The sequence below is a fragment of the Canis lupus genome, chromosome X (genome assembly GCF_003254725.2).
Source record: "Canis lupus dingo isolate Sandy chromosome X, ASM325472v2, whole genome shotgun sequence".
Classification (NCBI taxonomy): Eukaryota; Metazoa; Chordata; class Mammalia; order Carnivora; family Canidae; genus Canis; species Canis lupus.
Genome location: NC_064281.1, coordinates 6,640,384 through 6,886,919, shown reverse-complemented (window position 1 = coordinate 6,886,919; position 246,536 = coordinate 6,640,384). Strand labels below are relative to the sequence as shown.

The 246,536-nt window shown below is 49.1% G+C and overlaps 2 protein-coding genes and 1 long non-coding RNA gene across 6 annotated transcripts; 1 reads left to right on the top strand and 2 right to left on the bottom strand.

Annotated features, from left to right (window-relative positions):
* Positions 1–38,008: 38,008 nt before the first annotated feature.
* Positions 38,009–107,325, bottom strand: CLCN4 (chloride voltage-gated channel 4). 3 transcript variants are annotated; one of them, XM_025436310.3, is made up of 13 exons: positions 107,177–107,325; positions 105,732–106,003; positions 78,727–78,881; positions 76,247–76,346; positions 71,397–71,584; positions 68,729–68,851; positions 62,308–62,514; positions 62,109–62,189; positions 60,607–61,152; positions 58,641–58,827; positions 56,609–57,007; positions 48,722–48,938; positions 38,009–42,075 (listed from the first exon to the last, which is right to left on the bottom strand). In XM_025436310.3, the coding sequence occupies exons 3-13, from the start codon at positions 78,868–78,870 to the stop codon at positions 41,985–41,987; spliced, it is 2,283 nt and encodes a 760-aa protein (XP_025292095.1). In that variant the 5' UTR covers positions 78,871–78,881; positions 105,732–106,003; positions 107,177–107,325; the 3' UTR covers positions 38,009–41,984. The 3 variants fall into 3 exon arrangements, with proteins under 3 accessions (XP_025292095.1, XP_025292102.1, XP_025292108.1); XM_025436317.3 differs by lacking the exon at positions 105,732–106,003 and having other exon boundaries at positions 107,177–107,318; XM_025436323.3 differs by lacking the exons at positions 105,732–106,003; positions 107,177–107,325 and adding an exon at positions 84,190–84,406.
* Positions 107,326–107,451: 126 nt separating this feature from the next.
* LOC112655538 (uncharacterized) lies at positions 107,452–115,294 on the top strand. The gene is made up of 3 exons (XR_003133750.3): positions 107,452–108,108; positions 113,674–113,777; positions 114,859–115,294. It is a non-coding gene; the product is annotated as an uncharacterized LOC112655538 (long non-coding RNA).
* An 8,870-nt stretch (positions 115,295–124,164) lies between these two features.
* WWC3 (WWC family member 3) lies at positions 124,165–244,567 on the bottom strand. Of its 2 annotated transcripts, XM_025436289.3 has the most exons (23): positions 243,942–244,567; positions 204,427–204,536; positions 198,866–199,069; positions 187,063–187,139; positions 185,839–185,918; positions 174,038–174,167; positions 170,700–170,843; positions 166,349–166,422; positions 152,944–153,186; positions 150,240–150,329; positions 148,672–149,237; positions 143,081–143,201; positions 142,235–142,309; positions 141,348–141,434; positions 140,110–140,302; positions 138,872–139,036; positions 138,364–138,515; positions 137,696–137,861; positions 133,978–134,142; positions 131,052–131,144; positions 129,106–129,333; positions 128,365–128,492; positions 124,165–126,968 (listed from the first exon to the last, which is right to left on the bottom strand). In XM_025436289.3, the coding sequence occupies exons 1-23, from the start codon at positions 244,223–244,225 to the stop codon at positions 126,902–126,904; spliced, it is 3,642 nt and encodes a 1,213-aa protein (XP_025292074.2). In that variant the 5' UTR covers positions 244,226–244,567; the 3' UTR covers positions 124,165–126,901. The 2 variants fall into 2 exon arrangements, with proteins under 2 accessions (XP_025292074.2, XP_025292081.1); XM_025436296.3 differs by lacking the exons at positions 198,866–199,069; positions 204,427–204,536; positions 243,942–244,567 and adding an exon at positions 191,723–192,069.
* Between the last annotated feature and the right edge of the window lie 1,969 nt (positions 244,568–246,536).

Genomic DNA, 246,536 nt, shown 5'->3' with positions numbered 1-246,536 from the left:
GGACACACTGAGGAATGGGAAGCATAGTGGCATATCAGATTGGGTTTGAGGAAGGTGGCTCTGGTGTCAGTGCGGGGTATCAAGTAATGTGGAGTCAGGATGGACGTCACCAGGAGACCACGTAGAGGCAGTTTGGACAAGACGTGATGAGAGTTTGAAGCGACAGCAGACATGGACAGGAGGCCACGTATTGGGGGGGTATTTAGAAGACAGAATCAGTGGGTCTTGGTGGCTAATAGGTAGAGGAGCGGTCAGTGCGGATTCCTGAGTCTCTAGCTGCAGAAGGATATACACCAACCAGACAGAATGAAGACCAGGCTTGGGGGAGAAGGCAATGAGTCCGATATGAGCATGCATGGTTTGAGGGCCCCGTGAGCGGAGATGTCCAGGAGAAACAACTCCGGAATTGAGAGTCTAGACCTCGGGAGAAAGATCCGGGAGGAAAGCAGAGTTTCCGAGAAGTTTGCAGATGTAGGGAAGTGAGAAGAAAAGCAAAGGCGGAGCCATGGGGAACGCCAATGTTTACAGGATGAGTGGAAGGGAGGGCTGGCAAGGGCACGCAGAGCATTTCTCAGGGAAATAGGAGCAAAAGGCAAGCAGTAGAGAAACACATTTCAAGATGGAGACAATAATGCCCAACCAAGAATGGTTTTGAGCTTTCCATGGACTGAAGAAAAGGTGTCATGTGGAAAACAGGAAGATGAAGAAGAAAAATATCCAGTCTACAAAAGCAGTGAGGACTCCATACAGAATTAATGTGTCGTAGCATCGCGCTCTGTAAGTGGTTGAGAGTTTTCGGGCGCTTCCTCTGTGGGTATGTAATTTGGGTGGAGACCTTCTTCTGAGGATGAGAAGGACTTTAGAAGCGGGGTCAGTAAACTTTTGCTACAAAGGGCCAGACAATAAATATTCTCAGCTTTGCAGGCCGCTCTCTGTCACGACTACGCAACTGCACCACTGTAAACAACACGTACGCGGCGAGCTCTGCTGTGTTCAAATAAAACTTTATTTACAAAACCAGGCAGTGAGCTAGACTTGGCCCGAGGACCCTCATTTGATGGCCCCTCATCTAGAATTCCACCTCTCCAGGCCCTCCCTCTCTTCACGGTCGGCAGTGAGCAAACCACGTTGAGAAGAGCACGGCTTTCCGCAGGAAGGATGGGCTGATGTTGAGAACGTGTCGTCGCCACTTTAACCACCACAGGCTCCAGAGAACATTCTTGGGAATTGAGAGGATGTTGCTTCTGGCAGAGAGAGTTCCACCTGTTAGCATCACCGGTGCTGCACCTGCAAATCGACACACGTAGAGTTCTCCCTGCGAGCACCAACTATATACAAGGGCCGTCGTTTTGCTTCTTCCCGCTAGTCATGGTTTTTAAGTCCCTTTTAATAGTCTGGGTGAGACAGAAAGAATTCTAATGAGGTACAGACATGTGCATCTTAGTTCTTTTCGCCAATACGGTGATTTATATACACACATAATGTTGACAAAGAGGAAAGGCATTTGGAGTCTTAGGAGGGAAACTCCTGAGCAAAGCCTTCGGTGTATTGAAAACGATGCAAGATTGCAACTCAATTAAAATATTAGAAATGTTGTCATCCCTTTGGGGAGACAAAAGTCAGCATTGTACGTGTGTGTACGTCTGCTTAGGGCCCCGGCTCATCCGGGTTTTGAGCACTCATCCCATGGGTACGGTGGATCTCGGGAGGGCTGGGCCTAAGGGTCCCCAGCAATAGCGGAACTGTGCATCGTGCCTCCTTCAAGGCACAGCCATCTGATCCGCCCTGGTTAATAAAATGTGAGCAGATGTGATGTGTGTCACTTGCAGGCAGAAGCTTTAAGAGCCATGGACGGCCCTCTTTTCCTTGGCCGCGATGACCAGCAAATTCCAGATGATAAATGTACTTTCAGCCCGGGTCCCCATTTCTAGTATCAACTTCTCATCTGGCAGGCGCTCAGTTTTTCCGACTAGACCCTGACCAATAAAGATGCTGACCTCATTTAATACCCTTGTCTGAACAACAGTTCCTCTGAAGAGGGGATAGACAGTTTTTTCTGTATTTTCCGCTTTGCGGGCCATACGGTCTCTGTAACAACCATCCACCCCTACCCAGCACTGCAGCGGGAAGCAGCCTCGGGGACAGTCAGGGAACCCGAGGGGCTGGGTTCCGGGAAGGCTGTCTACCAAAGCAGGTAGCAGCCGGGGTTGACCTGCAGGCTGCAGTTTGCCAACGACTCTAGACTCGCACGGACCTCAGTCCTCCCTTCCTCCTGGCCAGGGAAGGGCTCATAGATGCTCCACGGATGGAGGTGATAATCCTAGCTGAGCGGAGACACCCATTCATCGTGTGTGTGGCTCAACTGCTGCGGGGAAAGCTTGCCAGAAATCAAAGTTTGACTCAAAATGTAGCAGCAGCGGAAGGGCAGAAATTGCTATGGAAATAAATGTTTTGGTATCAGGAATTTTTTATACAATGATGTGCGCTTTTGTATTAATTCAAAATCCCCCATAATAAAAAGCAGGGGGTGGGCGGGCAGGCAGGGAGGAGAGGGAGGGAGGGGGAAAAAGTCTCTAATATTTCATGTAAGCTTTTTGGAAGATGATTTCTGGGAATTAATATAATTCATGACTTTGTATTTGGCAAAATTCACATAAAAAGAACATTATGGCTGGAATCGTGGCCAGTATTTTATCTTGGAAATAGCATATGCATTTTTTAATGATTTCTCTAGTCCCTGAGAAACTATAAGGGCTCAGCTGGCCCCTTAATCTATATGACATTTTTATGACAATTAAAATATCACCCTAAGGAGGGTCTTTTGTTCCATTGTCAGATTTTATTGGGCTAGCATAAGCTAACAAAGCAGAATAAAATTATGCAGCTAATATTATATTTAAAACATCAATTTATTACATTTAAGGCCGTACCAAGAAAATACACTGGCCTTCGGTGTCAACCAAACAAAATTCGTCACACGAATGTTTAGTATCTGATTATAATTTTTCCCTGTTTGGATCACAGTAAATAAGATTTATCCCCCCCAACATAATGAAAATTTTAACAGCTACTAAAAATCGTCTTATGTTCTTTTGTCAGTTCCTTGCCATAGTTGTATGTAAATCCATCTAACTCCTCGCAAAGAAAAACTGCATGTCTTTGGGGGCTGGCGGCACAGCTCCCTCTCTCTCTCTCCCTCCCTCTCTGTCTCCCCTCCCCTTACCCTTGGGTTTTGAACTGGGGAGTTACACAGACATGCGGTGGAACCATCACTCCCAGTACTTGTGACTGAGGCCGAGAGCCCTTAGCTTTTTGAGTGTTGGTTTCCTCATTTGCCAAAAACAAATACACAAGTAAATAAATGTCCAGGTTTGATCTCTGTAAAGCTCTCAGCACAGTGGCTGACCCCCAATAAGTATTCAAGAATGGCTAGCTGTGTCCCTTTCTCTAGAACCACTAATTTTTTTCCAAACCTCCACGGCCCCTCTTGATCTAGTTTGATTACCAATCAATCAGATTTGGCCAAAGGTCCTGGACTTAGTCTTAGGGGATCCTGAGTCCCTATGTGGTCTAGTATGTGTTGAATCTAGAAAAGCTATAGAACCAACAGGGGAACTCTCAAAATACAATTTCCCAGCCCCAATCCCAGTCGCACTGAGTTGTTCACAGTCAATGAACATGGATCACAGTCATGATCCATTTCCTCACTCACAATCCCTGAGCGCTTCTCATACCCCTGTACAACAGCCAAGCTGCACCTTTTCGGAAGACCAACCCAAGAAACACAGGAAAAATACAAAAAAAAAAAAAATGCACCAGAAACTGTTTTGGTCATGAACTGCTTTCAGCATTATAATCTTCAGGCTAATGTCACATTTTATTGCCCTTGCTATTTTCAGATGGAGGACAGGCTTTAAGTCAATATCAACTGCAAGATAAAAGCTCAAACAGCGTAGCCTCCCAAAGGTCACAGAAGTGGATGACAGCGGCCACTGGCATTACAGGGTTCAGGGGTCTATTCCCATTCGATTCTTTCTCTTCAACATCACTCTTTTTCGAGTCATTCCTGCAGAATAAATGCCACCTCTGAGCGGTGATTTCTCAGGCAGTGCGGATTTTCATTTTGTTTTTTCATAAGGTCCTATTGTCCCAAGCACTCAGACTGGCAATAGCAATCATATTGCCAGCGTAGCTCGGACAGGGTGCTAAAAGCCCGCAGAGGCTGAGTGGCCGTCTGCCTGGGACCCCTGGAGCCCTCTTCGTGCCAGGCCACTCTCAGGGGCACACAGGATGACAAAGTAAAGCCACAGTCCCCCTTTTACTTCACTTACTCCCCGATAGAGTCATTTGTGCTCTTTCCTGGGTCTTCTTCCCGTTTAAGCGGTGGTCCTCATCAGAGCTCCCCTTAGTCAAACAACAACAGCAGCACCTTTTAGGAAGAATTTTCCATTTTTCTCTGAATTATCTTTCACAACAACCCTAAAAAATAATCCGATTGCCCTCTTCCAAGCAGTGGGGTTACTAAAGGTCTAAGTGGCTTGTCCAGGGGCAAAGAGCTAGGCATGGCGGGGCCAGTACTCACCCAGGATGACAAGCTCTTAGTGCAGCCCATCTCCTTCCATGTGGCCATGTCGCAAAAGGGCCAAGTTGGCAACACTGATTTTTGCCTTACTTTTCATTGACTCAGCTTCAAGAATTAACAGTTCCAGGGGCACCTGGATGGCTCAGTTGGTTCAGCATCTGACTCTTGATTTCAGCCCAGGTCATGATCTCAGGGTCATGAGATCGAGCCCCAAAATGGGCTCTGCGCTCATCGAAGTCTTGCTTTGGATTTTCTCTCTCCCTCTGCTCTGACCCCCACCCCTCGCCACCCCACTCATGCGTTCTATACATAAAATCTTATAAAAAAAAAAAAGAAAAGAACTAACAGTTCTAAGATGAAAAGTACCGCGTAAGGAATACAGTCAATGATATTGTAATACTGGTATATGGGAACAGACAGTAACTACACCTGTCACGGCCAGCATTTCATAATATACAGAATTGTGGAATCAAAATGCCATACACCTGAAACTAATATAACATTGTATGCTAATTCTACTTGAATAAAAATTCTTTTCACCAAAAAATACAAAGGATTAAAAATCAGAGTTAACCATTCTAAATATTTGTTCCAAATTGGGTGGGGTGATTGTTGGAGGTGAAAGACTTTTAAGGGTATGCATTCAATGTTAATGAGCAAAAAAGAAGGGAGTAAGGGAGAGAGGGAGGAGGAGAGAAGGGAAAGGAGGAGAAAGGAAAAGGAGAAAGAAAAGGGAAGGGAAGGAAGGAATGTGTGTGGGTGGTGACACCAACCAGAGAACCCCCAACAGCAGAGCTGCCCGCATGTCCATCTGAGCACTCCTGGTCTTAACGGGCCATCTCCAGGGGGAAGGAAGGCCAAACGGATGTGCTGAGTACAGAGCCCAGTCTCACCTCAGCCCTCTAACAGTCACCAGGGTTTCTTCTCATTAAAATAGTGTTTCATGGGGCGTCTGGGTGGCGCAGTGGGTTGAGCGTCCGATGCTTGGGTTTGGCTCAGGTCGTGATCTCAGGGTTGTGAGATCGAGCCCCAGGCCAGGCTCTGCACTCAGCTCAGAGTCAGCTTGAGATTCTCCCTCTCCCTCTGCCACTCCCCTCTGCGCAATCTTTCTCGCTAATACATAAATCTTAAAAATTTTAAAAATAAGTAAAATGGTATTTCGTAAAGGAAAAATGTATCTATGTATATATGTAAAAAATCATATATATAAAAAACCTGAATACACATACAGTTGGGTCCCTTAAGCAAATAAATTATACTCATTTTACTCATAAACCACTAATATATGACTGGGACACCTAGGGGGCTCAGTGGTAGAGCGTCTGCCTTCAGCTCAGGGTAAAGAGCAGGGTCCTGGGATCGAGTCCCACATCAGGCTCCCCACAGGGAGTCTGCTTCTCCCTCTGCCTGTGTGTCTGCCTCTCTCTGTGTTTCTCTCACGAACAAATACATAAAATCTTTTTAAAAAATTAATATGACTGATTCACACTATCATGATTTTCCTCTTTGCATGTTGCTAAATCTGGATAATTTTTATATCGTCAGTCGATGCCCTGTTTTCACTGACGGCTAGCACAGTTGAATCCTTTTCTCACCTGAGACAGGCATGCAGCACAGGATGGTCCCTGGACTGGAAGGAAGCTGATTCCATCCTGGTTCCAACTTCATCACAAACCTTTGGTGACTCCCTCATACTCCCAGGCCTCCACTGTCTCCTCTGTAAAATGGGTTGAGAGATCCTCACTCCTTAAAGTCAGGTCCTTGGACCAGCAGCATTAGCATCATCTGGAAGCTTGCTAGAAATGCAAGATCTCAGGCCCCTGCCCAGACCTGCTGAATCAGTGCCTGGATTTTAACAAGACCCCCAAGAGTCGAAGGCACAGGTATAGATGGCTGGTGTAGATGGCTTCTATGAGTACGAGGGTACCTCACCGAGGGCTCTCTGCACCACGTGGCTCAAATTCCTCACTCGGTGGTTCTCGGCTCTCACTGAACATTGGCATCACCTAGGGAACTTTGAAAACTCTGATGCCCAGACCAGTTAGCTTTTATCTCTGGCAGTGCAGGTCTAGCAAGGGTAGTGCTTAAATCTTCCCAGGGAAGCCAACAAGTAAATAAACGAGCAAATCTTCCCAGGCGACTCCCATATGCAACCCCAGTTGAGTACCTTGTGTACAATGATTCCACATCCTTGCTCCTTTCTATACACACACCCCTTCTTGAGGAGGAGGTCAGCAGAGTTGGGAGGATAGAGAGAGAGAGAGACAAGTCCAAACCAGATCAAAATGGAGGCCATCCTGGCAGCTGCCCAGTAAGGATTGCTGATGACTAGGACCCAGACGTGGACAACAGGACCTCATGGAGTCATTTTTATAGTTGCATTTGGAGATGGTCCATACTTCCTTCTTTCACATTTCACATTTCTGGGCTAATGAACTCTATCATGGATTGTTCTGTGCAGGCCACAGTGGGTAGGCAGAGTAATGGCCCCCAAAGCTGTCCACATCCTAAGCCTTGTCATCTGAAAGCTGAGGAAGTGTTACCTTAGATGGCAAATGGGACTTTGCGGATGTGATACAGTTAAAGGTCTTGAGATGGGGAGATTATCCGGGATTATCCAAATGGCCCCAAAGTCATCACAAGGGTCCTTACGACAGGAAAGGAGGAGAGTCGGAGTCAGAGAAGGGGCATGAAGATGGGAGCAGATTTTGGAGTGACGCCATTGCTGGCTGGCAGGGAGCCAATGAGCCAGCAAAACAGAAAAGGCAAGAAAGGGATTCTCCTCTAGAGCTTCCAGAAGCTTCCAGCCCTGCCAAGACCTTGATCTTGACCCATCTTCAGACTTGTGGCCTCCAGAACTGTAAGTTAATGACTGTGTTGCTTCATGCCACTAAGTTTGTGGCGATTTGTTACAGCAGCCGTAGGAAACTCAGCCACAGGAAACCGGGAATAAGAGTGGCCTTACCGTCACAGTCAAGACTCCTCAGCCAACGGGGGGGAAAACCAGGTTCCCGGCCACCGCACCAGTCTCATGTTAGAAACGTGTCACTCATCGGGATGTGGTGCACGGGGTCTGGGGAGGCTCTTCCAGAAAGAGCACCTCACCAAAAGGAAGGACACTTTCTCCTGCCCATCCCCACCCCACCGTGTCCCCTATTTCTTGAACAACTGCCACAAAGGAGGTTAGGTTCCTAATTTGCCTAACCATTTAAAATATTTTAAGAAAAATACTGTATCATTTTGCCAGGAAGTCCTCTGTGATAGAGATGCATAATCCACACCTCCAGGAAGCCAGCAATTTCGATCAGGCGTTGTAACAGTTAGCGGCTCCGAAAGATCGGGAGAATTAATGTTGCCATCTGTGTGAGTGCAGTTACATTCGATGACATCACAGTGATGCTCCATCAATATCCTATCACTGCCTAAGTGTTCCTTCAGGCTTGACAAACTTTGTTAAAGGTTGGCTATACCTTTGGATATGTAACCAGGAGGAGACTTTCACCAGAAGCATGAGCTCTGTCATTTTGGATGTCCCAGTGATCCCGTCAACTACCCTGGTGTTTCTCCAGCAACGCCCAATTCTCCATTCTCCACATCAACTGGGTGCCCTGCAACTGAATTCACTCCGGACACTACCTACCCAGAGGCCAGGGGGCTGCTCAGTATCCTACAGCGCACCGGATGGCCAAGAATTATCTGGCCCTACGTGTCAACGGTGCTGCGGTAGAGAAACCCTGCGATGAAGTGAGGGTTCAGGGAGCGAGGATTTCAGGCGAGGCCAAAAGAGGGTGAGTGCAGACCCCAGGGCCTGGAAGGAAGCTGCCTCAGACAGGGAAGACGGTGGTCATACAGGAGCTAGCCGGTGTGCCTACGCTGGGTGGTTATCACACAGCTGTTTTTGCATCCACTTCATTTTAGCTCTCTTGGGATTTAGCCAAGTCTCTTCTGAGTTACAGTTCTGGATTTTCCCCCCTTACTGTGTTTCCTTTTTACTCTTGAATATATTCAGAATAAGGCCTTTCTCACATCTGTCAGGGGGAACGGAGATGGGGGGCTGATGTTCCCAGGGTGCCGGCATATCTTCCAAGGACAGGAGGACAGTGGCGAGTGTGGAAATCGGGGGAGAGAACCCCAGGGGGAGGGAAGAAGCAACTCAGGCTGAAGATCCAGGGGTGCCTGGTCCACCAGCCACTGCCTCTACAGATCTGCTTTCTGGGGCGCAGACCACGGGAGGCTGGGGCCTGGTTACAGAAGAGAGGCTGGGTCCTTTCCACGTGTGAATGCCATTCCCACCAAAAGTTGTGCACGGGAAGGAAATTTTTGGAGGCGGCATCCAGGACAGTCGACAGTGTAAGTGCAGAACAAATCTGGTTTCAATCATAAGCCCTGGAGAAGCCGGCCTGGGCCTCTGCTCACTTCAGATAACATTTTGCGATGAGCAGCCACAGGTGGGGGCTTCATAAACGTCCCTGAAAGACAACGGGGCAGTCACCGTCTTCTTTTAAAGGTTCACTTGGAGAAAAAAAACAATGAAGCTTCACTTGGGATGTGGGTTTTCTGGCAACAGAAATTGGTGTCCAGGACTCTGAGTAGCTGGAGCTCAGCCCAGCAGCAGTGGTTGGCGGCTTAGGCTCGGGCCACAGCAACGCCACAGGGCACTCGCACCACTCCTTACAGGGGAAGGCACTGGGTCTGGGCGTCAGATGAAGGCCCATCGTGGGTGTGGATGGGGCCCCTGCGGAAACCCGACCCGGCGTCACACTGCGGGTTAGAGGGCAAGGCTCGGGCTCTACTCTGGGGAGCTCTCAGCTGTTGGGGGGACACCTGCTCCGGGACAAGGGAAATGCTCATCAGAGACATCGGGACACAGCATCACGGGAAGCAGGGGGTGCCTGGGACTTTCCTCCTTTGGTGGCAGGATTTGAACCTCTGTAGGACCGTGAGCTGACAGTAATTTCTAGAGAACCAGAACATTTCTGTTGCCCATTACTCAGGGCTGAGCTTAACGGGGAGCAGAAGTTAAACAGACTGCGCTGAGCCGACCTCGCGGTGAGCCAAGTGGGACCCCAAGGTAGCTCTGTGTTTAGTGCTCGCAAATCTGGGGCGCACACTCAGCAGTGAGTGGGACACGAACTTTGCTCCCAGTCTGTGGGAGGCAGAGAAGCAGAAGGCACCAGAGTCCTCCCTCCATAGCTAGAGAGGTGCTAGCCCCGGATAGTGTGTCCTGGTCATTGTAGGCGTTTCTGCTACGATCAGGACCTACCTGTGTGTCCCTTGAGTGAAACAATACAATGTTTCCACGTATAAAATTTAAGTGTTAGTGAGTCACCTCAAAGAAAAATACCTCGTAAATAAAAACGTAGGTAGGACAGGGATGTGGCACAAATTGGAAGTTTGTAGGGAAAAAACTGGTAGTTGGCAAACACGTTATAATCTCTCACGTCTTCCACATTGAAGAGCAGTGCTGTCCCAGGGCAGGAACCCCGAGTTCCTGCTGCAAAGTTCCAGACAAGTAGGCCCTCCACTCTGGGTGACCCCAGGTAGGTGCAGGTCTAGAAGCCAGAATCGTAGAACTGACGGGCCCTTAGAAGACACGGCCAAACTTTTCCCTTTGGGGGGGAAAGGGAGGGGCCAGATTGTTTTAAGTGACTTATCCAAAGTCATAAAGTTACCAATGACTGGAGTTGGAACTTGGGGCTCCTGCCGGTTCACCCCCCGCCCCGGTCCATCCCCCTCTCAATTGGACCCTTCGAGCAACTGCTTAGCTTTCTAGACAAAGCCTCCATCGGCCCCCATTTGTCTAAGACACACAGCTAGCACACCCAGCCCCACACCAGGCTGCTAACGGGATTTCCAGCCTGGGGATGAGCAGGAGCCCGCATGTGTGATATCTGGATGGGGCTGTAACCTACAGGAAGTGGGCAGCGGGAAAAATGCCCATGGCTCCTAAGCTGAAAACATTCATCAACCACAAAACAGTGACTAGTTTTGAAAGAATAAGCTTGTAGGTTACAAAAAAAAGAAAACTACTTTTAAGAAATATTAGCTAAGAATCTGTGTACAGAGATTTCTTTTTTCTTTCTTTTTAAAAAGCATATGAATTTGGGGCACCTGGGTGGCTCAGTCGGTTAAGCGTCTGCCTTCAGCTCAGGTCATGATCTCGGGGTCCTGGGATCGAGGCCCGCGTCGGGCTCCCTGTTCAGCAGGCCGGCTCCTTGTCACTCTCCCTCTGCCCCTCTCCCTGCTCATACTCTCACTCTCCCTGTCTCAAATAAAGAAATAAAAATCTTTAAAAAATAAAACAATTTTTTAAAAGTGTACAAATTTTATGATATCGGGTTTCTCTATGTCTGATGATTTGATGATTCATTTCTTAGGGCCAATACAGACCAGAAAAATTAAAAGAGGCAATCAGTTCATAGGACAGACTTTCATGTAATCTCAGGGTCAAAATAAACTCCGTGGATGAGAGACCAGGGGCCTCAACTTCATTAAATATTCCATCTCTGAAACTGCGGCCTCAAACAGTGACCCGGGGCACAGTCCACTTACTGGAGAGAGAACAGAGAGAAGGATCTTTCCAGTGGCGAATGGCTGTGCCCAGCTCAGCTGTACGCGAGCCGGGCTGTGATGCCCTTTTGTATTTTGAGAAGGTCAGGCCGTCTGTATCAGGCTGACCCTGGCTGACTGTGAATTAATTGTGCCCAACAGCTCATGTGTTCCAAGCTCGTGCCTGCCTTGAAGAAGACACCGGCCTCCCCGGCTGTCGGTAGAAGGTGCCAGGATGTCTCCCACTTTAGACGCGGTGTCGAAATAAGCAGAAGGTTTTCATTAGACGTGGTCGGAGCCCAGCAGATGCCAGCACGGGCAATCGGGTGGCTAGCTGTACCGGGAACTAGAAGGTACTATTTCCCATCAGCAAGTTAAAGCGTCATTAGTTCCTTAGCAAGTGACAACTTACCGCTCAGAATTTGCGAATTGACAATCCTATGTATCACAGCAATGTGATGGCTCCTTACTCTCCCGCCCAGCAAGAAAGCAAGTATTTTCTATCCCGTGGTTTCCACTGACCATGCTTTTGAGCCTGCAATGGGCAGATCCAGAAAAATGATGAACACATGACATTTCTGAATACGGAGGCCTCCTTCAAAGCCCCAATGAGAACAAGCGACTTGAATGAAACTCACGGCGCATGATTGTCCACCTTATCGCGGAGTCCTTGTCCTTCACGCTGGTCGTCCTGATGTTCCAGAGAGAGCTCCCATTTCTTGCAGGCTGCCTCCAGCTCTTTTGTGAGGCAGAAGAATGAACAACCGAATAAGTGCATTCACTCATTAAGCTTTGATCCTGCACCATAATGAAGACTCCCACACGAGAACATATGACAAGTCACAACCTATTTTTTAGCTTTTTGCAAGCTTTTCAAATGTTATTTTCTATGGTAAACACTGCTCTCTGGGCAAGTAAAAGGGCAAAGGTTGGTAAAAAACCTTCCAATTAACTGTGCATTAAAATTCCCTGTGTGTGTTGCCCGTGGACTGGGACTGGCTCCGGAGGGCTTTGGGGCCTGGGGGCAAGTCACATGGGATGCAGTCCCCTTGTACTGAGATATATTTCCTCGGGGGAAATCAGGTTAAAATGAACTTCAAAGATCCCTCAGATCTAGAGAAACCAGCGCTGAAATGTCAAGATCAAGAGATAAAGTGGTGATTAAAAGAAGTCATCACAAGATAGGAAAAGTCACAAAGGGCAGTATTCAATTATTTGTTTGCATCCGATTATCATGCCTCCCCTGCCCGTGCCAGGGGACGAGGAAACAGACACTGCCACACATCTCAAGAAACTCATCAATAGCAATGAAAATGCACTTGCAGGAGATGCCAACAAGTCCCCAAGAGCAAAAAAGGCTGGGGGGTCATGGACGGCTTCGCAGGGGTGAGCATCCAAACCTTCCTTTAGGGACACCTGGGTGGCTCCGTGGTTGAGCGTCTGCCTTTGGCTCAGGGCGTGATCCCGGGGTCCAGAGTTCGAGTCCCACATCGGGCCCCCTGCAAGGAGCCTGCGTCCCCATCTGCCTGTGTCTCTGCCTCTGTGTGTGTGTCTCTCGTGGATAAATAAAATCTTTAAAAAAATATTCCTTCAAATGAATGAGAACAAAAATATTCCTATTATTTAAAAAAATAAACAAAATAGAACCATCCATGTGCATGTGGAAATGGATACACACACTTCGGAAGCTGCTAATTCAATCACAGAATCATTGGCCGAACTTGACTTCAGACTCGTTATTCTGCAGCCAACCTGGTTCTCCTCACATTCCCCGGATCCCACATGAGCAGCTCCTCTTAAAAATACAGCGTAGCCCCTTGCCACTGTGTGTGCCAGCGCTTCGGGCTCTAAGTGCCGGGAGGAGGGAAACAAGCTAAAGGGGATGATGAAGTTCACGGACACGTCATTATAACGTGGTAATTCAGTACAGTTTCCTCTTCTAAAGCCACCTACCTTCCGAGGGGCGCCCGGATGGCTCAGCGGGTTAAGCGTCTGACTCCTGATTTCGGCTCAGGTCCTGATCTCAGGGCGGTGAGATCGCGGAGCCTGCTTGAGATCCTCTCTCTCCCTCTGCCCCACCTCCCCTCAAAATCAGAATCAAAATAAAGAAAGTTACCCTCCTTTTTAAATGGGACTGGAGATAGGACGCGAGGCGGGTGGCTTCTTCCAGCTGCATAAGGAGGCAATTTCTTTTTTCCTGAAGCAGAATCCTGTAGGTAAGAAAACAGGCCATTGGTGGATTTCAAAAATAGTGAGTTTATGATCTTCCCAATCAGAAATTCAACTGTAAATTCCCCCAAATGATTTAGATTTCAACGACTAAGTTCTAATAACCACATCTGGGTCACAGACACCAAGATAACAGAAGCTGTTTCATCTTGCTTGAAACTGTGCCCCCAGCACCCTGTACAGTGCCTGAGCCACTGCAGGAGCTCCACAGATGGGGAGGATGAGAACAGATGGGGATTGGATGGGAGGGTGGGTATACGGATGGGGGCCGGGTGGGAGGGTGGGCGTACAGATGGGGGGGGCGGATGGGAGGGTGGGTGTATGGATGGGGGTGGATGGGAGGGTGGGCATACGGATGGGGGGGCGGATGGGAGGGTGGGTGTACTGATGGGGGGCAGATGGGAGGGTGGGCATACGGATGGGGGGTGGATGGGCGGGTGGGCGCACGGATGGGGGGGGTGAATGGTTGAGTGGGATGTGGGTGAATAGATGGAGGGGTGGGCCGGTGGAAGAAAGGAGCAAGAGAGGGCAGGAGGGAGGGAGGAAGAGTGTACCAACCTGGATCCTTTGGTCAAACTACCTGGAAGTTCTGATCAGCTCCCTAAAAGCAGTACCTGAAAGTTATAGCACAGCCCTACAGTGTATTCTTTGGAGTGTGTAGCACATATTTATTTAACAATATGGAAAATGGATATGGTTCTTTTTCCATAGCACGGCTCATCTCTTCTCAGCCAACCCTTTTATTGCCTTCACAAAGTCCCAGGTTAAGGAACCCCTCTGGCTATGTTATAAATTGATATATGAACTGAACAAGCTCCACTTGGTTAGTGAAATAAAGATAAGTGTACCCAGAGTAGAGGGCAAAACAGGTAAGCAGCAGCCCTTGCCTATTTCGTCTCCACCAGGTTTATTTCTGTCCAGATGTGCTCCATCTCACATCTGCTTTTCCTAGTTCAGGGCCAGCGCCTCTGTGATTTGTGCCCAGAGGTCATCACACTGTCTGCCACGAGCGCTAAATCATTACTCAAGAAAAGGACATTAGGAGCAATAAGAGTGTTTGAAATGCAACTTGATTGATCTTTATCCTCGGATAGTGCTTTCTGGCCTAATGATAAGGAACTTCTTTCTCTTTCTATTGAGTGGCAAGTGAATTCCCTTTCACAACACACAGCGGTATATTTATTGATTTACCGCATCTGTCAACATGCACCAAATCTTTCTTCATTTAGCCACTTCTTTTGACCTCTGGGTGAGACACTGGGGTAAGGCAAGGGCTCCTCCTCCTCGCTTCTTCATTGTCTCCAAGGACGAGGTCTCCCCACCCCCACCCCAACACCCGGCAGTAACTCGGCCAATAAACCTTCAAAGCCTGCAACTTTACCAAGGCCCTGCTCCATGCCCAGGACCTATGATGACCCCTTGTAGGAGCTTATGGCCGCACACAGGGGACGGAGAAGTAAGTGAATCATTACTTCCACTTGAGAAAAAAAAACCTGTGTTGGAGAAATATTTGCCAAGGCTCACGTACAAGCGTGGGGAAGTGGCCACTGCGTGCCCCTGAGCAGAAATAACCTGTCTCAGACCTCTGTGGGCGCCGCCTTTCCTCCTTCGGGACCTACAACACAACAGGAGCAGGCCCATGGGAGCTACAGTTCTCTCCCTCCCCAGTCAAGGCCACATGGAAACCCCTTCCCGTGTCAGCTACCTGTTGCTGGGCTCCAGGCTCTAAAACTTAGTGGCTTAAACCAGCAACCATGTATTTTTTTTTTCTCATGATTCTAGAAAGTTGACTGGGCTCGGCTGGTAGTTCTCCTGAGCCATTTGGCTCTGTGCAGAGCTGGCCCCCAAGCGGGCGGGAAGGGCCGAGAAGGCTTCACTCCCCTCCGTGCTGAAGTGGGCTCTCCACATGGTCACCTTGCGCTTTCTCACAGCACCGTGGTCTCGGGACAGTCAGGTGCCTCAAATGGCGGCTGGCTTCCATGAGGGAAGACCATGAGGAGCCATTCTTCTCAAGGCCCAGGTTCAGAAGTCCCAGAAGGTCGTAGCCTTGACAATCTACTGGGCAAAGCAAGGCACAGGCCACAGGGCAAGTGCGAAGAGAGGGGGAAATAGAGTCCACCCCCTGACGGGTGGAGCAGCGCCTGCGCCTGCGCCTGCGCAGAGAGGAGAGGCCGCGATGGTGGCCATCTTGGCAGATTACCTCCATCTTGGCAGATTACCTCCCGCGCTTCCTAATACGGGGTCAGCTCCCCGCTTTGCCTAAGATGGTGGGATGACACCACTAACAATACATTTCAGTACGCTGCGACAGATTACATAAAAGAAGTCAACGTTTGTTGCCATGTTGTCAGAAAAGGACAACGAACTAACGCTAATTTTGGAAGAGTGCGTCTGAAAATTCTTCACAAAAGTACAAACCCTTTGTGGCCATCCTCAAACCCTTGAAGTTTAGCAGAGCTGTCTAGGGACCCTAAATGGCTTCATAAATGCACACTTCTTAGGGAAAAATAAATGGTGAGTGGCTAAGTGGTTTGTATTAGGCAGGGGGCGTTCCTCGCTGCAGTCAACAGCTCTCAGACTGCAGTGGCCTCACACTTGACAGGTTTTTTCCTCAGAGGTACCGCACTTCAGCCAGCCCGTCAGGTAGGCCCTGCTCTATATAGATATTCAAGGACACAGGTCCTTTCTACGTATCGGCTCAACATCCACGGGGGGCTTCAAGTCCTTCACTATTTATCCATATTCCCCAAATGAATGGGTGTTATTTTGTATGTTGGCAAATTGAACACCAATAAAAAATAAATTTATTATTAAAAATTTTTTTAAAAAGTCCTTCACTAGATGCTCTGCGTTAGGTCATCCCTCAGGGAAAGGACAGCATGGAAAGTGCTGATAGGCCAGGCCCGATGACGGCGTACAACACACAGCCCTTCTGACTATAAGGAATGCTGGGAAATGTGAACAAGCCACCTGCCCTAGAAAAGAAATGGAAAACTTGGTGACCAACTAACCAGGCTTTGCCACAAACTCTAAGTAACCCAGCCCTAACTTTCCAAAACATAAATACCCTCTGTTCTTGAAAAAAAAAAACCTAAAGTTTAATTTGTATTAAATGCCTGTTAGCAGCCATCTGAGAAGAATTTGATACGAGATGTGATTGTGAAGAAATACCTGGACAGTGTCCCGTGGTATTTCCCGTAGAGGCCCGAAGCTTGGAAAGGTGGGACAGAAACTCCATCCACTTCCGACCCCCTTTCCAAATGTCGACCTAAACAAAACCAATACCGAGCTGAAGAAACTGATGTAGGGAAGTCCAACAAGTTTCTGATTTTTCATTTGATTATTAGGTATTTTTTCAAGATATCTAATCTCCTCCCCCACTGCCCCAAAAAATGGGATGTGAGTGTGTGAGTGTGGGTGTGTTACTAGTCCCAAGCCCCATCACATAATCAAATCTAGCCCAGTACCCAAAGAACAAATGCCAGAAGATAAGGGACAGGAATTTTTAAAAACTCTGGCAAATGCACAACTTTCCCTAGTGCCCTCCAGCCTTGCCCGCCGCCCCACAACACATTCAATATTACTTTCAGCTGAACTCTGACCCATCTTGTAGATAACTTAATACCCCTGACAAGACAAAACTCGGCCATTCTGCTTTGATAGACTTCCTGACTTCTGGGGTCCTGGGCAGTTTAAAAGAGAAGACCATGTGAACAGAAAACTTGGGTTTGTATTTGCTTGTTTATTTTTGTTCACTTGTTTAGCTTGAGTCCTAGAGGAATCTAAGCAGGAGGTTTCTCCATCTAGCTTATTCTGATGCTTTCGATATTGGAGGCTGCGTTCTCCATACTTTTAATATATTTGTAATCAGCTCATAGAGAAGACCGTGTGTCTTTTTGCAAGAACGTGGAAATAAGGTTTAGTCGGCACAGAGTGGCTACGCTACAGTAATAAAACTCTCAAAAGCTTGGCATGACACAGGCTCACTTCTCACTTATGCAAAGACCGATGCAAGTTGGCCAGAGCTCACCTCCATCTGGTGACTCAGGGGTCCAGGCTTCCTCCATCTGGCGATGCTGCCATCATAATATGTGAATCCCCAGGTTGCCATGCTTGGGAAAGAGAGGGTGGAAAGGCATACCAGCTTTTTCACTACCCCGGCCCATAAGTGATACATGCCGTTTCCACGCACCGTGCATTCACTAGAATTTGTCAGATGGCTGCCGTTTTACTCCAAAGGAAGCTGGGGACTATAGGGGAGCACATGTAAATTTGATGACTGACTATCTTTGCCATATAAGGGAAATCAGATCCCTATCAGCAAGTGAAACAAGGCAATATCCACATAGCGAGGATGCGCTTAGGAAGTCAGGAGCATGTGGGTAAATGGGCGACTGAGGAGTCTGGGAGGCATCCAGAAGTCCGGGAACAGCTTGCTGCTCTGGAAAATCTCCGGTTAATCTAGAGATGAACAGGCACAGATGCTTTGGGTCCCTGGCACTGCGTCAATTCTTCCTTTGCCTGGGAAAGAAGGGATTCCCAAACTGACACTTTTCTCAATGAGGAAAGGTGCTGCAAGACTCTTGTTTCAACCCCAAATATAATTTAGACATGAGGTTGAGAAGGAAGAGGATAACAGATACAAGCCTAAAATTCCTGAGATACAGCTTCTTCTCCCAAAATGGTGCCTTGCTATCTTACTGATGCTATGAGAGAAAAAGGGGGGAAAGCCTGCCCTTTGGTGCTTCCAATGAGAAGAGTAAATCATAAGCAGAAAACACCAATTCTCATCATTTCTGCCCCAGAGAAAACAAAATCACTGGGTCATGCTGGCCAAGTTTGACTGTTGGCCTGCCCCCATCTGTCCAGCCCTCCATCTTGAAATGGGCACCCCTCAGTTCCAACAGTTGAAGGATAAAGAAAATCTCACCAACAGAGAGCTAAAAATTCCAAAGAGGTTAACATGTACAGTTGACCCTTGAACGACTCAAGGGTTAGGATCACTGACATCCCGCACAGTTGAATTTTCCCATATAACTTTTGACTCCCCCACAAAAAACTTGACTACTGATGGCCTGCTGTGGACCACAAGCTTTATCCATTAACATAAAAAGTCAATTCACACATGTTGTGTGTGGTATCTGGGTTATATACTGTATCCTTACACTAAAGTAGGTTAGGGAGAAGAAAATGTTCTTAAGAAAATCTTAAGGGAAAAAAAAAAGGAAATCTTAAGGAAGAAAATGCATTTATAGTACCGTATTGCAAAACCTCCACATATAAGTGGACGCACACGGTTCAAACCTGAGTTGTTCAAGAGTCAACTGTAATTATTACTTGATACTGTCTCAGAAAAAAAGAAGCCTCTTGTGTATGCCTGCCTCTTGGTGTTTTCAAGTGTCCATCTAAAATCTTTCAAGAACCAGGACGCCTGGGTGGCTCAACAGTTGAGCATCTGCCTTCGGCTGAGGCAGTGATCCCAGGTCCCGGGATCAAGTCCCGCATCGGGCTCTCTGCAGGGAGCCTGCTTCTCCCTCTCTCTGTGTCTCTGCATCTCTCTCTGTGTCTCTCATGAATAAATAAATAAAATCTTTTTTAAAAATAAAAACTTTCAAGAACCAATGAGATCATTAGGACTATCAAAGAGAATAAATTGTCCTTGATCTTGGTTGGTAAGTTCCAGAATTACACCAGCATCAACTTAGAGAGGCAGATCAGAAAGTGATTGTAAGTGATTCTACCGTGTTCTAGTCTTTTGAAAGAAAAGCTCCTTCTTAAGGGGGGGGGGGGGCGGGGCGGATGGTACCAGTCTACCTGTAGACTAGAAAAATGTGTATAATAAAAGCGAAATACGGCGGTGTCTACCCAGGAGAGAGCACGCACTGAATCCGACAAATACAAATACTCTCATTCCTTAGAAATAAATATTATTGAGACAACTGGCTGGTTCTTCAGAGTCACCAGGACCTGGAGGGAGGAACCCTTGGGATCACCCACCAGCCTCAATTGTTTTTAAAGATCTTATCTGTTTATTTGAGAGAGAGATTTGTATGAGTGGGGTGAGGGGTAGAGGGAGAGGGACAAGCAGACTCTTTGCTGACCAGGGAGCCCGATGTGGGGCTCCATCCTCGGACCCTGAGATCATGACCTGAGCTGAAGACAGACTAACCGACTGAGCCCCCCAGGTGCCCCCACCAGCCTCAATTTTGATTTCTTGTTATATACTGAGTCTTCTCGTTTCTAAGCCAGCTCCCCAGATGCCTGGACACCAAGACAGAAGGCTCCCATCCAAAGTTAGTGCTTACATTTGTATTCTGTGCTAACCCTCAGTCTCTTAGGGGATTGGTTATCTTGAGTCAATTCCCAAGGACCCAATATCTCTGGTGACGTTGATAAAATAGTCTTTCTATTCTCGAAAACCCGGACCATAGTGACCCCCGCAGTGCCTACACCGTCAGCCTACCACCTCAGCTCACCTCACTCACCTCTAACTGCACTAGCAAATACTTCTGCCCCAGACGCACCCACATTCTCTCATGGCCACAGGGCCTCGGTACAACTTTTATTTATTTATTTTTAAGATTTTATTTATTTATTCATGAGAGATACAGAGAGAGAGAGGCAGAGACACAGGCAGAGGGAGAAGCAGGCTCCATGCAGGGAGCCCGACATGGGGCTCCATTCCGGATCTCCAGGATCACGCCCTGGGCCAAAGGCAGGCGCCAAACCGCTGAGCCACCCAGGGATCCCCCTCGGTACAACTTTTAAATAAAGTCATTCTCCTTTGTTGTAGTTTATGATTTAACAGGAATGGACACAAAAAGAGCCCAGGTCTTTAACGTACAAAGTAGCAATCAGATCATCCTTTGCTTGTGAGGTTTATCCAGCTACAGGCATGACTATAACATTGTTTGCCTTACATTTGCTCCTAAGGACCATGGGAGAAGTCTTGTGACGCCGTATATGGATTTCCAGAATGAAGCCCCACAGAATACCATTATTATTTGTATTCACGTCATATCTCCGCAGTTAGAAGCGAGGTTGGTGAATCAGACCTTCTATTTCGTTCCCTTGAATGCAGGGCATGAGAAGTCACTATGGGAATGCATTCTGCTTCTCGTTCACTCAGAAAAATAAGGATTTTGTTCATTTTTGTTTGCCTGCCAGCGAAAATAACAGCAATTTCAGCTCACTTTCTTCATACCATATGACTTGGAATGTACGCCTTTTACTTGGCTGGCTTCCGATGGCCATTTATAGACTCATAATTTTACGTGCCACCTTCCCATAAAATTCACTCCCAGTTTGTAAAGCCAAAGCCAATGATGCACAAACCAGGTGTTTGGAGACACATTAGACGGAGTAGCTCAGAGCAATGATAACACCCGAGTCCAGGTTAATGACATGTTTTCTCAGACCTTGGGTTTCCAGGAGAGGAAGGCCCAAGCCAACCCCCCAGACAGGGCGGCTCCAAACCTCCCCTAACGTGCCTGCTGGCAGCAGGCAACTCACAGGGAAGGTGGTCTTCGGGGTTCCTGTGGCCCTACGTCGGGTGCTGCCCCGGGTCAACGGCTTGGTGTGGCCCCTGACTACGCCAGTGTCGAGCCCCTGACCCATGACGGTGCGGTCCAGGCCCTGCCGTTGACAAGACATCAAACCTAAAAGCACAGATTCGAAATCCAGGCCTGCTTTTGATTTCTGGGGCTGGTTTCGGTGTGGCGCGTGGGCCAACTCCGGAGTGGTTCTGAGCAGCACGGGGGAGGCGGTGATTGGAAGCCCTCTGCTGTGCCCACTCAAAGCTTGGCATTCTCTCCTTCTTCCTCCCTCCCTTCATCTTTAAGGTCTCTCATGTGCTGAGCGAACAGCAGTCACTTTTCCATGTGCCCGTATGCCAGGTGAGTTCCCCAGGAAGCAGGCACCGAGACAGGAATGCAAAAGGTGCGTTGGGAAAAGGGGGAGGAAAGAGGATTGGGCAGAGGGAGCTGCCAGACTTGGATGCCGACCTGACGATTTCTCTCTGAGCCCAACGGGCAGCTCCAGAGCAAAAACTGCCCCTACAGGAGTCCCGCATTGGAAAGAAATGGCCAGAATCCTGGGAACGCTGCCTTGCGCAGTCCTTGGCCAGGGACTGCCCTACGAAGAGCATGACCTGGGCTCTCAAGCTGAGGCAGTTGGCCAAACACACTCCTCGCAGGTCAGCAGCAAGCCTTTTCTGGAAGCTTGCAGGAGGATCTGGGCACCACGTCACCATAACCAGCCGCTTTTCCATGGGGAACTAACCCCACTCCCAACTCCAGGTAACTCTAGCAGGGCAGGGAGTTGGGAGCCTCTGCTTTCTGGGTCACAGGGATGAGCACAAGCCCCAAGGAGGGACAATGGGAATCAGTTTTGAACACTGGTCATAAGGTGGTGAGGGTCTCTTTCTCCATGGTCATGAACTCTACGGACCACGAGAGCTTGTTGCCTCTTGCGGGCGTCTTGTCATCACGTGGGTAAGCCTGTCTGAGGACCAGAAAGATGCAAGCATGGTCAAGAGATAGAACAAGAGACAGGGAAATGGAGACATGCTGACGGTGGGTGAGACACATTTTTGAGCCACTTCAAATCCTCTTGGCCTCTGCCCTTACTCCATCCAGTGCTACCTGACACGGATTCCATGGGGCTTTGACCAGCCTCACACAGGGGTAACCTTGCCACCCCAGGAATTCTCGGAGGCTGCAACAAGTTCATTTCTACCCGGGGGCTTCTGTCCTGTGGCACACCTATGCAACCTGCTCGGGGCTCACAGGTGCATCCCATAAATGTGGGAGGAGTCAACACCCATGGGCCACACTTGATGAGTGGGGCACAGAGCCACTGAAGCAATGCTTCTCCTTTTGTCTTTTGAAGATCCCATGGCACCAGGCTCCACTTTCCCATCAGCCAGGCAACCCATTCATACATCTTTCGCTAAGTTCCCCTGCAGTCCCTTTCCAATGCCTCTCCCAGATGAGCTACTGGCATGCTGAGCCTTTGTCTCAGGTTCTCTGATGGAAGAACCCAGACTATGACAGATAACACTCTTTGAGCACCTGGATCCAGCTGTCCCTGAAACTATTCCCTTCGACTTCCTGATTCCTTGAAGCAATATAGTTTCTTTTTTTTTCTTTTTCTTTCTTTGGGGTGTGTGTGTGTGTGTGTGTGTGTGTGTGTGTGTGTGTGTGTTTAAGCTAGTTTGGGTTCAGTCTTTGTGATTTGCAACCCTCACCACCCTATTTTCCTCTTCTAAGTCACTCATCACCCCCGTCAATCACCCTGCCTCCATGCTCCCCATACCTCCCCACCCTTCCGGTCAGCTCCAAGAAGACTGAAGTGTCACCATAACTCCTCCCCATCCATCTCCCTCACATACAGCCCAATGCCAAATCCTGCAACTTTCCGATGTTCGAATTTACAGTGCATCTCTTATAGACAACATGATGAGTTGGAACTGCCTGGGGGATCTCTAGCTGCATCCAAACAGGAAGTTAGAGAACCAGTCTGGAGTTCCAGAGATAGGCCAGGGAGATGGAGGAGAGCTGATCCAAACCTAGAACCTGGATGAGGTCGCAGAAGCAGGTTGTACAGGTGAGAAGGCCAAGGCCAGAGCCCCGAAAGCCCCATGGTTATGCATTGGAGGAAACGTTGCTCGATGTGAGTCTCCCCAACATTGCAGGCACGTTCCACAGGCCCAGAGGAAATCACAGCAGCAAAATGTCAGGTGTTGTGGAAGGTAGGTGGGGGGGGGGTGCCTGGGAGGTAGCCGAACCCTCTTTGGGGGCCCCTTTTCCCCCATTCAGACTCCAGCCACTTGGGCATCAGCAAGAATCTGGATGAGGGGGGACACCTGGGTGGCTCAGTGGTTGAGCGTCTGCCTTTGGCTCAGGGCATGATCTCAGGTCCTGGGATCGAGTCCCACATCGGGCTCCCTGCATGGAGCCTGCTTCTCCCTCTGCCTGTATCTCTGCCTCCCTCTGTGTCTCTCATGTATAAATAAGTAAAATCTAAAAAAATAATAATAATAACCTGGATGAGGGGGTGAAAGGAAGCCATTCTAGCATCATCGGCCACCCCTCTGAGCATCAAGCCTCCCTCCGAGATAGTTCCTTTGTCGGCCCAATCAGATAACTAAAGACTCCTGGCCGGGGCAGGCTTGGGGGTGCTGGGAACCAAGTTGTGCCCTCTGCACTAGCCTCTCCTCTCTAATCTGTTACCTCGATTTCCCGTGTTCCCATTAACCACCTCCCCGCTTCTGGTAGTTGTCGATCACTTCCACGGTGGAGGGGCGGGCCTGAAACGTACTTCATTTCCAATCTGTGCACAGTTAAGGACTCGGGAAAGGTCCCCAGGCTTCGAGATCACGCTCCAAGTGCCTCCGGGGGGATTGGAGAGGGGACAGGGGAGCGCTGACCCTGCACAACCCCTGATCGCAAGCGGCTCAGACAGGACGGGGAAGCGCGCTCCGAAGGAGGATGCAGTATGAGGTTAGCTGAATAAAATGGGAGGTGACAGCTGATTTTTGAGAAGGCATTTTAATGAAGTTTCTAAGCGAGGAAAGAATACTCGCTGACAGACAGCGGTCGCTACTGTGATAGCAGACAATTTGCTGGGGCTTTGACTAGGAAGGCATTTTGTCTCAACCAACGCGTCCACACTGTAAATGCCAGACGGTTGGCATGCGCAGCACACAGTTCCTAATGACATTTGAAACTTCGAACGTTGGCCTTCTCTGCTCTTTTACTCCTTCCAACCCCACCGCTTCTAATATTTGCCTTTGAGGAGCATCTAGTAAAGACAAGCTAAATCCACCGGTCACTGTTCCCAAAGGGTGAATTTGCCAAAACCCAGCTCTCTGTGGTGGGAATCAACAGAATCCGGTTCCTGGTGCCTGCATTTCTGCAGGATCGTGGACTGAGCTGCGGTGAGGTGGAGGGGGGCGTAGAGGGGTGAAGAAGCTGAGCTTCAAAATGCAAAAGGGAAAACTGTTCTGCTCACCTCCCTGAGTCCGCATTTCTCCTTGGCCCGCACACTCATTGGCAAAGAGAGGCTTTACGGCACCCAGTTTCCTAAGGCTCCGAGTATGAGCTATAAAAACCCTGGACTAGCTGAGCACCGGGGTGTCCGACGGTTCTTACTGCTTTCGACACCATGATCTGGTAAATGAGGTGTGCAGTCTGTCCGGCGGAAAAGGCCTGAGTATCTGCCAGGAGGTCAAACCAGGGACTGGCAGACTGTGGCCCACGGGCCAAATCCGGCCCCCGCTGTGTGGCCGCAGACGTGGCTGGGGCAGGCTGGCTGGGGAGCCAGGAGACCTGTCGCCCAGGCCCAGTACCTGTCACCGCCTATGCACTGGGACCTCTGCTATCGGCATCTGCGGGGCAGCGAGCAGCCCGGGACCCTCCAGCTGCCCAGCTGAGATGGCTGTCCCCCCTGGGAGGAGAGGGGAGCGTGTCGGGACCTGGGGGTCACTAAAGCAGGGAGCGGAACTGACCAAGGCAGCGTGCCTCCCCCGCCGCCCGCTGCAGCCCCGCTCCACCCAGCGCCAGGCCCCCACGGTAGGGCGCGAAGGCCTCTCCGGCCCATGACAACTGGGCGCAGGCTTGCCCACCACGCAAGCCCAGCCCCTCAGGGCAAATGGGGCCCGGCGCGGCATGGACGTCTCCCTTGTCATCCCCGAACCCACATAATAGCCTCAATGCGGCCTCCTGGCTTGCAAAGCCTGAAATATTTACAGATTAAGTGTGAGATCCTCGTGTCAGTTCTCATAAACCCTTTGTCCAGGAGCTGACTCACAAAGGTGAAGACGGGGCTGCAGAAGGGGGAGGCCTCAAGAGCCTATGACGGGAAGTCAGAGGTTCTTTCCGTGTCTTTGAAAGAGAGACTCAGGCTGTATCTTCGTGTACAAACACACACACACTTCTGAGCGTAGCACTGATTTCTGACCTTTTGTGTCATTTGCGCTCCGGCCTGGGTCATAGTGGGTATTTGAATGCCACCTGCTGGGCACGAGCGGCCTCCGCTCCTTGGAAAAGATCATCCCCACTCCAGAACTGGGCAGTGACACTGCGCTGGGCCCCACCGCAGGACAGGTGGCCGGAGGACTTGAGGTATGCCGAAGGGTAGCCTCTGCCACAATCCATTTTCTCACTCACAGCAGAGCAGGGATTCTCGACGTCTTAGGGCTGGGGCCTGTCCTGTGCATCGGAGGATGTTTCCTGGCATCCCTGGCCCCTGCTCGGGCAGTGGGTTAAATGGTGTCCAACCTCCCCCCCCAAAAAAAAGTACGTCCAAGTCCTAACTTCCAGGATATGTCAACGGGAACTTATTTGAACATAGCATCTTTGCAGATGGAATTAAGTGAAGCATCTCGAGATGAGATCATCCTGGACCTAGGGTGGGCCTTAAACCCAATGACAGGTGTCCTTATAAGAGAAGGAGAGGGAGCCTGAGGCACAGGGACACGGAGGGGGAAGGCCATGCGAAGGTGGAGGCCGAGGCTGGAGCGATGTAGCCACAAGCCGGGGAGCGCCGAAGGCTGCTGGCAGCCACCAGAAGCTCAAGGACAGGCTGGACGGATTTTCCCTCACGACCTCCCTCCCCGCCAGCACCTTTCAGACTTCTGGCCCCAGAACTGCGAGAGAATGGATTTCCGTTGTCATAAGCCGTTCGGTCCGTGGGAGCTTGACGCAGCAGCCTCGGGAAGCGAGCACAGGCCCCCAGATGCCCGCGGCCCCCTCCCCCGGCAGGGACAAGCCGAAGTGTCTCCAGGGATTGCAGACTGTCCCGAGGAGCAAGCCGGCCCTGCTCGGGAAGCGCTGTGTTAGCATCCCACCTCCTGGACTCCAAAGGGAAGGAGTCTTGGGATCTAGGATAGAGAGGCCGTCACCTCACAGCCACCGCACAGCCCCAGCAGCGGGGGCCAGGGACCCAGGGACGGCAGTGAACAGTGGGAGCTGCCCTGCAGAGCTCAGCAGCACCTCTCTTTTTTGTTGGTGAGACTTTCTCCCCGAACGGCCACGGGACACGAGCGGGGCCCTCCCAGTGCATTTTGCCCCCTGAAACACCAGGAGGACCAGCACCTGCCGCTCTTCGCCAGGTGGGAGCTGAAGCCAGCGCGGGGCCTGGGCGGCTCAGGGGGGAGCATCTGCCTTCGGCTCAGAGCGTGATCCCGGGGTCCCGGGGTCAAGTCCGCGGGGAGCCCGCTTCTCCCTCTCCCTCTCTCTCCCGGCGTCTCTCATGAATAAATAAAATCTTTTTTTAAAAAGTGCTCGGCCTGGAGTCTGCCTGGCAGAGTAAAGTGTTCAGGAAGTACTCGTCGTGATTATCCAGAATGAGGCAGGTTCTCAAGGAAGCCAACCAATTTGCCGGGAACATAAAAGTTACTGGTGCGTTCGAGGCAGTACCAGAGGCGCAGAGCTGCAAAAGCTTCAGGTGCTGCGTGGGCCAACACAGAGAGTGCTGAGGCAGAGAATTTTCAATTATCTGGATGAGGGATTATCCCCAGATCGGGTGGGTAATCAAAAGCGGCAGTTAATCCAGAAATAACTGGGTCTCGGTCAGCAGCCGCCGGCAGGAGCGGACCCAGCTCCCGGCAGCGCCTCGCTGCCCACCTGCCCACCTGCCCACCTGCCCGCCTGCCCGCCTGCGTGTGAGGTCGGGCTCTCTGCTCCGAGGGGCCGCCGGCCCCAGACTCCATTTGGTCACAGTGAATCCACAAAGCTGATTCCCCAAACTAAGTCAAAATAAACTGCCAGACATCACAACTATGTTGGATCCCCACAAAATAATTCAAAAATACGTCAAAGAATTTTACACTATGCGAGTGTATGAGTTTCCTCTTACGCGGTAACAAATCGCCACAAACTTGAAGGCTTAAAAGAGCGCAAACGTATGGTCTTACTGTTCTAGAGGACAAAGGTGTAAGCAGGTTTTATGGGCTTAGGTCAAGGTATCAGCAGAGCTGCATTCCTTCTGGGGGCTCTAGGGGAGCATCTGCTCCTTATCTCCACCCCCCACCCCTGCCTTCCTTGGCTCGTGGCCTGCAGTAACCGCAATCTGCTTCCATTGTCCCATCCCCTTCTCCGACTGACACCTCTCTGCCCCTCTTGCCAGAGCCTTTATGATGACATCACTCCCACCCCGTTAATCTCCACCTCTGAAGATCCTTAACTCAATCACAACTCATCTGCAACATTCCTTTTTTTCCACAGAAGGTAACAGATTCGTGGCTGCCGGGGATTCGGATGTGGACATCTTTGGGAGGCAACTTTTGTGTCCACCACAGTGCGGAACTTCTGATGAGGCACAGATCTGATCCTAGATGATCATAATCATGTTAGATCCTAAGAGAAGAACTCTCTGGGTCTGTCATTTTTAAGACTGTGATTGAAATCATTCTTCATACACGTGAATGCATTCAAGGGATCTGATGCACACAGAGGTCAAGGTGGACACACGCTTGGAGTCGCAGTCAAGAGCAGCCACGAGAACACATGTGAGGTCTGGACTGAGAGAGGTCAGAAGAGAGGAGTCAGCTCATCTCCAATAAGTCATGGAAGTCCTCGTGGAGTAAAGAGAGTGCCAGGGGCCAGGTAGTGAGAGAGCAGAGACCGTCTGGCTGTCTGGACTGGCAAGGGACATCCTAGACATAGAGGCCACACCAACCAATGCCTGAAGGGAACTACTGGACGCCCCAGCACCCCCGTGCCCTATGGGGGTAGTAGCTCTGAGGGGCATGCTCTACACTGTCCCCCACGTCCCCAGCTGTCCACAGCAGCAACTTGCCGGATAACCCCCTTGTTGGCTGCCTTCCTTCTCTGGCCATCTTCCTCCCTGGCCCCCTAGCTGTTTGCTGGCATCGCCTTGCAAGTCAATGACTCGCACTTGAATCTTTGTCTCAGGGTGTGCTGTCGGGGGAGTCCAGACCGAAGCAGTCCTGCCTGCACCAGCCCCAGGAGCTCCAAGAGAATAAGACACTTTCCCTGCTGCCTGTCATCATGGAGCACTTGGGAGAGCAGAATCCACGTGCTTCGGAAGACACCCACTCTCCAGGTGGACAAGTGACAACCGGACAAGGCAAGGGGTAATAAAGTTGAAGACCTGTAACTTCTAACCCAGCCCAGGACACAAAAATGTACCCCTAGATCCGATGTCCCTACTTGAGAAGGGCACAGATGAGAGTTCTTTGCCCTTCACTATGCTCTATCTAACCCTAGGTGTTAGCTTTCATCCTTTTGGAATGTGTCCTCTTTTAATTTACTTGAGCCTGACCTGGATTCATAACCACAAACACTTTCTGAGCCATACAAATATACAATGCGCTAGGTTATAAGACCTCGGGATAAGACCAAGAGGAAAAAGATACATTCCCAGTCAGTGGTGTGCTGGTAAGTGTTGTCCAATGGGGGTGACGGGGTTGTGGGGGGAGCCCTAGTTTATAGTATCTGCCGATTTCTGTGGTGTAGAAATTCCCACCATGACCAATTTCAAGCTAGGGATGTCACAGCATCCGGCTCCCAAGACTCCTGCCACTTTCACCATCCGTCTCGTGAGCTGGTCCAAGATCATCACTCTACTGCCTAGGACTTCATGATGGTGATAAATGCATCGTCGAGGTAGACTATCTACCTTATAAAGTTGCCCCCAACATAATTGATGACTCAATACCACAGAGCTTTGTTTCTTGCTCCCATGACAGTAGTGGGACAGGAAGTCGTCCTCCAAAGTCATTCACAGGCTTCCAGGGTCATCCTGGTCATCTACCGCCCACCCCCGGAGAGCAGAAGGCTGCAGCGGGTTGTGCATGGGAAGTTTTCGATGGATGGGCCTCACTTCTGCTCACATCCCCTTGGCTAGAACCAGTACAGTACGTGGCCACAGCTCACTGCAAGGGATGCTGGGAAGTGTAGTCTAGCTGTATGCCCGGGAGGAAGGGGAGAGCACAGACTTGTTGAGCATGGCCTGTCTCTCTGCACAGTCCCATTTTTTGAGCATTCACGTTGTGTCAGGTACTGCGCTCTCCAGGTTTGCAGGGTAGATGAGCGCAGGTCTTCTATAGACGAGAACCGACACTTAGAGAGCTTAGTGATTTGTCTAAGGTTGCCTGGGGGGTAGCAGAGCCTGGACTCAGAATCGGGCCCACCCCACGCCACAGTGGAAGCTCTTTGCTTGCTCAGCTCCACCCGGCCTCAGCTCTGCGAACATGGTGGCTGGAGGTAACATGATCCTAAGTCAGAACCCAGCCACGTCAGTTCTCCTTTGGAAAGACCTCGTTCTCAGTCGGGGCCCCTTCAGACACTGCCTTTTGTCTTACCCTGAGCTTAGGTAAGAATGGATTCTTCCGGGTGCATCATGGGGGGCCCCATGAGCCTCTCTGGCCACTCCAGGGTGCAGGAGGAGACATCCCCACCAACGCGGCTCTGCATCAGCAGCTGCCAGGTGGGGGGGTTTGCTAATACCAAGCACCCAGCTATGCAGAGTATCTCTCCCTTTTATAAAATACACATTGGCATGCTTAGTCCTCCAATAGCATTCCCCAGCGTGTTGCCTCGGCCCCCCTGAATCCCCGAGACAGGCGTCGAGTTGCAAACAGTGCCCTGGGATCTGCCCACAGACCAGGGTCCCCCCGTGGGGGTGTTCGTGCTGGTGAACTTCGTCCGCCTTGGATGTCACGGCCGCAAGCAGCTTTTAGAACCACTTCTCTGAAGACTACGATGCTCTTTCTATGCAGTTACGTTTTCTGTTCCCCTTCAGACGCGGTGATTAGATGCACCTTTTGCATATTTTTCTGCTAAGTAAACAGAATCCACTTAAAGTTCTTCTATCTAAAAGAGAGAGAATCTATTAACCAAATCCAGAAATACTGAAATTTAATCTCATTTCTATTCTCTCTCAACACTGAACAGCAAAAGAACTTTCCAGTCAGTGGGGCATTTCTCCCTTTGATGTGACATGTTCAGTAAAGTCATGGGCATGGATTTGCCGAGCCGTTAGTCTCCGCGGCATTTAGAGCCTGCCACACTTCTTTCTGGTTCAGTTTGATCAAAGATACACCAGGACACGTCGAGTCTGCAGACTCCGCTTTCATATTCAGCCTTTGGAAGTTCAGGATCTCTCAACCGAGCAGCCCTTCCCAGGCCATGCAACACCAAGCCGATTACCATTTCCTTTTGACACCGAGTGTTTTATGTGACATTTTACACAATGGTAGATGGGTCTCTTTGGGGGAAACGCTCTATGTCTCCAGAAAACTCTGCCAGGGTTATTTTCTTGATTTAAGAAGGTTCCAACTAAAGAGCAGGTTTTTCGGCCCTTTGCTATTCTCCAAACACAGGTGACTATCATCAAAAATATACACGATATGGGGATCCCTGGGTGGCTCAGCGGTTTGGGGCCAGCCTTCGGCCCAGGGTGTGATCCTGGAGTCCCGGGATCGGGTCCCGAGTCAGGCTTCCTGCATGGAGCCTGCTTGTGTCTCTGTCTCTGTCTCTCTCTTTCTGTGTCTCTCATGAATCAATAAATAAAATCTTTAAAAATATATACACACGATGCTAGGACTGACGCTGAAGAACAGTACTGGAGGCACGGCTCCTGGAGCTGGCGAAGCTCGCAGTGTGACCAAGAAACCGCTCCCAGTTTTTCACCCACGTTACAAAGCAACACGCTCTGGTAGCTCTGGGCCGAAGAAATGAAAGCGAGCCGCAAGGGACCCCATCAGCTTCCAGGCACGGTGCTCCGGGACGGACGCTTAAGCTACCCTGACGGCGAGGCCTGCTCTGGAGTCCGAGCTGGAGGTCAAAGCGCAGGCGTGAGGCCATCGGGAGCTCACACGGGCCCGCCCGTCTTGGAACAGCAACGTGCCTGGCAGTCCCAGCGTCTAGGTAATTGCAAAAGCAAAACCCAAATCAGATGATGTGAGTTCAGCCCCCAACGGCCCCGCTTGGGGCCCGTAAGCGTTGTTTATACTTTCCCATGTCAGTCCGCCGGGCTCCCCCTCTCTGCTTTTCCTCTCCCGTTGGCAGCTGGTGCTGTGAACCATCCGCTGAAGCAAACGTTCCTTCCCAGGGCGTGCATGCCTGTCCCCTCGCTCAGGGTGGCCCTGCGCGGCCTGGATTATGCATCTCAGGGGCGGTTTTCACCCTGGGGACGGCAAGGGCTTCGCAGGGGGAGGCTCTCAGGGGGCACTGAAGACGAGGCTGGATTCTTCTCTCGGCCCCCATCCCCCTCGCCCCATGCCATGCGGAGGTGTCCCTTCCCCTTGACTCCACCGAGATGCCTTTCCGGGGACACTTGGAGCTCAGGTTACACTGACTTCTGGGGCCTTTGAAGTCCCAGCTGCAGGGGCCACGCCGCGTGGGTCAGGGGCCAGCCCTCCCCATGAAGGGGGTGGCTGCACGCTTGAATACGCCGCGCAATGCAAGAGGAGCACCTGGCTGGCGACGAGCAAAAGAATGCGACTTTGGCTCCAAAGCGGAAGGGGACTCATTTAATCAGACAAGAATGTTCACCTCTACAAAGTGCCTAATTCAGAAAAATCCGAACCTCCAAAAAAAAAAAAAAAAAAACGAAGCCGAAAACCCCTCTGGACTGGCCTGGCACAGCAAGGGATCCCTGCTAAGGGGGTGCCCGCAGGGGCGGGGGGGTCAGGATGGTTTGCTTTCTGCGCCCGGAGCCCGGGTCCCTGCCCAGGCGCCCATGCACTCCTGCTGCCCCTGGGCTCGCTCTGGCTCCACGCCCAGGCCTCACTTCCAGCGGCGGCCCCGGTCCCGGAGCGCGGCGGGTGCGGCCGTGGGTGCCGGTTGGCAGCTTCTCTCGAACCTTCTCTCCCTCAGCGCTCGCCCGCTACTTAGACGGGCGCCTCCCGGGCCTGGGCGGCACCGAAGCAGCCGGAGGGCCCGTGAAGGTGCGGGCGGCGGGGCTGCCCCCCAGCTTTGTGGATTCCCAGGTCGGGGCGGGGGAGGGCCTCTCTGCGTCTCTACCACACCGCGGCCACCTCGGAGGTCGCCGGTCAGGGGACCGCACTGGGTTAGGCCAACCAGCTCCACGCACACACGCACCTGAGCCAAGGCGGCTGCTCGTGCTGCCGGGAAAGGCTGCCGGTTGCAAGAAGAGGCAAGTCTGCGCTCCCGCCGGGCCGCCCACCAGCTGTTCGAGGCCGGGCAAGGCCCTGGGGCCCGGGCTCCTCAACCCCCACCACGCTCGAGGGGCCCCCGCAACCCTTCCCAAACGGGATGCCAGACGCTGCCCCGGTCGCGCCGAACCCCAACCTCGGGGCATCCGCGCTGTACAAGCTCTGCGGGCGACCGTCCTGTGCTCTACGCTCCCTGAGCCTCAGTGTCGCCCTCTGAACAATGGGTATAAAATCGTTTTTTACCTTACAGGACCGTTGAGAAGAAAAAACAGAAATAGATATTAAGAATCCCTTCGTGAATGACAAAGTGCCAAAGTACTTTCCCTGGGAGACGGAAATTTTAACAGAGGTCACCAAGACCTCTTAGTGTCGCATCGGGACAGATGGCTTCTGGCACAAGTTACCCTGTTGGAGAAACCTGGAGGATAGAAAAGCGTTTAACATGTCCATCTCAGGGGCGCCTGGGTGGCTCAGGCGCTTGAGCGTCTGCCTTTGGCTTGGGTCACAATCCCGGGGCTCTGGGCTTGAAGCCCCCATCAGGCCCCCTGCTCAGCAGGGGGTCTGCTTCTCCCTCCCCCTCTGCTCCCCCACTCGTGCTCCTCTCTCTGTCAAATAAATAAAATCTTTAAAATCTATTTTTTAAAGATTTTATTTATTAATGAGAGACAGAGAGAGAGAGAGAGAGGCAGAGACACAGGCAGAAGGAGAAGCAGGCCCCATGCAGGGAGCCCGATGCAGGACTCCATCCTGGGACTCCAGGATCACGCCCTGGGCTGAAGGTGGTGCTAAACCGCTGAGCCACCCGGGCTGCCCAAATCTTTAAAATGTTCGTCTTATGCCACTAACACACACGTCTCTCCTTGCTTTTGTTTTGAAAGTGTCCCTTCATAGTTGCCACCCAGCGAAAGACAGTTGAGTCGCTCGGTAGCCTCGCCACCCAGTGGTCTGCTGCCTCTAACCGCCCCCAGCCGGGACTTGGCACGCGGTTCCCGAAAAGGCCGAGCAGCAATACGGCCGGGGCGGGCCCTGCAGCCTCGGGGTGACGGCCCCGCCGCTGCACCTTGCGCACACCCCCAGACGGGGGCTGTAAACGGATGCGCGGGGCTGTGTGCAATACAACCTTATTTACAGGGCAGCCCGGTGGCCCAGCGGTTTAGCGCCGCCTTCCACTCAGGTCGTGATCCTGGGGTCCCGGGATCGAGTCCCACATCGGGCTCCGTGCACGGAGCCTGCTTCTCCCTCTGCCTGTGTCTCTGCCTCTTTCTCTGTCTCTCGTGAATAAATAAATAAAATAAAATCTTTAAAAACAAAAACTTTATTTACAGAAACAGGTGGCAGGCCGGATTTGGCCCGCTGCGCTGCGGCGGGCCAACCATCGCTCTCAACTTTCAAGGAAGATACAAAACATGTTGGAAGGCGACTCAAGAGAGCGACGGGGAATCTTCTGAATGCAACGTAGCAGGCAGAGAGGCATTGCCTACTCGTGCTCGCGTGTGTGCAGGCGGACCACGGGCTAACCGAGGGCCTGGGTGGGGGCACACTGCACCACGGGGGAAGCGCAGGCTTGTGCTTCAAAATCACCAGTTGGCACCAAGTGTATGCCCAAATAAGATGACCGCAGTCTTCCCGGGCACACACGTAGGTTCCCAGAAAGAGGCAAATGTTTCTCCCTCCCCCACGTTGTTGCTTTCGGCTTTGGGGGCCTGGGGGGGGGCACTCTTTCCCAGCCACCCAGAGACACCAAACTGTGTCCACCCCGTCTTTGCCTGACAGCAGAGGTTTGCACCCGGCTTGATGAAAAGCTCACGCAAACTACCCCAAAGCAAGGTCCCTTTGTCCATGCTTGGTAAAGCCCAGGGCTCCCTTCTGCACCATTGGGGGGGGGGGCGCCTCTCCCTCCCCCGGGCCCCACACACGCATGCACTTGGCAGTGACTGCAGCCAGAGCACCACGTGGCAGCCAGGTGGTGGGTAGGAGGGCTCAGGGGTCAGAAGTCGGCCTCCGAGGCCTCAGGCCAAGTCCTCTCCACCTCGTTTCTCCAGACAGGCTCCTTCGGGGACCCACTCACCGCAGCCACTGCTCCCTCTTCCCCTGGCAGTTCCCCTTGGAGACTCTGGAGCATAGTGCCCGAAGTCAACTCAGGAGCTCTCAGTCAGGCCTGGCTCCCAAGGCAGTGCTCACACTGTACTCTGCACACACAACCCCAGGGAAATGCAGATTCCGGCCCCGTGTCCTCAAGCGGGCTGGGAACGGTGCCTTTCAACCGCTCTGGGGACGCAGAGGGGCTAGGCCCTGAGTATCACTCCGGCTGTCAAGCAGAAGGAAAGGCCCCTGCTCCACGGGTGGTGCGCTGGAAGGCCATTAGAGGCGACACTTCTCCCAGGTCGCTCAGCTCTGCAAAGAAACTAAAGAGGAGACTTCCTGGACCCCCACACTCCCGCCCCCTTAGCAGTGCTCCCCAAGGACCTGTCTTTGCAAGCCTGGGCCCGGGAGATAGAACTTTCCAATCAGTTCACCGCAGAAGCCACTCTTCCTCGGGCACCTAGCAGCACCCTGTGGGAGCACGGCAAGCTGGGAGCGCTGTGGGATGCGCATCCCCAGTGCCTGCAGACCAGTCCTCCCCAGTTCTCCCAACACTAGTTGAGACTCCCGCCCCCACGGAGCAACCCGACGCTTGACAACTGCCTGGAGAATGCAGATCACCCACAGCCATTCCTGGAAACGCTCATCTTTCGAGGCCCAGGCTGCAGCTGGAGAAATGTCAGACAAGGAAACCAGTCCATCAGAGGCAAGCTCGCTCCAATTTCCGCCTGGGGTGGTATGGGCGGGAGACAGGTGGAAGCCCCAAGTGTGTGTGAAAGGAACACGGAGCCCCGCAGAAGGAAGGAATGTTCTACCGGCAAGCATCCTCTGGACTCAACCTGTCACAGGCAGCCTGCGGGACGAGAATTTATGTATGTGTTTCCAATTTCTCCGACAGAATCTGTTTGGATTGAGGGCGGCTGTTTAATCTTTGGAATATGTGTTCCATAACAAACGCTGGAATCACGTAGAAATTGCTCCCTTCGCTCTGTGAGCCAAACCCTGACTAAAGGGGTTTGGAAATCCCCACAAGGTGCTCTTTCCTTATTGCTCATTCGAAAGCAAAGACCATTTCTTTAATGAAATGCAATGTTGAGGAACTGCCAAAAATAGATGCTCCCTATCTGCCTTCACATATGGTAGCTTCTTTCTAGCCAATTAACTACCAGTGAACTGGGGACGAGCTGTGACAACAGGCGTGCAGGGCTCTCCTGCGCACGGCCAGAGCATGTCGTCCCAGGAGGATGCGGAAGTTTCTGGTCCTGTCTCAATGCATGAAAGCCCAGGACGAAGCCTGCCTGACCCACACGTTTATTTGCAAGGCCACTCTGGTTAGCTCTAGCTAAGCTCCCAGAATTAAAACTGATGGGTTGTCACCTTTCGGACAAATCCTGTTTGTTCATTCTCCCCCTCTGGTTTTTAACTACATTGTGTCGAGGGGAAATAGCCAAGGCCCACAGAAAGCTGGTCTTTCATGAGTTTTACTAATGAGACTTATTTCTACATTAACACCACGCTGGAGAGATTTTTCTGTCTGGAGGTGCAGTGGTATTGGGTTTTACATTGTCTGAAAATGAGCACGTTACACACGGTCTTGGGTTTCGTGAACTCTGGCTCCAAATTTTAAGCTGACCCATAGTTCAGCGTCCACGCATATTTATGCTTTTCTGCTCCCCGAGCCACTACAAAGCTACAGGGAAATGGAATTTCTTACCAAGTTATTTTTTTTCTAATAATTTTCTATTAATTTGGAGTCAGTGAGTTTTTTTTTTTTTTTTACATTCCTTAAGAGATCGGAGTTGTTTGTTTCGTTCCCTTTTGTATTTTTTAGCAATGACTGCAGATGGAGCTGGCAAGAGGGCAGTTCGTTAGCCTGATCTGTGTTACTAAATTCAGGGGTCCTATAATTCAACTAAAAGCAACATAAAATTAATTTCCAACTACAGCTACCAGAAGGGCTTCGTAAGGTGAGACGATGAGACCATGTACCATTTGCACGCTCTGTTCTATGCCACCGCCCTACGTACAGTGTCTCTTGTTGAAGTCTCATGGCCATGCTGCTGGTCAAGAGCGGTAGCTCACTCTACAGAGATGGGCCAGTCTAGGCTCAGACAGGTTCAATCTCTTTGACTACGTCACACAGCCAAAAGGCCGTGGAGCTGGACTTCAACTGTGCATCCCAGCCATCCGTGTCTACGTCAGGGTGGCTCCCTGAAGACTCAATATTGACATTCTGACGGAATGTTGGTCATTTGTTGTTAGGGTATCATTAAGACGTGGAAGTTTCCAGGCATGGCTTTAATCCCACTGATATGCCAATGGCTTGACTTACGCCTCCAACCTCAACAATTCCCCTGGACTCTGGACTTCGGTGTCCAACAGGTATCTCCAATGTAGCACTTCCCCCCAGAGCTCTTCACCTAGTCCAGCCCATGTCGGTAAACAGCAACTTAGTTGTACCATTTATAACCACGCCACCAGCAAATCTGCTGGCTCTACCTCAGAAATATATCCAAATTTCAAGAACTTCTCTGGGACAAGCCTCCATCATAACTCATGTATTTGAAATAGCCTCTGAGCCAGATTCCTGGCTTCCAGTCCTGCTGTACAACAGCCAGAATGGTTCGTGTATGATGCAAGTCAAAACACATCATTCCTCTAAATTCCTGTCTGTACCTGGCCCTGTAAGACTCTGAAGCATCTGCCTGTGTTACCCTCCCACCAAAGGAAAAACAAAACCCACTTCAAATACCTTCCTCTGCCTCTGCAAGTACCACCCATCCGGTAGCCACTCGTTCATGTGGGACCCCAGGAAGTTAGGCCTATTTCCACCTCAGGACATTTGCATTTGCTGGTCTCTATGTTGAGGATGATCCTCTGTAGGCTGTCCCCCGGCTGGTTCCCTCCCCCTAATTAGGAGGGATCCCTCTCACTGCCTCTTCTAGGTGGTCAAAGGGATGTGGGCATTCTCTGCATTTTTTCCTTCCGATTTTTGTAAAGCTGAAAAAAAAAAAACCAGCACACTGGTGGGGAAGGGTATAATTTAATCTCTTGTGATTCCCAAAGTAATAGATATAAAGTTTGAAGGGATGAAAGAATTCACGTTAGACCATGGCCCGACCTGTCCTGCCCAGCCCGTGTGCAGGGCAGACACACGGATGGCCTGGGGACAGTGGTCCTGCCCCATCCTTGGAAATTTTATAGCTCCCGTCTGAACTGTTATTTGGCCATCACCCACCAGGCTCAGACCAAGGCATGTTAAAGCTGACCAAACCGACGTCACAATCTTGCATGAAAATCTTAAGAATCACTCTTTAACTTCCCCAGACGTTCCGGCAGTCACCGGAATCAGGTTTCCAGAGGTTCCGCTGGGTGGGAACATGCTGTGAAATCAGTTATCTCTTCCATTTACAACATGCTTCTTGAGGACTGTGCTTGTTTTATTTTTAAAAGTAAAGTTCAAACATTTAATTTTTAATAAGGTGCCAACGTTTACACAGAGGGTTACAATTAAAAAAAAAAAACAACCACATTGCTATGTGGTTGTTCCAACACCAAATGCGAATAGATCTCATAAAAGTCACACGCAGGCTCATTCCCAGCACACCTAGGACGGCAAATAAATAGTTATTACTGCGTCGGTGAAAACGGAGTCTGGTTAATGTTCCCAGGTTAGATATACATGCTCCCCCCCTTCATGTAAATCATTTCAAAGGCTCCAAGTGGAGTGTGATAAAACACTGCCCACATGAAATTAAAATGAAGGCATACTATTACAATTATGTAACTCGACAGCGCTGCTCCTCGCGTTTCTCATCTTTTCCAGCTCTCCATCTGATAAGGAGTACCGAGCAGATTTGCGCATGTTGATAATTTAAAGTAACCAGTTCTCGCCTAAGTGAAACCAATTTTTCAGTTTCTGTGACTTCCTAGGGCCAAAAATACATCTACTGAGAGGTCTTCCCCTCGGTCAGGTCTTTGGGAAGCACTAAACAGAGCAATCAGAGACTGCCTGGTTGTGAAACAGCAAACACTGAATATTGATTTGCTTCTAACACATTTAACCTTTCTCTTAATGCCATGCGCACATCTGCATTCCCAGGGAATGCACTGAAAACGCAAGAAATTCGCATGTCCCTTTCGGGTTACTCTTTATTTGGTGTCTGTCCTTCTACGACAGATTTCCTTCGAAGCAGAGCGGGAGAACAAGAAATAGGGTGATGTGCCCTGTTAGAGAACTCCTTTTCCATTCTGCGTTTATGTTTATTTACACAAAACACCGATTCAGAAAGAATCCAGAAAGCTCTACAAAAAGTCTAAGGGCTTTGGTTCTGGAAAAAGATACACACACATTATTCTGAGAAATGTTTCTTTTACTTCCACATCCCAGTTCTAGTCCTCTAGCTCATCAGATCACCTGGTAAAGTGGATGAACTACATCGGGATGCAGCAAAGAGCTGCAGAATGCCTACCCACGTGCTTTTACCAGGAAGAGGGACAAAGCGTGCGGGGAGCCCGCTCCCCATCCAGCTTGTCTGAGACCCCAGGCCGGTGGGCAAGTGGACCGCAGAGGGGAGCCAGTCCAGAGGAGGAAGGCAAGCAACCCCAGGAGCCCCGCTTGCAAACCTCCCCATCCCCGACCTTTACCCACCTGTCTGACCCTGGCCTTCTGTTGCCAAGAGCCTGAACCCCACAACAAATTAGAGGCCCAGCTTATGAAAGAAAACAGGGTTGTCTGAGTCAAGGAACAACTCCCAATGGTTTCCCATGAATTTGTGGAGGGCTCCTCCACAAATAGCCCTCTATGCTAAGCACTGGGGAAAAGGACACAACACGACACCCCTCGGTGACCTTGGTCTGGAGTAAGCTATCCCTTCACATCCCTCCATGGCCTCGGCTGGAGGCCGAGGTCTGTGGTTTCACTGACCTTTGGCTATCTGTTCACTGTTTCGTGTTCCCTCCTGAAGCTCCTGATTTCAGCTGAAAGCGTGTCCTGGATTATATAAATCCAGGCTATGACGAATACTTTTGTGGGAGGCCACGTGGGAGTAAGAGGGAACCACATGAAGTGATCTTTAAGACCTTTTAGGATTTAAAGTCCAGAAGAATCCAGCTTCACTTGCGGATGTGCCATAGAAACCTCAGTCACAACACTAATAATAGGATCTGTTACTCGATACTTCTGTGCCGCGAAGGAGGCAGGGAGATCGAATTCTCTACCACTGACTGGTATTTCCACGCTGAAGAGGCTCTTTGATATGATTTTGGAGGCCAACTGATCACAGAAAGAAATCTTCCATAGTTTATCAGCATGCTCCGACTTAACTTTTTTAACCCAAAGAACGTATCGGTACATTTTCTGATACCGACTAGAAGTTTCTAGGTTTTTATCCAAAACGAACGTTTTCATTAGGGCTAAGAAAGGATGGCTTCTGACTGGCAGTTCTATGTCGAATCTGACAGAAGGGGTGGGAAACTATAAGGTGAGAAGAGAGGATCTAGTGGGTCCGGCAAGAAAGAAGGTAAGGAGAACAGGAAGGGCAACGACAGGGACACGACGATGGCATCCAATCGGGCAGACAGTATTCCCTCCCAAGGACCAAGCCCCCTTCCTTATTAAGAGAATCTCAATTTCATTCAGAGAGCAATATGCCTAGCTAAAGACTTCCCTTCGCACACTCACATGCGGCTGGGGGAGTCATGCAACAGAATTCTAGCCAACGGACGTGAGCTGAGCATCTCTGGGCAAGTCTTGCTTTCCTCACACAGACACTGCACCTTGTTTCGTGGCCTCTTCCTCCCCCTCCGTGTCTGGAAAGCAGATATCCTGCCTGGCAGCGCAGCAGCCACCTGTGGCTACAAGGCAGGAAGCCGGAGGCCTAAGGATGGTAGAAAACAGTGCCAAAGGGCACGAATGCTCGATGATAACACAGGGGCAGTCGAGAGTGTCCGACCCCAGGTTTCTCATTCAGCTCTCCACCGTTTGTTGGATTTTTCTATTACTTGCAGCCAAATGCACACCTGGTAGGTCAATATCCAATAACGAGGTTACAAAGGGTGAGGGCCACTTGGTGAGCTGGGAAGAGCAAAGGCTGACGTGAGAGGCAAGTGGGAGCAATCGTACTCACACGGATCACACAGCGGACTAACCTACAGCTCCATGCCTTCTCACAGAAGAGACCGAAGTCCTGACTCAAAAGATAAATGCACCATCAGTACAAAGATGCCCGGTGCTCAAACTGGTGTCTACAATTTAACTCTGTGCTTTGCCTACGAGTATGCGAGTGCCCGCTTAGACATTAAAGCCGGACGTTTTGCATCCTATGGAGAAGATAATGGAACAGATTTAGAATCAATTTAGTATTTCTCTTGCAATCCATTCGGAGGAGTTCCCACTGAGACTTCGTATGCCTCCCCCTCTCTGCAGCCATAGCTAATAAGATCTAAGAGGAAAAATAAGTAGTAACACTGGGTAGCCTGTTTTGACTCTCACGTACGCTATTTGGAAATTAAAGCACACTTATGGCAAGCTGGCAACATAGAGGATGTGGCCCATGGAAAGTGCTGGACTGATCAATAATTCAGAATGCACAGGCAACAGCAATAAACAGGTGGAGCACATGCAACACATTTGCAAAACAACGAGCAGGTGCGTATACCCTCAAAATCAGGATGAATCCCTTTGTACGAGAGGAAATACGTGCAGCACTAAACACCCCAGTAGTTCGTTATGCAGTCCCAGGATGCTGGGCTTGCAGAGAGAAAGAATTCTTCATACTCATCACTGCAGGAAACCTCGATGCTGATCTGGAAACTGATGGATAAGCAAAACACTAGGCTTGGAACAGGAGCAAGAAAGGGGATGGTCATGAGTGAACCCACTGGCACCCTTTCAGCTTTCACTATGTTCCAATTTAATTTCTTTTTCTTTTCCAACAAAGTAAGTGCAAATATCTTTAGTCTGATTCGGTAAAATAGCAGCAAAACATCAGAAACCAATAAATAAAGGATGCTGACAGGTCAGTGCTCCTTTGCCTTTTGGACTCAAAACTTCACAAACATCAGCCTTAAACAGAAGGGGCAAACCTTCTGGACTCAGCATCTGTGTTCCATGTCCTTGGACAAACCACATCGTTTGCACCCACCCACATGCCCCCATGGCAGTTAATAAACTCATTAAGAAACACAGCTGGAAACTCTGAAGGGGTTAAAGCTATAAAATGCCTACTCGTTGATGTCTTTTTTTAAAAAAGGCTTCATCCTTCCTTTCAAACAAAGCTTTTGTTTCCACTGCCCCCAGTGCATAATCGTTCATTAGGATAATAACATATCACTTGTTTATTTCTTTTAAAATGACACAGTTGTGTTTTCCTCAAAATAAATGCCACCTTGTTTCTAATTAAACATGATGGATTCAGGGTCCTGGTTTGCCATCTGGGCCATATGTCTCAAAACATCCTTTTTCGTGATGATGCCAAGAAGTCTCCTGGAAAAGAAACAAAATAGAGAAAGAAGGTCAGCTTTGCAATATTGACTCATGCCTGCCCTAAAGCCCAGGGCCTTTTCCACCTGGACACATGGGGAGATATTTCCCAGCTTTCTTTGCACTCGGGTGGGGACAACTGAGTGAGCTCTGGCCAACGGCATTAGGTAGAGAGGAGAGATGCCCTTCCCAGGTCACCTGCACATTTCCTGATACTCTCTCTCCTCAACTGGCAGCCAGAGGCAGAGGAGCCAGTGAAGGACTCTGAGGTCACAGGGGACTGACTCAGGAGCCACCAAATTCAAAGACCATTCAAAGTCCTTGAATGACTGTATGGTACAGAGCTCACACCTGCTGAAGCCCACACTGGATGTGATGTGGGGGGGAATGAATCACTACCGTGTTAGGCCACTGGGATGGCAAGCTTGCTAATTACAGCCATAAACCTACAATGACTAATACACTCTCCTAAATTTCAAGACCATAATCAATCAAAAAAGGCCTTGTGAAAGCCATTGTGGAAACGTAACCACATTACAGAAATTCCAAGTATAAGGTATTTTAAGTATAAGATAACCGATTCTATTTTAAGTCTACCGCACTGGATGGGTAAAGTTTGATCATATATGTAAATGATCTCCTCTTCCAAAATCCTACTGCTTTCAAACTTATAAAAAACAAGGCCTCTTCCCAGGGTGCCTTGCGTAAGGCTGCCTGGACTACACGTTGCACAACCCCAAGGAGCACTGTCCACAAACACGACAATGTAGAGAGTACACTGGACAGCGCAGGACACGCTTCCACAACCATTCCTAGCAGCCCTTGCCTCAATCTTGATTTTATTAAATACTTAAATGACCACCTGCTGGCACGAATCATGCCCCCTCAGTCAAGTAAAAGATTTGAAAGAAAGGGATGTGCACAGCGTCCCTGGAGAAAGAAAGCTCCACTGCCAAGTGAGTTTGCAGGATGCTGCTCACCTGATCGCCAGCACACCAAAAGAAGAAAAAAAAGAGAGAGAAGTAGACAGTCTCAAGATTTCTATGTGTAAAATAATGATATACCCCCAACTCAGAAAACACAATTAAAATACACTGTGATTTGTTTTTAAATTAAAGCCAAATATAGTCAAACTCCTCTCCTATGTAACAGAAGGGAGTATGAAGAGGGAAGAGTTAAGTATTAGAGCAGCGTTCGACTCAGTTCCCTCTGGTGAAATGGATGCCGGTTAGTGAAAAGGGTCAGGCCGGCATTCTGACTCCTTTGTCCCTGAGCACCCTGGCCCTTAACCAACCCTGACCAAGTGATTGTTTTCCTGCATTGGTTTGACCACCTATGCCCCTGGGGGAGACAGCAGGTACGACTGTTCCCCTCTATCTCATAGCAACATCTTCAGGAGAGAAGAAAATAGCAAAAGGGGACTTTAAAAGCATGCTAAATCCGGGGCAGCCCGGGTGGCCCAATGGTTTAGCGCCGCCTTCAGCCCCGGGCATGATCCTGGAGACACGGGATCGAGTCGATCGAGTCCCACTTCCCACATCGGGCTCCCTGCAGGGAGCCTGCTTCTCCCTCTGCCTGTGTCTGTGCCTCTCTCTCTCTCTCTCTCTCTCATGAATAAATAAATAAAATCTTTTTTTAAAAAAAAGCATGCTAAATCCAAAGAATAGTGACAACACGGATGTCAAAACAAACCGTCATGACTCTATTGTGATGATCCAAAAAACGGGGAAATGTAAAAGCGGGACTGACTTATTAGGAAATCAACATTTTGCAGTCCCCGATGTAAGTTTGTTTAGTCAAATTATCAGTGGATTTCAAAGCCACTGGGTAAACGGCTGCTGGAAAACAAAAAATTCATCTGGTCTCAAAGGACCCCTCCACAGATTAGAGAGAGAGAGACATGTCCCTTTACAATGGAGGACTCGAGCCACCACCATCTCATCTAAGTGGCAGAGCTTATCACCAACAAAGCTGGAAGAGCTGACATCATGACCTCATCTACATTGGCATGTTGTCAGAAACTACTTAAACCAAATCAAACTATGGGGAAGCAATCAAACTCCATAGTGAGTGTGAGACTATGGATCTACAAGTGAGACTACTGATCTGGATCCTTCGGGGGTGGGGGGGGGACCTGTATCATAAATAACAACCAAAAAAAGGCAGGCAACTTTTCTAGACTGAAAGACTAAAGAGGCAAAATAAGCAAATGCAATGTGTGAACCTTGAAAGAATTCTGGGTTGAAATTTATTATGAATTGGATATTGAATATGTTGAATTACTGTTAATTTTGCATAATTACGGTTCAGTGGTGATAGAAAAGAATTTCCTTAGCTCTTAGAAGATGGATACTTAAAAAAAAAAAAAGAAGAAGAAGAAGATGGATACTTGAGTCACAGTTGCCACACCTTGGCAGCAACCAAGATGCCCTTTAGTAGGTGAATGGACCTACCATGGTCCATACACCATGGTCCCTCCAGACAATGGAATATTATTCAGCGCTAAAAACAAATGAGCCGTCAAGCCATGAAAAGCCATGGGGGAACTTTAAATACCTCTTACTAAGTAAAAGAAGCCAGTGTGAAAAGGGTACATGCTGCATGATTCCAACTCTATGACATTCTGGAAAAGGCAAAACTATGGAGAAAGTAAAGAGATCAGTGGTCACCGGAGTTGAGGGAGGGATGGAGGGATGAAGAGGCGGGGGCAGAGGATTTCTAGGGCAGAGAAACCACCCAGGGTGATACTACAATGGTGGATACAGGTTGTTCTCCATTTATCAAAACCCACAGAATGTACCACACCAGGAGTGAGCCCTCGTGTAAACTGGGGACCTGAGTTAATAAGGTATCGATATCAGTCCATCAGAGGCCGCAAATATAACAAAGGCAAGATGTTAATAAGGGAAGCTGGGGGGACAGGGGAGGGTGTACGGGAACTTGGTATTCTATGCACAACTTTTCTGTGAACTCAAAACTGCTCTAAAAAATAGTCTACTAATTAAAGAAAGAAACTCTTGTGGGAGAAAAGTGGTCGCCCAAAGGGAGAAGGGTGCCCGTGAAGGACAGAGCCAGAAACTGCTTTCTGTCTCAGCTGTTTACAGCTACTTGGCTTCAACTCTGTTTATATATTACTGCAAATACATTTCCCAAATTTATCAGAATGCAGTAAAGTTGGGACGCCTGGGTGGCTCAGCGGTTGAGCATCTGCTTCAGCTCAGCTCGTGATCCAGGGGTCCTGGGATCGAGTCCCGCATCGGGCGCCCCACAGGGAGCCTGTTCCTCCCTCTGCCTGTGTCTCTGCCTCTCTCGGTGTCTCTCATGAATAAATAAAATCTTTAAAAAAATAAAAAAACAAACAAATAGCCCAGTAAGCTGGTGATGAAGTGAATGTTACTTTGAAAAAGTAGGACTTGTTAGTGTTTGCAAAGTGATGAGGACTCTGTGATCTCTCTCTGAGATCTCTCTCTCTCACACACACACACACACACGCACACACACACCCTTCCCATATCTATAAAGCCTGGTCTTGCTGCCTTTCTTCACCCTGGAGCGGTCCGGACGACCTCCCTCCCCTTCAAGCTCTCACAGCCCTTCTGGGGAAGTCTGAATTCAGAACAATCTTGGGCTCGGGCGCCAGCTGTGCCTTGGCCCACAACGACAGGCGGAAGGGGACAGCTCAGCATCCCCCCGGAATCCGGCGCAGATCGTTAGTGGCATGACCAGTCCTATGTGATGTAAATCAAGTGTTCCAGCCCCTTTGGGTAAGAGTTCAAGTGAATCGAGGGGATTGATAAACGGTCCATCTATGACCAGGAATGCACCCAATTAGAGGAGCCAGGCGGGCTACTCTGGGCAGGCCACCCGTGCGGGGTCTGGGGGCCCACCTAGCAGGCTCGGGGAAAGCTGACACCACCTCCCCTGCCCGCCCGGCCTGTCGAGATCCCCTGCGCGGAAGACGCCACCCAAATGCAGTCTCAGCCACTGGAGGCTCCGCAGCCTCGGGCCTTCTGGGGACAGAGACTTCTGCGGCTCCTGGGCAGGGTTCACGGTCGGCTTGGACCCCGGGGCCCCGAGCCATCCTGCAGGCGAGGCGGGTCCACGGGACGAGCACAGGGAAGGCACATGGTGACGGAGTACATCAAAAACGCAAGCTGGCTCAAGACATGCCTGCCCTGGCTGCAAGCCCGAGGAGATGAAAGGCCCGCAAACAAGGATCCCTTGCCAGCAGGAACGTATCAGCATCTGTGTTTGTTTAAAATATGTAGAGCGAGAGAGAGTGCGATTTTGTTTTCTCGCAGAACATTCGGAGCCAATTTCGGCACCCAGATCTTCACAGGAAAACCTCATGGGGCTGCGTGAGGTGTGAGCGGGCGTTAAGGGCAGAATTTCCTGCCAGAACTGGAAATTCCAATGATAACTGACATTGGATTATTATTTTAAAGGAAAAGAGAAACTGCTATGCACTTGAGACGCCACGGGTGATCACAGTGGTATTTCTGCCGAGCGCTGGAAATTCAAGTATGTAAATGGGCTTCAGTGTTTTTGCAAAGTGGAGTCCGGCTGGCAGCAGCGTGCCCGGGAGCTGGCCAGACATATATATTCGAGAACCCTCCCAGACCCGAGGGCTCAGTCACTGCAGTGGCGCCAGCATTTGGGGTTTCACCTAGAGCTTTATACTCGGGGGGATTCTGTGGCCCACTGGGTACCTTTAAAAAATCACCAGCAAGTGTCCCCTCTAGCCCCGAACATTTATTTGTTGCTCACTGATTGTCCCTCCCATGTGCAACACCAACCCCCCCCCCCAGCTGCGGTCGGAGCTGAGGGCACGTGTCACGCAGCCTAGTTGTTCCCTGGGCCAGGGTGCACATTCGGCCCCTCACGCAGCCAGGACGGCAGGAAGGGAGCAAGGGAATAAGGCGGCAGTCGTGGCTGCTCACGGGCACCTGGTCCGCGGTCACTCACTCCCAGAGCTGGTGACATCCCGGGCCAGTGACCCTTCATTGCAACGGAGGCCGTCCCATGCGCCGCAGGCCGTTTGACAACATTCTTGGCTTCTACCCACTAAGTGCCAGGAGCCTCCCCTTTCTCTAGCTGTGACACCCAAAATCTTGGGGGGCAAAACCACCCTGGTTGAGAATTGCTCCGCTACACTGGAGTGTGGGCTCTGCAACGTAAACTACGTTAGAGAGGTGAGGCCTCAATACAGTTAGGGTGCCAACGTCTCCACAGCCCAAGCTCACCTCCTCCCCTCAGCCTACAGAGGAGTAGGTTGGGCGCACAATACTAGGTTCCAGGCTACCCTCACTGAGCCAATCTCTTCTTCCACCCAAGCTTCTAAAGCCATGGGATTTGGGGTACACCTCTGAACCCAAAGAATGGCCCTTGGGGCACGGTACCTCTCACACCATCACGAACCTTTTGATCTTTGCCACACTAGTTTCCTGGCTTACGATAACACAAGACAAAAGTACTATTGCCGCGGCACAGACAATGCCGTGGGGCCACCAAATCTCTCACCTCTTCAGTAACAGATGTTTGGGAAACGTGAGGTTGTTCTGAACAGATTGCTATATTAGGGAAGAATCTGAGCATAATGTGAACTTCACATTTGCTTATGGGTCATCTCATCAGTGAGAAATTCCAGGTGAATGCAGAAATCTGCACCCGGCCGACCCCAGGGCCACAGGCACACAGCCGATCCTTGAACAACACGGGTTTGAACTGCATGGGTCTACTTATATGCAGATTTTCTTCAAAAGATACAGGACAGCACTATAGATGTATTGTCTCTTCCTTATGATTTTCTTAATCACATTTCCTCTGGCTTCCTTACTCCAAGAATACAGTATGTAATACACGTTCAGACAAAATATGCGTTAATCGACCCTGGGTGTTATCGGTTAGGCTTTGGTCGACGACAGGCTACCAGTAGGTAAGTTTCTGGGGAGTCCAAAGTTCTGTGTGATGTTTGACTACAGAGGAAGCTGGCGCCCCCAGCCCAGGGTCGCTCCACCTTCACCTGTACACGGCTCACCAGCAGCAACCCTTATGACACCCGCTTCTACAAAAAAAACCGCAGGGCTTTTTCAAGGAAAAGTGATCTGTGTGTCAGAGCATTTACATGTTTCTTAACCACTTAAGGTGCAAAGCTGTGCTACATTTTTCATTAGGTCCGCCTGGTGCGTGTGTGCACACGCCGCCAGAACTGCTGCGGGTTGTACACCCAGCCTTTTTCCCACAAGCCTGTGCCTTTCACTGCTTACTTCTGTGCAGCGCCAGGTCTTTGACGAATGCACAGTCTTGTTATAGCAGAACGGGCTGTACCTTCTCCCCGAGCCAAGAGCTGCTGCGGGGGCGGCAAAGCAGCCACTACCTCCTTTGGCTCCTCCCCTTTTGGACTCAACCTTCAGCCTCAGGCGGGACAGCAGCCCTTCGGAAAGCTGCTCCCACCTTCCCAGGGGGGCCCCAGTGGCCCCGGTGCGGAGTTCCCCAGGCTCCCACTTCATTCCCATCGCACCGCTCGCCCTCGCTTCCCCACGCGTGCTCCCCACCCCTGCCCCATACTGGTCCACCCTGGTCATCCGCGAGGCCCCAGGGGGCTGAGACCGTGACTCATTCATCCATCCACACCCGTCGGGCCACTCACCCACTCCGCGTCACCAGGCACTGCCGGAGCCCCAGCTTCCGGAAGATGTCCACCACCGTCTCCATGGGGGTGTGGTCCGTGACCGTGAACGGGCTGAGGTTGAGGACACGCCGCAGCTTCAGGGGGTGCGGGCTGTTGGCCGGCAGCTCAGGGGGCTCCTCCGTGAAGTACATGATCGAATTGCTCACGATGCCCTCCTGCCTCTGTCTGGCATTCTCTAGAATGGGCAAGCAGGATCAATAAGCCACACAGAGGCCCTTGTTTGGCAACTCCCCCTGCCCCATACCCACAGAAACACACTTCTCCCCTCTGTCTGCAGCCTAGAATCCCACAGAGAAGCGGTGCAGAGGGCAAATGCCGCCTTCTTAACGAGGGGCTTCAGCCAAACATCTGTGAAATTGGCATCTCTCGGAAGCCAATGCCGTGCAAGGGTGCCCTGCTGTGACCCGATCATTCACGGCCAGAGTCTTGACACGTGGGCCCGAGCAGGGCAACTTCTTTGGGAGCATGTACTGCCTCCTCCTGGGCTCCAGGGCACCCAGAAGGCCCAGGGTCCTCTACCTTTCTTTCCTAACACTCCCTCACCTCATCATGGGCTCAAGTTGGACATGATAAGAAATCTCGCTGAGCTGCCCAATGACCTCAATATGCTGTTTTTCTTTTTTTACAAACTAACTTTTAACTGGCCCAAATGGCATTATGAATCCTGAAAGCAACAGAAACCAGTAGGACCATCCCAGGCTCAGAGCCCAGAAATGCAGCTCAATCCCAAACATGACTCCCGGGACCAAAGAAATAACTCCAGAAAAGCCACGTTCCCCCCACCTCTTGGATCTCCTCTCTTAAAAACGGACCATTTTGTGGATTCCTCAAAGAAAGATAGTAAAACTGTTATGGTAACAATTAGCCTCTTTCTATCTGTAGGCAAGGACATGCAAAAGCAAGCTGAAGAAAAGTAGGGTAACAGGAACTCATTAGAAATACAGCTTTATGCAGTACTAGAAACCCAGGCTATTTTAAGTCACACATGAAATAAATCCATCGGTCTCAAGATATTTCTCCAAGGCGATTTTCCTTCTGTTGGAATTTTAATCTTTCTTTTGGTTCATGGGAAAAGGTTAGGAAAAATGTACAGTGAGCCTTGCCTTAAAATGGATCCTGGTTTCTATAATACATTTCTTGCCTTCTCAAAGACTACTATTCACCTATATTGTTCTTTGAAAAATAAAATTCTAACTGCCTGCTCTAAGGCCATTTATTGCAATAGAGTACTCTAATGGAAAACTGGCCACATTTGGGGTCAGGCTGAGTTTGAAAAGGGGTCTCTGTTTAAAAGAGAAACAGTGGGCCCGCTGGGCAAATGCCGGCACATTATGTGGGTCAGGTTAAATCTAGTTACATCAAATGGGATAGGATTCAACCACAAATACCAGATGACGCTGACGCACAACGTTTTTAAATGTGGATGCTACACGATACGCACTGCACATTTCTCTCCTAAATCAAGAATGGTTCCAGCGCGGAGCACTAAGGTGAGGAGGCAACAATCGACACATACTTAATGTGCTGCTCGTTTGGCACAGACTGACCAATTCTCCAAACGGCCCACATAACAGGAATCCCATCTAGTTCAACAATCGGATCAACTGGATTAAGGATCAATCCACATCAGGACTGGCTCGAGCCACGAACCTCAATCAAGAACTGGACACATGATTTGCTGAACCCCTTGTAAAACCAAATACAACTTAGTGAACTGTCAATCCACTTGTTGAAGTAAATAACAACCTTCTATTTCCACTGAATCTCCTGATTGGGTTAGAAGCCCTGGTTCTAACAGCAGCTGGTTCAGTGATTTCCTGCTCACCAGTACATTCCCAGTGCCTGGACAATGCCTGGTATACAGAAGGCACAAAACAGATGATCGTCAAAACCATGCATGAATCAATCAATAAGTGAAAGAATGAGTGAGCAGTTCTACTAAATGGCAGTGTGCTTGGTTCTGCCTCCCATGTAGAACAGAGCCCATTTCACATAAGACGCACTGGCGGGGGGTGGGGGGGGGTGGGGATCCCTGGATGGCTCAGTGGTTTAGTGCCTGCCTTCGGCCCAGGGCGTGGTCCTGGAGACCTGGGATCGAGACCCATGTTGGGCTCCCTGCATGGAGCCTGCTTCTCCCTCTGCCTGTGTCTCTGTCCCTCTCTCTCTCTCTCTCTGTCTCTCTCGTGAATAAATAAATAAAATCTTTAAAAAAAAGAAAAAGACGCATTGGGAAGGAAAGCCCATGAGCTATTCACTGCCGAACAAGAATTGAAGGCATGAGCTGGGCCCAGAGCCAGATATGTGAGCCATGTTCCTTGCTACTCCAAGAGTGCCAACTGCTGCTCTCTCTCTGGAAGGGCCCTGCTAGGCCACTTTGGAACTCTACTATCTAGACTTCTCTTAGCACTTCAAACGTTGGGGCGGGGGGGGGGGGGGCATGGTGCTACACACAGGCCAAAACCTGATGAATGGAAGAACCAACAAGAAAGCTTTTTGCCTCTGCTAGGGTGAACCATCTACTCCCGGTTTGGACAAGAAATCTTCATCAGTCACCCAAATGTCTGCAACAAACTACAGCATGTATGCTCACAGAGGGCAGAGACTGGCTCGGGCCACCCCTGTTCGCCCAGCAACTAGGACAGGACCAGCACGTGGCGGGTACACAAGAAATAGTGACTCCTCACCCTGGGGATGATCCAGGGCTACAAGAGTGTAGACTCCCAGGCCCTAGGGACTCGTGAAAGCCGATGTTAGAAAAGAAACCCCCTAAAAAGCCCAATGTTTACATATGTAGAAGACCCAAAAGATGGGACGCCTGGGTGGGTCAGTGATGAGTGTCTGCCTTTGGCTCCGGGTGTGATCCCAGAGTCCTGGGATCAAGTCCCACATCGGGCTCCCTGCATGGAGCCTGCTTCTCCCTCTGCCTGTGTCTCCGCAGCCCCCCCGTCTCTCATGAATAAATTAATTAATAAAAAAAGACCCAAAAGATAAGGAAATGCACTAAATATTAACCACGGCCTTCTATGCTGCTGAGAAAGTATGTGCCTTTTTTAATTTTCCTTTTTGCTTCTGATTTCCCCAATATTCTAGGAATATGTATTACTTTCATTTAATTTTATTTATTTATTTTTTAAGATTTATTCATTTGAGACAGAGAGATACAGAGAAAGAGAAGATGAGCAGAGGGAGAAGTAAGCTTCCTGCTGAGCAGGGAGCCCGTGACATGGGACTCAATCCCAGGACCCTGAGATCATGACCCAAGCTGAAGGCAGACACCCAACCTTCTGAGCCACCCAGGCGCCCCTATGTATTGCTTTAAAAAACACAATAAAGGGACGCCTGGATGGCTCAGTGGTTGGGCACCTGCCTTTGGCTCAGGGCGTGATCCTGGAGTCCCGGGATCGAGTCCCACATTGGGTTCCCTGCATGGAGCCTGCTTCTCCCTCTGCCTGTGTCTCTGCCTCTCTCTCCATGTCTCTCAGGAATAAATAAATAAAATCTTTAAAGAAAAATTAAAAATAAAAATAAATCAAAATAAAAAAAATTAATAAAAATGTAATAAATTGTATTTTTAATTGTTTTAAAGATCAATTAAGGGGATCCCTGGGTGGTGCAGCGGTTTAGCGCCTGCCTTTGGCCCAGGGCGCAATCCTGCAGACCCGGGATCGAATCCCACGTCGGGCTTCCGGTGCATGGAGCCTGCTTCTCCCTCTATGTCTCTGCCTCTCTCTCTCTCTCTCTCTGTGTGACTATCATAAATAAATAAATTTAAAAAAAAAAAAGATCAATTAAGCTATTCTTAACACAGGAGGTTTGTTATCTCTTCTACCAGAACCAGTATCAGTGGCCACAGCTCCTAAAAAATGAGGTACGTTTTGTGAGTACCTGTTAAGGTACATTCCACTGTCTAGCGGACAATACGATGATAACACCAAGCACAGGGAGGGTAATTTGTGCTTACAAATTTCACAAACTATGAGTGCTGGTAAAGTAAATTTCACAAACTATGACAGACCAGGAAATGTTAAGACTAGAAATAATCACACATTCAGTAAGCTATTCCCATGCTTTTAGAGCACTGGTTCTCAGCTGATCCTTAGTGGACACTTGGAAATTATCTGGAGACATTTTTGGTTGTCAAAACTGGGAGATGGTGATGCTACTAGCACCTGGTGGTCAGAGACCAGGGATGCTGCTAAACACCCTATGGTGCCCAGGACAGCCTTCACAGCAAAGAATGATCCAGCTCCAAATGTCAATAGTGATAAAGCTGAGAAGCTCTACTTCGGAGTAATCAGTCACGTCTTTAGAGAGATAATAACCTATCATCCTGTTCATCAAAAATGCTTCCATGTAACAGACGTCATTAACCAAAAAGGTTAAAATGGAAAACCGAAAGCAACTAAGTGGTGGTCGGTACAAAGATGATGTGATTTTTTTAAAAAATTAAAAAGTGAAAACTATTTAGAAGAAAAACCAGAGGATTTTATGATACGTTAGTTTGCTGCTGCGTGGAGAAGCCCCTCTGTACATGTGTTTTAAGCCCCAGCAGAAAGCAACAGATGACACCGCCGCTCTCCGTGGCCTACTGCAATCATGAACAGCCCTCCCAGGAAGAAACCACTTTATCCCTAAATAGCCCTTCCAACAGATCTGACACTTTGTTCAGTTCTGGACACAGATCTCTTTCTGCAAGTAAGCATCTTCCACATGCTGGAGAATCATCATTAAATCATCCACCAGATGAAAAAAAAATGAGGGTTCCCTTAACTCTTGCCTGTGACTCTAACTTTCCATCCCTTTAATCATCTTTGCGGCTTCCCGCTGAGTCCTCTCTGAACCCGTCCTCACCTAATTGCAGAATTCAAGACTAGAAGAGTCTGAGCCCCGCTGAGCACAGAAAGAGCCTCATATTTGCAAATAGCACCGAGAGGTAAAGTCCCTTTTACTGGGAATTTGCACATGGGTCTCACGCGGCCCCATGTGTCAGTATGTGACGGGGAAGTGGGCCACGTGTCCTCGGTGGGGCCAACAGCTAACAAGGACACTGGCTACAGCTCAGCGTCCCATGGTTTGAAAATAACAAAGCATTTTCAGCTTCATGTGAGCAGTTGCTATGATTGTTTTTTTAGATTCCATTTATTTATTTGAGAGAGCTGGAGACAGAGAGAGAGAGAGAGAGAGAGAGAGAGAGAGAGCACAAGCGGGGGGAGAGGCAGAGGGACAAGCAGACTCACCACTGGGCAGGGAGCCCGACTCGGGACTCGATCCAGGACCCTGAGATCATGACTTGAGCCGAAGGCAGGCATTCAACGGACTGAGCCACCCAGGTGCCCCAGGTGCTACAGTTTCAACATGATGTGTAAGAAAAACCCTTATTTACCTCCTCTACTGTTCTTATTCAAACGATCTTTGACCTACCTATAATCTTTGCTCCTAATTCCTCTGAAAATGAAACTGGCAGGAGATAGTCACTAGCTAAGTGCTAAAGTCATATTTCTCTATTCACGAGAGGCCCCATAATTCCGCAAATACAGGTCACACATTTCTCCACCAGAGTACAGGGACTCTTCTGTTTCCATAGATCAGGAAAACAGCTTCTCTGATTGCTCAGAGTGAAACACTCCTTGCCTTTCCACAAACCACGTGAACAACAGCTTCTATACTATTATCGGTCTGATTGAAAGCGTATAGGTATTATTTACACGGCGTGTTGCCTCTTCAGACATTCCAAACATAGCTTCTAAGAGAGCGCTCCGTCGGCAAGCTTAAATTTCTTCACTAACCGGTTGATGACAATTACTGCTTCCCACTTGATTACAGTAATGGGTTTCAGCCAAATTAGTAAGCTGTCTCCTAGCAGGTGTGCCAGGAGCTGCACAATAGGAAATGGATCCAGTGATGTTACTTTAGTTTTTAAATTTCAGCTTTTGCTTAAAAGATTTTAGAGACTGAATAAATTTTTCAAGGCTGCTGATTACATTATTTTAAAACAAACCCAACCCTGCTCATACAGCTTAAAACAAGTCTCGTTACTTTTAAGGTAATATTTATGCCCACAGGCACCTACCTGTTAAGCGACAGTACCTATAATAGAGGAGCATCACTGAGCATGTAAGCACAAATGAGCTATCGTGCCCAAAATATAAACCCAGCGTGGCTTTGAGGGAGGTAAATACCTTTGAGCCGCAAACTAAAATTAGAGACGCAGCTTATCCAAACCTACTTTTATAAAGCCTTTGCTGAAGATACTCTAAAGATATTTATAAGAGATATTTAAAGATATTCAACATCACAAAGAGATTTTTAAACGTTGAAAGAGCCTTAGAAATAATGAACCAGGGATCCCTGGGTGGCGCAGCGGTTTAGCGCCTGCCTTTGGCCCAGGGTTCGATCCTGGAGACCCGGGATCGAATCCCATATCGGGCTCCTGGTGCATGGAGCCTGCTTCTCTCTCTGCCTATGTCTCCGCCTCTCTCTCTCTCTGTGCGTGACTATCATAAATAAATAAAAAAAAAAATAATGAACCAAGGGCCGGGGATAAGCAAAGGGTCCTCTGGTGAAGGTGTGTTCCCAGGAGGGCACTGGGCAGTCACGGCCCGGCCAGTCCCACTGGCAAACTTCTTCAATCCTCTGGAAGCAGGATCCGTGTGCTAAAGCCATCAAGTGTACAGGTGAGCTGCGCCATGGGCCCAGCCCACCATCAGGTGCTGGGATGCAGTCACCGGGGCAGGCGTGCTGAGCTGGATGGCATTTGCGCCATGGGTGCGTGTCACTGGCCCCTGCCCCGCGGCATCGGGAGCCCTGGCAGGACTCCACCCCAAGGGGGGCTCCGAGGCTCACTGTCCTTCTCCCTAGGTCTCCATGTGACTCACACCGGGCCTTTATCTCGGGAATCCAACCTCCCACCTCCATTTCAGCGCGGGCCTCCCGGCTGCTGGGCCCACAGGCGTGCTTCTCCGAGCCGCCTGTCTCTGGCACACCCCACCTAGGCATCACCTAACTCAGCTGCCGGCCCCTCGGCCCAGCCCATTGCAGCTAGCACCCCGCAGGAAAAGCAGCACATGGCCCTGACCCACGCGGGCCTCTAAGTACCGGAATGGGACAACAGTGCCACCAAGTGAAGTGAAGGGCTCGTGCGGAGCCCAGGGAGGCGTCTGAGGCAAAGAACTGCCTGAAAACCTCTCTGAGAGCAGCTCACCGGGATCGGCGCAGCCCCTCCCACCTCTATCCTTCCCAGCTTCACCTGACAACTCCCTAAAAAGGCAGCAGCCGAGGGGCGCCTGGGCTGCTCAGTGGGTGAAGTGTCTGCCTGCAGCTCAGGTCATAATCCTGGGGTCCTGGACCGAGCCCTGCATCAGTGGGGCTTCCCGTTCAGTGGGAAGTCTGCTTCTCCCTCTCCCTGCCGCCCACCCCCCTTGTGCTCTCTCTCTCTCAAATAAATAAAATCTTAAAAAAAAAAAAAAAGGTGGCGGCAGCAGCTGGCCACCTAGCAGGGGTGAGCCCCAGAGGCTGCGTGCAAATGCAGTGGTCACCTTGCAGCCAAGTGTGTCTCTCCCTAGACATCGCTCCTCGGTGTGACCTGGGGACCGGCAGCACCAGCATGAATGGGGAGCTTGGGAGAAAGGCAGACTCTCGGCGCCCTCGCCAAACCTACTGCACCAGAATCTGCCTTTTCACCAGGTCCCCAGGGGACATGAATATGCCCGAAAGTATGAGAGCCCGGGCTTAAAGCCCTCTGACCCCTGGAGTCTAACCTCTCTGAGAATTGGTGGGGGGGGCGTTGGGTGGGCAAGGCTGCCGTCCGCCTCTTAGCACAGCATGGGCTTCCCCCTCTCTACTCACTTATGGCAAGAATCAGTTCCCTCCTCTGGGCAAATCCAATGAGGCGCTCGGAGTCCCTGGAGACCACCACCGGGAAGCCGTTGTAGTCGGTCTCCTTGATGAGCGTCTCCACGTCCTCCACGGTCATGCTGTCCTGGGTGAGCACGGACAGCGGGGGCTCTCCCCGCCGTGGCCGCATGACGTCAGTGGCCAGCGTGCGGTGGGTGAACTCGTCCTTCACGTCCAGAAATGGGTACCCGTTTAAGTGGATATGAGCCTCGTAGATGCCTTCTTTCCCGAAGGCATCGGCCACCCACTTGCTGGTCACGGCTGCCGCCATCAAGGGCACAATGTACTCAAGACCTCCCGTCAACTCAAACATGATGACCACCAATGACACAGTCATCCGGGTAACTCCACCTGCAACCGAAAAGGGAAACGGAATTCTGAAACTCAAGTCCAGACCCTCAAGAAGGCACGACTTGTGGAAATGGACAAGCTGGCTATAAATTCTCCAGTCGCCTGTTCCGAAGAGACGCTCCTACATGTTGCCCACGGCAGACCTCTGGAACGCTGGCCAGGCTCTGGTAAATGCAGCCTCACCTCAGAGGGCTGTAAGCCACACCTGACTGGGGGGCTCTTCTTCAGTAAGAAGACAACTGGGTTGTCCATTCACCCAAGACCACGTGTCTGGCTTTCTGGTGAGTGGATCCTATGTGGGCTATGCTGGTCCCTGACACAGCAAATGTGGCTCTTTTCCAGAACCCCATAAGCTGGAAAATCGTAGAGATTCTTAGTGGCTAATGGACAGGAGAGGAGCCCAACTTTGGGTCCCTTGGTATTTAAACGAAGAATCCATAGCAACTCCTACTAATCTGCCAGGGAGCTTAAGCTGGAGTTTCTCGACCTCAGCACTAGGAACAATTGGGGTTGGATCATTCTTTGCAGTGGGGACTGCTCTGTGTACCAGGGGATGTTTAGCAGCATCCCTGGACACCGCCCACTAGATGCTACTGCCACCTCCCCCCATAGGTGTGACAACCACAAATGTCTCCTCCATCACCCATGGTTCCAGAGAGACACAACTGCCCCCAGTTAAAAAGCACTATTCTAGACAGTGCAGCTGCAGGATGGTGGAGGCTCCATCACCCCGGGCCTCGAATGACCCACATACACATGCAGGCTTGATTCTCATCATTCGTGGGAGTCACGATCTACAGAGTTGCCACAAACACCGAATGAGCAAATACTGAATCACTGCCCTAGGGGAAACATAAGGTTAGGTTTCTGCGAGCTTCTGCTAACAACGTTGCTGTCAACCAATCAATAGGGAACTTTATTTCATGTGTACTTCTGTTTAGACACCTTACTTAATACATGTAGGTGATTCATTAACATCCAGCTCACAGCCAACTGCACTGTAACTCCTGCCTGAGAAGACTTCCCTGACACACCTATTTTCTCCATAGGACACATCCCAGCCTTCCTGTGCTTAGGATCCCAGACTTCAGCACTACGGCTGGGGGCAATTTAAAACAACAAAATCATTAATGAAATGCAAAACAAAACGGGGCTCTAAATAGACGACGAGAAGGATACCTGTGTACGGTACAGGAACTAAAACAAGGGGGGCCTTTACCTTGTTCACCCTGAGGTGGGAACGTACGTGCAAGACAACTTGAACTTTCCCCTTCTCTGTGCATGCCCAAGGGTGACCACAAACGCACCACAAGTATTGATTTAGGGGTCACAAATACATGTCGGCAAGTAGGCAAATTCCCTAATATGATTTCCACAAATAATGAGAATTGACTGCCTATCATGAGCAAGACAGAAGCCTCGGTGTGTTGCGCCGCTGAGACCTGGGGCCTTGCCTGTGATAGCAACACAACCTGGCCTACCCTGAGAATGCCACCACCCGAGTACATGTCGCCGTCCTCACTGCTGCCCTAAGGCGCAGCAGCCTGTGTGCTTGGCCGAGCGGGCCTTTGCTTCGGCCCCTCCCCACCGTGCCCTGTCCCCCTCCCTCCTCCGCCCCCCGCCGTGGCTATACCTAGGCAGGCCGCGGCTCCCACCATTGCATAAAGTCCAGGGGTGACACAGTCCGCTCCGGGCCTGCACCAGTTCCTGAAGACGATCCAGTCGTGGTGATGGTAAGCCAGCTGCTCCACGCCGATTCCCACCATCCGGCCTGCCATCGCTCCCACGGCCATGCTGGGGATGAAGAGGCCCGAGGGGATCTCCGGGGGGCACACAAGGAAAAGAAGTATGAGGGAAGGAGTCCGCATGCCCACGTCCCCACTCCCAGTGAACAGTTCCCTGCCCCCCTCAACAGGCTTGCACTTTGCTGGTCTCCGGAGGAGGCGCGACGCTTCCCAAGGGGGAGTCAGCTGCGACAAAGAGGGACAAGGGACTTCGCCCATTCAGTCAGTCCTATCTACTGTGACTGGGCCAGAATGCAATTCTACACTTTCATTTCCCCTCCTTCAAAAGCGGGCCGGTTCTCCTGCTGGGGATTAAAGAATGATAAGCCCCGCTGCAAATAACATTCAAAGTGAGCATCTGTCACTTGAGACGCTCACCGCTTTCTCTCTCCCCTTGCGAGAGTCATTCAGATTAGCTTTTAAAATTAAATGTCAAGCCGCAGCATGAGAATGAAAAAGAAAGGCGTGCGACCGTCCCGGGTCAAACAAAGCCGCTCGGTGCAGCTGCCCGGCACCTCCCGAAGCTTTTCACCGGCCCACCCGTGAGGACACAGCGGCCGAACACCTGCCAGAGGGACAGGGGCCCTTCCCGCTTCCTTTACAAAGTACACTTTCCAAAAACTATTCTGAGTATTTCCAAGCCAGGTGGGAGGCAGCAAAGAACTAGACAATGGAAACTAGAAGATCTTGGTGGTAGCGTGTGTGCAAATGCGTTTTAGTTTATCTGGTCATCGGACGTGTGCTACAGAACATGCCTGAGTCCCCGTGTTCACGGGGATTGCACGTGACCGCCAACCCTGACTGGGAGTTGCCTTTATGCTCCCTCCCAAGACTGTCATCCATGGGAGGATGGGAGTGGATTCCTAACCAAATTTCAGGTAAGTCTGGATCCTCAAGTGTGAGTTCTAGACTTTGGGATGTTCCTGAAGAAGAAACGTCCTCTCTGAGTGGCCCCTGATCCCCAGGCATTTAACTCCCTGCAACTGTGAAGTAGGCTTCTCTCAACAGGCACCAGAAGAGGCTGCTAGCATCTTCCTCAGACACAGGAATAATTCCTTTGCTAGGAGATGATAAACCGGAGACAATTGGCTGTTTAATAAAGTCCACCCAACCTTGTTCTTCAGGCAAAAACTCAGGTTTGTGATTGACCATTACACACTCAAGTACACAGTTTCTTAGACTTTAAAAGAAACAAATCATAAAAGTAGCACACAGGGGCGCCTGGGTGGCTCAATCAGTTTAGCATCTGCCTTGGGCTCGGGTCATGATCCCAAGGTCCTGGGATCGAGTCCCGCGTTGGGCTCCCTGCTCGGCGGGGAGCCTGCTTCTCCCTCTCCTTCTGACCTTCCTCCCTGCTTCTGCTCTTTCTCTGTCTCAAATAAATAAGTAAAATCTTTTTTTAAAAAAAGTAGCACAAAAAAAAAAAAAAAAAAAAAAAAAAGTAGCACAGAGAAAGCAACAGTAATGGAACAGTAAGGGGGTTCTGCAGGGTTTGAAATATTCTGCTTCTGGTCCTGGGTGCTCCCCATACAAGCGCGTGCTTTATGAAAATTCCTCAAGCTATACGCGTCTCTGCATGGATGACACACTCTGAGCCTTAGCTTCTTCACTTGTAAAATGATTAAAATCTATTTCACAAGCATGTTGACTATCCGAAGTGGTGCTTCTTGGTGATTAAAAAGAATGGCAAGTGCCCAGCACGAGAGAACGGTCAGTAAAGGTCAGTCCCAGTTTCCGTCCCCATCGAGTAGGGTGCTATCCCCAGAAGGAGAGGAGTTGCCCCCCACCCCGCATCTTCCTTTGCCCTTCACTTACCTTCATGCCAAAGGTAAAGATGGTGATGACGATTTTGAAGATCAGCGCCAGGGCCAGCTGCCACATGGCTGTGTAAACCCCGACGCCGGCCGGCCGGTCGGGGATGTCGTCCACTGGCCGTGTCATGTTGGGGTCATTGATGTAGTCACACAGCTGCGAGGACTCGAGGGCCCCGCAGTCATTGAACAGCTCGGAAATGAGCTCGCTCGTGCTCCGGCGTGTGTAGGGATTGGGGTAGGCGATGATGGCAGTGATGGCGGTCACCACGATGACCTCCAGCACCGGGTACTTCCCCAGCTTGGTGGTTTTGCGCCTCCTGCACCAGGCGATGTTGCAGCGGATGAAGAGGGTTCCCCACAAGCCTCCAAAGACCCCAAGCAGGATGAAGGGGAAGAGCTCGGCCATATACCAGGGCGTGTGATATTCCACGTAAAAGAGAACAAGACGGCTGTTCCCAAAGGGATTGATGGATCGAAGCGTGAAGGCTGCCACCAGGGCCGCGAAAAAGGACCTCCACAAGGTCTTCAAGGGAAAGTAGTAACTGACCTGGGACCAACAAGTGGACAATCAGACTGGCTGAAGAAAGAGCTGCCCGGAGCCCCAGCCCCTCATTGGCAGCCACCCACTGGCGCTTGAGTGTGACAGTCACCCTGGGACCAAAGATGGGCAGTACTGACTTCCTCAAGCTAGGGTTCGTTATAACCAACACACACCAACGAAGACATTTAAAGGATTCTGTGTCTGAAAGTGCAGTAGATACAAGTCAAGATGTGTTTGAGCTGTTTTTCTTAAGAGAAATGAAAACATTTCATAACTCTGTTTATGTCACAAAGATCCTCCCAAAAGCAAATAAACCTCTGCATATGATTCTATGGACAACAGAGTAGGTCAAGGGTTGGAAAACCCTGGCCCGGCAAATGTATCTGTATGGCACATGAGCGAAGAATGGTTTTTCCGTGTTTAAATGCTCGGGGTAAAAGGGAAGTATTTTTGTGATATTTGAAATATTCGAAAGAGCAGCAGTATTTTGGGACCTGTGAAAATGACACGAAATGCACACTCCGGCATCCATAAGGGAGCCTTAGTGGCATGTGGCCATGCGAGCGCTGTGTGTGGCCGCTTCCCCGCTACGACGACAGGGCTGAGTCGTTCCAACTGAGGCTGGAAGAGCCACGGAGCCCAGGATATTTACTCTCTGGCCCTTTGCAGGGAACATTTGCTGACCCCTGGAAGAGATCCACTCGGGTTGCCAAAACCAAAAATGCCTCATTAAGTTGGTTATGAGAAAGAGAGACTTCAACCTTCCAAAAAAATTATATTGGCAATTTTTAAAGCAATGCTTGAAACTGTATTTAACAGTGAAAATTGTGGCTTCTTAATGAGCTGCAGGAATCTCAGCAGTCCCTAGAGGCTTGGAGATGAGGCCTCCTGCTGGGCTGGCCTTCGTGTGTTCTTCAGCACCCCCCAAGCAGGACCCCCCCCCACCCGCTGCCCCTTCTCACCTCCTCAAGACTGAAGAGCACACCCCCGATCGGAGCCCCAAAGGCAACAGAGACTCCAGCAGCGGCCGCGGCGGAGAGCACCTGCAGGGCAGAGTGTTGTGTGTGAGCCCCCAGCCCTGCCAAGCAAACCTGCGTGCGGCTGGGCCGGAAGGGGCTTCTAGAAGAGACCATCCCACACTCGGGAGCGCAGCCTGCTCACCTCACGCCTCTTGCCCTCGTTCTTGCTGTACTTGGAGAAAAGGCTGCTGAAGAAGTTGCCACAGCAGCAAGCCACGTGCACCAGCGGCCCTTCCTTCCCAAGGCTCAGGCCTGAGGACACCACCAGCACCAGGGTGACGGTCTTGATCAGCAGGGTCCACTTCCCCAAGTAGCCCCTGATGATGAAGCCGCTCAAAATGGTCTTTATCTGAAACAGGGGATGGAGAACGAGGGGGAGTGAGCCGCTTCGATGCGCAGCGAGGAAGGTAACTCCCTGCACTAGACTCACTCGATCCCGCAGAGGAGAGGCTACCTTAGTTTCAGGTTTGGCTATAATGTTATACTAAGAGAATTTATAATAACATATAATTTTATATTCATGGTAACTCAAAACCATTCGATGCATAGGAAATCTTAAGAATTTCTAGAGTAGGGGCGCCTGGATGGTGCAGTCCGTTAAGCGTCTGACTCTTGATTTGAGCTCAGGCCCAGATCTCAGGGTCATGGGATCGAGCCTCGAGTCCGGCTCTGCGCTCAGCGTGGAGTCTGCTTAAGATTCTCTGTCTCTCCCTCTGCCCTTCCACCCCCACTCCCACATTCCCTCCCTCTCTCTAAAATCAATCTACCTACCTTTTTAAAAACCTTCTAAAGTAATAAGAGATCATAAGGACCAAAAAAGCAATTATCAAGGTCTCATTTTCTTCATGGCATTCTATCATGTTCACAGTACCCTCTGTTGTGTTGAAGAGAGACATCAAATCTATTGATTTTAACTTAATTTTTGATTATTGAGGGACGTCCAAGATAAAGAGACGGAAAGCTGGCTAGCTATATGACAGAGCAAATAGAACAAAATATCACCTGAATGGTAGGTCGGGGTCAGCAAACTATGGCCCGTGGGCCAAATCCAGCCCACTGCCTATTTTTATATGACCTGCAAACTAAGAGTGCTTTTAGCATTTTTAAATATATGTAAACAAGACTACTAATCTTTTACTGGGAATAGTTGCTAGATTTTGGCTCTCTGTCCACAAAGCCTAAAATAGTGACTCCCTGTCCTTTACTGGAAAAGTCTGCTGACCCCTGCTGCAGGCCAGGTGCATGGGAGCTTACCGTCCACTTATTTCAACTTTTCTCTATGTTTGAAAATATTCTTAACACGATGTTGGAAAAAGAAGATGCTCAACACTCTAATCGTGCATCTCCAGGGGATGTAAAGATGACTGACTCCAGGACGACTCCTTCCCTTCCGTCGAATCCTGCCCTCCTGTATTGAGAAGGACTTTGGCTACAGGTAGAGTCGTCTTGCTCCATTTTCAGATGGGCCACATTTTTGTAAAGGCCAAACAAAGGCCAAATAATAGTGTTCTTCCTAAAGGTGTAGTTTGCCTTATGCTGTTAGAATTCAACTGGGTGCCAATCTCAGCGGTTGATTTCACATATTGGAGTCCTCTTGACCCCAAACCCCTGTTCTTTGGATACAGAAGCATCACTGATGGATAAAAATCTCTTTACCTGCAGCCTCTCCCGTAACTGGCTGCCCTGGAGTGAAGGTTTATGGTGTGAGCTGGCGATTTACAAGCCTACAGTGAATCAGCCAGTGAGATCTGGTCAGGTTCTGTTTTCCCCTTGCCCAACACAGATCGGGACAGTGCTGTCCCTTGTCAGTGTCACGATATTTGCAGATCTTCAAAGCACCTACTGGACACTGCTCCGCCAAGGAATCCATTTCTCAAAAAGCTATTTCAGTCCTTCTCGAGCCTTTCTCCGGGCCTTGGCACTCACTGGAATCACCTGGGAGATTATCCACCCGTGAGGACTGGCTCTCCCCTGGAGATCTGATGCCATCGGTCGGAGGTGTATCCTGGGCATGGGGATTGTTACAGCCTCCCGAGCTGATTCAAAAATACAGCCCACATGGAGAACCACCGCTCCATTCCTGAAGGGATTCCTAATTTTTCCAAATTTACGGGACGGTCCCCAAAACGCTCTCTAGCATCATGTCACCTTTGGCAATTTGGGGAGGGTTGTGAAGTGATCTAATCCTCAAAATTTTAAAGACATATATAAATGGAACACATTTACCTCCAGCATTTTTGATAGAGATCTGCTGCATAAATCACGGAGGAAGACCAAGCAGGAGAGCGTGCAGACACGCATTTCCGAAGAAGTTGGGGGGCTCCTTCCTATAAAGCCCAAGTGAAGTCTTCTAGCTTATAGTCACACAGTGTTTCTTGAACTAGCCTTCCACTAACGGCAGACAAACTAGCAGTGGTTAAAGTGGTCTTTAACTAGTGGTAGTTGGCCTATTTGAGCCCGTGCTCGGGGGAATCTCAGATCCCTTTATTTAAGGGATGTTTTATTATGCCTGACACAATCCTGCCCTTTTGTGTTGCCTCGAATAAAATTATCTATAATTTTTTGTCAGTTAGTTAATGTGGATTTGGACCCTAGGGTACAGTTTAAGAGCGTAATACCATTTAGAAGATTACAAGCATCTAAATTACCTGAGCCTCTGCCAGCCGTGACATGTGGTGAATTGAACAATGTAATAGGTATTTTGTAATTCTCTATAATGATTTTATAAAATTGTCATGATCAAATTAGGGACTAAAGAAAGCAAATTCATTCCAAGTAAATGCCAAATCCTAATCACTTGCTTAATATGAATTAATAGAGACTGAATCATACAGGGCTTTCACGGGATGTATGGGGGGGATTGCAACTTGCTGGTGTTAACTGTACAATCTTTCTGGTAAATAAATATTTGCGAGAGTGTTCACGTTTTGTCATGAACTGCGACATCAATTCAAAGTAAGTGTTAAGTGGACATGATTTCTGGGGCACCTGGCTGGCTCAGTGGTTGAGTGTCTGCCTTTGGCTCAGAGAGTGATCATAGGGTCCTGGGATCAAATCCCACATCGGGTTCCCTGTGGGGAGCCTGCTTTTCCCTCTGCCTGTCCTCTGCCTCTCTCTGTGGGTTTCTCATGAATAAATAAAATATTTATTAAAAAAAACAGAGGACATGATTTCTTATAGAATCAACAGTGGTTCTACCAACAAAGCAAACAGCACGAGAGACGGGACGCCCTTGCCTGCTTCTCTCTAACTCCCACGTCCAAGAACTAGTGTGTGCTTTTCAAATAGAGCCGACACAGAGCATTTATTACACAAAATAAATGTTCTCTAAGTTTGCGTTTAAAAAAATGTCCATCCTAAGCAATCAAAATGTATCAGAAGCAAATGCTAGGGAGGACGAGCAACCTGCACGGCGTGCCACAGTGTGCCACCACCTAAGTCCGCGGACACCGCACCATGCGGCAGCTCGGAGCACATCACCTCGGACGAAGAGAAGCTTACTTCCTAAATAGTTCAGCCAGTAGCTTTGCTAAAATGAGGGAGAACCACTGGGTGGCTCAGCGGGTTAGCGCCTACCTTTGGCCCAGGGCGTGATTCTGGGGTCCCGGGATGGAGTCCCAAGTCGGGCTCCCTGCAGGGAGCCTGCTTCTCCCTCTGCCTGTGTCTCTGCCTCTCCCTCTCAGTGTCTCTCATGAATAAATAAAATATTTTTTTTTTAATGAGGGAGAATGGCCCTATATCTCATTTTGAGTGAAGTTTACATGGTGAGCTGGGTTTTGACCAGAAGGTTCTTTTTACACATGAACCAGAGTCCTTTTCACTCCTGCCCCTTCCTCCAAGGGCTGGGGTGGGTACTGCACCCTTAAGGTTAGGAATTTCAAGCTCCACTATAATAATAGTGAAACTTTTGCTACTACTGAGTCATAGTAACCAAAACTTTATAAAACCTCCATTGGGTTCCTGGCATTTTAAAAGATTACTGTGGGGCGCCTGGGTGGCTTAGTCAGTTAAGCATCTGCCTTCGGCTCAGGTCACAATCTCGGGGTCCTGGGATCAAGCCCCGTGTTGGGTTCCCTGCTCATCTGGGACTCTACTTCTCTCTCCCCCTCTTCCTCGGGCCCTCTCCCCTCCCTTTGATCATTCTCTCTCTCCCTCTCTTTCTCTCTCTCTCTCTCTCTCAAATAAATAAGATCTTTTTTAAAAAAGATTATGAACTCTTTCACAAATTGAGAAATATATATATATATAGTTAAAAGCATAAAAACATATTAATAAAACAAGCACTCCTGAACCCACCACATTTCAGAGAGGAGAGTAACTATGAAAGCCCTGTGTTTGCTTCCTCACTGGAACCTTCCTCCTCCCTGAGCCCAATCATTTCCTTGCCTTTCTTCATACTTTTAGCATACGTGTATGTGTGTGTGTGTGTGTGTGTGTGTGTGTGTGTGTATCACTAAACAGTATGTGGATTCATTGTGGCTGTTTGTGGACTTTATATAAACAGAATCATACTTTATACATTCTTTCACCACTTTTTTCACTTGCTACTGCTTTCCTGAGTTTCATCCCCACCAGTGTGTGCCTTGCACATTTGCCACAGGAAACGTGATGCTCGACTTGGGATTTAACTCCTTCCGAGTTCAGCTGTCACAAATAGATGCCTGCTTTGGACGAAGACCAAGTCCAGGCAGCCCCTCACAGACAGAGCCCACGCCCAGGCCGCCTGTCCGTCCACAAGACCACAAGCTGAGCCAGGCGTCTCTGGTTCTTGGAAGGGGAAGATGGGATTGCCCATCACCCCTTTTATCGATGCTTTAAACTTTCCAATTTCCCACTGGCCACCTGTTCACTTTGGAAAGGCAGCCTGGGTCCCAAAAAAGCCTACTGTCGGACAGTGTGATCATAAAACCGAGAGGCCAACATGAGTCTGCTCTTTTTAGCACCCGGGATGCCTTGGGTCTTCGGTACCAAATATGACGCAGGCAGTTGTGCCATGATGCTTGTTTTGAAAACATATATTTGTCCCCATGTGAGTCTCGCATCAGGGAAGAACCTGGACGTGATGCACATTTCACGTCTGTTTTTGCACAATCTCATCTGGGAGAAAGGCAGAGCGAAGGCCGAAAATGGCACTGGCTGCAGGGCCGCGTGCAGGACACACAGCACGCACACAGCACGGGCCCCGAGCGTCTACCAGTCCACACGTGCACTGGGCAGTATAGGTTTCTTCACCGTTGAACAGGTATAAACAGGATGGTCCGTGGCCTGCCTGTCGGGTTCCTGCAGGAATATGTTAATACAAACCAACAAAAAGCCAGCATGATGTATTCTTCTCTTTCTCCTGGATCAGGACAACGTTGGGCTTTTCTTTTGACAATCTTTCAGTTACTCCAGCTGTTTCCAAGAACTGCCCGGAACAGCAGCAGTGTTGGCAAGAGCCACCAAAGAGCGTGAGTGCAGGGGAGCAGGAACCCGTGCAGGTCTGTCGCCACAACTGGTCACGTCTTTCAACTCGCCATCTCCACCTCTGGGGCACTTCTGAAGCACCAGCTTGAAGGATAACTGAACTGCATTGATTATAGTGATAGAACTTGTTTAAAGAAATATTTATTTATTTGTTAGAGAGAGAGAGAGAGAGAACACAGGGAGAAAGGGGAGAGGGAAAGAGAGTCCCAAACAGACTCCATGCTAGTGTGGGGCTCCATGTCATTACCCTGAGATCATGACCTGAGCTAAAACCAAGAGTCAGTCACTTAACAGTGTGGGCCAACAGGCGCCCCAATATAAGAACTTTTAGACTTATTTCTGGCTAAAAATGTTCACTGCCTGGGCTTTTGAGGGAATTAGCTCAATTACCATTATTCTACCAGTAGATCCTCTTAGGTCTGAAGTTTAATCTCAAGCATTCCTCTTGATCAATGAGGTCACTTCCCTCACACTCGGCTTACATCAAAGTGCTAAAAAAAACCTAAGAACTCTAACCTCACAGGGGTGTATTCACAGCACAAGCCTTGAATGTGGAATTAAGTTTTTTAAACATTGCTATTACCCTGTCACCAGCAAAGCTAAACGTGGCAAGGGAGTTTACTCATAAGAGAGTTGACTCATCAGTAAACTTTCTGAGCAACAAACCTCCGTTACGGTCTTTGCCTCTCATTACATCACAGGAGCACTGACAGGCCTCTAAGGTGCCCCATGTAGGCACAGGGTTAATGAACTCTGATTCCTCAGGCTCTCAGGGTTATGCCCGGTTTGCAAAGCATTTAAGCATCTGAGAAGCAACAGGGCACAGCTTCTGGATATAGAGCATAAGTTCTGAAGCCAGATGGCTGCGTTCAACTTGCAGCTAGCCAGCTGTGTGACGTCGGGCGCGATACGTACCCTCTCTGCGCTTCGCTTTCCTCAGCCATCAAGTGAAAAGTAGAAGCTACCTCATAGGCTCGCTGTAAGGGCCAAATGGGCTGACAGGTAGCAGGTGCTCGGGCCTGGGCTTGGGCCCTAGGCGCCACAGAAGCATTTGCTGCTCTTTGTGCGGGCGCAAGAGCAAGGGGGGCAGCACTCACCTCCGGGATACCCGAGCCGCAGGCGTAGGGCGCGAACACGCGCACCAGGGAGACGGCCAGGAACGCAAACAGCAAGGCCCACAGGATGTACATCAGGTAGTTCAGGATGTACGCGCTGGCCCCCTAAACACGCGAGGCAAGGATGGACCGTGAGGCGCCCCGGGGGGCTTGGCCGCTGCTCCTGCGATGGGGGGCCCTCCCGGAGCTGCTGACACCGCCTCCCACCGGGGCGCCCGCCTGCGGGGACGTCATCGCTCCCGCCGGGCCACGGAGGGTGCAGTGGAGGCCTCTGCCGAAGGCCCTGGAAGGTTCGGCCAGCTCGGCGGGGGACCGGCCTCCCTCGGCAGGGAGCACAGGCTGCACCCCCCGGGGTGAGGGCAGCAAAATGCACGTCAGCAAGCCCACCTGGCACTTTTGCAGGGGAAGGGCCACCGCCTCCTGCGGGAGAACGCCCCGAACCCTTTAGTCCGAGCCAGCCGACGGCCCAACAGTACTTTCTGCACCGAGGACCGGCCTGGGGGCCTCCCGCCACCCCCGCAGCACCCCAGTGGGGGCCGAAAGGAAGGACAGGCTGCGGCCCCGGGCACCTGGTAACTGCAAACGCGCGCTCCGGGCCGCCGCTCTGGCCTTTGCGGCCCCATATATTCACAGCCTATGCGAGAGAAGTCGAGCCAAGCAATGCCATTTCACCCACTTAGAACCCTACTTTTTTGAGGCTAAAAATGACTTCTCACTCTTCCTAACAGGCATTCTTTGAATCAAAGTATAAATCTTAGAAACGGTTGAAAACATGGACAGCCCTATTTCCCCCCAAAGAAAACCTATTGCAAATAGGAGACAAGAAATAAAATAAGGTGTCCAGCCAATTTTGCCTGCCCACTCCCATCAACCCCAGTTGAGAATTTATTTTGGGAAGTAATGGAGAGCACCGAGAACGTGTGAGATTTCAAGAGCCCCGTCTACTTCTGAGATTGGAAGGAATCAGTTTTCAATTCCACGGAGGAAGAGGTTTAGCAAAATGGCAAAGTACATTCCACATATCTTCAGCTATGCTAAGTCTATCGGGCAAAATTAATTAATTAATTAATTAATTAATTAATTAATTTTAAACGTGTGTGGTGGGGGGAGAAAAGGGATAAATTACATCCATCTTCCAAAAATACGTCTTTACACTACCCTTAATGTGAATCTTGCCAACTTAGTTCCCCTCTACCTGGGTTTCTGATCTGTCGATGACCTATAGTCACTGCAGTCACCAATGAATTCAGTTACAAGCTAACCCTTTTCCCTAATGAAGATCTTTTTGTACAGATCTGAAGCTCTAAGTGCCACAAAGGCAAGCACCCAGTCTGCAGCTCCCCACAACACCCGCTACGCCTGGGCCCCTCCCTTGACAGAAGGCCCAGGAACATACTCTGCAATGCACTCATAAAAATGCATCGGAGGGCGAGAACACAAACCACACTGAGATGGCACTTCACACCTGCCAGGAGGGCTAGAACCAAATCCAGACACTCACAAGTGTTGGCAAGCAGGTGGACAAACAGAAACCCTCACATGCGGCTGTTTTGGATAGAGAATGATGAAATCACTCCGGGAAACATTCAGGCAGTTCCTCAAAGGGTTTAAAGGGTTACCACATGACCTAGAAATTCCCCAACTAAGCAGAGACCCCAGAGAGATGAAAATATGCCCACACAAAAACTTGCACACAAATGTCCAAAACAAAATCATTCCTAACAGTGAAAGGGTGGAAGCAGCCTGTGTTCCTCAACTGAGTGGATAAATGTGGTCTAGCCACAGAGTGAGATAGGATTCAGCCACAAAAAAGAAATGGAATACCAATTTACACTGTGACATGAATGAACTGGAAAAGCATGATGCTGAGTGAAAGAAGTCGGACACCGAAGTAGGATTCCCCTCAGAGACAGGAAAATCAGGGGTTGCTTAGGGCTGCTGAGTTGGGAGGAATGGGGAGTGGCTGTTAATGGGTACAAGGTTTCATTTGGGATGACGAAGATGTTCTAAAATTATATTGTGGTGACAGTAGCATGACTCTGAACATTCTAAAAGCCGGTGCACTGTACACTTTAAATGGCATACCAAGGGATCCCTGGGTGGCGCAGCGGTTTGGCGCCTGCCTTTGGCCCAGGGCGCGATCCTGGAGATCCGGGATTGAATCCCACATCGGGCTCCCGGTGCATGGAGCCTGCTTCTCCCTCTGCCTGTGTCTCTACCTCTCTCTCTGTGTGACTATCATAAATAAATAAAAAATTTTTAAAAATGGCATACCAAGGGAACTCTAGCTCAATAAAGCTGGCATTGTTTTTTTGTTTAAAAAAAAGATAATTTCTTTTCTTACTAGAAGGTATAAAATGCAACCCTACCTCTTTATCACCGTCAGCAAACCACTCAGTAAGAAAATTAACAAGACTTGTACAAATATATATATATTTCGTGAATGTGAATCAAGAGGAAAGGCTTTTCCGACTTAAGTTTGCACATGAGAGCTAGAAAAAGCCAAGTGGCACTGGTATTGCACCAAGGACGGTGATCAGAACAGACCCTTGAACGTGAAAGCACAGACATTCACAGAAGGCCCAGTGGTGTTCCAAAGTGCCTGTGGAATAGCGGGTGGTCCCGGCCAGGCCCTTGCCCAGACACCCACCTCCGACTGATTCACCAGCAGCTCCGACCATTTCTGCCACAGGGGACACTTGTCCCTGTCCTCAAAAGTGGTCTCGTTGGAAGTCCAGCAGCACTGCTCGTGGCTGTACCAGAAGGCAGACAAGCAGACCCCCTCCTTCAAATCGGTCATCCAGTCGACGGCGAGATCAATGACCCCAGCCAAGGTGCCTGGAAGAAGCAGCAAGAGTCACTTGGAGGAACCGCCTGTGATGATGCAGGAGAACACGCGGCTTGGGGGCCTACACAGGAGCCCAGCGGCCAGGCAAGCCATGCCGGAGGAGGAGGTGACCAAGGATACCTGACGTGTGGGTGGCTTAAATCCAACAGGAGTGACAGACACACAGGGCTCAAGTCATCACAAGCTACTGGTGCCAAGCAATTTCGGAATGCACCCATTCCAAATTCTAGAAACAGGGTACATAAGCCCTATAGAGGAGGTAACCCCCTCAGTGGCTTCTGGGACACGATGCTGGGATCACACACACTGATATTTCTCAGGCAAATTTGACACTTCAGACAAAATGGAGGCATAATGACTATAATAGCCTCATTGTTAAGTAAGGTTTTGCCACCAAATTTGGAAAATCCCCGTTAGAACTTTCTGGATTTTTTAAATTATGGATAAAGGATTGTGGATCTATGTAAGTAGGTGACTGTTTTTTTAAAGATCTTACTTATTTAAGAGAGAAAGCAGAGAAGAGGGGCAGAGGCAGAAGGAGAGGGAGAAGCAGACTCCCCACTGAGCAGGGAGCCCAATGTGGGGCTCAATCCTAGGACCCCAGGGTCATGACCTGAGTCCAAGGCAGTTGCTTCACCAACTGAGCCATCCCGGTGCCTCTAGGTAACTACTTCAAAGGCCGACAGAAGTGAGATAAAATAGAGCGTGCAGCGGGCCACAGAAGGCTACATTGGAGCTCTTTCTAGAATAATCCATTCCAGAGTCTTTTATAGAGGCAGGGAATACTTCCGGGCTACTAACTTTTTCTAACTTTGACTAGATCCTTATTACAATATCACTTCCCCACCTGCATCCACACACCTGCATCAGGGCTTACCCTTCCCTGCTCTTCTGTTACATCGAAACCTGCTCACTGTTCTTGAGAGGAAGCCTGAATCCTTAGCAGGTCTCGGACTCAAACAGCCGGCCTCTCATTCCTTTCCTGCCTCCTCTCTTTCCATCACTAACCCCCCATCCTGCCCACACCATGTTCCTGGAGCTCTCCTCTTTACACCACCTCAGGCAGCACCGTCCTTCCCAGACCTGGCAACCTCCTATTTATCTTCCAGATTCAGTATTTTTATCACCTCCTTTGGGAAGCCTTTCCCAATTTCCTGAGTCTGGGCTAGGTGTACCTCCCAGGCATTCCCCCATCACCATATCACCATACCTATCATATCCTAATATGAGTGTGTGTGTGTGTGTGTGTGTGCAAGCACGCACATGTGTGTACAGTGTCTAGTCTGTAAGTGTGTGCCAGGGTAGGGGGAATTTTGTTGTGTGGTTTGCATGCCAAAGGCAGGGGTCAGGCCAGATGTCCAGGCTCTGTGTCCACTCTAAGCGGGCAAGAGCCACCTGCCTTGTCCACTGTTGTACCTGTGTCAGGTAGGTGGCAGGAATTTATATCCATAGTGCAATAAATAATGAATGAAAATCAGAAAACCCAGGTGCATCCATCCATCCATCCACTCAAGGGGTATCTACTAAGTACCGAGCTACTATGTGCCAGTCCCTACTCCGCGCCCTGGGGAGATGGCAGTGAACAAAGCAGACTCGGCTCCCTGCCTTTGTGGAATCCCACGTCACGGCGGGAAAGACACCAGACAAGTAAACCGGGGCCTCTGTTGGAAGGTGGTAAGTGCTAGGGAGGCAAGTACGGCACGTTACCGGGGCGCCTGCCAGTTCCTCAAACGGTTAATCGTAGAGCTGCCATCTGACCCAGCAATCCCATTCCTGGGTGTACACGCAGGAGACATGAACACACACGTCTATGCGAACGAACACTTGCACACAAAGGCTCACAGCAGCACGGTCCACAAGAGCCAAAATGTGGAAACAACCCATAGGCCCGTACTGCTGAATAGAGATAAAAAATGCGGTCCAGGCACACGATGGAACAGCATTTGGCCACAAAAAGGAACGAAGCACGGATGCGTGCTCCAGGACGAACCCTGGAGACATGATGCCAGAGGAGCAGCTCATCCTGAGAGCACGTGCTGTACGACTGCACTAGACAAAATGTCCAGAACAGGCAAATATGTAGAGACACAAAGTAGATTCTTGGCTTCCTGGGGCTGGGAGGAAGGGGGGGGGGGTTGTGGGGCTTGATAGCTAAGGGGTACGGAGGTCCTTTGGGGGCTGATGAGAACGTTCTAAAATTGAGCACAGCGATGGTTTTACAACTCTGAATATGCTAGAAATGGCAGCATTGTACAATTTAATGAGGTGAACTGTATGGAATGTGAATTATATCTTAATAAAGCTTTTTTACACACACACACACACACACACACACACTGGGGCGAGGTGCACAAGGCTGAGGGGGGAGAGGACTTTTAAAAAAGGTGGTCAGGGAACGCCTCAAGCCAAAGAAGCCATTTGAACCAAGCCCTAAAGGAGGTGAGGGAGGGGTCCCCCGCTGGTAATCACGCCAGCCCTCGCCCCAGCCTCCAGGCCCACTCGGCGACAGCGCCGCGGGCTTCGTTCGTGGAGCAACAGCGACACCCAGTGGCGGCTCCCGATAACTGCGGCCGCGGCCTCTGCATCCCGGACACAGAATAGGATGTCCTAATGTCCGGGTGCCCCGAGGGGAGACAGGCTGGGGGCGGGGGGGCTGAGTCCCAACCCCCATTGTAAGAACAACCGGGGGACAGAAAAGTGAAGGGGACACAGTTCGCTGGCTTTCCCTTCAAGGCACACTGTAGCCACCTTCACCGCCAGCATCACCCCCTTCTCGCCTTCCTCCTGTGTTCGTCTGCTGGGGTGTCCACAGAGTGCCCTGCAGTGGGTGCTCAGCCCTGGCTGCACATTAGGATCACAAGTGCAGGGGCGCCTGGGGGGCTCAGTCGGTTAAGCATCTGCCTTCGGCTCAGGTCATGACCTCCGGGTCTTGGGATGGAGCCCCACATCAGGCTCCCTGCCTGCTTCTCCCTCTCCCTCTGCTGCTCCCCCTGCTTGTGCTCTCTCTCTCTCTGTCAAATAAACAAATAAAGTCTTAAAAAAAAAAAAAGAATCACAGGTATGGGGAGCTGAGTGATAGAAGGGGGGCTTTACCCCAAAGCTAGGGTACCAACTCCAGAGGTACTATTTATCTGAAGCTCAGGGAGCAAAATTTTTGTTTTCATTCCCCAGGTGATTCTTCCTGAAAGAACTGGTGGAAATTGGGTTGACAGTGAAACGAACTGGTCAATACCAGATTTGTTAAAGAGAGCCCAATCGGGCTCTTGCGTGAGGCAATAAATCCGTACTGGGCTGTCTACTCTGGCCAGACGCTACAACATCTATTCCGGATTTCTTCATTTCCTCTATTTATTTCTCCTGCTTGGAAGCCAAGAATAATGACACGGTATACAGTTTCATAAATCTATTCTAAATAAAGACATCAAAATTCACAGCAAATGCCTACCCTGCCCGCTTTCCAAGGTGTTCATGGCAGCAGTCAAACAAATTGGTGGTGAAACACCGAGGAGCCATGAAAGCGAATTCCCTGCCAACACCGCTGCCATTCTACACCGGGGCTGCCCCTGGGAAAGGAAGGCTAAAATTGGGGAAATGCGGGAAGAGCCGCCGTGACTAGAGTAAAAGGATCCCCCATGAGCACTGCTCTTGGCTCTTTAGCTTGGGCCGCGGCTGATGGGGGCCCTCCCTGGCGACCAAGCCCCTCCTGAAACCGGGTACGGAATTAATGCCCAGAAATCAAAATCCTCTGTAATCACAAAATTTGTATCTATGGCTCATTAGTATTCCGTCCTTCTTGGACCATTTGCCAGATTTGGCCTTTATTACAGTCATTCGCTGATCAATCCTATAACCACAACTATTATGTTATTACAGGTAGGTGATTTTTATTAAGCGAATCGCTTTTAGTGCACTCAGATTTCTTATTCTTAGACATTAACCTTCACAGCCTTCTAAAGGAAATAACGTCTCCGGAAACAATTGCTATGGAGAGCTGGAACATTTGATATTAAAAGGGCAGGTCTCCCCCCCCAGATACTCCTCCGTTCACCTCTGGCAACATCTACTGCTTGCAAGCATGGTGCTGGGATTATAAAACTGAAGGACGCAGAGTCCCTGTGGGTCAGAACAACGCATGGGCTGGAGGTATTTCCCCTGGGCCTACCTCAGACCCTGCGGGGGTCTCGAATTATTTTGAGTATCTTAGGATGCGTATAATCCATTCCAAGGCCCGGCAGTGCTGCTAAAGACCACTCTCATATGGTGTGTTATTATTAGAGATCAAAGTTTTCCTGTACTCGCTTGCCTTCTGCATAACCGAGTACTACAGGATGTAAAATATGTGCTTTCGATAAAATCCAGCTTGGCAATAAACCTTGGTGCTGTGCAGACACGGCCGGCCGGCTCTCTAATTCCGGCTTGTTTCCAATAACGCGCTTGGGCCCATGCCTTGGGGTCCTGCCTTACTGGTGATACCTTTCATGTTAAATGTACGGCTGTGTGTTTTGCTCTTCGCTATTTCAAGTCATGAACCCCTTGCACGGGGTAAAAGAGAGACACTCCGTCTTCAGAACACCATCCCCAACAGGAGCGGCCGGCGCTCGGGTCGGGCACCTCCAGCTGTGGCCCGGGGGTACCGCGCGCCCTCCACGTACCCGCCAGCAGGCCGATGAGCAGCATCACCACCCATCCTGACCACGCATCCAGCAAACTCTTGATGAACTCCCATATGGACTCCTTGCTTTTGCTGGTTATCTGGAAACAAAAAGACACAGTGGCTGATGCTGGATACGTTTTCCAACTCACGCTTCCTTCCCTGAAACCGTGTCCTTGGGGGAGATGGGGGGGAGTGAGAAAATGAACGTAATTAAGCGACTAAAGTGCCACTTCCATTACTCTTCCCGCCACTTGGTGCAATGACAAAATGGGCCTTCTGGTTCACAGAGCTGTAGATGTCATAATGGTCGCCAAGGACTTAGAAGCCCCCGCCCCCAAATTCACTCAATTAAAAGAAAACTTGCTAAAAAAAAAAAAAAAAAAAAAGAAAAGAAAACTTGCTAAGCGTGACTTGATTTGTGATGATTCAGAAGCCATACTGAAGGGGGACAGCAATTCATTGTCACCATTTTATATCAGAACGACTACTTTAACCCTCCTTGCGGTCTGCTCACAGAAGCAGCTCTTCGACCCGGAATTCATTTCCTTCTTTTGTCTGCAAGGTCAAATGTTGACGGCGACAACTGCACGTTGGCCAGCCTGGACCGCCTCCACCGGGGGGCTGAGTGCCTCCGGGCGCCCTGTCACGGCACCCCCCTGCCTCCCGACCTGCCTCTCGGAGTCCCTTAGAACGTTTTCTGGAAAGATCTTTGTGCAGGTGGCCTGGCCTCTGTCACAGCCCCTCGACCCGGCTATGGCTACGGCAGCACCAAAGGAGCCACAAGGCCTGTGTGTGAGCGAGTGGGGCTCCGAGAACACTCTCCTTGGGAGGAGCAGGTGTCCGAGCAGGTGCCCCAGCAGGTGCCCCAGCAGGTGCCCCAGCAGGTGGCAGCAGGACCGGCCCAAGGACTCGGCTCCAGGGCGCCAGGCCCGAGGCCGCCCCTGCGCTTCCTCCACCTGGCACCCGGGAGGCTGGTCCTCCTCTTGATTCCGCCCCACTCTCTGCTGGGCCGTGCGAGAAATGGGACGACGTGGGCGCTCTTGACGTCAGCTCTCCCCCAGCTCGGAGGGGGCTGCCCCGAGGCCACCGGCGGTCCCCACACGGTGGGTCTGTCTCCTCCCCTCCCTCTCCACAGGTGACCTGGCCGGCAGCCCCGTCCCCGCCGCCGCCTCCTTTTACCCTTTTACTCGGGACCCCTCTGCTGGTCCCCGCCTGGTCCGCAGTGCCTGTGGCAGGCGCCCCTCCGGCCCCCCAGGGCACCTACTCAACCCCGGCAGTGCCCAGAGTTCTACCTCCCGACCTCTCCCTCTGTACCCCCGCAGCCCCACCTCCCCCCACCCCGGCACCGTGGGGTTCCAGCCACCTGCCCAGCGCCCCCAGCGCCAGGCCGGGTCACAGCTCACTCCCAGGGGCTGAGACGCGACTCACGGCCGCCCCCACACAGCTGCTGCTCCCCTGTTCTTCCTTCTTGCCAACAGGGACATCACCCCCTGCCCGCCGCAGCCAGGCCTCGTCCGGGACCCCACGCCCTGCCTCTCCCCGACAGCCACCCCCCGACCCTGTCAGGGGCTCCTCTGAGTAACTGGCCCTGAGCCCCTCTCCATCCGCACTTCACTGCCTTGTCACACCTGCCTCCTCTTTCTCCTGAACTAGTTTCCAAGCTCCCTGCTTCTCCGTCTGCGATGCCCCTTTCTTGCACTCTGGGACCAGGAGGACGGAACCCGAACGCCCCTTCACGGCCTGCTGGGTCACCCCCAGAGGGGCTCCGCTCCGCAGCCCGGGCTGCCAGACTCACCTCTATCCTCCCCTTCTGTGAACCCTCCACCAGGCCTCACAGCTTCCCGACCTATCGGGCCATGTTCTCTCCTGCCTCTGTGACTTAAGGAAGGGCTGCTTCTGATTTTAGAATCCTTTCCCTTTTCTCTGCCTGGCAAACTCCTAGAGAACCTTCAAGAACCAACTGGAATGTCACCCTCTAAATCATCCTTCCCTAACCCCCCCTCCTGAGTGATCCCACAGCATCTGATACCCAACCTTGGGGTGGCCACTAAAATATATAGCGATCGCCAACTAGATGCCAGGCATTGGAATATGTGCTTTCATACACACGCAACTCATTCAATATTTGGATATAATGACCTCCATCCTTGTAGATGAGAAGCCAGGTCTAGAAATGTCACCCCAAAGATCACCCAGCCTAAAGGTGTCAAGGGCAGGATGTAATTGATTTGTCTGGTTCCGGGGTCCCCTCATCGCCCTCCACACCGGACCTCTGTATGACACAGCCTCCCACCCGGAGCAGGTAACACTGTAATTGCTTGTCCACACCTCTGCCTCTCCAGCTAGTCCTTCTCCTTCAGAATCTAGCCCCGTATGTGACATGCGACCCTAACCCTGGCTCGGTAACTATCCCACGAAAGCATGGCCTAGCTGTTTGGAGGGATCCTCTTCAACATGTCTTTTATGAGTGCCACCTACCTTCCTGTGTCTGTCGGTGTCCCGTGACTTTTCCCGTAGCCAGTCGATGGTGTGGAAGTCTTCATATGTCCCCACATCAGGGAATGGCTCATCGAGGAAATCCATCAGGTTTCCAGAGCCACTCATCGCTCCTGCATTGACCATACTAGTTACACCTGGGAGAGAAAGCCTGTGATTGAAACCATCATACGGGACATCTGCACAGACACAACAGAAGGAGCCACGCATGGTGTTTTCTTATGCCAGAAAGAATTCTCTCCGCATGGGCCCCTGTGCTGTAATGAAATATCTATCCAGTCTGTCTTAGTCGCTTCGGGCTGCTCTAACAGTACCATAGACTGGGCGGCTTAGAAACAACAGAAATTTATTTCTCACAGTCCTGGAGACTAAAGTCCAAGACCAAGGCGCTGCAGGTTTGGTGTCCGGTGAAGACCCTCAACCTGGTTCAAAGACAGTCACCTTTCCACTGTCTCTTCACATGCTGGGAACATCAGAGGAGCTCTCCACAGTCTCTTTTATAAGGACACTAATCCCACTGATGAGGGCTCAGCTCTCACGGCCTGATCACAGCCCAAGGGCTGCACCCCTAACGACTCACGTTGAGGGTTAGGTTCCAACACATAACTTTGGGGAGACACCAACAGTCGGTGTGTAGCATAGTCAATTTTTGTTATTTGCAGTCGTTATGTCCTATAAAGTCACCATGAACACCAAATTAGAGAATTCTGAGGCAATGTCCGTGGGTGATCTGTAGGGCTAGGGTCCTGCAGGCCTCTGGTCACAACTTAGTAAACCGGTCAATATACAACCTTGCATTTTGTGTTTCTGTTTAAAGACAACTTATTGGGATCCCTGGGTGGCGCAGCCGTTTGGCGCCTGCCTTTGGCCCAGGGCGCGATCCTGGAGACCCGGGATCGAATCCCACATCAGGCTCCTGGTGCATGGAGCCTGCTTCTCCCTCTGCCTATGTCTCTGCCTCTCTCTCTCTCTCTCTCTCTCTCTCTGTGACTATCATAAATAAATTTTTAAAAATTTAAAAAAAAAAGACAACTTATTGAATATCTACTGCTGACTCATTAACACTGAAGTCACGGCCACAGCACTACAACTCACACCTGAGTGAAGCTTATCTGACAAACGGCTTTTCTCCATGAGGCACGCGCAGTAGCAGGCGCACGCCAGCATGGCACTCCGGGGCCGTGCCAGACAGCAGCATTACCAACAGAAAGGTACAAAGATGTGAAAAACATGGCACTAGACAGTCTGTACAAAGGACATTTGTTTATAGTCTGAGAGCCGAAATACGATGGCGGAGCTAGGAACGTGCCTTTCTGGGGAGTCAAACTTTTTGCCACTCTGCACACGCACGTGTCTGTGAATAAGCATGTGCTCACTGGGGGTTACGAGGGAATTTTAGTGAGCAGTCAGATTCACAAATACAGAACCACAAATACTGAAGATCGATCGCATGCATTTCTGAAAAATCTCAAGTTCTGCCAAAGCAAAGGGAACGCAGGCAGCACCCTCTGTGACCTCGGCCACAGCAACTTCTTACCAGACACGTCACCAAGGGCCAGGGAAGCAAAGGCAAAAACGAACCATTGGGACTTCATCAAGATAAAAAGCTTCTGCACAGCAAAGGAAACAGGCGACAAAGCCAAAACACAACCAAACCGGCAGAACGGGAGAAGATCTTTTGCAAACTTTGACACATCAGATAAAGGGCTCGTATCCAAGATCTGTAAAGAAATCAAACTCAACACCCAAAAAGCAAACAATCCAGTCAAGAAATGGGCAGAAGACACGAACAGACATTTCTCCAAAGAAGACCTACACACGGCCAACGAGCACATGAGAAGACGCTCCGCATCGCTCATCAGGGAAGTACAAATCGAAACCACAAGGAGATCCCACCTCACAGCAGTCACAATGGCTAAAATTAACAAGTCAGGAAACAACAGATGTTGCTGAGGATGTGGAGAAAGGGGAACCCTCGTACACTGTTGGTGGGAGTGCAAGCTGGTGCAGCCACTCTGGAAAACAGGGTGGAGGTTCCTCAAAAAGTTGAAAATACAGCTGCCCTACGACCCAACAACTGCACTACTGGGTGTTTATACCAAAGATACAAAGGTAGTGATCCAAAGGGGCATCTGCACCCCAATGTTCATAGCAGCCATGTCCACAATAGTCAAACTGTGGAAGAGCCCAGATGTCCGTCGACAGATGCATGGATACAGAAGATGTGGCATATATCTACAATGAAATACTACTCAGCCATCAAAAAAATGAAATCCTGCCATTTGCAATGGTGTGGATGAAACTAGAGGATGTTACGCTAAGTGAAAGAAATCAAAGAAAGACAATTATATGATCTTACTCATATGTGGAATTTAAGAAACAAAACAGAGGATCACAAGGGGAAGAGAGGAAAAAATAAGATGAAATCAGAGGGAGACAAACCATGAGACTTTTTTTAAATTTTTTTTTAAGATTTTATTTATTCATGAGTAACACAGAGAGACAGAGAGAGAGAGAGAGAGGCAGAGACGCAGGTAGAGGGAGAAGCAGGCTCCACGCAGGGAGCCCAACGTGGGACTCGATCCCGGGTCCCCAGGATCACACCCTGGGCTGCGGGCGGCGCTAAACCGCTGCGCCACCGGGGCTGCCCGAGACTCTTAATCATAGGAAACAAACTGAGGGTCGCTGGAGGGGAGGTGGGGGGAGACAGGGTAACTGGGTGACGGGCACTAAGGAGAGCACGTGATGTGATGAGCACTGGGTGTGATATGCAACAGATGAATCACTGACCTCTACCTCTGAAACCAATAATACATCATATGTTAATTCACTGAATTTAAATAAAATAAAATAATAAAATAAAATGCTCTCCCCCCACCCAAAAAAAAAAGCAGAGCATCAAAACAAGAGGGCTAGAGAGGCAAACAGGGTTGAGGCACACCACTCCAAATCCGATCACTGCAACCAGACCAACCACTGGTGCTCTTGTCAGATAAAGTACAGCACTCGGGCAGACAGCCTGTGTGTCATCACTGCAGACATTCGACATGTACAGCAAGAGCAGGGTGGCATGCTGGCGAGACATTAACTCACTGGTAGAAGCCAAGGCAATCCACAGAGACAGGGGGTGGGGTGTAGGGGGGACCCTGGAGATAGACGAGGAAATAGGACAACCTGCCACATGACCCGTGCTATGGTCGGAACATCTGTGCCCCCTCAAAATTCGTACGTTGAAATCCCATCCCCCAATGTAATGGTATCAGGAGGTGGGGGGCTGTTGGGAGGTGACTAGATCAGGAGGGCAAAACCCTTGTGAATGGGATTAGCACCCTCCTTATAAGAGAGACCCCAGAGAGCTCCCTCACCTCTTCTACCGTGTGAGGACACAACAAGAAGTCTCTGAGAAGAGGGCCCTCATCCAACAGTGCTGGCACCCCAATGTCAGACTCCCAGCCTCCAGACCTGAGAAATAAATGTCTATTGTTTCTAAGCTGCCCAGTCCGTGGGATTTGATTACAGCGGCCCAAACAGACTAAGACAAGCCAAGAGCTATGCCAGGCTGGCAGCACACTGCCCTGGGCAAGGAAGCCCTGGATACAGACGCTCACTTTTAATTTTTCTTAAAATACACTCAAAAGGGCTCCTGCTGCCAGGACAGTAGCCAAGCTGACAGTTTCTCTTTTGCCTGCCTAAGATAACAATTCCACTCCCACTATCCTGGCTCCCTGTGTCTGGAAAGGAACCGCAAATAAACCAAGACACCTTCCATGTTATACCACCCTCAGAGCCTGATTTACAGATCACATAGGAGCTAATTCGAGATGTAGAAAATGCTTTGCAGCAGGACCAGCGCTCCCCACCAGTCAGCAGGAAAAAATAATGCACTTTCACAAAGACAAGAGGTTGGAATAAGCACTAAATAAAAATTACTTTGGCAAAGAGCATGGAAATTTGAACTACAGGATGAGGACCACAAAAGTGCCGGAGTAGATGGTTAAAGAGGTGAAGGGTAGTTATAAAAATATTTGAACACAGGCTTCTCTCTTTGCTTTATGTATTTTTATATCTGGAGGACTCAACCATGACCTGATGAAACTGCATTTTAATCAGATTGAAAAGTCGCTATGGGTAAAGCGGGGTAACCACCTTACAAGCAATAAAGTGGTGATAGTGAGTGATTTATTGACCGTCTGTGCAACTCGGCTGCTTTAAAACTTTAAAAGTTTGAGGTCTGAGCTATGCCAAGCTGAAAACTATACCCGTTGATGAGTACCCAGGGAAGAATCATGTTGCATAAGTCAGTAGCAACCAATAATAAAAGGGAAGGAATAAAATTAGAAAGCCAAGATTTCATTCTCATTTCTACAAAAACAAGGTGGTAAGAGCTTTGTATTATATGTGGCACCGAAAACCTCTGATGGGAAAAATAAGGGAGCTGTTGACCCACAATCGGGAGCCCTCGTGAGAAAAACCAAACCAAAAGATAGAAGAACAGCAGAGACTTGGACATTCTATTAAAAGGGAGTTCACGTTACCTGAAATTTAACCAAATCTCTAGTCAAGCAACAACTCCAGGCAATACAGGTTGAATCAAAAAGTCACTCTTGAAAACAACTAACATCTTTAAATTTTGACGGAGCGTGTCATGGTCGTGACAATTAGACACGATTGGTAAAGGAAAACAAGCAAGATGTAATTCATAGATCTAGTCCAGGCCTCCCTGGGAGCCCAGAAGGAGGTCGTGAGGTCACTTCTGACGCTGGGATTAAGAAAGACAGGAGGGTCCGAGAGAAGTATAAGAAGAGGGCATCCAGGTTAGAAAAACGGAAAGAATTCTATCTGGAATCCATTTGGGGGATGTGGATGGATAAGGAATGAGAATCTGGCCAAATAAGGGAGCAATAAGGAGTGAAGTCCAAGGACTTGCTAACTGAGAAATCAACTCAACCTATATAAGCTCATTAGGGCACAAGGAACAACCCCGAATGGATACAAATAGTCATCTGTGCCTTAGTCGGGAGCCCTTCCTCCTTTATCCGTTTTCATTTCTTCTCTCCAATAAGAGCGCTTCTGCTGGCAGACGACTCCCAAGCTTATAGCCTCGAGGCCTTGGTTTTAGGATGGACAACATCCTGGGACCTGGATCTGAGACTCCTACTCCGTCCAGATCATCCAGCTCAGGGCTCAGCCAACTGCAGCTTGTGGCCTGCGGCCTGGTTTCGTAAAGAAAGTTTGAGCGGAACGCAAGACACGCCGGGCATTTATATATTGTCTCTGGCTGCGCTCAGATTACACGAGCAAGTAGTTACAACAAAGACTACGTGGCCCACAAAGCCTGAAACGTTTACTACTTGGCCATTTACAGAAAACATTTGCTGATCCCTGCATGCAGTGGACTGATTACAAAAATGCCCATATCCTCTACCCCTCTACCCCTCCCTGTACCTGCCACACTTTCAGTGGGAGTTCCGGGTCCTCTTCATTAAGAGGTGGTGTCTACTCCTCCACCCACTGAATCTGGACTGGCCTGTGGCACGCAGCAGAAGTGATGAGCATGCATGTGTGTCCCAAGAGGTGGTTGCTTTTCTGGGAGGGGACCTCTGCCTCTGCCATGAGAAGAAGCCTAGACTAGAATGCTGGAAGATGAGCGACCACATGGAATCAAGCCAGGTGGGTCATCTCAGCTGAGGCCATTCTAGATCACCTAGGCCCAACCAAGCACAGATTCCTGAGTGAGCCCAGGCAAGATCAGCTGAGTTTGGCCCAATCAAATCACCCAGCCACCCACGGACCCTGAGAATAACTGGCTATTGTTTCAAGCTACTGGGTTTTTTGAAGGAGTCGTCCTGTAGTAACAGTGTTTAATGTTGTTACTTGGGCTCCAAAGGAGAGGATAATGAAGACAGAGAACTTGGCTGTGGCATCACAGACTGACTCTGAGGGGAGGACAGGAACAATGAATGATTGATGATAAAACTGCCAATGGAGATGGGATGGAATCCCATCTGGAGGTAGGTGGCCTGACAAAATAACACCTCTCCTACACAACCATATTTACCTATAAAGGGACTTTGGAAGATACATGGGGCATCTAGATCTTTTATCCAGTCCTTTCCGGCAAGAAAGTTATCTAGGAGTTTGTTCTTCCAGGAGGACGACTCCGAGTGGCAGGGGGCAAAATGTTCACCAACAGATGATAACAACAGACCCCGTCCAGTAAAACTCACTTCACCCAGGGACCAATGAACACAGCATGTGTTAGCTGTGATGGTAGCACTGATGTGATTTATGACTTTGATGTTAAAAACAACTCTGGACGGCTTGGCTCACTCTCAATACAAGGATCTGTATCATTTAAAGGAAACCTGGATTTTGCCTGGTTGGACATTGGCAACAACAAAATGGTTTCTAGACGATGAAAGAAAGCAGGAAACCTCCCAGATCAAGGTAAAGAAGGACAGGTTCTAAGTATAATAGAGGCCAAATTGAATACAGAGCACCCCATGCCAGGCTAATAAGGATTATCAGCATGGCAGGCAGAAAGTGGTACTGTTTCCCCCACCTAGAACAGCTTTCCTACCCTCTGCCTGGAAAGCTTTTCTATTCACCGTCCAGGATTCTGCTGTTTCCTCTCTCTCTGTGTCACGTGCATTCATTTCCCCAGAGAGTTGGGGGCTTCCTCCTTGGCAATCAAAAGTCTTCTCTTTTTTTTTTTTTGAACAGCAGTTAACAAAATAACACAAGATCCACCCTCTTAACAAATTTTAAGGGTACGGCACCATGCGCGCAATGTCCTACAGAGGATCTCTAGAAATTTTCCGTCTTCCGCAAGGGACACTTCCTACACAGTGAACCCCGACTCCCCATTTCTCCCTCCAGCCCCTGGCAACCACTACCTTCTGCTTCTAGAAGTTCGACTCCTTGAGATGCCTCCTATGGAGGAAACGGCGCACTGTGTCCTCCTGCGACCGCCTGCTGCAGGACTTCTTTCCAAAGGCCACTGTACGTGCACGTCACATTTTCTTTGTCCAGCTGATGGGCATTTAGGTCGCCCACTCCCCCCATCCTTCCCAGCGGACCACGATGCCCTCTTTGCCCACCTGTCGCCAGGGAGGGGCACAGCCGCGGGCCGAATCCAGCAGCGCCGGGCGCTGGAAGTGGGGCGGGGGGGCTGGAAGGGCCACGGAGCGGGGAGACTGCGCATCCGGCCGGCCGCCCCGCACGTCAGCGAGGACAGCAGGGGACGGCACTGCCGCGGGCCTCCTGCCACCCGGGGTTCTGATCCTCTCTTCCACCTGCCCAGCTCGTCCGGGAATTGGCCAACAGGGGTTGGCGGCGAGGAGCGCGGCCTGCGCGCGAGAGGCCACAGCTGGAGGGCTTCGGCGGTGTCTCATCGCGGCGCCCAGGGGAGAAGCCCCCAGATGCCCGCCCTCGGCGGGGCGGGAGGACATCGGGGTCTAGACCCCACGGGCACACTACAGGGCGGGAGCCGGCAGAGTGCGTGGTCCTACGGGTCAGATCCAGCTCCCGCCTACTTTTTTTTTTTTTTTTTAATTCCCTTAGCCAACCTATAGAGCACCATTAGTTTCGGATGCAGTGGTCGTGATTCATCGGTTGCACGTAACACCCAGTGCTCGTCACATCACGTGCCCTCCTTCATGCCTGGCACCCAGTGATCCCCTCCCCCCACCACCTCCCCTCCAGCGACCCTCAGTTTGTTTCCTATGATTAAGAGCCTCTTATGGTTTGTCTCCCTCTCTGAGTTTTTCTTTAACATTTTATTTGAGAGAGAGAGAGAGAGAATGAGCAGGAGAGAGGGAGAAGCAGACTCCCCACTGAGCAGAGAGTTCAACATGACCTTGATCCCAGGACCCTGGGATTGTGACCTGGGCCAAAGGCAGACACTTAACCAACTGAGCCACCCAGGTACCCCACCGATTTCTTTCTATTCAGTTTTCCTTCCCTTCCTCTGTGATCCTCTGTGCTATTTCTTATATTCCAATATATGAGGGAAGCCATATGATCATTGTCTTTCTCTGATGGGCCTATTTCACCCAGCATAATACCCTCCAGTTCCATCCATGTCAATGTAAATGGTGGGTATTCATCCCTTCTGATGGCTGAGGAATATTCCATTGTATATATATATACACCACATCTTCTTTATCCATTCATCTGTTGATGGCCATCTGGGCTATTTCCATAGTTTGGCTATTGTGGACATTGGGATGCAGGTGCACCTTTGAATCACTACATTTGCATCTTTGGGGTAAATACCTAGTAGTGGAATTGCTAGGTCATAGGGTAGCTTTATTTTTAACTTGAGGAAGCTCCATATTGTTTTCCAGCGTGGCTGCACCAGCTTGCATTAAAGAATGAACGGGTCAACCAGGAAATTAAAGAATTTAAAAAGTTCATGGAAACAAATAAAAATGAAAACACAACTGTTCAAAACCTTTGGGATGAAAAAAAAAAAAAAAAACCAGAACCTTTGGGATGCAGCAAAGGCAGTCCTAAGAGGGAAGTATATAGCAATACACGCCTTTCTCAAGAAACCAGAAAAGTCTCAAATTCACAGGCTAACCTCACACCTAAAGGAGCCAGAGAAAGATCACCACCTGCTTTTGTATGGCTCACGAGCTAAGAATGGTTTTTACATTGTTCTTAATAATTGAAAAGAGGAATGATATTTTGTGACACACGAAGATCATGCGAAATTCAGTGTCAAAATGAAGCATTATGGAAACACAGTCCCAGTCGCTAATTTGTATATTGTCTCCTGCTGCTTTCTACATGGCAAGGGCCAAGTTAAATAGTTCCAACAGGCCACCCAGCCCACAGAACTTCAAACAGTTATGGTCTGGCCCTGAAGAGAAAAAGTCGGCTGCTATAGAGCAAAGAGAATGAACAAAGGATAATGACATCCAACAATGTGGATACATTTTACAACATAATGTAAAACAAAAGCTGGAAATAAAAGCTGCCATTTATATAAAGCTCACAAGCAGGCAACATTAATCTGTGGTGTGAAGGTAGGGATAGTGAGTTACCTTTCAGGGGTGGGATAGGGCCTGGAAGGGGCCAGAAAGGACTTCTGGGGGCCAGTTGCGTGCTGTCCCTTGATCTGGGTGCTGGTTATGTAGGTGAGTTCCCTTTGCAAAAAAACTTATGGAGGTGCACACTTAGGATTTTTGCATTTTTATAGATAAAAGGCTCAGTTAAGAGATGTGATTTCAGTCTGGCAGCACCTCAAAAGGTTAGAGTTTCCACATGACCCAGTGGTTCCACTCCCAGGCTCATACCCAAGGGAACTGAGAACATGTCCACACAAACACTTATACACAAATGATCAGAGCAGCCATATTCCTATACTAACCAAAAAGTGAAAACAACCCAAAAATGCCATCAACTGATGAACAGACTAGACCCCAAAAATGAAACTAAGGGACCTTACTAGCAACATTTCAACCTGGAAGCTTTGGGAAAATTGAAAAGGTCATTTATAACACTAACACACACACACACACACACACACACACACTTTGAGGTTTATAGGATATCCTACAATCAGAAGTTTCTCCAACTAATTAGCTATCCTAATGCTTCAAGATTCCAGATGCCTTTGGCTCATGAATGAAGATAAGATCATACCACAGCTCTAACAAAGTGCTAGAGCTAGAGGTCACCCGTATTCACAAGACACCGCAAAAAAAGCATAGGACCCAAGGAAGAAAGGATCTAAGAATATGGAGTTCAGAGCCAGATCTTGATTAGATGGCACCAAAAAAAAAAAAAAAAAAAGCAAACAAAAAACACCAAACGCCAAAAACTCAGAAAAACTTCATTTCTTGCAGCTTTTCTAGAAGCTCCAAAAGTTATCACAAGCAGCCACTACTAAGTCTGTCTTCTTGCAGCCCCTTGTGCCGGCCACTACTCCAAAGACCACCAGGCTGGGCACCCCCGGTCTCAGCAGGGGTGTCATCACACCACATGGCCACCAGCAAATGCTGTGCTAGCAGCCTTTCGGCCTGGGTACCCTCAAGTCCCCGAGGAAGGTCCTGTGGGCCCAGGAACACATGCGGGGACTGCCTCCTCCTTCCCCATGTCTCTTTGACATGTGAGTCCCACCTCTGCTCAAAGAGAAGGCAGGACACCCTCCCCACCCTGCCCTGCCTCGCCCGCTGTCCTTCCTTGGCCTCCTGTAGCTGGAAATCCCACCTCAGGTCCTGAAAACCTCCCACCTCCAGAGCCCGCGGCTCTGGCTCTCTGCCCTGAGCCACTGGAGGGCAATCACCCACGGCCACACCTGTCACCTTTGGTGGCTTCTCTTCTCCCACCCATGCTCTGAATCAAGTGCTTCCCAAACTGTGCTTGCAATGGGTAAGTCACCTCAGTGCGAGGCCTGCATTACCATGACGGTCGGCGTGACCAGCTAACTTGACCCCTTCGCCATCCAGCCTCTCCTCCGAGGGCGGCCAGGCCAGCTCCTGACCCATACTCAGTCCTCGGACAGGGGAGGGAAGCAGGAGCTTAAACTGAATGAAGAAACCGCCCCCCCCCCGCTGCCTTTATTCTGATCCAGGATCTCTGTCACACACCACCGGGACACTCCTAAGAGGTGTGATCCAATACAAACTCATCGCTAGCTTCAAATTACACAACAGAGCGTGGTTCTCTCAACTCGCTCATGTGGACAGAGCAAGGAAAGGGTTACTGCCATGAAATCCGAGGCTGTCACAAACATCTGTTTATCTGCCATTTCTGCTGCCCTGAATTCAAAGATTAAAAGAGGAAGTTTAAAATATAACAAGTAGGGATCCCTGGGTGGCGCAGCGGTTTGGCGCCTGCCTTTGGCCCAGGGCGCGATCCTGGAGACCCGGGATCGAATCCCACATCGGGCTCCCGGTGCATGGAGCCTGCTTCTCCCTCTGCCTGTGTCTCTGCGCCTCTCTCTCTCTCTCTCTGTGACTATCATAAATAAATAAAAAAAATTAAAAAAAAAATAAAATAAAATAAAATAAAATAAAATAAAATAAAATAAAATAAAATAAAATAAAATATAACAAGTGGCGGCGCCTGGGTGGCTCAGTCGGTTAAGCGTCTGACTCGTGATGTAGGCTCAGGGCACGATCTCATGGGTCTTGATCTCCTGGGTCGTGGGATGGAGCCCTGGCAAAGGGGCTCCAGCATTGGTGCTGGGCTCTGTCGCGGCAGGGGGTCTGCTTGAAATTCTCTCCCTCTGCCTCTTCCACCACTTGTGCGTGGATGCACATGCGCTCTCTCTCCCTCTCTCTAAAAGAAATATTTTTAAAAAATAATTTAAAAATAAAAATAAAACATAACAAATACACCAGGATTTTCTGTCCCCACAAAGTACACACACACACACAGACTCTCTCTCTCTCTCTCTCTCTCTCTCTCTCTCCCCCTCCTCCAACCAGCCCATGATAAGATACAGAAAGGCAGTATCCATCTGTGGCTCTCCCTGTGCCTCCAGGCCCAGCAATGGCCTGTACAGAGTTCCTGCCACACACAAAGGAAGTTATAGGGAAGCCTTGACCTTGGTCTCTTCACCCACAGTTGTAAAACCACCGCATGGCCACATGCACATGAACTGCCCTATACATGTGGCTTTGTTGTCATCACCCAATTTCTAGAATAACTACTGTATCTGAGGCTGCCAGTGCCCCACCCATATCCCTCAAAACCTTCTAGTAAGCTCCAGCTTATTTCCAACTGAGATCATTGTTTCAGGACCCACAGAAAGGGGCTCTGCTGACATGGCCTGCCTGAAGTGCGTTATTAGGAGCAGGTATTAATTGATACCTCTCAGGAACTGGTATATAAATACCCCCACTCTCTCACCCTTGGAATGGAGTCATTTCAAGGTATGTGTTTCTTTTTTTTTTTTTTTTAAAGATTTTATATACCCATTCATGAGAGACACACACACACAGAGACAGAGAGAGGCAGAAACACAGGCAGAGGGAGAAGCAGGCTCCACGCAAGGAGCCCATGCAGCACTTGATCCCGGGACTCTAGGATCACACATGGGCCAAAGGCAGGTGCTAAACCACTGAGCCACCCAGGGATCCCAAGGCATGTGTTTCATAGCCAGGCAGGAAAGATTTACCACTGCAGGCTTGAGACTGCTCCCCTTGGGAAGGCCTGCTGCTGGCAAGGCTGGCCCTTGGCTGGCATGTGGAAACCTGGATTTCAAGAAGCTCCCACCATTCCCAGAACTGGTAAGAATGGCTCACTGTGACTACACTGGTTGTCCAAATAATGTAATTTATGCTGAACTCCTGCTTTCCTTCTAAGAGTCTGGAATTTTGATAATGAGCTAGACGGAGAGTACCTGAAGGAACAACCTCCAATAAATCTCATGGGTACTGGGGCGCCTGGGTGGCTCAGTGGTTGAGTGTCTGCCTTTGGCTCAGGGTGTGATCCCGGGGTCGGGGGATGAAGTCCTGCATCAGGCTCCCCACAGGGAGCCTGCTTCTCCCTCTGCCTGTGTCTCTGCCTCTGTGTGTCTCTCATGAATAAATAAATAAAATCTTAAACAAAAACCTCATGGGTACTAAGACTCTAACAAGCTTGCCTTTTCCCTTTGCTGACTCTCCCCTACATTCCTTATGATAATAAGCCAAACCCCGAAAACAACCACATGCTGTCTTTTGAGTATTCCTAGTTGAATCCAGAGATGATCCTGAGGACCTGGGACACAGCAAGCTGTTTCCTAGAGTTTCCAAAGCGTAGCATTAGCCAACAGTTGCCCATTGGGTGAGCTGCATCAACAGCCCAGCATCTAATGGCCACCTTCTTTTCCTGGTCACACTTGCCCTGCCCCTCCCAGGAGCCCCTGCATCTCCCAGAGAGCTCCCTGCACTGGGATCCTTGTCTCAGGATCCACTTGTGAGAGAATCCAAATGAAGGCAGTATGGCATTTTCTACTTCATCAACCAGTACGGCCTTTGCCTACGTGAAACCCATGAGTGATGTTTTCATGGCTCTGTAAAAACAGGCAAAACCTTCATGACCTGGGGCTAGTTATCAGAGTTATCAGAGAGGACACCAAAAGTGTGATCCATAAAAGAAAAAAATGGGGGGCACCTGGGTGGTTCAGTCTGCCTTTGGCTCAGGTCATGATTCCAGGGTCCTGGGATCGAAGCCTGCATGGGGTTCTCTGCTCAGTGGGGACTCTGCTTCTGCTTCTCCCTCTCCCTCTCCCTCTGCCGCTCCCCCTGCTTTCTCTCTCTGTGTGTCAAATAAATAAATAATATTTAAAAAGAAAAAATGGATGAATTATACCAACGGGCAAAGTCAAACTTCCCATCCCTGTAAGAATTCGGAAAACCCTGGGATATATTCAACTGATTCCTACGGAAGAACAGTCCACCAACAAAAAGGTCCAGGCTGTGCTGACGCCTCTAGCAATTGTGGGACAACCTGAGCTTCAAAGTGGCCTGCCGTACGCTCCGTGACAGAACACTGGTGGCTGATCACCACCTGGAGATACAAAGATTCCAGTGTGCATCAGCATGACCAGCAGAGCTGGCTCCAGGGCCCACCCCGGTAGCTCTTCTACCAAGCTCCCAGGGAGGTTGATGCTGCTGGCACATGGGCTGTACTTGGAGTGAACCACTGGCCCCTTAGCTAGCCCTTTGTCCCCTCCTAATCCCCACTCTCCTGCGTGCCCTGCATCCTTCCCATTGTGTTTTAAACACTAATGCTTTTAGTATTGATCTTATTTATAAATTACATTTTGCTGGAATAATTACTTACAAGCTCGCTTCCTCCCATATCTGATTGTGAGGTCCTTGAGGTCAGCGGCCTATTATACTCTTATTTATTACCTGGACATTTGAGGAAGTGTTTGCTGAGCTCTGCTCTTCGGGAATATCATCCACCAAACCCAAAAAGCTTAGCCAACCACATGTACTATCTCTAGTCAACAAGACGCATTGCTGATACTATAACCCATCTATAGATATAAAACTCTATGGAACAGTCAGCTAAACGCTTTCGACATCACTGCACAGACATGCTCAACAACACACACAAGAAAGACATTTCCTCTGTGCATACACGTAGGACAAAAAGAATATATAAACTAAGTTGAAGTCACTATACACATAAAATGTGGGTGGCTTTAAAACATTTCTTAGACTATATATCACTTTTCACACGCACTATCCCACAGTTTTATAGTTTGTAACAATGCAAGTCTGAAGAGCACAACGTGCTTTCCCTACTAGGTTTGCAGGTTTTTCTTTCAACTGCTCGATTCATCTTGATTTTCCTTTATTACTTTTCACCCGTGAAAAAAGTTGAGCTGACAAATATACAGACAGATATCCTGCCGAGTACAGCAGCCCAGGGTCCTGGCTGATATCCAGCCGCAGGCACTTGACACGGAATCACTGGGGCCCCAGGAGTGGACTTTGAACCCAGGGTAGTGGCTAAAAGCACCACAAGCTGAACAGTTCCTTTAGGCAAACCCTTCTTCACCATTCTTTTTTTATGTTTTTTTTTTACATTTTTTTAATTTAAATACAATTTACCAACATATAGTATAACACCTAGTGCTCATCCCATCAAGTGACCTCCTCATCCAAGTGAGGGAGGCGATAGGGACATTGGTTGAAAACTCCCTTAAGCTCTCTCAAGAAGTTTCTCTGAAATAAATTTGGATTAGATGATCAGAACATTTACTATAGGAATTCCAGTTCTACACAAAGATTTAAACTATTAGTCTACAATCCCAGATAAAGAAGCTCAACAAACTCCAAGCACCAGGAGTAAATAAATAAACAAAACAAACCACACCAAGGCATATCATCATCAAACTGTTAAAACCAGTGAAAAGGAGGATATCTTAAAAGCAGCAAAAGAGGGACACTTGGGTGGCTCAGTAGTTGAGCCTCTGCCTTTGGCTTAGGGTGTGATCCTGGGGTCCTGGGATCCAGTTCCACATCAGGCTCCCCGCAGGGAGCCTGCTTCTCCCTTTCTCCCTCTGCCTGTGTCTCTGCATGCCTGCCTCTCTCTCTCTCATGAATAAATAAAATCTTTTAAAATAAATAAATAAAAGCACCAAAAGACACAAGACACATATGCACAGAGAACTCTCCAGCTACATCCAACCGTGAGGACAAACAATATCCCGCCACAGGCACTGACACTGACAAGGGTGAAGCTCGCAGCCCTGACGTTGAGCGAAAGCCAGACACAAGGGAATACGCAAGTCCGTTAATATAAAGTCGCAAACAAGCGAAACCAATCTGTAATAGCAGATACCCTTGGGCTGGGAAGTGACGGGAAGGGGACCTGCAGGTGGCTTCTGGGGACTGGCCGCGTTCCAGTTAATCCGGGCACTGGTTACGCAGGTGTGTTCACTGAGCGACAACTCAGCAAGCCGTGCACTCGTGCTCTCCACGCTTTTCTGCACCTGCCTTTCGGTGAAGCTCCACTGAAGGGCAACGCAAGAGCCATCAACTAGAAATCTCACCCGCCTGGCTTTACAAAAGCCAGACTTAGCTGGCACGCTGCTGCAACACTTCCCTGAGCAGCCTGTGATATACTTTCCTTTCTTTTGAAATACCCACCACATCATGTCTAACCAGAATGATCTCCCGCTGAAATAACTCAGGTGCAAAGCCTGAGCCCTCTGACAAAACCAAGGCACTGGGGCTGGCAGACGCGGCGGGCGGCGGGCACGGGCTCCGTGCCGCACTACAGGTCAGGGGGCAGCTTCCCCCGTGCACGAGGGAAAGGAGATGCCCACGTAGCACTGGCAAATGCTGGGTGCTCGAAGTGACGGCCAGACATCCAACGGGCCCCGGCAGCTGGGGGTCACCGTACGGAGTCCCAGGCTGCGCAGGCAGATACAGGGACAGATGTACAAGCAGCTCTCCCCTTCCTGAAAATCAACCCACTCGAACTCATCGTCCATGCACCCTAACTTCTGATGCACGCACCTAACCCTGGCATGCAGCTCCCCTACCCCCCAGCCGGGGGAAGGGTGGGAGGGCGAGCGGTAGGGAGGAGAGGGGAGAGAGAGAGACCACAGCTTGAACAAATGCGGAGCAATCAGAGAAAAGTGGAGCTTCAGAAGGGGCAGGAGGGAGGCGGCCACAGCCTGGGGACCGGGGGCGGCCAGCACCAGGCCCCCCCCCACCGGCCCTGCTAGTTCGGGTTCTTAGCATTGTACTCGCCGGGCAATGCTGTGCAACACCTCAGCCCTGAACCCGGCAGCTTAAACCAATAAACACGGACGATCTTCCAGTTCTTGCGGGTCAGGAATTGGGCGGCGGCTTGGTCGGTCCCCAGCTCGGGGTCTCTCCCGAAGTCGCGGTGGGCTCCGGGCGCTGTCCGCCGGGGCCGCGGGCCTGAAGGCTGGCTGGGGGCAGGAGGCCGCCTCCCCGTGGGCGCCTGCTGCTGCGGGGGGCCTCAGGTCTGCCCACCCGCGTCTCGGCAGGATGGCTCGAGCGTCCCTGGGACACGGTGGCTGGCTTCCTCCAACGCAGGTGATCCGAGGGGACGAGGTGGAAGCAGCAGCGTCCTGCGGCCCGGCCCTGGCAGTCCTCCAGCGTCACTCGCGCGGCACCCACTGGCGGCACAGGTCGCCCAGCGGGGAGCAGGCTGCGCGCCAGGAGGCGGGTCGCGGGGGCCCACCCTGCAGAGGGGCTCCCTGGGCCGCACGCTTGTCGTCTCACCCCGCGCCTTGCCCGGAACCACACCAATTTCAAGATCATTTGAGATGACGGACTCTCCAAGACGCAGCCGCCTCTCGATGGCGAGGGGCCACGATCCATCCCCTCCTTCCAGCCAGTCCTCCAGACCCGGAGCTGGGCTCCCAGGGCGCAGCCAGTGAGAGGAGGCCCCTGGCGGCCCTGCGGCGAGGGGCCAAGGGCCAGGGGACAGTCCCACAGGCAGGGAAGTTGGGAGCTGAAGGACTGACGGAAAGACACCGAGAATGACACCCTGCCTGGAGCCAACAAGCCGGGGCAGGGCCTCCTCCTCGGCCTCCTCCTCCTCCTCCACCCTCTCTCCTTCCTCCTTGTCCCCCCCCCAGCAGGACTGGGGAGCCGCTGGGGGCCGCTGACCCTCCCTCCCTCCGTGGCATGTGTCCTCCGGCCCCGGGCCACACAGCCACTTGTCACGGTTGGGAACACAGCCTGCCTGCGTGTTGGACAGGGGATGTGGCCTCCAGTGACACAATGGACCAGTGTTCGCAGTCCCCACCGCAGGGCCAGGGAGAGGAGGCGTGAGGCTCTGCGTTCCCGGTGCCAAGGGCCAAGGAGTCCGAACCTCCCCAGAGACTCCTTCTCGCAATAACACCCCTTCCTGGGGCTCCGCGCCTGGGCCACTGCGGGCGCCTCGCGAATACTCAGCAGCGGGGGCTCCTGACAGTCCCCGCGCCGACCACGGGCACCCTCGGGCCGCACCACGGATGAGCTAACTGAGGCCGCGGGCCCAAGCCGCCCGGGGGGGGGGCGGCAGGGGGCCAGCCCGCAGGCCTGGGGGTGCGCCGGTGTTACCTCCCTAAAGACCCCATTCCCAAAGAAGGCTGCACTCTGGGTCGCGGGGTACCTCGACGTGTGAAATGAGGGCCGGGGCCACCAGACGGTGACCGGGGGCTCCATCCCCAACGGGACAGCCGCAAGGACAGCCTTTCTAGCACCGTACGTGGAACGCGGGCACCGTGTCGTCTGCTGTCCCTGTTTCCGCTGCCCATCGGGGTAACGCTGCCCCGACCCGGGCACGAGAGGCCATCGCACAGGCGTGACTTCAGCCGGGGCTCCCGGGGCGGCCCAGGCCTGCCCCCTGCCGAGCACGTGCGGGTCAGGTCACCCGGCCACCACGCCAGCCCCCTCGCCCTCTTGCCCACCTCTGACTTCTCACAGCAGCCAGAGTCACCGTTCCGAATGCAAGTCCCCACATGTCACTCCCACACCCGAAAGCAGCCAGCAGCTTCCCAGCACAGAGAATAATCCAGGCTTGGCGCCACCCCTGCCAGGTTCCCGCCTGCTCCGTCCCCGGCCGCCCCTCAGAGCACCTTTCCCACCACGGGCTCCCTGGGCTGCTCCCCTCGGGTCACACCGACCTCCTTGCTGTCTTCAAACGCGCCCGGCCGGGCCTGGCCTCGGGCCCTTTGCTCCGCTGTTCCCTCACCCCTGAACACTCCGGGCCCTGGACGCTCACCTGGCTCTCCCTCACTTTATTCAGGCCCCTGCCTTGCCTATTTGGTACCACAGTATATCCCATTACCCAGACTGGTCGACCCCAACCAGGAGCAATTCTGCACACCAGGGGACATTTGGCAATGTCTGGAGTTTGGCTGTCACAGCCAGGGGGCAGGGCAGTGCTTGCTACTGGCACCTAGCGGGTAAAGGCCAGGGACGCTGCTCAACGTCCTACAATGCACAGGAGAGTCCCCACCACAGAGAATCATCCAGTCCAAATGTCCATAGTGTCAAGGTCGAAAAATCCGGGCCTGCACGCATAGCAAGGACCCAACAGATATTCGTTGAGCAAGGAGTGAACGCATGAATGAATATCGAGGCTCACGTCTTACGGAAACATCTCTGCAGCCAGACATGAAAGTGTACAGATTATAGGATTCCAGGTGTCTGAAGTTCAAGAACAGGCAAAAGTAAACTGTGCTGACACAAACCAGAAGAGCCATTGCCTCTGCCACAGGGTTTGGCTAAAGGAGGGCAAGAAGGGGCCCTCCGGGGAGTATCTGCTGGAAATGTTCCCCGTCAAAACCAACTGAATTAAAAATCCACGCATTTTATGGGATCCCTGGGTGGCGCAGCGGTTTGGCGCCTGCCTTTGGCCCATGGCGCGATCCTGGAGACCCGGGATCGAATCCCACGTCGGGCTCCCGGTGCATGGAGCCTGCTTCTCCCTCTGCCTGTGTCTCTGCCTCTCTCTCTCTGTGTGACTATCATAAATAAATAAAAATTAAAAAAAAAAAATCCACGCATTTTGTTCCATGCAAATTACATCCCAATAAAAGCAAGCAAACAAACAAAGCACTATATACATCCCACAGATGACTGTATTTGCACAGACATTTTCAAAAACCATATATACCCAAGTTAGCAGTGGGGGCCGTTGGGAGGGGGCTCAGGGGACTGGGCATGCAAAGGAGACTTCGTGTTCTTTCCATAACCTTGATCCTGCTGGAAATTCTCACCACGTGCATGGAACATGGAAAACAAGTCATTAAAAAATACTTATCCCGGGGCACCTGGGCAGCTCAGTGGTTGAGCATCTGCCATTGGCTCAGGTCGTGATCCCGGGGTCCTGGGATCGAGTCCCACATCGGGCTCCCTGCATGGATCCTGCTTCTCCCTCTGCCTGTGTCTCTGGCTCCCTCTCTGTGTTTCTCATGAATAAATAAAATCTTTTAAAAAATAAAAAAATAAAACACTTATCATGATCTGTGAAGGAAACCCACTCCCGCCCTTAAAAAGGAAAGTTTATCTCTGCTGTCCACTGAAAGAGTGGTTAAGCAACGGTTTGATAACAAGGTCCTCCCCGCAGCCGGCACAGCAGTGGCTCAACAGACTTGTTGAGGGAGAGTGTGCGTGGGGAACACACTGGCCCCAACACCTGCCCCCACGGGTGCTGGGAAAACAGATAAGCCCCACCCCTAACTAACACCCCTCAATCTGGCTCAGGAGGGTGGAGGGCTGGAGGACAGGTGGGTGTGCTGGTAACCTTGGCGCCAGCAGGCCTCACGTGGGGCCTCAGATCCACCAGGGGCACCTGGAACTCCGATCAAAAATGCTCCTGCTGGGCCTCACCTCCAGACCTACTCAGTCAGAATCCCCACATGGCCAAAGGTCTACATTTCTTTTCTTTTAAGATTTTATTTATTTTAATTAATTGATTAATTAAATTCATTTATTAATTAAATTTATTTTTGAGAGACAGTGTGCAAGCAGGGGGAGGGGAAGAAGGAGAGAAAGGATCTCAAGGAGACTCCCCGCTGAGCACAGAGCCCGACGTGGGGCTCCATCTCACCACTCTGAGATCATGACCTGAATCAAAACCAAGAGTCAGAAGCTTAACTGACCTAGCCACCCAGGCACCCCCTTTTCTATCGTGTTAAAAAAAAGTTTTCATTGGGGCGCCTGGGTGGCTCAGCAGCTGAGCATCTGCCTTCGGCCCAGGGCATGATCCTGGGGTCCTGGGATCGAGTCCCACATTGGGCTCCCCACAGGAACCTGCTTCTCCCTCTGCCTGTCTCTCTCTCTCTCTCTCTCTCTCTCTCTCTTTGTGTGTGTGTCTTTCATGAATGAATAAAATCTTTTTAAAAAAAAAACAAAAAAACTTTTTATCATGAACATTTTCAAATACACAGAACATTATCCAGAAGAACCCAACAAATAACAGCAGTCAAATTCAGTAAGCGTTCCCATTTGGCCTTTTTTGCTGTCCCCATTTTAACTGAACCACTTACAAGTAAATTACTTCTCTAGAGGGGCAGCCCAGGTGGCTCAGAGGTTTAGCACCGCCTTTGGCCCAGGGCCTGATCCTGGAGACCCAGGATCGAGTCCCACATCGGGCTCCCTGCATGGAGCCTGCTTCTCCCTCTGCCTGTGTCTCTGCCTCTCTCTCTCTGTGTCTCTCATGAATAAATAAATAAAATCTTTAAAAAAAATTATTTCTCTAGAGCACTGGTTCTCAAAGTGTGATCTGGGGACACCTAGGATCCCCAAGACTCTTTAGGGGATCCATGCAGTCAAAAACATTTTTATCATAATCTTAAATTGTTATTTGCCTTTTTCCCATTCTCATTCTCTTGTGAGAGTACCGGAGAATTTTCCAGAGGCTACATGACACGTGATATTGCAACAGATTGAATGTAGAAGCAGGTATGAGAATTCGTCTTGCATTCAGCCATATGTTAAGGAGATCTCCAAAAATGCTTTAAAAAAATTTTTTTAGGGAACTTGTTGCTATCATGACACTTCATCCCTAAACACTTCAGCATGCATCACCAAAAAATAAGACTCTTGCACATACTCCCGTGTTAGTACCTACTGCTGTGTAATAAATTAGCCCCAAAACACGGCAGCAGGAAACACACACGAGTTATCTCACTGTTTCTGTGTCAAGAATCCCCGAGCTGGGCAGCCCCGGTGGCGCAGCTGTTTAGCGCCGCCTACAGCCCGGGGCGTGATCCTGGGGGCCCGGGATCGAGTCCCGCATCGGGCTCCCTGCATGGAGCCTGCTTCTCCCTCTGCCTAGGTCTCTGCCTCTCTCTCTCTCTCTCTCTCTTTCTCTCTCTCTCTGTGTCTCTATGAATAAATAAATAAAAATCTTAAAAAAAAAAAAAAAAAGAATCCCCGAGCGGCTTAGCTGGGTGCCTACGACCCCGCAGGATTATCACATCTAATGAAACTTAGAGTAGTTTCCTCACATCATCTAACAGACAGTCACATAAAAATGACCCAAGTGTCCCCAAGTCCGTATTTTAGAGGTTTGTTCAGGCCGGGGCCCAATCAAGGGCTACAACTTCTATTTGGTTACCGTCACGGGCCGCATGTGTCCTCCCAAAATTCATAGGTTGAAACCTCCCTGCAGCGTGATGGCATCTGGGGGCGGGGCCTCTGGGAGGTGATCAGGTCCTGGAGGTGGCGCCCCCTTGATGGGACTAGGACCCGGCAAGGAGATCCGGAGAGCTAGCTGCTGGGGCAAGGTGGCCAGTTGCAACCCAGCAGGGGGCCTCCCCGGAGCCCACCGGGGTGGCCGCCTCCCGAGCTGAGAGAGGAGGCTGTTGTTGACGAGCCACCTGGTCTCTGGTACTCTGTCCCGGCAGAGGGGAGGCCCGGGGGGGAGCAGGGGAGCGGGGGCCGGCTCTGGGCCAGGCTGAGCTGCGACCAGAAACAGAATTCCTGGCCTGGGCACAGCAGCTCGCTCACTGCAGGCCAAACCAATTTTGATGAGGCCTGGAAGAGTCAGAGAGAAGGCTGATGGCACGGGGACGATGGGACAGGCACAGTGCGGTCCCAGGCCCGCGACAGGAGTCTCCTGGCCAATCTGAGCCCCCCGCCCCGCCCGTCGCTGCTTCCTGTCTCTTGCAGACCCTGGACATCCCTCTGACCCCCCCCCCAAAGCCAAGGAGGCAGCAGGACCAGCAAATCCCGGGGGACCCCATGTCACGGACCCAGCAACTGCGCCAAGAGGAGAAGTGACGCAGATAAAGCGGCTCAGGTGTCAGAGTCAGATCCCGGGCCACGCGTCCTGTCCTGAGACTGGAGGCCCTGCCCTAGGTTGGGCGGGGGAGGGGTTCCGCTAGGTTGTGCAGGCAGTTGGCATCGGCCTCCCACCAGCTACCCGAGAGGCCGCCACCGTCTTGTCCCCGCGGTCACTGCCAGCACCACCTCCGTGACGCGCCGCCGGCCCACGCGTGCCGATGAGGAAGGGATGCGGCCGTGAGGTCTGTGCCGGGGTCTCAGGTGACGAGGACAGGGGTGTCGGGGCACCCCTGGGCTCCAGCACACGCTGCTCTGGTGCCCCATGCTCTCTCTCCTCCCTGCCCAGCTTCCCAGCTCTCAGTGGCACACACAGGCCTCCCCTTTTGGACAGAAGCTATTTCTGGAACCCCACAGTGTCAAAAAGCCTTCTCGTTGTATTTTCCAATATTTATGACATGATGAAAGGGAATCGGATCTCTGATCAAGGGCTTAGGTCAAACCAACCATAGGAAAGTGAATTCTAGACTACTGAAGCCAGAAGAACATTTAGAGACCATCCACATCAGTGGTTTGCAACCAGAGGCAATGCTCCCACCCCGGGGGATCAGGTGGCAGCGGCCAGAGACGTTCTGCTTGTCACAACCCGGGGAGGGGCGCTCCTGGCGGGGTGAGCAGAGGCCAGGGATGCCACTAAGCCTCCTACAGTGCACAGGATGGCCCCACCACAACACATTTATTCAGCCCTAAAGGTCACCAGAGCTGAGGCAGAGAAACCCTGATCTAAATTTCTTGGTTACTTTGATGAGAAAACTGAGGCCCAAAGACACAAAGTAACATGCCCAAGGTTACACAGTCCAGAAGCCAGAAGTAGAATCCAGTCTCTATGACATCTGTCTCTATCACCTGTTCTGCTCTATCTAGGGCTGAGTGGGGGAGAAGGAAGGAAGGGACCCAAGGATCTTACTCCCTGTAGCCAACCTGAACCAAATGAAGGAAATTGCAACAAACCAATTGCTGAATTACTGCAACAACACATCAGGACGTCCAAGCTCTGTAAGAAATGCCATATACAAAATTACACCTATACAAAAATTAACTCGAGATAAAGACTTTTGAACCTAAGACCTGACACCATAAAACTCCTAGAAGAAAACATAGGCGGTAAGCTCCTTGACACAGGTCTTGGAGATGATTTTTGGAATCTGACACCAAAAGCAAAAGCAAAAATAAATAAGTCATATTAAAAAGCTCCACAGAGGGCAGCCTGGGTGGCTCAGCAGTTTAGGGTCGCCTTCAGCCCAGGGCCTGATCCTGGAGACCTGGGATCGAGTCCCGCATCAGGCTCCCTGCCTGGAGCCTGCTTCTCCCTCTGCCTGTGTCTCTGTGCCCCTCTCTCTCTCTCTCTCTCTCTCATTAACAAATAAAATCTTTAAAAAATAAAATAATAAAAAAATAAAAAGCTCCACAGTAAAAGAATTCATCTACAAAATGAAAAGGCAGCCTGCTGAATGGGAGAAAACATCTGCAAATCATCTATCTGATAAGAAGCGAATACCCAAAATATAAAGAACTAACACAACTCAGCAGAAAATAAAATCTGATCAAAAAATGGACAGATCTAAATAGACATTTCTCCAGAGAAGATGGACAGATGAACAACGGGCACATGAAAAGACGCTCAACATCACGAATCATCAGGGAAATGCAAATCAAAACCACAACTAAATAACACCACACACCTGTTAGAAGGGCTATTAACAGAAGGACCAGAAATAACAAGCCTTGGCCAGGCTGTGGAGAAAAGGGAACCCTCGTGCACTGCTGGTGGGAATGCAAACTGGTGCCCCCACCGTGGAAAACAGAATGGAGGCTCTTCAGAAAACCTAAAAATAGAACTACCACATGATCCAGCAATTCCACTTCTGGGTATTTATCCAAAGAAAACAAAAACACTTAGCTCAAAAAGATATCTGCCCTGCTGTGTTCACTGCAGCATTATTTACAACAGCCAAGGCAAGGAAACAATCCGTCTGCGGACGGATGATGGATGAACGGATAAAGAAGATGCGGTACATATTTACAATGGAATATTATTCGGCCCTAAGAAGGAATGAAAGCTTGCCATTTGCAACAACCTGGATGGACCTCGAGGGCATTATGCTAAGGGGAAGTCAGTCAGACAGAGAGAGTCAAATACCGCGGGGAATCAAGCTCGTAGAGAGCAGATTGGTGGTTGCCAAGGCAGGGGGTAGGCAGTGGGAGAAATAATTTTTTTTTATTTTTAATTGAAGCTTCAAGCATGGTTGGATCCAGGGACTTGAAAATAATTAATGAAAAATGAAGATCAGTTACCAGCTAGGTAATGAAAATTGCTAGCGAGCTCCTTGAGAATGAGTTCAGCCTGAAACCGTGCTGGCAAATCCGGTTCATCCCTGACTCCTCCACCAGCGGGAACTGCAGAGGCCCCCGCGATGGTTTAACCCCCTCTGGTGTGAGCAGGGTAGCTCCCCCAGGCCTTCAGGACCTGCTCAATTACTAAACATCGACTGATTTATTAAACAGTAACTAAATATTCCCGGTACCACGCCCAGAGCTGGAGATAGAGGAACGCACAATAAGCACACAAACCCGAGGCTTCGTGGACTTCCTATTCTATTTCTAGCAGGGAGAAACAGACTCGAAGCACCATAAATAAGTAAATTATTTAAAAATTTATAAAGAAGAAAGAAACCACAATGAGATGCCATAACTACCTACCAGAATGTTTATTTTTTTTTTTTAACAAAACTGACAATACTGAAGTGCTGGCAGGGAATCATTTATATACAATAAGACTCAGTCACCTAAAAAAAAAAAAAACACAAAGGGATAACCCCTATGTACCTACTAGCGGGGCTAACATTAAAGAAACAAACCAAACCAAGGTGCTGGCAAGGATCCTCAGCAACTGAAATTCTCATACATTGCTGGCAGAAATGCAAAATGGTACACCCACCTTGGAAAATAGCCTGGTATTTTCTTATATAAGCAGAATTCATAAAAACAAGACTATGCTAGCAAAGACACAGCTGTAGAGATACAGACACGAATGTATGGACATATATAGGCGAGGATATGGACAGAGGTACGATTTTGACATTTGGCTCTCTAGATCCAAGTATATGCAAGACTACGTCCCAATATCTTACCAGCTCGTTTTCTGACATAGCATTAATTTCTCAGAAACATTATTTTGATTTTAGCAAATGGTAAGTCTCTGACTTCACCCCATCCCCATCCCATTTTTCTTTGCTGACTTCACCCCCACCCCATCTCTAGCCCCATTTTTCTCTAAACAGGGTTCACATCCTCTCTTCTCCTTGATGTCTTCTGGATGGCAATCTTACAAAGTTCTAAGTTGGAAGAGAATTCTCCATCGTTTTTATAAGCCTTGCCTTACTCCGAAATTAATTGGAAATCAGTTAGAAAATAAAGCAGATGAACTCCAATAAAAAAATAATAATAAAAGGAAAAAAATAAAAATAAATTTAAAATAAAATAAATTAAATTAATTTTTAAAAAAGAAAAGAAAGCAGAGAGAGAAGTATATAAATCCCCTCCTTAGAACCAAAGCTATCTGGGCTGCCTGACAGTAAGCCCCCTGCAGGGGGTAAAGAATAAAAACCCTTCCTTATATTATCAACTAAAATAGCATTGCTTTTTAATACTGTCCTCCAACAGTTACTGGGGAATCAAATTATTCATGGTGTGTGTTCCAGCACAGTTTACTGATGCCCTAACTTCCAGGGGGGTCACGTTTTACAGAAAAGGACGTCACATTCTCCTCCCAAGGGTGCCCACCCGTGTCCTGGCCTCAGGTCCTATTTGAACCAGAGAAAGGAATGTGAACAGATTAGAATGCTTAACAGAGTCCATTACAATCCCACCCCCTGTCCGGCCAGAACTGAAAAGTCACCTGACCCCCTCCATCTGCCGCTGAGTCATCAAGCCCCTTCTTCAGCAAGCTAACTATTCAGCACGGGAATTAAAAAGAACACTGGGAATTCTTCCGTTTGGGTGTTCGCCTCCACCCCACCCCCTTCTAAAAACCATTTTGTCCTTAAGAGATGTAGCTGATCCGCTGTCTCTTACACTCGCAGTTAATCTTCGGGGCTTGCATTTTATTTTATGGATTTGATTGGATTGGATGCTGTCATTTTCTCATCTACTTAAGACACCTGGAGGGGGAGAAAATGCATTTCTGACACATCCCCTCTAAAGGTTGGAACCTTGCAAAACAACGCCAAACGACTTACACTGCACATCTAGCTCTTTAAATTGCTAACCAGTAAGTTCCCGTTCCATTCAGAGCAAAGCAGCTCTTGCTTTAGAAGAAATCGGGCTAAAGACTGAGGACAAACGTCCTGAAGGGGGAATCGGTAAAGGTGGCATTATTTAGGAAGCACAATGACAGCTGGAAAGCAGTTGACAGTTATCTTGGACCAGCCCGTTTCTCGCTTTATAATGCATGTGTGGGGATCATTCCGGTTTTTTTTTCTCGCCGGGGCAAGAGGCCCCGGTCTTCCCGTCTGGCCCCTGCCCACTTTCCCGGATGGGCACGCCAAGCCCGAAGTCACGCGTGGGCCTGCAACACCCCCGCCCCGCACCCCCGCCTGGTGCCTGCAGCAGCCGCAGCCGCCGAAGACCCCACTTTCGCTTTCTGGGGAGCCGACGGGCTGCGGGCCTGCAGGCCGGGGTGCGCCTGCAGCGTGGGCGCCGCGCGTCCCTTACCTGCAGTGCCGCATGGCGCATCCCCGCCGCCCACCTGCACGGCATCCTAGAGCATCCTTTCTTCGGCGCGACGGCTGCGAGCGCGGTGACGTCACCGGGGGCGGGCCCCACGCCGCCACGTGACGCCCTCGGGGCGAGGCGGGGAGGGGGTGGGGGGCGAGGAAGACCCTGGACGTCCGGGGAGGTGAGGAGCGAGCGGCCGGGGAGCCCCGCTCCCGCGCCCCTTCCGGGCAGCTCGCTTGAGGAGCGCGGCGTGCCTAGGCTTTCAGCAACTACGGGGAAACAAACGGCACAGAGGGCGAAATCCGAGTGATTACAGGCTCCGAGCACGTAATGGGATTTCAAAAGAGTTAGGGATTAGTAATGAAAGGGAACAATTTGGTGTTTTAGTTTTCAAAGTCTTTATGAGATGCAACGGAGAAACATATTTTGTGCAGATCCAAGTGACAGGTAAAATATAAAGTGTCTGGAAATACTCTGCATAGAGGTTCAGGGTTTCAAATCATGTAGCAAAGATACCAAATACTGTAATTTGAAGCATATTCCTTATGGACCATTAGGCTATTCGCACTGATGAATAATGCTTTTATTTACTCTCAACAGCTACTTTCTACTATTAAACTTGTATTTGCCAAAGGTAAAAAAAAGGGATGCCACATAGTCCTACTGCTTGTATTTATTTAAAATAAAGCACTAATGCATGAGCATGGTTGTACTCGTGTCAGTGGTTTTTTTTTTTAACGCTGTGGCCAGGAATTTGATGTCTCAGAGACATGAAAGAGTTAATTCATAATAACTCTGTAACATTGTTTCACGCTTTTTAATTTTTATCACATTCTGCAGAAGTGAGTCATCTTACTATTACAGAAAACACGCACGATGTCAACATTTCCCATTCACAACTCAAAGCCTTCCCTAGAAAGCCTTAGAAAATTCCAACAGTGGTCATGTCCATTTGAAATGGCATATTTCAAACGTAAGCAGTGAACCCAATGCAACTTTCTTCTGCCAAGCCATAGACACGGCTTTGAAATGTGAAAGGACAAGAGCAGAAACTGGTCGCGCTTGTATTCCAGTTTCATACACTGGTTCACTTTCGAGAGAGTTTCAATCACGATTTTTTACATGGCCTGGCCTCCTGGCCGCCGAAAGAGATGTGAAATAGGTTGTTTCGCAAGCAGCCAGGAGTTACCTACTTGCTATTTATTACGGCGGCTTTCGCGTCCTTCTATATTTAACCAGGGCCCTTTTCCCACCATTCCCTCCGGATTAAGCACATGTCCGCTCGGGAGGTCTCTAATTCGGGGCACGGATACGGGCCCTCTGCCCCTCGCAGCGATCTACCATCATTTTCTGCACCGGACTTCAAAAGCCAACAATGTGGCCGTGTGCTTTTTCTAGGTCACTCGTCCCAGGCTGATTTTTCTAGGTGGTGAGCGACTTACCCTCGCCTTTCCGGTTCCCGAGCTCTAAAGTTTCAAGCGCGACCGAAACCCCCGGCTCCCGGGGCTCAGGGTCTCGCGGAGGCGGAGCCCGAGCTGCGCGCTCTCCGGCCCCGGGCAGACGTCGGCCTGGCCCCGGCGCCCCGGGCGGCCCCGCCCCCGCCCCGCCCCGCCCCCGCCCCCGCCCCCGCCCCGCGGAGCCCGGCCGCGCCGTCACGTGCCGGGCCCCGCCGCTCGGCCCCGCCCCGCGCGGCCGCCGCTCGCCTCCCGGGGGGACCTGCCGCCGCGACCGGGGCGATCCGGGCGGCGGCGGCGACGGCGGGGGGAGGCGCCGTCCTCCCTGCGGGGCGCTGCTGCTTGCGGGTGGCTTAGCTTGGCCTCCTCTTGCAGGGCACGCTCAAGTGTGAAAAACCAGGAGTGCAGGCGGGCGGTTCAGGGAAGGCCTAAGACGGACGTGTCATTCCGCACGGCGTGTGGGGACTGCTGTCAGAGGTTCCAAATAGCCAGACTCAAACCCGTGAGTCAGCAGCGAGAGAGAGAGAGAGAGAGAGAGAGAGAGAGAGAGACGCAGACACAGAGACAGAGAGAAGGAAAGGAAAGGAACAAGAAAAGAAAAACAGGGAATAAAAAGAAAAATTACTGTGCACACACCAGAAGTTGGCAGACCCCGACACTCAGCCCGAAATGAGGCTCAAGGGTGCCCCTGTTAGTGACAAAGCTGCGACTGTTCATTCTTCGCACTGATTACTTACAATAATTACAATTTTCAGTGGTTACCAAGTCCTTTATCAACTTTGGGAAGCGTTCAAGGTTTGCTTCTCATTTCCAGACACGTGAGCAAGGAGTGACCAGGTCCTCTAAGCCTGGCAGCCGAAGCCGAATCAAGCCTCGCCTGCGTGACCAAACCGGGTCTTTCTGCTCAGGGACCCCGCAAGGTGGGACTCGCTTTGTTTCTCATTTTAACAGCCCCTCCCCACGTCTGGGCCCTTCTCTCAGCAGGCTCAGGGCATGACCAGCCTTCGTAGCATCCTCCTCCTCCTCGACGTGCTGGGTGCAGTCAGGCGGCAGGATCACACACTTGCTGTTTCCATTAGTTCAGTCATATGTAATGCACTACAAAGGTCAATATGATTATAGGGAAAACAACAGGCAAGGATTGAAAACTTCCCCAGAGCAGAGCTACCCGGGAGCCAAGGTTTCACCAACCAAATAAATCCCAATGGCTTATAATCAGATTCAGGTTTCACCTAAGTCGATCTACAAAAGAACTTTTAAGGTTATTTACACAGGCACAACATGATGTATCAGCAAACACGTAACCTCGTGATGGCCAAGGATGAACTTGAGGTTGTGTTTCAGGAGGCGGGCTTCCACCTGAATCAGGCTTCCATACAATGTGAGCAATCGGGTAATTTTATTTTTTTTAAAGATTTTATTCATTTATTCATGAGACACAAAGAGAGGGAGAGGCAGAGACACAGGCAGAGGGAGAAGCAGGCTCCATGCAGGGAGCCCAACGTGGGACTCGATCCCAGGTCTCCAGGATCATGCCCTGGGCCAAGGGCAGACGCTAAACCGCTGAGCCACCGAGGCCGCCCTAACCGGGTAATTTTAATGAGAGGCATTTCTATGGAAACAAAAGAAAAACATGAATAGTTCAAGCAAATTAGAAATTCCATTTTCTGAGTTTGCAGAGCGGTCAGTTGAGAAAATTTCTAAAAGTCGGATTCTAAGTATCTTTAGGCAGAGCACAAACAGTGCGGTCAGGCAATCAGATCGTCCTGTTCGCAGTGTCAGTGTCCCCCCGGTGATCTCTCTGAGTGGCTGCACAGCTGCAGGCACAAAGAGCCGCACATGGGCTGCTGTGATTTCTTTGAAGTTTTTATCAAGTTGTCCAGTTGCAGCCTGCATGGTTTCGGGGAAAAGGCAGGCTTAGCCTCAGAGTGATTCCAAGTGAAAATAGTGGGAGAAAATTGGAAATGCTAGGCTGCAGGGTTTTAGCCAAATATTGGAGGAAGTTAGAATTCAGGATCCACTCCAGTTTGCGGGTAGAAAATAAACCTCAGATGATCAACGGCACTAGAATCTAAAATCCACAAGGGTGTGTTACTGAAACATAATTTTCTCTCCATAATCATTTCCATCAAAGACAACCATGGCAAGACTAATTTGTTTTGCAAATTAAGTTGACTTTTAATAAACTTGGCCTGATTATTTCTGAGTGCAGCAAAAATAGTGATGGATCATGCTCTTTCAGATCCTTTTAAATCTGCAAACAAGACATTAACGAACCAGCAATATTTTAAGTGAAGTTATAAAAAATTCTAATTATCTTCATTACTTCCTTTGGTCTCCTGTAATTAATTCTTGTTGATCTCGATCTTTTGTTCTTTGATGAATTCATCACTTTTCCACGAAAGCTTTAGAAATTCTTACCCAGTTCAGTGTCAAGATCTTAAGGTCAGCAGAGACCTGTATCCATAGGGTGCTTGTCAGGGTCTTTTTCATGAATCTCCTCAAAGATAAAGCACTTTTGCAGGAACATTTTGGCAAAAGCATCAGAATAAAACAATGACTACCTGTGAATGACAAAAGACTTAAAAACTGGCAATGGCTAAAGATCAGATGAGAATTCATTATAATGCAATTGACAAGAAAATTTGGTTATTTCTTCAACATGCAGCATTTTAAGACAATGACCGGAATTATGGCTGATAACACTATGTCAGTACATCAGATTCTCATGAATTTCATATAATTTCTGGAATGTTTACATTAATAACTTCCATATAAATATCTCCTAAAGAAAGCTTAGCATCACTTCTTATTTTACAATGCATCCCGTGAAATTTAACATAACACTAAAAACTTATTTGAGTGGGATTCCCTGGGTGGCTCAGCGGTTAAGTGCCTGCCTTTGGCCCAGGGTGTGATCCTGGGGACTGGGGATTGAGTCCCATGTAGGGCTCCCTGCAAGGAGCCTGCTTCTCCCTCTGCCTGTGTCTCTGCCTCTCTCTGTGTCTCTCATGAATAAATAAATAAAATCTTTTAAAAATGTAAAAATAAAATTTTAAAAACCTATTTGAAAAAACTTAGCTTTTTACATAAGTTTGCTTAAGTAAACCTGATAAAGACAAAACACAGAATCTTTGTTTTCTAGGCAGGTTACATTGAAGGTAAAGAAAAACCTTTGTTTGCAATTTCTTATTAAGTGCAGACCGAAAAACAAAAAACAAAAAAGAGCAGACCAATAACTAAGAAAACTTTGTCCTTTGAACAGAGAGAAAACCAAATTCTAATTTTGCACCACTGTACTTTTGATATTAAATTTCTCCCCTTTTTTTTCTTTTTAATTTAAATAAATCCAGGGTACCTGGGTGGCTCAGTGGTTGAGCAATTGCCTTCGGCTCAGGGCGTGATCCCGGGTCCTGGGATCCAGTCCCACATGGGGCTCCCCTCAAGGGTCCTGCTTTTCTCCCTCTGCCTATGTCTCTGCCTCTCTCTGTGTGTTTCTCATGAATAAATAAATAAAATCTTTTTTTAAAATTTAAATAAATCTATTTTAATCTCTGCTTTGCCACACATAAGATTCCTCTCTCAAGATCCCTTTTCTGCAAACCTTCTACAACTTTCTATATCCATTTGGGTTTTGTCCTTTTTTCTTTCTTATTCTGAAATAACGATTTTCCTTTAGGATGAAATTACTTTCTTTTTTCCCTTTACCAAAAATGCATCTCCATTCCTCATACCTGCTTTTACCCAAAACACACCTCCTACTTTTCATATACAGCCATTTTCTTTCATCCTTATTGTTTCTAGTGATTCTGTAAAAAACCAAAAAACAAAAACTAAGCAAACGAAACCCCCTTTTTCCTGACAACCTCAGCTTTATTAGTTCAGATGTTACCTCCTCGATTTCAAAGACTTACAAAGCTTATCTAGGAAAGGAATGGCCCAAAGCTGGCACTAGGTAATAATTATAGATGTATATAGATGTACTCAGAGAGGGTGGCACAGTCGCCTCTGCACTACGTTAAGTGAATAATACATCCTTTCTGTGTAACGCAGTTACATAAGCTTTTTGAAAATTAGAGCATGAGATTTACTCGCGTCCCCTGACATGGCTCTGTGAGCCTGGGGACCCTATGACAGGCAGGGGCGGCAAGATGCCCACATTACTGAGGAAGGCGCTTGCTCTAAGCTGAGCAGAGTAACAATCTGGAAGATGGGACAGCTAGGTCTAAGCTGATGGCAGGGTTGTAAATTATTGGGAACCACAATTCAGAATTCCCAGCCTTGCAAGTAGTTACAGGAAATAGGGGAAGGATTTTTTAAATGATTTCCCCCCCCCCCATTTTGTTCTTCTTTTACGTTTCTTTCTTTTTTTTTTTTTTCAAGGGTGGTTGTTCTTGTACTGGCCTTTTCAGCTGGCCACGCAGACTCTTCCATGGCTCAAGAGTGGTGGCTTTCAAACACGTTGGATCATTCCACAGCAAGAAAGAGAGTGTATATTCCGGCCCAGACCATACTTACACATATAAAACCACCTAAAATAAAAGCTTAATGAACTGGGGCACCTGGGTGGCTCTGTCGGTTGGGCATCTGCCTTCCTCTCGGGTCATGACCTCAGGCCCGGGGTCCCAGGGTCCTGGGATCGAGCCCCATATCGGGCTCCCTGCTCATTAGGGGAGCCTGCTTCTCCCTCTGCCTCTGCCTCTGCTTGTGCTGTCTCACTCACTCTCAAGTAAATAAATAAAATATTTTAAAAAAACGCTTAATGAACCAACACGTATTTCCCATTTTGAGTATGATATGCATTCACTCTTTTGCACTTTATGAAATTACCTTTTTCTTTACATACGGATAATCAATCCATCCATAAGCCCAACTATACATTAGAGACAAAATTGAAGATATATAGGATCCACTTATCTAGATAGCTGTAGATCATACGTGTATTTTCTATTATGCTAATGCTCGCCCACCAAGGGTCTGTGAGCACAGTTTCAGAAACCGGAAATTATGGTAAATCCTCACGCTGCAGGAAGGAGCTGGCCGGAGAGCCCCACTGCTTCTCACCCTGCACTGGGGCGCCTGCTGCTGTGCCTGCGCTGCCGACCTTGCAGGGCTTGCGTGCAGTTAGCTCACTTGTTCCAAGGGTTCTGACCTACTCGCTTTAATTCATTTTGCTGTCGCAGCCCTTCTTCCGATTTTTGAAACTATTTGTAATCTTTGCTTTCCGGGGAAAACCAGGGCGCGGGCAACCTTGAGCTGTCTATCCTGTGTTAGCATCCTGTGGCAGATTAGCAAACTGATAGATACATTTAAAAATTATTGAAAGTGTATCCTTTCTCATAATAATGTTTTTCAGTGTGGCATAAAATTTGTTAATAGACCCACACATTTGTTTCTCTCTGTAAAAATTTAAAGACCCAAAGTAGATAAACTTAGTTTTCCCATTTAATGTTAATCTTATTTGGAAATGACTTAGATGTTCACTGAATAGCCATTATTAGGTTTAACTTAGCATAAGCTTTGACCTAATTTATATCTATTTAAATTACTTTTTTTAAAAGATTTTATTTTTTTAAGTGATCTCTGCACCCAATGTGGGGCTTAACCTCACGACCCCAGATAGAGTAGCACCCTCTACTGCTTGAGCCATCCAGCCCCCTCCTGTAAGTTACTTCTTTTGAACAATGAAGCTTGGATCAGATATCAAATAAATAGTTAACTACTGAAGAAATACTTCTATTAAACCAACAAATTTATTTTGTATTTATTGAAGATCATCGCAGGTCATGTGAACTTGAAAAAAACATTTAGGTTCCTTTCTACATTTCTGAGAGTATACTTGATTTATAGAAACACTTAATTTTCTTGAAGCCAATTAAATAGAGCTCTTTGCAAATTAGTTTCGGCAATACCATCCAGAGGTAGAAAAATATCACACATCTAGAGCACACCCACACAGACATAGAGACATACAGACATACAAATAGACCCAGAGCTCTTTATAGTTTTTGTTTTAAGAATGTTTGCTGTGTCTTGGGTACAAAACTCAGGAAAAAAGTAGTTAGGGGGCGCCTGGGTGGCTCAGTGGTTTAGCATCTGCCACTGGCTTAGGTTGTGACCCTGGCGTCCCGGGATCCAGTCCCACATCGGCCCCCCGCGGAGAGCCTGCTTTTCCCTCTGCCTGTGTCTCTGCCTATCTCTCTCTCTCTCTCTCTCTCTCTCTGTGTCTCTCATGAATACATAAATAAAATCTTTAACAAAGAAAGAAAGAATTGAGATATAGTCTCTCTGCTCTCCATTGGGGAAGGAAAGACTGATGTGCTACCCCAAGCCTCGGCTTCGGTCACTTGTTCCCCGATTTATGCTTTCTTTGTCTAAAAGCTTGCTGTGCTCACTTCTTGGGGTCTCATAGTTCTGTGGGCTCCCATACGGACACAATTAAATTTTTCTCCTGTTAATCTGTCTTCTGTCAATTTCATTATTAGACTCGCCAGAGAACCCAGAAGGGAAGAAGGGTAAAGTTTGCTGCCCCGACGATGTACTAGATTTCATTTATGAGAATATCTTTACATGTGAACATAGAAAACAGGTAAGAAATCCACTGAAGTCTCAACCACCCGTGGGATTTCACTGCCTAGCAGGATTCGGGTGTGTTTTACATTTTTCTTCTTTTTAGCTTGGTTACATTTTCTAATTTTTCTACCATTAAGGTGTATTACTTTTGTAACAGGGAACAGTCTTTGCTTGTTTTCTTAAAAACACTCAAGTAGGGATCCCTGGGTGGCGCAGCGGTTTGGCGCCTGCCTTTGGCCCAGGGCGCGATCCTGGAGACCCGGGATCGAATCCCACGTCGGGCTCCCAGTGCATGGAGCCTGCTTCTCCCTCTGCCTGTGTCTCTGCCTCTCTCTCTCTCTGTGTGACTATCATAAATTAAAAAAAAAAAAAACACTCAAGTAGACACAATAATCATGGAAGAAATATTTTTGGCTGTTTTTTTTAAAGATATTATTTATGTATTCATGAGAGACACAGAGAGAGGCAGAGACACAGGCAGAGGGAGGAGCAGGTTCCCTGCGAGGAACCGGATGCAGGACTGGATCCCAGATCCCAGGGTCACAACCTGGGCCCAAGGCAGGCACCCAGTCGCTGAGCCACCCAGGCGTCCCTTCTGGCTGCTTTTTTTTTTTTTTTTTTTTTTTTTTTTTTATTTATGATAGTCACACAGAGAGACAGAGAGGCAGAGACACAGGCAGAGGGAGAAGCAGGCTCCATGCACCCACCGGGAGCCTGATGTGGGATTCGATCCCGGGTCTCCAGGATCACGCCCTGGGCCAAAGGCAGGCGCCAAACCGCTGCGCCACCCAGGGATCCCCTCTGGCTGCTTTTTAATGCAGATTTCATTACTTGAAGATTCTCAAATCTTAATTGCAAAACCCCAAGAGAACAATTCCCAGTCCTCCTAGATTATTCTGCTCCTAAAAATCTTTAGGAAAGAAGAAGCCAGCCCAAAACTGGTGTTAATGTTTCGTCGGCCGCTGGTCGGTCTCCATCTCTCTTCCGTATAAATTCCCTAGCCGTTGCCACCCGTCACGAAAGCATTCTGCAAATACCTGTGCTGCAACCTTTGAGCTTTAATCTCTCCTTAGTGGCGCCTTCTATTTTCTCCACAGCTTCCCGCACTGTATCCCTTGGAGCGGCGGCTGGGACCTCGGCGGCGGCGGCCGCTCTGGGAGCAGAGCGCTACTGCCATCTGGTGGCCACAGGCTGGAGCTGCCGCTCCTCATCCCACCGCGCGCGGGGCCCAACACGGGGAGCGCGGGGGTGGACCAGGCTTGGCCTCAAATTACTTTGAGTATAATTCGATGCCAAAAATGTTCCATTTCCCGGGACGCCTGGGGGGCTCAGCGGTTGAGCCTCTGCCTTCGGCTCAGGGCGTGACTCCAGGGTCGGGGATCGAGTCCCACGTCGGGCTCCTCGCATGGAGCCTGCTTCTCCCTCTGCCTGTGTCTCTGCCTCTCTGTGTGTGTCTCATGAATAAATAAATAACATCCTTTTTAAAAATGTTCCATTTCCCAGCCATTTTTAAGAGTTCACCATAGACCCTAAGTCTGCTTCATTTGGAACCCCTTAAGTGTAGTCGTTCAGGCAGGTGGAAGTATTGTAGACATTCGCACATTATTCTGGAACGGGTGCGGAGGAAACTGAGGGGTCCTTCTGTCCGAGGAGGCGAACCTGGTGGCCGGGCACCGAGGTAGAAGGGGAGTCTGCATAGACATGGAAACGCATTAATTACATGGTGGGGGTTTTAAGCCATTTTCAAGCCGCCTTGTGTTAACGCCAGGTACTCCGCGAACGGGCCCACTGGTCCGCTGCAGGTCACCTGACCCTCGCAGCAGCCTGCTGACAGGGGGAGGCGGCTGGGCTGTGCCCATTTCCCCGACAGCCCTGACAACAGTCACCCCCCCACGCTGGCACGCCCGGGGGGGGGGGGGCGGCAGGCCGGGTCCTCCTGGCTCCTCGCCCCGCCCTGCGCTAGCTCCCTGAGCCCCTCCGGAGCGCGATCCAGTTGTGCCCAGCGTAGCTCACATCACGTCGAGGCCCGCAGGCAGAGAGGCGGGCTGGATCTACCTCCCCGACGCCCGCGTAGCGCTAAGCCAGAAGCAAAACCGTCCCCGAATGTCCTCAGCCGAAAGCAGCGCCGCAGCCCGAGGTCATCCGTGGGCGCATCACACTCGCAGGCCTGTGCCCCGTGCCTCTGCCGGCCTTGCTTTTCCCCCCTGTGAAGTGGGCGGCGGCGGGCAGGACTCCTAGCGCCCGGCGCCGGCGCCTCGCGAGACTTGCGGGAGGGATCTGCACGGGGAAGGCCGCGGCCCCGACATATGCTTATGAAAACATCCTCCGATATTTTGGGGCAGGGGGCAAAGTCATAGTGTGCGCTCACACGCACGCGTAGCTCTCCGTGGAGCGGCGCGGCCAGCCTGTTCGCACCCGCCTTAGGCCGCACGGGCGCAGCCGCAGGGACGAGCGGGCGCACGCGCCCTGGCTGCCTGGGGATGCGTGTCCCCGGCCCGGCAGCGCGGGGTCGGCAAACAGCAGCCCGCGTGTGGTTTTCAGACGTGAGCGTTTGCTCGCTGTGACCTTTTGCACCAATTTCGATTTTTACGAGCTTCTCCCTGTGCGTCTGTGCTCTCGCTCAGATACACGGATAACATCTTGAAGGAAAGAGGAGCGGCCGAGTGACGGTGCGGACCCCAAGGGCATGCAGTCCCGCCCGCCGCAGCCATTCGGAGCTGCCGTCGTGGCCCCGGCACCGCCACCTCTCGGGGGAGGGCTAACCCGGGCCGCGGCCTGGAGGGGCCTCCGCGCAGGCGCAGTACAGCTGTGTGCAGGCGGGGGGGGGGGGGGGGGGGCCCAGCCCGCAGAGCCCGCAGCGCTGGCGCCTCCGAGAGCCTCGCCCCCCCCCCCCCGCCCCGTGGCCCCGGGGCTCCCCCTCCGGCGGTGGAGGCCACGTAGCTGCGGCGCGGCCTTTTCGCTCCGGGCGCCTCGGTTCCGGCCTCGCAGGCTGCCAGAGGCCTACGTTGTCCCCCGCGGCCGCCGGCCACCGCGCCCAGGGCGCCCGGACGGCGCGGGGGAGCGGCCGGGGCCTCGCCGCGGCCCTTCCCGGACCCAGGCCCGCGGGCGGCACGTCGAGGGCTCCGAGCCACCCCGCGGAGCGGCGAGCTCTTCCCGGGTCGGTGCCCGCGCGCAGCGACGCCGTCACACGGGCCGATTAGCCGGTGCTGTGAAGCGCTTCCCTTAAACTAATTCCACTGCGATGAAACCATTTATGCTCATTTCCCAGGGGAATCTGCCTACAATTGCAGGGCAGGAACAGCAATCTGGCCGGGGCGTCTGCGTGTGGGAAGGAGGAAGAGCAGATTCCAGAAGGCCCTGGGCCTCCAGCCGCAGGCCCCGGCGCGCGCTTCCAAACGCCCCGAGACGCGCAGCCTCTGCCTTCGGACTTCGCTGCGGGCAAACCTCGTTCCAAAGTGAGAGGACAGAGGAAACGAACTAGGGGTGGTGGAAGGGGAGGAGGGCGGGGGTGGGGGTGACTGGCTGGCGGGCACTGAGGGGGGCACTGGACGGGATGAGCACTGGGTGTCATTCTGTATGTTGGCAAATTGAACACCAATAAAACATTCATTAAAAAAAAAGTGAGAGGACAGTGATCACTTGTCTGAAAGCAAACATTGTGATGCATGACAAAGGCCCACACATTAGAACAAAGGAACAGGCCCTTCTAACATGAGAGCTTCCGTGGCCAGCTGCGTGGTGACCCCGCAAAGACGTCCACAGGTCACCTCACATGGCAAAAGGGACTTGGCAGCTGTGCTTAGCGCACGGCTCCTGACGTGGCAGATGACCCTGGCATATGCGGAGGGTCCAGTGTCCTCACAAGGGTCCTCATGAACATGGTAGAGAGAGGATAACAATTTTAAAAGTTAAGAATAGCAAAGGAACACACACAGACTTCTCAAGAAATCAGATAAATGGTGCTACAGAGGAAATAATATTTGATGATGAGGGCAAAGCATGAATGTCAAGAAAAATAAAGCCAACCAAATGGCATTGACCACAATATTGGTGTGTTTACGAAGTGTTTAGACCGGAAAATATACTAACGAACAGAAAACTAAAGATCAATAAAATAAGTACACTTTGCCCTCATTATTATTTTGCTTTCGGATACCTGCGGCTAATCTCTCTCACATGGACTTTCTAGAGTTGTGCTGTCCAGTATCATATCCACCAGCCAAATGTGGCTATTTAAATTTAAATTAATTAAAAATAAATTTTAGAAAACTCAGTTCTTCAGTCACTAGTCACGTTCTGAATGCTCAATAGCCACCTGTGCCTCGTTGACTTCCATATTGGAGTCTTTAAATAAAAAAGAGGACGAAGAAAAAAAAAGGAGTCCTCATGAGAGGGAGGCAGAAGGGTCCTGGGGTCGAGTCCCGCATCGGGCACCCCGCAGGGAGCCTGCTTCTCCCTCTGCCTCTGTCTCTGCCCCTCTCTGTGTATCTCTCATGAGTAAATTTTTAAAATCCTTAAAAAAATACAAGGAAACCGCTCGAATAAAACGTAAACCTTCCTAAATTCTGCACACATACATGTATTTGTACACACACAAACATGCCCAGACACACACATGCATACGAAGAAAAGAGAATGGCTACACAATGATAGCCATATCATGATGATAACTATCATGAAATGATAGAGCCATAATTTTGAATAAACATAAAAATGACAGAAATGAGATCACATAGCAAATGTAAATAGCCCATAACGATCGATGTAAAAACGTGAAAACATTTTTAGAATATCTAACAAAGCAGAATATAACAATCTGTGCAGGAACAGATGCAGCTAAAACAAAAAGACTGAAATAAATGATGTACAAAGAAAGATACACAAGGAAAATGCAAATAACATGAAAGGATCGCATCCATCACATCTAACAAGAATTCCTAGCAAACAGCATTAGAGACGGAGGCCACGTTACGGCGCGCGAGGCCACAGCACACAACGATGATTTTGAAGAGTCACCGATGTTTATGCTAACAAGACAGCAGGAGCTTTCACTAGTGGACCTACCGGTGCTGTAAAGAGAACCGGAAATGCTAACAGCCCCCCTCAATGCATCCAGGGCGGCTCAAGGAGATGACACAGGAGTAAAGACACATTTGGAAATGGTGTCTTCGCAGATGTCATTATTTAAGGATCTTCAAGATGAAACTTGCAGTGGGCCATAAATCCAATGATCGGTGTCTTTTGAAGAGAAAGGAGAGGGAGTTTGGAGACAGAGACAGGAATGAAGACCACGCGAAGATGAAGCAGAGCTTGGTGGGACGCACAAGCCAAGGGCCGCCGAGAGCCACCAGAAGCCAGAAGAGGCAGGAAGGCTCCTCCCTTAGAGCCCCCAGAGGGAGGGCGGCCCTGCCGGCACTTGGATTTTGGACGTCCAGCCCCCAGAACTGTGAGACAACAACATTTCTGCTGTTCTAAACCACCTGGTTTGTGCTAATGCATCATGGCAGCCCTGGAAAATTCACCTCGCATGTATGTATGTATACAGCAATCAGCTTCTAACCCCGAAGTATGCAGAATGCGCTGCTTTTCATGGAACATTCATAAAATGTAGGGGTGCCTGGGGGGCTCAGTCACTGAGGCATCCGACTCTCGATTTCAGCTCAGGTTGTGATCTCAGGGTCGTGAGACGAAGCCCTGTGTTGGGCTCTGCGCTAAGTGGGGAGTCTACTGGAGATCCTCCCTCTCCCTCTCCCCCCTGCTCGTGCTCACACACTCTTTCCCTCTGATTATTGTAGGCCATAAAGAAAATCTCAATAAATTCCAAAGAATAAAAATAACACAAACAGGATTTTTTTTAAAGATTTTACTTATTTATTCATGAGAGACAAAGAGAGAGAGAGAGGCAGAGACACAGGCAGAGGGAGAAGCAGGCTCTCCGCAGGGGGCCCAACGTGGGACTTGATCCCGGGTCTCCAGGATCACACCCTGGGCCAAAGGCAGGCGCTAAACTGCTGAGCCACCCAGGGCTGCCCAACAGGATTTTCTATTTTGCCATGAAAGTAGAAATGAATAAAAATCTGTCAAGACCCTTGTATCTAGAAAAAAAAATTAAGATTTTATTTATTTATTCATGAGAGACACAGAGAGGGAGACAGAGACAGGCAGAGGGAGAAGCAGGCTCCATGCAGGGAGCCCGATGCAGGACTCAATCCCAGGACCTCAGGATCACAACCTGAGCCAAAGACAGACGCTCAACCACTGAGCCACCCAGGTGCCCCTATATGGAAAAAAACTTTTAAAAAACATGCTAATAACACCTTTTGGGTCAAAGTGGAAATACAGAGTGAAATCACAGAATTTCTTAGGAATAATGATAATGAAAACTCAACAGATGAGTTGACAGAGAAAATGTATAGCACTACATTGGTTTAGCATTACAAAGCTTCAAATAAACACACCCAACTCAAACAACTGCCCAAATAAGGCAACTATGTAAGACCCAAGAAAACAATTCATAAAAATGAAAGCAATATTTCATGAGTTATACAACAGAAAAGCAATAGAACAAATGAAATCAAAAGCTGGTTCTATTTATTTATTTATATATTTTTTAATTTTTAAGTCAGCTCTTCATCTAACGTGGGGCTCGAACACACAGCCCCCAAGATCAAGAGTTGCACACTCCACCAACTGAGCCAGCCAGGTGTCCCAAGCTGGTTCTCTTGAAAAAAGAAAAGAGAAAAGAAACCCAAAAATACTCCAATCACTAACCTAATCAGGGAAAAACAAGGGGGAAAACACATATAGAAAGTTGGAAATGGGGATCCCTGGGTGGCGCAGCGGTTTGGCGCCTGCCTTTGGCCCAGGGCGCGATCCTGGAGACCCGGGATCGAATCCCACGTCAGGCTCCCGGTGCATGGAGCCTGCTTCTCCCTCTGTCTGTGTGTCTCTGCCTCTCTCTCTCTCTCTCTCTATCATAAATAAATAAAAATTAAAAAAAAAAACTTTAAAAAAAAAAAAAAAGAAAGTTGGAAATGCCAGGGGGAAAGAACCCTCTAGAAAGGAAGGCAGCAATCCCCTCCCAAAACATTCCTGTGTGCTCTTGACAAACGGGAAAACAGATGAAATGGGTCATTTTTAAGAAAAACACAACTCAACCGAAATTGACCTCAAGGGACAGGTCTAAAATGCTCAATTTCCATGGAGGAAATAGAGCAAGTAATTTCAAGAGTGTGCCTGTGATAAAAAGCACAGAGCACACCCAAAAGGCTCCTCAGCAGAATTCTTCCAAACTTTCTCTCTTGGAGCCAAGAAAAAGAAGAAAAACTTCCACATTTGCTTTATAGAGTATGGCATTGACCCTTGACCTGCAAAGAGCGCACTAAAATTAAATTAGTGTAGCGATGCAAAAATCATAAACACAATACTAGCAGACCAATCCGAAGCACGTGAATGTGTGTACATCATGACCACATGGAGTTTAATTCACAAAAGGTCTCTACTAGGAAAGCCATTAATATAATCTATCATATTTTTAGAGCTAAGGAAAATCATGATTTCAGTAGATGGAGAAAAGGGATTTGAAAAACCCAATACCCATCCATGTTGAAAACACTCAAGAAAATAGAAATCGATGGGCTCGTCCCTAACATCATAAATATGTGTGTGAAATTCACCTCCTGAGGCCAACATTTTATTTAAAGGGGAAACACTAGCTTTTTAACTTAAGTCTGGGAAAAAAGGTATCTAGCCTAGTATGCATAGTATTTGTATCTTATCTTTCTTTTCTGTCTTTATCCCTATAAAGACAGAAAATAGCCAAAATCTATCAAGAAATGTCTTCGATATAAATGAGGAAAACTGTAAAGCATTCCTGAAAGACACAAAATTGTTCTTGAACAAATGGAAATATATTAATACATTCTTGGATGAGAGGATTCAACACTATAAAGATGTCAGTGCTCCCTAAATTGTAAATTCAATGCATTCTGGTAACGATTTCATCATTTCCCCCCACTCCTGGGGCTAGACAAGTTGATTATGAAGTCCATTTGGAAGAACAAGCAATAGCCGAGAAAATGCTGGAAAAAAAAAAAAGGGAAGAGGGCCAGCCCCAACAGATAACAGAACATCTCAAAAACTTCTATAATGAAAGCAGCCCCGCACACATTTAGACTCTGCTGAGGTATCATTTCTCGTCCCTCGAAGTGGCAAACGACGTTTCATTGGTGCCATTGTGGGGAAACTGTGCATACAGCGCTGGTGACAGCACAAAATGGCACAGCCCCGAGAGACATGGGGTGCTATCCAGCAAAATCCCATGTGCATTTACCCCCCTCCCTTTTTTTTTAATTTATTCATGAGAGACCCAGGCAGAGGGAGAAGCAGGCTCCATGCAGGGAGCCCGACGCGGAACTCGATCCCAGGACCCACTATCACGCCCTGAGCTGAAGGCAGATGCTCAACCACTGAGCCACCCAGGCGTCCCAATGAACTGGAATCTGATCAAGCTTCTAGATTCAATGACAGATTTTCCCCCCAGTATTTACTAACAGAGAATAGAGTTCACAGGAACATGTCAACCTATAGCCTAGGGATAAAATCAGCCAAGCCCAGAACATGGGATCCTGGTGTGTTACTGGGGCGGGGAGCTAGACATTGTAGATTGAAGACAGACACAACTACAGTAAGATACCACTTCACGTCTACTAGGACGGCCATGATCAAAATGATGTAAGTGTTGGCCAGGATGTGGAGAAATTAGAACCCTTGACACTGCTGGTGGGGATGCAAAATGGTGCAGCTGCTTGGGAAAACAGTCTGGCAGTTCTTCAAAAGGTTAACCACAGACTTACTGTCTGACCCAACAATTCCACCTTTAGCTTTAGGCCCAAAAGAAATGGAAATATAGGGGATCCCTGGGTGGCTCAGTGGTTTGGCACCTGCCTTTGGTCCAGGGCGTGATCCTGGAGTCCCGGGATCGAGTCCCACATCAGGCTCCCTGTGTGGAGCCTGTTCTCCCTCTGCCTGTGTCTCTGACTCTCTCTCTCATGAATAAATAAAATCTTTAAAAAAAAAAAGAAATGGAAATATATGTTCACACAAAACCTTGAACATGAATGATGGTAGCAGCATCATTCACACTAGCCAAAGAGTGGAAGCAACCCAACCGCCCATCGACTGGTGAACGAATAAACAAAATGGCCTATCCACACACTGGAATATTCTTCAACAATAAGGAGGAGTGAAGCCCTGACACCTGCAACCACATGGATGAACCTGGAAAAGCTAATGCTGAGTGAAGGAAGCCAGACATGAAGGCCACACACTGTGATTCTGTTTATATGAAATGTCCAGAATAAATCAATCCATAGAGCCAGAAAACAGGTTAGTGGTTGCCAGGGGTTGGGAGAATTGGGGATCACTGGTAATGGGGTCCAGGGTTTTTTCTTGGGGTGATGAAAAAGTTACCATTGCTTGTAGCGACACCTGCATAATTATGAATATCCTAAAAACCAATGAACTACACACTTTAAACAGGTGAACTATATGGTATGTGAATTCTATCTCAAGAGAACTGTTACCAAAAAAACCCCCAAAACCTTGAGCATAAAAAAAAAAACCAATAAATGCATATTTGGATTCTGTTCAGTTAAAAAAAAATGACATAGGAGACACCTGGAAGAGTGAACCCTGCATATTTAATGACATTAGAAGTTATTGTTAAAATGTGATAAGGATACTGTGCATGCTTTTCTCTTTTAGCAACACATACTGAAAATATTTACAGCTGAACTGAGGTGTGCAGGATTTACTTTGAAACACAGGACGTGAGACAGGTAAAGGTGTAGACAAAACAAGCTGGCCATGACTGAACCAAAATTCAGAGAGGGGAGGGCTGCATATGTGTTCATTTTACTATTCTACATTTATATCTGTTTTTATGTTGAAAAAATGAGTTTTTTTTAAATTTTTATTTATTTATGATAGTCACACAGAGAGAGAGAGAGAGAGAGAGAGAGAGAGAGAGAGAGAGAGAGAGAGGCGGAGACACAGGCAGAGGGAGAAGCAGGCTCCATGCACCAGGAGCCCGATATGGGATTCGATCCCGGGTCTCCAGGATCGCGCCCTGGGCCAAAGGCAGGCGCCAAACCACTGCGCCACCCAGGGATCCCGAGTATTTTTTTAACAAAAGATTTTATTTAGAGAGATTGTGTGCACGGGGGTCAGGGTGTGGGGTGGGGTGACACAGAGGGAGAGAGAATCCTGAGCTGAAACCAAGAGTTGGATGCCTAACCGACTCTGAGCCAATTAGGGGCTCCCCCCACCTAAATTAGTATACTCCTATATGTAAGTCCACGTAATTACATTTTTCTTTAAAAAAAAAAAAACACACATTTCCATTCTGTTCTTAAGGCAGGTTAGTTTAATTTCATAGAAGGAATATTTTCAAACAATACAAATGACACAATTTGGGAACAGTGACAAAAACAGAGATGAATACTGATTATAACTTAATCCCTCGACAGAAGGTGATTTATTTCAGCAGTGACAATTTAGTGATCAGAAGACGTGAAGACCAAATTCCCTTTCACTGGCTGCACTGTTTCTAGAGAATCCGAGTGGGCAGACTTCAATTTGGACGGTCTCTGGACCAGAGCTGCTGATAAAGCGCGGCAGCTTTCCTATCCCAAAGCGTGGTTACGGACAAATTTACCCAGAAGATGAAAACGCCCCTGCAAACAATGGGACTTCACTTTTCTGACATGTGGGGTGTTCTCGGGGAGGGGGGGCTGTCTTCACCAAAAAGAAGCTGCAAAACCAGGTCAGGAGAGAGAGGCCAGCCGGGTGCCTCCTGTCCTCCCGCCTGCTCGGCGAGCCTGTCCCTGTCCGCGGGCCCCGTCGGCCCGGCCGGCAAGCGGCACAGAACCCATCACCATCCACCTCCTCCACTTGCTGGCTTCTCTCCTGCTCACTCTGGTCCCACTAGGGTGCAAAGGCAGATCCTTGCAGGGAGGCGGGAGATGTCAATTAGAGAGGTGGCAAATCCAAGTGCTCCTTGGATGACACCGCAAGAGGGACTGCATTGGTTTCTGGTGGGGCAGAGTTAAAAAAAATAAAAACAAAACAAAACAAAACAACTGACAACAATGAAAAACCCCAGCAACAGAAACACAGAACACTAAAAGCTGCGGGGCGGGGGGGGTGGGGGCGCTCCAAACAGAAGCTTGCGTGCACCGGGGCCGGGGCCCCCGCATGGGCACAGGGGGCCTTCCCCACGCCGCTGCCTGAGAGAGGCTGGCGGGGAGCGGCCTCAAGGCCCCGAGCCCAGGAAAGAGGTCTTTGTGCTCCCACGGCCGTCTCCGCAGCCGGCGAGCTCTGCGCCTGACACGCACACGCTCTGCCCCTTGCACACTCGGTCTGGCTGCAGATAGCTTCTTCGCTGGAGTTCAAAGTTTCGGCAGCTGGGGGCACAGAGGGCCTGCCGTTGTCATCGCCTGCTTGGCAATGCCGTCTGCCGTGGGGCGGCTCTGGCAGGGGCTCACAGTGGGCGCGTCTCTACCTCCATTGTGGGTTATGTACACAGAGAAATCAGCGGGACGCCGAGGATGACAATGACGACAGAAGCGCGACCAGAGGCAGCAGTAGAGCGCCAGGGCTGCGCCGTGAAAGCCTGACGTCCTCAGCCCGCAGCACCTGCCCACTCCACCGGCCGTGGTAGGTCTCATGTCGATGAAATGCTTTTACAAAATTCATTTTTAACAAATGTAAAGAGGTCGGCAGGTTATACAGGGGGGCGATTACAGATTAAAGTGTGTGTGGGGGGGAGACACTGATTCAAGGGGGCCACTTCCCAGGGAGGGGCAGAAAGATCTGGAAGAGAGTTCTGGCTTCTTCTACGGTTCACACGACCCATCTCATTTACTTGTCTGAGGCCTCGGAAAGGAGAGTACATTTCAGATACAATAAATATGCATTCGGCAAAATATTTAGATCATTTGACATTTTCAAAGGACATTGGTATAGTTTTATTGCATTAAAAAAATTTTCCCCCCTCATGAACTACTTCTAAGATTTTTAAAGAAATACTGGGTAGACTCCAATATGGGGGAGGGGGGGACAGATTTTGATTTAAATCAAATACTCTCCTGTAAGTGACTCACTGGGTAACTGTCGTTACCCACGCATGCTTGCTTCCTTCCACGAAAAATCGCCTTCAAAGGCCATCACGTCCACATCATAAGCGCTACATCTGTCCATGGGTCCACGGACTCTGAAGATGCGCGCTCCTGGTTCTCGTCCCTTCCCTTCATGACAGACGGAGTCGTAGCGCAAGAGGTCCACGCTGCCTTGTTGGTCACGATCAGATGGAGCAGACTCAAAGGTGGAGCTGCTCTGGCGAAGGCAGGCGGTGTGGACAGCCACCACGGGCAGGCAGGCTAAAGGCCGGGATGCCAGGGGCCAGCAGCCCGCACACGAGTGCGCACAAGACGACAACAGGATGAGAGGCCGTCAGTGCGCAGTCGGGCACCGCACGCACGGCATGTGAACTAGCCCTGAGCCACCGCAGTCCGTATCTTAACACGAGTGCGGAGGGTACGATATACGTGCTAAATACACATATAAGTAACTGATACAAGTGACGAATTTAGTGGTGTTTTTGCATTTTGGGTGTCAGAAATAAAACCGGCCCCAAAGTTCCATTCTACTGCATGACAAATACTGAAGCACAAAATTTTAGTCTTAAAATACATCTTAAAGTCAGTATTTTCCTTCAAGGAAAAAAAAAAAGTACTATAAATAAATTACAATACAGTGAATTTGCCTGAACTCACTTTGTTTCTGTCTTCCAGCCTTTAAGTCAAATAAAACAGCGTAAAAACTGTACACTCTTAACAAGATAGTTGATCTTTTATAAAATAACCTGTCTTCAGAGATGTCAATTTCACAACAAGGAAAAACCAAGCCCTGTTGCCGTCACTATTATAAAATATATATGTATAGATATATGTGTGTTTTTTTACAAAGTGTGTATATTAATAGCTTTGCACAAATATTTTAAGGACAAATTTAGCTAGTCTAAGAACTTCATGAAAATAAAACAGGCAGATAAATACTTCAAGTGTACGAAGTACTGTATCAGACATCGTCGGCAGGCAGAGGAGGTACGTTGATCCTTGGTCTTGTAAAAAAGGCTATCTTCTCCCTGGGATTGGAAAGAATTACAGGTTAGAAGTGGACATGAATGCAATGTAAGCTGGTGGGAGGCTCTCTTATCAGTGACAGCTCTTCTTACAGAAACAGTTGAACTTAAATTCCTAACAACATTGGTTTGTATATGGATTCTCTAAATTTTAATGGAAGTTATGAAACCCCACGAGGACGAGGGTTTATCTCCAGTGCCTAGAACAGTGCCTGGTCTATAGTAGGTGCTCTGCAAATATTTGCTTTTTAGTAAATGAATGAATAAATGAAAAGCTATACAAATGAAGGAGTCCTAAATCACGGTTGAAGGAAGATAGTTACCGTGTTTTAGGTTCCTTTCTGGTGGGAGTGGGAAAATCCAGGGTATAAAAAAATTAAGGCTAATTGTTGAGCCATAAAAAGGAATGAGGTTCTAACGCACGCTACAACACAGATGCACTTCGAACTCATTATCCTAAGAGCAGCCAAGCACAAAAGATCACAGAGTGCATGAGTCCACTTACACGGAACTCCAGAAGTGGCAAAGCCAGAGAGAGCGAAAGCAGCCTGGGGGGTGCAGGGGGCCGTGGGAGGGGGAAGCGGGGAGGGGCCGCTTTACCGGGACAGGGCTGCCTTCTGGGGTGAAGGGAAGGTTTTGGAACTGGACGGAGGGGGTGGCTGCACGACACCACAACTGCGCTAAGTTCCACAGAACTGCTCACTTAAAATGGTAACTTTCATGCTATGTGAATTTTGCCTATTTTTTAAAAATCCAGACACAAAATAATATGGATGTAACTGTAACTCTCCTCATATGAAAAAGAAAAACAGGGAAAACTAACGTGTACTATTCAAATTCAAGACGGTCGTTATTCTGGTGTGAGAAATTAGGGACGGGGTGCCCAGAGGGCTTGAGTCTGGCCACACAGAGTTGTGACGACTCACCGAACTACTTCATACCGACAGAATGCACGCCTCCCTGCATGTGTATTATGCCTCAATAAAAAGTAAAAAGGCAAAGGTGCCACATGTGTACATATACATAAGCCACTGTGTGTGTTCCCAACAGCAAATATTTGGAAAGAGGTTTATAAAATGGGCAAATTATATCTTAGATGAAACATTACAGCCAAAAGAGAGCAGATTATGTGGCAACACAGGATATATTCATTAAAAAAAAAAAAAAGCTAAATGCAAACTCGAACCCACATCATGATGACAAGCAACATAAAAAAACCCAGCGCCTAACCAAAAAGGATCAGGAAAAGAAAACATCAAAATACTAATAACAGCAGTGGGGATTCTGGTTTTATCCTTAACTGCCCGTGGGTTGTTTTTTAATGCTCTCTATTTTTTATGATGACGAAGGTACGACAGTATAAAGCCAGCAAGGAGGCAGGACCCACGGCCTTCTCTACCTGAAGGTCTGCACTTGGATGGGCTCTTTGTGGCTCCGTCCACGCAGCTCGCACACCCCTCTGGAGGCCTTCTTCAGCATCTTCTCAGCTGCCTGTTCCTGATGGAAGTCAAGTTTGGTCTGTCTTGTCTGGAACGGCAACATTGGAGGAACAGGGCCCTTTTACTTCTAGTTTTTTTGTTTCTGTTTTAAAGATTTATTCATTTGAGAGACACAGAAAGAGGCAGAGACACAGGCAGAGGGAGAAGCAGGCTCCCTGCAGGGAGCCTGACATGGGCGGGACTCAATCCCAGGATCATGACCCGAGCCAAAGGCAGACGTTCAACCACTGAGCCACACAGGTGCCCCTTTTACTTCTGGTTTTAAGGAAGAATGAGGAAAGCCACTCCCAGCTCTGGGGTCCTGGAGGGGAGAAAGGCCTGCCTCGTCCTCACACAGCCCCACCACAGGGAATCCTCCCAGGAGCTACTGGGATCCTTGGGATCATGCCTTGCAGACGGCAGGCCCAGAATATTCCACCACGAAGAGGAGAGTGGTGATGCCCGCCGGCAGCACCCTCCTCCCCACCCCATTGCCACCTGAGGCAGCCGCAGAAGGCAGGTGTCCGTGCGCCCAGGAGCACCAGCCGCGGGGCCCACGGAGGGAGACAGCCAGCTCCTGCAGCCCGGCCCGTGCGGCGCCGACGTGCAGCGTCCTCGTCAGGGCCAGGCGGGCCCCTGGGCGCAGGGCCACGGCCTCTCACCTGCCTCTCTGCCTCCTTCAGCAGGCTCCGGAACCGCTCGTCCCGCAGCACCCAGTGCGGGAGGTCGGTCTGGCCTCGGAGCTGCGCGTCTTCCAACCGCTGCCTCAGCTCCCGCAGGGCGCAGATCTCCTCGTTCAGCTGCCTCTGCCGCGTCCTCGAGGCCTGGAGGTCCAGCTCCAGGTCCAGGGAGGTGCGGGCCATGAGCTCGGCCAGGGACGACCTGCAGGGCTGCGGGACACGGCGGCTGTGAGCGCGTGCTAAGCTGTTACTGGGCACCACGCGGCCAGCGGCCCAGACCCCCAGCCCTGCTCGTCCACCGAGAAAGGGGACCGGGGATCAGAGCTCCCCGAGGGGTGGTTCTCTGTGCACGGCCGACAGGAACACTGACTGGGGCCAGATTAATTTGAATCTCCAGCTCAACACCAAGTTGTCTGCTTTAATGGTGACCTACGCATCTGCAAAAGCATGGAGAAACAGACCCTCTCATATGGAGCTGGTGGGGTCAAAAATGGGCATCACCTTCCTGAAGGCCTACTTGACAGTACATGTCAAGGCACAAAACGTGCACTTCTTTGGTTCTGAAATTTCACTTTGACCTGCTTTTGAAAGGCACAACTCATGACATGCAAAAGTGATCCAGTTAAAGTTTATGACACAGAAAACCTAAACATATAACAAGACAAAATGGATTAAGTCAGTTACAAGGCCAGCATAAAACACAGCCACTGTAAAAAGCAGAAAAAAATATATTGGAAAATCTTAAATGATCCATCGTATAAAGGGGGAAAAGCATGTCATAAACCATAGGAATGCTTTTTGTTTAAAAGATTATACACCCACACACGCAAGCTGTCAAAACCTTTCCTCCCCATATAAGCCTCAAATAAGCAAACCTGCCACGTTCGAGAGAAGTCCTAAGATGAGAGGAGAATTTTTGTGTGTGGCGCTGAGAACAGTACTTCCCATTGGATGGGAAACGCCCGTAGGAACGGCAATTACTGTAACACCCAGCAGCGCCGTTTGGTGGGCTGAATAACTGCAGGCTTCTTACACGCACATAACACTATTCTGCACACATATGGAATGTGAATGCAAATATAGGACAAGATTTCATAAACACAAGTTCATTTAAAATTACTCAATTCATGGTAGAGCTCAGTGGTTCTCAACCAGGGATGACTTGGCCCTCCAGGGGCCACTGGACAGTGTCTGGAGACATTTCAGGTTGTCACAAGTTGGGGTGGGGGTGGGAGGCCGCCTACTGGCAACTAGGGATGCAGCTCTGTGCCCTCCAGCACCCAGGCCAGTCCCCAGGACCGGGCCCCAGTGCGAAATGTCAACAGCGTGGCTGCTGAGAAACACTTTTATAGCTGAATTGGGTCTTTTCTTCTTGTTCCCAGTTGGCAGCTGCTCTATGTACAGCCACCGCAAGGAAATCTGGGTTTTATTATTATTTCTTTAATACAGTCTTATCCTGAAAAAGACAAGGAACTACCCGCTTAGAACAGAAAGCAACAAACTCTGTAAACTGATGTGATATGGAGAAAAAAACATGGTGGGTAAAGTAAATTAAAGCAGAACAGGCCTATGTAGAATGCTTGATGCCAAAAAAGGCAGATTTTCTCAACTATACACACTCTCTTGTCAAAAAAGAAAAAAGAATCTTTCGTACAGATTGGTTGATTCTATATTACCATATTTAAAAACGTGAAGATCATGAATTATTTTAGATCATGATGTTATCCCAGGAAATTAAGAAATATTGGTAATATTCTGATATCATATAGGCTCCTAAAACTTATACTTAAGTTAAAAAGGAAATACATTACCTTTTTATAAAAAAAAATGTTACTTTTAATTACTGTTACCTAAAATATTGCCTTTTAAGTTCTGTAAAAATGACTCCCGGGGTGAGTAGACTCCACATTAGTTGACATGGCACGTACCTGCTTATAGCGAAGGGTCCGTCTTTCCAAGGTGTTTCGGACAAAGGGGGATTTCCGGGGCAGCGTTGAACTGTCGCTGTCACTACGATAAAGCTGTGCCAAAAAAAAAATAATAATAATAATAATAATGTTCAGAAACACTTTCTCAAAAATTCAATATTCATTCTCTCCATGTATCTGAACTGCATTATTTCATTTTCCTTCACGGGTACCCGAACCCACTGATGATGGCTGGTACTTTTACCAAGCCTTCTGGTCTCTGTGAAGACAAAACTGACGCAAGTGTCAAGTAAAATTAAAGACCAATAAGAACAAATCAAATAAGCAAACCAACCCCCCACCCTCCTCCATGTTACACACCACCCAAACCGTGTGAAGTTTCCAGGGGGACAGAGTCAACAAATTCCCGCCCTACTAACACCGACTGGGAATCGTCGCGTGCAGCTCTCACAAAGCCAGCACTGACCTCAGCGCCTCTTGCCTGCTCTCGCTCATTGTCATTTGCTCTATTTCTGGCTTTGCCAAGACCTGAGAAAAAAATGGCTTTCCAAAAAGAGACTCGTTCCTGGTAGTAGGACGAGACAACACCACTTACATCCCCTCTGCCAGTCAAGAGAAAGGGTCTGCTTTTAAAATGAAAAATACGCCAGGCTCCCTGCATGGAGCCTGCTTCTCCCTCTGCCTGGTCTCTGCCTCTCTCTCTCTCTCTCTCTGTATCTCTCATGAATAAATAAATAAAATCTTAAAAAAAAAAAAAGTAGCAGCACCTTCTTTATGGGAGCAGAGACATTTCGTGGCGGGTTCTTGCTTCAGGATCAAAGTTGATCTGTGTGAAAGCCGAAGTCCTTCCTTGCCTTCGTGGCCTCCTTTTCCATGCCAGTTAACCCCAAATGCCCAGGAAATGCCGTGGCACGGCAGTGTGTATGTCCCCCACTCGATCGTTACAGACAGATAAGAACAAAGAAGCCTCTAAAAGCATCATCTGTAAACGCGTGCTCTTATGCAGGGCACAGAACACGGCACAGGAGCTGGAAACCTTTCTTTGGGGAAGGAAAGGATTTCCTCCTTCACCACACCCTTCTCACCGAGCAGACCTGAGCCCACTCTGCGGTGGTTTGGCCACAGCCTAAGGAAGGGCCGTGAGGGACGCCTTCGATCTAGTACCTCTAAGCGTCTGGTTAAGCATAAGCCCCCATGGGGCTGCAGCCTGATGGGGCAGAGTGGCCGAGCCTGACCCCGTGTGACCCAGGGTAGCTACAACTGGACATCTTGCTTCTGTGGGAAGAAGCGCAGCAGGTGTTGCAAGTGGCACAGGGGCAGCTTGGGCCACCGGGCCCCAGCATCCTGCTGTTCACTGCCCCCACCCCCCCTGCCCTCTGTAGGGTGAAGGGTTAGCTCTGCTCCAAAGAAGGTTTGGTCCTTGCCCAGCTGCTAGGAAGTGCCCTGTAAACCCCTGGAATGTCCTGCCTAAGTGTCTCTGTTTACCTGGGGACCTTGCGCCAGGCGGCACATTCTCTGCTAACAATGTGATTCCTAGTGGGGGCCTTAGGCCGTCAGCTTGACTTCTGGAGGGGCTGGAGACTAAGGTCAGCCACGCAGGCAATCAGCTCTGCCACTGCGACCAACCTCCCAAAGAACACCCGGTTGGCAACCCTCCGTGCACGCAGCCTCTCCCAGCAGTGACAAGTGACAAGAGAAGAGCCATCTGCACAACTCCACAGGGAGAGAACTTGTGCCAGGTCTCTCCTGAATGCTGCCCTGCATGCCTCTTCCCTCTGCTGACCCTGGTCTGTGTCCTTTCACTGTAATAAACCACAACTGTGAATATAGTGGCTTTGCTGAGTTCCATGAGTCCTAGCAAGTCACTGAACCTGAGCATGGGCTCGGGGACCCCTGAACCATTCTCCCAATGTCTCCTGCACAAGTCTCACGCTGTTTCTCTCTCTCCAATGACTGAACTTCAGCTTTGCCCAAGCAGAGCCAGCTCTTTGGTCATCCCCTTCAGCAGAAGGTGCTTTACTTCAATAAGCCCAGTTCAGAGGTGGGAAGGGTCAAAGGTCTCCTCCATCCAAACAGCCCCATCAGGCCACTGTGCCGTGACCATTCATCCTCCAAATTCCCTTCTCCTTCCTAATCTGTGTTGTCCCTGTCACACCACCACAGCCAGCCAACCTCCGACATGCTGTCCTACCCTCAAGGACCCAGAGGATTGGGTCTCCCTCTCTACCTCTCTCGGGGTTCTCAACATCAGAATCATCTGGATGCTTCCATATGCTCTGATGTCCAGGCTCCACCATGACCAATGACGAATCTCGGGGGTGGAACCCGGGCACCAGCCATTTTGTGAAGCCCTCAGCCCTCCACCCCACACCGTGCTGACTTGACTCCATTGTGCAGTGCGGCCAAGGCTGAGAACCACCGGTGTCTCCTGCCTTCACCCTCGGGGTGATAATTTATGTGGGGGGGGGGGGCAGTCAGAACCCTGCCTCAGTGCCCCGAGCCTTCAAGGCTGCCATCGCCCTGGGACCCTGCTACAGCTACACTGAGACTTCCAACCACTCAGTGGGCTGACTTCCCAATCTCAACTCAACTGAGGATAGATACTCCCTGTTCCAATTTGTTAGCCCTCAGACTGATGTGGAAACGACCCGCCCTGCTTGCCGACCATGAGTTGGGGCACATACACACTGAAAAATCTAGGGAGAGATGTATTAGAATCTTGAAGACATCCAGAGTTAGATATGCGTGGGTGCGGAGGAGTCGGAGCCACAAACCTGACTGCATATCCACACGTGTGGTGCTCATTATCACTACTTGTGAGAACACAAAGGTCTTCTAGCGTGAACAGTAAAAATAAAACAGGACAAAGGGGGGGAGGAAAAAAAAGAAAATGCTCCAGACAAGTGGCAAAGGAATTTCAACTTACTCTGCAAACATACTGGCTTCGTGCTCCAGGAGAGAAGGTCTGTGAACGGACAATCGTGCTACTCCGGACGAAAGGTGACCCGCGGGCCCTGCGGCTGGGCCTCTCCTTCGGAAGACTCGCTACTTCTTCTGGAAAGACATCTTCAGTGTTGGTTTCTTTATCAACCTAGAGAGTAGTTCATTATTACCATTGTTTGTTCTAGAATATGAGCAATAAGCTTCACATGAGCCATCCTAACCTTCTTCTCCCTTGGAGTTCTAGCTGGGATTCACCCTTATGTCCAAAACAAGTTTTGATACTCCTCCTCCCAACACACATGCATCTCCTCCTATAAGAATCTCTTACTTCCCAGTTGTTCATGCTAAAAAAAAAAAAAAAAAACCTTCACGTCACCCTGGATTCTACTCTCTTTCATAGATACCATATCCAGTTCGAGATCAAATCCTACTGGTTCCGGGTTTATGAAGAAGCATGTTTTGACTACTTGTCACCAACCTTCCATTTGGGTGACCATCATCTCATGCCCAATTGGTACAGTAGGCTTCTGACCGGTCTCCCCGATTCCACACCTCCTTCCCCCCTTTAATCTCTCAACTCAGCAACCAGGAAGATCCTGGTAAAGCTGAAGTTAGACCGAGCAATCCCATTCCTAGACATTCACTCCAGAACAATGAAAACAGGTATTCAAACAAATACTTCCATGCAAACATTCACAACATATTATTCACGTAGCCCAAATGGTAAAAGCAGCCCAAATGTCCATGCATGGACGGACAGACGGATGGATGGATGGATACAAAGGGCAGCAGGCCAATCAAGGGAATACTACTCAGCCGTGAAACAGAGTGAAGTTTCCAGAATGGGCAACCCCCTAGGCAGAAAGCAGATGGCTGGTTGCCAGGGGCTGGGGGAGCGGGGTTGGGGAGTGACAGTCTCAATAGGTACAAGGCTTTATTTGGGAGGCGATGGAGATGTTTTGGAACTAGATAGAGTGGTGGTTGCCCACATTGTGAATATGCTAAATGCCTCTGAACTGTTCACTCTGCATATTTCATGTCAAAAAATTTTTTGAGAAAAAGAAAAATCATGGGGCACCTGGGTGACTCAGTCGATTAAGAGTCCAACCCTTGACTTCAGCTCAGGTCATGATCTCAGGGTTGTGAGATCAAGCCCTATGTCAGACTCTGCACTCAGTACGGAATCTGCTTGGGATTCTCTCCCCCCGCCCCGCCCCACCAACACTTGCATGCTAAGGGAGGGAGGGAGGAATCAATGAAAACTTTAAGTCAGATCATGTCAACCAGACCTCAAGACCACCCACCACTTTCTCAATCCTCTCAGAGAAAAGGGAGAGTCTGGAGTGAGCCCTATATGATCTGGTCCTTTCTCTTCCCTCTGTCCTTGGCTCTGACAAACCCCTTGCCCTATGCTGGTCCCACTGCTGTTCTCTCATCAGCCCCCACAACCCCACCTGGGGGCCTGCACTTGCAGCTCCCTGTACCAAAATGTTCTTCCCCAGCCCCGCATATGGCTCCTGACACTCCTGCCTTAAGGCCTCTGCTCAAAAACTGCCTTCTCGGTGAGGCTTCCATGACCTTTTGTTCTTTTTTGTTGTAAAAAAAAAAAAAAGGGGGATCCCTGGGTGGCGCAGCGGCTTGGCGCCTGCCTTTGGCCCAGGGCGCGATCCTGGAGACCCGGGATCGAATCCCACGTCAGGCTCCCGGTGCATGGAGCCTGCTTCTCCCTCTGCCTGTGTCTCTGCCTCTCTCTCTCTCTGTGTGTGACTATCATAAATAAATAAAATTAAAAAAAAAAACTTACATTAACCATTTTTTCAGTGTAGAGTTCAGTAGTGTTAAATATATTCACGTTGTTGTGAAACAGAGCTCTAGAACTTTTATCATCTTCCCAAACTGACTCTGTCCACATTACACAACTCCCCATCCTCCCGCCCCCTAGCCCCTGGTGACCACCTCTGTACTTCCTGTCCATATGAATTTGGATACTCTAGCGACCTCCCGTAGTGGAATCATCCAGTATTCGCTCTTCTGTGGCTGGCTGATTTCACTTAGCACAATGTCATTAAGGTTTGTCTATGCTGTAGTATGTAAGGCAATTTCCTTTTTTAAGGCTCAATGATATTCCATTGTATGGATAGACCGCAGTTTCCTTATCCATTCATCTGACGATGGGACACTTGGGTTGCTTCTACCTCTAGGTGATCATGAATAGTGCTGCTGTGAACATGGGTGTGCAAATCTCTCTTGGAGACCCTGATGTCAATTCTTTTGGACCTAGATCCAGAAGTGGGACTGCTGGATCATATGGCAGTTCTATCTTTAAGTGTTTGAGGAACCTCCTTACTGTTATCCATGGAGGTTGCACCAGTTTACAATCCCGATCTTTCTAAAATATAAGGGCAAATCTATCTCTCTAGATGTAAACCCCATCTAAAATAATAAATCTTTCTAAAAACGCAAACCCCACTTCCCTACCACCTGATCCTCCAGCAGCCCCTCTTCTCAGGCACTCCTGAACTTTCCTGAGCGACGCTGTGACCTGCCTCCCCCTGGACGGCCAGATTTCCCATTCGCTTTCATCACTGTTGCATCTGCAATGCCTAGCACCCCTCCACCCCCCCCTCACCCCCGCCCATGCAGAGAGAGAATGCAAACATGGCCAAGAATGAACAGCTGGGGAACTCAGGTGAAGGGCATGTGGGTAATTGTTCTATTAGTCTAGCAACTTGTCTGTAGATTAGAAGTGTTTTGAAATTAAAATCAGGGGGTGGGGATGACGACCACACATCGATCTAGCCTCCCACAGTTCCCTCCCCCATTTGAGCCCACGCTTTTAAAGGTCTTAAAATGCTGGCCAACAGCAGACACTGGTGGCCTGGTCCACAGAACAGCTCCCCTAGAGGGGCTGCATGTGTGCAGCATGGGCAGCTGATGCCACCTCTCTCAGGACCCGTGCTGTGGGGGGACAGCAGGGACCATGGTGAGTGCACGTTTCAAAGAGTTGAGCAATTTTGGGACAAAAGGTTCCATAGAGCATTGATTCAGTGTCTCCAGACCTCACGGGCTTCCTTAGGCACGTGTCATGGCAAACGTGACTGATTTCCTCACCAAGGGTACGGCTATGAGCACAGCTAAGATCAGGTGAATGGAAGGGAGCAAAGGGGCACTTCATAGTACTCACCGTCACAAAGGGAGAAAAGAGATTACAAGTGTCCGGGTGATGACAAGTGAACCATCCTGAGCTGTACGGGGCCCTACAGACAGGAGTGGGTCATCACCGCACGACATGGAGGATACGTCTACACCTTCAAGCTGCAGCTATCCTTTCTGTTCCGTTGAGAGTTGACAGACATTTCTATGGCACCTGCTGTGCCCATTTTAAGTGGTTTCTTCACTTCTTTCCCTGGGCTCTCCATGAAATACCGTCGAGGCGATGGCCCCCGGCCCCACAGCACCATCTGTCGTGCACTGCACCTTGCCCACGGCCATGGTCGCGGGGAGTGTCTGCACTAAGCCACACTGTCCTACTCCTGCACTTGAGCCTGTCAGCTTCAGTTTTTTCTCATCCGTGTCCCCACCAATCCCCGTGTGGTTCGCGTAGGGGATATGGGCACACACGCCCCCCCTCCAGGGCAGTGCCCATTGTCGTGCAGCAGAACGTTGGGGGCCCCCGTAAGTCCCCTGACCGTTCCACTTACCTTAAGAGGTGGAGGCTGAAGTTTCTCGAGGCTGTAAGGATCTGCCTGGCCAGCAAACGCATGTCCATGGAGGGGGTCAACGCCGACGCAGCAGGGCTCTGGGTGTGGGGGGCTGGTCTGGGCACAGCTGCTGCAGCCACTGTCGACCGAGTCGGCTTGCCAACTCCTACGGGCAGACATTGCCGAAGCCCACAACATGTGTGTCAAGGTGGTCTTCTGGCCCTTCACCTCTTCTTCCCCAACATTTCCTCCCCAGCTTCCCCTGCCCACCCTGTCTTCTGTTCCTTATCAGGATTTCTTAAGTGAATCTTACTAGTGTGGAGTGGAACAGGTGCTAACAGCTCTCCAGGATTTCATTTCTGTTTTTCCTTTTGTGGACGGTTCCTTTCACTCCTCATCCTGTACATGAATGTTCTGTGTAACCCCTGCTGACTTTGGTAAAAACCCCTTGCCAGAACTCTGGTGTCACGATAATAAAACACACTCTCCGTGAGCATCCTGCCTTCTGGGTGGCCTCGAGTGTGCCCAGCATGTTCCACAGAGGTGTGGGCGAGAAAAGCCACTTGCACTGAAGTCTTCCGCCAGGACTCCAGCTGCCCAGCACTGGGCTGCGACGGCCCCAGAAAGTGCGCTCTGTGTCCCCGATGTGCAGAAGGGCCTCGCCCTACCTCTCAGACACGGCCTCGGCCAGCTCCTCCTTCCGCTCCATCTCCAGGATCTCGTCCTCTGTGTACTCCAGCTTCACCCGCTCCTCGGCCAGCTCACGCTCCACGGCCTGCAGCTGGGCTGTGGTTCTGGCCAGCAGCGCTGTCACCGCATCCTGCGGGGGGACAGGGGTGCTCCTGAGCTGGGTCTGGCCACCCGCCACTGCTCTCCAGTGGCAAGAAGCGCACACACTGCGTACCAGCAGGACATAGCCTGGCCACTTTGTGCAGCTCCAGGGGTTCAAATTTTAAAACCATCAATGTGTCACTGCCGATCACTAGCTCGTCTGCATTAAAACCATTGTTGTGATGCCCACATACCTCAAAACCTCCCACTTCCTTGCCTTCCCTTGAAACCTGCCTCTTGGGCACCGCTGTACCCAACACCAAGTGTGCAGAGGCGCTCGGGACAGCTGAAGCCCCAGTGACAGCGGGCGTCGGTGTCAGGAGGGCAGTGGCGCTGTGCACGTACCGTCTTCCCGGCGGTGGCCTGTGCAGGGTCCCCGGCGGCACCCCCCTCCCGCTCACTCTCCCTCGCTCTGGGCGGCCCGCAGCTGCCGAACACCTGCACCGTGTACCAACGCAGCTGCATTTCGCTGGACCCATCATAGTCGGCCAAGTTGATCTGAGCAATGCCCTGCACGAGTGTTAAAAAAAAAAAAAAAGCAGAACAGGCACTGAATGATTCCACCTTAATGACCAACAGGAACTTTGTCGAACACCAGGTCACCCTCCAATCTTAACCAGACAGGGAGAATGTGCCACTGCTATTCAAAGGACCGCAGTAAAGTGAAAGTGGTAGCAGAGGATCTTACTGAGGGAAGCTCTGCGACTGCTGGTTCAGCCCAGCAGGAAAGTGCCAGGAGGGGCACAGGGGCAGAGATGGACAACCTGTGGGAGGGGGGCAGGCTCGGGTCTGCCAAGTGACAAGCTGCAGATTCGCTCTGAGATTTCTAGGGCTTGCTGAACTCCACAATCGAATTCTGCTGCTGAGGGGGGAGACCAAGGGACAAAACTCCAACTGTGCAAAAAGACTATTCTGGCTGCCAAGTCATGGCCCCGGACAGTGCATGGGTGGGCGCACTGAACACAAGCTGCTCATGCTCTTAGTTCTAGGGGTACCAGATAAAATACAGAGCAGCCAGTGAATGGAAGTATAAGTATGTCCCAAATATTGCATGGGACATATATTATTATTTATTGATACTTATATTTAAAAAGAATCCATAGATTTTTTTTGAAATTCACATTTAATTGACTACCTTACATTTTTATTTGCCCAATTTCTCAATCCTACTTAGTTCCCTCACCTGAAAATGGGGGAGATATAGAAGTCTTACAAGTATTAGTCGAGATAATATATTTAAAGTATAACATGCCTGGCAAGACAAATCCTCTTCTGTATTCCCTGCTACAAAGATCACCTAACATGATGACAATTTCTAAGCAGCCTATCATAGGAAAAAGGAAGGGAGGAAGGGGGGAAGAAGGGAGAAGAGGGAGGGAGGAGGGGAAAGAAGGAAGGGAGGGAGAGAGAGAAGAGACAGGCAGAAAGACAAGGCAAAAACAAAGAATGAAAGAAGGACAAAAGATGGAGTGACAAGAATGAAAAACAAAGAAAGACCAGAAGGGGTGGGAGAGACAAAGACTGAGGGGAACACAAAGAAAGGAAGGAGGGACAGGAAATGGGGGGGTAGGTGGGGGACATACCAGCAGTTCTTCTTGCAGCTGCTGATTCACGGAACATACATATAACTGAAGCGACTTCAACGTCAACATGCTCGAATGCACAGGGATTCGGAACATTTCATTAAACACCAGGGGAGCCTGGAATTCCAGAGCCTTAGAGCAGTAAGTGTTCGGTGTGCCAGAGTCGATGGGCGGCAAATAAACGCGGATGTGACTGGAACCAGAAAGAAGGGGGAAAAGACAGAGAGGTGACACGATGACACACACGAACCACACACACGCATACACACACGTGGGTTTCCCTGTTCGGACGTCCGTGGGCAGAATTTTAAAGTCTTTTATTCCAAAGAAAGGTCCTTTTCTCAACTAAGAGGAAGCCCAAACAATTTACATGCCCCTGGAGACTGGGGGGTGGGAGCACTCACAGAGAGAGGCTTAAAAGTCAGTCGTTAGGACTTCGGAAGGACTCAAACAGAGGGCCCGCTTCCAGCAGCCTGTCGGGGAGCCACCTGCACTGACCTCCCCACGGCCTTTGGCTCCCTCTTCAAGCTCCGCCTGCCTCACCTCCAAGACTGTGCGCACCAGCCTGGGGTGCCTGCCCCATCCACCCTCGGCCCCCCAAGACCAACGAGAAGCTCAAACACCGGTGAATGCTGCAAAGTACACCATCGGGGGGAGCAAAGTCCCCGGCGGAGCCCTCAGCCACTCACGAGCGGGTTGCTCCCAGGGCTTTAGAAGCCGAGTTCGCCAAGACTCGCCAAGGGGAGCACCCTTGGCCTTGAAGGGCCCGTCGCCGGGCGCTCCGCCGCCCGCTCAGCGGGACCCCCCGGGCAGCCGTCCGGGCTGCGGGGCTCGCGGGGGTCGCGCCTCCCAGGGCACTGACACGTGCTCCTCCTTCACTCCAACCACGGCCCGGTCCCACCGGGAGCCCTTCCCTCCGGTGCGCAGGAGCAGAGCCGGCGCCACGGCCCAGGGTCTAAACCGAGCGCTGCTGCTCAGCGTGGCTGCGGCACCTACGCAGCCCGGGTGTGTGAACTTCGTCTGCCTCAAATAATAACTGCTCTCTCTTAAAACGTGTAATAATCCTTTCTATTTCAGACATTCCCTGGTATTTTATTACGAATAAACTTTGGAAGTCGGGTTCCAAAACCATCTTTTCTGTCCCCGAGCTGCCGGGCAGGCGGCCCAGGAGCTGCCGTCGTGGGCTGGGGGTGCCCCCCGGGGCCCCGAAGGGAAACGCTGCCGGCAAGCGAGCTTACACTTTGCAGTCTTCCTTCAGGACCAGCCCCGCAAAGTTCTTCAGCTGGAGCACGTTCACGAGAAGACATTCGCTGGCACTGTCGAGCCTAGAGAAGGAGGAGGAGGCGGTCCACACGCTGCACGTGCCCCAGGGCGGAAGGCTCCTCGCCGCCGACCCCCAGCGGTGGCCCTCCACTGGGGGTGCCTGTGCACCCTCCCCCCAGACACGCGCACATCTGGAGGCACTTCTGATGTCGGGACTGGGTGCAGGCGGGAGGCCAGGTGTTACTGGCGCCTACTGAGCGGCAGCCAGGGATGCTGCTCGACATCCTCCAGCGCATAGGTCAGCCCCCAAAGCGAAGGAGGAGCCAGTCCCAGATGGCAATGGTGCCACCTCGACTGGAGTGATAAGTGAGCAAAACAAAGTCGTGGGGACACAAGCATCCTGCCGTGCCAGTCTGGACACTACTGATTACTGCTTTTCACCGAAACTATGATCAGAACCCAAAAAGCTTTGTGTGGCAGCCCACCTGGTTCCTCACTCTGGGCAGGAGGGGACCAGCCTCCTGCTCTGTGCAGTGGCGGACACAGGCGACTCCAGGTGGAATGTGTGGTAACTGCCCAGGGCTTTCTGTGCCCCCCACCTCCATGACGTCACAGCTCCTAGGGAGCTGTGATGCTCAGTGTTGGAGGACAGCAGTGGAGCTGCTCATCCTCATCTCTCCTTCCTGCCACCTGTGTCCCCTCACAGGAGACCCTGAAGTGGTCTGGGGGTGTCCAGGCCCAGAGCAGCACCCAGACCACAGGGGTCCCTGCATCTCTCCCAGCCTGGAAGTGTGAGTCACTGGGTGGGCCCAATCTAGAGGTCATCTCTAGTAACAACAGGGTAGGGCTCTCTTATACTCACAAAAATCCAACGTGGATCTGGGGCCCTTCATTACCACAAATGTCTCCGTGTGTAGACTCTTCAGTATCTTCACTCCTGAACAAACCAGAAAGCCACCGGGGTTATTCCACAGGGAACCGGTCACTGCAGCTTTAGCAGAAGCTCTCTCGTGTTAGGGGCGCTTCTTACCGAGAAGGGCTTTCTTAAGTTGTGACACAAATAAATAGTTTATGTGACTAAAAGGACAAAGCAGGCCCGTCATACCTCAGTGGGCACCTGCCTACAAAGTGCTCTTGTTTTTGAGAAAATAACTTGGGATACTTTTCAAAATCACATGTGCTATTCAGGGCAAGGTTCCAAACTAACTTTTAAACCATCTGTGCTAAGTGAAATGTCTGACAGACACCTGGAAGGAAACAATGACATCAAACATATCAAATCAAGATAAAGTCCAGAATCCCAAAAGCGTTTTATTGTTACAAACGGATTCCTCTAGCTTAGGAAAGAAGAGAAGGAGGGAGAACCTCATTTCTAATGAATGCCCTTTCTAAAAAGGCAGGTCTCTCTTGTACACCGGCTCTCCTTCCCCAGCTCTCATGGGCTTAGGCCTTCAACTGCCCAGGGCCTGCCTGGAGGAAGTCATCCTCGAACCACAGGAGGAGGGCCAACCTCCAGACGTCACACAGAAGCCAGAGGACTTTTCTTCGTGGGTTGCTGAGGTCTGACCTACCAGAGTTGAGAGAAGTCGGGAAAAGATTCTAGCCTTGGTGACACACACAAACCTTCAACATGCAGAAGTCCCAGGATGCATACGTTTTGCGCTTAACAGTAACACTGTGGAAAGTGGGCTTAGGGGTAAGATCTAACCTTTTAGTTGGAGGCTCAAATACCCCGCTATCGCTCGCGAGCGAATAATCCGACAGGCATGCAGACACTCGCCGTGCTCTCCTCTCCAACCTCTTGGCGCTATCTTCTCGAAGGGTCACTGCTACAAACAAGAGACACACCTGGGGTCAGGAGGTGACAGCACAGGAGGCCGGGGACCATGATGCTAAGAAATGAACCTCTAAGTTAGGCCACATACAAGTTACTAAGTGTTTCAGGGACATGCCATTATATATGCATCCATCATATATGCATGCATATGTTTGAATATGTTGCACTCAAAATCTTTTTGAATATTGAAAAACTGATGAAATAGACTTCTGGCTACTTCTTTAAAAGCTCTTTGAACAGTCACAAATCTCTCTTCACCTCCTTAATGAGCACACAGAACAGAATATGAAGGGGGGATGCCCATTTGTATCACACTTTGAAAGAGACCATCACACAGGAAAGACGGGGAAGAGATGTTACCCCGAATGTGGACAGTGCCGGTTACCTAAATGTATGCGAGTGGGGCATGGGGCATTTTTCATTTCCTTCTTTATGCTGCTTAGAATTTCCTGTATTTCATACACTAAACATATACTATATATTTTATCAGAAAAAAACATTTTTTTAAATTATCCAAATAAACCCTAACAAGACACAGTGACTTTCAAGTCAGAGGACCCAGCTGACCCCAGACTCAGCCTTTGGAAACGCTCCTATGATGGTGGTATCCTCCGCAGCAGCCCTGGGGCCAGACTGGCTTCCAAAATTGCTTTCCAGGGGTTAGCAAGCTACTGTTACTAGGCAGCTTATTTTTGCCTTGTATCCCTTCTGATCAAGAACTGAAAATAAGCATCAACATTCTTCCTTTCAGCATTTCATCAACTGTCTCTGTTCTTCCCCGCACAAGTTCCTTCCCACAAAGCCAATAAATGCAGGCATACAATCCTCCCGTGCTAAGCGTGAAGGTGCGCACAGGCGTCTCAACGCTTTCCAGAGCGGCAGGCTTGGTTCGAATACAGAAATTTAACACGGAGCCCCGAACTGAGCCTTACTCTGACATCGCCATGCCTCCCGTTAACAGCGCAGGTCCCTCTGGCCACTTTGCACTTCTCTTTAGCCATCTAAGTTCTGAACGTGAAAACCTGGGCATCTCTGCATACCTATGTTGAGGGAAATGTCCAGTCCAATGATGACCAGCTCGCTCAACTAAACCATTATTCACACACAACAGTTAAATCCGAACACACTAAACAGCATACAGGGCTGTGGTCTTCGGTCTTAACCACCTCAACTGTAGACAAAAGCTGACCTTCCAAAGGTCTGCAATGCCAAGCCTGGGCAGCTACAGGCATCTCCCTGAGGGTCAGGGACCAAAGCTGGCTCCAGTCTAGGGTGGCCGGAGGCAGGGACTCTCAAAGCCCAGCTCTTCTTGTCACTCCTGCCACAAGGGAGGCCCCAACTCCCCCAGCTGGGGACTGCAGGTGGAACTGTTCGTTGCGTGGATCTCTAGCAAACAAAGCTGCTCCCCATCTCCGGCCCTGGCCCTGCTGCTCAGCACGGCTCCTGGGCACAGCCTTGCATTCTCTCAAGGAAATAACACCAAGCAGTGACCCTAAGCACTTCTGGTTCACCCGACGGTACAACCCGCACAGAATGTCTCTCTCATTGCAATGGCAGTCCACGAGGAGAAAAAGGAAATGAAGGAATGAATCCTCACTGCTCCCAGGCTTAGTCCCCGCGCTCACGGAGCAACTGGAAGCAGTTGTTGGAAGGGAGTATGATGAACAGTCGTCCTGGGTGAAGAAAAGCGCACAGCAGATCCCACACTACATCCCCCCGCCGTCTGCTCTCGGGCTTCGAGGTGAGACGGAGCACAGGGACCAATGCCAGTGAAGGCAGGAATAAACAATCTTCCAAACCTGCGTTTTAAAAATCTCTGGCCTTTCCATCACGACAGACAGATATACACACGCTGAGACCTAAGGACATCAACACTGCTTGACGGAAAAAAATATAATGAAAGTCACATTTGGGGCAAAGCTGCCAGCTGGCATACACTAAAATAATGAAAGCCACTGAAGTCTGGGAAAAAATACAGAGGAATAAGTACTGCAAACTTTTAGAAAAGTTCTTATACAACTTTAGTAGCCAGAATAAACATTAATATTGAATTAATAATAATAGTAACTAGTGAGCTACGTTAAAGTACAACTATGCGGTCTGCCCTTCTCGGCCACACCCCCCCATCCTAAACACACTGATTCATTGCACAAAGACGTGCCTGCTGCCTGACCAACGAGGTGAAGGATTCCAAGGTCACTTACAGTGAACGTTTCTGTCGAGCCGCATGAGAAAAGAGATAAAAGAAAAGCACAAAGTGAAAAAACTGCAGAATTTAAGCCAACAATTTTAAACAGAGTATAATAAAAGTATCAGTAAACAGATGAACAAAATCAAGGTTTTCCCAGATTTAGATTAGTGAGTACTGATGGGAAATGAAAATAGGAAAAGATTTCAAATCATGACACATTTGACTTTTTTTTTTTTTTTTAAGATTTTATTTTTAAGTAACCTCTACACCCAACGTGGGGCTCGAATTCACAGCCCCGAGATCAAGAGTCGCACGCTCCACCGACTGAGCCAACCAGGCATCCTGACACATTTGGTTTTTAAAATCCCAGAAAGAGGGGCACCTGGGTGGTTCGGCGATTGACTGTCTACATTCCTCTCAGGGCGTGATCCCGGATCCTACGTCGGGCTCCCTGCAGGGAGCCTGCTTCTCCCTCTGTCTGTGTCTCTGCCTCTCTGTGTCTTTCATAAGTAAACAAAATCTTCAAAAAATAAATAAATAAAATCCCAGAAAGATAAAAGTATAGAAAATATTCAAAATGTTCAAGGTTAGAGTGTATTTTCCCACTCTCCCCTCCCACTGTCTGCGTCCTCGGATTGATTTAACACACAATGGAAGGAATTATTCCTAGAGCTGGCTTTGTAGGTTTGGGCAATCTTGAATCTTATCTTAGTAAAATGTCATCTTTCTTTTTTTTTTAATTTTATTTATTTATTCATGATAGACACAGAGAGAAAGAGACAGGCAGAGGGAGAAGCAGGTCCCACACCGGGAGGAGCCCGACGCAGGACTCAATCCCGGGACTCCAAGATCATGCCCCGGGCCAAAGGCAGGCGCTAAACCGCTGAGCCACCCAGGGATCCCAAATGTCATCTTTCTAAAACTCTCCAGAGGTCATACCTGAACTGTCCTCTTCCTCAGGAAACTAGAAAGTCAGAGGGAACTACATGACAGCAGGCATCATAAGCGGGGGGTGGAGTAACATAAGGACTAGAAGGATCTGTGCCAGCTTGTGAAGCTATGAGGACACTAGGCTCAAGCGTTCCCCCAAACGTCAAGAGAGGCAAGAAGTCACCCTGTGTCCATGCCTGAGGCTGGTTTCCCAACCCAGCACTCTGCGAGCACCCTCCACGACCAACGCATTCACTGAGTTAATGACTTCGAGTTGCAAAAGATGGGCACCGAGGGGGCACTTGACGGTGAGCACTGGGTGTCACACTATATGTTGGCAAATCGAACTCCAATAAAAACATATATATATAAAAGAAAAAAAAGAAAAGACCCAAGTCACCGGACAACGTCACACAAGAATTTACCACGAGGTGGCAGTATCTGAACCCAGCATAAAGCAAATACCTCCCCGCGGAAGGAGTCTGAACCATTATCCAGTCAGCCAGAGTGGGAAGAAAAAAGAAATCAGGATCAGAAATCGAGTCAGCCCTTCTCCCTCCCACCCTGCCTTTCCCCAGGCCCCCAGGCCCTGTGTGGACTTTCCGCCTCACGGCACCGATACTCTTGGGTCTCACCTTTTGAAGACAGGCTGGCAGGGAGGCAAGGCAGTGACCACGATCAGCTTAAGCAACAACGGATGTGTAATTTGGGCCCGATTTTGTATTTTCTTTTTTGAATGAAAGGAGTACACAGGGGGGCACTGAACCTGTGATCATGAAGAATGAAGTGAACGAAGGGCACCTGCACAGGTGAATTACAGAAGCAGCAGAGGTGGGAACATGAAAGGTGCGTTCACAAACACACAGGAGACACCCAAATAACAGATGCCAAAAAGCCACGGGACTGCCTCAGGGCCTCCCAGATTTCTGGTTCAGCATGTAGGTGCTAACGGGACTAAGATTCTCTTATACAGATGACAAGCAGTGTGGTTATATACAGAAAAGTCGGGGTAACAGAACGGGGGTGAATGGAAGAGCCATCAAGAGCGCCTTGCTCACGGGCAGGGAAGCCAAGACTCAGCCAAGTCCCAGGCGGTGCTCATGCCCACACAGCTAGCCAGTCAGCAGAGTCTGGGCCTCTAAGCTGCGAGGCTGACACCGTTTCCACCACACCACCCTGGCTGTGTCCTCATGTTTTCTCTCTGGCCCCTGCTGCTGAAGGAGTCCCCGGCACATGAGCAGAGTTTCTCAGCCTCAGCACTACTGCCATTTTGGCTGGGTCAGCCCTCGTGGGGCTGCAGGATGTGGAGCAGCATCCCTGGTGCCCGCACTCCCACCCCCCACCCGCACCAGAGGCCAGGGGCCCCTCCCTACCGCGGCCTTCAGTTGTGACAACCAGCCACTGACAAGCACCTACCAGGGTTCAAAAGCTCCCCTGGTTGAGATCCACTAAGCTATACAAATACCTGGTGTTTGCCTACACAGAATGGCTAAAACCTTTCTGCTGTAAATAACAGCTCAGGAACTCCAGGAATGAGACCTTGCTCTCAATCCTCTCTGGAACCTAAGGAAGTTAAAAGTTGCCACAATTTGGCTCAAGAAATCACATAAGGTCAAGGTACCAGGAGAGTTAGGGTCCGGGCCCCGCCTTGTGCATAAGCCATCAACTGGAATATTCTTTAGGACAAGAGTTCCATTTTCCACATGGGCTACAACCAGACAGGGCCTGGCACCAAGGAGAAGCTGAATTAACACTGACCAGATGGACAAAGTTCACGTTGCTCGATTTGGGGACCACCAGAGAAATCGCTTCGGTAGAAATGACGGATGCTTACCGGCACGTCTTTTGAAATTACACCAATTATTTTCATTCCCATGTTTGATAAACTACACCTTTGACAACTGTAAGGACACAGGATGAAGAGATGAAGTCACAGGGACAGAGGAAGTAGAGATTTCCACCGGCAGACACCGTCCACGTGCTGCTGTTGGGTGGCCCCCACCCTGGAAGGTTCTGGGAGCAGCTGCTGCCCAGGGGAGAGTGCGGTTCTCACCATCGTTTTCATCAATTAGGCATGTTCGGATAATAGGCCGAACACCTGGGAAAAGACGACTGTGCCATTTCCGTGACCTCTCCGGGCCCAGCGTGCAAGCCCCACGAGGAAAGCACGCAGCACACAGGCGGGCATGCTTCCCCACCCTGCCGACAGTCTGAAACCTAAAGCTCACTAGGGAACTGAAGAGCCAGCGGACTTCAGTGCAACGGCCCACGGTCTCTTCCCCGAATCTAAGAGCCTCCTCTTCCCCGGACGGAGGAAACCCCAGGACTTCTCGATACTTACTTGCAGCCGTGGGAGCAGTGGTCACTTGAGGTCCCCGCTCGCGAGGTCCTTCCCCATCCCCGGGGAACCCGTGTGGCTGAAGGGACACCGTGCCTGGCAAGTCTTCATCCCCCAAAGCAGAGGCCTGAGCCCGCAGTCTGTCAAGGGTACCCAGGCCGGGCACCTCGAAAGTGTCCCCCAGTTGGGTCAAGGGCGAGTCGCGGGAGGCCGGAAGGAAAGGCGTGTCCAAGGGGGAGCTCGGGGGGGACAGCGAGGACAGGGAGGAGCGCGAGGACAGAGATGCCAAGGACTGTGGTGTGTCCAGGGAGCGCCTCTGCTTGTGGAAGCCTGAAGGCACCGGGGGATCCAAGAAGGGGGCATCACGCCCCAGGGAGTCGAAGGGGATGAGATCGAAGCGCAGCAGCTGGCCACACTCGGCGTCAGGCTTGTCGTACTGTGGGAGGCCATAGATGTCGGTGAAGCTGACTGAGCTCAAGGACCCCCGGCTGGAGGCCAGCGAGCCCCGGCTGGAGGCCAGGGACCCACGACTGCTCCCCGAAGACACGGTCAGGGTGCTGGCAGACAGGCTGAAACGAGACATACCCCACACTCTTCGACGTGTGGCCTGAAGGCCCATGCTGGAGCCCCACTGTCCCCCACTGCCGAGCTGAGCACCTGGTCTGTTCCAGAGGGAACGACATCCAGCCTCATCCTGCCACCAACCAGAGCACGTCCTTAACCACTCACGAGCACTTCTAAGGCACCATCACTAATATTTCCTTCATTTCCCTCTGAGTGTCAGTAGAGAGTGGTAGGTAACATCAGGGAAACGTGCCTAACATCAAGTTCCAGCTCAAACGCGGACCAGCGAGTACACTGGGTCAAGTGATTTGTCCTCAGGACCGCCCCCCCACTTTGTCACTGGGGGCTGGGAGACCATCATTTCTACCTCAAGGCATTTTTAGGAGGAATGACAAAGAAATAATACATAGAAAGCCCTTCATATTACACTTCACCATACAGTAAGTACTGGAAAACAGAAGCTATTATTGAGCATGCCAATCTTCCGTTAAAAATGTTCCTATCATTTTTTTTTTTAAAACAACAAAATAGAACCATCCATGTGCATGTGGAGATGGATACACACACTTCGGAAGCTGCTAATTCAATCACAGAATCATTGGCCAAACTTGACTTCAGACTCGTTATTCTGCAGCCAACCTGGTTCTCCTCACATTCCCCGGATCCCACATGAGCAGCTCCTCTTAAAAATACAGCGTAGCCCCTTGCCACTGTGTGTGCCAGCACTTCGGGCTCTAAGTGCCGGGAGGAGGGAAACAAGCTAAAGGGGATGATGAAGTTCACGGACACGTCATTATAACGTGGTAATTCAGTACAGTTTCCTCTTCTAAAGCCACCTACCTTCCGAGGGGCGCCCGGATGGCTCAGCGGGTTAAGCGTCTGACTCCTGATTTCGGCTCAGGTCCTGATCTCAGGGTGGTGAGATCGCGGAGCCTGCTTGAGATCCTCTCTCTCCCTCTGCCCCTCCTCCCCTCAAAATCAGAATCAAAATAAAGAAAGTTACCCACCTTTTTAACTGGGACTGGAGATAGGACGCGAGGCGGGTGGCTTCTTCCAGCTGCATAAGGAGGCAATTTCTTTTTTCCTGAAGCAGAATCCTGTAGGTAAGAAAACAGGCCATTGGTGGATTTCAAAAATAGTGAGTTTATAATCTTCCCAATCAGAAATTCAACTGTAAATTCCCCCAAATGATTTAGGTTTCAACGACTAAGTTCTAATAACCACATCTGGGTCACAGACACCAAGATAACAGAGGCTGTTTCATCTTGCTTGAAACTGTGCCCCCAGCACCCTGTACAGTGCCTGAGCCACTGCAGGAGCTCCACAGATGGGGGGATGTGAACGGATGGGGTGGGGGGAAGGACAGGTGTGTGAACAGACAGAAGGGATGAGAGGCTAGACTAAAAGATGGACTCAGACACAGAGCAACACAGCAATCTACTGGAATTTCTTAGAACAAATCAGAGTCCCTCACTTAAGCCCTGCTCTGGGCAAAAATGCATGCAATTCTAAAATCCATAGAATTAAGATTAGATACAAATAAAACAGCAACTGTCACAGGGTTGAAGGTAATTTTTTTTCTTCTTTCCACTTTCTTCTTTCTTATTTCTGAAATGAACTTTCTCCACTGCACTAAGTCCACTGCGTAGAACAGAGCCCGACGCTACATGTGCTCAACAGTTACTGAATGAATATGCTTGCCTCACAACAAAACAGTCCTTATTTATAAATCAAACGATGGCATTTACTGTGTGACTGCGTGGGCACCCTTAAGACAGGTGCTCTGTCCTTTGACAGGGGAAAGGCTTTATGCTGTCCCAACCCCCAGTGACACTCACTACCCCAGCGCAGACTTCCTACCTCACAACGAGGGCCCTGAGCCAAGACAGGCAGACTGGCCAAGCGGCTGGCACATCTCAGTCCTAAGACACCGACCTTCCTCACTTTGTCCTGGCTCCACACCGGGTCTAAGGCCCCCTAGTCTTCCCAGGGAAAGCCTCCTGCCTCAGGGGCCCGTGCCGGTTAGCGGCAGATCCGGAGGACACACGTGGGCCAAATCAGTCCCAGGAGAGGGCTCTACAACACAGGACTCAGCTCCTGGGCTGGTCCCACAAGAGACTCCCTCAGCTGCACGAGCCTGGCGGGCCCAGTTTCTAAACCTGGGCATCAAGGGTAACATCAGCTCCGTGGGGGTCCGTAGATTTGTATTCTGGGACCCCAGCACTCATGTGGGCTAGCATTTCCATGTGGCGAGGGCAAAAACAGTCAAGGGTGCATGAGTGTGGGGTCCTGAGAAGCAGGTGGCATTCATGGGACAGACTCCACCCCCCCTTAAGAGAACCAACCCAATGAACTCCCAGCCCCTCCTACCCAGCACACACACAACAGAATACCAAGGGCACAGAAGCACAGATGAAAACTTCAGTTCACAGCCCCTTTCAGACTCAAAACTCCCTGTTTGAGTGAAGTGACGGGGCACATGATCATGTTAAGCAAACTAAAATTCACTCTACCTATTCCGATGAGCTGGGCTCTGCAAATACCACTTCCCGCCAATACAGACATCAGCCACTAATGTCCCACACAGACCTCTATTAACGATGAATATCAAGCATCGATAGCCCCCATCACATACTGAGAACAAACAGGTGATTAGATAACAGGTATCAGGGCATCTGTATGGATGAAATAATTCAGGTGACCATTAAACTGTATGTACAGAATGCTCATACAGATTCAGCGTGTGGTCCTTTAACACACTGGATTTTGGGCAGCCCGGGTGGCTCAGCGGTTTAGTGCCGCCTTTAGCCCAGGGAGTGATCCTGGAGACCCGGGATCGAGTCCCGCGTCGGGCTCCCTGCGTGGACCCTGCTTCTCCCTCTGCCTGTGTCTCTGACTCTCTCTCTCTCTCTCTCTGTCTCATGAATAAATAAATAAAATCTTTAAATAAAAAAAAAGCCACACTGGATTTTAAGGTCCAGTAGATTATCAAATGCCGGGGAGTAGGGTGCTTTCCAAAGCTCAGCTGATACCCACAGATAAACTTCTGGCAGCTGTGAAATGTGCAAAGCCGGCCCAGCCTGCGACACAGCCCCTGATCATGCGTGGCGAGTGGAAGCCGGGAGCCGGGCACACACCGGGCTGAGCACAAGGGCTCGGGATGCTAGGCCAGCTTCACACCCTCGGCGCCAGCAAAGCACCCAGCACAGACTGAGGAGAGGCACATCTGAGACCGGCCACATGCCAGGCTGCCGGCTTCCTGCTGCAACAGAGAGCGTAGATTTTCCTGGTGGAAACCTAAGTCGCAAGCCACGGGGCTCCATCTCCGTGCCAGCGCCTGCCTCCCACCCTCCTGCTGCCAAACCCCATCTGTCCAGGCCGCTGGCGGGCAGACAAGGGGAAAGCACTCCGGTAGTGGGAAGGGGCGGGGGCTGAGCCGGGGGCTCCCATCTTCCCGCCCTTCATCCCCTCCTGCTTCTGAACACGAGCCCAGGACCAAGCTGGCACCACCCGCAGAAGAGAGGGAGCACGTTCCCTGCACCTCCTGCCTTCCCGCTACTTGGCAAGAAAACACAGCAGGCGGTAGATCCCTGAGTACCAACACTCAGGACCGATCCTGCCCAGTGCAAGTTCTCCAATTTGGCTTTTCCACCTGGTTCTTCACTCGGAGCTGAGGCCTGCATGCTCCCAAAACCGCGGGAGCCAGCGCACCTTTCCGTGGCGCCCTGCACAGATGTGGCCCGGGCCCGCTGGATCTCCTCCTCCAGGCGCCTCCTCTCCTCCTCCAGCCGGGCCACGTCTTCCACCGGCCTTCTCTGCTGAATGATGAGCTGTAGCTCTTGGAGCAGGGCTTCCTTCTCCTTGATGAGCTGCAGCCGGTCCCTGTCGGCCTCGGCCAGACCCGGCCAGGACTCGTTATCAAGCTGGGCCAGCTGCTGCTGGATAGTCGAGACTCTGCAAGAGATGGGCCCAGAAAAGTCCGTGAGGTCAAAATACACCTTCACACCTTCTCAACACCATCACACTGAGTCTAGAAACTCACTCTGCTAAGTAAATACTGACATTATTGCACCGAGTGACCCTTAAATGACAAAAACAAAGCATTGGGAAATTGCGGGTAATAAAGAGAGTGTGGAGGTCCTCTGCATAACCTCCCTGGCCTAGGAGATCAGGGAGGGCAGGAAGCATGGCATGCTCGTGTCAAAGCACTGATGAAAAGGCTGACATCCTCCCACGGCCGTGCACTGTGCTGTCTCAGACCCGAGCCCTGCTGCACGGCACCGACCCAGGGCAGGTGGAACCAGCTCCTCTCCCTGCGGCTCCCATCGTCAGTAGCTTAACACGGTGCTGGATGTGCTAGAGACGCTTCTGGCTTCCCGCCTGCACTGCCGCGCCTCACCGCCCACACCACCTGGACACGACGGGAGAGACACCCCCCCCCCCAAGTCCGGCGCTCCCGTCTTCCAGCTCGGTGGGCCCTTTCCGGCACCAGGGACCTTGAGCATGGGGACATTTGGAACACCTCGCAGAGAGCACACACTCAGCAAGAGCCAAACGCACGAACTGGGAGCAAACACAGCAGCAAATACACAAAAGCATGAGAGTCGGCTCCGCTAAGCGTGCCCGCGGCATGAGCTCAGCAGGGGCGTGCAAACCAGCCAGCCTCGCTAAATGTATCAGCACAACCATCCTCCAGGTGTCAAATACGGGCTCTGGGGTCACTTTCCACGTGCCTAGGTCTCCGCGTGCTTGCTTGGTGCACACACTGCATCGCTTTGCGTCCTGAGCTGTTGCTGAACACAGGTGAAATGAGATGGAAGTGGCTCATGTTTTCAGAGCACCCTTTCACAGGCAGAGGAGAAGGATTTCCGCCCCTCAAGTTTAAGCGAGGCTAAATACGAGGGCTATCTGTTTTCAGACAAACGAGGGATGCTGGACTCGCCCTGACCCCGGTGCTGTGGATGGCAGATGTTGGCATACATGCCCAAAAAATAAAATCCAGAGACTTCTCTGAGGTCACAGAGAGTTGTGAAGACAGCGAAGGGGCAGGGGCACATGGCCCTGTATCCTCTAAGGCAGCGACTCTCCAAGTGGGGTCCCTGAGCGGCAGCCTTGGCATTAGTGGGAGCTTTGTGACAAATGGAAACCTCAGGTGCCACCCGAAGGCTGTTGCATGTGACACTCTGGGGATGGGGGTGGGCAATCCGGGCTTTAACAAGTCCTCCAGGTACTTCTGATGCTTAAGTCTGAAAACCTTCTGCTTTCAGGCAGCCCAGCCTGGTCTGGAGCATCCTAATTGGCCATGCAGCTCTTAGGGGCTTGCATTAGGTTCCACTGTAATGATCCTCACTAAAATAGGAATGGCAGGAGGGCTCCTGACACTACCCTGTCCCCTGCCCAGGGCACACAAACTAATCAAAGCTGGCATCCCACCTGCTAGGTCCAGACCTCAGAATCCTTCCTTGTGCTCCCTTGCAGATACCGCCTATCAACTGCTGTCAGTCCTCATGTTAAAGCCCGTTGGCCAGCCCTGCACCAGCTCAGGCTCCTCTTGAGCTAGACATGAGCCTGGGGACTACCCAGCCTGGCTGGAGGGCTGGGTAAGACACCTTCAGATACCAAACCAATAAAACAATAACAAAAACAATAACACACACACACACACACATACACACACACACATACACACACACAAAAAGAGTAGGGGTGTCTGGTGGCTCAAACATCTGCCTTTGGCTCAGGTCATGATCTTAGGGTCCTGGGATGGAGCCCCACATCACATCAGGCTCCCTGCTCAGCAGGGAGTCTGCTTCTCTCTTTCCCTCTGCCCCCCTCCTCCCTCCCTGTGCTCTCTCTTTCTCTCTCTCTCAAAAAAAAAAAATCTTTTTTTAAAAAGAGTATACAAGTTATAGTTTAAACATGCACATTTTACTCAAGTCCAATTCCCTAAGAAGGTAAAGAAAATAGCTGAACGTCAGTAGCTTTATTAGGCAAGTTCTTTCCCAACTTAAAACTAATTTCCTGAAAATGTGTTGGAAAATGGTGCCAAATCATGTCACTGAAAAATACTACTGGCAGAGGCAGCTGACCAGGGCTAGGAATCCAACCAGGCTCAAGCATCCATCTATGTCTAATTAGTGTAATGAAAATTTATGGCAGTCATATAACTGAAGCCCAAGGAAAATATACTCCAAGTCGTCCCATAAATAAGTTAGTGCCAAATCAGACATTATACCCAATGAAATTTCTGGAACATTCTACTGGAGATCAAGACAAGCCAAAAGTAAGGAATAAATATGAAAGAGATGAACAAACCTAAGCAAATCCATTGTGTCCTCATAATTTTTCATTTAATTTATCTGATCAATCCTCAAGAAAGTCTCTCTGAACCCAGCTAAAGTTAGCCATATGGAGCATCTGGGTGGCTAGGTTGGTTAAGCATCTGCCTTCGGCTCAGGTCATGATCTCGGGGTTCTGGGATTGAGCCCTGCATCAGGCTCCCTGCTCAGTGGGGAGTCTGCTTCTCCCTCTGCCCCTTCCTCCACTCATGCTTTCTTTCACATGCTCTTTCTCAAAATAAATAAATAAATAAAATCTTTATACAAAAAAATAAAGTTAGCCATTATTACTTGGTAACATATACTAATTCTCACATATATATATACTACAAGCACACACATTTGAAAAAGCACTCCCTTTGAGTTTTCTGAGGTGTACATGGAAGGTGATCCAGATTCCATGTGCGCGGACCAGGTGTGTCAGCTGCTGCTCTACAAGCATTCAAGTTGCTGAGGGCGGCAGGAGCTCCAACCCTAGATAATCCTACTCTATCCAGGCAAATCTCAAGTAATATCCACTATCAGAAAAAAGAATGAAGGAAGGAAAGAATTAAAAGCGGGAAGAGAGGCAAAGGGCAAACTTCTTCAAAAGGTCTGTCCAACAAAGGTAAAGAGAAATAGTACTGGGGCCGAAGTGAAGCACAGTACTGTGACTTTGTACAGCTTACAAGGGAAACATGCACAGACACAGGGCAAGGGACAACCTCTGTAGCAGAAACAAAATCTGGATGAAGTTGACGTCATGCGACCCATCTGGAAAAGTTGTTTGAGCTGCGCTAAACACGAGGCGAGCATGTCTACGCTTAAGACAAGTGCTTTTTAAAATAATTAAATTGCACAATGATGCAAATGATTGCATGGTCATCTCCGAGCTAGCTATGAATCTAGAAGAATACCGATATATATTGCCAAGTGCCATTTTTTCCCCTATATCCAAACTCCAGACGCAGACATCTGGGGCCTGCTCTCAGCCAGGTTGAGAGTGTGGCACATATGTCTCGCCTGTCTGCACTGGAAGCCAAAAGCTCTCGAAGGATTCCTTCGATGATTTCTTGTGCACTCACCAAGGGACAGACAAGACGGCTTTACCTCTGACGCAGTATGCCTCGTCTACTGTGCTGCTGGCCTAGAAACAAGCCATCTGCGAGGAGTATGCTTCGTGCATTAGGTTTACTGGAGGGAACAGACTTGGCACCTAAGGCTAAGTAAGCACAGACGTAGAGGTACAGCGCCCCTTCTTCTACATCCACACCACACAGCTGAGCCGAAGGCCGGAGCCCCACTCTGGCAAGTACTATTTTTCTAATTCTGCACAATATGAGAAAAACAATCTCTAGAAAGCCTCCCCCACCCCACTGCCCACTGAAATATCATTTGGGTGAAATTAAATACATGAAAGCAAAGCAAGGTCATGATTAAAGTTTGCAAAAAAGAAACTTTCCCAAGGTCATTTTTAAAGAAAACTGAGAGCAACTTAAAATTGGTGAGGGCTTTTTTTTTTTTTCCTATTAGTCAACTTTAATCTGTATTGATATTAATTTTTGATAGGTAATACATTTTATGGCCGATATATAATCTCTCACAAATGCCTTTAAAAGCTTTAAAATATATGTCCCTGTGCTCAGGATAGAGAAGAAATGAGAGCAAACCCTCATTCAAGCATTCAGGTTTCATATTTATTATGTGATCTCCAAATTCTGTTCCTTGAACAGGTCTAATGCAGACAGAAATAAAATATGAATTATTTTTCCCTATTTTTCCCTGAACACGTTTTCTATTATAAACCAGGCACCATTAAACCATGAATGGAAACCTGCATTTATGCTGCAAAAGCTTCTGCGCCCCTCACAATTCACATGGAAATCCTAAATGTGATTTGCATTTTTATTTTTAGAAATGCACTTTTAATATAACACTTTTGAGGTATATTTTATATATCCAACATAATCCTTAATTATTGGAATTTATACCTAAATTCTGCAGCCTACTATATTTTTGCAAGTTCCTAAAATACGGTTGTTTTCTGGAAGAGAGACCAAACTCCAGGCAAGCCATGGTCCCATCTGGTTATGGGACATGACGGACCCCAATGCCACATTCCAGGGCAGGGAGTCAGCTTAGAAACTTGTGCCTTCAGATTTTAATCTCAGCTACAGATTTGATACTTTGTATGTTTTCTCTCCTGAGTTTTCTTTTTGCAAAAACCCATGTAAGTGAAAAGCAAAAGTTCAAGAAAATCTCAGCTGAGATCTAGGCCAGATAGATAAAAATCACTGCAGCTGATTGAATTAAATATCAATAAACTGGTGTCCATTTGGCTCAGCTCTCTATCCTAAAGGAAAATTCGAGAAGTCTGAATCTAGAATATGTGGTGTAGGCAGGATCTACTAACACCCCCAAACCTCTCCCTGCCCTCATGCCGTGTCCCCTTTGAGCATCCAGAGCTTTAGAGAGTGACTTCTTTAAATGAAAAGGACACCTGCAGGGTTCTTTCTCTTGGCCTGAGTGGGGAAGGAGGAGCAACAGGGCCTAGGATGCTTTCCCGTGTTTGCCCCAGGCTGTGCCTCACCCCCAAACCCAGATCCACAGTCACTGGAGAGATGCAGGAAAACACCAAGCGACTGATCCAATTCGACTGGAATCCTAACACTACAGTGATTCCTGACAACAGACGAACAGCAGGACCCATCCCGGCAACAAACACTAAGACACAGAGAAACTGGATGGGCCAAATGTTTTGTTCCTATCTGTGCTGTGAGGGTTTCTATGGAAACAGCTACAGTTTGTGCACAGTTCTGGAACAAGAGCTCTTAGGTTTAAAATAAGGAACTGTCTGCATCACTGAAATTACTTCAAGACTTGTTCCTCCAAGCTGGCTTTGAAAAATAAAATTCTACAACTTTTAACCAATAATGTGAAAATACCCCTATCATAAGATCTGCCTTGAGAATCCAAAGTGATGTTCCCAAAGGGAAACAAAGAAGCAGTTGTTTGGGTACATTTCACATGACCCTGAGTTGAAAACATGAAACTAATCACCATGATAGTTGTGGTTTGGTCCAGGGAATTCTCCAGCACTCCCGCCACCACTTGGAATTATGAGTCCCACTTCCACAAACTTCCTTTAAATGTGACTACATCCCGATTACTTCTGATTGTCTAGAACCGCTGCACTTGGATGATTTCCCAACTCTGGAAAACATCTCAAATCTAGATACGCAAGGGAAGACTTCTCTGAAATACACACTCGCACAGACTTCTCCCCCCAACTCAGAAGTGGTAAAGCCCAGGAGGTTTTGCAGAGGGTAGGTGGGCTGAACTTCTCGGGGTCGGGGGTGGGGTGGGGGGGTGATGTCCACAGGTGAGGCAGTAGAAATGACAAGACCAAACGCCGAACCGTACCACTCAAATAATTCAAGTCCTGCAGCAAAAGAAAAAGTCACCTGCCATTCCCAGCCTCAGAGGGAAAGAGCAGGAAGGACGCATGATTCTTTGCTAACGCTGCCAGTTGACGCGATGCACTTTGCCCCGCATTGGTGGGTGAACTGCTTTCCTGTACGGGGGCCACCCTCCTGCAGTGACACTCATGGGACTGTCACGGACGTGGCCACGTGGAACGTCCCCGGACAAAACATCACAGCCACTGTGCTTTGGGTGTGGTCCTCACTGCTTGGGTTCTTAAATGTTAATGTCAGTTCTAGATTTGGTTCTTGGTGGAGAACTGCCTGCCACTGCACTCCTCCCTCGTCTACACTGTTCTAATCATGTGTCCCATTTGGAGGCAGTCTGAAAAAACAGAATCGGCAACCAGAGTAAAATCTCTGATGTGGTTCCGGGTGATTCCGCTCCTGGGACCTGATGACACCGACCCTCCCTCATTTCCCACATCTACTGCGGGGTAGGGACGCGAGGCCATCCTGACCGTGGTCCCACAGTGTGTCCCCATCCAGCGCCTGGCCAGGTGTGGCTGGCCATCATATGATGCACAGCTGAGGAGGTTACAAGTCAGGCCTCACTTGCTCACCAGATCCAGAAAGCAGATCTAGAAGAACTGACATCAGCAACTAGAGACCAAATCAAAGACTCCATGGGGACTGGAAATGTGCCCTGCAGCCACCACAGGGAACCAGAACCCTGGGTGCCCAACAGAGGGCACCACGATCACAGGCTTGGTGAACAGGAGTTGAGGGGCTCTGCCGACAGGAATGCTTCACAGACATCCTAAAGCAGCTTCAAGTCCGATGAAAACACAAACTGAGTATCAAAACTCAAGATCCACCTTTAAATGAGCCACGATGTCCTTTGACAGATGAATGGATAAAGAAGATGTGGTCTATATACACAATGGAATATGACTCAGCCATCAGAAAGGACAAATGCCCACCATTTGCTTCGACGTGGATGGAGCAGGAGGGGATTATGCTGAGTGAAGTAAGTCCATCGGAGGAGGACAATCATCATATGGTTTCACTCATACAGGGAATACAATAGTAAAAGGGATTATAGGGGAAAGGAGGGAAAACTGAGTGGGAAAAATCAGAAAAATGAGAGACTCCTAACCCTGGGAAATGAACAAGGGGAGGTGGGCGGGGGGATGGGGTCACTGGGTGAAGGGCACTGAGGAGGAAACGTGATGGGAAGAGCATTAGGTGAATATATGTTGTCAAACTGAATTTAAATAAGAAAATAAAAATTTTAAAAATGATCCTCGGCCATGAAGGGAGCCACAGAGAACTCTCTTCCGGGCCATTCTCTTCCTTCAGTTCCAGGGAGCCATCTACGTCACACCTGGCACAGGTCATACTCAGTAGAGGTCACACTCGGCACAGGCCAGTGTGACTTAAGGAAGGGGGACAGGCCGATGTAGGGCTGCCAACTTTTTATTTTCCCAAGTATAGATTTTGAAGACACCTACTCGCACTGTCATCATTATTTTGTAAAAGAAAGAGATCTTAACAAACAAACAAAAAAGATCAGATTAAGAGTTCTCCGCATGGACAAAAAGCCAATCGGCTTGATACAAATCCGTCGCTGCCCTCCTTTGCCCTGTGCACTATGGACCAGGGACACACCTTGGGGCAGTGCTTGGGCAGCAGTCTGTCTGTCCTCCCCCTGCTATTCCTTCTCTGTTCCCTTCCCGATGCCCTTTGCCAGCATCTCCTCCTCTTCTGTGGGTCCCGGGGAGGTGAGTGTCTTCTGAGGCTTTACTTCCTCTTCTCTTTTCTGCTCACTCCTACCCCGATTCTCTTGGACTTCTGACTTCCATCCTCTGGCCAAGTTCCCTCTCACTAGGTCATCGGCTATGGGACTTCCTTATGACCCAGCCCCAAATTCTCTTCCTTTCTCAGCGCATGCTCTGTCCCAAGGTGAGCTCAGCCACTCCACGACTTAAGCACCATCTATATGCTCAAGATTCCCACACTCCTGCCTCGAGCTGCCCTCCTGGACATGTCACCATTTGGATGGCTCACACTGAACACTCCCAACTCAAAAGTCCTAGAATGCCCAGCAATTTCAACGCCTTTCCAAGGCACTACTGGCTCCCCATGACGTGGCCCTGCTTCCCAGCTCATGGCATCCTCCATCCCACTCCTCACTCCCCTTCATTCTGTAGCTACAGGTGGGCCAGGCTGACTCAGACTGATCCCCCCACCCACCACATACACACACACACACACACACACACACACACACACACACACTTCCTAAGAAACTTGCAATTACACAACTTTCCACCCTGTTCTGCTCCCCTCTGGCTGAGAAGTCCTTCCCAGGCGCATAGACAGCCAGGATCCCAGCATCCTTCAGGGTGCAGCTCCAAGGCCGTTTTCTCCAGCACCCAAAAAGATAATTCATTACAGAAATACCCAAGACCACGAGCCTTTTCAGATGTCCACGAAGGGTCAGAAACGGCAAACTGAGCTCGGTGTGATTACATACCGTGCGAACACAGTTCTTAAAATGGAAAGACCACCCCTGCCTCTGGTAGAACCCTAAAGACATGCATATCTTGATGCCTTTTTTCTCCTCAGATCAAGAGGAAATATCCCAAGGCTCACATCAGGACATGGGCCTGGGGGTCGGAAGCCAAGGAGCAAAGCAGTCAGCCTAGAGCTGACCTGGGCCCCCAGGACTCCTCCTGCTTGCCCACTAGCAGAAGCAAAGGCCAGATAGCAAATGTGACCAACTGGAGCCCTCGTTTACTCATTCAATAGATATTCAGTGAGTATTTAGCTACTGGAATTATAGCACTGACCTAAGCAGACAAAAATCCCTGCCCGTCGGGGGTTTATGTGCTTGGAGAGAAAAAAACAAATGATTAAAAACAAAACAAAACAAAACATGTACAGAGAGAATGGGTTAGGTGATTACATTTGCTCGGAGGATCAGGGTGATGGGGACGGGAATGGGGCATGCTACTTTATTCTGTATGATCAGGGACGCGTGTCTGACAAGGTGACCAAGAGGAGAGCAGAAGCCACCTGACAATTTGAGACAAAGCATCCCACGGTAGGCAGAGGAAACAGCAAAGGCCAAGGGCACTGCGTGAGATTTCTCTTGCAGCTGTAACAAAAGATCACAGACTTGGTGGCTTAAAACAGCACACATAATCATCTTACAGTTCCAGAAGTCAAAAATCAAAAAAAGGAAAAAAAGGACAGGGCCGTGATCCTTCTGGAGGCTCTAGGAAAAAATCCATTGCATTGTTGTTTCTAGGGGCTGCCCACAGGCCTCGGCTCGTGGCCCACACCACTCTGATCTCTGCTTCCCTCCTCATATCTCTATCCCAGACTGTCCCTCTTCTAAGGACCCCAGGGATGACATTGAGCCCACACGGATCACCCAGAATCATCGCCCCATCTCAAGGTCCTTAACTTAGTCCCATCTGCTGTGGAAGGCAATACAGCCATAGGGCTGGGGGATGAGGCTGTGAACACCTCGAGGAGGCCGTGATTCTGCTGACTCCAGGCACTGAATCCGGAGTTCACCTGGCAGGTTTGATACCTGGCGTGTCTGTGGAATACCGGGGAGCCGACCTGCCTGGAACAGGCAGAGGGAGGAATACGGGGCAGTGGGCTAATGCCCTGAGTTCGTGGAAAGCTGCTCCTGTGGACCCTCATTGCCTAAACACAGGAAGGATTTAAGAGCCAAATAGAAGCCCGAGAATAAGGTTTATCAGCGAAGGTAGGACTGACACCCCGGGCCACCTAAGTCGTTGCTCTGGGGTTGCCCTGTGCACTGTGGGTCGTTCAGCAGCCTCCCTGGGCTCCACCCACCAGGTGCAGCACCCTGTCCCTGGTCAGGAGGACCACAGATGTTCCCCGGGGAGAAGCTGCTTCCTTCAATGATTGAGATAATGTGGAACAGAGGAATGATAGCACCTACCATGTTCTGAAAGGATCACTTGTCTTAAAAAAAAAAAAAAATTCAGACATAGCAATTAAAATAACCAAAAGTCACACAAATTATGTTGCACCACACCAGGAAATGCACCATTCACACAAGGGAGAAGGACAGGACAACTGAGAGAAGGTCTCTGCCTGTTACTCCAGTACAATTTACAAAGAATGAAGATGTTTAATGACGCTAAGCAAATATGAAAATCGGGGCTCCCCATGACCATTGGTGGCAGTGCAAAAGTGGCTAAGTCATTTTGGGGGTATCTATCAAAACTTTTTCTTTTCTTTTTTTTTTTTGTAGGCTCCACACAGGGCTCGAACTCAGGACCCTGAGATTGAGACCTGAGCTGAAATTAAGAGTCAAACACTCAACCAACTGATCCACCCAGGCGCGCCTATAAAACTTTTCAATGTACGTGCTTTTACACCCATACATTTCACTAAGTATCAGTCCAAGGACACAGTCAGTTCTTCAAGGCTGAGGCCATTAAAAGATATGCACTGTTTGTGGAAAGGAAGAACTGCAGCCATCTAGGTAGGATGTCTGTCCACAGAGGGATGCTAAGCTATGCATCCATACTACATTTAACTACACTGTACTTAATTTATTTAAATGTTTAGATAGAAGCCAATGCCACACCAAACCATTAATTGTGGGAAGTGCAATGAGAGAAGGGGAAAGAGGGTGGTCTCTATGGATTGTGCCTGTGACAAAAACAATGTATTCGTGTACTATTTTTGTAATTAAAGAGAAGTGGGATGCCTGGGTGGCTCAGAGGTTGAGCATCTGCCTTTGGCTCAGGTAGTGATCCCAGGATCCTGGAATCGAGTCCCGCATCGGGCTCCCCGCAGGGAGCCTGCTTCTCCCTCGGCCTGTGTCTCTGCCTCCCTCTGTGTCTCTCATAGATAAATTTTTTAAAAAGGGGAGAATACAAGTGGGCATGCACATCTGTAAACATGCATGTGTTATGTGTATGTACAAGCACACACAGGCATGTGCTTCTGACTCTGGCATGTGTGTACAGACGTGTACATACGCAACCCCAGCAGATACTGTCCAGGTGTGGGTAGGGAGAGGTCCTCGCCCCCAGGCAGAGCCACTGATAAACTGATATATTTCTGTTAGTTGGGGAGGAGTTTATCTCCCAAATAGGTTAAAGACCATGTAAAATAGCATCGCATAAACCACACAATTTTTCTGAAATGCCCAGAACAGGGCAGGTACTGGGTAGAAAGAAGTACAATCTCCCACTCTCCCAGCAGCTTCTCTGCCCACTACTGTGGGGTGTGGATGAAGCTCCTGGGGTCACCCACACAGACCGGCCAGCAGGAAATCACACAGGGATGGGCCCGGGCCCGCTGGGGCAGCACAGTCCTCCAGCACAGAGCAGGGGTTCTCAGCCTCAGCACTGGTGACATATGGGGGGATCCTTCTCTCTGTGGGGCCCGCCTATGCACCACAGGATGTTGAGCAGCAGTCTTGGGCTCTACCGGCTAGATGCCAATAGCAGGTCCCCCGGAGTTGTGACAAACAAAAATGCCTCCAGACACAGCCAGAAGTCCCCTGGGGGTAAAGTCCTCACTCTCTCTGTTGGGAACCACTGTGCTAGTGGGAAAAGGACAGGCAGTGCTTGAGCAAGCCAATCCAGGACGTCTTCACAACGTGTGTCTGATATTTAAATGTTGCCAATGCAGCCCAGAAGGGCGTTTCTGTCCCACAAAGGCTGAAGCAGGGGGCAGGGCTCCCCCAGCCCCATCCCACATAGCTGCAGCGCATTTCCTAACAAGGTCCTGGAAATCCTGATCCTGAGATATCACTGTCATTTAAAAGATACTGATGAAATGCAGTGTCTTCTCCTGAATAATTTTCTTAAATACTTGCCTTTTCGCCCATATTATCTCAACATTCAAGAGGTTATTGTGTCCCGATACTATCTCTAGAAAACAAAGAAATCACTTGCTATGTTCAGTAAATGTCACAGCAAAATACATAACAGTGATGTTCATAGGGGAGCAACCATGCCTTTTCTGCATTTTAATACAGCATAGCACATTCCAGCACCCACACAGTGCAGCCCAGGAGAAACATGCAAGAATGAGCAGAGGAATATTCAAAGGGCACAACCGCCCCTGAAACGGGCACCACGTTCAGAAGGAACGCATGACACACGGGCACTCTGACCGCCGAGATAAGCAGCGTGCCCCAACAGACTTGGCAGGGGTCTGGCTGGAAACATAAAGTCCACCACAGACACGGGGTGAGAAGCCAGGAGGAAGCGGGCATGAAAGCTCTGAGCAAACAGAAGGCCCGTGCAGGGCATGCCGGCCTTCTAGCAGGGAGTCATATGATCTGCTTTTGTTGCTATTTTTACATTTTCTAAAAAGGCGACAAAGTGGATTTCCAGACATCATGAATGATACAGTATATTGAGCAGGCCCGACCAGTTAGCTTCCAGAAAGGATTCCTTTACCCCACCTGGCATTCCTCTCCTTCTCCCCCACCCTCCGAGAAAATAGTTCGTATGTGACTAAAGAGACTTTTTAAAAAAAGATACTCTTCATAGCTTTCTGAAGCACATATTTGGAAGTAATTTGGTTTTAAGGCTCTTTTCAGAAGATGCAAAAGAGAGAAAGTCTCCAGAAAAAGGCCATGAAAGCTGGGGGGGGGGGGGGGGTTGGTGAGAATACCGAAACCAGGGTCCTGCGAACATGCAGAGGGACGTGACATGCTAAAAATACTGCCTGCCGGTGAGGATTACATGCTGCCTCTCATTTCTGCCCTCGTCCTACAGTTAAGGGCTGGGGGGTTGGGGGGGGAGAGAAAGACAAATTCTGAAAACGGAGAGACAGGGTCAAGTCTCAATTTTCCAAGGGCAGATGATTTACAGCGAAGGTCAACAGGAATGGCTATACTTCCGTTCTCTCCATCGAAATCCAGCCCATGAGGTACTGCTGTCACCTGCTGACCTTAGTCCTTATTAAACTGTCTTTTCAACCAAGATATGTGACTTTTCCGGTTAATTAGGAACGACATGCGTAAAAGATAAGGCAATTATGCTGAAACCGGTCTGAGGGACTGTTGCTGCTCGCAGAGCTGGAGTCCTGAGCTACCTGACGATAAGGGAGCCGACAAAATCTCTGTCTTTATTAGATCCTGTCTTCGTAACTGTTCACAACAGCGAGAATTTCACGTTTTAAATGCACATGAAATTTTAGTGTGGGTATTAAGAAGCTTATGCAGAAAGAAAGATCCTGGATTTTTTTATTCAAGCAGACACTGCTTTCTGATGACAGCCCCACGCTGGCGTTCCACAAAACCTCTTCCCATGGGAGAAAGAAAGGGAGCAGAAGGCAAGATTTTAAAAAGGAACTTCTTACCTCTTTCTTGCTTCCTCATACTGCCAATTAAGCCTGACTCGGTCTACAAGTCTTGTTTTATCATCAAAGACAAACTTTCAGGAACAGAAGAAAAAAAAGGGGGGACATATTAAAAACATATTTTTAAAAGAGAAAATTCATTTCAACTTGCAGCAACAATGAATAATATCTTAATATGTCCTTAAATTTCCATTTTTCAAGGGTCTGGAAGGAAACACACTAAACAATGCTCAGTTGCTACCTCTGGTTGGTGGGAGCTGTGAGTGGGGCTGGGAAGGCTGCTTCCCAAACACTGGTGGATTTGTTTTTTGCTTTTTGTTTTTTTTTCCCCACAATGGAAGTGTATTCATCTACTGTGTAATTCCTAACAACAACAAAAAATTAAGTTTAAAAAAATAAAGAATTGGGGATCCCTGGGTGGCTCAGTGGTTTAGTGCCTGCCTTTGGCTCAGGGTGCGATCCTGGAGACCCGGGATCGAATCCCACGTCGGGCTCCCAGTGCATGGAGCCTGCTTCTCCCTCTGCCTGTGTCTCTGCCTCTCTCTCTATCATAAATAAATATTAAAAAAAATAAAGAATTGTCTAGCAAAAGTTGATACAAAGGCAAAAATATTCATCCCATTTTGTACAGTACGTTCTCTCGTTCTTCAATAAATACAGCATGATGATGTTCTCCTAAGCAGTCACAAGACCTGAAGGAGATAGACAAGCTATGTGAGGTATGGGCTACAGGCCTCCTTCGAATGTTATGTGGCATGTTAAAGCACCAAAGGCCAAAAGCAAAGAAAGCAAGGTCTGAAAGAGCCCGCTGAGGGCACATCACCTCAGAGTTAGAATGGAAATGTGGTGCTCTGGTGTGATCACTAGCTGAACTTAATATTTTCATATCAATCACACTGAACTGTTTGTTCCTAAAACAAAACAAAAAACGACCTGTATGGAGATAATTGTAGCTCACCTTGGTTATTTCTTTGTTCATTCTTGGAAATATATAACACTACTTCATTAAATCAATTGTTGCTGTAGATCTGACCTTAACTAGACCATATATTGTAGCCACTAAGTCTTTTTTTTAAATCTCATATCAACAAACATTTGAAAATATTCTATTTGAATGATTGGTGACGAATTTATTGATACCAGTTTTGATATACATTAATAGGAATTTCTTCATATCTTCATTGCCTTGAATGGCGAGATGAAGAAATGCCTTATGGGGGACTGAGCGAGCATTCTCTGATGGGATGGGTAATAATTTTACACATTTTAACAGCCTCATCCGGTACCCCTTCTCTATGGTTTCTTCAGTACAACTATATGGATACTATAGCATCACATCTCTTAGAAATTGTCTACACTGGAAATGAGCTATTGGTTACCTCATCACCTTGTTAGAGACTCCTGCAGCTGACCCCTCATCAAGACCAGTAAATGTCATTTCTTAAACCTCTTCTTCATGCTGTCTATAGATCTCTAAGCTCTGTTTCTGCATTCTTCTTTGAGAACAAAAAGGACATCTTAGTCAAAAAAAGGAGAAACCTATGGCCCAATGGATTTAACAGGTTCCCCTTTCACGGTTTCTATGTAGTCTTACAGCACATACTGCAATCACTAAATCCCAATGTTAGGCCTGTGGTGCAGACACACTTGTGTTTGCAAAGGCATGTCTAATTACATCAAGGCCCATCCTAAAAAAAAACCGATGACTCAAAGCGCTAACTAAGTCAGGTATGTAGATGTCTAAGATGGTCCCCAATGGTCTCCACTTCTTCAGATTTGCCCCAAGTGAAATCACCTTGAGTGCACTCTAGAGCCATAATTTGCCTGTAACCAACAGAATACAACAAGGATGATAGGAAGCCATTCCTGTGATTAGCTTACAAAAGATGGTGACTTCCATCTTGCTAGCAGACTCAGTTTGCACACTTTGATGAAGCAAGCTACTGTGCCAGAGAGGATACTCTATATGGTAAAGCAGCAGAGCCCTCAATCCAACAACCTGTGAGCAAGTGAATCCTGCCAACAGTCATGTGAGCTTGAGTGGCCCCTTCCCCAGTCAAGTCCTCAGATGAGACCACAGCCCTGGGTGACACCCTACCTGGAGTTTCGGGAGAACCCCTGATATACAGGACCCTGCCCAGACTCCTGAGAAGCAGGATGAGTCTGAGATAATACAAGAGTGCTGTTTTCAGATGCTAGGTTTGGGAGTAATCTGTTATGCAGCAAGAGCCAACTAATCCATTACAGCCTTTCAATATACTTTTTTATAACTACATGATATAGTGGAAAGCACAGGGGTGGGTTTAGGAATCAGAGATGTTGACTGAAACCCAAGCAGATCCGCCTCTCCCTGGCTACATGACCTTAGGTGACTTGGTACCTCTATCCCCTCATCTATCAAAAGGATATGGAAACAACTAACAAGACAACAGCCATGAAGCTGTCAACCCAGGGCCCCAGTAACCTCACAAACATGACAATTTACTGTTCAAGTTACTGCAACAGCATAACCAGCCACTCTGCACCTGACATTTTTAGAAAGTCTTCCTAGATCATTAGAGATTAGAATCTTTGATCTTACCTGTTTCTAACTAGTTGAATCTCTAAATTCTAACTCTAACCTATGATAAAAGTAATAAATTATTCATGGAATTCAATGAGACTTGTTTCTTTCCTTCCCACATGTCAAAATCTTTAGGCAAAAGTGGAAGATGTTTCTGACCTACAGACTCTTCTCTGTGTGTTATACAGATGGTGATCATATTCTTTCAACCAAAATTGCCTTGTCAAAAATGTCTAAGTGTAAAAAACCAAAAAATAAAACAAAAAACTGTCAAAGTGTACTTCTGAGAGCAATGACAGGAAAACTGAAAATAGGACTGTTTCAGGACGTCCAGAAAGAGTCACTATTTACCATATTATACTCAAAGAGTTACTATTTGCTCAAATTTCAAAATATTAACTAATTATTTAAAACCCAGTGTTTTTTGTCAATGGCTTTTTTTTCTCCTTTTTCTTTTTCTTTATTTAATTTTGGGGAGGACATTCCACATTCCACTGGTGGCTCATCTTTACTTAATAAGCCCTAAGAAAAAGAAGCCATCTTTTTTTCCCATTTGTTTTCTGTTTGTAATAAACTTCACTCAGTAACATTACAACAGTAATGTCTTTAAGTATTCACTACCCTACTTCAGATGATGATTGCCAACTTTGTTTTTGTGGCTAATTCAAGGCTTCACTAATTATCAAAAGGGGCATTATAAAATCCTTCCAAATTCCAAGCAAAATTAATTTTGATTCAATTCAATTTCCTGACATTCTTTTAGAACAAGAAATAGCATCAAAGTATAACCTAAGGGCAACACAGCCACAAAGCCTCTGAAAAATCACTGGTCTAAGCCAAAGATCACTAAACTATGGGCCCCACAGGCCAAATCCTGTTTTTATAAATAAAGTTTTATTGGAACACAGCCCTGCCCATTCGTTCACATATTGCCCATGGCTGCCTTTGCACTATAACAACACAATTAGGTAGTTATAGCAGAGACTGCATGGCCTACAAGGCCTAAAGTATTTACTATGTGGACCTTTACAGGAAAAGTTAGCTGATCCCTGCTCTAAACTATCATATGTCAGGGCGCCTAAGTGGCTAAGTCAGTTAAGCGTCCGACTCTTGATTTCGGCTCAGATCATGAGCTCAGGGTCATGGGATTGAGTCCCACACTGGGCTCCATGCTCAACGCAGAGACTGCTTGTCTCTCTCCCTCTGCTCCTCCCCCTGTTCACACACTCTCTCTCTAATGACAGGTAAAATCTTTAAAAATAAATAAAATAAAATAAAATGTCATATGTCTGTTAAAAACCTATCTAAACTTGAGGGGCCTACGTAGCACCATTGGTCAAGTGTCCCACTTTTGGTTTTGGCTCAGGTCGTGATCTCAGGGTCATGAGATAGAGCCCTGCGTCAGGCTCCATGCTCAGCATGGAGTTAAGTTTCTCCCTCTCCCTCTGCCCCTTCCCCTCTGCATTTTCTCTCTCTCTCTCTCTCTCTCTCTCTCTCTCTCAAATAAATAAGTCTTAAAAAAAAAAAAAAAACTACACACACACATCTAAACTGAACTCTCAAAAGGATTCTGCCAAATCCAAATCACAAGGACAGAGGTAATAAGCAATCCGATTGCCTTCCAGGCCATGGAACCTTCACAGCTGGATTCTTCCTTCAAATTTAATGGCACAAAAGCCAAAACATTTCTGAAGAGAAAGTGGCAAAGTCAAACAAATGAGTGATGGCAACATGAAAGCAACTCTCCTTCCCCTGGGCACACTCGGTTCTTTCCCGTTCCTGGCATACCTCTCCAATGATGTCGGTCTGAGACCCAGCATCGCAGAACTGCTGAGGTAAATCGCCAAGCGCAGCTGGGTTGTGAGGGAGCTCTTGCGGAGGGTCGCTAAGAGAAAAGCTATTCCTGAAGCCATCGCTCAGCTTGGCCAGACTCTGCAACAGAAGGAAACGAGTTATTGAGCAGAGGTGGTAATGCTTCGTTTCACTGGCTCCAGGGCAGCTGCGTTGGTACCAGAGACCTGGCCTACGCCAGCCCCCAGCCCCACCAGATGTAGAAGACACGGCCATCACCTCATGCACCTTTGATACAATGCACGGCCACCTACATCAGAGAATGGCCGAGTCCTCCTGGCAGCGTGTCAAGAGTGTAGAGAACTGTGGTACCATTTTGATTGTTTTTTAAACCTTTGTTTTCTAAAGAAAAGAAATAAGCAATCCCACCCTCCCGTCAAGAAAAAGCCAAACTCAGAGAAACAGACTGGAATGGTAGGTCACCAGGGGCTGAGGGGTCAAAGGGCAAGGACTCTCGGTTATAAGATGAATCCGTTCCAGGCCGTAACGTACAGCATGGTGACTACAGTGAGCAACGTATCTATGTGAGGTGACGGATGTGTTAACTAACTTTATCGTGGTAATCGTTTCACAGTATATGTGTATATCAAATCATCAGGTCTTATACCTTAAATTTATAAAATTTTATTTCTCAATCGCACCTCAATAAAAACGGGGGGCACTACCTGTATCAATAAATGAGTCTGACAGAGATGAGTGGTGCCAACTTGAGATTTTTATAAACCACACAGAAGGAAAACCACTCCCAGATGATGTTTAGATATTTTATATAACCTGATTTTTCAGTCGTAATTCTACATGGTCAAGAGTCATCTCATATGGATGTTAGTTTGCCAAAAACTAGAGTAAGCATGCCTTCTGGTATATGTAACTCCTTTGGGTGAAAGTCAAAAAGGAATCAGATCTTCAACAGCTTTTTAGAAGACTTTTGAATATATTTATCTTCAGCAGACATTTCTGCAGACACCAGAATGTGCAGGTGCAGTGTAACACCTGTAGCTGGTTCTGGATCTAAACAAAGGCATGTTGGAACGGGCCGATATTGTTAAGCTCATAAAAGAAAGACAGAACAACTTCTTTGCTTTTCCCAGATAGGACGTTGCCCATGCCTCTCCCAGGAGCTTCTCGGGGAGGATGCTGGGGTCTAAAACTTCTTACAGAAATTCTATCTCCAGCCTCCATGGTGGGCAAACCACTTGAGGCACCTGGGTGGCTTGCCCCAGCCCTGCACATTTGGCAAGGCCTCCAAGCCCCCAGGGTGAAATATCATGTGGCTCACCCCTGGGGTTTGGGCTTAGATGAGATGGGTGATGTCCATGTAGCACCCCATCCAACACTGTGCTCGGGGACCTCAGTAAACGCCAGTAGCTGTTCCTGCCACCAGTGCTCGGAGAAAATCTACCCATTGACCATTTACCTCTCATGACCTGGAGAGGGCATCTGAAAATACGGATTTGGGGGTCACATCCCCAGAGCCTAATCTAGCAGGCCTGGGTGAGGGCTCTGCAATGGTCAACTTAATGGCCACTGTGGGGACACTCCACAAGTCTCCTGCATCCTTGACCTTCGGAAACACTGCATGCAAGGCAGTTATGTGTGAACCTGTCTCATTGGGCCCACGAGTCCGGGCTCTGCTTCACATGTCGTTCTAGGTCTTACATTCTGCAGAATCTAGACAAATGACTACCAGGTACCCAGTGTGTTGAGCAAAAAATGGAAGCCATAACAGAAACATCCGAATGCACACTAGGATCAAGCAAAAAGGCCAGCGTGCATCCGTCTGCAAAAACTCAACATTTTTCTAAAAATAACAAAATCTACAGATGTTCAAGGGACAAAAAAATAAAGCAGTATAAAGCTCAATGATCCCAGCCATTTAATTCAAATCTATCCACGCAGTAGGATACTATGCAGCCATGTCAAGGAACAAAGCAGCTCATTGTGTACAGATACGGGAAAAGGTACAGGGTATTATCGTTACGTGAGGAAGTCAGGGCACAACAGCAGCAGGCACAGCCCTAGCTTTCTGTGGGGACAGCTGAACATGTGTTCACTATCTCCCGTGTCCGCAAAAATGCTTGCAGGGTATACAAGACGCTAACAGAAGTAGTTACGGGAGATGAGAGAATGAGGTGATAGCAAGACTTCTCATCATAGGCTTTTTACATTATTTTGATTATTGAACAATACGTATCACCCATCACAGTATGGCTTAAATTGTGTCCTCCCAAATGATATGTTCAAGACCTAAGAATCTGTGAGTCCGAGCTTATTTGGAAAAAGAACTGTTGCAGATGGAATCAAGTTAAGGAGAGGTCATAGTGAATCAGAGCAGGTTCTAGTCCAATGGTTGGCATCCTTGGAAGAAGAGAAAATTTGGACACAGAAACACAAGGAGAACACCATGTGACCATGAAAGCAGAGATCAGAGCCATGCATCTATGAGGCAAAGAATGCCAAGGATTGCCAGCAGCTACCAGATGCTGGAAGAGGTGAGGGAGGGTCTTCTCCTAGAGCCTTGAGAGAGAGAGAGAGAGCGTGGCCCTGCTGGCACCTTGATTCTGAACACCTGGCCTCCAGACTCCGAAAGAACAAATCGCAGTTGTTCTATACAAGCGTGTGGTACTTTGTCATGGCAACTCTAGGAAACTAACACTCTTATTTTTAAGTATTTTAATATATAGTATACAGAAATATATACACATATAAAGAACATATATTTGTATATGACACGTATGTGTTTTTTTTTAATATTTTTTTTAATTTTTATTTATTTATGATAGTCACAGAGAGAAAGAGAGAGAGAGAGGCAGAGACACAGGCAGAGGGAGAAGCAGGCCCCATGCACCGGGAGCCCGATGTGGGATTCGATCCCGGGTCTCCAGGATCGCGCCCTGGGCCAAAGGCAGGCGCCAAACCGCTGCGCCACCCAGGGATCCCGACACGTATGTGTTTTAAAATATATATGAATTGTATACATAACAAATATATATTGTAAATACATATTTTCCTAAAATTTTAACTAGAAAGACAAATGGAGGGCATCCCCGGTGGCTCAGTAGTTTAGCGCTGCCTTCGACCCAGGGCGTGATTCTGGGGACCCGGGATCGAGTCCCACATCAGGCTCCCTCTGCCTGTGTCTCTGCCTCGCTCTCTCTCTCTCTGCGTCTATCATGAATAAATAAATAAAATCTTAAAAAAAAAAAAAAAAGACAAATGGACACGCAGGCAGGCAGGCAAATGGACATGGGATCCGAAGAGTGCCAGGCCCCTACCTGCATCAGGTCCCGCCTCTCTTTCTCGCCTGTGCAAATGGCTTTCTTGATGGTCCGGAGCTCACTCATTATAGCCTGTGCCTCATCCAGTTTGTAGTTGGTGTGAGCACTTGACATCTTACGATCAATCCTGGTTAAAAAAGAAAAATCAGAGTCATTCCATGCAAGATTAAAGCATTTCACTGAATGACAAGGAAAAACTCAGAAGCTTTATAGGAAGGTGGAAAAGAGTTAAACTCATTGGTTCGGCAAAGAGAAATAAAGATCCCATAAAACCTTTCCTGCTTGTGGTAAATACGCAGAGATGAGAGTTGGCCACTGGACGACTTCCTTTGCTCCAGGAACATCCAATGCAGGTGAGGACTTTCGAGTCAGGATTCCCATGACCTCTACTAATGATTAGGCAACAAACATTGGCTTAAGTAATTCCCTGAGATTTTAAACGCCTCTCTGAGAGGAGGATCGTGTCTTATTTGTTTATCCCCAGCATCTGGGGTAGTGGTCAAAAATGTCTATTAATAAACACATGAATGACACCTGTGTGCAAGAACATATGGGAAAGGGCAAAAAATTGTGAAGCGATAGTGATGCCTTACATAAAATCGCCAACTCTATGTCTCCTCTACCTTTCTTTTATCTCATTCTGGTTCTAATTTCTCTTTCTCTCTCCCTACTACTCACCTCTTCAATTCTTTCCTGCAATCCAAATATCCATTCGTCCTTCCTCCCTTCCTTCCATCTAGCTAAACTTCCTCCCTCCCCTGCTCCTCCCTTCCTTCTCTCCTGCTGGGCAGTCCGCCCCGTGCACACAACCCCCGGTCTGGGTGCTGGAAACAGAGCACTGACCAAGCCAAGGCTTGGCTCTGGCTTTCCCAGAGTAGGCAGTCTCCTACAGCACACCCTTTGTCTTACCTTCCCTACCCAGGTCTGGAGACCTAGAAGCCCTCGGAGCTAAAGAGGTTGGATACTTTGGTCCAGAAATGGCATGAACTCCCTCTCTGGAAAGCCAATAGCATGCTTTTCAGATTCCAGATCCTCCATCACACAGGTCCTGGTGCTCAACGGTTTCCCCTATGTGACCGGGAAATCTGGCTCCTTAACGGCCAGCCCAAACTCCCTTTATTCTCCACTCACGAAAGCATCCTGGCATGCTGGTGAGTCCCAGTGACACTCCAGCATGACAGCAGGACCCTGGGCAAGGCACTTCACCTCTTTACACCTCAGTTTAATGCTTCCCCCATTTACTGAGAAAATGTTCAGAGACAGCTTACTTGCCAGAGCTCCTGGCATGTAATGTTTGCAAGTGATTATTATTATCAGGACGGTGCTGAATCTGCGAACTCATGGAAGACAAAGTAAAGAATTGACCAACTCCACTACTTTAAGCCAGAGACGGTCTGTGCTATCAGCAGCCTTGGAATAAGAGAAGGACAAATAAAACAGGCAGGAACCCGTTCTCTCCCTCTGAAATCAGGCTTCAGGGCTCAAGAGCGCTGCTGTGACTTGCATCAGCTAGAATTGATGTATTTATGAAAATTGGTCCTGGGTCCTCTTCGAAGCATGGAGTGGATGTGAGCGCATCATAGGTCCCCACACACTCAATGGTGACATCCCTACATCCCAACATGGCTTGGCCATGTGTTTTCCCATTTTAGCTGTTTTACAGAGAACCAGGAGTCTCTAACAGAAGGCAGAAATAGAAGGCCATCCATCTCACATTGACCAAAGAAGCAGCCCTACTTTTCTTGCAGAGAAAAATCTAGACCTATTTATGTAATAATGTCTCCCTATACTCATCTTCTGATAAAAGGCTTTCCAATACATCTCATTTAATGTCACAACCAATAACCCACAAAGGCTGATGAAGGTGATAGAAAAGGTTTACATCATTCTCAGACAAAAAACCCAAGGCCAGAGAAATCGGATTTCTCTAGAACAGTCAATGACCAGCACCTCTGCTAACCAGGTCTACTGCTCCTCTAGAATGAAAAGTACAGCAAATTGATCATCATGTGACACTGACACCCATATGGAGAAATGAAACTCCACTGCATCGAGCAAAACGTTTTCAATTGCATGAAAACCAAAGCTAATCAAATAGCCACAGAAGTACAGACACACATACCCAGTGTTAAGGCTGTAATGCGAGCCGCTACTCATGTCAGCTCCGGCTTTATACTGAAGTGTTGGGATTTCCTTCTGGCTTTTAGTAGCAATAAAGGCTAAGTGTGGCCATCAGTAAACCCAGGGATTGAGCCAGCAGCCTGTCAAGGCACCAAGTTCTACGATGAGAATGGCTGCCACAGAGAGGAAAGGAGGCCCCAAGTCCCCTCAGGAAGAGGGATCCGCAGCCCCATAATTCATCCCGCCAGCGGACACTGCAGAGCACCTAGGACAAGGACAGCTCAGCTTCAAGGTCACGGACATGCGCTCTGGCCTTAGTTTGACCCAAGTGGCTTCGAGACCTTGAAGAGAACACACAGTGGCCCAGAACAGCTGTTTCCACCGTTTTGAGGGTGCCCTGGCATGGGGAGTGGGAGCAACTAAAGGGAGAGCCTGTTTAGGGCTTGGGGACCCTCACCCCTGCTTCAGCAAGCACCTCCCCTTTGCTCTGTCTCAGACATTTTGGTTTCATAGAGGATGTCCTTTGCAGGAAAGGAAAGGGAAAAAGATTCCACTGTTTAAAATGTTTAAAAAGTGTGAAAGCTACTAGGGAACGTGATCTTGAAGTCCTAGTATTTCAGAGCAAATACTGTTATATAATAATAGTATGTAACTATGTTTAAGTAAGTATACATTTCATATATTAATATTATATATTACATTATATAAGAATATAATTATACATAAGGATTATTATATATTATGCAAATCTAACCTAGAAACATTTTATATAGTACATATTATTCAATTATATTATATAATTATATACATAGTACATTAAAATAGTTCGATGTATCAAGCACCTACTAGGTGCCAGGGTCTGGCTGCATGCTTTGCCTTTGTCACCTCCTGGAATCCTCTCAACAGCTTTATGGGGTAAGCATAACCTTCTCAGATTTTATAAGGAAACACATGAGGCTCAGAGAGATAAACTAAGTGGCCCAAGATGACAAGCGAAGGTCTGGGAGAGCTGCCAGGATTCAAACCCACGTCCCCCAGTGCTCAAGTCTGCACTGGATCGCCAAGTGCAGTGATGCCCCTTGATACCGCAGGGGTGCCCCTGGCTCAGGGCGGCCAAGGTCGGGCCCATATGCTTTTATAAGGGCAAGCAATGTTTCACAGAACTCCCACCACTTCCAATTTTGCAACTATGATAAATTCTCATCTAATATAAACTTCAAAGAGAAGGAAACCTTTTCCTTTACATCTGCAAAATTCATTTCTTTGGGAGTGTTTTCCCTTTGGTCAAATTCCCTCTAGAACTTTGGTCAAACTCAGAGGATGTGGTCAGTGATTTGGTGTTTTCTAAAATACCAATATATTCCATTTCATAAAGAAAATCATAACATCTGTGACTGCCAAAGAACTGTCTTTTCTTTTTTCAATCTTAATTAAGAGCCCAAGAGAGTGCTTATACATCTGGAAAAAAATGATAGAAAAGCAATACCCACTCAACAAAAGGTGGTACTAATGAAAACCTAAGTTATTATGCAGTGTGCTGTGATCTGAATGTCTATGTCCCACCACCCTGTTCACATGCTGGGATCATAATTCCCAGGGTGACGGTGTTAGGTGGTGGGGCCTTCGGGAGGTGATCAGGTCATGAGAGAGAAGCCCCCATGAATGGGATCAGTGCTCTTATAAAACAGCCCACAGGGTTCCCTGCCCCTTCCATCATGGGAGGACACAGCGAGAAGATGGCTATTTAGGAATCAGGAAGCTGGCTTTCACTGGACACAGAACCTGACCAGGCTGGCACTTCCAGCCTCCAAAACTTTAAGAAATAAATTTCTAGTGTGTATAAGCCACCCAGTCTGTGGTATTTTGTTATAGCAGACCAAATGGACTAAGGCACAGTGTAAAAAAAAAAATCTAGTACACAGACCAGAGTTTTCACTTTTCTCTCAACATCTTGCAGCAGCTTCAGGGAGGTAAGGTGACTTGCTTGAAGTAACACAGCCAGTAAGGGGCACAGTGTGAGGTTCACACCAAGGCCCCTCACATTGGCACTCATCCTCTTCCTCACTGGGTTAGCAATACACTCAAAGTCAAGGCCTCCAAACTCACACTATGTCAAACCCAAAGGCCACCCACACAGCCCGTCAAATGTCGTCCCAAAGTACACTGGTGCTCTTTATGGTCTGCTTTTGAAAGAAATGGTTAGAGAGAAGAGAAGAATGTGCAGCTTCGCATGATGACAGAATTGCGGTTGAGAAGGCAGCTTAGAGTTGTTTCTCAACCCTGCCTCCCGTTGCTCCACAGTTTCCATATTTGTTGTTCAATTTAGGATGCTAAGAGAACTTACTGGCAAGAGTAAAACCACATGGCTTCTTTTTTTAAATAAAGATTTATCCATTTATTAGAAAGAGACAGAGAGAGGGAGAGAGAGCACACACACGCAAGTTGGTGGGGGAGCAAAGGGGAAAAAGCAGACTCTCCACTGAGTGCAGAGCCCGACGATGTGGGACTCGATCCCATGACCCTGAGATGGTGACCTGAGTCAAAATCAAGAGTCAGATGCTTAACCAACTGAGCCATCCAGGGGCCCCAAACTAAATGGCTTCTTAACCCACAGCATGAAGAAAAGGGCTGCCAGGCCTCGAAAGATATTCCATATTAATACCACACATTACAACCCAAAAGAATGAGAAGTTTTGTCACAACTCTACCTTTTACATCACCAGCTTGGGCAGGTGGCCTTGAATGCACTTCAGACACCTTCTGGCAGCTTTCTATCAACAGCAGGTCCTGTGTGGAGCACCAGACCTGTCCCACAACCGGAAACAATGCTCTTTTTGTTTCCACCCCCACCGCTGTATGCTGCACAGTTATCGCAACAGTGCTGGGGGTTCTGCATGGACCGCACCTTACGTGCTAGGTTAATGTGATACTATAGGCCTGAGCCTGTCCCAACTGTGAACAATCCCATTCTTTTCTGAAAACACTAACTCCCCTCAGACAGAAAATGCTAATTCCGATATCTAACAGTGCGGCATTGTAGTACAGAATGCTCGGGAGGGGAGACACACGGGTGTTATTCATACCACCCATAAAGGGAAGAGAAGTTCATCAAGCAGCTACGAGGTTCGAAGCAAAAAGGTTCACCTCATAGTGAAGAATGTGCCACATGGAACCTGGTTATTGGAACATCTACCAAACACCCCTTTCTGTAATCTGAACAGCAGGAATAGGAATGGGATTTCTTAAAACACAATGGAACACAATATGAAGAAGAGAAGGAAGCAAGCACTAGAGGGCAGTTAGTAAGAAGATGATGGGGCCAATTCACAGAGCCCCCCTGTGGTACGGGCAGCCCAGGCCCTCACTCGGAGGGTCCCAGTGTCCAGCAGTGACATGAGCCAAGCATCGGCTCCCGGCGGGCAGGAGCAGCAACATCAGCTGCTCTGCACAGCACCTGGGCCAGGGTCCACTTGGGCCACTCAGCCCTGCCCTGGGCCGCAAGTGTCTGAGTCCTGAGGACCAAGCAAGGAACAAAGCAAAGTCGTCCTTCTCGTGTGGCGTTATGCTAGTCAAGGAAACAGATCACAGAAATTAGGGCAGGCAACCATCCGTGTTTTAAGGAAAAGGAAGCCAGGTTCCAGGACAGTGTGTGACAGAAAAGGGTCCTTTTCAGATCCAGTGGTGAACCAAGGATCCTGGTGAGACACTCTTTATCCAGAAAGCTACAGTAGGGAGGGAACGGGCATGTGGAATTTGGGAGAAAGGGTGTTCCTGGCACCTGGAGCTACAAATTCCAGTGGGGAGAGTCACAGGGTGGCCAGGGGGTGGATGCAGGTGAGTGGGGGTGACACTGGGGGAAACACGGTCCGGGCAGGGGCCAACTCATTCATTCCTGGGGACTGTATTCTAAGTGAGAGAGAAAGCCCAAAGGAGCCGCAAGCACAGGAGACACTGTACGAGTCCCCATGACTACGGCATGAAAATGTGAGCCGTCACAGTGACCACAGCAGAAGCTGGGAGAAGGGGATGGGTGCCAGCTGTGGCAACAGCACACCATGAATGGATGGTAAAAAGGCGGGCAGGACGGTGCTCCTGCCCACCCCCCCAAAGCGTCCTGGCCCATCACGCCATAACTCGGGGACCTTACAGGTGTCCTGGTGGAGAAAGGCCTCGATGGCATGTAAGCGTGGGAAACTCAGCGTGAAGCAATGTCAAATGAGCTTTCTGGCTGCAGGACAACGGAATCTAACACGAGGTACATTCCGTATCTCCAGGAGATCTAGAATAACTACACAGGGAAATCTCCCACACATACTGGCACACTCAGCACATCATAGTACATCACCCATTTGCAAAACTGCGCACATCCTGGTCCTGAGTCCTCTGCCTTTCTCGCTGGATGTCACTAACAAGTTACATTAAGACACTTTTTCCAAACAACCTTCAGAAACTAGGGCAGTGGAGCCCAGCGGCGTTTTCACAGGAAAAGCTCGATTTTTCTAAAGACTTTTGTACTCATAAATGCTGCTATTTTCTGAAGACTTTTAAAGAGGGCCTCAAGAGAAATGCAAATTACAACTACACTGAGATACTATCTCTCACCTCTGAGACTGGCAAAAATGCAAAAGCTTGATAATACATACTGTTGGCACAGTTGTGGGAACAGAAACTCATCTGTTAGTGGTGGGAAGGCAACATGGCACAACTCCTAGAGAGGGGGATTTGGCAACGTCTCCTAAATACAATCTATGCATTTACCCTTTGGCCCAGCAAATCCACATTTGGGAACTTATCCTGAGCTCTTTCACATCTACTCGTGCACAGCATCAGGAGTAAAGTCGATGGGAAACGTTATGAATGGACGTACGTGACATTCTCCACATCACAGAAAAAGACAACTGGGGAATCTGCATCTCCCGATGGAAGTACCCTCACCACCAGCTACAAAACATACTTCGCCCCCAAAAAGGAATAGAAAAAGAACTTGAACTGAAATCAGTTCAAGCCTCTCAAACTAACTGCACTACTTTGCATAAGTAGCAGGGGACGGAGGAACGTGTTAAATGATCCCATGAGTACTGAAGCAGCAAAATTCAGAATCAGGAAAATACTACAGGACAAGCAAATTGGTTTCTTCAACAAATAAGTTGTTGGCAGGAAAAACAAAAATAAGGATGGGGTGTAGAGACTCAGAGACACACCCACCAAACGTACCACATGGGCCTCTTCTGAAGCTGGACCCGAACGCACTGGAGATGGGAAAACTTGCAGGAAAGGAGGTGATGTTAAGAGATGATGTTATTAAGTGGAGGTACAGGCATTATAGTTATGTTTTCAAAAAGGATCCCTAACTTTAGGAGAGCTATTTATGGATTAACTATGATTCTAGGATTTGCTTCAATAAGGCAGTAAGGGTTTGGGGGATGCGGTGGCCAACAGACTGGCCCCTTTGTGGTTAGTTGCTGAAGTGGGGTGAAAGGCACAGAGGGTTCCATGATACTATTCTCTCTACTTTTGTGTATGTTTGACATTTTCCATCATTAAAAGTTTATATATATTACACACACACTTACACACACACGTACCTAATTCTATCATTAACCCAGAGATTATACTCATGGCCAGTTCCCATTTACAAAAATTAACAACATACATAGACCTAAAAAAAATACAAAAGGTTCTTTTTTCTTCACTTGGACCCAAGCGTAATGATGGATTTCCTTGCTAGCCAGGAAAGCTCACCAAGATAAACAAGTAAGAGTTTAAAATGTTATAAGCGGCTAAATTCCTGGCGAGGTGTTCTGGAAAAGAATATACTGGATATTCTGGGAAGCAAGAAGAGCAGAAAATTTTCTGGAGGAAAACCTAGGGTCTCTGCCTTAAGTCAATATTGGTCATAACATCCAAGAAGCCCATTTATGTACAACAGCCCGTGTATCATCTGTGCTTGGAGTTAGGGTTTTATAGTAGGGGCAGGGTTAATCACATTATCAATGCTCACAGAAGGTTTTCCAAATTTCTCAATAATAATACCAATTCCACCTGAGTTGATAGAAACATAAGAGCCAGTCTTCAATACCAGAAAAATGAGGCTGCTTTTGTCTCCTACACAGCCTAACTCAGGGGAAGGCTGTGAGATTATTTTTCACTTGCAAAGAATTTTGAGCATGGCATGTGTGCCCATTCTTTGTCTCCCTCCTCAGAGGACAGAGTGAGCATGTACAGTGACAACGCAGCCAATTAAACACTGCCTCTCAAGGCAGTGCTAGCCAAAAAGCTGCAGTGACTCCCCCGGGACCCACAGTGAGTCCAGAACCTTCTCCCATGCCAAGCCTCAGCCTCCACTGGGGAGGGTGGGCATCCCCACAGACTCTGGCAGGGAGTGAGGACTGCCCCCTGGGCAGGGATGCATTTACCCCTGCGAGTCCCCAACGTGAGACCTTGCTAAGGAAAGCAGAAAGCAACTACGAAGAGCACTGGCCCTTCTCTGCTCTGGCTGCAGGTGTCAAGTACAGCCCTCCCTGTGCTGGCTGCTTCCCATCCCATAAACCCGCAGAAACCAAGGCCACCTCTTCCTCTTCTTGACATTAGTTCCACTCCAAGCGATGAATCGGCTTCCCAGAGCCCCGGACGGAAAGGGCTTTCCTCAACCACTCCCCACCCACCCCCGCCCCAAGCCCCGGCACCTTTGCTTTTCGAGCGTTCAGCCTACAGTTGTGCCAGTGGCACCTGTACTCGCAAGGAAATAGCCATGGCCAGAGCAGCGGGGGCCAAAGGGATGGGTCCCGGGCCTGGCAACCTCACTACTGAAGCCAGAGCGCCGCCGGGGAGGGGGGGAGGGGCAGAGTGCCGGGCCAGGCTCCCCTCTGAGGCTCGGGGGTCCTGTGTGGCCTCAGAGTGATCCTGACCCACCTGGAATCTCAATCACCTTCTCCAGAACTTCTACAAGGGAAAATTGACCTAACTGCAACGTCCACGTGGCACAATGCCTAGCATTCAGTTGCATATTACCTAGACACACTGCGAAGTCCCAGCTCTCCCTAGGTAATGAGAGAAAGCTACCGTGTGGCCGAATGAAAGAATGAACTCAATCTCCGATTCAAGCAGACAGCCTAGTAGAAGACCTCCAAAATTAAACTGTTTGCTTCTGCTTATTTCTTATCTGGCCCTTTAGCGAAAGTGACACAGGAAAATGCAGCCACAGCCCAGAAATGCACCCTAGCAGGCATATGAGCATCTGGAGGCTGGCTGGCAGTAAGGAGAAGGTAACAGAACCTGTACTAGTGCGTTGGGAATGGACAAGATGAGCAACAAAAGAAGACTGATTTGTCTAAGCAAATTTTTAAAAAGCTGTACTGCAACACCTCGGGGGCTCAGTGGTTGAGCATCCTCCTTCGGCTCAGGGCGTGATCCTGGGGTTGAGTCCAATGTCGGGCTCCCTGCAGGGAGCCTGCTTCTCCCCCTCTGCCTATGTCTCTGTGTCTCTCTCTCTAGGTCTCTCATGAATAAATAAATAAAATCCTTTAAAAAAATTTAAAAGCTGTACTGACCAGGGCTAATTAAAGTAACCACCACCATGGACTGAAATCAGGGGAGAAGGTGGGCGTGCATACACACCACTGGATAATGGTAGAGAAGCAAAAAGCTGACAGTAAAGTTAAATGACTCCAGGCCACAGTAAGCATGTGGATGGGATTATCAAAATCCACTGTGTGGTGGGACCTGCAGAGGGCATGATTATGTCTCAGGGCCAGAGAAAGCCAAGACCCCCTGGCAGGACCCAGCTCACCTGTCTACTTTGACTCCCTTGGTGCCTATTATATGTCCTTAAGAAAGAAATGGGCAAACAAATCATCAACCAAACCAATCCTGGATGATTAAGAAAGTGAATCTCAACCTAGTATTAAACAACAGGGTTTGACATGCCCAGTAATTACCCTTTATATGGGGCTGAGATAATTATGCTTGTCAAACACTGACATTCTTGTATCACTTCCCTGTAAAGAGCAATACTTCGGTCACATGTGACACACTGTCATTGTATCTGCATACAGGATTCAAGAGAGTGGCATGCTGCCCACCCTTCCCGAGAATAGTAACCACACAGATCCCTGCCATTTGCTGAAGGTTGACTATGGCAGGCACTGGTGCTGCCCTCTGGACAATTTTTTTTAAGATTATTTATTTATTTATTCGTGAGGGACACACAGAGAGAGGCAGAGGGAGAAGCAGGCTCCCTGCGGGGAGCCTACTGGGGGACTCAATCCCAGACCACAGGACCACGCCCTGAGCCAAAGGCAGATGCTCAACCACTGAGCCACCCAGGTGTCCCACCCTCTGGACAATTCAGCCCAATGATCATGGCTCTGGATTGAACATTCATGTCCCCCCAAAATTCACAAGGCAAGCCCTAACTCCCAATGTGATGGTATATGGAGACAGAGTCTTAGGGGCAGTTAGATGAGGTCATGAGAGTGGGGTCCCCCAGGATTGGGTGTCCTTAAAAGGAAAAGACACTGGAAACCAGAGCTCACCACCACCATGGAGAGGCATGGCAAGAAGGCAGGAAGCACCTTTGCCAGTGCCTTGACTTTGGCCTTCTAGCCTCCAGAACTGTGAGGAGGAAATGTTGGCTGTTAACTCCCCCAGTCTGTGGTAGTTTGTCATAGCAGCCCGTGCTAAAACCATCCCCACTGAACCATGAAAAAAGCAGGCACAGAAGGTTTCATGAAGCAGATGCTCAAGTTCAGCAAGTCAAGCCAGGCTCTGAATCAAGAGAGAATAGACTCTCAACCCACCGACAAGCATGTAATACCCTTTCTCAAGAAAATTAATTCTTTTGGAAGAACAGTATCACCAGTTAGAAAATAACTTTTGTTCACTGAACTTGCTGACTTAATACAGCTCACATAAAAAGAATTCAACCCCGAACTCTTAAGTAGGGATAAAGTTCTAACTGTAAAGATGCCAAAAGGAAGAAGACCTACAGACCAGACTGTCCAACAGGATGTTCTGGGACAATGGGAATGTTCCATTATCTGTGCTATCCAAGGCAGTGGCCACTAGCCCAGTGGTTCTCAACCGGGGCCTCGTGTGCCCTCCAGGGAACATTTGGCAATGTCTAGAGACATTTTTGGCAGTCACAACTGGGTGAGAGGGTACTACTGGCATCTAAGGGGTCATAGCTAAACATCCTATGATGCACAAAGAGTTACTTGGTCCAAAACATCAATCACGCCAAGGCAGAGAAAAATCTACACAAGCCACAAGTGACTGCTGAGCATTTCAGATGTGGCTATGCAACTGAGATTCTAAATATGTAATTTTATTCCATTTTAATTAATTTAAGTTTTAGGATAAAAAATGTTGAGACTAAACCGAGTAAAACTGGAATTCAAATTTAAACAGCCATATGTGTCTTGGACAGTGCAGCTACAGAGAACATGCATAAAAAGAAAACAAAGGTCTTATTTCTCACATATTTCCACTTAAAGGAACCAAGTTATCTTCAAGGAAAAGAAAGAGTCTGAGGCTTAGGACTGGGAAAAGATGAGCACAAATAAAAGCATAAAAGCGAACACCCATGAAGCTTTGGGACACATGCCCAGGCACCACACAGGTCAGCCCAAGAGGAAATCACAGAAAAAGTGCCCCTTCTATAATCACAGGCAACTCACTCTTGCAGGGTCTCCACCCCTCTCTCCTTGTACTGCAGTTCTTGCTTCATCTGGGTCAGCTCTCGTTTTAATCTGGAAAGCTGAAGACAAATTACATTTTTTTTTCCAAAAAAAAGCTATGAAAATGATTTCTACAGTTGTTAGCATTGTCATCCAAGTTCCTGATTAGTTTACAACCCCCTGGATCATCTATCTTCTCCGTGAACTTCCATCCACGGGGCATATATAAACAGCCAGCCTGGAAGAAGCACCTTGCTTAGATACAAAAATCCCAGATCACTGACAGGTTCCTACCTATGTGGAACCCACAACCATTTTCTTTTTCAAGGCAGTGATTTATACATTACAAGTAGCAAACTATGTAATACTTTTTTTCATCTTCCCTCTACTTACTACTTAGATCCCATGCATGAAACACTGTTGCTAAAAACATGCTGTCCCAGTAGGGAAAGTCAATCCCTTGAAGTGCTTAGTTCAACAGATTCCAGCACCCACTTCAGGCCTGTGTTAAAACTCAGGGGCTGGGCCTGGGAGCTTATGTGTTTAATCAACTCCCCAGGTGTTTTTCTCAGGTGCACTAAGTTCTGAGAACCACTGCACTAGAAAAGAAACCCTGGTTTCGGGAACGAGACACCAGAAGAGGAGGCTTCATCTCCAAGATGTCTCCCACGCCTCATTGCCAATGCCACAAAACCGTCCCCCTTCCCCTACAACCAAGACAGGGGGCTGAAAGGATGAGACAGGGTGGCACATAACGAATTCCAGTGTCACTGGGGAAGGAGCATCAGAACCTTCTGGTCATAATGGCACTGCAGGAAGGATTTCCCTAGGAATACAGCAACCAGGGAAGAGCAGCGGGTGCTAAAGCTGCCACGGGTCAGACCTAGCATCCCTCTAATACAGGGAAGCAGTCCTTTGAGATCGGGGCCTAATGTCACCAAATCCTTCCAAATTGGGCGGGAAGAGTCCAGCTCTATGAAAAACACAGAGGGATATACAGGCCATTTTTTGATAGATGGGCTGAGGTTTCAAAAAGAAACTTTTCCCCTCCTATTAGAAAAAAGTGAAGAGTAAAACCAAATGTAATAATAATCCACGAAATTGAAAATTTTACCAAGATACGAGTGTTACACACACTGACCACCATGAAGTGAGCCATGATAAGTTATGTTACATAAAAATACATATGGAGCTTCTAGTCATGAAAGCACTCATTTTACTCACCCTATCCCGACGACTTGCTATTTCTGCTTTAATTTGGTATGGGTCGTACTTTGTATTTGCTGAATATCCAGAGAAGGCTAAACAGAAGGAAAATACTTTATTTTATAATGGATCCTTTAAAATAAGTAAATACACATAGACAGGAACTTCTGAATCAACCATTAATTCTAAGTCTCCGATTTATAAGCTGGCCCTGGCTCCTAAGGGATTAACATTTCACATCCTCAAATCTTGATGTTTCACTTGCCTTTCTGGGTGATTCCACATGAGGAAATCCATGGCTGTCGGTAAGTCAAAACTCTGTTCACTTCGACTGCAAATTTACTCAGGTTTAAAAACCACAGATACACTCAGCAGGGTGCGGGGGTGATTGTGGTATGGACACCTGCTCTTACTACAGAAATAGTACCCGCAGCCTGAATCCATTTTGACACTCTTTGCACATGCATACGTACACAGATGGATGCCTCTAGAAGGACGGATACGAATGGTTATTCTCGATGGTTTCATCACCAAAGATTTCATTTCTATTTTCTTCACATCTATATTCTCCAGGTGAACAATTTTTGATGTAAGAAACAAACGACTACTAGAGATTTCGAAAATAAGAGACAACTTTCTAGTAACGTGTCCGTATCCGGCAGGCCTGCAAAAAGCTGTTGGTCCCAGGCGCACGTCCGGGCACCCCGCAATGCGGCACCCCGACTGGGACGCCGGCAGCTACTTTCGCTGCGGGTTTGGCTGAAACCCACCGCACGACTGGGCAGCACAGCCCACGGGGCCCAAACCCCGACCGGCCACAGCACCGGCAGCCCGACAGCCAGAACCGGGGGGCTGAGCACGGCCAACTTCTGCGGGCGCACAGGCCGAAGAGCCTCCCCCAGCCTTCCAGCGGCTCCGGTGCCTGCGGCTGCTGCTCACCTCTATCACCCTGTTCACCTCTCCGCGTCGCCTCTTCTTGATGCTCCTGCATCCTTTCTCTTCGGCTTCGGAAGCCGTCGCGTGTGCGCAGCAGGGACCCGGCCTAGCCCTACCCTAGCCTGTCTGCACCGTGGCCACCCCACACCGGTCTGATCTGCTTCCGGGCCACTGACATTAACTCCACCTGCGCAGGAGACCCAGCTGCAGTGCCAGCACCCTCCCCTTACTCCCTTGACCTGGTCCTGAAGGCTGACTGTCATTCAGATAACTAGGTGCCAACGGCTAGAAGCTAGTGCAAAAGCCTTTCCTGACTTTGTATCAGAGAAGGATGGCTCCAAGTCATCAAGCGGCTTACGCAGCAAGATTGTTCAACAGCCCCAACCAGAACTACACCCGAAGTTAATCTGAGCAGTTCGGAGGGCAGCTCTTTAAAAAACAGTTCTATAAAATACTTACCACTGAAGTCCTTATCAGTCAGAAATTCAAACCATTAGAATCTACCAGAAATAATTATCCGGACGAGCTAATAAGCATTTGCCAACTTTATCTTAAATGCTCTTATATTTAGAATCATAATATCTCGGGACGCCTGGGTGGCTCAGTGGTTGAGCGCCTCCCTTCGGCCCAGGGTGTGATCCCGGGGTCCTGGGATCAAGTCCCACATCGGGCACCCCCGCAGGGAGCCTGCTTCTCCCTCTGCCTGTGTCTCTGCTTCTCTCTGTCTCTCATGAATAAATAAATAAAATCTTTTTTAAAAATCGTAATATCTCAAAGACAGGGAGTAAAACATTTTTAAAATAGAATTCTTTCTTAGATAAAGAATATCTATTTCCAAACCCTAGAAACTTCCACCTTGACTGGCTCTTTGGCTTCATGGAAGATCAGCACTAGAGTGACACCTTATACAAAGCCCTTAAGAATCAAAAATCAGGGACACCAGGATGCCTGGGTGGCTCAGCAGTTGAGTGTCTGCCTGCAGCTCAGGTCCTGATCCCGAGATCCTGGGATCGAGTCCCGCATGGGGAGCCTGTTTCTCCCTCTCCCTGTGTCTCTGCCTCTCTCTGTGTCTCTCATGAAAAATAAGTAATCTTTAAAAAAAAAATCAGGGACACGTGGGTAGCTCAGTGGCTGAGCGTCTGCCTTTGGCTCAGGTAGTGATCCTAGGGTCCTGGGATCGAGTCCCCACATCAGGCTCCCCGCGGGGAGCCTGCTTCTCCCTCTGCCTGTGTCTCTGCCTCTCTCTGTCTCTTATAAATAAACAAATAAAATCTTTTTTAAAAAGTCAGAAATCATTTATATAAAATCTCCACATTAAACTCCAGGGACTTAGAAGTTTCCCAGATCTGAGCTGAAGGGATTTCCACATGGACCCAGATAATAAGCCCATGAGCCTCGGGCTTGCTGACTCCTCACTTCCACGTGTGTCAACTCGTCACCTGGCATTTGAGGAAGACAATGCCAACAGTTACCACCTGGGATTGTTCCCTTTTGGGGTAGAAAGTAACCCCATCACCAAAGTCCAGGGGAGGTAACTGCGATGTTAAACAGCAGTCACACCCTGGCCTGAAATCGTTGCCACAAAATTCCTGTGCAATTTCATAGGGAAAATCAGCAAAGAGACTTGAAATAACAGGATGCAGCTGGACAAACACACAGCAACCTGTCCCCCAGTTCTCTCTCCTTCCTAACTAGCGGGACCTCGAGCTTGTCAGGTATGCACCTGTGCCCCGGGAGACTCGGTGTGTACCTAGCCCTGGAGGGGGAGCCTGAGAAACCGTAGCGTCAACAAGCCGCCGAGTCACCCCACGACAGGCGGACTCTGTCGCGTGACAATAGGTGTCCTTTGTCCAGGTCCACGGGAGTTAGTCTTTTCTGTTACTTACAGCTGAGACCGTCCTAAATGATGGAATAGGTTTGGCTTATGTAGATAGCATTCATGTCAGCTTTGCTACAGTCCCTACAATGTTAAGATTCCAAGAGTGGGAGGAGGGAACAGGCAACTCGATTACCTAAAACAGCGAGCACACTTATCTTCAAACCCTAAGGAGAGTTGTGAACACCGGCATAACTTTGAATAATATAATTCAACTCATATAGTTCTTAGTTCCTTACATCTACCAGTAAGTCTCATGTAACCCGTTTCCAGAGTCCAAGGAATACCTCTGGACTCCAAACTCCATTTTTCACAGCACACATTTCACAACATTTAAAAAAAGAATTGTTGGGAAGCCTGGGTGGTTCAGCGGCTGAGCGGCTGCCTTTGGCTCAGGGTGGGATCCCAGGGTCCCGAGATCGAGTCCCACATTGAGCTCCCTTCAGGGAGCCTGCTTCCCCCTCTGCCTCTCTCTGTGTGTCTCTCATGAATAAATAAAATCTAAAAAAAAAAAAAAAAAGAATTATCTTCCTTATCTTCTGTTAAGACACATCTCCGATCTCAAGGTTTATGATAAATGCCAGACTTTCACCTCTAAAGCTTTCTTCTCTCTTGAAGACTTGAGTGGGCACAGCTATTAAACAGCTTAAGGAGTCCATGCAGGCATATGGTAGCACTATGGGGGATCTGAGAACAAGGTTATGATCTAACTGGACCACAGAAATGTAAACTATTGTACCTTGCTATTAGAAGGTGCCTTCTACCTTTAATTTCACCTATTCTCATAAAATCTTTGTGAGAGTGGGGCATCTGAGTGACTCAATCGGTTGGGCATTCAACTCTTGATTTTGGCTCAGGTCGTGATCTCGGATCGTGGGATGAAGCCCCATGTTTGGGACTCTGTCTCTCTCTCCCTCTGACTCTCTCCCCTACCACCCCCGTGCTCACTCGTGCTCTCTCTCCCTAAAATAAAATAAAACATCTTTGAAGAGATGATTACTTATCCCCACATGACAAAGACTAAGTTTGTAGTGACTTGATCTACATCAGTCAAAAAGGGACTTTCTGTCTGAAACTTGGGCTCCTGTGGGCCTACAGCCCAAGATTCTTTAATCAGATCAGCTTTTCCATCAGGAGAAGGAATGGACCTCTGGCTCCCTGGTGCCAACTGTCCGATAGGTGACCATGACCTGTGTTTTTAGCACTCAAGATGCTGCAGACCCCAGTACTTATTCTGGATTTCGATTTTCTGGGGTCTTGAAAGGGGAAAACATGCATGTCCGCCTCTATCTCCCTTTTTCTCCATTCCTCACCGGCCTCCTCTGTGCTGTGAGAACCTGAGATCACCTCTATCTCCCTGTTTCTCCATTCCACACCGGCCTCCTCTGTGCTGTGAGAACCTGAGATCGCCCCAGGGGGATAACACGCTTTAAAAGACCAGAAGTCCTTCTCCAAAGACTTCCTCTGGGCAGACTGGTCCTGAGGACCAGGTGTGCACCTCCAGGCAACAGCACTACAGGGAGTTGCTCAAGGAAGCCAAGAGAATTCTGGCAGAAAGGATGGCAAGCCCCGACAGTTCCCATGCTGACAGGTACTAATTACCAGAGCAGCGACAAAAGCACGCATGTAAATAACCCAGGCCAATGGAGGAGGGCATGACATTTGTTTTTAAAGCCACCATAAGCAAAAGAAGGGAAAAAAAAATCAAGCCCACTCAGAGGTGACCTACAGAAGTAAGACAAGATGCCACCAAATTCAAAATAAGAATCTCTCAGAAATGTTCTCCAGGACAGACTGGGAGATTATCTCTCAACAGACATGCATGCCCTGCAATCACCTTCAAGATTGAGTCTTGCCAACTAATACCTGTGAAAAATGCTGCGTGATCCATTTTTCTCCTGCCAGCTCCAACACGCTTGCATGAAGGAAAACAAAAGGTTGAATGGATGGACCGTGGCCATTATCCTAAGCGAGATAGTAGAGGAGAAACCCTCTACAGTGGATAACCAATGGAAGACAGTCTTTGTGGGACGGGCTTAAAGCCTCAGAAAGAATGTTGGCAAAACTGATAACTGATAAGGTCAAGCTTCACCACCACCTAACCCAGGAATTCAGGGTGGGTCAGCACTTTCTCACGGGAGAGTAGACCAACTCTCTCAACCACCCAAAGATACTTTTGGTGCAGACTTCTGGTAGTTTCTAGGAGCCAGGATAACAAAGTCATATTCCTTTTTTTTTTTCTTTTTCTTTTTTTTTTTTTTTTTCTTTTTCAAAGTCATATTCCTGCTGCTGGAAGAGACCATCACAAGTCAATCTAGACTAGTGGATGCTCACCTCTGGGAATCATCTGGGGAGCTTTACAAAAAAAAAAAAAAAAAAAAGTCTGACCCCACCCATAGCCAGCTAGATCAAAATCTCTGGGAGTGGAGCCCAGGCAGCAGTTTTTAAAAGCCCCTCAGGAGACTATACCCTGCAGCCAGGGTTCAGAACTACTGATGTAGACCAGGAGTTGGGAAACTTTTTCTGCAAAGGGCCAGACAGTAAATACTTTTGGCTTTGTGGGCCATATAGTCTCTCTCAAATCCTCAACTCTGCCGTGGTAGCTACTACAGACAATTGGTTAAGTGAGTGGATGTGGCTGTGTTCCACTAATACTTTATTTATAAACAGCCAGAGTGGACAAGATTCAGCCCAGAGGCCATACATAATTTGCGGACTGTGGTTTTTTTTTTAATATTTTATTTATTTATTCACGAGAAACACACAGAGAGAGAGAGAAGCAGAGACGCAGGCAGAGGGAGAAGCAGGCTCCATGCAGGGAGCCTGACATGGGAGTCGATCCCGGGTCTCCAGGATCACGCCCCGGGCTGCAGGCGGCGCTAAACCGCTGTGCCACTGGGGCTGCCCACTGACTGTGGTTTAGACTATAATTTACCCCATGCAAGAACCCCTTCCAAAAGATCCCGCAATGGTCATATACTTCATCTGAATGCATCAAGAAGCTAAATTTTCTCAGGAAGACTGAACACTTAGCTCCAGAATAAATACTTCTGACATAACAAACATATTCAGTGGAAAAGGCAAAGGGAAGGATACACTACAATGAAGAAGGTAGGGCATCTTCTTCTAGATGAGGAACCAATTCATTCTTCACCCAGAGAGAATTATGCTCACTGTATAAAATAAATGCATGGAATTTGAGACAAACTTTAAAATAAATTTAAAAACAGAAAAAGGCCTTCCTCTCTCCACCTCTAGATATGAGCGACGTTGACAATTTACTGCAGTTCCTCCTGGTTTTTCTTTCTACTTTGTGGTGGAGGATAACGCACATGAAGAAAAGTGTGCAAAACAGTGAGTTAATAATGCAAAGCAAATACAAATGTAACTCCCCAGGTCAAGAAACACAAAGGTCTCCAATTCTCAGGTAGTACTTTCTGTTTTCAATGTTTGTAGCTATCCAGAATGCTGCAATCAATTCCTTCACTACAAATATTTTAATAAACTCCCTTGCCAGCAATACAACACAACACGATACATGAAGAAATAGGAGTAAACTACAAAACAGAGCTGCAGAGGAGGAGTGGGTGCGTGTCAGAGCGCGCGTCCGCTGCCAAGCAGCTCCAACCCCTGCTCTGCAAGAGCAGAAAACAGGACTGGGGACCAGGCAGCCCCCAGAAATAAAGTGGAGTAGGGTTCTGAGTTTTGGGGACATGTATGCTAAAATCCAGCCAGCATCTGAATTTACTTTGCTCAAGGATAAAAAATGGTCAAGGCTTGGATATTCTTAGATTCCAGATGGCCCAATATTGACACAAAATCTTTTCTCTCCAGTGAATGGAGTTTTATTCTGGTGATTTCCATAACTCAGGGTGAAATCTGTCAAGGGGATGGGAGAAATGCATACCCCTTCCTCCCAGCCTCCCCTGTACCCTTCTGCTCCAATATTAAAAATGGCTATTTTAGTTCATTCCTCTGTTCACTATCGTTGCCTTATCTTTCCCTACAGTTGGCCATTAGGGACAAATTGTCCCCCAACACTTAGTATATACCAACACCAGGTGCTAAATAAGTATGTGTTGGAAACTTACTGAATAGTTTGGCGATCCTACCATGGGCCACAAGAAGGCCAAGGAGTAGATGGTGCTCTACCGTCTGCTTGCCCCTGTTAGTGTTGCAAAACTGCCAAATAACTTGTCAATTTACAATCGGTCTTTATTTCCAGATAACTTGAACCACCAGAGAGGGCAAGGTGTTTCAAAAACACAATTGGCTCTTTTGTGCTGCCTCTTCCATGTCTAGAAACAGTACAAAGCACGGAAGGTCACACACACAAACAGATCTCGGTTCAAGCCCTTTACTGGGTATGTAAGTTAGCCTTCCCAATATCGTTACTCACATGCACAACAAAGACAGCTTCGTGTACCTCAGAATGTTGCAATCCTGACAATGCAGAGATCATAACACTAGCCCACTGAATACTGGCTCCTTTCGCTTCAAGTCATTGCCGATGAGGGAAGTAATGGGAAATAAGTCCTGAATGTTATTCTGTTCCCAGTACCAGGAGACACCTGCCTACTGTAGAGACTAGCTCTGACAGCAATCTGGGCTGTGTGAGACCCATGTGGCCAGAGAGGATTCCTTTGAATTATCCAACAGAGTTTTCCTCATCATAATTGGTAGTTCAGGTTAAATGGCAAGCTGAAAGAGCTCGGTCAAAACCCCAGGGACAGCAGCAACCTGGTAAAGCACTTGGATCAAGGCCTAGATTCCATTCAGAGTCTTTTCCCAGATGAGCCCATAGGCCCCGGCAAAATCCACCGGTATTTCCAGCCCTCTGTGAAAATAGATGGGCCCAATCTGGCCCCTAAGGCCACATACACGAGTGGTTGCAGAGACTGCGTCTACACAGACTTCTAGCAGGTTGGGATTCTGATGAGCTTGTCAGAATCTCAAGTGAACACTCCAGAGTCATCTGCTTCCTCTACTACAGGTTTCCCCATGCACTGCTCAGGACAGCATCTTGAGTTTTCATTAAATTCTATGGAGCACAGGAAGGAATATAAGTGAGTGCAATTCCCTACTTGCCCCAATGTCAGGGGAGAGAAAAGCCCCTGGAAATAAAAAATCTGATGCTGAGGGATATCCCAGCATTAAAGGGCTACAAGCTCTCGGTGTTCTCCATCTGCAGGCTCAGCTCTGCCCAGGGACTCCTCCTCCCTCACTTCCCTCAGGGCTGGTGTGGAATCCAATGGGATGCTCGAGGGTCCTCCTGTCCCTGCATCAGCAAGGGCTCAGGTCCCGACCCCCACCTGCACTGCAACTCAAGTCTCAGCAGTACTAGTAGTAGGTCATGTGTAAGAAACATCTTCCCTCAAGGCAATTTTTTTGTTTCAATCACTGGCAAGAATCTTCCTACCAAAATTTTCTGACATGTCTTTCTCCCATTCCATCCTTACAAAAACCAACTGGAGAGCCTTTGGAGACCTAACCAAACCCAATCACGGGACAGATAAAGTCCCTAAAGGTGGTGGGGGGGATCCCTGGGTGGCTCAGCAGTTCAGTGCCTGCCTTCGGCCCAGGGTGTGATCCTGGAGTCCCGGGATCGAGTCCTACATCAGGCTCCCTGCATGGAGCCTACTTCTCCCTCTGCCTGTGTCTCTGTCTCTCTGTATCTCTCATGAATAAATAAAATCTTAAAAAAAAAATAAAAATAAATAAAGGTGAGTGGGAAGAAACATTCTGTCACACTGAATCAGATGAAATTGCCAACGTTCAGCCCTTTTTAAGCTACAAAATTAACAATTTCATATGGTTTAACCTAGCTTCTATCCTAACTTTCTAAAAGGCTCAAAATCGCTACCCATATGCTCTGAAAAACAGTTATAAGCTACTGCTGCAGCTAGGTGCGACCTCGAGGTACAAAGTCCATGGGCTTCTAATCCTCTGAGGTCACTAAGAGAGACCAGTTGCTGGGCCATAAGTCACCTCGATAGATTCCCAAAGACTGAAATCTTATATAATGTACTTTCTGACCACAATGGAATTAAATTCGAAATCAACATGACATGTTGAAAAAGTCCCAATAACCCATGAGCCAAACTATGGAAAGAGCCCAGATGTCCATCAACAGATGAACTGATAAAGAAGATGTGATATATATAGATATAGATATATAGATACACACACACACACACATACACACACACAATGGAATACTACTCAGGCATCAAAAAATTAAAATCTTGGGGTGCCTGGATGGCTCAGTGGTTGAGAGTCTGCCTTCGGCTTGGGCAATGATTCTGGGGTCCTGGGATCGAGTCCCACATGGGGCTCCTCACAGGGAGACTGCTTCTCCCTCTGCCTATGTCTCTGCCTCTCTCTGTATGTCTCTCATGAATAAGTACAATTTTTTTTTTAAAAATTGAAATATTGCCATTTGCAATGACATGGATGAAACTAGAGGGTTTTATGCTAAGGGAAATAAGTCAATCAGAGAAAGAAAATTATCATATGATCTCACTCATATCTAGAATTTAAGAAACAAAACAGAGGATCATAGAGGAAGAGAGGGAAAAATCAAATGACAAAATTAAAGAGGGAGATAAACCATAAGAGAGTCCAAAAAACTGAGGTTGGCTGGAGGGGGGCGGTGGGGGGACGGGGTAACTGGATGATGACGGGCACTAAGGAGGGCACGTAATGGAATGAGCCCTGGGTGTGATATGAGACTGATGAATCACTGACCTCTACCTCTGAAATCAATAATACATCATATATTAGTTAACTGACTTTAAATTTATAATACGTATTTTTTAAAAGTAAAAAAAATTACTTAAAAGAACCCATGGGTCAAAAAAGAAACTACAAAAGACATGAGAAACCATTTTGAATTGGCTGAAAAAATACCAACGTTTGTGGCATGTAGTTAAAACGGCACGTAATGAAGAAGTCATGCCTTTAGAGGTTATGTGGCAAAGTAAGAAAGCTCAGAAACCATTGATCTAAGTTTCTATTAGATCTACTTTCTACTAAGTTTCTAGCTTAGACAAGCTAGAAAAGGAAGAAGAGGGTAAAACCAAACTAAGAAGGAAGAAAATAATAAAGAGGAGAAATTGATCAAATAAAAACAGACAACAGGAGAAGGGAAAAAAAACCCAAAGCCAATTGACTGTAATAGATAAATACAATCAATAAAAGTCTAGCTACGCTGATTAAGAAAAAAAATAAGATGGGAATTATTAATAGCAGGAATGAAAGACAGGACATCACCTCAGAGTGTCTGGATATTTTTTTTAAATGGTAAGGGAATTCTACAAACAACTTTATAACCTGACAACTTGGAACAGCAGTCGGCAAGTTCCCTGCTGGCCAAATCAAGCCTCTTACCTGTGTTTACACTTTTATCAGAACAAGCCACACACATTGGTTTATGTATTGTCTCTGGCTGCTTTTGGACTATAAAGACAGGGTTGGGTAGTTGCAACTGAGACCATATGGTCCACAAAGCCTAAAGTATTTACTATCGAACTCTTGATTTTAAAAAAAAATTTACTGACTTTTGGAGGAGATGAAACAAATTCTTTGAAACACAAAAATAACAAAATTGATTCAAGAAGAAACAAAACATCTGAAAAGCATATCTACTAAAGATACTGAATTTATAGTTACAAACATTCCCACAAGGAGCTCAAGGTCCAGATAGCTTTTCTGGTGAATTCTCTCAAGTTCTATCAAATACCAATCCCACACAAACTCTTTCTGAAAAGAGAGGAGAAGGGAACACTTCCCAATTCATTCTGTGAGGCCTGATAACCAAAATCAGAGAAAGACAACATGAGAAAAGAAACTCTGGAGATAAGAAACCAGCCTCTAAAAATTAGCACCGAGCTGACCACTGCATTCTGACGGACAGTTTAAACAAAAAACAGAGACTAAATCAATCTAGTCGATATCAATATTTGAAGAACAAGAGATAAGACGACCTGGAAACAGCATACCATTATACCCGGGGCCTGACCTTGCCTCTTAAATTCCTGTTCCAGAGGGGATGCCCCACCTCGGTCCTCCCCACAGCTTGTAAGGCGATTTCACCCTCAACAGCAGGGGCAGTAAGAAAGGCCGATGGCCCCTCGGCCTTAAGTCCGTTTGCCTTGCAACACAGAATAAAGCTCTGCCCACATCTTTAACGTTCAAAATGGTGTCACCAGAGCCAAATACCTGGCAACGTGGCACTCATGTCACAGGTAAGTCTCTCCATGTCCCAACTAGACTTAGGTTGTTGTAACACAAAACCAAGCAGTGGCACCTTCATAGCTTCTTTGCAAGCTCACTGGCACCCAGCGCCATCACGGCCGTGTGCACCTGTGGGGGGCTGTTAAGTGGGACCACTCTGTTGTGAGGGGACAGGCTCAAGCAGTAACTGAGTGTGTCCGGAAGAGAACACTTTGCTTTCTGAGACTGGACGCGGTTCCTTCAATAGCTGAGCATCTGCTGAGCACTCATGAAACGGGGGCTCACATCCAGCAGCCTCTACAACTAAGAGGGACTCCCTCTGACAACATCAGCATGCACCCAGCTCACTGGGCCGGCCCTCTGGCTCCCACGGAGTCCCTCCACAGTCAGTGGATTGCTCCAGAAAGGATTCTACAAGGAGACAGGTGCTCGACACGGGGGATGGCTCCTGAATCCTTCCACACGGGATCAATGAAACTGCCGTGCGGCCTTCCCAAGGATCACCCCTGACGAGCACCGTTCGCGGCAGAGATCTCGGGGTGGAGCCCTTTTCCAGACTGACTAGGACATGGGGTGGTTTTGTGTGGCTACCTGAAACGTGCGTGTTTATGTCCTCCCTGGCCCACGAACGTAAGGTCCGGAGGGCAGGGGCCCTTGCTTTCGCGGGCTCCACGGTCCCACAATCAATGCGCGTGTGGGGAGACACAGGGAGGCCATGGCGCCCGACTCGAGCCCAGCGTCCGCAGGCGGCCTAGCGGAGAGGCGGCAACTCACAGCTGGCGTGGGAGCGGCTGTCGTCCTCGCACATCTTGTGCAGCTGCTGGTACTCCTCCTGAGCCAGCTCGAACCGCTGCTGCTTGACCTGGTAGATCTCCTTCTTGGCGTTGAGGGCCTCCTGGGCCACAACCAGGTACTCCTTGAGCATCCGCTCCTGCTCGCGCCGCCACTGCTCCCTGGGGTCCTCGAGCTGGGTAAGCTCTGAAAGTGAAAGGCCAAGAACGTAAGTGCCTTAACGGTAACGTCTTCAGGGTGACCGGCCGTCGGGCAGGTAGTGACCCGAAAATCAGTGAATTGCCGGGACGCGTGGGCCGGAAGCATCTACGGAACGAAGCTTCCCCACGCGTGGAACACCTTTTGTTCACGTGTCCATGGCTGAGGTGAGAAAAAAACTATGGATATGCAATGGTGGGCTGGGGGTGGGAGGGGTGAAGACGGTACCACACAATTTTTTACTGTGAATAAACACTGGCGGAGATGAAACCAGAGGGCTTATCACAGGCAAACCTTCTGAAGATTTTATGTGAGAGAGAGAGAGAGAGAGAGAGAGAGCGCGCACATGCAGGGGGAACGGCAGAGGCAGAGGGCGAAGCCAGCCCCCGCTGAGCGGAGAGCCCGACGTGGGGCTCGATCCCAGGACCATGACCTGAGCTAAAGGCAGACGCTTCACCCACTGAGCCCGCAGGCGCCCCTTGTCACAGTCAAACTAACGGCTACCTCCAACCTTCTCGCTGGCTTCTTTGGCCCCGGACGCCCCTCTGATGCAGCTTGCCCCCTTCCCCTTGCCTCGGCCCCGGAGCTGCAGCCCTTCTGAGTTCTCTGCCGGCTTCCTCATCTCCTGCCACCTATACATTCCCTCCTTTTCCATTCCGGCTTTCTCACTCTACGAGGGAGGCTCATGCCTCCCTCTGGCTCCAGCCTCTCTCCTGGGCTCCCACTTTTCTTCCAACTGCCTCCTAGACGCATCTCTACCTGGACGGGCCCAGAGAAATTTTGAGTCAGTCATCCAAAGCAGATCTCATTCTACACAGCGCCCTTTTACTACCAGAACCGGAACCAGAACAGTGACCCTACAATCACCCGCTTCTCCTCCTGCCTCCCCTCTAGAAGTGAGCAGCAGCACCTGGATCTATCCACTTGGCCACCCTGGGACTCCTCCTCAGACAAAGCTTGCTCGTCTCCCTCACCCAGAATCATCCACTGGTCATCAAGAACTGGGGATTCCTGCCCCTAGAATTAATAATGACTGGTGACATACCCTTCATTCCCTCTCCCCTAAGTTCGCTCAGATCCCCATGACTCCCCTCCAAAACCACGCAGGCTTCCTGTCTCATCCCAGCAAAGGCCACACTCAGTGCACTCACCAGAGACACCTTCCTAACTCTGCTTGCGACTCTTTAGCACATGAGTATCTTTTATAGCAGTATCCTCCCCGTGATCAGGAGTCCCGAAACTCACTCACCAGCTCCGTTTCTGGTTTCTGTCCTTTCCCCCCACAGACACCCTACACAGGATCAATTTTTTCCCAAGCACCGCTACTTCTGTCATTTTCTGCCCACCAGGAAACCCGACCATCTTCCAAGTCCCTCTGTGAAAGCCCCTCCTTTCTGAAGCCTCCTCTGCCCCCTACCCCAAGCACACCCACCTCTCTGCAATGGGCAAGACTGCAGTTCTTACCACTGGGCACGCAAGTGCTGCCACGCTTCTGTCCCCAGCCCCCCCAATCTGCCCCCACCAAACTCCAGGCTCCTCAAAGGCAGGCAGGCACACGGCCTCAGCCAGCGTTCTATCCTCCGGACCTTCCCTTCACCCGAAAGCCAGAAGCCATCGCTAACTGGCGACTGCAGGCTCATTGATGAGGACGGAGGGGGCCGTGTGCTCCACAGGCAGAAGACCAAGGTCCTGAAAGTTGATCCGGGCTCTGAGGATACAGAATGAGCAAATGGGGCAAGTCACCCAGACTCGGAAAAGGCTAGCCTCCTTCACTGCAGCAGATCTCCTAACGGAGATTTCAACACAAGTGTTGTTGCCTCAACAAAGTAAAAAACACAAAGCCATGTCTCTGTTCCCAACTCAGAGACCCCAGGCGATGGTGGCTGTTTTACCAATGACATATTGGTAAACACATGCAGGCTGCTGGCAGCCAAAACAAAATAAGAGCGAGCTCCGACAAGAGAAGTGCTGGCAACATTCCCCCAACCCAAATTTTAAGTAAATCTCCAATTCGCTGTATGTTACCTACCTAGAATTGAAATAAAATTTTGAAAAAATAAAAGTAAATAAAGTGTGCAAGGTAATTCTTTTAAAATGTGCCTGGGGAGCTCCCCTCTATTTGCTAGATGGGATGCCACTTAATTTCCAAACTGTTTAATAAAACCAATTACATCTTAATAAATAAGTTAATTAATTTAATTAAGTGTGCTTGGCCAGCACTGTAACAACAGCCAAAAGGTGGAAACAACCTTAATTCCAGCAACTGATAAATGAATAAAACACGGTGTCTCTGTGCAATGGAAGGTCATCCCGCCATAACAGGAATGAGGTGCTGCTTCACGCCACAATACGGATGAACCTCACACACGTCATACTGAGTGAAAGGAATCGGATACAACAGGCCACGTAGGGTACAATTCCGTCTACATGAAATGTCCAGGAGAGGCAATCCAGAGAGAGAAAGGACGTTTCATGGTGGCCAGGGGCTGGGAGCCTGGAGGAGGAATGGGGAGTGACTGCTAATGGGCTCCAGGTTTGACTGCGGGGTGAAGAAATGTTCTGGAACTAGACAGAGGTGGTGGCTTGTACAACACAGAACACACCAAATACCACTGACCTCTGCGCTTTAAAATGGTTAATTTCATGTTCTGTGGATTTCATCTCAAAATGATTGGAAAAAGTAAATGTTATGTCATGTTTACTTTACCAAAGACACACACACACACGCCTGCTAGGATGTCTCAAGGAAGTTCTCCCTTGAAACCACCTTTCGCCAACATCCCCTACCCCCCAACAACGCCACCCCAGGCCCCTACTGGAAAGCCCCTCCAGGCCCCAAAAGCTCACACCAGGAAATAAGAAACCAAATAAAACAACAAAAATCAGGGTCCTGAGCTAGCCCGAAGTTCACATTTGGGAGGCCTAGGGCGGGGCAGACTCACGGCTGTAAGCCGCCGGAGTCGCTGCTGTCTATGCAGCACAGAGCCCACCACAGCCCGCAGGCACTGGCTGCACTCTGTACAGTGCACCTGAGGCTCTTGGGAGCCTCGAAGGTGGTCAACCCAGGGACCCTCTGGTCCCTCACACCAGACCAACAACCTGCACATTTCCAATTTAGTACCTGACTCCTCAGGTTCTGTGCCTTTAAAGAGTTTTAAAGCTGTGCTATGAAGACTTGGGTTCTTGGGAGCAAGTTTTCTGGAATGCAGTGTTTGGCCCCCATGTACAAATTATGCAACAATAATCACCTTTCTTATTCCTGAAAGAAAAAAAAAGTTGGGTTCTCTGATGTCTTCATCACCCGCAGCGCTGAGTCATCCCACTTATACTCACAGTGGCTGGAAGAAAGTCCTTGGGGATTACTCAGTTTTTGGGTTCATGGCCACATCTAGTATCATGTAGAATCCTTGAGGGTAGACACTGGGTCTCACTTCCTTGAGTTCCCAGAGCCCCGAGTGACTAGCACAGAGAGGTGCTCTAGAACACTCCCTGTGACAGTGAACAAGTGAGCAAGGAGCACCCACGGTTCCCACAGAAGGGGGCATGGAGGGATGAGGAAGCTGGGTTTACAAGGGGCGAGCCAGAACGGGTCCAGGACCTCAGTGGCAGGCAGACTTTCCAGAAAGGTTGTGTAAGACAGATGCCTCTGCCATTCAGTAATACCACCTGGGCTCAGGGAAGCCCTGGTGCACAGGTGCCCAGGCCCAGACTGCAGCAACCCTCACTGTGGGAGTGGCCCTCACCTGCAGGGGCAGCTTCACCTGTGGGAGTAGGCCCCCAACTGTGGGAGCGGCCCTCACCTGCGGGAGCATCTTCACCTGAGGGAGCAGCCCCCACCTGCGGGAGCAGCCCCCACCTGCGGGAGCATCCTCACCTGTGGGAGCAGCCCCTCACCTGCGGGAGCAGCCTCACCAGCCGGGAAGGCAAGGTGGGACAGCAAGACCTCTGGAACACGCCCAGTCCTGGGGCACCAGGTGGGCCGGGGCTCCCGGGAGGGCCGCCTCAGCTGCAGCCTCACCACGCACCGCGCTCTGCCGGGGTGGTGCGGTTCCCGGAAGCCCTCCGCCACTCACACCCCGGGCTCGGCAGGCGCGAGGCCCCCTGCGCTGCCAGCAACTCTGCCGCCCCAGGCCGAGAACGGCAGCCTCGCCGTCCAGGTTCCGAACCGACTCGAGGCTGGCCAGGAAGTGCCAGGTAGAGACGCCAGCCCGGGGGCGGGGGCCACACCGAGGGGTCAGCGGGCGGAGCAAGGCGAGGGCGCCGATCACCCACCACCTCGGGCCCTCCCTGCCTCCCCCTCACTTAATCACGCGGACGGAACACACGCTGAGGGGGGCCGCACTTCGTGTCCCCAGGGGCGCAAGGTAATGCCCCGCAGAGACACCGGGGAAGCCAGGATGCCATCGGAGGAGTGGGTCCCCCGCTGGGGCAGCGGGAGCGGCCGTCGAGCCCCCGGAGCAGAGCCATGAGCCGGGTGCGAGGGTCGGCAGCACCCTGGGCCCGCTCACTAGGTGCCAGGAGCACCCTTCCGCCCGTGACAACGAAGATGCCTCTGGACACTGCCCACTGGTCCCGGGAAGCAAAACCAGCCCTGGTCGAGAGGCGCTCGCGGCTCTAACCGATGCCTTGGCCTGCTCAAGCACGCACTGTTATTTTAGCCGTAGTCTTTACACAGTTTTCTCCCTTCACAAAGCTCAGAAAGGTTTGGTATATGGAAGTTAAAATTCAACGTGTAAGACAAAATGAAGTTAAGGTCATCGCTTGGGCGTTTATTGTTCCAAGAACCTGTAAGCTCCACTTTGCAATAAACAACCTTCTCACTATGAAAGGTATTTCTATTTCCAGACTGCCTGGGAAATTTATTCCTTTTATTAGACATTAAAACCCTCTGTTAGGGGCAGCCCGGAGCGCTCAGTGGTTTAGCGCCGCCTTCAGCCCAGGGTGTGATCCTGGAGACCCGGGATCGAGTCCCACGTCAGGCTCCCTGCATGGAGCCTGCTTCTCCCTCTGCCTGTGTCTCTGCCTCTGCGTGTGTGTGTGTGTGTCTCTCATGAATAAATAAATAAAATTTTTAAAAAATATAAAAAATAAAAAATAAAATAAAACCCTCCGTTAAACATATTCCATGCAGTCCTGAGCAACACACAGCAAGGGAGCTACCCAACTGCCTCATGTTTTGAAGAACTCAACAAACTAAAACTTCAGGTGACATTTATGAAATCCAGCTTACCACCGCAGTGGGTGGTAACGATTGTTTCAGCTCTACAAAATGAGTTCTTGGCATCTTTGAGATCAACATGAAAAGTCATTCAAGTATAATAACTCAAATGTGGCAGTCTACTTACTATTTATGTGGTCCATGTAATAAATTCCAATTTGTTTATCGTATACGGTCTCCCATCCTAAAGGAAGTTCATCCCCAACGCAATCGGCAAAAGTCAATGGCTTTGTTATCCTGCAAAATAAAATGATGAAAGCAAATTTGAAAGGTCAATTTCATTAAAGTTTGCTGAATCAACTCTAGAATTAGATATTATCTCATCTAACTGCTTTTGCTCCAACTATTTAGTCGGGAAATGAATTCACCAGCTTTGCCTAAATACTAATCAGCAACAATATCAGTACACTTGCAGTTAAAAGCGTTCCTATCTCAACGTGCAACTTTAAAGAGTGAAAATAGATATGGACAGTTACAAAAGAGGTAAAACGAGCATTTTCTTCCAAGCAGTATGTTTAATGAGGTGATGACACTGGAACCTCCACGATAGAACACCTATATTTTGGTCTCATTCCCTTACAAATGCCCCCCACCTCAGCTGTCGCCATACATCACAGCTGAAATCTATCTAAAAGGTATCGGTAGGTTTCACCTACCAGAGGTCATTGGTTAAGGAGGTAAACGTTAACCACCGACCAAATGCAAAAAGCCCAACAGGCCTGGTAAGAATACAAGGACATACCTACTAAACACTGGCCGTGTTCCTTATACTGTAACAGTCAGAAATTTGCAAAGGGTCCTTTTTGTTTTCTGGAGAAAAACAAAAGCACACTGTCTACAGATCTCTCTCCTTGAAGTAAATGTGACTAAGGAAACCTTGGCTTGACATAGACAGATAAAGGGTTTCCAGATGGGTTTCTTTAGGGAGAACCTCCCCCTCCCCCATATCCCATGATCACACTGATTGACAAGACAGCTGTTGTATAAAATAGGCCACACCTTATAATTGTCTGAGTCTGGGCAGCTATCTCCTAGGCTGTCTCTATAAATGCACACTGACTGGTATGCATGGGAATCCGATAACCTCAATTTCACTAACTCAATCCTCCCACATCTTCTGTTCAGGTCCCTGGCCCCAGGAAAGCGAGATACCACAACCACGGCCAAACCTCACATGACCAGTATGAATTCTGAACATGTTATTTCCCCAAACTGGTTAGACAACAAGGCTCTGTCTCTCCCAGTAACATTTAGAAACCGATAAACACCATCAGAATGGCACATACTGTAATTCGTCTTCATTTCACACATGTTTTTAAGACGTCAGAGTCAATATCAAAACAGAAATATACAGAAGGTAATAAACTGCACCGCAGACAGCCCGCCAAATACAACGCACTCGAAAATGCACAGCATCTCATCTCAGGATGAGCCTACTGTCCCATTCCACAACGCCAATGTCTGTGGCACGATTCCTTTGCAGGCCACGAGTGGCATGATGGTGGTGTGTTCCAAGTCAAGCAAGTAACAGTAGGGCAACATGAATGATTCAAGTCCCGAATGGAACCAAACCACGATAAAAACAATGCTGCTTTAAGATATATGGAGTCCTGGGCGCATCTCTGCCATTTCAGGGTCACACGTAAGCTTAAGAGAAAAATGCCCAAGCACAGGTGCATTCTGAGCACGTTCACGTCTATGATCTCATTTTATCAACAGATAGAGGTGGGAAACCTAACCTTACAGCACTACTAAGCCCACATCACTTCTTAATTGAGAACTGTTATAAAACCATTTTAATACTGATGTAGTGAAATGCCGGGACACCTGCACCCCAATGTTCATAGCAGCAATGTCCCCAATAGCCAAACTGTGGAAGGAGACTCAGTGTCCTTCGACAGATGAATGGATAAAGATGTGGTCTATATATACAATGGAATATGACTCAACCATTAGGACGAATGCCCACCATTTGCTTCAACGTGGATGGAACTGGAGGGGATTATGCTGAGTGAAATAAGTCAATTGAAGAAGGACAATCATAGATTAGCTCCTTGAGAACAATTATTCCATTTCAATTGCCTTTGACCCCTAGTATCTGAGCTAGGAATAAAGAGCTTGCATTTTTACCAACAGTTTGCTAAGGGGATTAATACAACGCACCCAAGCACTCTCCTACTATTGACAGCTACATTATTTCCTAACTTCTGTTACTATATTCATAAGCACTGCTTTGGAAAACACTGCAGCCATTTCTCAAAACAGTTAAATACTGAGTTTCCATATGACCCAGCAATTCTACATCTAGGTGTATACCCAAGAGAAACAAAAACGTATGTCCACACAAATCAATGTCCATACTGGCATTACTCACCTTAGCCAAACGGTGGAAACAACTAAGGATTATCAACTGACGAGTGATAAATAGAACATGGTCTACCGATTCAATGGCCTATTATACAACCATTAAAAAAAGAACGGAGTACAACACATGCTACAATGTGGATGGACCTTGAAGTCACTGTGCTGGGTAAAAGAAGCCAGACACAGGCCATGTGTTGTATGGATCCCTCTGTAAGAAATGTCCAGAACAGGCAAATCCATGGAGACAGAACATAGATCAGTGGTTGCCAGGAGCTGGGGGAGAGGACACAGGAGTGACTACTAATAGGTACGGGGCTTCTGTTGGGAGTAATAAAAATGTTGTGAAATGAGACAGTGGTGATGGCTGCCCAACATGAATATATGGAAATCTCATGAACTGTACCCTTTAAGTGGTGAGTTTTGTGCTATATGTGATTTACATCCAAATTTTTAAAACTATGATGAAAGGAACATCTATGTGTATTATAAAGCTCATAATCTGTATTTATAATTCTTTTCCTCGAAAAGGCCCAAGAAATAAATTTTCAAGGCTGAAGAATATGGAGTTCTTTTCTCTATATCTCAAATTCAATGTAGAACATTCATAGTAAAGTATTAAGAATAGGAAATAAAATCATCTAAAACCCAGAAGCCCAGGATTCATGTTTTCGTTTATTTTCCTCTCTTCTTTGTCCTGCAGCTCATTTTTCCACCGCTAATATCATACCACAATGTCATACACTGATTTGCTTATTTCCTCATGGCCTTACCTCCTTGTCAGTACCACTGTCTGTCATGCTAGAATCTTCCATCATTTGCAGTAAAGCATAATTCATTTACCAGGCACCTCCAGTCATCTCTTTAGGTGAATAATTTTCTGCTCTTTAACTGTGAATAACGAAATGAGCCTCCAGGAAGCACCTGATATGAACTGCCGAGGTGTGTTACCCTCAGCACACTCCTACCGGCGAAGTAAGAGATGGCCTTTTTCATTACCCTCTGGGGATATCTTCAATGCACTTGCTCAAGCACTCAGAGGAAACCCGTGTGGCACAATCATGTTTTACTTTCAAGGAACAAGTTGGTAGGGAGTACAGTGTTAAGTTTAAGAGTGTTTTCAGAACACAGGGGAGATGGGGAAACAGGGTAAGCAACCAACTGAGAAGCAGGGTACCCACCGTCCCCAGGCTTCAAAGCGAGCTGACGTTGGCCAGCTCTCACCGGTCCATTCACCTCATCCCCCTATCTGAGCAACACTGGCCCAGAAAGGTGCCCTCGACCCCCTACCCAGAGAAATTCCCACTGCAGATCCTCCCATTAACGAATGGCTCTTCTTGGCCTCAGCAAAGGAAATGAATATATTTTGCTGGCCAATCTTACCGGACTCGGTCCACCAGAAGGGAGAGAACGATGGATGGCACAGATGCTGGTTTCATTGTGTTCCCTTTTGCCTGTCACATCCTGCAGGGCTCTTTAAGAAGCCATCTCAGTCATCTCAGTCAAAGCCAGTTCCAAGAGAGCCCCTTCATTGCCATGAAACCCTGGATAAGTCCTTTGGTTTCTCTCTGGGCCTCAGTTTCCCAATCTTCAAAATGGGGATGATCAAACAAACCTGGCAGGGTCATGCTGGCCAGATGCAGCCTCTCCAGTGACAGCATGGAGACCAGCTCCATCCACTCCCCTTCCTGCCTCCCTCTCAGCTCTCCAGCAGCCTCCCTTCGGACTGTATTTGTTTCCTTCTGCTGCTGTAACAAATTGTGACAAACCTGGTGGCTTTAAACAACACAAATGTTGTTGTGGAGATCAGAAGCGCAGCTCGGGGGCAGCCTGGGTGGCTCAGTGGTTTAGCGCCTGCCTTTGGCCCAGGGTGTGATCCTGGAGTCCTGGGATCGAGTTCCACATCGGGCTCCCTGCTGTTTCTCCCTCTGCCTGTGTCTCTGCCTCTCTGTGTGTGTCTCTCATGAATAAATAAATAAAATCTTAAAAAAAAAAAAAAAGAAGTGCAGCTCGGTTTCACAGAACTCAAACCAAAGTGCCAGTCAAGCTGCATCCCTTCCGGAGGCTCTAGGGAGGAAATGTGTTGTCTTGACTTTTCAACCTCCCCCGTCTTCAAACTCAGCCACGGCCAGTCGAGTCTTTCTCAGGATGCCATCTCTCTGGTTTTCCTTCTTCAACTTACAGAGACCCTTGTGATGACACTGGGCCCACCCAGATATCTGGGATAATCTCCCCACTGCAAGATCCCTAACTCAGTCACACCTGCAAAGTCTCTTCTTGCCAGGTCAGATAACACAGTCACAGTTTCCAGGGATTAGGACGTGGACATCTTTGGAGGCCATTATTCAGCCAACCACTGCCAGCCACTGGGGAGGGCAGTTGGTAGCAATCCTGTGCCTCAAAGATCAGGCCCTCCTTCCCTGCCATGCTTAGGGGGCTGGAATCTCTGGCAGCAACCACACCAAAATGCAGAGAAGTGGAGGTGGGCAGCAGATGGTGAAGGCAGAGAGAAAAGTTTAACCACTGATTCTTCACACATTTTCCTTATCAAAAGGAGACCAGGATGATCCTACGCACTTGTACTATACTTTCCAGTCTCCTGGAACAAGATAATCTTTCTATTTCGAATTCATGCTTGTTTTTAATATGTTATTCAGAGGAGATACTGTTTGTTTTTATTTCAGTTCCAAACCAATCCTCAAGAAATTATAATGACTTCCCTTCACCTTTTCTGACATACCTGGCTCACAATAAGTTTTCCAGCCTGCTGGAACAGGGACAAGGAGAGGCAATGATGCTGTTGTTTCCACCAATCCCTTGCTTCGTTTTCCTCGTAGGCACATAGAAAGACCACATTTCCTAGCCTCCTGTGCAGCTAAAGCCATGTGACTGGGCTCTAGCCAATGGGCTGTGGGCACAGGTAACGTACACACCTTCCAGGCTTGTCCTGTAAGCTTCCTGCCAGACCCTGCATGCCCTCTCTCTTCCTTTGCCCATCAGCCAAAAATAGACAACCCAGTAGAAGATGGCCGCTATGGTGTGAATGTTTGTGTCCCCCCGAAAATGCATGTGGAATTCCTAATGTACCACATATGATGGTATTTGGAGGCGGGGCCTTTGGAAAGTGCTTACGTGATGAGGGTGGAGCTCTCATGAATTAGTGCCTTCTAAAAAAGACCCCAGAGAGCTCCTTAAAACTCTTCCACCATGTGAGGACACAGGGAGAAGGCACTGGCTTTAAACAGAAAGAAGGCTCTCACCAGAACCTGACCAAGCTGGAGCCTTCATCTTAGATTTCCAGCCCCCAAATCTGTGACAAATACATTTCTGTTGTTTGCACGCAACCCAGCCTGTGATATTTTGTTACAGCAGCGTGAACAAACTAAGACAACAAGACAAAGCCTGAAAAGTTGAGAGAGCCATACCATGGAAGAAGCCTGGGTCCCTGGATGACTGTGTGGATCAGAGGGTCCGGGAAGCCCCTTTCTACCCCCATGACCCCTACTGAACTGACACAAGCAAGAAACTTCTATTCTTTTTTTTTTAATATATAGATTTTATTTATTTATTTATTTATTTGAGAGAGAGTAAGCAAGAGTGAGAGAGCATGAGCTGGGGGAGGGGCAGAGGGAGAAGTTGACTCCTCCTTGAGCAGGGAGCCTGCTGTGGGCCTCGATCCGGCATTCCAGGACCATGACCTGAGCTGAAAGCAGATGCTTAACCAACTGAGCCACCTGGATGCCCCAAAACTTCTATTCTGTTAAGCAACTGAGATTTTGAGCTGTTAGAGCAGTTAGTTGGCTAACACATTTGGAGATCTGGACATAGGACAATCAGAATCAGTGAAAAGTCTTCATGTTCAATCTCACTTGGTCATAGGAGTGATTTAAGCCATGTTAGCCAAGCACAGGCATTATTTGGAGAGGACTGGATAGTCTGTCCTTCCCCCACCATGGAGTCTTGAGGGAAAAGGGGTAAAAAGGACCACGTGCCCGTATTTCTGTTATCAACAGTGCTGTCAGCTTGGACACACAGCCACCTCCCCTACTGGTCTGTGAGCTCCTTGAAAGAAAGGGTGCTGTTTCTCTAATTCTGGCTTCTTTGTAAGCCAGAGCCCTCACACCCAACAGGCCTTCATTAGAAGGTTTGATAAACTGATGGGGACAGTTCAGAAACTGGTACCATAGAAAAACCAAAATGGAACCAATCAGCAGTCAAGAAACAATTGTAAGAGGACAGACAGGAGGGAGAAAAGGGCACTGAGCATTTGAGCTCACAAGGCCTCCATTACACGAACAGTGGGGCTCAGGAGGCCAAGGCACTGTGGGGTCGTTCCTTCCTCGGACAGCTCTTCCTAGAAACATCCTTAGAAGGAAGAGAGGCAGTTCAGTAGGCCACACAGCTTGAAGAAATGTCCCTGAAGACCTCCCATATCCTTCTACTCTGATTCTCTACTGACCAAGCCAACGGCTCACCTACCCCGTGGTTTCCTGAGTGTAGGCCTGTCTGCCAGGAAGGGGGAGTCCAGAGCAGGCAGGGGCAAGATCTCGGCAAGATATCCTTTCCTTCGGCAAGGAATACACTGTCTGAAGGCGAGCCAGTCTAGGAGGTATTTCAGAAGGCCAGCAAACTTCCCAGAGGCTCTCCCTCCTCAGCGATCCTACAGGTTCTCTAGTGGTTCAGACACTGGTGAACGAAAGTCACAACACCTGAAAAAGCCCATGAGCTGGTGAGTGGATAAGCATAAGGTCCCTCAGTATTTATTTCATTCAATCATAGTGACCATGGACACAGACTGCAATAACTTTTTAAAACTTGCTAAGAGAAAATCTCCACCTGAGGAAACTATACACTAAGCACTTGTTAGCGAGGCTGATCTGGGCAAATGTCTGTCTCACGGGGCCTTGGTTTTCTCATCTTTACAATGGGGTGGTGAGGCTGCAAGGCTGTGACCAATATCAAGGTTTCTGGAACTTATTACAGACTCCATAAATGTTCCTTTCCCTTCCATGTTAGTTTTTTTCCCTCTAAAAACTGGAAGAATGTCACTATTATTCTGATTTAGCAGCCTAATACTGTACAAGTGGAACATAGTTGAAAAGCCTGGGATTCAGGTGCTAGAACACAGAGCTGAGCAAACCGACCCCAGGCCAAGATACAAGCTTACCGGCCCCAGGAAACCCCAGCCAGGGGGCGTCCGAGCCCAGCCATGTGTGTGAGCGCCTCCCCCAGCACAGTCCTCTGCCGTGAAAGTCTCACCGGGCCCATCAAGTGCACAGCCCTGGGATCACTGGAAATGCTCCGTTCACCTCCACGCGTGAGCTCTAATGATACAACTTACAGTGAAATAAACACAAACCTCAGGCCAGTTGGTAAAAAAGAATTCTCTAGGGCGGCACAATCCAACAGAAATACAAGAGCCACACACTTCATTCAAAGATCTCTAGCAGCCACACTTCAAAGAGTAAAAAGATTAAACAGGTAAAATTAAGTCTGATAATAGATTGTATTAAACCCTATATATGGAAAAACATCAACTTAACATGTGATGATTGTAAAGATTACAAACAGGGATCCCTGAGTGGCGCAGCGGTTTGGCGCCTGCCTTTGGCCCAGGGCGCGATCCTAGAGACACGGGATCGAATCCCACATCGGGCTCCCGGTGCATGGAGCCTGCTTCTCCCTCTGCCTGTGTCTCTGCCTCTCTCTCTCTGTGACTATCATAAATAAAAATTTTTTAAAAAAATAAAAATTAAAAAAAAAGATTACAAACAGATATTTTACATTTTTTCCTACAAAGTCTACGTTTTACTCTCAGAGCCCATCTTGCTTCGGGCTCACTACGGCAGACGTGAGGAATCACCCACGTGGCTGCAGCTGCGGGGCTGGACAGCACAGCTCGAGGGTCTCTCACGCTCTATCATCATCTGATTCTACGAGAGGTCACAGCAAAATCCACCCACTGAGCCCGAGACTGCGAGCCCTGAAGAAACATGCGGCCTGCAAAGCCATCTTCCACAAGCCCCTAGTGGGGATCTTGCAAGAGCTCGAAGGTTTCAAAGACAACACCTCATGCAGAAAACCCTGCTTCCCTCAGGCCTCTCCACGGTCCACTCACATTCTCGGCAACCCTTGAGAACTGCCTTTCCCAAACTTGGATGGTTCTTTCCCTCTGCCATGCTTCCCTCCCACCCCCCTCCTATTCAAACCCCAGCGCCTCCTGTCCAGACCCAGCCCATCCCAGCAGGAGGTGAGCTGCCCCTTCTGCGGCCAGCCTCAGCACCTTCTCTCCCCTCCTGGGACGTCTACTAAAACTACCAGCAGAACGTGGTTATTTGCTCATGTCGCATCTCCCCCCAAGTGTGTTCCTTCCGGGCAAAAACAGCATCTCTCGCCACTGGGACTTGCCCCCATGGCGCACCAGGGAGTGTCCCATAGGTGCCACAGCTGCACACACACGGAGGGAGCCACAGACCTGACCTAATCATTGGAAAATGGTATCCACCCCCACATACACGTCTATGGTAGCTCCTGAGCTGTTTTTATTTTATTTTTTAAAGATTTTATTTATTCATGAGAGACACAGAGAGAGAGGCAGAGAGAGAAGCAGGCTCCATGCAGGGAGCCCAATGCAGGACTCGATCCTGGGACTCCAGGATCATGCCCTAGGCCGAAGACAGGCACTCAACCACTGAGCCACCCAGGTGTCCCTCTAGAGCTGTTTTTAGATGTCTCTGTCTCGACAGAGTATGCTCAAGAGCAGGTGTGCAGAGCTGAGGCTTGAGAGACTGGATCCAAGGGAGTGGGCTGCAGCGTGGCGGATGCATCTCTTCCTCTTGGGGAGGGAGTGACAGGTGCTTGGGATCTGCTTACTGGTGCAATAGGAAATGCGGGCTTGTCAAGTTAGAAATGGCATCCGGGACCCACAGTGCTGACCGAGGGGAGCCAGTGCAGACTGAGGGCCCTCACCAGGAGACCCAAAGTCAACTCCAGGTCCTCCCATATTCCACCCCGTGCCCGCACAGACCAGCCCTCAGTGCCCACCCCCTGCACACAGACCCAAACTGGTCCTCCTCCCTGGGCTCCAGACCAGGCTGCTGGTCACCAGGAGAGCCCCAGCCACTGCAGTTCTCAGCAGGGAGGGTGAACACATGACAACTTCCAGGAAAGTCTGACTTGTGGAATCTGTCTTTTCCAAAGAGGAACCAGAAAAGCAGGCATTCCAAAATACACCCAGAGACAGGAAGCAGATCTTTGGCTTTGAGGGATGGGAAGAGGAAAAGGCACATGCTGGGGCGGGGGTGACCCTGGGAGACGGGGATATCCGAAAACCAACTCACAGTGACGGCTGCACAGCTGTACACACGTACTAAAAGTCATCACACTACACTGCAGCGAGTGAAGTTTGTGGCATATAAATCACAGCTCAGTAAAAGTGTGTTGAAAATCTACACACATGGGCAGCCCCAGTGGCTCAACGGTTTAGCTCCGCCTTCAGCCCAGGGTGGGATCCTAGAGTCCCAGGATAGAGTCCCACGTCTGGCTCCCTGCAGGGAGCCTACTGATCCCTCTGCCTGTTTCTCTCTGCCTCTCTATATCTCTCATGAATAAATAAAATCTTTAAAAAAAATCTACACACATGCGTTGAGATTCCTCCTAAGTAGTTCATTTACAGCGGAAAGAAACAACTTCAGGATTCCAGGTCCTATGAAACAGGACATAGCCAGCCTCACGGTCATCTCACGTTAAGTTGTTACATGCATCTGGCGATTCTGATCCCCAAATTCCAAGTCAGGGCTCAACCAGGGCCCAGAACGCCCTCCAAAGAGCTGGACACATGCTGACACATTCTCTAAAGCAACCACTTCCAATCCTCCACATTCCTTCATCACGTCACTCTGTATCGGGCACGCGTGCTACAGTCGCAACCCACTAGTGAGCAGTGAAATCCACTGAGTTGGTCCCAATCGGTGTTTTAGTTTAAAAATATATATATATTAGAGCACATCCTGCCTCACAGGGGTTGTATGGTACGTGCTATGTCCTGAAACTTTCCTTTTTGTTGTCCGTGTGATACAGAATAGTCTCCTTCCTTTCCGTAGCAGCCAGCAATACTCGGAAAGGCAACGCTCGGGGAGACACCTAGACGTGAGCGTACCCAGTCACACATTGCGCACTTGGGTGGCAGGAGGACTCCTCCTGCAGCTCCTGCAGACACAGCGCCGCGTGCGCGGCCACGCCCGCCAGCCCCAGGGCAAACCCAAGGTGTGCTCTGGCCAGACAGGCAGGATCTCCTTCAGTGAGCACAACGTGAGAGAGGAGTCCATTATCATCACCCCGACTTCACCTGGGGGGAAGCTGAACTCAGGGCTGAGCACCTGAGAAGCGGCCAGACCAGCCAGGGCAGTGAGGGAAGAGGCCCTACAGGTCACCGGCTGGCTCCCCACACTGCCACTGAGCTCAGAGGGACTCCAAGCAAAACCCAAAGGGTGCCGAGAGCCCATCAGGCAGCAGCTACCATCCCTGGGGAAAACCCTAGAACTAAAGATGCTGTAAGGATATGGGTTTTCTTTATTGCACTTTGCGAATACTGTGTTTTTTTACAAATTGAAGGTTTGTGGCAACCCCTCATAGAGTAAGTCTGTCGGCACCATTTTTCCAACAGCATCTGCTCACTTCATGTCTCTCCCACATCTTGGTAATTCTCACAATATTTCCAACTTTTTAATTATTATTCTATTTGTTACCGTGATCTGTGATCCATGATCACAACTCGCTGAAAGCTCAGACGATGGCTAATATTTTTTTGCAATAAAGTATGTTATGGGCAGCCCGGGTGGCTCAGCAGTTTAGCGCCACCTTTGGCCCAGGCGTGGTCCTGGGGTCCCGGGATCGAGTCCCGCATCGGGCTCCCTGCGTGGAGCCTGCTTCTCCCTCTGCCTGTGTCTCTGCCTCTCTCTGTGTGTCTCTCATGAATAAATAAAATCTTTTAAAAAATAAATTTTCTGGGCAGCCCGGTGGCTCAGCAGTTTAGTGCCACCTTCAGCCCAGGGTGTGATCCTGGAGCCCCAGGATCAAGTCCCACGTCGGGCTCCCTGCATGGAGCCTGTTTCTCCCTCTGCCTGTACCTCTGCCTCTCTCTCTCTCTGTGTCTCTCATGAATAAATGGATAAAATCTTTAAGATAAATAAATAAATAAAATAAAGTATGTTATGATTAAGGTATGTAGGCTGTTTTGTTATACATCATACTATTGCACATTTACTAAACTACAGTATAGTGTAAATATAGCTTTTATAGGCACTGAGAAACCAAGTTCATTTGGCTCACTTTATTAGGAATATTCACTTTACTGCAGTGGTCTGGAACCAAACCCGAGGTGAGCCTGTGAGCATAAACGCACCAGGGAGTACACTTATGGAAGTTAAGGACCACCTTATTTTTCATATGGACAAAATGCTAGAGGAGGGACTTTACTCCTTTAAAAATAAAATACAGTGTGGTACCTGGGTGGCTCAGTCAGTTAACGGGGTCTGCCTTCAGCTAGGTCAGGGCCCCGGGATCGGGATGGAGCCCCACATTGGGCTCCCTGCTCAGCGGGGAATCTGCTTCCCCATCTCCAGCTCCACCTGCTTAGTGTGCGCTCTATCAAATAAATAAAATCTTTAAAAAATAATAATAATAAAATAAAATACAATGTTAGAAAAGTTTGGTTCTTAGTACCAAATACAACGGACAGGAGGGGATATTTAAAAATTAAAAGGAGAGGTTTTAAGGAAGGATTTGCAGGGGAAAAAAGGGAACAAATAGTAACAATTGACGGAAGAAGTAAATTCAACCCAAATGGGAGAGGAAAACCTCACAGGCGGAGGAGAGCTGAGAGGCCCAACAATAACATTCTTTAGAAATGGCATCACAGGGGGAGGCGACCAGGGAGGGTCCTGGCCATCAGTTCAGACAAGCGGTGACATCACAGTCCTCTGGGCTGTGATCTCAATTTCAGCTTTGCAAATAGTGCCCAGATCAAGCTTTCCCCTTTGTACCGTTCCCAGTTGCAAAAATCCTGCACCAGGCTTTTCAGAGTAAAAGGATTTTATCATGCAACCTTTTTTGTATTAATTACTTCTTCCCCCCGCCCCCTGCCCACACCAAAACAGCCAACTTTTCTGCAGTCTGTTTTCTTTTTGGGGTGAGAATTCCATTCTTTTTATAAATGCATCGTTGCACATGTCACCAACTGAATCCATGAACACAAGGACAGGGGAAGTGCCTGAACATCGAAGACCTTCTGTCATCCATCAAGGTCCTATGAAGAAACACAGGCCAGGAAAGGATACAGGGAATAGTTAAGTTCTCAGGGACAGCGGGTCTTTCAGGTCTTAGATCTCCTTGGGAATCTGAGATAAGCCAGTGACCTCCTCCCTTAAAAAATGTGCCTACACATACACCCAAAACGCTGCCCTCACGTATATGTGAAATGTTGCCAGTCCGGGAAATCCAGTTTCAGGATCCCTATTCCCAGGGCTCCCCGCCCAGGGGAAGAGGCACCAGGTAGAGAGTGCGGCTCCCGGGGGCAGGGCCGGATTCACGCGGTAGGTTCAAAGCCCAAGAGTGGAGCACCGAGGCTGCCTCTGACCTACCCACAGAGGGCACGGGAGGCTGCCAGAGCCATGCAGCGGGTCCCAGAGGAACTGGGGACCTGCCCTGGCCCCAGCAGATGCAGGGAGGGTGGGGTATGGCAAAAGGAAGCTTCCCGAAGAAGGCGTGGGCTGTCCTGACCAAGCAGGGCTGCAGTTTGGAGGCGGTACGAAGTCCTGAGGAGCAGAAGCAGGGCACGCTATGGTCTGATCAGCTGTGTGGAAAGATCCCTTGGGCTGCAGAGAAAGTGGACAGCAGGTGGAGGGACCGGAGGTGTGGGCAGAAAATGATGAGGCCGGAGGAGCGTGGGGCCATGGGAACAGGAACAGGGCCAGGGCCAGGGCCAGGGCCAGGACCTGGACCAGGGGAGATGGGCATCCCTACATAGGCTGTGTGCCCCAGGGAGAGTAATAGGAACACCAGCACTGCTTTGTCACCATTTCCGTTCGCTCCTATGACCCTGCTGGTGTCCTTTCTAAGGAACATCAGGGAGGTGCTAAGTTTGAGGTCTTTTGTGCACACGTATCCACGGGGTAATTCGTTATCAGTGGGAAGCTTTCGACAAGGCCGGGCCCCCCTGCTACTCTCCTAAGAGGCAGGAACAGGTCACTACTGCCCTGATATCACAGCATTCCTAGCAGGGGCCCAATGCACAGCCCAGCAGACACGTGAATGAAGGAGGCAGCCCGGGTGTTACTGGGCTGGAGTCAGGATGGCCTGTAAGGTAAGAAGCTGCTCCCAAAACAGCAGGCGCTGCAGTAGGCAATCTGTCATTTTGCTCAATATCAAGGTGCAAGAATTGTATAAAAAAAAAAAAAAAGTCCTCAGAGCAGAACTGAGAGCAATAATACTTGAGCAGCCCCACATAGTGGCTTCACGGTAAGCCCCAAATTCTCCTCCACAATGGAAAAGAAGCTAAAGTTTCCCACCTGGAAGCGCACAGTAAATACGCTGCATCATAACAACTTGAAATCTGACGCCATTGGACCTGAGCCAGGGCACATCACCACCCCATCCCCCACCCCAGCTCGCCAGCTCCGCTGCATCTTCCTCTCATGCCCCTGCCACTCTGGCTGAACCTTTGGGACCCCAAAGCCTCTAGAAGACCCTTCACGTCTACACTGAGTCTCTGGAGCACCAGCGCGGGGACATGCGTGCAGGCCGGGGGCTCGGGCAAGGCCCCCCCGAGGCCAGCTGTGCGTGCTGGGGGGTCAGTTCCCCGGGGCCAGGCTCCCAGCCCTCCGGGGCTTCCTCCCATCCTTAAACCCAGCCCGCGGGATCGTCCCTCCTGCCCGGCCAGGGGGACTCTGCGGCTGCGCCCGGTTCCTCGTCTCTGCGGACACGCGTACCACCCGGAGCCCCCAGGAGAACGGGGCAGGCTGCGGCCGCTTGAAACCGAAGCAGCGTGCCCGGTGGCTCCCGAACAGACAGCAACACTTCGGACAAGTGACCGGCTCTCCTCCCGAACACACCAGTTCTGCCAGACTTGCCAGCGCACATCTCCCAGGCCGGGCCGCCAGCACCCAGAGCCCGAGGTCGTCTGAGCACCAGACAGGCTTACCAGGGCTCGATGGCCAGTGTCTTTTACCCAAGCAAGCCTTTTGTGCCTGAGGTCAGCTTCGTGGTGTCAGAGGGGACACGAGGAAAGGAAGGAGCTGTTCCCAGGACCAGAAACCAAGGAAGAGCAAGGGGCTTTCTGGCATTATTGGCCCGACAATGCAATCGCAGAGAATGACACTGCAGGGACACAGGCCCCTGGTCTTTGTTATCCTTGCAAAAACCATCCCCATGAATGTGAACTGGTGCAGCCACTCTGGAAAACTGTGTGGAGGTTCCTCAAAGAGTTAAAAATAGACCTGCCCTACGACCCAGCAATTGCACTGTTGGGGATTTACCCCAAAGATTCAGATGCAATGAAACACCGGGACACCTGCACCCCGATGTTTCTAGCAGCAATGTCCACAATAGCCAAACTGTGGAAGGAGCCTCGGTGTCCATCGAAAGATGAATGGATAAAGAAGATGTGGTCTATGCATACAATGGAATATTCGTCAGCCATTAGAAACGACAAATACCCACCATTTGCTTCTACGTGGATGGAACTGGAGGGTATTATGCTGAGTGAAGTAAGTCAATTGGAGAAGGACAAACAGTGTATGTTCTCATTCATTTGGGGAATATAAATAATAGTGAAAGGGAATATAAGGGAAGGGAGAAGAAATGTGTGGGAAATATCAGAAAGGGAGACAGAACATAAAGACTCCTAACTCTGGGAAACGAACTAGGGGGGTGGAAGGGGAGGAGGGCAGGGGGTGGGGGTGAATGGGTGACGGGCACTGAGGGGGGCACTTGACGGGATGAGCACTGGGTGTTATTCTGTATGTTGGTAAATTGAACACCAATAAAAAATTTATTAAAAAAAAAAACATCCCCATGCTCTAAACCCCAAAATGACCTTACCCCATCTTCTGACTCTGAGCATCTGCAGCCCCCTTTCCCTGGAGAGGTGACCTCACTGCAAGCCCAGGCCATCTTGTTCCCAGTACTTTGTTCTGAATCTTCACTGAAGGACAGGTGTCTTCGGGTGCCCCCGTTAGTCTGGGTCTACCAAAAAGTCAAGGGTCATAGAGGTCTTGCCTCCCTCGTACTTGGCACAGAGCCTGGCCCTATAACAGGAGTGCACTAGGCTCAGATGGACAAAGGGAGAGAGGGAAAGCTAGAGATGGCGGGAAGGATGGAGGGATGGAATGAAGGATAGACAAAGAGGTGGATGGAGGGATGGACAGATGGATAAGAGTTGGATGAAAAAATGAAAAAAAATTTTAAAAAAGAGTTAGATGAGGGTCAATGGAAATATGGATGGATGGATAGATGGATGGATGGTTAGATGGACAGAGGGGTGGAGGGACAGATGAGTGGACAGAGGGATGGATGAGGGATGGGCAGAAGGATGGAGGGATGGATGGAGAAGAAAGGGAGGGGTGGACAGATGAAGAAGCCATCTATATAGGCCAGTGGGAAGGAAAGCTCTTGAAAAGGAGGAAGCAAATAGTATGAGTTAAGGGGAACTGTAAGCCAGAATTCCCAAACCAGGTCCATCAGGATTTATGGGCAAACACATTCCAGGCAGGCTTAGGGGGCCAGAGGGCAGTCCAGTTCCTTCATATCTTAATCAGGCTTTATTTCTTTAGATGGCTTTCCTCACTGGGAGGCTGGAACATAAGGAAAGAGGGAGCCGGAGCCGAACTCCACAGTAACCGCACACCAATCCCAGAGAAGCTGCCTCAAAACTTGCTATTGATTTGATTTTCAGCAGGGCCACTTTGAGAAAGGGTGGGCCATTTGGGGGTGCAAGAGAGAGGCTTTCCTGCACTGTCCACTGTGGCAGCCACTAGCCATATGTGGCTATTTAATATTAAATTAAAATTAAGGCAGCTCGGGTGGCTCAGCAGTTTAGCGCCGCCTTTGGCTCAGGGTCTGATCCTGGAGACCCGGGATCAAGTCCCGCTTCGGGGTCCGTACATGGAGCCTGCTTCTCCCTCTGCCTGTGTCTCTGCCTCTCTCTCTCTCTCTCTCTCTCTCACTGTGTCTCTCATGAATAAATAAAATCTTTAAAAAGAAAATTAATTAAAATTAAATTAAATTAAAACTTTATCTGTCAGTTGCACTAGCCACATTTCAAGTACTCAATAAGTACTTTGGTCATTGGTCAGGGGAAAAGGGCGGCTATAAAATTAGTTGATATGTGATCACATTTTGGTTCCTTTGTTTACAAAAAAAAAAAAAAAAGACTACAGAAGACACCTGAACACAGCAGAATTTTTTTTGCATTTTATTTTATTTTATTTTTATTGGAGTTCAATTTGGCAACATATAGCATAACACCCAGTGCTCAACCCATCAAGTGGCCCCCTCAGTACCCGTCACCCAGTCACCCCAACCCCCTGCCCACCTCCCACAGCAGAATTTTAGGTAGAGGGCTGGACTGAACTGTGGTGCATTTATACAAATAAATCATTGTTTTAAAGGGAGAGTTTACCCAGAATCCAACAGAGCCCTGTCCCCTCTCCTCTTCCCATGATCCCCTACAGACAAGTGTGGCTACCACTGCATTCCCCTGGGGTTCCTGCTTCTGTGCCGGGGTGGGGAGGGCAAGCCAGGTAGCAAGAGCTGGGAATGCATCATCCCAAAGCTGCCAGGGAGCCAACTGGGCCTGCAGACATGTCCTGTCTGGTTTGCAGTGCCGGCCCTCAGAGTGTTCTACCAAAACCCCATCGAGCTGCCAACATTTAAACTCAGAAGACCTCATTTCAAACACCTGAATTTCTAACTCTCTTGAACATCAAAGAACTGGCACACAGGAATCATAGTCTCCAAAGACAAAAAAAAAAATGACTAAAACCAATGAGGGCCATCCCTTTTGGAAGGGGCCACAAGCTAGCCAGCCACAGACCCCGCCACACGCTGTCACCTCTGACATCTGGCCATTAAGTGGGGATCCCGGCCCTGGTGGGCATCTGCATCTGTAATCCGTGTGCCAAGGTGAGGCGTAAAGGTGGGAAAGTCCTTCCCAGAGAAGAGCCCAGCAAAAGGGCTATATACACAGAGAGCTCCTGCCAAGCAGGGACAGGCACAAAGCTTGGTATAAATGATGCTCACCATCTCAGGTGCATCATCCTAGCTAAGGATGAGAGGGCTTGGGGACCCCACACCCTAGGACAAGCTGCGTGGAAATCCCAAGTGCTATCTGCTTGTTTAAATATTCACTGCAGGAAAGCTATTTGAGGTGCTAGGTGCCAGGAGCTTCCTCAAGGACTCCATCTCAGCTGGGAGCAAATAAATAACAATGGCCACAAACCGACAAATTCCCGCGATGCTGGGGACATCGGGTGCTCTGGAAACTTAAAGGAGGAAGCGATTCAACATGAGCATAAATTATTTTTATGGTCAGCAGAACATCCAGTCCTTATTCCCTCCTCTCGCCTCCTCTCATTATTGCTCCAAAACAATAATACAACAGCGTCAGTAGCTACCGTACCTTTCTTTCCCTTTGACAAACCTCAACGTCTCCGGTTTCCAAGATCAGGGCTGAGCAGCCCAAGTTTCATAAAGGGGTTGTAACCATCAACAAATACTCCTTCGTGACTGTGAACAAGAGGGCGCCCACTAGAAAGTGGCTTTGCACCCGGACTGCAGTGGGACTCATGAGGGACATTTGGATTTACCCAAGAACCTGGACTTAACTGGCTTGTGATGAAGCCCGAGGAACAACGGCTTTTAGTAACCCAAAATCTGGGTTGAGACCCTCGTATCCGTGATGCTCAAAGGCACGTAGTCCTCTGCCTCTTGCATGTGTGGCATGTCCACCGAGAGGGAAGATGATCAGTGAGTAGGGTCAGGAAGCATGTTTGGGGAGCACGTGATCCATTATTCTCACAAGCTTTTTGAACCGAGAATTCCACCTTGAACACTTGAAATATCTTTAGAACTGAAATCAAATAATGATTTCTTCACCCACCCAGAGGATGGCATTGTCACTGGCCAGGTGCAGGAAGAGCTCTAGGAAGCAGACGAAGGCAGGCCCCGGACAGCACACAGTCTGGCACAAAGGACAGAAAAGAAAGTGCCAACCAAACGCGTGGGCCACCTACGTTTCCCAACAGGCCTCTGCACGGCGTAAGCAGTAAAATGCAATGCTGACCCCAGCATCAGCTTCTCCTTTTGCACGGGGGAGACAGTAGTTCTAAAATAGTCATGGATTTTTAAAACTGGTGCAGAGAGCACGTGCTAATAAGCAGGAGATGTATGGCTGATCAGGCAATTATTCAAAACAGATTTCGTTGCCTTCTTCCTCTGAGGTTGGACATGATGGAGCACATAAGGAATCTATAAAAACAACCCAGCAAAACTACCTCGTGCCCTAACTTGGAATTTAATAAAACACATGCTGCTCTGTGGCACTGAATCTGCCTAAGGCATCTTTTTCTTTTCCTCTCCCACCCATTGAAATCGTCTTCTTCGGAGTTCCCATGTAGTTCCCAAAGTTTGCACGGAAGTAAGGCATTTGAGACCAGCTGGAGCCATGGAAAGAGCAAGGCAGGTGGCACTGGGAGCAGAAGGTACGGGAAGGAAGAACCACGCCCGCAGAACATGGCAGGCTCTCAGCTCCTATGAACCCAGGAATGAGGAGGGACCCACCAGGGTGATAAAGGGTACTCCCCACCAGGAAGGCCAGATCAGCAGAAGGTATTTTCTCCTAAGAGATCCCTATGAAGCCAAGAGCCCTGGGGATCCCACCCTCTCCACCCCCATGCCCTGTCCGATGAGACCTTCTTTCACTAGAAAGTTCCATCAACTGGCCCACAACCATCCCACCTTCTCAGTTTTGAGCCAAGCCTTCAGCCATCCTTTGGAATTAAGGGTACACAAGGTAGAGGAAACAGGATGGTAGAAAACAGGATGATAATATATTCCTTTAGAGTGGAAAACCTCAATATTCCACATTAACATGATTAAAATGATGTTTCAAGCAAACACCAACAGTGCTCTCTCCATCAGAAGAAAGTGAAAAGAAATACTAAGTGCCCAGCTCAACAGCCTATGTGCAAACGCCGAGGTGCCCTTCCCCCGGGGCACAGAAGAAACAGGCAGACGAAATGTTACCTCCTGAGAGGCCAAACATGGCAAGTCCTGGTGCTGGCGCTTCAGAAGAGCCAGGACATCCTGGAATGCATGTGAGCATGATGAAGGGCAGCTTACTGCACATTTAATAAATGCCCTACACAGAATATTCTGGAGAAAGGGCAGTAGGGAGCTGATGCTAGCTGATTCTCTATGGAAATGCTGGAGTCTCTGCTTTAATGACACCTGTCCATTCAGTTAGGTCATTAGTCACCTCTAACTATTGCTTTGCATGTAGTTATTTGTGTTTTGGGGAAGGAGGGAGCTTACCAGAACCCCAGGGTGGCTTAAAGGTGGGCGGTTGCATTTTGGAGGGGTTTTATTTGTTTTTAGAAAGCTTTCTAGGTATCTTGTAGGATACCTCAAGAATAAGTGGTCCAGATCTATGGTTCTTGGAACCCACCGGGAGAACATTTCAAAAATGGACACCAGGGGATCCCTGGGTGGCGCAGTGGTTTAGCGCCTGCCTTTGGCCCAGGGCGCGATCCTGGAGACCCAGGATCGAATCCCACGTCAGGCTCCCGGTGCATGGAGCCTGCTTCTCCCTCTGCCTGTGTCTCTGCCTCTCTCTCTCTCTCTCTGTGACTATCATAAATAAATAAAAAAATTTAAAAAAAAAAATGGACACCAGTTGCAAATCATCATGTCTGATGAGAGTCCAGTATTCAGAATGTAGGAACAAATCGTCACATTTAACAACCAAAAGGCAAACAACCCAACATCAAAATGAGCAAGAGGCTTAAACAGATATTTCTCCAAGGTATACAAATGGCCAACAAGCACATGAAAAGATGCTATCATTAGTCATCAGGTAAATGCCCATCAAAACCACAACAGATACCACTGCATCCCTACTAGGATAATCTTTTTTTTTTTTTTTAATTTATTTATGATAGTCATATAGAGAGAGAGGGAGAGAGAGGCAGAGACATAGGCAGAGGGAGAAGCAGGCTCCATGCACCGGGAGCCTGACGTGGGATTCGATCCTGGGTCTCCAGGATCGCACCCTGGGCCAAAGGCAGGCGCCAAACCTCTGTGCCACCCAGGGATCCCTAGGATAATCTTTTTTTAAAAAAAAGCAAGCAAACAAGCTCACAGAAAACAGAAAACAACGAGAACTGGAGTGGATGTGGAGGAACCGGAACCCTCCTACACTACTGGTGGGAATAGAAAATGGTGGGGCGGCTCCTCAGAAAGTTAAACACAGAATCACCAGACGGCCCAGCAAACCCAACCCCGCTACATACCCAACGATACTGAAAGCAGGTATTCAGAGACCTGTAGTGCGTGCTCACAGCAGCACCGGTCAGCACGGCCAAGAGGTGGAAACAACCCCAGTGTCCAGCAACCAATGACAGGATAAACACGAGGGGCTCCCTCCACTCAGTGACATGGTATGCTTCCGTAAGAATGAAGCCCCCACACGTGCTACAACACGGATGAACCCTAAAAGCATCACGCTAGACACAAAAGACCACATATTCCATGACCCCATTTCTCTGCTATGGCCAGGACTGGCAAACAACAGACGCAGATAAGCAGCCGGGGCCTGAAAGGAGGAAGGAATGAGGAGTGACTGCTTAACGGGGACAAGGTTTGCTTTCCGGTGGTGAAGATACCTTGGAACTAGATAGAGATCGTGGTTGCACAACGCCGTGAAAGTACTAACTGCCCGGACTTACCCATTGAAAATGGCTAGTGGCTAATTTCGTGTTCTGTGAATTTCACCCCAGTCTTTCCCAACAGGACAAAGATGGATGACGGGGCGTCCTGGGCCCCGCCGGTCGGGATCTCCCGAGGTGGGGCTGCGCGCACGCACGTGTGTGTGTGTGCGCGTGTGCGCGTGTGTAAACACAAATATACACAAACACAGAGCCCCCTAAGTTAATCTGGTATCTAGGATTTAAAGGACCAGGTCAGGATACCGTATATGTCTATGTGCAACTTAAGAGAAATGAAAGCCTTTCTGTGGCTAAGACCCCAAGGTTTTATCCGATGCCACACTCATCATGGGTAAAGAGTATGACACGCTGTCCCTCCCTGCCTCTGAAAAAAAAAAAAATCACTGAGTTGTTTTTTTTAAGATTTTATTTATTTGTTCATGAGAGACACACAGAGAGAGGCAGAGACACAGGCAGAGGGAGAAGCAGGCTCCTCAGGGAGCCCGATCCAGGGCTCGATCCAAGAACCCCGGGATCACACCCTGAGCTAAAGGCAGACGCTCAACCACTGAGCCACCCAGGCGTCCCAATCAGTGAGTTTTTAAAAATATAGATATGTATCACTCAGAAATAGAAAGCGGTGATGAAATCAGTTATGAGGCACTTGAGAGCAACATAACCAGGAAAGTGTGGATTTGAAATCCTGTCCCTAGTATGTGGAAGGACCCGCAGTGCAGCCACACAGATGAATGCACGGTGGAGGTGTCCTCAAGGAGCACCGACCATGGCATGCTCACGACAAACGTGAAATAAGGGCCAATGTTAGCAGGCTCTCATGGGAACCAACCAGGACCAAAGGGGTTAGGTGACACTGACACTGTGGCCCAGGCCAGCCCAACCATAGACACACTGCTCTCACTCCAAGCTGGCTAACCACCCGTGGCTGGAGACGGCGTCGAGCAGGAAGGACCTGGCCACTTGACTGTCGATGGCAACACGCAGTCTGAGATCCCTGCAGGAGGCTGCGGAGCAAGAGCCGCTTCGAACAGAAATAAGCTCGTGGCTTCAAGCCTATGCCGCTCCACTTCTACGCACCGTATTTCAGAAATCTCGTCGTATTAATACTGATCGGAGATGGTGAGACATTGTCCTATTACACAGTTCCGCTAGCGTGGAGGGAGTTACCACGAAGGACCACTGCACGTTGTATTCGTTTGCTCCTTTATAAGCAAACTGCGCTGCAACTGACACTTTCTCCAGCACTTTATTTTCCTTGCTTCTGGAAAGTTCTAACTTTGATCCTATCTATCTAGTAAGTGTAATACCTAACTATCAAAAGAACGATGGCCTGAAGATCACACTCCTGTTTCACCTTTACTTGCACAGGAGGAAAAAAGAACTTCCCTTCAGTTTCTTTGAAACCCATTAATTAATACAAGAATGTATCAACTTCACTGCAGGGCTACCTTTTTGATTAGGAAAAAAAAAAAAAAAAAAAACCCAACCACTTCTTACACCTCCCAGCTTTGCAAACATGGAAACATGACCAGCCAACTGCTTCACAAAACCAATTCCAGTAACTCATATGCCTGTGGTACCATTATGTCATTGGTCAGCTTCATGGAAAATTTTTCATTTTCATTTATTTTCATAGTTTAGAATATGCCAAAGCACCTTCTTTAACTCTGGGTGGAGAGGTAAAGCAACCAAATACCAGTGAAACATAAAAAAGACCACGGGAGGGGCACCTGGGTGGCACAGTCGGTTAAGCATCCAACTCTTGATTTTGGCTCAGGTTGTAATCTCAAGGTCCTGGGATCAAGCCCCGAGTTGGGCTCCACTCCACGCTCAGTGCAGAATCAGCTTGTTCCTCTCTCTCTGCTCCTCCTCCCATTCACACACACACACACACACTCTCTCTCAAATAAATAAGTAAAATCTTAAAATAAATAAATAAAAGACCACAGGAAAAAGAGAAAAGACTCAGAGGCACCATCAATGAAGAGCTCACCAGGACACTGTCTAGCTCCAGTGCTAGGTTCAAACCAAGTTGTCTTTGAACTACCATGAGCTTGGAGAGTGTTCCAGAAACTAATCTCACAGCTCAGGAAGGTAGAAGAACCAGCTTAGCTCTTGCTCCTTTCCCCACCACCTGGCTGGGATTAATCCACATGGTTTTATAGCCCTGAAAATGACAAAAGCAACCTTCATCCCCAAAGTAGCATGACAGGGTTTTATTTTCACTGGTGCAAAAAAGGGATGACAGCCACTCCAACTAATGAAAAAGTGGCTACCAAGCACCCCAAAACAGATGGCAAGAAAGCAATAGGCTTCTCCCCTTTACACCAGATAAAAATCAGCCCACCTGAAGGAAACTCAGACTTCGGATCCCAAAATACTGAGTTGGCACTAGATTTCAGATGAGATGCTGACGATGACTCAGGGAAAACGTGGTTTTATCAGTTATGTGTTTATATCAAACGCTAGAGTGATCCATATTTTTAAAGGAGCTGGGTGATATATGGCATAAGAAAAATATTCATAATTTTAAAGGCACAATAAGTGCATAAGTTCATAGTTAAAAGCTGGAAGTAAGCATGTCAAAAGCTCCAAGATAGAGCTGAGTGTTGAGAGTTGCTCAAAGAGGAATGATTGGTTCTGGCCACTGCGGTGGCACTTTAAATGGAAATGCTGCTCTGTCCTTCTCCCCGAGATACACATGTGAATGCAAGAAGCTATTCTTGGTAATCCTCGACATTTTTGTCAATATGCCATCTGCATGGTGACATTTGGGAGGTTTATGATACCGGAGGAGGAAGGGTTTGGTTTCTGGTGTCTCGGCTCTTAATACTGAGATTAAAGAGATGACAATCTTGGGTTAACCTAGGCCGATCGATCACAGAATGATCTACATGAGATGCCTTCTGAAGTAGCTTCCATACGGCAAACAAATGGCACCATAGTGCTTCTAAAGAAAAGTCACAGTGGGGAAAAATACTCTGCAGAGTTGGCCACCATGGGCTTGTGCCTTATCATTTTATTTTTTTATTTATTTTTTTTTAAGATTTTATTTTATTTATTCATGAGAGACACACAGAGAGGAGCGAGAGAGAGAGAGAGAGAGAGAGAGAGAGGCAGAGACACAGGCAGAGGGAGAAGCAGGCTCCATGCAGGGAGCCCGACGTGGGACTCGATCCCGGGTCTCCAGGATCAGGCCCTGGACTGAAGGCGGCACTAAACCGGTGAGCCACCCGGGCTGCCCTTGCATTATCATTTTAGATCCCAAATCATCCAACCATTAGAAAGCAACTACCCGCCACTTTTTTTTTTTAAGTAATAATAAAACATCAGATTCTAAACACAAGTATCTGTAACATGATAGGGGCATTCTAAAAGCATATTTAAAGTCTTCTCTTAAGACATACTCTTTAAGCCCACACACAGCTCAACCGCTAAAATAACAAGAACGAAATACATCCGCTGTGCATTTCCGGTTCCACGGAATTCCTCGTAGCCACCAGGAGCAAAGCTCCTGGAACAGCACAGGCAAAAGGCTCAGCTCCTTTGTGCCGATCCAAATGTGACGGCTACACTCTCAATTCTGGCCAAACCCTGCTTCTCCAAGCCTGCAAGGGCTCTGAGGGAGGGCCTCAGGAGCGGAGTCCAGCAGACAGGCAAGTGCAACCCAGGGTCCGGGTCCTTAAGAAACCATGCCTAGGTCTGGGAGCACCCTCACTACTACCTGTCAGTCTTCTTGCTTCAGATCCCTCCCTCTCAGTACCCCCACAGTAGGCAGAGAGACCCCAACTGGATGGTAAGTCCCCCAACAGAAGGCTCCCTGACCTGCTGGGAGTCACAGGCAGAGTCCCCGCAAGGGCACACGAGGCCCTTCAGGAGCCACCTGGCCCCAACCACTCCCCCCATCACTGGTGCCTTGGCACCTGCACTCCTTCTCCCCAAAAGCTTCAGCCCCCAGACACTGCCAGGCTTCCTCCTCAGCACCTGCAAGCATCACGCAAGGGCCCCCGTACCAGCGAGGCCTCCCCCCACCCCACCCCCGGCCACCTGCCCCTGCCGGAGGGCTCTCCCGAGTGAGTACCGATGGGGTCAGCCATCGCCACCTGCCACCACTGCAGTGTGAGCCCCACAGGAGCCAGGGTGTCTGAGAAGGATTTATCTGCGTTCCCCCAGGGCAGGCCCTCGGCCCCAGTGCTGCTGACGTGAACGGGCCGGGTCACCTCCGCTGTGGGGTGGCTCCACGTGCTGTGGGATGTGAGCGGCAGCCCCGGCCTCCACCTGCTACGTGCCAGTCCCAAGCCGTGCCTGCCAGCTGGGACAGTCAAAACTGTCTCCGGACACTGCCACATGTCCTCTGGAGGGCAAAACCACCCCCAGCCAACAGCCTTTGTTTTAGTGGAATTGGTGAATCTAAGGGTGGAAAATACCTTTTACTGCTCTGGCCACATGCTGCTAGGAAAATACCTAAGGTAACTGCTAAAGTGACTGATCATGGTTAGCACTGCCTCCCTGGAGCCCCGTTTTACCCACTTTCCCAGCTCCCCCCACTGGCATGTGAGCCCCACAAGAGGGAGGACTTTCCGGAGGTGCTGGTATGGACATGGACATGTGCTCTGAGAGTCCCCTTCAAGGCCCAAACAGCACAGTGATTTGGGTAAACTTAATTTCATCCCCAAAGTACGTTCATCTGTTAAATGTAGAGCCAAAAGCTATTAATACACATATGAAAACTGTCTTATAGATATTGCACAAGGTTGCTGAGAAGATGTAGCTGAACATCTTGACCTTGAACCAACTTCTCCTATTCTTAATACCTGTCCAATACTAAGTATCCGACATTAGCTATGGAGCAAGGTCTAATCATATGATGTGAATTGTTTCAGAGTCTCCAACATCAATGAGTGCTACAAATACAAAGTTCCAGAACAAGAGGATACCAAAACCTGGAAATCAATAATTCTGTACATATTTGAGGTATTTTCTGATTTGTATCTAAGCTAACATAACAATAATGAAAGTTAAACGCGTGAAAGCTTTGGATGTGTTAACATGGTACACAAACAAGCATGACATCATTCTCGGATTGGCAAAGTAGAGCCCGTAGGCCAAATCCAGCCTGCTTCTTATCTTTATAAATAAAGCTTTATTGAAGCACAGCCAGGCCCATCCACATTTAGGGATTGTCTCTGGGTGCTCTTGAGCTACAACAGCAGAGCTGAGTGGTTGCAACAGAGACCCCGTGGCCCATAAAGCCTAAAATATTTCTTCTTATTTAGTCCTTTACCAAAGAAGTGTGCTGGCTTTACGCTAATCTGTTAACTTTTTTTTTTTTAATCTGTTAACTCTTTAGTAACATTTCATTACCAGCAACTTAACCAGCCACAAAACCAAAAACATGCAAAGAACACCTTCAAGCAGAGAGAAAAATAGTTTTCATGAAATCTGAGTGCTTGTCTTTACACTGGTGGGCCTCCAGGGTCACAGGGCTACAAGGAAAGTGATATGACGGCGGGAGCAAAGTCTGATGGGCAAAAGAAAAAAGACACTAAAGAACTAAAGACTCACAATGCTGAATAACTATTTAATATGATCACAAAAACAATCAAAATGTGTCTATTATGCACTAGACGTTGATCTGAGTGCCCCCACTTTATGGAAGAGGAAACTGAGGCTCAGAGAGCCCAAATACTGCCTTAGGGCACACATCAAATGGCAGAGCCAAGAGTCAGACTCAAGACCTTCTAAGTCCAAAATTGGGGCTAACCACACTTGGGCGGTCCCTATGGTCAGCAGTACATCCCGGGACATACCAACGCCCCTGTTCACCCATCCAAACCCTAACTGTCAAGAAAATGTCACACTTTAATATATCTAAGTAACAAAAGCATGTACTATAATTTTAAGAGGTTCTTCCAAAAATGTGTGAAAGGTAAGAATGCTGATATGTGAAGGCTCAATTGTTAATTGGTCCTTTAGCCACAACTTCATTTTACTCCAAACACTGCCACATAATCAGGTATCACATCAACTATTCTAAAACAAACCGCAGTGCTAATAAATCGTCCCAGAAGCTAAAGTCCTCTGAATGAAAGAGGTAGTTGCCTTCATGAAAACCATCTATCTTTTAACCTAGTAACGGTTACCGGGTTGTTCAAGGTTATATTCTCCCCTTACAGTGGGCAAAACTCCTGGACGATGCTAACATAGGACGTCCTGGGGAGTGCAAAAACATTTTTTAAAGTTGTGGGGTTTTGTTTTTGTTTTTGCTTTTTTTTTAGACAGAGTGGGGGTCAGAGGGACAGAGAAAATCTTAAGCAGGCTCCACACCTGTGGGGTGATGACACCTGTGCTGGTTGCTAATAATAGAAACCCTAATTCCACCAGCTTTGAAGGCTAGGTGGACGTTGTCAGTTCACATTTCACGTAAGAAAAGGTGCTGCAAGTAGGTAGCTCTAGAACCTTAAATCAGCCACCAACCACCATACCAAGGATGCAGCCTCTCCCCACTGCCACCCGCAGCTTCTCAGCCAGCTCCCTCCTGGGTTTTGTGGCAAATGTAACTGCCCGGTTCCAAAGTGGAGTGGAGACAGGACATCCAGCAGCAGGAGGAGGAGTTACTTTCATATAGGTCTATCGGAACAAAGAGCCTGGTCCTCAACTATGCCCGTCTCACACCTCCCCCTGTGCACATGGCTCACATGGCTTGGGGCCATGTGCTCCTGCCCCAGCCAACTGCAGGCCCCTACCTCTGAAATGTCAGTGATACCCCGTCCCCGCCCCCAGTTGTGAAAGTCAAAAATGGCTCCAGACATTCCAAATGGGGGGGATGACAAAATCATGCCTAGTTGAGACCCACTGGCTCTGAGCAAGCAGGACTTCACCAGGAGCTAGAGAGAGGGACACATCCCCTAGGTCAAGACAAGGGTGGCCACTCTAACAAAATGGGGGCTCTGACAGCTGACAGGTACTCTTGAGAACCCTAGAATATATGAGAAAAACTAAGTGAAATACTGAAATATACAAATAAGTAAAACCCATGTCTATGTGCATAAGTGCATTCAACATTTACTGAGGACCCACTACGTGCTCTGTACTGTGAATAAGCAGAGAAAATCTAAATAAGTTAAAGGAAAGGAGATGGTTTAGATTTTTAAAAAAAATATATGACTAACTGCTTGGTCCCTTCATTCTCTGATCTTTTAAAAAAATTTGAAATAATCATGGATTCACAGAAAGTTGCAAAGACATGTATGGGGGGTTTCTTTCACTCAGTCCCCCCTGGGGTCCCATCCTGCCCAGCCCTGGCACCATGCCAGAGCACGGACCTGACACCACTGCAATCGCCGCACAGCTCATCCTGAGTTTGCAGGCGTGCCTCTGCGTGTGTCAGTGGCTGGGTGTATATGTACCAGCTCCGTGCCATTTTACCACATGTGTAGCTTCCATAACCACAATCACGACAGAGAAATATCTCGCCACTCCGAGCCTCCCTCGAGCCACTTCTAGAGCCACGTGTCCCCCAGCCTCCATCCCTAACCCTTGGCAACCACTAATCTGTTCTCCATCTCTGTAATGTTATTATGTCGAGAATGCTCTACAAACAGAATCTCACATTCATTTCCTTCTGTGTGTTGTGCTGCCTGGAATCACATGGTGGTTTGAGGTTGGGCTGCCACTCAGTCTGCTCTCAAGAGGAACAGGCTAATGACACTGGTCCCAGGGGTTTTTTTCTGATCTGCAAGAGCGGGGCGTGGAGGGGTAGAGAATGGCTGCATTTCTTCTTTGCATCTGCATGTTCCAAGTAGCACATGTGTGCGCACACACAGTTCTCTTCATGGGCCTTTAAAACCCACTGAAGTTCCTAAAGTACAGGTGGGGGGGATCCATTTACCCAGGAGCACAAAAGAATGAATCCCTTACTCAAATTCTCCCAAGAACTAAAGCTTTTTGTACCTTTAAATCTTAGCTTTTTAACTCTATTTTTTCCAACTTTATTGAGATACAACTGACATACAACATTGTGTAAGTTTAAAGTGAATGATATGATTTGATATTTCTATGTTGCAATACGATTATCACCATGGCATTAGCTAACACCTCCATCACATTACATAATTACCACTTAAGATCTACTCTCTTAGCGATTTGAGGATACAGCACTGTTAACTATAATCATAATGCAGTACACTAGATCCCCAGAATTAAATGTGTGTTTCTAATGAAAATCCTTTTTTTTTTTTTTTTGAGAGAGAGAGAGAGAGTGCGCACACACGCGTGGGGGGGGAGCGGGAAGAGAGGAAGAGAGAACTTTAAGCAGCCTCCCCCCACCCCCCCACGGGGCTCAATCTCATGGCCCTGAGCCGAAACCAAGAGCCAGATGCTTAACCAACTGAGCCACATAGATGCCCCTAATGAAAATCTTTCCAAATATGGTTATTTTCCAGGCATCTTAATCTTGATTTGCATATTATTTAAATGCTCTCATCTAACTTTATCTCTGGAGCCTGCTTCTCCCTCTGCCTATGTCTCTGTCTCTCATGAATAAATAAATAGAATCTTTGGAAATAAAAAAGAAGTTTCTACAGAGGGGTTCGTTGACTAAAAGGCCCCCACTGGCTTTCATGATTCTGAGCTCCTTTCCTTTGGTTGGTTAGACTTCCCACCAGGGTCTGCAGGTCTCATCCTGTGCCCCACTCCGTACAAGCCCACTGACTAATGGTTACCTTAATTAACCCTGTATTCTAAGATCAGGGGTCAGCAAACATTTTCTGTAAAGTGCCACACAGTATTATTTTCAGCTCTGTGGGCCATCTGGTCTCTGTCCAGCAATTTAACTCTGTCCTTGTAGTTAGTTACAGCTCCAAAGCAGCTACAGCATGCATGACTAAGCTCCAACAAAACTTTATTCGTGGACACTAAAATTTGAATTTCACATAAATTTCACAAAACACCACTCTTATTACTCTTTCTCAACCATTTAAAAGTGGAAAACTCATTCTTCACCTGCAGGCTGTATAAAAACAGGTGGTGGGCCGGGTTCAGTCTGTAGGCTACTGATGACCAACCCCTGTCCTAGGATTTCCCGGGGCCAGCCATGACGTCTGGGAAATAATTTACACTTAAATCAGTTCATCGACTAACAACAAGTATTATCATCCTCCTTGCACAAGTAAGGAAATCCAGGCACGAGGAAATTCCAGGACTTGCTTGGCAGCAGGGCACAGGTGGTAGGAGCTAACCCAGAGCCTGGGCATCCTCGCACCCGAGGGCGGCCCTGGCAGCACGCTGGTGACCGCTTCCACTCTGGCTTATTACTCCGGAGGGTCTCTCTGCTTCCCCAGCTGTATCTTCGACTCCTTGAGGGAAAGGGCCAGTCCTCAATGATGTTCATTTGTTATTTTCCATGGTACCTCGCACAGAGGCAGCGTCTTGATTATTTTTTTAAGACTTTATTTATTTATTCATGAGAGATACAGAGAGAGGCAGAGACACAGGCAGGGAGCGAAGCAGGCTCCCTACAGGGAGCCCAATGTGGGACTCGAACCCTGGACTCCGGGATCACGACCTGAGCCAAAGGCAGACACTCAACCGCTGAGCCGCCCAGGCATCCCAGCATCTAGATTACTGAAAAGTCTTACTATGCATTTAATTTTTTGGCTCTCTGTCCCCAATGGTAAAAAGACATGTGAGAGATTTTATACTTCTCTCTTTCTCAACATAATGAATCAAAGGCTAAAGTAAGGAACAAACGAAAAGCAAAACTGTCTTTGATGGTCAATTGGTTTTTTTTCAAGTGTGCTGGCTGTTCCCATGGGCGCAGGCCACACAGCTGCCCTCAGGATCACGGGAGGGCATGTCCCTGTGTTAAAACAAAAGCAGAAGCAAAAAAACCAGGTTCCTATGATGGGGGTGAACCTCAAATGTTTTTGAAGCTAGATAAAAGAAGCTCCACATAAAAAGCCACATATCACACGATTCCATTTAGATGGAATCATCCAGAAGTGGCAAAGCCGGAGAGAGGGAAAGCAGCCTGGGGGGTGCAGGGGGCTGTGGGGAGGGGGAAGTGGGGAGGGGCCGCTTTACCTGGACGGGGTTGCCTTCTGGGGTGAAGGAAAGGTTTTAGAACTGGAAAGAGGGGGTGGCTGCACGACACCGCAACTGCGCTAAGTGCCACGGAACTGCTCACTTAAAATGGTGACTTTGTTATGTGAAAGTTCCCTCCATAAAAAAGATGTTAAAAGGATGGTGGTGGATCTGTGTATTCCAGTAGTGGAAACAGCACGCAGACCTATTATTAAATGAAAGTGTCAAGTCACAGGGGAAAAAAGGTGACAGTATGATCCCAATTATGTAAAATCCTAAGACAAAGGTCCAGCCCTATGTACATGTATTTGGGTAGAGTGTAGAGAAGGGACTAGAAGGACACACCACAGGCTGATCCCGGAGGTTCCCTCTGAGAAGGGGCGGGTGGGGATTTCCATGTGTTCTGCATATTTGTGCACTGTTTCATTCTCACAGGAAAAGAATGCTTCAGTGGGGTCCCCGTGTAATAGAAAAAACAGCCCAGGTCCCTGTGGGCCCGAGCACTTGGAAGGGCGGCCAGTCGGTTCCACGCACAGCTGTGCCGGGAGCGAGGCGCCAAGTGAGGACTGCGAGGCGCCGTGATGCCAAACAAGGAATTTTTACGGAGTTTCCCGTGGCTTTGGCTGCATCCGTCCGTTGATAGGTCATATGAAGTGCGTGAGACCTCACCAGCAAGTCCCACGGGCTTCGGAAGGGCCCCCCGTCAGGACAGCATCAGCCCCTCTTTAAAAACGTGCGTGTTCCCTGAGCAGCAGGCCAGGGTGCACACGGGCGATCCCGGGGAGGGAGGGAGAAGGGGGGCAGGGGCCGCACGTGTGCCGCTGCGCCCCGCCGTCCCCGCACCGGCCTCGAGCGCCGGGCCCCACCTGCACCTGGGGGCCCGGGGCCCCGGCAGCCGATGCCAGCCGTCCTGAGCCAGGACGCCCCGAACCCACGTCCCAAGCCCCCACAGCCTTCATCCGAGCTCGCCCGACCGTCCCGGGCTAACGGACACGTCCCTGGATTAACAGACACCGGGAAAAAGGGCAAGAAAACATTGTGACAAGGGCGGGGATGAGCAGGTCCGTTAGGACACCGGAAGGCCGAGCGCAGGGACCGACCTGCAAATGCCACCGCAGCCCACGTGGGAACACTCCACGCTGCGCCAGCGCCGCTGGAAACGGGAAGCCGCCGGGGCTCCGGGCAGCGGCCAGGATCCGCGGCCTCCAGCACGGGGCTCCCTGGGCACCGCGAGCAGGGGCCGGGACTCGGAGGACGCCCGCTGCCGCCGGGCACAGCGCGGGGGAGGCTGGCCGGGGCCCAGGAGCCAGAGCAAGCCACCGCCGCCACCGATCGGGCGGCCCTGGACCTCGCAGGCCCGCAACACACGGGTCGTGTTCCCGCCCTGCCGCTGGGGATGCGCACAGGTGGGCCTCCCCGCCTCCCCCCACCCCCCCAGCACGACGGCTGGAGTTGCCGCTGGGCTAGCTCCGGCATTCTGCAGGGGACCTGGACAAGGCGGGCACTTCGGGGCAGTGAACAACCTGGGCCCCAGCCGCTCAGTGGAGCAGCGCTTGGCAGTGAAAAGGCACGAAGGGCCGATCCATGCGGCAACGCGCACGAACAGCGGGGAGATCGCACTGAGCAAAATAAGCCTGGGGGGGGGGGGGGGCACTGAGTGCATGACTCCACTTAGATGAAATGTCCAGAACACACAGATCTACAGACACGGAAAGCAGATGAGCAGCTGCCAGGGGCTCAGGGAGGCGAGGAGAGATTGCTAGTGGGTATGGGGTGTCTTTCTGGGGCGAGGGAAATGTCCTGGAATCACACAGTGGTGATGGGGGCACGATCCCGCAAATTTACTAAAAACCACTACACTGTGCACTTTAAAATAGTACATTTGATGGTATGGAAATCTTTTTTCAAATTTTTTAAGTGAGGATAACTTTCAGGGTGAATCCAGGGTGATCCACCGGCTCAGAGACCTCCCCCATGCGGGAGACAGGTACCTTCGGGCACCTTTCCATGGGACAGGGCTCCAAGGGGCAGAAGGAGTTCATCTCGCACAGTGGCTCTCTGCTGTCCTGAGTTCCACATGGCCTGGAAAGGCCATAGGCACCTTGGCAGTGCTCTAGCTCCTGGTGGCGCCGAGGCTGGCACGTAAGGCTGCTCGGAGGCTCTCCCGCCTGGCACCCTGGCCCACCTGCCCAAGTGCTGGGCTTCTTGCCCAGGGGTTGCCCTAACCTGCTCCCTTCCTCTCCCCCCTCTCTTCCTTAGACCCTTGAGCTTTAAAGAAATAAAAAGAAAAAATAAAAAGAATAAAAAGAAATAAAAAGAAAAAAAAGAGAACCCGCCAGATAGAAAACACTGGAGATTCCACCACTCCACAAGCACCCTTGCAAGATGCCCTCACCACATCTTTCTAGAGCTCCCCATCCCACCTGCCGTAATTCAAGTATTGGCTAAGTCCCGTGCACTCCTTATTTCTTTCACAATTTCTCTGATATCATCCCTGCCTTTTCTAATGTCCTACTGCCCTCCATCTCTCTAGCTCAGGGCCTGTCGCCATCCGTGAAGACCTCCCAAGAGTTTCCAACTGGTCTCTTCTCTTGGAGATCCACCCCTGCCCACCACCCCATATTTGGCTACTCATCAGATGACCTGGCGCCTAAGGTGAGGCTCCCCGGCTCAAATCTACAAGGAACAAGGACTCCTGGCTGTTGTAAGGAGCCAGGGAGAAGACAGATGTGAAAAGCTTATTAGCATGGTACCCCTAAGCACGCCACAAATGTCAGCTACTGTGATTGTTCTCAAAGACACCAAGCTGACCAGATGCTTCCATTTTCAATGGGAAAACCACCCTCCTGCTTCCCTCTTATAAGGACCATGACTACACCGGGTAGACCCAGATAACCAAGAATAATCACCTCATCTCAAGATTCTTAACTTAATCCTACCGACAAATGTCATTTGCCATGGAAGGTCACTTATTAGCAAGTTTTAGAGACTAGGACATGGACATCTTTAGGGGAGCCATTATTCTACCTTCCATGAAGGAGGTGGTGGGGCAAAATATCAATTAACAATGAATGCAAGATAAAAAAAATAACTGGTGGGTATGACACAGTACAAGGGGCACAGTTACCCTAGTGAAGGGAGGGTCAAGCCCAGGTAGTAGATCTGAGCTCAGCTCTGGAGCCAGAGAGAGCTCTGGAGCCCTCTTTGGCTGTGGACAGTGAGGTTACTAAGTCAACCTCCCTGTCCTATTTCATCATCTGCCCACCTACACCCTGTGTGGCCGCTGTGGGCTTTCAGTGGAAGCATCCAGGCAGACAGGAGAGCACGAGCACCTGAGACACAGAGGCTGTGCAACAGTTTGAATGAATGAATGAATGAATGAATGAATGACTCAGGGGCAGGATGTTTCAAAGTGGGAGGGGTTTGGGCAGCTGAGTGGCACCCGAGAAAGGGCACCGATTCCTGGCCAGAAGACTCAGCTCAAGTCCCTGTGCTTCCAACTGCCAGCAGGACGTCCCCCGTCCCCGTAGCTGTGGCCCTGCAGTGCGAAATGAGGAGCTTGCACAAGACTAGCACTTCCAACTCCCAAGCTGAGGGTTCCCAGCTCGGCGTGCTCCAGCCCCAGTCACACCTCCCTCACCGGAGGCTGGGTCAGGGAAATTGACCTCATTTATTCCAACAGCCCGCAGGCACTTCCTGCCTCCGGCACTTTCCTCACATTCCTTCCTTTCCTCCCCAGCTCCCAGAAAGCGCCAGAAACCCTCAATGGAAGAAAATAAAGACAACGCCCCCCTGCCCCCAGCTCAAATGAGCCCTCCCTCCTTTTTTCAGAAGCCATCACCACCTCGTGACCACTGTCTTCGTTTCTGTGTCTGTCTCCCATCTCCCAGAAAACTCGGTCTCCATCCGCCTTACTAGAACGCGGGAGGCCAAGAATCTCTGTAAATATTTCTTCACTTTACTGGATTTAAATAGGAACAAGTGAATTCAGAAGAATTTAACTCTGCTTTATTTTTTTTAAGATTTTTTTATTTTTTATTTATTCATAGAGACACAGAGAGAGAGAGGCAGAGACACAGGCAGAGGGAGAAGCAGGCTCCATGCAGGGAGCCCGACGTGGGACTAGATCCCGGGTCTCCAAGATCACGCCCCAGGCTGCAGGCGGCGCTAAACCGCTGGGCCGCCACCGGGGCTGCCCTAACTCGGCTTTATTCCATCAGATCAATTGTATTGAATGTATTGGGAAGGCAACCAACATCAGCAAAAGGACCTGGGCTAGAAGAAGCTCACCAGGCTCGCCAGGTGGCTTTTACCACGTCACCTGACCCATGGGTTCCTAAAGCAGAACCTACCAGAGAAGGTGGAATACATTATTCCCACTTGCAAGAGCAGAGTGAAAAGGGAGAAAAGGAAACTTAGAGATTTCTAAACATCCGGGATCTATTTTCAGAAATGACTTTTCCATTCACTTTTCTTAAAAAAAAAAAAAAAAAAAAAAAAAAAGGAAGGAAGGAAAGAAAAAGACCGATACTAAGCCAAGAATAGACCAAGAAATGATTGCTGATGATCTAAATGGATAAAGATTCTTCCACCAGGAGCCCACCCCTTATGGCCTTAAAAGCAAAGACGCTCCCCCATGTTCATACAAACAGTACCTATAATCTTAAAAAATGAAAAATAGAGAAATCATTCCTTGTTTTTCAGAAAGTTTGTATAATCCAGAAATAGACTCTGTGGAGTAAATATAGTAAACCTCCTATTAATTAATACTAAATAAAGGTCGCAAGGAGGTGGCAATGATGTCATCCGACTCTGTTATACGGGGCTCCGGCCTTGCAATTTCCCAAACCATGGATTGTTTTCTCCATAAAATAGCTTGTTCAAAGGAATTTTAATATACCACAGAATTTCTCCAATTGGAGCAGGTCAAATCCCATCTCGTGAACAAATGGGTCCCTAAAAGTTTATGTCATGCTATAATCTGGGCCTTCCACCGTCATCAGGATTATTCACATTCGCTTTGATCTCAAATGTGATACGTCCACCATCCTCTGGACTGGCTGCTCGGCCTTGGCAGTCCGGCATTGTAATCTCAACTGAGCTCCAAGAACAGAACATGCAGTTTCACTCACTCAGTCCACATATAAGACAACATCAACAGAACCCACAGGCACTGTTGAAGGCACTAAATTTTTTCAAAGGAAGCAAAAATGTTCTTTCCATGTTTTCTGCCTAAATAGCAAATATCTTCTTATAGAGTGATCACTGAACTCTGAGTGAATATATGTAGAATACATACGTGTGACCAATGTGAACCAGGCAAGACTCACCCACAGAAACTGCCAGCCATAGAAACGATCAATTAACTTTATATTTTTTAACAAGGTCTTTGGATACAATCCGTAGCAAAGAATGAAAACTATACAGACAATACTGATCTGCGGAGATAGTGAATTTAAGCCTAAGGAGGGTTCAAAATCAAACCAAAAAATTCCATTTTGTAAACATTGAGATTTTTTTATACATCTGTAGCCACATCTGTAAAGATTATTTCCTTAGGCTTGCAACTTTTTGGTTGTGACTTGAAAAAGAAATTACAACTACAGTAATTCACCCACACACCCTGAAGCTGCCAATATCAAATGCTATTACACACAACATTGACGGGAATTACTATAAAACTCTAGAAGAGATTATCTACAACCCTTGGCCCTCAGTTACTGTGTTTACAGGGCCTCATCTTACACTATGACAGTTTTTACTAAATTGTATGTGAAATAATGTTTTAAGTCAGCATCAATTTTCACCACACCTACTACATTCATTTATTCCTTCATAATTTCATTTTCTTTAAAAGCCTATTTATTTATTTGCTACTATCCTGTCAGTTCTCTATTTGGAAGCTGTTTGGAGAAAATCATTGAACACCGTCTTCCACTTGCGCGAATCAAACACAACTCAAAAAGGACTTTAACTGTCAGATGCACATGGAGAAAATGTACTCTGACAAAGTTTTTTTCCATATAATAAAAATCAATTACAACTTTAAAGGATAATCAGTCACCCATAAAAAACGGCAGGGTTCTGTTTTGAAAGAGGAAGAAGAATGGCTATTACACCATACGCCATTTACACCCTTCGGTAGACTCCACTTAAATGTTTGTGGCTTGCTGAACATTCCATACATATTTCGGGCAAGGTATTATGGGAGCTGAAGTGCAAGCTATCCCCTGCTGAATTTTCACTCACTATAAAAACAATGTCTCATAAAAGTATACACATGTTTTTACTTTACAAAAAAATGTAAACTATGCACTTTTACTCACTCAATCGACACTTTTAGCACTAGAAACGGGACTTTTAAAAAATCTATAACATAAGTGATGCCTGCAAAGGGTGAAAATGTCATTCAGTAACAAACAGATTTCTGGAAAAAAGAACATAGGAAATGTATATGAAACACAGAGAAAGGAAGACTCTACAAGCTGACTCCTGTAGGGTCTGCTCACCTATGTCCTGGGTCGTACCATTAAAATGGAAATTTGCACGTTTATATTTTTCATCTTGAAACCCCACTCCAATGTAGCCACAACTGTTTTATATTACCCTCATAAAATGAACCTTAGCCTTTTCTAAGCCAAACAGTATTTTTAATTGGTTCATTTTCCAGTTGTTTGGGTTTTTAGCAGACATACAGCATAAAAGGGCACTACATTCCAAGCAGTTCCACCAATTCCAGAACCATCCAAGACTTCATCAAACAGCTGTGGCTCTAGCCTTTGGTAAAATTATTATATGATCTCACCTGATTTTCAAAATAACTAAGCATCTTTTTAACCCATAAAAGTGTGCTAGGATTTACCTAAGTTTCTGAGTCCAGAAGTTTGCTGTGTTCAGGGAGGATGTTAGGGAAACACGCTCATTTTGCTGTTTTGTTTTTCCCTATCTGAACCCAGAGAGATTTTTCAAACAATAATGCAACAGCTTCCCTCCTCCAAAGTTTATTTTCAAACGCCAGTGCCATGCAGCACTGCCTTTCCTGTGCAGGTAAGGAGGAAGCAGGAGCAATGTCATCACACTGAGCCTGTCCTGAGTCTTAAAATCATTGAGAAGCCTGCAGTATTTCCTTTCTAGCACCCCGGCCCAGTGCAGAGAGAAGTTGCTGCAGACAGGACAAGGTATCAGGTAACCACTAGAAACACTTAGTTTCAACAGAATTCCCAATTACGCGGTGCGTGCGTGCACAGACACTCACACACACACACACACACACACACACACACAAAAGCACCTCTCCAAAAGAGCAGAACCACTGAAATTAGCAATCACACAGAAAGTTAAGGAAAAGCATCATTACATGAACTTAATCAAATGCAATGTGGTAGTGCTTTTAGAAGAATCCATGTTTCACTCCATGGTATATTCACATAAATACTAAGACAACTTAGTGCCCTGTTCACATCTTGCACAAAAAGGAAACCTGAAATTCAGCTCTTGTTTTTCGTTTACTGCAAAAGCATATGGGTCTAATCATGTTGCATTCTGGCTGCAGTACACAAGGCGACTTCAATCAGAATTTTAACTCAATTTTTAAGGCGCTAAAGAGCAACCATCATAGTCTGGGAGCAGAGTCTCCCGATTCCAAGAGAACTGGGAATCCCTGAGTGGCCCATCTGGCACCAGTCTTTGGATGGAAAGTAGGCTGAGCCCGCCAGACAAGGAACCCACACCACGAAGCTGGAGCGCACGTTTATGCTCCAAGATGACAGCTCATCTGGCCACCGCGGGGCCGGGGGCGGTGGGCGGCCGAGGCCCGGCGGGGATGGGCGAGGCCGAGGCGGAAAAAGGAAAAGAGGGCTATCCGTCAGCTCCGGGGGAGGAAATTCCAGGCGACCAGCTTCCAGGCGCCGGTCAGCGGGTGACGTGAGGGAACCAAGTCACTGTGTCGGCCCCGCAGCGGGGGCCGGGAGGCGGCCGGGGCTCCGCACTCCGGGGGCTCGAGGCCGGAGACGGGGCGCCTCGAACCTCGTCCAAGGCCCCTGGGTGGGGGCGTGGAGCGCCCAGATCTTCGCCCGGGGCCCCCCCGAAGACACGCGACCTGCGCCCAGACCCGGAGGCCTGCCGGCGTCCTCGATCCCCTCCGAGAGCCCGAGGGATGGAGCGCCGGGACCCCGGCCGCGGCCCGCACCCCCGCTCTTACCGGTCGCGGGGGTCGATCCACGACGTCTGGCGCGTATTGTGGTCGATGTAGAAGACGCGGCCGTCGTAGTCGCGCGCCTCCTCCCAGCCGGCGGGCAGCGGCAGCTCCGCGCTCTCCCGGGCCCGCGGCGGCGGCGGCGCAGAGGGCGCGGGGGGCGCGGGGGCCGCGGCAGGGGGCGCGGACGGCGGCTGCTCCCGAGGGGGCTGCGCGGGCGGCGGCGGCTCCCGCGGGGCCTCCCGCGGCTCTCCCCGCCGCCGCCGCCGGCCGCCGCTCAACCACGGCATGACCGCTCGGGCCCCGCCGCCGCCGCCGCCCGGCCGCCCCGCGCGCGCCGCGTCCTCCGCCAGCACTAAGGCCCGGCGCCCGGGGCGCGGGGGCGGCCGCGGGGAGCCGCCCGCCGCGCCCGGTGCATCCTCCGCCCGGCGCCCGCGCACCGGCGCCCGCCCGCCGCCCGTCCGGCCCTGCGCGTCGCCGCCCGCGCTGCCCGCCCGCCCGTCCGGGTCGTTCGGATCGCCGCCACGCGTGGAGTCACAGCCCCGGAGCCGCCGCCGCCGCCGCTGCCGGCGGCCCCTCGATTCCCGCGGCGCGCCCGGCCATCTTCGTTCCTCGGCGCGGCCCGGTCGGGAGGGGCGGGGCGCACGCAGGCCCCGCCCCGCCCGCGGCCCCGCCCCTCCGCCCCGTCCCCCAGCCTGCGGCGCCGGCTCCCGCCGCCGGGCCCGCCGTCGCCCTCCGCTGCTCCGCCTCCAGGCTCCCCCGGGGCTCCCGGGCCACCGTCTCCCCAACCCTAGCCCCCGCCCCCTCCTGCTGCTGCCCCCCGGCTCCCCGGCCGGAGGCTCCCTCGCCCCCCAGCCGCTGCAGCTCCTCCTCCCGCTCCTGCTCCGCGCGCTCCTCCCTCTTCCCACTCCATCACCTCCCTCCTCCGGCCTCGCCGGGAAACCGCGCGGGGGCCAGGATGGGCGCCGCCGCGTCCGTCCGCCCCCGGGCCACCGCGGAGAGGAAGGGGGGCCGGGAAGACGGCACCCCACCCGAGCTGCAGGCGCGGCCCGCCTGGGGCTCACTCCGGGGACGCGAACAATTCCCGGGGGAGAGGGCGGTCACTTCGCTTTACCCACCCCCAGACTTCCAAAGCCCCTCTGCCCACTGGCGGGGGGACTGCGCCTTGGGTCTCCCGAATAGCCAAGATGGTCCCGCGAAGGCGGGTAAAGCCCCGGAGGGGAGGCCGAGGGGGAGCCCGTGGCCAGTCATCTTGCGTGGAGCTGGGGCGACACACCTGTAACCGAGAGCTGGACAGGTGGCCACTTAGGCATCCCCGCCAGGAGAGCCCCAGAAGGGCTGATCCGAAGTCCCCGCTCTGGGCCAGGCCCCCTGACCTGCCTTAAGCTCTTCCACCTTCCAGACTGAAGGATCTGATAGTTTGAGCAGAGACTCAAGTTGACCACTGCTGGGGAGGAAGCTGTGTCAACCCCTAAAATCTGATGATACGTTATGTTCCACCCGTGTCACAAGCTGGAGAAACTGAAGTCCCAACTTTGGGGCTCTCTCTTGCTCCAAGTGTCCCAGCTACTTAACTACTCGAGTTCCCTGGCCACGAGACTTAAAGCCAGGAAATACAGGAAAGTTATCAGGAAGGTTTTAAAACACTGTTACGGTGATATAAAAACAGCTAGTAAAAAGTCAGTGTGATCCAAATCTAGATACAGAGAAGAGACTGAAGGAAAACCTTCCAAAACTAGTTTGCATTCCTTCAGTGAGGTGGCTTTTTAAAAATTATTTACCCTCCAAATTGTTCGTAAAATGATAATATTACTCTCATAAGGGGGAAATGTTCTTGGAGACCGCTCACTGGGACATACCTAAGGAAGGTCTTTCCTCCCCTCCTCCCACCACAACACAGGAACTTCCTTATTCCCCAAGTGTCTGCCCCCACCCAAAACTTATATGCCGGAAATTCCACCACTAGAGTCCTTTTAGTTAAACGTGAATGGTTATTAAATGTCCCAGGGAAAGGTAGGGAGAGTAACAAAAAGGCTAATATTTCCTGATCTCGCACATTCCAGGGGATGCCCAAGTGCCAAGTATCCCCGCTCTGACGTTTTCCTTTCTGGTTGGCATGCGTTACTGCCAAGGGGGCTGCCGCTGCCTTTCCTCTCTCTTCCTGCACACCCCGAAGTCACTTTGCCACCCAGCATGGCCAGGCTGAAGCTGCGGGTCTGCCCTCCCAGGCATCCTGTCTTTCCAGAATTTCACAAACCTGGGTACTGTCGCTGGAACCTGCCCTGAATGGGGCTGGAGTGTGTTAGAGTGAAGCAGCCCCTACAGAGAGAGAACACACCCACACATCAAAGGACTCCTACAAGGAAAGGCAAGAAGAGAGAATATCAGGTAAAGAGTAGGGGGTGGGGGGGCCACACCCAGGTGGGAGCTGAGAGGCAAGCATGGATGGGCTTTCCCTGAGGACAGGAGACCTTAGGTACCCAGTGGGACTGTGCTACAGACCTACTGCTTACGAGCGCTGTGCGAGGTGTTGGCACGCTGCAGAGAGCAGGACTGAGTCTGTGCACCCCCCATGCCACAAAGAAATAAGCACTTATGACT

Excerpts from the sequence above, each read along its gene's own strand:
- CLCN4 (XM_025436310.3), bottom strand. The coding sequence starts at position 78,870 with ATGGTCAATGCAGGAGCGATGAGTGGCTCTGGAAACCTGATGGATTTC. Across the intron at positions 57,008-58,640 it reads GGGAGCCGCGGCCTGCCTAG|GTGGAGTTACCCGGATGACT; the intron begins GTATAGCCACGG and ends TTTCGGTTGCAG. Across the intron at positions 48,939-56,608 it reads GGAACTGATTCTTGCCATAA|AGAATGCCAGACAGAGGCAG; the intron begins GTGAGTAGAGAG and ends TGCCCATTCTAG.
- WWC3 (XM_025436289.3), bottom strand. The coding sequence starts at position 244,225 with ATGCCGTGGTTGAGCGGCGGCCGGCGGCGGCGGCGGGGAGAGCCGCGG. Across the intron at positions 166,423-170,699 it reads AGACCGACATCATTGGAGAG|TTTGTCTTTGATGATAAAAC; the intron begins GTATGCCAGGAA and ends TGTTCCTGAAAG. Across the intron at positions 141,435-142,234 it reads CAGATCCACGTTGGATTTTT|GCTCGACAGTGCCAGCGAAT; the intron begins GTGAGTATAAGA and ends CTCCTTCTCTAG.